At 43.0% G+C, this 288358-nt stretch overlaps 1 protein-coding gene across 2 annotated transcripts; it reads right to left on the bottom strand.

Annotated features, from left to right (window-relative positions):
* Positions 1 to 57450: 57450 nt before the first annotated feature.
* On the bottom strand, positions 57451 to 279856 carry KCNJ6 (potassium inwardly rectifying channel subfamily J member 6). Of its 2 annotated transcripts, XM_074970055.1 has the most exons (5): positions 279503 to 279856; positions 215369 to 215413; positions 117239 to 118159; positions 60105 to 60675; positions 57451 to 59452 (listed from the first exon to the last, which is right to left on the bottom strand). In XM_074970055.1, exons 2-4 carry the CDS (start codon positions 215391 to 215393, stop codon positions 60350 to 60352), a joined length of 1272 nt encoding a protein of 423 aa, XP_074826156.1. In that variant the 5' UTR covers positions 215394 to 215413; positions 279503 to 279856; the 3' UTR covers positions 57451 to 59452; positions 60105 to 60349. The 2 variants fall into 2 exon arrangements, with proteins under 2 accessions (XP_074826156.1, XP_074826167.1); XM_074970066.1 differs by lacking the exon at positions 215369 to 215413.
* Positions 279857 to 288358: the final 8502 nt, after the last annotated feature.

Genomic DNA, 288358 nt, shown 5'->3' with positions numbered 1-288358 from the left:
ATGCAATCAGGCAGCACATGGGGGAGGGTGAGGGGAGGCAAATGCAGTACAGTACTGTGTTTAACTTTATTTTTTTGTAGTTTACGTTTAAGAAAGATTTGACAAGGTAAGAAAACTGTTTCTGTGCTTGTTTCATCTAAATTAAGATGGTTAAAAGCAGCATTTTTCTTCCGCACAGTAAAGTTTCAAAGCTGAATTTAGTCAATGTTCAGTTCCAAACTTTTGAAAGAAGCACCATAACGTTTTGTTCAGAGTTATGAACATTTCAGAGTTACAAACAACCTCCATTCCTGAGGTGTTTGTAACTTGGAGATTTTCAATGTTGAGAACAATACACATTTGGTTTTCAGTTATTTCCCTGTATTTTTTCAGCTGGAAAAGATGGGGGAGGAGGGAAGCAAAAAAGTTTGGAACTGAACATTTTAAAACTTCTTTATTTTTTCCACCACTGGAAAAGAGGCAGTGAGGGAGTAAAAAATCTAAAGGAAATGCTTTTCCTCACACACATTCTCTTTTTACTTCTTTCTATTTGAAAAATGGTGGGGAGGAGGTTTTTTTTAAAAAAAAAATTGAGAAAAAGTGTTACTACTACTTTGATTGTTTATATATAGTCTACTCTTGGAGTATATGCACTCTTGTGTTCAAGATCAGATTCTTTTGGATAGCACTGCCTGCTGGGGCTCTTCTATGCCCTTGTTTTTCTCATGCCCCTGACCTTGGGGGTGCATAAAGGACAGGGGGACCTCAATTGTCCCTCAGTTCCTTCTTACTGCCCATGGCTATGAATCGGAACTCTAGCAGCATCTATGTCTCTTGCTCACTGTAAATAGTGTAAATAGTTCCTAAGATATTTTTTAGTACTAGTTAGATAGTCTTTTACCTCCTTTAAAAAAAACAAAAACAAGTTAACCTTTTTTTAAAGCATTTTTTCTTGTGAGACTTCCCTTGTGCTGGGTTCAGCCTTTATGACAGAGCTAAACTCTCCTAGATTTGGAAACTGGCTCTCTTGCAATGCAGTGACATTGCTTAATGATGGAAACATGAGGTGCCTGTTGTGCCCGTGTGAGGAGGACGTTCCTGAGAAATATGTCACTTGCCAGTCTTTCTTTGAGAATGCACAAAGCGAGAATGGCTTGCCTGACGCTCTTTTTTACTGGAGACATCTATGTGCCCCTTTTTGTATCCAGGAGTGGCTGAGACTAATAAACCTCTTCAAGAAGTGCTCCAGCGAACTCAGGGACAACTCACAACTTGGGGATTTATTGTCAGGATCCTTGCTGCAGGCCACACGTCCAGGCTTGAAGCTGTAGCCTGCACAGGTGTCAGACTGCAGTTAGCGTCGGTGAGCTGTGCCAAGTCAGAAGCCCAGTGGCTGCACCGAGGCTGGACTAGTGGAGCAGGGGCAGAGTTGAGAGGTTAGGGAGATCTGGACCCAGGAAGCAGGAGTGATTAGGGAGGCCAACTTTCTATTCACACAAAACCAAATACCCTTGCTCTGCCTCGCCCCTGCTCAGCCTCGCCCCCTGCTCAGTGCATCCCTGCTCCCTTTGTTGTTTGCTCTCCTCACCCCCACTCACTCACTCGTTTTCACCAGGCTGGCTTGGGGGGTTGGGGTGTGGGAGGGGGTGAGGGCTCCAGCTGGGGATGCAGGCTCTGGGGTGGGGCCAGACATGAGTTCAGGGTGTGGGAGGGGACTCTGGGCTGATGCAGTAGGTCGGGATGCGGAATGGGGTGAGCGCTCTGGCTAGGGATGGAGAATCTGGAGTGGGACCAGGGATGAGGGGTTTGGGGTGCAGGAGGAGGCTGGGGGTTTGACCTGGGACCCCAGTTCAGGTTGCTCCACCTCTGGAAGAGGAATACTCTTTCTTCTCTTCAGCCTTTGAGCATAGCAGGGAAGCATCATTGATTCACTCTCTAAGGTTCCTATCTTTTGACCCCTTTGTGGTACATCTACACTCCAGTTGAAAACCCGCAGCTGGCCTATGTCAGCTGGCTGGCGGTAAGGGGCTGTTTAATTGTGGTGTAGACATGGGGGCTCAGGCTGGAGCCCAGGTTCTGGGATGCCATGAGAGGGGAGAGTTCCAGAGCTCAGGCTCCACCCAAGCCCAAATGTCTACACCACAATTAAACAGCCCCTATGCCCAAGCCCCATGAGTCCAAGTCTACTGACATGGGCCAGCCATGGATGTTTAATTGCAGTGTTGACATACTCTGTGGGGGTTCACATCCAGCTTTTGCAGTTCCATCTAGGGTCAGATTTCCCTTGAGACATCACAGAGAACTGCAGGGAGCTCAAATGGCAATTCTCCTCCTGAATAACTGCAGGAACAGGGCTCTGAGGAAAAGATCTGCAGGATGATGAACAGATTGTACCAGCACCTATTTCCTTTTCTTCACTCGACGTGGAGGTATTCCTTTCATCAAGCGCACAGACTAATAATGATTATAAGACCTTCCAAGAGCTGTTACACTCTATGGTGGACACTTTTGAAATACATGGGGAAGTTGTTCAGGAAAAATTCCATAAATTCTTGGAGATGTGCATAACTTGCTGCCCGGACAGTTGGTGACACCGATAAATGAGGGTGTGTTAGAACCGGCTAAACACCTCTGGCAGATGCCAGCATCCCTAGTGCCTACACCCAAATGAGGAGATTGGCAATACCCAGGCCCTCTCACCAGGTTTTGAGCAATTCCATAGGCACCCTGTTCCCTGGCCTTTTGTTGCAGCTGCAGTACATGAAAGGACTAGGTAACAGGGATCACTAAGACTCAGGTGCTGAAGAGACTATTTGGCTGCCAAAACTACTCTTCAGCCAGTTTGCAAATGAGGATTGCTGATTATCAGACTTTATGGGCAAAATATGATTATTTAAATTAGGACAGTGCCTCCAAATTCATGGACAAACTCCCCCGTGGCAGCAGAGAGGAATTTAAGTAGTTTGTCTCTGAAAGTCAGCTCGTCGTGCACACTTGCTCTCCAGGCTGCTCTCAATGTTTGAGAAACAGCAGCAAGTTCCATGGCCACATGGGGGAGCACATGGGTCTCACTTTTTCCCAGTGGGAAATAAATACATAAGTGAGTGCGTTTTGGTCCCATTTTCAGTGTTTTGCCTCTTCCCCATTTTTCCAGTGGTGGTGGGAAAAGAGGCGGGGGAGTGGGGGGAGAGCAGGAATGTTACAAAAATTTCAAAATTTGAAATATTGAAAATATAAAATAAATAAAACTTAGGGGATTGTTCTGAAACACCTTTACGTTAGAATTTTTTTAACGTTTTGATGAAACTCCATTCTTCAATTAAACACTTATTGTTAAAACTATTTTAACCCATTCTAGCACTGAGACAGTGATCTCACAAAGTCCTAGGAAACTAGGGGTGTGTTAATCCAATAACCTCACAAATACCTTGAGCCTTGGTTTCAGCCCAGTATCCTAATGCTCCTGGGCTAATCACCTCACAAACTCCTGTCCCCTGATATCAGCCCAACAAGCTACAGATGCTGAAATGAAGTTATGTAAGGGAGAGTGGGTGGGAGTGGAAGAATTGTTCCTCTTCTTCTCCTGGGTTTAGGGGAACTCAGCTCCCATCCTTCAGCCACTATTGTTGAAATGAGGAGATACGAGGTACCTGATGAGAGAAGAATTGTCCAAGCTGAGAAACCACAATCTGCCTTTTTTCTTCAGCTGGAAGATCGGTCCCCCTGCTGGTTCCCTTCCCATCCAGAGAAACACAGAGAGAAAGAGGTAGATGTCTGCCACTTCTGTCTCGCCCTCCCTTTCAGGGGAAGAAGGAGAGAACCTGCCACTGGTTTCTTTTCAGCTAGAATCAAAGGGAAACAGAACAGTCTTGTTAGTGCCTCTGCCCTCCTGGCTCTCCATATTGTGTGTGGGGAGGGGGGAACTTGGAGGGGCTTGCAGCACAAGGATTTTCCCTCCTATACAGCAGGGATATGCACTCTGGACATTTACATGTACAACTTTTGCCTGGCTGGCTGTGGATCCGCCAGGGACCTGAACATCCCCAAGGTTCATTTATTCCTTCGGCCTTAGTCTCTTCCCCAAGCCATGCCTTATCACCTAAGGTCAGGTAGTGTCGCTTTGCCACAACACCCACGATGCCTTACAGGCACCCAAACTGGTGAACTTTCCCTCCTGTTCTGATTTACTTAACTACTGTTCAGTTCAGCTGTTTGGTGGGAGTTTGACAGACTGTGTGTCCTGTTCTTTGTTGGAACACCTCATGGTTTTGTGTATAGCCAAATTGCTTTTCTAAGGGAAGATTGTGTCTTAATAGAGATGCCTATGATGGGTGTGGTGCAGAACCACACAACTGCTAAGCTAGCCAGCATGTGCCGTGCCACCATTCTGATGTGAGGAGGGAAGGGCATAATCCTGCCCTCTCTGGGTTGGCTAGTGCCCCACAGACTGCAAGTGTGGCTAGTCCTCATACAGGGTTTGTAAGGATGGGGACAGGCTCCTTGTGCCCTGTGTTTGGTGCTCATACAAGGGATGGGGACAGTCTGTCCCTCAGTAAAGAGTAGAAGTTGTGCTTTTTCTGTCTCCCATGAAAGCAATGAAGGGTTACTCATGAAGTTTTATCCATTGTGACAAAGTTCCTCCTCTGCTTTGGTGGGTCCTGCATTTATTGGCAGATCTGCTCGCCTCAGAGATTCATGGCAGCCCTCAGTCTGGCCACTTTTGCTAGTGGCTCAAACCTGCCGTTCACTCAGCTAACCTCACCACTAGCCAGCATGGGAAAAAGGAAGGAGAACAATCCCCACAGTCTCTGCTGATCCACCATGTGGGTCAGGGAACAGCCCAGAGCCCTCCCCCTCTGGTGGAACCCACAGTCCAGGTCAACTCCTGTGTCTGATCAGGAGTTGGGAGGAACCCAGGCCTGCCCTCTACTCTGGGTTCCAGCCCACGGCCCTGTGGACTGCAGCTGTCCAGAGTGCCTCTTGGTACAGCTGTGCGACAGCTACAACTCCCTGGGCTACTTCTCCATGGCCTCCTCCCAACACCTTCTTTATCCTCACCACAGGATCTTCCTCCTGGTGTCTGATAATGCTTGTACTCCTCAGTCCTCCAGCATTACGCACTCTCAGCTCCTCACACACATGCCACGAACTGAAGTGAGGTCCTTTTAAAACTCAGGTGTCCTGATTAGCCAGCCTGCCCTAATTGATTCTAGCAGCTTCTTAATTGGCTCCAGGTGTCCTAATTAGCCTGCCTCCCTGAATTTGTTCCAGCAAGTACCTTCTTGTTCTGGAACTGCCCGTTACCCTACCCAGGGAAAATGGACCTGCTTAATCTGGGACTAATATATCTGCCTTCTAACTGACGCCGAGCCTTCTGCCTTGCCCACAGGTGCGTTCCATCCACCGGTGCCAGCTGGGGAAGACGTGGCAGCACCAGAGGGTCATATCGTCCTTCCATGGGAGTCCGTCCCCACCGAGGCTCCCGATGGAGCCCCTCCTGCCCCGGTACCATCTGAAGCCCCTGTGAGCCCCGAGGTGACCATCGCTTCGGGTGCTGGCGGGGAGAACCCCGGGGTGGCGGAAGGTGATCTCCCCTCCATTTACGAGGAGATCGAGGCCCTGGGTCTGACCCTGGTCACCCAGGGGGAGGATGACCCTCTGCCAGCAGGCCTCGATCTGGGTGACCTCACCCCGGCCCCCTTTCCCCATGCTCCCTCCCGCTAACCATTACTTCCGCTCCTGCCTCCGAGGAGCCCCTAGACTCTTCCATCAACCCGGCCGCAGGTGGCACCCTGCTGACGGCCGCCAAGCCTGTCGAGGCCAGTGCCATGTGGCCGGGACCCGAGCCACCAGGGGCACCCCTCGTTGGTGTGGAGCAATCAACCTCCTTCCCGAGCGGGGGCCCTACAGAAGACAGTCCACCTCCTGGTGCCATGGCTGCCAAACCCACCATAGAGCTTGCACCCAGCATCGCTGAGAGCTCCCTCTCCACCCCTTGAGCCTGACCGGGAAGTGCCACCACCCAGTTGCGTGGCTTCTGGAGCCTGGAATCTCACCACTGCCCCTGGCCCTGCCCCTGATGCCCACCCTGTCCCAATCCTCTCTACCTCCCGTGATTTTATTGCCACCCCTGGGGCAGTCTCCTTCCCTTTTCCGGTGAATGACCCCCCAGAGAGCAGCCTTTGTGTTTCCCTGTCCCGACCCACTAGGGGCGGCTATCTTCCCTCCACCGCCCCCTATTGACCCAGGGTTTGAGGTGGGCTGCGAGGTGCCAGCCCATCGGGCGCCATGTTGGGGTTCCGCCCCTTGCCTGCCCATCTCGGTGGGCCATGGGGTTGTGTCACGGGCCCTGCCAGAGGATGGTCAGAAGGCAGTAATCCTACCCCTCCATGTGCTGCGAGAGGAGCTGCGGGAGTTTCTTGAAGATGTCCGCAGCTCCCGCAACAAGGTACAGCTTGCTCTCCAGTGATGGGGGGACTTTCACCAAATCCTCCGGGCCGCAAGGGCCCTTATGGGGGAGGGTAAAGGGACCAGGAGGCAGGCTGCCGCAGCCTACTACCAGGTCCGTGGCTTCCGTGACTCATTGCTTACCTATAGGGTAGGTCACGGTTTGCTGCGCGGCGCAATGGGGGCCGCGAGCGTCCCTGCCGATGAGGATTCCCCCCAGCCCTCCTCATGACACCACTCATTGTCGCAACATTGAACACCTGGGGCTGTAGGATGGGTCTCTGCAGGTCCAGGTGCTCTCCTTCCTTCGGGAGTGGGGGTACTCTGTGGTTTTCCTGCAGGAGACCCATACGGAGCCGGCCGCTGAGGACAGCTGGCGGCTGGAATGGGGGGACAGAGTCTATTTTAACCATCTCACAGTTTGTACAGCTGGAATGGTGACCCTGTTCTCCCCCGACCTACGGCCCGAGGTGCTGGGGGTCGCTGAGGCTGTGCCAGGCCGCCTGCTGCACTTCCGGGTCCGTATGGAGGGGCTTGTGGTCAGCCTTGTTAATGTCTATGCCCCAACACTAGACCTGGAGTGGCTGCGATTCTATCAGCAGGCATCCGCCTTCCTTGGCACCTTGGATCCTTGAGAGTGCCTGGTCCTGGGCAGGGACTTTAACACCACCCTCGAGAAGTGGGACCGCTCGGGGACCAAGCAGTGCCCGGCCACCGCAGACGTCCTCCGGGAGATAGTCGAACATCACTCCCTGGTAGACGTCTGGTGCGATCACCACCCGGATGACATTTCGACGTTCACCTTTGTCCGGGTGGAAGCCCATTGGTCGCGCCACTCCTGGTTGGACCGCATCTATTTATCATGCTTCCACCTTTCACGAGCCCACTCCTCCAGCATCCGGCCGGCCCCTTTTTCTGATCATCATCTAGCCACTGTGATGGCCTCCCTCTGCACAGAGAGGCTGGGACCGTCCTATTGGCATTTCAGCAACAGCTTGTTGGAGGATGTGGGCTTCATGGCGTCCTTTCAGGAGTTCTGGCTGGCCTGGCGAGGGCAGCGGCCTGCCTTTCCCTAGGCACGGCAGTGGTAGGACCTGGGGAAGGTGTGCGCCCAGTTCTTCTGGCATGACTACACCCGGGGCGCCAGCCGACGGAGGGATGCGGCGATAGAGCAGTTGGAACGGGAGGTCTTAGAGCTGGAGAGGCGTCTGGCCGCCAGCCCCGAGGATCCATCCCTCTGCGGAGCATGCCGGGAGAAGCGGGAGGAGCTCCGGGCCCTCGAAGATCATCAGGCCCGGGGCGCCTTTGTTTGATCCTGCATCCATCTCCTTCAGGAGATGGATCACGGCTCCCGCTTCTTCTATGCCCTTGAGAAAAGGAGGGGGGCCAAGAAGCACATCACTTGCCTTCTAGCAGAAGACGGCAACCCCCTCACGGAAAGGGTGGAGATGAGCGGGAGGGCCAGGGCCTTCTATGCAAGCCTTTTCTCCCCAGATCCGACCGATCCTAATGCTTGCAGAGTGCTCTGGGACAAGCTCCCTACGGTCAGCGCGGGCGACCAAGACCTGCTAGAGCTGCCTCTCACTCTGGCCAAGTTCTCGGAAGCCCTCCGCCGCATGCTCACCAATAAATCTTCGGGCATGGACGAGCTGACCATGGAGCTCTACTGCGTGTTCTGGGACGTCCTCGGCCCAGACCTAGTCACTGTCTGGGCCGAGTCTTTGCAGAGCGGGGTCCTCCCTCTTCCATGCAGACGAACCGCGCTTGCCTTATTGCCAAAGAAGGAGGACCTCCACGATTTACGAAATTGGCATCCCATCTTGCTCCTCAGCACGGACTACAAAGTCGTAGCAAAAGCAATCTCGCTGCGGCTAGGGTCCGTGCTGGTGGACGTGGTCCACCCAGACCAGACCTACACCATCCCGGGCCGCAGCATCCTTGACAACCTGTTTCTGGTCCAGGACCTCTTGGAACTCGGGTGTAGGGATGGTCTGTTGTCCGCCCTCCTGTCCTTGGATCAGGAGAAGGCGTTCGACAGGGTGGACCACGGGTATCTCCTGAGCACTCTGCAAGTGTTTGGCTTCAGACCCCAGTTTGTGGGTTTTCTCCAGGTGCTGTACGCCTCTGCAGAGTGTTTGGTCAGGCTCAACTGGACCCTGACCGAACCGGTCATCTTCGGGCGAGGAGTATGGCGGGGTGCCCCCCCTCGGACCAGCTGTATGCTCTGGTGATCGAGCCCTTCCTCTGTCTCCTCCGTAGGAGGTTGACGGGGTTGGTGCTGCAGGAGCCGGAGCTGTGGCTGGTCCTGTTGGTGTACGCCGACGATGTGCTCTTCGTGGTCCAGGACCCGGGCAACTTGGCGCGGGTGGAGGCTTGCCAGGCCATCTATTCGGCAGCCTCCTCCACCCAGGTCAACTGGGTCAAGAGCTCTGGCCTGGTGGTCGGGGACGGCTGGCAGGCGAGCTCCCTCCCACCCGCGCTTCAGGCCATCCGGTGGAGCGTGGGTCCACTGCTCTATCTCGGTGTTTACCTTTCTGCCACACATCCCTCTCCACCAGAGAACTGGCACGATTTAGAGGGCAGGGTGATAGAGCGGCTCTGGAAATGGACAGGACTACTCCGGTGCCTCTCCCTCCAAGGGAGAGCGCTGGTGCTTAATAAACTAGTCCTGTCCATGCTCTGGTACTGGCTCAACATCCTGGTCCTGGCCCTGGGTTTCCAGGCCAACCTCCGGACATCGATTCTAGAGTTATTTTGGTCAGGACTGCACTGGCTCTCTGCAGGGGTTCTCCATATACCCCTGGAGGAGAGAGGGCAGGGCCTGAAATGTCTGCACACTCAGGTCCACGTCTTCCGCCTCCAGACCCTGCAGAGGCTCCTTTATGGTGCAGGTAGCCCGGTGTGGAGCGTACCGGTGCACGCCTTCCTGCGCCGCTTCTGAGGGCTCAGATATGACCTGCAGATCCTTTATCTCCATCCGAGAGGTCTTCCGCAAGACCTTTCCAGGCTGCCGGTCTTCTACCAGGACCTCCTCCGGACCTGGAAACTGCTTTCAATGACCAGGTCCATGGCGGCCACTGAGGGGGCAGATCTCTTCGTGGAGCCCCTGCTACGCAACCCCCAGCTCCGCGTACAGGTGGCGGAGTCCCCCTCGGTGCGCCAGAGGTTGGTACTGGCAGAAGTCACAAGAGTCGGAGACCTTCTGGACTACGACCAGGGAGACTGGCTGGATCCCCTGATGCTCGCTCAGCACATGGGACTCTCCAGACCTTGTACTCCCCGGCGTGTACTTCAGGAGGTGAGGGCCGCTTTGCTGCTTGGTTTACTTCGACCAGGTCCTGCAAAAGGGCGTGCCCCGCTCACCCTCCACCCCAGGCCCGCCGGACCTTTTCATTGGGCCCCTGCCCCGTGGACCCAAATGACCTCCCCTCCCCTTCATCATGAGCTGACTGCACGAGCTGCAGCCGGTCTGCCTCCAGACTGTGCCAAGGAAACATCTATACATGCTTGTGCTCCACACCCTTCATGTCCTCACCCTTGCGTCCCGCCCCAATACAAAATGGTGGGACCTCCTGCCACCTCTGGAGGGTGAGGTGCCCTGGTGGGCCAGCCTATATTCCATCTTGGTCCCAAAGCCCACTGGGGATGTCAGTTGGTGGCTCCTTCATGGAGCCATGAGCACGGGCGTGTACTTGGCGCGGTTCACCCCTATCCCAGACACCTGCCCCTTTTGTGGTGTGAGGGAAACCCTGGCACACATATACTTGGAGTGTGCCAGGCTGCAGCCCCTATTCCGGCTCCTTACGAATATTTTGTTATGCTTTTGGTTACACTTTTCCCCTCACCTTTTTATTTATACACTCCTTATCTGCAGCCCCACAAAGTCACAGGACCTCCTGGTCAACCTCCTCCTGGCCCTGGCTAAAATGGCCATCTATAAAACCAGGGTGAGGAGGTTGGCCGATGGAGTCTCCTGTGACTGTGGGGCCTATTTCCGATCCTCTGTCCGTTCACGTATCTGGGCAGAGTTCCTCTGGGCGGCGTCCATTGACTCCCTTGACGCCTTTGAGGAGCAGTGGGCGCTGTCCGGGGTTCTCTGCTTGGTGTCCCCGTCTGGTACCCTTCATTTGACCCTTTGACCACACTCCTGTCCCTGTTATTTCATAGTTGTCCCCCGTACTCATTTGGTGTCCAGGTCCTGTGGATCCCCCTTTTAGGTGGGGGGGATCCTTTAGCAGTGGGCGGGCTTTGCCCACCCACCTCCTGGATTCCAATAGGACCACTCTCCTGTAGCCATCTGACCCAACCCTGTTATATATATATTGACATGTGGAAAAATTTTTATTATGTTATCACTGCTTATATCTGCTAAAGATGGGCCTGAACAACCCTGGACCTTGAGGAGGATGATTGAATACAGCCCTGGATCCAAATTTCACGGGTGGCTTCACCCTTTTGATTCAGGTGATCACAAAGAGAGTAGAGCTATTTAAGCTAAAGATGATGTTGTTACAAGAACAAATGAATCTAAACTGTCCATGAATAAATTTAGGCTGGAAATTAGAAGAAGGTTTTTAACCATCAGAGGAGTGAAGTTCTGGAACAGCCTTCCAATAGGAATTGTGAGGGCAAATAACCTAACTAGTTTTAAAATAGAGCTTGATTAAATCTGTGTGGGATTGTATGTCAGGGTTGCTTGTGATAGTGTGGGGGCAGGGCTCAGCAGCCTGGGGGTCCCTTCCAGTTTATGTCTTACATTCCTAAAATCTCATGCTCCAGGGCTTCAGTAGATCCTTCAGCAGGAAGGGAATTTGTGTTCAATTTTATTTGTCTGTCTCCTTCCTCTGAAACATCAGAGATGGCCACCACTGGAAATGGGACATGGAATGGAATGGACTGGTACTCTGAGGTCGTACTAAGAATTCTCTTTCTCAGGTGCTTGGCTCTGGTGGGTCTTGTTCACATGCTCAGGATCTAACTGATTACCATAGTCGGGGTCAGAAAATAATTTTCCCCCAGGTCAGATTGGCAGGGATCTTGAGAATTTTTTACCTTCCTCTGAAGCCTGGTGTTACTGGTCATTTGCTAGGATCATCTTGGTATATCTCACCAAATAAATTCCCTGCCATTTCAGGGCCCCTGGGCATGTGCACCTCGGTCCCTCCTGTTCTCTGCATGGGGAACACAACAGTTTAACCTCCGAGGGCTGTACATACTTTCGTCTAATTCTGGTTGTTGGCTTGGTGTGAGAGTGGCTGGGTGGGGTTGCGTGGCTTATGGAGGTCAGACTAGATGATCTGGAAGTCCATTCTGGCCTTAAACTCTGACTCTAAATCCTGTGAAAATGTATGCATATAGATGTTTGAAATTTGGTTTCAATCATTCCTGCATGTTAGATTGTAAGCTGTTATTGTAGAGGACTGTCTTCTTTTGTTCTAGTACAAGGGAGTCCTGGTCCATCACTAGGTCTTCTAGGCACTATGGTAATACAAATAACACTCCAGCTCCCATGGAAGTCAGTGGGTGTCAGATCAAGCCCTTAATACAAACCCCCAGGGTTGGTTTTTGTAGTTTTAGAAGACATTTTTTTCCATGCAATATCAATCCATGTACTTAAAATTGCCAGACCTGGATCAGCTTTGCTATACACTGTTTAAAATGGATGGTGCATTTTGACCCCAGAGTGATATTGATCATGTAGTAGCTTCCTTAACTACTCAAGTAGGAAAATCTTCCAGAAGGATTCACTACAGGGCAACGAGGCAGGAAATTTATAGCTAACACTGAATAATGTGCCAGGCAGGTAAGTGTTTTTGCTGGTCTACGACAATAATTTATAGCAAGCAAAACAAGTGTAAAGGCCAATATATATCACATTCTTAACAGGCTCTTCAAAAAGAGGGATATTGACAGTTGAAAACATCTCCACTTCCTTTCTCAAAAAACATAGTATTTTTCTGTTTCAATTACTGTTGTCACAAGCATGCAGTTATGGTTTATTTCCAGTAAAGAAAAGAAAAATATGGGAAGAGAATACATTGAATAAATAACCCCCAGCTGTTGTTAGAGTTTCTTTAGGTCTGTTTTAACTTGCATCCAGAGTACATTTACAGTAATCTTGTCAAGAAATGCCCTCTTTGTACCATTCATCCTGACAACATAGTATGTTTCCTTACAAGGAAGAACCTTATTTATTGGCCATTTTTTCACTCATTCATAAACAGATTTTCAGCAATCAAGTAATTAACCTTTCTAGCTGGGATAAAATACATCCAACAGAAAGGAATGAAATTAAATGAGAGAAAAATGAGCTATCAATAATAACGATAATTTATCATCCTTAATTTATAGTATGTAGGTGTCAGTTTGATACCTCGCAAATATTTCTATGTTTCCTCCTCTTACTTCCGTCAAGTCCATTTGTCTCATTTGATTGAGATAAGGGATTGATTTTATAATTTGAATGAGCATTGGAATGCAATTATAGTTTAGTGATATAGCACAATGGGAGTGCTTATAATGTCAATAACATCTTTCTAATACAACTTTTTGTAGTAGTCACATTTGTTGGTGTTATAGTGGAGAGGAAGGATGGTACAGTGCTTAGGGGGCTAGCCTCGGGGTTGCCAGACCTCCATTCAAGTCCCTGCTTCACTAAAAACTTTGTGTGACACTGGACAAGTCACTTAGTTTTTCTATGCTGCAATTCCCTGTCTGTAAAATGGGGATAATTGTATTCTCTGCTTCACAGAGGCTAAATACATTAAAGATTGTGAGGCACTCAGGTACTATGATGACAGGGGGCCCATACAAGATTCTAAGATAGCACTAGAGATGGGCGGTGGGGGGGAGAACAGCTTTTACAGTCTGTTAAGCAGAGAACAGCAGCAGGAGAGGACAACATGAAAGTGGTGGATATGTGAAAGCTCTATGGGGATCCAGATCATTGGGGGAGCAGGGCAAAGGGTCCAGCCAACATGGCAGAATTCCTCCTGCCTCCAAATTTCAAACCCACAGGGAAAAATGGCACAGATTACTGCAGACAGTCCTGCAGCAATTTATATTGGTTGCCTTTGTGCTCTGTGGGGACTTGTGGGCCGGTATTGGTTTGGGGGTGCTACTGGCACCAGACCTCCTTCAAGAACCTTGTTGTCAAGCAGCCTTGAAGGCAGCAGTGTGGAGGGAAGGGCTTCCACATAGGTGACCATTGCTTTGATGTGGTCTCCCAAGATCCATGAACTTATGCAGGTTAACCCCTGGTCTCTTCTGCAAGAGGGCTGCTCTGCCTCCCACCCTGCTCCCAGTGAAAGAATGGGGAAATTCTTTTAGTTGGAACCTAAGTTTCCTAATGGGAATAACTCAGACAGGGAGCATGTGGTCCATGGGATTTTAGCCTTCTTTATAATTGTGTGGCATCTTTCTATAGTCTCATTGATTTTATCCAGTGACACCGGCCTAACATGAAAAAACAAATCAGAATAAAGGGTACATTAGTACGAATTATTTGGTTCCTGAGCTTTTGGCTAAATTAAAAGGAAGATCAAATTAACCTGAGACTGAAGAGATGATGTAGTCTAGTAGTCTGAGCCTGAGACTCTGGGAGTCCTGAGCTCTTCATTCCAACTCTGCCACTGAATGACTGACTGGAAAAATCACCTGTTCTCTCTGGGCATGATGCTGCAACTCCTAATCAATTCACTAACTGTTAGGAAAACAGGGATATATGTATCCCAAACACAAGGCTCTGCTTCCATGCACTGACTATCAGTGGTTTCACAGGCACCGACTTTCAGCTTTCCCCAGGGGGTGCTCCACCTCCGCTCCACTCCAAGGCCCTTCCCCCACTCTGCCCCTCCCTCCCAGTGCCTCCCGCCCACCACTGAACAGCTGATCAGCAGTGGGTGGGAGGTGCGGGGGAGGGGGACCTGATCAGCGGGGCTCACTGAACAACTGATCGGCAGGTGACTGGCGGGTGCTCCAGCCCCAGAGCACCCATGGAGTCAGCGCCTATGGGTGGTTTGGCATTGATAGCTAGGGGGCCTGATGCAAAGCCCAAGGAAGTCAATGGGGGACTCCGATTGGCTTTCATGGACGTTGGATCAGGCCCACTTCGACAGTGAACTGAACTGCTTTTCATTTACCTATGAACTAGGAAGAAAAAACATAAGATGCATATAGATATTTGCAGAAATGTCCTCAATTTCTCTTTATTTGGATATTAAGCAGCTAATGCATTTGAGCTCTCAAAAACAAACAAAACTATGTAGTTTATCACAGAGACGGTAGGTTGTGATATATGACATCGCATACTGGGCCTTAATCATCAGCAGTAACTGAAGAAATGGAAGGTTCAGGTTGTCCTCAGTGTTTGTATTAGCTTCCCAATGAGAAACACAGGTGCTTTACAGACGAATAGCTATCATTGTGAATCTCTGTAAATTAATCAATAAAGTTTGCACTTGTGGGTGGTTCATTCCATCAAGTCTCAACTGTTATTTCTGTAATTACAGCATGTGAATTACCATTTGAATAGTTTAGTGGCAAACCAATTTTGGATGCAACAAAAACATCTTCTCACACTAACTGGCTATTTTTTCTCCTGATATGAGTAGTAGTATCTATTTATCTTAGTTACTTATATGGACGCTATTACCATAATAGCCGAGACATCTGACAATCTTGGATGTATTGATCTTGACGGTGTCCCGGCGAGGTAGGGAAGTACTATGATTTGTTTAGATTTATACAAAAGTACGGAAGGGGACCAAGGTTCTACATACCCTTGCCATAAATTGCAAAAACAAAACAATGAAACAATCTTCCTATCGCAAATATTTTTGTTTCTATATTTTCTGTCCATGAGCTGAATGGTCACTGCTAATTGCAGCAATACCTCTTAGATTTAGCCCTGGTCTACACTGCGTGTTTAGGTTGAATTTAGCAGCATTAGATCAGTTTAACCCTGCACCCGTCCACACAACAAAGCCATTTTTGTTGACTTAATGGGCTCTTAAAATCGATTTCTGTACTCCTCCCCGACGAGGAGATTAGCGCTGAAATCGACATTGCCGGGTCAAATTTGGGTTAGTGTGGATGCAATTCGATGGTATTGGCCTCTGGGAGCTATCCCACAGTGCTCCATTGTGACCACTCTGGACAGCACTCTCAACTCAGATGCACTGGCCAGGTAGACAGGAAAAGCCCCGCGAACTTTTGAATTTCATTTCCTGTTTGGCCAGTGTGGCAAGCTGATCAGCACAGGTGACCGTGCAGAGCTCATCAGCAGAGGTGACCATGGAGTCCCAGAAGAGCTCCAGCATGGACCGAATGGGAGGTACTGGATCTGATCGCTGTATGGAGAGACGAATCAGTGCTATCAGAACTCCGTTCCAAAAGATGAAATGCCAAAATATTTGAAAAAATCTCCAAGGGCATGAACGACGGAGGCTATCACAGGGACCTGCAGCAGTGCAGCATGAAACTTAAGGAGCTTTGGCAAGCCTACCAAAAAACCCAAGAGGCAAACGCCCGCTCTGTGTTAGAGCCCCAGACATGCCCCTTCTATGATGAGCTGCATGCAATTCTAGAGGGTGCCCCTACCAGTACATCCCTGTACATGGTCTCCTGCAAGGGGGGAGTCTCACGCAACAGGGATGAGTATTTTGGGGAGGAGGAAGATGATGAGGAGGGGGAGGTTGAAGATAGCGCACACCAGGCAAATGGAGAAACCATGCTCTCCGACAGCCAGGAACTGTTTATTACCCTGGATCCAATACCCTTCCAACCCTCCCAACCCGGGCTCCCGGACCTTGAAGGCAGAGAAGGCACCTCTGGTGAGTGTACCTCTGTAAATATAATACATGGTTTAAAAACAAGCGCGTTTAATGATTGCTTTGCCCTGAAGACTTGGGATGCATTCATGGCCGCCAGTACAGCTAGTGGAAAAGTCTGTTAACGTGTCTGGGGATGGGGCAGAAATCCTCCAGGAACATCTCTATAAAGCTGTCCTGGAGGTACTCCCAAAGCCTTTGCAAAAGGCTTCTGGGGAGGGCAGCCTTATTGCGTCCTCCATGGTAGGACACTTTACCACAGCAGGCCAGTAGCACGCAGTCTGGAATTATTGCATAAGAAAGCGTGGCAGCGTGTGGTCCTGGTGTTTGCTGGCATTCAAGCAACATCTGTTCTTTATCTCTCTCTGTTATCCTCAGGAGAGTGATATCATTTCATGGTCACCTGGTTGAAATAGGGGAATTTTATTCAGGGGACATTCAGAGGTGGCCGTTCCTGCTGGGTTGTTTGCCTGTGGCTGAAAAGAAATCATCCCCACTGTTAGCCACGCGGTGGGGGAAGGGGTAAAGCGATCATCCCAGAGAATTGGAGGTGGTTAGTTGGGTTTGTGCTGCACATTAACCCGAAAACATCAGCCCCTCCTTTTAAATGGCCAATCTCCCTTTTTTCCCTCCCAGAGCTGCAAATGTTTCAACGCTGCGACTAGCATCTCCGTCCCAGAGGCTAGCACAGATAAGAAGGTGAAAAAAATGCACTCACAATGAAATGTTCTCTGAGCTCATGCAGCCCACCCAAACTGAAAGAGCCCAGCAGAATGCATGGAGGCAGACAATGGCAGAGTCCAGGAAAGCACAAAATGAACAAGAGGACAGATGGCTGGAGCAACAGGAGAGGTGGCAGCAGCATGATGAAAGGAGGCAGGATGCAATGCTGAGGCTACTGGAGAATCAAACTGATATGCTCCGGCGTATGGTTGAGGTGCAGGAAAATCATGTTGGTGGTGCCTCATGATGATCTAAATCCATACTGGGACTCTGGAATTAATTCCCTTGCAAGAGGGAGCCGGCAATTTAGTAAGATTCTAGCAAGAATCTCCCCAGCGATGGCGAGGAGGGCAATGCCTCAGTAGTTGCCACACTGTGTGCGCGTGCCTGATGTACGCTTACCAAAACAACTGCTGTATGCCCAGCTCACCAAAGGAGAAAGGAAACGGGGATGTCAAAAGAAACGCTTTAAAGACACCCTCAAGATAAACACCAAGATATGTTTTATGCTGGGAGACAGCAGCCTAGGATAGGGATAGCTGGTGAAGACTTGTCAGAGAGGGAACATCCACTTTTGAGGAAAATCACTTGCCCTGGTCGCAGAAAAATGCCAGAAAAGAAAGGAAAGACAACGGTCACTCAGCAATCACGGCCCAACCGTGTCTTCCTGCAATGTCTGCCAATGAGCCTGTGGCTCAAGGATCAGACTCCTCGGTCACCAAAGGACCTATGAAAAATAATACTTGTGAAAGAGTTCATCCTTGACCTTGAGGGATCACCGATGATATCTAGTCTGTCTTTCTGGGCATGAATCCTGCTATTCCCCATTTCTTTCTGTTGATGTGGTGAGTGATGGCATACTACTCTTGGTTTATTGTGCCAAAGTTCTACAGTGCACTGCTTTACATAGCATGTAACAAGGCCTGAAAGCCAGCATATCCAGCTGCAAGAGGATCATTCCATTATAGGGGGAATGATCCCCCTGATGTGTAGAGCTAGAATAGACATCCTTATGCCACCTCCCCCCATCAGACTGCCAGTGTAGGGGGACATGACTGAAGCAAAGGTGGCATGGCCAGATCTCTCTTATACTAGGCTAATTCTCTTACTATGGTTTTGGTCCTATGGGGCTGTTGGTAGCTGTTGTAGCTTAGAGCACCTTTCAGGTTGCTCTAACCTATCTCATCTAGTTAGGAAGAATTCAAAGGTCATCTTTATGCCACCTTTGCATCACTTTTCCCAAACTGCAACCTTTGCACCCACTCTCCCAAAGTGCAGTATATGTACCTTGGCCACAGCAAAAGATCCACTCAAAATAATTTTCAACAAGGGTTCTTCCCAGACCAAATGTCAGCTTATTCACAGCCCCTTTGGCTGCATAGACATTTTTTTAAAAAAGCCATAAAAGACTTTGTTTACTAAGGGGGGAAATGGTTTTTTTTTTTCATTATCTTAATACTCAAAAAACAAAAAAAACAACAATTTTTTCCTCAAAATTAAAAAAAATCACTTTTAGACTAAGCCAAGTCTGGAATTTTAGCCCAAAGAGGGAAAGTTTTAGACAGTTATGAGTGACAGAAAACCAGAATGACAAGATTTATGCAACCTTAACTAAAGTGACCATTGCCCATCCCAATACAACACGAACCTGTCTTTGAGATTTTGTTACTGTTTTTTGTTCAAAGCTTACAAATAGTTTTAAAAAAAAAACTAAAATGTTTTGATTGTTGCTTTACACAGAAGATGAATGTTTTTAGAGCAGCAGGATCCTCTTTATATTTCATTTTGTAGCTCCCACTGATAAAATTTGATTGCAGGAATGATTTTTCTGTTCATGATTTACCTCATGCTCCTTAAAGAGAGATTTTTATCAATACAAGCTTTTCTCTTGTTTTCTTATTATAAAAATAGTTATAGTTTTATCCAGTATGCCATCTAGAGGCAGCTTCGGTGAGATTACTTGAAGATACTCTGTACAGCAGCAGATTTATTTTCATTAGCAGATCAGGCCCAGAACTTTACCTACATTTTGTTTGCCTTCCTTTGCACTGTATAATAAAGGTTTGAGTACAATGAAAATAAAACGGATCTGTTCACCTACATTATGCTGTAAAACCATCTCCCTGGGACAGCTGTTTAAAATCCTCAGTATGACAAAACTACTCAAGGATTATTTTTCATAAAAAAGGGGGATAATGCAGAACTGATAGCATAGAAGATAAAAAGGCAAAAAACTTGATGAAATGGACCATTATTATCGTGGGATAACTAGATGTTAATTTGATCACAGTTATATTCACATCTTCATGTTTTCTTTCAGGCTATCTACATGCTTGGAATGCCTTCCTTCTCTTTTCCCCATAAGCAACGTCCCTTTCCACAGTCAAATCGTCTCTTCACAGCATCTCAGCTCTTCCAGAGGGGTAATGAATCTCTTTCTCTTAGAATAGTCTATAGAGCCTATCTAATATAAATTCTGAGGAGAAAGGAAGGGGAGAAAGAAATTAAATAAATCAGTAATCACCAACTGCATGAAAGCTTCACCATTTACCTGCTTATACATTATGCACTTACATCATTGTGATCTATCTTTAATATTATGGTAGTGCTGTGGTATCAGTGTCTAATTTAGATTGTCAGCTCCTTGAGGTAAAGACTTGGGGTGGGGAGTGAGATTCTGTAGCACTGTACACTGTGGCTCTGACTTCCTTCTGCCCACAACCCCACATCCAGCACTAGGGCTTTTTTGGGAGTCCTCAGAGCAGAGCCTATGACTGTCTTCCTCAGTGCCTGCCCTGGAGGAAACAAGGCCCTTTATTCTGCTCTGGCTTTTAACCTGTCATAAAAGGGGCCAGAGTGGGGATGAGGTTCTTACTCTGAAATGTCTTCCTTGCTTTGTACAGCACCAAGCACACTTAGTAGCCTATGTAAAATGTTTCTGAAGTATGAGGAAATACATTTATTATACTGATAGGGACTGTGCAAAACCCTGATATAGGTAAGTAATGAACTGCCATTTCTAGATTAACATAGTTAGCCACTCTGGAATTTTGCCCATTTTTCTCAGTGCAGTGTTCAGAAAGTTCCCATGTTGGGAAGCCCTGTAAAGGGTTAAATGCATTTCAAACTGCAGTTTGTGTATGGCAACAGGCATTTTTGGGCTTATGGCTCTTGGGGGCCCAACTTGCTATGAAATGGCATTATCTGAGACTCTGCTTTTGGAAAGGAGTCCAAAGTAAGAACGAATCAACTAGTTTTTATCTTGGTATAAAATAGATTTCATAATCAGAATTACTCGATTTTTAAAAAAATCATGAGTCTTGAAGAGTAAACTGAGCTTTCTTACTGTTAGTGTCACAAACAATATTGCTTTTCAGCAAGATGGTTGCCAGCAACTGTAATCAAAAATGTTTTTTTTCTGGAATAAATTTCACAGTTTATAAATGGTACGAAGTGCTTTCCACCAGATGATCATTCAGAAAGTTGTATTGTCAAGCAAAATAGATGGTTTCCTTTTAAATTTACCCTTAGAGGATGGTTAAGTGATTGTTTCTGTGCTTGGAAACTTATTTTAAAGAAAGAAGGAGGAGACCTAAGGAGAGGAGAATGGCTATCTTATAAAAGAAATTTAAACCTTTCTGTGATATTTTATTTATGGAAATATCCTATTTCTGCTAAGTAAAATCTAAATCATATTGGTAACTATTTTCTTTAGCTAGGTCTTTCCCTTTTCAGCCACACAGAATAGAAACTCACGTAAGGGCTTGTCTATATGGAGAATTAATGCGCAGCAAGCAACGGTGTGAATCTGCAGCACACTAGCTTGCTACACATCAGCTCCTCATGTGGACCCTGCACCCGTGCACTAAAGGTTCCATAGTGAGCTTTGACCTACTGCTGTTTGAAATGGGAGTACGTCAAAGCACACTATGGAACCTGTAGTGAGCTGTAGCAGGATCTATGCAGCAAGTTACTACGCAGCAGGCTAGTGTGCTGTAGTCACACCTTAGCTTGCCATGTACTAACTCACCTTATAGACAAGCCCTAAAAGTACTGTGGGAGGATCTGGTTGTGAAGTCCCCCTTTCTTTGGTCTATTTCTGTTCTATCAATTGTTTTTGAAGAGGACTTATGTGTGCCAGGATAGATGTTCAGTTTCTTTCACCTGTAGTAGGAAGCCAGGCAAGGACTGGGAAAGATTTGTGGCAGCAGCTGTACAATGAAGCAAAGAGAGACAGAAGAGCTTAAAGGACAATACTGTTTTCCTTACTGAGTCTATTAACGCCAATGGTAAAACTCCCATTGGCTTTAATGGGAGCAGAGTTAAGCCAATGCTGAGCGCTTTTGAAAATTCCACCCATAATGGTGCAATACTGTCAAAAAATAAATACATTAGTGGCATCTAACATCTTTGTCATTTTAGAGATTATCTAGCAGCTTGTACACGTGATGCACTGAACTGATTAAAACGTTTTCCTGAGGGAACAGGTTGTCTTTAGCAGCTTTCTTTGCAAGTTGTTTTGCTGCAGTGGCCCTATCTATTTGATGGCTAATGGAAAGCACTGCATTTCCATGACAAATTCCTGAAGAGCAATTAATGAAGGATGTTTCAATGTCAAATGGAGTTGAGAAGGATCTTATTAAGTGCCCAAAATTGTTTACATGATGTTACATAACAAACCAGTAAAATGTAGCAGTTTCCGTTAATTGTGCCACCACTGAACTGCCGACAGCATTGTGACAAGGCTGTATTCAAATATATTTCATCTCCGTTGGTGATACTGTCAACATTTCCTGGGCAAAGTACTTTCTCCTAGCTTCTTCCTGCCCCGCCCCACTAAATAAATAATAAAAAATCAATCAGTTCCTCACAATTCTTCTGTGAATGCCACCTCACAAATTGACTCCATACTCTTCTCTCCTGCACCAAAAATTCAGTAATCCATACCCTTTCCCTCCTCAATGATCTGTAAAAATCCATACCCACCTCAATTTGAATCCATCAATCCTTCTAGTCCCATCCTCCAGCCCAGTACACCTCAACCCACTATTCTTCTCCCTTCCCAGCATCTCAGGGAGGTTCCTTTAGGTGGTCCCCTTTCTTGGCAGGTGGGGTGTCTTGTGGCTTCTGCTGGCGGCTCTGGTGGCAAGTACGTTGTCCTGTGGCCCCTGGCTGTGGAATGAGTGGTTAGGGGGTAGTGGATCCCTTCTGACAGTGGGATGGGTGGTCAATGGGAAATGGATCCCTTTGATTCCTGAAGTTGGACAAATCTCACTTGACTCCTAGTGGTCTACCTTAACTGATGTGGGGCTGGGGAAGAGTGTCTCCCAGGTTAATAGGAGGGTGGGATGAGGCCTCTATGCACCTTCTCAGAAATCAGCTCTTCAGATTCTTTAGATTCCAGGCTGGGGATGGACTCTGAAGAGTCAAACAGCTCTGCTGATCGTAACTGTGGGAATGGCTACAGAAGCGGTTTCTCAAGGAACCAAATCTCAGACCATTTAGAGCTTTATAAGTTGAAACCAATACACTGAACTTCCCCTGGAAATGTTAGTAGCTAGTTCACAATATACAGTTATGATATAATGTGCCTTTGAAAGAAAAGATCACACACTCTTTGCCAAAAACAGATTGGAAAAATACAATCTAGTCCCACTGGTGCTACTTGGATGCAGACTTTCTTTCCAGCTGGTGTATATGCTGTCTTGATGAGAGGTACCAACATAGCTCTTGGGCCTCCATAATTATAATTGTCTCTAAAAGATCCCATGACACTTTGGGGTTTTTTCCATTTCACGTAACCATTTGGGAAAATGACAAAATATGTAATTGTGTATTATCAGTATAAAACATGGTTTAAAAAAAAGCTGCAAGTGATCATGAATGCATCAAAAAGACAAAAGGTGACTTGATCCATAAAGTTCCCAAAATACCACCAGTATAGACAAATCTTTGAGAGGAATGGTAAAAATCATTACTCTTCCTTTCCATCTCTCAGGCAAAGAAATAAAAATACATTAATTACTAATATCCCAACACTTTGGCATGCAACTATTCAAAAATTATTATAAGAAACTCTCTTCAAAGTTTGTTTCCAAATAAATACATAAGAAAAGTAGTACAATCAGTCATATTTGGATAAAACTGAATCATTTTCTTCCACTGACAAGATCTATTTGTATAATTGAGATGAGAACAAATACTTAGCCTGATCATAGGAATAAAGTAAGAACTGCTCTTGTAACCCATAATCTGAGTTTAATGGGAGCCAAAATGAGAAATTTAAGGGGTGACATCCTGGCTCCACTAAAGTGAAGAGAGTTAGGTCAACATTTCACCCAAGGTCTGGAATTCAGTTCTTCGTCAAGAAGAAAGAAGCTTGTTGTTTTGGGTTCATTTACCAGCCCAAGAAATGATGTACACTTTATTATAGTCTGAAAGCTTTTGCCCTTAGTTTTCCAAATCTGATACGTGTTTTGTTCGTGGTAAATTGTAAATCCTAAAGAAATAATGACAGGCCTTTTTTGAGAGTATAAAACTTGTAGCAAGAGTAGATTGTTTTCAGTGGTCCAGAAATCTGATCAGTGGGTTCAGTTCTGTTCATTATGACGCTGATTCAGCAAGGTACTTAAGCATAACTTTAATCATGTGAGCAGTACTCATGTTTAAAATTAAGCATGTGCTTAAGTACCTTTTTGAATCAGGGCCAAAATTACGAATGCCCCAAATACAAAACATTGCACAATTTTGTAAATTTTTCCAGATTAGTTTCTATGTAACATGTTATTCATTAGTATTCTTATTAGTGATTTGATGCTCTTTCTTATCATTAAAATCTTTCTGAAATGTACTAATTGAATCAGCACTCTGCATTGGTCATTCTAAGTAAAATAACATCTAATTTAGAATAAAATAAATCCACTTTTGCCTGTGGAGACTGGACTGCAGTGAACAGCATCTAGAAAATTCGTACAGGGAGCATCAGTAGTTTAGAAATAAATTTATATTTAGCTGTTTGTACAGCCTTTCTAACAGATACACACACAGGTCTTTGTGTAAGCACAGTGATCGATCGAAAATAGATTAGGAAGAGAGCAAAGAGTCAGTATTCTAATCTTGGTCCTAACCCTGACACTTCTTGGCCCCAATTTCCCCATTTGTAACATGGGGTTAATGAGCTTTATCTATTAGTAATAATCTTGTAAACTCTGCAACCAAAGTGGGAGAGTTCAATTTCTCAGGAAGGTATTTGACTTAGTTCTTATTTTCCCAGCATGTTGACCCCCTTCTCCTCCTAAAAACAAAATAAAATAAAAAATACCACATCACCACAATGACACACTTCTTAAAAGCCCATCTGTTCTGCAGAGTCTACAGGGAATAAAGTCTGCACACCATTCCTTTGTGGTATTTTCTGCTCCTTGTAAAGCATGATGTAAAATTACAACATTATGGGCTAGATTATAAATTTACAATTGGCTTGGAGTGAGTTGCATCACCTCAGGAACAGACCAGAGAATTAATTGTGACTTAAGACTGTCAAATTCCTCCGTTGCTTCTCCCTTGCTCTGGAGGGAGCAAGTTTACTTCCTCTTTTCATGGAACAGTTCGTTCACTCCCTCCTGGCGCACATAGTCAGCTGCTCTGGCCAGGGCTCATCCCACTTCTCACCCCTGCCTACCTGTTCTCTGATGCATATTCAGCAAATAGCTCCTGCTTTCCTCTTCTGGCCAATCATCATCAGAGTGGGGCAATGAAAAGGAATGAGAGGAAGGCTAGTGTTGCGTTCTCAGGACAAATTTTTTGGTGGCCTCAGAGTGCGGCCATCAACTCTTGCTGGTGGCTGCTCTAACACTTTTTCCCTAAAATACTTAATTAGCTTTAGGAAAAGCAAATAAATGTGCTCATATACATGCCCATATAAATGTAGTTTATTTATTGCTAGCTAGTAAGTCTCTTGTAAAAAGTGATATTAACAAACATAAAAGTATCACTTTTCACAGCAGACTTACTCAACCCTGCCAAGCCTGGGGACAAATTAAGTCCTGGATGGTGGGTCGGGATAGGCAGTAGGGGTCAGGGGTGATGGAGTTGGAGGGAGCAGGGGAGATAGTGGGGGGGCAGAGCCCAAAGGCTGTGGCTGGGGGACAGGGATGGAGCCTGAAGTCGTGTGGCTGGAGCCTGCAGCCACATCACCGCAGGAGTGAAGCCCAAAGCCTGAGCCCTACCACCCCTGGGAAGGTGGGGAACTCACCAGCTGCCTGCTCCTCCAGTGTTGTGCCCCAGCTGTCTCGGGGGGGGGGGGGGGGGGAGGGCCCAACCCCTGCTTGCAGCACCAGCACACAATACCAAGGTGGTGCATCCAGGAGAAATGGGTTGCGGGGTTGGGGGCGCTGCTTTGCTCTCTCTCCCCCGCCAGTCACAGCCCGGAAGGCTGTGGCCACAAGAAAAGCCACTGGTGGCTGCATTTGAGAAATGCTGGGCTAGTCTATGAAGGAGGATAGCCCATTAGTTAAGGTGCTAGCCTACTACTTGGGACCTTGAGGTCAGGTCTGCTTTGCTATCCAGGCATAGTCCGTCTGCCTCAGATGCCCACCTGTGAAATGGGGATAACAGCACTTTCCTTCCTCACAGGGGTGTGGGAGCATAAGTATATTAAAAATTGTCAGATAATACAGTGATGGGATCAATGTAAGTACTTAAGATAGATAAAGGAGGGCCTGTACCTTTAGCTGGCTAAGGCAAGGCTGTGAGAAGCTAGTCCTTCATAAATAATCTGCTGGGCTCCCCAACATTTTGTCATATTTCAGAGCTACATCTTTGGCCTATGAAACAATTTAGTAAACAATCCTTTTTTAGATATTTTAAAATTCATTCTAATGCTAAAACTGCACAGATTTTGTATTTCAGATGTGAAAAATGCTTTCCCTCTGCCTCTGTATCTGCTATATTTAATAACCATGACTGAACATCTGTGTATACTTTCCTACAGAGAGTAGGGATTTTATATTTAACTAATGTAACCCTAAAATGGTAGTGTGACTTGTGCCAAGAAAAATAAGCATCTAGTAATGTAAAGCATTTATTGAGTAACTGGGTAATTATAATTTCATCTCTTGCATTAAAATGGTGGTACAAAAGATATGCAAAGAAAATAATTAGTAAACCAAGGCTTTAAAATATTCTGTTCTTGAGTACAGAGCTCCTTAGATCATTAACTTATTTTTTTATTTCTAAAATGAAATTTAATGCTCTTGGATGTTGTCTCAATTGCAAGTGTTTGGGGATGCAAGATTTGCATGAGATTTATCAAAATGCACCTATCCAAAATCCTCTGGACCAGGGACTGGCAACCTTTGGCATGCGACCCATCTGGGAAATCGCCTGGTGGGCTAGGCCAGTTTGTTTACCTGCGGCGTCCACAAGTTCAGCCAATTGCAGCTCCCACTGGCCGCGGTTCACCATTCCAGGCCAATGGGGGCTGCGGGAGGCAGCGCAGGCCGAGAGATGTGCTGGCCACTGCTTCTCAAAGCCCCCATTGGCCAGGAATGGTGAACCGCAGCCAGTGGGAGCTGCGATCGGCTGAACCTGCAGACGCTGCAGGTAAACAAGCCGTCCCGGCCTGCCAGTGGATTTCCCTGATGGGCCATGTGCCAAAGGTTGCCGATCCCTGCTCTGGACTTTTGATAAGGTGTGTATATCCAGCTTGGTTCCCCTATAACTACTTATTAATTGTAACACCTATAAAAGCATCCCTTTCTAGTATGTTTCATGGTGCATATACATTCACTAAATTCATAAAATATTGCCTCTTTTTCAAGAAGCAGAAAGAAAAGATTTCCCTAAAACCAAATAATTCTCCTGCCTGCAACTCAACCAAACCTTTTTAACATTGGAGAAGGATGGGCATGCACTGTGCCTTAGAGGTCAATAGATTTGGGCTCTGTCACCCCACTGTAGGGAATGAGTTCCAGTCTGGACTATCTTCTGCGAAGAACACCCCCCCACCAAACCGAGGAACATAGAAACATATGGTCTGTAATTCTGAGCAACTCAACTGACTTAAATTTCCATGCTCTAAGAAGAGAGATGCAATGTCTCAGTTAGGTCTCAGAACACGTAGAGGTTTATAGATCAAAGTCAATACACTCTGAAATGGACCTGGAAGTGAGTAGGGAGCAAGTATAGTGCCCGGAGAACTGGCATAGCATATTCTCTGAGGAGCAGGCCAATACTGCCTAACATGAAGGCAGTTGCATTCTACACTAGCTGTATTGTAACTTCTGAAGTGGTCTTCCACGTTAGTCCAAAGTAAAGCATGCTGTAATAATCCAAACTAGGAATTTCAAAGGCATCTAAAGCCGAGGCACTGACAGAAAGAATATGGTTAGCCATCCCTAATCGGGCTTCTTTGAATGGATTTTGGTGCTTATGAATGTGATCCTATTAACATGGACTTGAGACAAGCATCACTGACTGGAGCTGAACAAGGCTTTCCTGCCATTAAAACCCAATTTTGATCTCCTACACCCAGGGGTGAAAGTAACTCCAAAGATTTACTGGTACGGGGTCTGGGCCTCGGGTGGAAGGGGCTGGGAGGGGTCAGAGTTCCCCAGCCAGCCCTTCCACACCACCTGGCCCATGCCGCCCTGGGCTCCGGCGGTGATTTAAAGGGTCCGGGGCTCTGGCTTCTGCTGCTGTGGTAGCAGCAGCGGCGGCTGGAGCACCGGGCCCTTTTAAACCACCAGCCCCAGAGCAGCTGCTCCCTTTGCCCCCGGCCAGTTGGCCGCCGTGGTGGGGAGCAAAAGGGGCAGAGATGTTAAAGCGCTTTAAGCAGGATCCTTTGCTGTGTCAGCGCTTGTGATACAGCATGGCCAGAGGGTAGCAGGAGAGTGTTAGAAGAAGCCTTATTCCCTGTAGAGGGAAGAAAGTTTGCTATAGATTAATTAAAGCACCTGAAGCCAATGAGAGCACCTGAAGCCAGTCACCTGATAAAACCCCCCTGCTTCAATCAGACAAGGAAAGGAGTGGAAGCAGAGCGGATTGGTGTTGGAGTAGAGAGCAGTTTGGAGGGAAGCAGAGGAGAGTTTGGAGAAGTGCTGCGGTGGGTTAAGGAGACCAAGACCCGAGGTAAAGGGACACCTGGTTTGTGCAGAGGGAGGGTAGGAAGCCCTGCAAGCTGAAGGGCAGGAGAGGGAAGTAGCCCAGGGGAAGGAACTGCTAATTCAAGAGGCTTACTGCTATCCCTAGGGCCCCTGGGCGGGGACCTGGAGTAGAGGGCAGGCCCAGGTCCCTCCCTCTCCACTCCCCTCCTCTAGGACACTAGTGGGGCAGTTAATACCCCAGTTCAGGGGTGAGAAATGGTGCCCTGAACCCTCCCCAAGAAGAGAAAGCATGAGACCCATCAAAGTAGTGCTGGCAATTTGCCACAGCTTTAATGTGGGCTACATATGGGCTGGTACCAGCTTCTTACCGGTACACAGTACCTGCCTGTACCAGCTCACTTTCACCCCTGCCTACACCCTACTGTCCCAGACCTCAAAGAGAACTACAATGCCAAATTTGAGGGCTCACTTTGTGATATGGGCAAATGCCTGTTAAGGATGAAGCTGAGCCCCTCCAAACTCATTTTGTTTACAACCCAATCACGATTTAAGCCAGACCTCCAGAAGGGAAGATTAGTGCACTAACTCATTTTACCCTTAGCAGTGCTCTCTTTCACATATATTCAGGATGGAATACCAAATCTTCTCCCCTAAAGTTAATCAGCTTGATCAATATTTAGGCACCTAAACAGGTGGTCTGCTTTTCAGAGAAGCCAAATACCTGCGTTTCCTCATGACTTCATTTACTTTTTCAAATAACTGGAGAGGTGCTAAAGGACCAGGGACAAAAAAGAAAATTCCAGTGCCTTGGACAAGAACTATCACATGAACCATCTAAATAGCTCCAAACAAAGGCTAGCCATAAATAAGAATATATCTAGTTTGGGACAGAGCAGGAAATGTGTTAGCATGAATGTCTGTGGCCCTTTCTAAGTCCTATCTTAATTTAGTATTTTTATTAAAGAGCTGGAAGGGGGAATAAACAGTGTATTAAAATCACCTATTTTTATGTGTATGGTCCCCATTACTGTAGTATATAGGTGCCTCACAATCATCAATGTATTTATGCTTACAACATCCCTGTAAGGTAGAGAAGTGCTATTATCCCCGTTTTACAGATGGGGAAAGCTGTGACAGACAGCCTAAATGACTTGCACACAGGGAGTCTGTGGCAGAGAATGGAGTTGATCCTGGAATTCCCAAGTCCCAGGTTAATGCCCTAACCACTGGACAACCCTTCCTTTCCAAACTGGGGATTGTTATGAGCACTAGCGAGGACAGAAATTGTAGTCGAGAGGGCACTAGGGTATTTAAAAATGAGTATTTATTTAGCGTTTGCATATTCATCGAGCCAAGCAATAGCATTCGTAGTGGCCAAGTGGAGCTCTCGGAGCCCACCACTGAATGTGGTTAGCGGGCGCTCCTCCACAATGTGTATCATAGTTTGATCTGTGCCGTGGCTGCAGCTTGGATTGTCTTGAAGACTGCATGGGTGCTGGTTGGTTGCACGGAGGCCTGGCCCACTCCGGAATCAGTTAAGAAGGGCCCACTGACGATGTGGCAGGTTGAAGCTGGGCATGTGAGCAGTAAGGTCTGTGACACGGAACTGGTTGGTGTTAAGCACCAGTCTTCCCACCACAGGGACTCTACTGTCACATCCTGGCCTGGTAGCCTCAACCACAGTGAGTGCGGTGAGGAAAGACGTGTAGCTGGTGAGCTTAAAAAAAAAAGGGATTGACAATGGATCAGCGTTCTTGTCGTGCCACCTGTCAGTACCTGGCACAATCTGGGGAAATCAATGATCCTAGCAAGCTCATACTTGAAGAATCCCTTGAAGTCGCTGCTTCCAGTAACCCTAAGAATGTGTAATCCCTCGGCTTCCATACCATCGGGCCTGCACTTCAAGTCTCACAACTCAATGCTGAGGGTTTATCGACAGCCAGGCAACATATAATCAGTGCTCTTGCTTATCAAAAATCTGAGTGGGAAATAACAAAATGAGATTTAGCCTGGGAAAAATACTATGTATTGAATGGGAGGCGGGAAAACCTGTAATGCTAACAGAGGTGTTGGTGTGGTAATGGATTGCAAAATAGCTATGAGTTTGCAATATGCAACGGCATGGATATAAAGGTGAGAAGAAGGTTGGGACCCAGATTACTGGCAGTAAGGAAGGGAGGAGACAGAGAGAGACCTGGAGAGAGGAGAAGATTTGTGAGAATAGGGAAGTAGAGACTTATCTACACTACCTTATTAAACCATTTTAACTAAAAGAGTGACCAATCAGTGCAAAAGGTTGTGTGGATACTCTTATTTTCATTTAAATTAGACTTATTTCATTTTAGTTTAAGTAGATTAACCATCAGTTTATGCTAAAGAGAAATAAACTACTCTTAAACCAATATATGAATCTCCACATGGGGTCTGCATCAGTTTAACTAAATGGATATAAAAATGATTTAAACTGAACTGGTGCAACTTTCTTGTATAGAAAGTCTTCAGCTGAAACAGTCATGCTCAGAGATAGCAGGAGTTGGGTGCTTAAATGTATGATTATATATGGGAAGGAGAGGCTCCAGAGGACATGGACAAGAAACAGTATCACATTAACTGAGTGGGAGTTTGAAATGCAAAATGTAGAGGGGTAATTAAGGGTTATAACAAGGATAATTTAAGTGGGAGAGGAGAGGGTGGAACGAACTAAGTGGTAACTGCAATTAAACATCAAAGGTTCAGCATTGTGGTGAAGGATCAAATCAATGAAGGATGGAAGCCTACAAATTGGTAAAGCAAGTTTGACAGATGAATCAATCAATGAAATGGTTGTGGAAGGCAACCACATATGAAATAAGGGTGTGCTGAGAGCTGTTGGCAATGTTTTTATCTGTGCTGAAACAAGGAAATGAGGTGATATCCTCCTGGGTGCCCTGCGGCTGCTTTTGGGAAAATGGCCACTGAAGTGGGAGCTGGGATAGCTACTCTCCTGGTGCTCGTGTGTCTGTTTATTTGCAATGGAGACAGTGGTGAAAGTATTTGTGCCTGACCCAGATCCTGTGCGACAAATACCAACCTCCCTATTAGCTCAGGCTCCACTCAGCCCATGTGCTGTTAGGGAAAAATCTGCTGTCACTAAAATGGTCAGTTATTAAAGGCAACTGATGCAAAGCCTTGTGTGACAGGGAGAGGAGGAGGCTGGTAAATAACGTTCTTCCAGAATTGTGTGTGTGCACAATACATACACTGCTTGTGTGATTTTTATGATAAAAAGGTAATCACAGAGGGCATGTGAGAGGGAAAACAACAAATGGAACAATATATATAAAGTCCCAGAGTAGCACTTGTATTATCTGAAATATTTTAAATGATAAATCATAAATGATCTGGAGGATGGTGTGGATTGCACTCTTAGCAAATTTGCGGATGATACTAAACTAGGACGAGTGGTAGATAGGATACAGAGGGACCTAGACAAATTGGAGGATTGGGCCAAAAGAAACCTGATGAGGTTCAATAAGGATAAGTGCAGGGTCCTGCACTTAGGACGGAAGAACCCAATGCACAGCTACAGACTAGGGACCGAATGGCTAGGCAGCAGTTCTGCGGAAAAGGACCTAGGGGTTACAGTGGACGAGAAGCTGAATATGAGTCAGCAGTGTGCCCTTGTTGCCAAGAAGGCCAATGGCATTTTGGGATGTATAAGTAGGGGCATAGCGAGCAGATCGAGGGACGTGATCGTTCCCCTCTATTCGACATTGGTGAGGCCTCATCTGGAGTACTGTGTCCAGTTTTGGGCCCCGCACTACAAGAAGGATGTGGATAAATTGGAGAGAGTCCAGCGAAGGGCAACAAAAATGATTAGGGGTCTGGAACACATGACTTATGAGGAGAGGCTGAGGGAACTGGGATTGTTTAGTCTGCAGAAGAGAAGAATGAGGGGGGATTTGATAGCTGCTTTCAACTACCTGAAAGGGGGTTCCAAAGAGGATGGATCTAGATTGTTCTCAGTGGTAGCAGATGACAGAATGAGGAGTAATGGTCTCAAGTTGCAGTGGGGGAGGTTTAGGTTGGATATTAGGAAAAACTTCTTCACTAGGAGGGTGGTGAAACACTGGAATGCGTTACCTAGGGAGGTGGTAGAATCTCCTTCCTTAGAAGTTTTTAAGGTCAGGCTTGACAAAGCCCTGGCTGGGATGATTTAATTGGGGATCAATCCTGCTTTGAGCAGGGGGTTGGACTAGATGACCTCCTGAGGTCCCTTCCAACCCTGATATTCTAGGATTCTATGATTAATCCACCACAACCCTTGGTAAATTGTTCCAATGGTTAATTACTCTCACTGTTAAAAATTTACAGTTTATTTCCAGTCTGAATTCGTCTGCATTCAGCTTCCAGCCATTGGATCGTGTTGTACTTGTCTCTGCTAGACTGAGGAGCTCATTATTAAATACTTTTTCTCTATGTCAATTGTTAGGGGGCTTATTCCTTCACCCACTCACTTCCCTGGTCCTTCTCGCATGAACAGAGAGCAACAATACCCGAAGTCCAAAGGTGCAAACAATTCGATGTTTATTGGGGTGAACTTCCAGCAAGCATGATTCCAGTTTCCTTCCTCAGTATCCTCCTTCCCAGCTCTGACACCACAGAGCCTTAACTGTGTCCCTGTTCCCATTCCCCCCCTTAGCAAAACATGATTCCAATTCTCCACCCTCATTCCCTGTTCCCATTTCCCCCCCCTTCCTGATTGACTGCAGACTATATAGTAAAACTTGAGTTCTGCTTAGCTATACCTTAACCAATCATTTTACTGAAATTTAACTAACCAATCCTAACATATTGTAACATGATTATTTAACCAATTACATCCCACCACCTTAATTAGTTTACACCCAGCAAAATTAATTATACAGCAGACAGAAACAATCACAGAACCAGAGAGAGATTATACAGACAAACAATAGGGAAATGGGGACTACAGTGATAGAACAATGAAGAAATGAGGATTTCATATCCCAGCTATTGATAAGTGAGTTCTTGCCAGACAGGATGCTATCAAACTAAATTTCCTTTTACATCTTCTAGGCACTTTCCTTTCTCTGGAGGTGATAGGAATACAATCCTGTCCTGATAATGCCTAACAGCCCAATAGCACCTTCTTTCAATGTGACTAGTTTGGAATGTGAGGAGGTGACCGATTGCTTCCCAGCTTATGGCTGCCTCTGCTGCTTAGCCAAAGGCCTTAGCCTAAGAACAGGGCCTCAGACTGTCACAGTAAGAGAAGGACCTTACACTGGCAGACAGTGATTTTGATTCTCTCTTTCATACCTCTATAACTAGCTAAGTGATAAGAATACACCTAAATTCTTAGAGTATAGGCCTTTACAGACAGGCCTGAATATCTATATCCTAACATCAATACTTACAGACTGTAATCCTGACAATTCAAAAAAGGAGAGGGAGATTCTGTAGATTAGATAAAATGCAGAGGTTGCAACTATCAACACAGAAATAATCTCAGTGAGTTGAGCTAAGAAATATGAAGAGTGAAAGGCTATTAATAACAATGGTACATTTAAAAAAAATCCCATATGGGTAGATGGGAATGTAATGCTATTAGAATGGCTTGTAAGAACAGTAAGGTGTGATTGAAGGGGACGTTTCAGAGTCATGCCTGTGAAGCAATGGAAACATAAAATGATAATTTCTTGAATTGAAGTCTCAGAAATCTTTGAGTTAGAGGAGGTCTGGAATCAACCAAAAACCGTGCCAGAATAAAGGTATCACAGAAATAGCTGAGCTGCCATATCAAGTGACCACAAGAAGATTACATTTTGATATAATGTGGAAATCAAAAACCCTTGTACACATCAATCAGGAATGGAATGTGAGAGGAAGAAGAGCAGAGTGGATAAAGCTTACAAGAAGGAAAAGAATTTGGGTTGGCAAAAAACCCACATGACATCAGTCTGCTCCTCTGATGTATTCATTTTTTCACTGAGCAGGAACTCCCCCCCTCCCCCCTTTGCTAGTGTAACCCTTCTGCCTGTCAGAGTTGGCAGCAACAAGTATCTAGGGGTTCCATTCCAATAACACAATGCAAAACCGGCTCGAGCCCCCACCCAGTGACCTGGGACAAATATATGGCACCCCCCTGGGCTCCTCCAAGAGGCAATACTTCCTCTCTCGCAAGCACATAGTCTGAGTGTAGCAAAAAGCCTTTTAATAACAGAGAAACAATGTGGCATTATGTTGGGGAAACACCACCAACAGGATTCATAACACAACCCATGAGCAAAAAAACCCACCCCAAGCAAATGGGGGTGTGTCCTTTCCCTTTAGTTCTCGAGTCCAGCAACCCAAAGTCCCAGAAGTCCAACGACCCAAAAGTCTCTGTCCCTGGTCAGGGCAGCCCCAGAGTTCGAAAGTTTATCTGCAGAGTTTTACCTCCCAACCTGCGTGGAGATGGGGGCGGGGGGAGAGTTAAGGGGCACCTTACGTGGTCCAAAGCTGATGGCCCCACTTCTCCATGGGGCTCCATTCTGCCAGCCACCCCCTGAGCTGCTCTAGGCATCCGACAAACTGCTCTGCTCCACAAGCTGCTCTGCTCGCCGTCCCGCAAACTGCAATGCTCTGCTCCACAAGCCACTCTGCTCGCCGTCCCGCAAACTGCTCCACCATATATCTTCAGGCTCCCCCACTACTTAACACAATGCTCAGTGATTTCAGCTCTTAGTAAGTTTAGCTTTTTTGTGATTTCCGCTTGTAGTAGGGGAGCCTCAGTGCTGGTGCACCATTAGCCCAAAGTGAATTCAGCGTAGCAGCCTGTAACTAGACTCCTAATGAAATCAAAATTAGCTCTGATATTCCACGGTGGAGAGAGGAGACAGTACAATTAGCATATAAGGCCCTCACCAGGGGGCCCATACCACCAAGTATTAATACCTATCCCCAGCCTCTCTCAATTCCCAGAGTTTTGGAACCCATGTCCCTTGCCTAGCAAGTGCTACTCAGTTGATGGCGAGTCCCTCCATCATAACAAAAGGCCAAGTACAGTTCCACAGTCCTTGATTCCAATAATCAGGGTAATAACAATTTATTCTTCCTGCCCCAATAACAGAGACACTGGGGATCCCACAGCAGCCAAAGTGACCATTTGGGCAGCTATGGCCTCATTCTAGGCAGGGTGAGTGTGCCTATGCAAATGAGATCCGCCCCTGAAGTTCTTTTCCACAACTTGCCACACCTCACCACCAGATGTCAGGGTGGAGCTCATCCTGACTCTGCTTACATCAGGAACAATATAGAAAAAGCTTGTAGTATCAGTCTGAGCAGAAAATGAAGGGTCCAATTCCAGTTAAGTTAATGGCAAACTATAGATTTCATCATGTGCAGGTGAAATGGAAGGCCAAGTGATAACTGCAAAACCCCGCTCCAGTCCCATTGGAATGCAAACAACCTGGCCTACGAGACCCAAGAGAGGAATTTTAAGAAAATGTTTTTTGCAACCTACAATATTTAATAATTTAAATGGATGTAATTTAATATAGTTCCTTTCATTCAAAGATAGCATATGTTCAAAATGTCCTGTGACAGTACTGTAAGACTATGTCAGAATATGTTCAGTTCTTTATTACCAGCATGGGACTGAATCATGGGTACTGCTGCTGTACCTCCTCTTTGTTTCCATAACTAAATTAAAAATACAGAAGCTGTTTTTTAGATCTATACTGTGGTAGTTTGATATGTATATGAATCTTTCCATATCGCCATCCTTTGTCCCTATTGCTTTTCACTCCAAATAATTTTTCAAAATACCTGGCCACCTAGCAAATATTCAGTGCATATTTGCTAAGAGGTATTGTAGATACAAATAAGTAAGTAAAAAAAGCTTCTAGACAGAATATTGGAAGGAGTTTCTCATCTGCCTTTCTCCTTTAACACCTCCACTTGCCTCAGTGACTTCTTTTCATCTCCCTTGTGCCCACCCTTACCCCCTCCCTTACCCTTTTCATTCACCTCTTGCTCTGCACCCCCACAATACAAGCCTGCTTTACTCTCCACCATTTTTAAAACAACTCACCCTTATGCTCACTTGCCTTTCCAACTACCACCCTATTGCTTTTCTCCCTTTCATCTCAAAGCATATTAAGCACAGTGTCTATAATCACTGTCTGGAGTTCCTCTCCTCCAGTTCCATCCTAGACTTTCTCCAGTCTGGCTTCCACCCCTTGCGCTCCACTGAAACTGCTCTTTCCAAAGTTTCTAAGGACCTCTTCCTAGCTAAAGCTCAAAACCAGCACTCCATCATCATCCTCGACCTGTCAGCTGCCTTTGACACAGTTGGCTGTGCTCTTCTTGAAATCTTCTCCTCCCTCATCTTTTTGTGAATCTGGCCTCTCCTGGTTCCCCCTCATCTCTATTTTCTCATTCTGGATGTCCTTTGGAGGAAACTCCTTATCACCCTCTAGTTTTCTGAGTGCATTCAACAGGGTTCTGTCCTTTGTCCCCTTGTCTTCTCCCTATACCTCATCTCTAAGTAATCTCATCCTAAAACACAAATTCAGCTGCCTTCTCTGAGCTAATGACTCTCAGATCTGCCTCTCTACTCCAGAATTGTCATTGTCTGTCCAAACTAAAATCTCAGTTTGTCTCTGACATCGCCTTGTGGATGTCTAGCCATCAACTCAAGCTCAGCATGACTCAGAGTTCTTAATCTGTACTCCCATGCCCTCCCTCTCACCTTCTTTCTCAATCACTTTCTCTTGGCAAGTAGGTGGTCAGATTAGATGATCATGGTAGTCCCTTCTGTCTTTAGAATTTATGAATCTATGAAATAATTTTCACCAATATAGTAAATATTATGACCAATATTTTAAAAGAGGCCACTGATTTTGGGTGCTATGTTTGAGTTTCATGCTGTGGTCTGATTTTCCAAAGTGCTGAGGATCCTAAACTTCAGCTGAAGCTCAGCGAGAGCTGTTGGTACTCATTGCTTCTAAAAATCAGGGACCAGGCACCTGAAGTTGGGCACCAAAAAATGGAGGCAACCAAAATTAGCCTTAACCTCTCTAAACCAAATTCAGCCATGCAGTGGGTAAGCACAACTCCCACTGAATGATGGCGGAGTGAAATTCAATCCTTTGTCTGTCTTTCCTGCCTATAAAACTGTAACAATAACACTCACCTATATCATAGGCTGGTTGTGTGGATTAAGTAGTTAATATTTGTGTAGTGTTTGATGATATAGCTCCATTACCTTTCGGTCACTGAGGCCAGGTTTACACTATAAACGGACATCACTCTAACTATACCCCTGAGAGATGCAGTTATACCAACCTAACCCCTGGTGTAGTCAGCACTACGTTGATGAGAGAGCTTCTCCAGTCACCATAGCTATTATCTCTCATGGAGGTCGATTAATGCTGCTGACGGGAAAAGCTCTCCCATTGGCATAGTCACTGAAGTGCTACAGCACCGCGGCTGCATCAATGCACCGTTTTAAGCGTAGACCTGCCCTCAGACAGTGCAAAGATAGAGGATATTTGCTGCAAGTCTCCCTGGTGGGGAGTCTCCTAGCTTTAGGGAGCCCCTAGTAGATGTAAAGCAGATATAGCCAGCTCCTATGCTGCTCTCCCCACAGCCCCCAGCGCAGGGAATGTGTTGGAGTGAACGGGGGTGGGTGGGTGTCCAGAGTGCAGTCCTGTGGGTCATGGCCTGCTGGTGCAGGTTAAACCAGCTGCTGTGCTTAGAGCTGGGACTAGAGACAAGCAGGAAGCCATGATCGTGCCCCCTCACCTCCCGCCAATCCTGCTCTGCTGCACCTAATGCAAGCTGGGCACAGGACAGTCTCTTGCCCAGAAAGTGCTCCATACATACATACATACATAGGCATGATTATTATTATACAGAGTCGAGAGGAAAGTAAGAACTCTGTGAGTCTCTTGAAGTCTGAGGCGTGGGCAGATGCAGTTTCTTACCCTCTGAGTCCAGGTGTGGGATTCCCCTGTGCTTTTTGAGCTCTTTGCGCTGGAGAAAGGAAGGGGGAGATACCTTTTTCTCTGCCCTCCAAGCACTAATTCTTTGTCTGCTCCCCCTCACCTCAGGCTGTTCATATTTTCAAACCCAAATTGTAGAAAGTTGATGCTGAAGCCTGGTCTGTGCATTCTGATGTCAGTCCTCTATATGCACTGTACATTGCTACCCAACTTTCCCATGCAGCCACTTACAAAATATGGCTTGCTCTAGCTAGGCCCCTGTATGTGGGTAGCTGTGGATAGGCCAGTTCTGGGGATTGAAATGTCTCCCTGCTGCTATGTAAGGGCCATGCTATGTAAATGTGCCTCTTGTTAGTTGCTGACAGAAAATATTACCTTTGGAAGTACTAATTTGCATAGCAGAGGACAAAGCTATCTGTGAGAATTGAATCCAGGAGCAGATACACAGGAATAGGTCAAATGGTATTTTGCTGAAAGATTTCATTGTGCATTGCAGCCACTGGGGCACCACTTATCAGAGGTAGGCTCAAGTTACAAATTCAGATTCTGGCTTCCAATTTCTCAAAGACTGGGGGTATGTGTTTGGCTTATTATAAGAAGTGGCTATCTGCAAAACTGTGATCGGGATCAGGGTTCAGTTCACACATTATTATTAAGTGTTAGCTGTGTGCTTGGTGCTGTACAAGGCATAGTCTGTGCCCTGAGGAGCTCACAGTTTAAAAGACAACGTAGATTAGACAGTAATATTCAGGAGAAGGCCTAGGGAATGGCCGTAACTTGAGTGAGCATTTGCTTACATTTTCTTACATAGTGATTGGATGAAACCATAAATTCTGAGACAGTGATGGCACAATGCTGAGGTGGATCAGTATTTGTGGGCCTCTGGGGAAAAGTTGGTTTCAGGAAGGATATAAATGACAGGAGGGAGGGATACTAGTCTGGTTGGGAAAGGGAGGTAGCTCTGGGCATGGAGGAAGCAGATAGGATGGGAGTGGGAGAAGGAAATGAAGTAGCAGTGTGGATGGTATCACCGGTACAGCAATGATGATAAGGTTTGGGGATGTCTCATCTTGTAGGAGAGCAAGGTCCTGGAACAAGTGGGTCTTGAAGAGGAATTTGAAGGAAAAGAGGGCGATTGGTGGACAGGAAAAGGGGGGTTACCCAAGCACAGGGGGCAGCCTGGGTGAAGGAGACAAAGACCCTAGGAGGCATAGATAGTGAAAGAAGAAGAGGAAATGAGAAGAGAGATGTAGTGGCATGGGGGGACATTATGTATGATCTTGTAGACAAAGGCAAGGAGATTTAATCTGATGCATAAACAAACAGGAAGGTGGTGAAGGGATTCCAAGAGGGGGCTGTGATCAGAGCAATGCAACAGGTAGATGGCCTGGCTGCGTTGCTAGACTAAAGAGAGAAGCGGGGAGAAGAATGTCACAGCAGTCAGTATGAGGGATGGCTTGGTCACAGGCAGAACACAATAGCACTCTCTCCACTCTAGGAAGTGCAGGGACTGCTTGGCCTTGTCCCTCCTCGGGAGGGAGGAGGCAGGGCCATAGCCTTGGGCCCCAGATTGCACTAAGCCTGTCACATGGGCCCAGCACGCTCGGTGGAGCACTCTGTCCATAAGGGCTGGCACAAAATGCACATGCCCTGTTTACAGGGAGCAGTACTGAGGAAGATGGGGCCTGCCTCAGATAAGTTTTCTTCAGTTGTCCTCTGGTGGTGGTGCTGCTCTGCACTGCCTCCCACTCAGGACTTGTGGCTAAAAGTTACAAGCTAATTCTGCAAGGAGAGAGGATCAAAGGAAAGGAGTGGAATAGAAAGGGCAAGCAAAGCAGCAGCGGAAGCCAAGCCAAGGGTTGTGCCTGACAATTATCAGAATAAAATGTTTGTATCTGTTTGGTGTTCAGCTCAGAAAGGCTCTCTGCCCACTGCTACTAAATGCATTTCTATAAGTGCAGCCATGTCACTTCAGACTGTCCGATCACATCAGAGCTCATAAACTTGGGCCAGGTTAGTACCTGGCGAGGTGACCGTACTGGATATCCCAGCTTGCTGCAGGAAGTGGTACTGAAAAGTTAGGCACAAATCCAGCTCTGTGGTGCCCACGGGCAGAGTACTGGAACCCCCATTAAAGTCAGAGGGTTCTGTGTGAGCATAGCAATCTGCCTGAACAGATTAGTATGTAGAACTCTTTGTGCCCTGTCACTCTGGGCTCAGTGCCGAGCATAGTGCTATGGAGCTATGTACTGCCGGAGGTGCTGTTTTTCCTTTCAGAGAGAGAACTGAGATCTTGAACACACGTGGTCATTGAAGACCCCCTGATGACCTTGCCATATTGTTCTGCTTATTTAAAATTCATTGTGCAGACTGTTCCAGTTGGATATATTCCTTTTCACTGCTGCTCCTAAAATGTTGTATAGTGTTGCTGTGGGCTATCAAACAACTGTTGCATTTAGCCACAGAAGGGCATCATTTCACGGTGGGAGGAGGTGACTCCTATTATGATGAATCAGGAAAAGGTTTGTTTGTATTTCTTAGGAATATTACGTGCAACTTGGTTTCCCTGCTCAATTTTATATCACTGCCTGTCTGAATCTACAGAGTTAATTCAAAGAAGGCTGTAAAGGGGGGTTTGTTGACACAGATAAGACAACCTCTCGGGTACCTGCTTCAAAGGAATGAAGATGGCTGTGGTAGGGGAAGAACTTACCTGGCTGGCACCTTCCAAACTAAGATGTTTTTCTCTTTCCAAGCCAAAAGATCCTCAGGGATTAAAAGGTGCCTTAGCAGAAAAGGAGGTGGAGAGTAATCCGCTCAGCTGGAAGCCACCAAGGACTGAATGTCAGCCTGCAGGGAAGCTGTCATGCAGACAGACTGACTCGAGAGTCAGGGTCAGCAGCTGGCAAGCTGTAACTGGGTGCTCAGAGAGAACAGGGGATGTCAAGGCTAAGTCATGTGTACCCAGGGGCTTGAGCGGGAATGCCAAGCTTAGGTAAGACAATATGCATATAAGCCTCTTTGTTTTTGTTTTTTTAAATTTTTCCTCTTCTTCTCTCAGCTCTGTGTACCGTTTGGGCAAATAAATCATACTGTAGTTTGGAGAAACTGCTTGTGTGTGTCTGCATACTATTCCTGACCACAGGCTCACAAAGGAGGTTTCAAGCAGGGTCCAAGTCCAGCTGAATCTGCTAGGAGACACAGGTGGCAGCCAGGGAGATGTAACCTGAAGGCAGTCAGAGAGTGACTGGATTGAAGGATCCTTCTCCAAAGAGAAGTGGAGGCATGGGCCTGCTGCTTGAAAGGGGTGCATTTGTGAGAAGGGGGCTGTAACAGGGTCTCAGAAGGAGCAGCTCCCTCTGGGACTCTGACACCTATTTTGTCACCAAATCCTGAAGCCCTTTGCCAAGCAAAAACTCTCAAGGAGGTCAGACCCTGAACACTTGCAACTCCCAGTGACTTCAAATATCATGTCGTGTATTCTAGGACCCAGAGTGTAGAAAATTGTGTCTGCTGCTGGTGCATATGTATTCTCTCTGTTCTAGATGCACAGAGATGGTGGAATGCTGTGCTGGAGGAAGGAGGGCACAAGAGACGTAACAGACAGGCAGGAGAAAAGGTGAGAGGGAATAACAGAAAGCAGCAGGAGCTGCAGGAAGAGAGAGGAGGAGGAGCCTCTTATGTACCTCTCTAGCACCCCCAGGAGCCTGGACTGATTAACACCAGCTTCTCAGGGAGCTTCCTCTTTCCTGCTGCTTCCCAGAACCCACTTGAGGAGAACAGGCAGTCAACTGAAGTAGTAGGAGCCAGTTAGGCCCTTAAGATGCTGATATCTTCCCTCACTCAGGCCCTGCTACGAGCCTGCTTATTTGTCCCCTTCACTTGAGTGTTGAGAGCCACTGTAGCTGGCACAGAACAGCAGTCATGAGTGAAAGAAGAAAACGCCCCTGTGTCAGAGAGAACACCCTTCTGTCAAAGAGAATTTTCTAGAATTTATTGACATTGATGATATTACAGGAGCTGGTATGACAAATGTGCTTCTTAAAAAGCTGGAAGATACGGGAATTGCGATAGCTGACATGAGAGGTCAGGGCTTCGATAATGGTACCAAAATGAGAGGAAAGAACAGAGGCATGCAGACACAGATCCGAGAGTTAAACCCTCGACCTTTTTTTGTCCCATGCAGTTCTCATTCATTGAACATGGTGGTCATTGATGCAGCATCAGCTTTTAGTGAGGCTTCTGAATTTTTTAATGTAATTCAAAGCATCTATGTATTTTTCTCTGCATCAACTCATCGATGGCAAATTTTGAAGCAACATCTGGGAACATCCTCTCTGACACTGAAACCACCGAGTGCCACACGATGGGAAAGTCGAGTGGAGACGATAAAGCCTATCAAACACCAAACTGGGAAGATAGATGATGCCTTAGTTGTCATTATGGAGGACAATGCTATGACAGGAGCTGTTTGTGGGAGAACAGTGGCAGAGGGAAATGGAATCACCAGAAACATACATAACTTCACATTTCTGTGCGGCTTAGTGTTGTGGCATGACATACTGTTTGAAATAAATGTTGTAAGCAAGAGACTCCAAGGTGTTGACCTTGATATATCTGGAGCAATGGAACAACTGGACAAAGCAAAGTCATACCTACAGTCTTACCGGTCAGATGAGGGATTTCAAAATGTTCTGAAGAGTGCACAGAAGTTGGCAGAGGAACTTCACACGGAAGCTATTTTCCCACCCATTCAAGAATACAAGAGTCACCGAAGAAGAAGACATTTTGATTACGAGGCACGGGATAATCCCATAAGAGACCCCCCAAATAACAATACAATACAGTCAGTTGAAGAAAGTTTCATGCAGCTCAAGGAACACAGCAGAATATTTGGGATGTTGTATAGGGAGGAGTTTTGGAATATCATACCTGAAGAAGACCTACACCAGTAATGCAGGGCACTAGAGACAGTGACACATGATGACACGCGCGATATTGATGCAAGTGATTTAGGTGATGAACTGAAAGCCCTTTCAAGATACATTTCAGCAGGATCAACTCAAAGGCTGTTCTGGAATATATGTGCACAAATAAGATGACCACCCTCTTTCCAAATGCTTTTATTGCTCTGTGGGTACTTCTAACACTTCCTGTGCCAGTGGAGAACGTAGCTTCTCCAAGCTGAAGTTAACAACAACACATCTACGCTCTACAATGACACAGGAGAGGCTGGTTGGCCTTGCAACCATCTCAGTAGAGCATGAGCTGGTCCAGACTGTGGACCTTCAGGAAGCAGTTCAACTCTTTGCAACCAAGGCAGCACAGAAAGCACCACTTTGATTATTCAAACAGATAAAAATGCCAGTGTTTACTATGCAGACAAGAAAAGTTAAGTGTTACTTAACATTTTTGAATAAGGCATTTTAAGTTGTTAGTTCTCCTTTATTGGGGCAGGTAGCAGAGCAGTACCATGAGAGGAGTAGAACAGGAAGAAGGCAGAATTGACAACTTTCAAAGTTTTGGCCCAAGCGAGGGGGTATGGGGGCATCATTTGAGCTCCCCGCCTCAGGTGCCAAAATATTGTGGGCCGGCCCTGATGAGTAAGGTGATTTGGGGTCCTTTGCAGTAGAAGGCACAGTAGAAATTTGAGCTATTATAGTAAGAACTGAACTCTTGTTTTATCTTAAACATAAAACTTGATTTTTTTCAAAAGCATATCAGTGTGAAAGAAAGTCATAAGTGTAATCCATGGCTGTTGGTACACTGTGACATCATATAAGGTGATGTACTTTAACAATAACAAGAAGAAGTCCAGTTATATGAGACAGAAGATGGTGAAAGGCAGTTTCAAGATTTCCCAGTTCAATACTTGATATGAGCCAATGACCATTCTTTAAAATCCTCTATTGGCAGCCATCCCTGTTGCCAGCTGTCCTCGCACTGGAGGATGGGGATGCCATTCATGAAAGGACTAGGCGGGCTGGAGGGCAGACCTGTGGGAGTTTTGAGCTGGGGCTGCAGGAGAGGCCTAGAAAGCAGTCTGTCTGAGTGGCCACCAGGAGCTTGTAACTACATGTATGAATTGGCCAGGGCCCAAAGGGAAGGATGCACTGGATCAGTGACTGAGGTATTAATGCTGGAGGGGCATTGGGACTGTTTGTTTGCTGATAAAGGTGTGGAAGTGATTTCTGGGTTAGTTTCTGCCTCCCCCAAGGCTGTAGGAGGGATCTCCACCCCAAGTTAAGGGGTGGGAGTTTGAAAGCCACTTCCAGCAAGGGGGGTGTCTATTTAGAAAAGCTGGACGTGCACAAGTCCATGGGGCCGGACGAGTTGCATCCGAGAGTGCTAAAGGAATTGGCGGATGTGATTGCAGAGCCATTGGCCATTATCTTTGAAAACTCGTGGCGAACGGGGCAAGTCCCAGATGACTGGAAAAAGGCTAATGTAGTGCCAATCTTTAAAAAAGGGAAGAAGGAGGATCCTGGGAACTACAGGTCGGTCAGCCTCACCTCAGTCCCCGGAAAAATCATGGAGCAGGTCCTCAAGGAATCAATCCTGAAGCACTTAGACGAGAGTAAAGTGATCAGGAACAGTCAGCATGGATTCACCAAGGGAAGGTCATGCCTGACTAATCTAATCGCCTTCTATGATGAGATTACTGATTCTGTGGATGAAGGGAAAGCAGTGGATGTATTGTTTCTTGACTTTAGCAAAGCTTTTGACACGGTCTCCCACAGTATTCTTGTCAGCAAGTTAAAGAAGTATGGGCTGGATGAATGTACTATAAGGTGGGTAGAAAGTTGGCTAGATTGTCGGGCTCAACGGGTAGTGATCAATGGCTCCATGTCTAGTTGGCAGCCGGTGTCAAGTGGAGTGCCCCAGGGGTCGGTCCTGGGGCCGGTTTTGTTCAATATCTTCATAAATGATCTGGAGGATGGTGTGGATTGCACTCTTAGCAAATTTGAGGATGATACTAAACTGGGAGGAGTGGTAGATACGTTGGAGGGCAGAGATAGGATACAGAGGGACCTGAACAAATTGGAGGACTGGGCCAAAAGAAATCTGATGAGGTTCAATAAGGATAAATGCAGGGTCCTGCACTTAGGACGGAAGAACCCAATGCACAGCTACAGACTAGGGACCAAATGGCTAGGCAGCAGTTCTGTGGAAAAGGACCTAGGGGTTACAGTGGACGAGAAGCTGGATATGAGTCAGCAGTGTGCCCTTGTTGCCAAGAAGGCCAATGGCATTTTGGGATGTATAAGTAGGGGCATAGCGAGCAGATCGAGGGACGTGATCGTTCCCCCTCTATTCGACATTGGTGAGGCCTCATCTGGAGTACTGTGTCCAGTTTTGGGCCCCACACTACAAGAAGGATGTGGATAAATTGGAGAGAGTCCAGCGAAGGGCAACAAAAATGATTAGGGGTCTGGAACACATGACTTATGAGGAGAGGCTGAGGGAACTGGGATTGTTTAGTCTGCAGAAGAGAAGAATGAGGGGGGATTTGATAGCTGCTTTCAACTACCTGAGAGGTGGTTCCAAAGAGGATGGTTCTAGACTATTCTCAGTGGTAGAAGATGACAGGACAAGGAGTAATGGTCTCAAGTTGCAGTGGGGGAGGTTTAGGTTGGATATTAGGAAAAACTTTTTCACTAGGAGGGTGGTGAAACACTGGAATGCGTTACCTAGGGAGGTGGTAGAATCTCCTTCCTTAGAAGTTTTTAAGGTCAGGCTTGACAAAGCCCTGGCTGGGATGATTTAATTGGGGATTGGCCCTGCTTTGAGCAGGGGGTTGGACTAGATGACCTCCTGAGGTCCCTTCCAACCCTGATATTCTATGATGATTCTATGAAATATAAAGGGAAGGGTAACCACCTGTCTGTATACTGAACTATAAAATCCCTCCTGGCCAGAGGCAAAACCCTTTCACCAGTAAAGGGTTAAGAAACTAAGATAACCTCGCTGGCACCTGACCAAAATGACCAATGAGGAGACAAGATACTTTTAAAGCTGGAGGGAGACGGGACGGACAAAGGGTCTGTCTGTCTGTGTGATGCTTTTGCCAGTAACAGATCAGGAATGCTTTTCATAACTCCTCAGAACTTCTGTTAAGTTAGTAAGTAATCTAGCTAGAAATGCGTTAGATTTCCTTTTGTTAAATGGCTGGTAAAATAGGTTGTGCTGAATGGAATGTATATTCCTGTTTTTGTGTCTTTTTGTAACTTAAGGGTTTGCTTAGAGGGATTCTCTGTTTTGAATCTGATTACCCTGTAAGGTATTTACCATCCTGATTTTACAGAGGTGATTCTTTTACTTTTTCTTTCATTAAAATTCTTCTTTTAAGAACCTGATTGCTTTTTCATTGTTCTTAAGATCCAAGGGTTTGGGTCTGTGTTCACCTATGCAAATTGGTGAGGATTTTTATCAAGCCTTCCCCAGGAAAGGGGATGTAGGGCTTGGGGGGGATATTTTGGGGGGAAGACGTCTCCAAGTGGGCTCTTTCCCTGTTCTTTGTTTAACATGGTTGGTGGTGGCAGCATGGGGTTCAAGGACAAGGCAAAGTTTGTACCTTGAGGAAGTTTTTAACCTAAGCTGGTAAGAATAAGCTCAGGGGGTCTTTCATGCAGGTTTCCACATCTGTACCCTAGAGTTCAGAGTGGGGAAGGCACTTGACAGGGTGCCTTCACCACAATGGCTCTTCTAAACAGGTGGAAAACTTTGTGGGAAATGGGAGGAATTAGTAAACTGCTTATGTTTGTCTTTTGCTACCATCTTTCCATAGCCACAATATCAGATGCTATATCAGATGTGTAAATTACTGCTGGCTGTCGAGAAGATACTCTTTGCTTTGGAGTTTTGGTACATGTGTTTCCCATAGCTCTTTTGTTCCATGTTTCAAGTCACAATCCTGCAACTATATGTGAGACTTCAATGAGGCTCTGCATGGGGGCAGGGACCTGCCTATGCATGTGCAGTTGCAGAAGTGGGGACTCTCTCTCACACCTCATCCCACTCAAAGGAGACATTTTGGGGATGGGACTTTTGTCGTGGAGCCTGGAAACTTGGTATTGCTCTTGACATCTCATCATTTGATGGCTGAAACCTCATTGTATCATGCAGTATATTTTTGGATGTATTCTATATTCATAAACTTGACATTTTATTCTGTGCCCTTTGGAACCAACTTCAGTGATAGTCGACTGAAACAAACCGAATAGCAGTGTGTTGCCAAAGAACAGAGCTAACACAGATGGTTTAATATGAATTTAATTGCTCTGGTACACTATCGTCCCTCATAGTTAGATGTGTAGTACGCCATCTGACCCAAAACAGAGACTAGCGCAGCTATAGAAAGTGGTGATAGATAGCTATAAAAGCAAGCACATGAGAAAGCGATTAGAGATAGATTTTTCAAGAGTGCCTAAGGGTGTGTCAATGCAGTCTGTGGCACTAAGCTTCCCAGCCTGGGTTGACAGACTCAGGCTCATGCTATCGTTCTAAACGTAGCTGTACGCTCCAGCCCGAGCTGCAACTTTGAAGCACGGTTTATACAGCACAAGCCCCAGCAGCCTGAGTCTGTCGACCTGGGCTGGGAGGCTTGCTCCCGGGGGCTGTGTAAATGTACCCTAAAAAAAGTTAGAAGCACAAGTCCCAGGAGTATAAACTTCCATTACAATAGTATCTGAGTGCCTCACAATCTGTAATCTCATGATTTATAAACCAATCTCATGACTTTTGGGGGCCTGACTCATGGTTTTTGAACACTCCAGGGTTGTAATACTGTTGATTAATGTCCACAGGTCTTTTCAGAAGTGTTTTTTTTTTGGGGGGGGGGAGGCGGGGGGAAGGGAGCTACTGGATGGCTGTCACATTTTTAACTCCTAGAAAAGTGTTAATGATTTTTTAAAAGGAATAAATAAGCAGTGTTTGGCTGAAACTCTCGGACCTCAATAGCAAATAATAAAGAACATAATTCAGTGAAGAAACATGAACAGGATTTTGATTGAATGTAATGTTTGGGGAACATGGAAAATAGCATGTAAATCTTAGCTGTGATATTTTGGCTATTGTTCTGTATGGTTAGTTTTTGGGGCCTTCAGTTTTCAGGCCATCATAGATTAATCACTGACTAACGAAATTCAAACTTCTTTTGACATTTGTTGCTATTGCAGGAAAGTAATCCCCAAGTGAACCAGGAAGTTCAGTGGAAGTTACTATCTGTGAAGTTAACTTGTTTTTTGCTCAGGCGAGGTAGAATGTGAGTCCAGCAAAGTTCCCAAATGCAATTTCAAAACTGTGAAGCTGAAATTAAAGCAAAATGTGGTTGCTCCTACCTGCTACTTACTTTTTCAACCCCCATACAGGCTTATATAGGCTTGAGGAAATGAGCATGTGTGATCTGTGATGGAAATGGGAAGAAAACCGATCTCCAGCTACAACCGGAGCTGCCAATAAATATATTTTTTTAAAGCAACACATCAAGTACATTTTCTGTCCTGGAAGCTGCACAAGAAATCCACTGGAAAACTTAGCTCTAAATTAGTACTAATCATGGTCCATCTTGCACAATGGTGGTAGAGTTTAGTGGATAAATAAAGACAAATTAAACCAAGGCCATGTCCAAAGTTATTTATTGTTCCAGCCAAAAGAGGAAAACTTCCCCCAATGCATAAACTGTTTTTGTAACAGTAGTTTCACAAAGATGTTTATATTTTAAAAATGTGGCACTGTAAATTTTCTAAATATATTTTGTCTTGTGCTTCCATAATAAGTGTGCTTTCATTTCATTGCCCGTGCAAGATACATTGAAACTGATTCAAGGGAGTTACAAAAGGATTCAAAGATAGTTCAGGAGCCAAACCAGTATTTTAGCCATTTCCAGCTGTTATCTTCTCTTATTATATGATAGAACAATTGTATAAGTAGCAGCCTGAGCATAGATAGTTAATTGTGGTTTACGCATAAATGAAGAAAGGGTAGAAGCATTGGCTTGATTTCTGAGAGTTTGTTTTTAATATGTTTTCTTATTGATAGTCCTATGAATTGTTTGCAGCTTTTAATTATTATTAATGAACTTCCATAAATCTTGGGTAGATTAAACTTGCTTCCAAATTTGCTAGCCAAATTCTATTATTATTTAGAAGCTGAGATATATATGTTGAAATTTAAGCATGATTTATTTTGTAATTCAGTAAAATTTTAGATCTTTTAATAGCAGGGGACTTGTATTAGCGTCACCCTTACCTTATGCTGCCCATTAGTGGAAAAGTTCCAAATGTAAAAAGCACTTCTCAGAATTAGTAGACTGTGGGCCAAATTCTGCAGTCTTTAACTGAGTAAATCTCTCATCAGCTTCATAGAAAATAGAGGTTTTAATTACATTTGTCACTTCTGAATCTACTCTAAATTGTGGCCATCTTTCCAAAAAATGACAGCATTTGTGACTCTGGTAGCTGGGAACTTCTAAACCAGGGCTCGAACTTGGCTACCTAAAACAAGTTACCTAAATCTTTATTTGTCCATCTATTGAATTCAATGGAAATCCAGACTTGTGATGCCAAAATGAGATGTCACGCACAGCAGAGTGTGCAGATCTTCATAATATTGTCTTTATTGTATGATTTGATCCGCAGTTAAATAGTTAATAATGTATATATATTTTATACTGGGGTTCAGAGCTAACACCTCACTGAGATCATTGGTAACAGTCCATACCTTTCAGAGCTATTGTTTCAGGCTGTTTTCTGACCCAGACAGACATAGCTCTATTAGTCTACAGTAGATTTGCATTTTGAAGATTTTTGGGCACCTATACTTGAAATTGTTGGCCTTTGTTTTAATATTAAACGTGCAAGTTTGTTCCGTGATTGTTATACTGGTCATATATAGAATAGAAAAGCAATTTGGAAACTTTTTTAGCAAGATGGCTGTCAACAGTGTGTGTCACTGAAAGAGCAAGCAGGCTGAGAGAGCACACTTGAACAGAGTTGCCAGGTGAACGCTTGACTGTATTTTTTCCTATGTTGAAGGAACTTTCCAGTGCTTCCAAGAAGAGTACTGATTCTGTGAAGCTACTGCGTTGACAGGTGACATGCCTAGCAACACAATGAATTATTGACAGGAAGCCTCTGTTCAGCTGAGGTTTATAGAAGATTCAACAATCTTTGGGTGCTGCACAAATGGGACGGGCTCTTGGAGACCGTGCCTGCCGATGGACTCCTCTCATATCGTTTGTACCTTTTATCATGAAGGACAATAAAGCACTCTCTTGCCAAGCTGAGGTGGTGAAAAATGAGGTATGAAGCTACAATATTTGTTTGTGGAGAGTGGAGATCTTCATCTGGAGAAGAAAGGGAAGAAAGTGGGGTGGCTTTTTTTTTTTTTTTTTTTTTTTTTTTAAGGCACTCTTATTTCAGGACTACTTAGAATTGACGCTGACAATTGTTTATCCCAAGGAAATATTATCAGATCTTGTGAGAGGAGTAACAGTGGAGTCTGAAATTCTGTGTTTCTCCACAGAACAAGTACAACATAGAAGACAGCAATATTAGTCTCCCCTAGCACAATATTAGTCTCCTGAGGCACAGCCATGACCTGGAGGAACAATCACTCATGCTTTTTTAAACCTTGGCCTCTGTGTTACTGCCGACAAGTCTGTCAGCTGTGATGGTGTTTTTCTGATGTGAACGTTAGTCTATTAGGAACTGGAGGAGTTGTCACTCACCAGCTCATTCCAAGTAGGCCACGAGGGCCTATGGTAGTGACTGAAAGTCACTACCAGCTGGGGTCAGATTAAAACTGGTGACTAGCGAAAGCCCTTGAATCTCACTATCAATCTCATGAGTAGAGCTGGCTGGAATGTTTTGATTTTAATTAAGTTTTTGTTCTGAAGGGGTGTGTGTGCAAGGGTGAGAGAGAGACTGAGTCTCTCTAGCATGGTGGTTGGATCACTGCTGTGAGATTTGGGAGATCCAGGTTCCCCACATCAGACACAGAAACACTCAGGTTTTGATCTGAACATCTACTTTTAAACACAATTCTGTTTTCGTGCAAATGTTCAAAAAGTCTTGTTTAGCTGCATAATGGATTTGGTGTCCCCTGAACAGCTCTGCTTGTGAGCTATTCAACTTCTATTACGCACATTATTTAATGTTAACTGTCATGAGAGTTAAAGTAATAGCTAACTAATAGATACCATAATGGCAAGGATGGGAGCAGATTAACCTGCATTGCTACGGATGTCTAGCCCTGAGAGTTTTTACGGTATATTGACTGATTTAATATGGTAATGTAATAGTGCTCATTAACAGTGCTAAATAACTGGAATAGTTAATAAAGCATCATGCTAAACTTTTTCTTTAAAAAATTAGAATTCCTTTGAAAAGTTCAATATTTTCATGGTTACACAATTATCCGACAAATCAGACTGTATAAAAAAGAGCCCAAACACTATATATATATTTTTTTTTTTAAAAAAAAAGAAAAGGTTAAGATCTTCATTTACTTAGTCTTATGAAACAGAGCCCTATAAATTTCACAAGAAAATCTCTCGTGTTTTTTTTCCTCTCAAGATTTTTCCTTTTTTAATTTGTGTGTGTGAGGTTGTTTATTACCTGGGCAATGAGCTAAGTAAAAGTTTGACTCCTTTTACATTTATTAGAATCAACATGATTGATCTCTGAGATTTTTCTTCAGTTTTATTGTAAAGCTGTTCCATGCATTTCAAGGCACAATAAGCTCGTATATAATCAATACCATAGATATTACTAGACACTTAGTGTCAGACACAGGACAAAAATATGTTTCAGTCCTTGCCATCTAGATGGTAGCAAAAGCCAGTAATAGCAGATACATAATGATTTGTAACATGAGATTTTTTCTTTCAAATGCCATGAATTTTACAGAGTAGCTATTTATTGTATCTTTTTTTTTAATTGCTGTCTCAGGAATGAAAAGGCGAAAACACATATGAATTGTAAATCCTCTTCCCTGATTCCCCTACAGTACAGAGTTCAGATCAACAGCACTATTCAGTATTTTTAAACTTTGTTTTGGACTTCACTGATCTAGTATATTTTTGTTGCTCTGTTTATTTATAACAATTTTCTATAGTTTATAAATGTCTTCATTTACTTTGATAACATTTTTTTAAATGGCCCTGATCCAGCAAAGTACTTAAGCTCATGCGTAACTTTAAGCACTTGACTTTAATGGGACTACTGACTTGCTAAAGTGCTTTGGTGGGTCTGGGCCTATCTGACTGTATATATACTTGAATTCAGTCTAATTCTTCCTATATTTGTCAGGGATCTTTTGTATCTAGTAAGAGCCACTTCACCTCTTAAGTAGAATTTTTTTTTTTTTATTATTTTTTAATCCGAAATTTTGTGTTGGTGAAATGAGCTGGGTTGACAGCTCGGGAGACTGAAGTCTTTCATTTCCCCCGGAAAAGGTACAGCACAAGCAACAGGAGTGCAGGTTCCCTGCCCTGCACCCTGATTCAGAGAGACCATCTCTAAGAGGGAGAGCGAAGCTCAACTTCCACATTCATTTGATCCTTGGCCTCTTTAGCGAGTGTGCAAAGAAGGGTGCATAGGCCTTACATCACCAAAGCACTTATGCATGTGGTTAACTTTTAAGCATCTGAATACTCCCATGGGACTTAAAGCACATGGTTGAAGTTAACCACATGCTTAAGTGGTTTGCTGAATGGAGGTATTAATGCTGGTGGTGTTTCATTGATGTGGATGCCTCTCCTGAGACCACCATGTTCGGGATTTTAAAAAGTAAGAGCAAACAGAAGTGCCAAGATCCTTACTTTGGCACCCAACTAAGTGGCCTGATTTTTCAAAAGGGTTCAGCGCCCAGCGGTTCCCACTGAAATCAGTGGGAGTTTTTGGATCTTCAGCACTTCTGAAAATTAGGCAGGTGCCTAACTGTGGATTTAGGATCTTAACTTTTTGCTCTACTTCTGAAAATTTTCACATGAGCCTAAAATGTTGCTGGCAGAGGATACCAATTTTCATTATGGCCTGAGCCAAATTCATTCGAATGACTTAGAAGTAACACATTTGTTTTTCTCTGACCCAACCAATCCCTTCTGATTAGAAATTTCAAGTGAGATACTGGTGGTTTTTACTTTAACATAAGTTTTTACCTTGGAATCAAATTTGATTGTAGACATATTCTTAGAGAGATCACTTATCATTCAGCAGAACTATGTATAAGTATAAAATGTGAGTTTTGATAATGTATACTTTTTTCCCACCTAAGAGCTTTATATACTGTACATGTCAAATGGATCAATCAGCACAGTATGCTATAATCCTTTCATTATGGGTGGTGCTTGGAAATGACAATCCCAATCCCTGCATCACAAGTCATTTAACATAGATCTGTCAGTGAGGACCTCAGGCCCTCATGTTTCAGCAGATCCCTGCTACGGCAGGAGGCAAGGGATGTGGAAGTGAGGACACTTGCCTCAATACCACGCATCCTTGTTTTCCCAGGCCCTGTGGAAGTCCAGAGTGGTTCAGTTTCAACAGGCTGGAATGGATGGGATGGGACCAGTAGCTCCCCATCAGTTCCTCCCATTCAATCTGCAAATGATGCCACCACAAATAACTTCAAACAGAGGCCACAGTCACTTGAGAGGCTTCCTTTTTATGGCTTGGGAATGCAGCTGAGGTGGATTTACCCCTTTCCTCCAGCAGATCCTACGAGAGCTGCAGGTTTGGGGCTGGAATCACTGGCTTCTTCATTGGGAGGCAAAGGAAGGAGCTGGCAATTGTGCCCATCTGACAGAAGAATTCAAAGCAGATTACACAAAATGAAACTCTGAATTTTGACTCTGCTGTGTGGGTTATTCTCACATTAGGGGGGAATGGGCCAGAAGTGTGATGTGCATTTGTCAATTTGCTTAAAATAGAAAACTAATTTCACACCCGTGAGATGAAATACATACTTTGCCGGGTTTTAGAACAGAGTTTGTCTTTTGCTATGATAAGTGTTGCATCTACATGCCATCTGGGGTATCAACGTACAGTAAAAAGAAAAGGAGTACTTGTGGCACCTTAGAGACTAACCAATTTATTTGAGCATGAGCTTTCGTGAGCTACAGCTCACTTCATCGGATGCATACTGTGGAAATTGCAGAAGACATTATATACACAGACACCATGAAACAATACCTCCTCCCACCCCACTCTCCTGCTGGTAATAGCTTATCTAAAGTGATCATCAAGTTGGGCCATTTCCAGCACAAATCCAGGTTTTCTCACCCTCCGCCCCCCCATGGATTTGTGCTGGAAATGGCCCAACTTGATGATCACTTTAGATAAGCTATTACCAGCAGGAGAGTGGGGTGGGAGGAGGTATTGTTTCATGGTGTCTGTGTATATAATGTCTTCTGCAATTTCCACACTATGCATCCGATGAAGTGAGCTGTAGCTCACGAAAGCTCATGCTCAAATAAATTGGTTAGTCTCTAAGGTGCCACAAGTACTCCTTTTTTCTTTTTGCGAATACAGACTAACACGGCTGTTACTCTGAAACCTGTCAACATACAGTAAATCTCTGAGAGAATCATCATAGAAGTGTAGGACTGGAAGGGACGTCGAGAGGTCATCTAGTCCAGTCCCCTGCACTCGAGGCAGGACTAAGTATTATCTAGACCATCCCTGACAGGTGTTAGTCTAACCTGCTCTTAAAAATCTCCAGTGATGGAGATATCACAACCTCACTAGGCCATTTATTCTGGTGGTTAACCACTCTGACAGTTAGGAAGTTTTTCCTAATGTCCAACCTAAACCTCCCTTGCTGCAATTTAAGCCCATTGTTTCTTGTGCTATCTGCAGAAGTTAAGAACAGCAATTTTTCTTCCTCCTCCTTGTAACAACCTTTTACATACTTGAACACAGTTATCATGTCCCTCTCAGTCTTCTCTTCTCCAGACTAAACAAACCCATTTTTTTCAATCTTCCCTCATAGGTCATGTTTTCTAGACCTTTTAATCATTTTTGTTGCTCTTCTCTGGACTTTCTCCAATTTGTCCACATCTTTCCTGAAATGTGGTGCCCAGAACTGGACACAATACTCCAGTTGAGGCCTAATCAGTGTGGAGTAGAGTGGAAGAATACTTCTCGTGTCTTGCTTACAATACATCTGCTAATGGTGAAGCAGGACTCAGTTACGCTATAGTCACCCATACAAGTGATTCTGGAAATCCAGTGGAGTTTGAAGTGGTGGGTGGGAGAGAGGAAAGATGGATATATTGTTAGTGTCTACATTTTTAATATTTAGTTTAAATTTTTGTTCAGGGGCATGAAACACAATCCTTTAAACTAAACGAGAGATCCTTAGGCTCTTACATTAAGAAGAATTTAGTTCACAAAGTCCAAATCTGTGTCAAATAGTTCCCCCAACTGTCATTAATGTCATTCCTTTTCCTCACAGTCAATGGTGGATTAGCCACTGGGCCAATGGGGCCCGTGTCCAGGGGCCCTGGCCAATTGGGGAGCCCCAGAAAAATGAGTGTCCCCACACCCTAACCTGCTCCGCCTGCCTGGTGCTCCAGCCAGGGAGTGGGATCGGAGCATGGGGGCTTTCCCTGCTCTGCCCACCCGGCACGGGGGGCAGGTGGGTGGGTAGAACGGGGCAAGCCCCTGTGCGCCGATGCCACTCCCCAGCTGGAATGCCAGGCAGAATGGGGAAAGCCCCCGACCCCACTCCCCAGCAGGAGTGCCAAGCGTGTGGAATGGGGCAAGCCCCTGTGCCCTGACCCATTTCCCTGGCAGGAGCACTGTGATAGGGGTGTGTGTGGGGGGGGGAATCCCAGGGGCCCCACAAAACCCTAATCTGCCCCTGCTCATAGTGAGAGTCCAGCTGTATTTCTTCTATTGTATATGATTTGCATCATGTTATCAGAATGATGTCACATAGTATCAGAATTTCAGAAGACAAACCATCTTCAAAACTGCCTGAAAGCAAAGATGTATTGAGAAAAGAAAATACTGAAATACATTTTTTCCATTGTATCTTATTTAGAAATCCCCACTAGATACAAAATAAGGGTTGTTACATCTCAGCCTCTTGAATACAGCAAGGCTATTTGGAGCAAGTCTGAATTAAGACTCTAAGATTTAGTGCCACCTCCTGCTCGTGCCTTTCCAGTATTATTAAAAGAAAATGGTATATACTTTCTCCTAGTGGGAAATAGAAAGGGTGACTAAAATCATTGTTATGTGATCAGAAAGTCACTTTATACATATGGAAATTTCTTTTTAAAGTTATAAATAGGGTTTCCACTTTCAAATTTAAATGCCACTCAGCAAAAAATTTCAAAATAGTTTTTGATGAAACGTACACCAAAAATACCCCAAATCTTAAATTTGTGCATTGTTGAAAATTGTTTGCAGATGGAATCTGTGAACCTAACAGACCTACCAGTCTCACTATGCCTTTGAACCTGCAAACTCTTACACTTGTGTGTAACTTTGCTCACACAAATTGATTTCAGAGGGATTGCTCATGTGCATAACGTTACTCACGTGTTTAAGTATTTGCAGGACCAGGGCCTAGAAGTTCAACTCCCAGAGTGGCCAGCTTTGTTGTAATTTAAGGAATACCATTTTTATTCCTAAAATAATACACCAGAACTTGCCTTAAAATAAAAATGGAGGGTCAGGTCCTCAGGTGGTATAAATTCATGTAGCTCCATTAAAGTCAGTACATCTATGCCAATTTACACCAGCTGATGATCTGACCCAGAAAATGTGGGTGCAGAAAAATGAACACGAACCAGAAACCCCTGCTATACAGGAAAAAGACTGAGAGTTGCACTATAGCCATCTGGAAGGGGTCTATACAAAGAAACTGCTCCAGCGTACCTAAGCCAGAGTACTCTCGTGTACTCTAGCTACCTAAGTAGGCAGAATCTAGCAGTATGAAAAGTTGCTGAAATATTGCATATATCTTTGAATATTGTCACTATCTCATCAATTTCACAATAGATTTTAAGAAAAAGATACCTTAGTGTATTAGTGAAATCCAGAGAAATAGGAGCTTTGGATGGATTTTGGTTGCTTATGTAGCTAGCTACTCACATAAAAATGTCACATTATTTATGTTCCTTAAATTTGATTTGCCAACAATATTACTGGGCATTGGCATTTCCAAATATATTGTTTTAATAAGAGCATGAGTCAAAATTATCAGGTAAATGTATATACTGTAGTAATGAAAAACACCACTCAGTACGGTCAGCTTTGAAAATCCATTGTTAATTAACAGCATTCAATTCTTAATTGTTTTTAACAGTTCAGTTGAAGTTGTTGACACAAAATACATTGTTAAACTGCTTAATCAATCATTGTAGAAAAATAGAGGTGTTTGATAGGGACATTATAGTACAAAGTTTCTGTGAAGCTTTCCAGTTGAAAGCCTTGGAGACTTTTCGTTTTTATGCTTACATTACAAAAATGAGAGTTTTTATAAACTTTACATTTCATACCACATTAATAGCAAAGACAACGAGAGACAGAGAGAGACCTTATGCTTTAAGTGCCCTAGTCACAAAAATATAACTTACCCATGCACATGCCCTAATAGCATAAAGTCTATTTTTTTGTACTAAAGGGCACAAAAAGGTTTAAAAGCCGCTGTTTTATTGAACACAAGAAGCTCTTCTTAAACCGCAGCGATGGATTATAGAAGGGCCCAGTAAATTACAAGAGCAAAAAGCAGATTAATCCTATGAGGAGTTCTCTGCTTAAACTCATGTACTCTGCTCTAGGACTACAGGCTGACACACACAGACTGAGCCCCCCCTCCCCGCAGGCGGTGCTTCATTACTTTTAGCAAGTATCTTTGCTACGGGGCTATCTCTGATGTGCGACTAGTGTTCTCCAATGAAATTTCAGAGTGACTCTTCCTTTAAAACACCTTAAGAAGCACGCATACACCCTGCTCTACTGTGTGAATTCCTTGGCTCTCAAGAACAGCCTAAAAAACAGGGTGTGCTGTATAAATCATAGTACTGAGCAGGTTCTGACACTGTGTCAGTAAACAAAGGGTACCATTGTATTTTAAAAGAGTCTGTAGCAAAACCAGTTTTATTTCGCCAAACTAAATGAAAATAAGCAGCAATCTGATGAAATCAGTCATCCTAGTGGAGGGGATGAAAATATATCTTTTGAACAATTGCTTAAATTGTGGAATTGTACGAGTAGCTTCTTTGTGAAAACCTGTTCAGGAAAATTTTCAGAAATAAAGCAAACACGAGGCTTAGCTGTTTTGATTGGTGTGATCCAGGTGTGTAAAACCTCCGCCTGGAGACCATCTTAGCTGTAGGGGCCAAATCAACTCTTAACGACTCAACGAAAATTAAGGATGGGCAATTGCGTTGCAGTAAAAACAGTTTATAGATGTGAAATTAATGTGAAGGATATATCACAGTGCAAAATTTCCACCTGCCCACTAGGTTTCTCCTGAGGTTTTTTCCTTCTATTTGAATTTAAAAGCTTCTGTACAAAAAAACCCCTTTAAATTCTTTTCAGTGTATTTTTCCTTTCCAGACTAGGCAGCTACCAAAAGAAAATTAAGGCTGCAGTTTGTTTTTCTCTTGACTGAGGGAAATGGTACTCTTTATGGGCCAGAGCCAAAGCCCGTTGAAGTCTATGGGAGTCTTTTATTTGAATTAATACTATTTTACGCACACTGGGCCTGATGCAACAATCCTTACATTGAGTAATACCATACACTGTGAGTCACCTCACACTGAGTGTATTTGGGAAGTTAGGTACTACTCTATGCGCCAGATCCTCAGCTGGTGTAAATCATGCAAATCATCATAGTTCTGTTGCATCAAATCAAAATTATTCAAATCAGCTGAGGATTTGGCCCAATATGAGTAAGGGTGGGAGGGTCTACTCATTTGAATAGAGATGTCAGGAGTGGGCTTTTATATGAGAAACCCTGACGAAAATTACCTAGGGCCAGAAAGCCTGTTGGGAATTTTCAGGACCAACAAAGTGCTAATGATGTTAATGAATGAATCTCATTGATGACAACTTTAGATGAAATTCAATTATGTCTTCCCAGACCAAGTAGTTAAGTGTTCCCTACTTACCTATGAATAACATTCAGAATTTTTAATGGCTTATGCTGTTTACATAGAAAACTACATAGTTTTAATCCAGTGGTTTGGGGGGAAAAAAAGAATAGTTTCCCACGGTAGTGCACTTACAGGGTCCTAGCCCAACATGAACTTGCTCTTTGTATTAGCAGCATACCGGAGATGCTTGTGTTTTCCAAGAGTCTGCCACAGTCTAATTCAGGCTGAACTGCCAAAAATAGCCAGGAATGGTTTACCCTGTAATATTACAAAAGATAGAATCATTTTTGTAAACAGTTTCACAGTATCTCAGTAATGTTTCAATTTCTCCACCCTGCCCTCCCCCAGACTTTTATGGCTTTTGAGAATCCGTAAAATGATTTGTTAGGGAGACAGTGAGGGCTTCTAACTAGCTGCCAGTCTGGTACACTGAAGAAAATGTTGGGCACGAAAAGGGCCAGATATATAGGGAAGAAACTAACATACTCCAAAGATTAAACCAGAAATGCCGATTCAATTTTTTGCATCCCAATATTTCTAGACTTATGTATCGAAACCTACATTAATTACACATCTCTGTACATTATTTAGAAGTTCTTTACTACAGTACTTTTGTACATGCTGGGTTTATTACGAAATTTAAAGAGCAAGTAATTACATAAGGCATATGTACAGTATCCTGTTGAGCTGCAGCTCTTTCTGCTCACCTCAGTCTTAAAGCTGCAATGCCCATTTTCATTGGAGGCATCACATCCTGTTTATGAAACTGTCTTGAAATATATAAAAATTAGAGCCAAGGCCCACGGCATTAACAAACATTAATCAGTCTTTTTCCTTTTATTATCCCAGATAATGAGTTTTTCCCCCTGTCCCCCCCCCCCGCCTTTTTTTGGTTCCTTTTTAAACACACCTGTGGTCGTGAACTTGTATTTATCCAGAGGAAATATGCAATTACTGGAAGGGCAGTGATCAGAGATTTCATTGTATATAAGGGATATTGCAGTTTTAACTCACGTCTTTGCTTATTGTAGGAATCACTTGATTTGTTTGGGCAGGTAGACATGTCAAACCTTAAATATTTCTTTTCTTGTCATAATAATAAAAAAGGGAAGGATCAAAAAGAAAAAAGAGGTTGTGTGGTGAACCTCTGCTGGTTCAAACTTTGGATTCATTCTCTAAATTTGCCACGTCACCATTCCTTTCGGTTTGGTCTTCGTGGTTCTTTCCCCTCTCTTCAGTTTCCAGGTCAGCGTGCTGGTTTAATTTGCTGGACACAGACCAAGTCAGGGGCAGTTCTGCTCGGCTGGCCATCTCTGCCAGTTCTTTGGCACTGTAAGACGGTGTGTTGGTCTCGTATGTTTCATGAAAGCTGTTGTAGTCAACTTCATAAAATCCATCCTCCAGCGTGAGGACAGGTGTAAAACGATGACCCCACAGGATCTCACTGGTTACATAAGAACTTCGAGCTTGGCATGTCATTCCTGTAAAGAGAGAGAGAGAGAGAGAATTGTAATACGGACCAAGTGCCCCAAAATGATTCTTGTAGTTGTAGTTTTACATAGCCGAGTGGTTTGTATTTAGTACTGCATGATAGAAGTGATATGCCAGACAAGTCACAAGTTCACTGCCCCTTGACAATTAAAACTAAGCAAAAATTCGCCATGTGTCATTTGACAAACTTTACCTTTATTTTTTGTGGGTATGGTCCACACATTTATTTGTTTAGTTGGAAGTAGTCTTGAATTTCATCAGCAAATAATTCTCAGGCTGCAGATGAGTCACGGTCAATTTGCTGAGACTAGTAATCATGTTTATTCTGTTCCCTGATGGAGGACTTGTGTAACTAACTCTGCCTAGATTAGCTGAAGAACTAATACAAAAACCTTTACTCCGGTTGAGCTGTCCACTGAGAGTCTGACACAGGGACCGACTTTGTCTTGCCCAAAGGTTTGGGACACCCTTAAAGTTAAGTCACTCTGAACCTCAAACTGACAGTCTACTCCGAAATTTTAGCAAATCTCTCAAGCGTACGTTGTGAAAATTTGTGGCATTGGATGGAAAGGATTGGGATAAACTTCTGCCTTAACTTTTCTTCACAATACGGCTTCCACTGGGACTTTTGCCCTTTGGAATGCTCGAAGGGGCATCAACCCTAAGGAATCCTATGGATGTTGTTAAGGAAGCTTGGGGAAAGCAGCCAAACCAAGTTCAAACTATAGTTCTGCATGTCCTCTAGATGAGGAAACGTCTGTCCACAGTGTAGAGATTTTCTCAGGAGAACCTACCTCAAACCAAACTGACCAGAGGAAGGCACTGTAATAAAGGATTATGGGAAAGGGACATACTGGTTGTGGTAAGGGACAGGAAAAAGTGTAAGGAATGGGGGATTGAAGGTTATAAAAACATTTTCCCAAAAAAGTGGGATTATGAGGCCATGATATAGCAGTTTCCCTTAAATTATTTCCACATTGCACAATTTTTGAATAACAGTGGTCACACAACTAATATAATATGGCAAGAAAACATAATGAATAGCAAGATCATGTAACTGAAGAATGAGAAGTGAAACTATTTAGGAGATAATCATAGGCAATAAAAAAAAGAATGTTGAGTTTGGAGATAATAAAACGCAATCTTTAGGATCTCACATTGCAACTCTGCAGCTGCTCCTGCCAGTCAAGTCACGCAGGGAGTTTCAGGAAGTACATAAGCTTGTGGCTGGGTATTATGATTCTTTCCAGGGATGTCCACATTGCCTTAGACAAAATAATATTGCCCCTACCCCCTTTTGAGCCTTCTCTCCAAGCTCAAGCAGAATCATTGTGGAGCTCTGAAAACATTGAGTTGACCTCTGTACTATATCATTACTTTTTATTTTCGCTGATCTTGGTTGCCAGTAAAAAGACGTTTACTGACCCTTGCCACACGGTGGTACTTCTGCAGCATTCCCTGCATTTAGAATTGCAAGTAGGTGCAGCATTTCTGCTGCTGCGGGGGGGTAACTGTGGGTAACTGTTTGCATGATGACTGCTGTACCTCTGTTACCCTTCCCTTTTTTCCCAGCTAGGAGCAGCACCAGAGGTGCTGAAATATCACACGAGAGGTTGGTTTCACAGTTTGCTACCCAACAACAAGAAGAGGGACCCTAGAAGTCTTACAAGATATCCTGTTCTAGGGAGATTTCTTCTGCAATTTCAGTCTAAAGCAGGTCGTCTACTTTTTGATAATTTTGCATCAAACCATTTGCCTGCTCATTTGAACTGAACCTCCAGATATTTGGAGAGTCCCCATCGTTCATCCGTTCACACTTCATGAAGACTTCTCAGTGAAACGAAAGGCAAAGTGTGGAGATGTGTCGTCTTCAATTTTTCTGTTACCCAGTGAGTGAAACACAAACCTCCCCTGTTCAGCCAAGTGAGGGAAAGAAAGAAAGAAAGATTTGGGTTTTCTTTTGGTCATGGGGTGGGATGAAAATGAGGTTGCTTCATCCAGGTTGCCTGGGACCTTCATAGAGAGTGAAGATCTGAAAACCAGAGACAGGATCAATGAGCAGGGAAACTGATAAACTGATATTCTTCAGGGTTTATCTGCTACTTTTCACTTCTGTTCCTGCAATTCAAAACTCGATCTCTTGAGTTTCTGGACTATGTTTTTAGTCCTCCAGGAATATGAACTCTGGGAGATTCTTAGTCAAATTTTAAAGGCGGGGGGAAAAATTAATCCACAAAAGTGTCTGCAAACAGTTACAAGAAATTGCTTAAAAGAAAGCGGCCAATTTTTATGGAAAAAAATGGAGTAGTTATACATGCAGATGCCCCCTTTCTATATGCAAATCTGAGTTTTTTTCGGGCAACGACATGCATTTTTGTGGTCTACGCAACTTTGAATACGTGGCCCTGTAGTAGGGTGACCAAATTTTCCAAAGGGAAAGTGGGACACCGCACGGGGCTGGCCTGAGACACTTGCCCAAGCCCTGCCTCCCGCCCCCCACAAGGCTGTTGCTGGTTGCTCCAGCCCTGCCCCCCCTCCCTGTGCTGGGCTGGCATCACCACTCCTCCACCCATGTTTCTCAGCACTGCACCCCCACTTCTTTGACAACTGGCAAGAGCAACGGGACAAATGCTCACTTTTGCCACAAAAAAAAAAAAAAGGTCAGGATGGCCAGGACAGGGCTTAAAAAAGGGACTGTCTCAGCCAAAATGGGACATATAACCACCCTCCCCTGTAGCATTTCATGTATCTAAACCGATCTCTATTGGTAGTTGTGAGTTTAAACTATGATATTTGACTGTTTACTGACATTTGTTTCAAATCATGAGATAGCAAGTGAGGCAGCAAGATTATGCCACTAGTCCTTCTGCTTCACAGCGTTACCATCTTGGGCCCTGATCCTGCAGTGAGCTCTGCAGGGGCAGATCCCCAATGCCTACATAGAGCCTCATTGATTTCCATTAGGCTCTGAATGGGTGAAGCCTTGGTTTTTGCACTGATAGCAACACAAGTTTCAGCTGGAAATGATGCTCTGCACTTTCCGACGCTAAACTGCTTTTAGTGTATGTTGCTACCAGGGTCTGCCCCAATGACAGCTGTGCTTTTCAGTGGTGGGCAATTCCTGTATATGGTTTGCAAAATGTTTAAGAGCTCTTTGGTGTGAAGGGTGCAATATAAATGAAAGTTATGTCTAGGAAAATGTATGGAGACTAGCAGACTCTTTTTATTCGAGATAGGATACAGAAACAAGAAGGGGAAAGCATGTGCACTTGGCTTCATCAGCCACGCAGATCAGATGAATCTGTGATGAGTAATTTTGTTGTTCTGTTTACACATTGTGGAGTGACCGCCGAATTGTAAAGATAACCAAGAACTAATATAATAAGGAAATGAAATAAAACGAACAAACACAATTGCATAAGTGAAGAACCAAAAATTGCAGCTATCTACAGAAAACATTAATGGGAAACAGAGTAACAGCCGTGTTAGTCTGTATTCGTAAAAAGAAAAAAGAAAAGGAGTACTTGTGGCACCTTAGAGACTAACCAGTTTATTTGAGCATGAGCTTTCGTGAGCTACAGCTCACTTCATCGGATGCATAGCATATCGTGGAAACTGCAGAAGACATTATATACACACAGACAGTATGTGTGTGTGTGTGGGGGGGAAGGGTGAGAAAACCTGGATTTGTGCTGGAAATGGCCCTACTTGATGATCACTTTAGATAAGCTGTTACCAGCAGGAGAGTGGGGTGGGAGGAAGTTTTGTTTCATGGTCTCTGTGTGTATATAATGTCTTCTGCAGTTTCCACAATATGCTATGCATCCGATGAAGTGAGCTGTAGCTCACGAAAGCTTATGCTCAAATAAACTGGTTAGTCTCTAAGGTGCCACAAGTACTCCTTTTCTTTTTTCTTTTTATTAATGGGAAAATGTAGAGTTGAATTATTAAAGTTTTCTGCTCATAAAAGCATGTGGAACAAAAGTGGAATTGATTGCAGAATGGCCATATGAGGAGAGTTATTCCTGCTTTCCTTGGTATACAGCATATTTAACTGATCTGGTCCATGATAATTTTCCAGGTGTCATCTTCTGTCTCAGACCATTGCTTAATGAGCTACGTTATCGTTCTCAGACTTTCTCTTGAATGCACCCTCTTTCCCATGTTTTCATCTTAGGGCAAGTCTACACTACAGTGCTACATTAGCGCAAGTGCAGTGGTGCAGCTGCGCCCCTGTAGCGTGTCTGGTGAAGATGCGCTGTGCTGACAGGAGAGAGCTCTCCCATTGGAATGATTACTCCACCTCGGTGAGAAGTGCTGGTGTGGACAGCGTGAAACTTGCATCGTGTGTGTGTGTGTGTGTGTGTGTGTGTGTGCATTTTCACACCTCTGAGCAACGTAAGTTAGATCAACTTAAGCGGTAGTGTAGACCTGCCCGTAGTTGGCCCGATGTGTCCACTCACATTAGGTGTCTATGGATATGGGTTAAAAGCATAGCAATCTTCTCATGTACAGCAAATGTCATTCTGGGATGTTTTAGCAGGAGTGTTGTAAGCAAGACACGAGAAGTAATTTTTCTACTCTACTCCTCTCTGATAAGGCCTCAGTTGGAGTATTATGTTCAGTTCTGGGTGCCACATTTCAGGAAAGATGTGGACAAATGGGAGAAAGTCCAGAGGAGAGCAACAAAAATAATTAAAGGTCTAGAAAACATGCTCTATGAGGGAAGATTGTAAAAATTGAGTTTGTTTAGTCTGGAGAAGACAAGAGTGAGGGGGGACATGATAACAGTTTTCAAGTACATAAAAGGTTGTTACAATGGGGGAGGTGAAAAATTGTTCTCCTTAACCTCTGAGAATAGGAGAAGAAGCAATGGGCTTAAATTACAGCAAGGGTGGTTTAGGTTGAACATTAGGAAAAACTTCCTAACTATCAGGGTAGTTAAGCCCTAGAACGAATTGCCTAGGGAGGTTGTAGAATGTTTGTCATCGGAGGTTTTTACTAACAGGTTAGACAAACACCTGTCAGGGATGGTCTAGTTATTATGTAGTCCTGCCTTGAGTGCAGGGGACTGGACTAGATGACCTCTTGAGGTCCCTTCCAGTTCTACACTTCTATGATTCTGTGATTCAAGCAGTTGCAACTGGATCTGAAGAACTGAGGGGAAGAAATACCTCCATCAGGAGTTAGAGACCATCTGTGTATTCTTGGTAGGAACTGGAACATAGGCAGTCTGGCCTAATGGGCAGAGAAGGTGTCAGGTCTAGTGGGCAGAGCAGGCATACAGGTTTGTCATAAATATAAAGGGAAGGGTAAACCCCTTTAAAATCCCTCCTGGCCAGAGGAAATCTCCTCTCACCTGTAAAGGGTTAAGAAGCTAAAGGTAACCTCGCTGGCACCTGACCAGAATGACCAATGAGGAGACAAGATACTTTCAAAAGCTGGGAGGAGGGAGAGAAACAAAGGGTATGTGTGTCTGTCTATATTTTGTCTTTGCCGGGGATAGACCAGGAATGGAGCCTTAGAACTTTTAGTAAGTAATCTAGCTAGGTACGTGTTAGATTATGATTTCTTTAAATGGCTGAGAAAAGAATTGTGCTGAATAGAATAACTATTTCTGTCTGTGTATCTTTTTTGTAACTTAAGGTTTTTGCCTAGAGGGGTTCTCTATGTTTTGAATCTAATTACCCTGTAAGGTATCTACCATCCTGACTTTACAGGGGGGGATTTTTTTTTTATTTCTGTTTACTTCTATTTCTATTAAAAGTCTTTTTGTAAGAAAACTGAATGCTTTTTCATTGTTCTCAGATCCAAGGGTTTGGGTCTGTGGTCACCTATGCAAATTGGTGAGGCTTTTTATCCAACATTTCCCTGGAAAGGGGGGGTGCAAGTGTTGGGAGGATTGTTCATTGTTCTTAAGATCCAAGGGTCTGGGTCTGTAGTCACCTAGGCAAATTGGTGAGGCTTTTTACCAAACCTTGTCCCGGAAGTGGGGTGCAAGGTTTTGGGAAGTATTTTGGGGGGAAAGACGTGTCCAAACAGCTCTTCCCCAGTAACCAGTATTTGTTTGGTGGTGGTAGCGGCCAATCCAAGGACAAAAGGGTGGAATATTTTGTACCTTGGGGAAGTTTTGACCTAAGCTGGTAAAGATAAGCTTAGGAGGTTTTTCATGCAGGTCCCCACATCTGTACCCTAGAGTTCAGAGTGGGGGAGGAACCTTGACAAGGTTGGGGAACGGAAGAGGGGGTCAGAGCCAGAGTCAACTGCCAAATACCGGAATCAAGGGGTTAAGTCAGACTCAGGGCCAGGAATTGATGCTGAGGACTGACGTCAGGATTAAATATGAATGCCAGAGCCCAGGGTTGAGCCAGAATCAGAAGTCAGAGCTGGGGTCAGATACCAAGTGCCAGGGTCAAGGGTTGAGCCAGAGATTCGGAGTCAGGATTGGTAGCTGATGGTCAGGAGCAAGGTGAAAGAGCAGGAACCGGAGAGAGGCAAGGAGTTGGCATGGAGAAGGAGCAAGGTAGGAGCTAGGAGTGAGGAGCAGGAATTGGGAACAGGGCTGGATCAGGATTGTAGGAGGCAGCCAAGAGTATGGTCTGATGTGGCAGCGGCAGCAGTAGGAAGTCTGTGCATTGCTCAGACAGCCCACCTGGCTCATTTCTAGGCTTGAGTAGTAGGTGTGAGGCAATCAGCTAACTGCAGGCCTTGGGTGCTCCAACAGAACTTCATGTGGGGCCTGACTTTTCGGGTTTAGCGAGATGCTGCTTTACCTATCTCCCATGGCGGTGACGAGGGTGCATGAGAAATTCAGGTCCCCCTCAGTCCCTGGCTCTAGACCTGTACCCTCAATCCGTACAGTTCTTCCCTTCTCTAGTTCTCTGTCCACATCCGGATTTTTCTGCTTCTCCTTCTCTCTTGGGTGAGATGACCATTTTCTATAAGGGGAAGGAATTTTCTTCTATAGGGAAGCAACCAAGGGAAAATAGTTGTGGTGATTGGAGGATTTTTGCATTTTGTCCATCATAAGAATGGGGGTGGAGCTGTTGTAGAACCTGCAGCTGATGTAGTCATCCTCCTCTGCTTGTAGCATTATTTTCCCTTCGCTTCGTAGTGCTGTCGTCTCGGCCATCCAGTGATATGTCTGGAATAATATGGAGGCCCACATCCTCCATCAAATGTGGCCATTTGAGGGCAAATTTTCAAAGGGTAAAGGCTTATTGGTACTCAGCCAAAAATGCAAGGCAACATGTATGAATGCAATTTTGCACACAAACCTCTTCTTGAAGGAAGTGTCCCAGAACAGCAACGAGGAAACACTTGCCGTGTCAGCTACAGACACGCTCACTTTTTTGTTATCCGCTCATTGCAATTTATGAAACACATGTAACTATTGCTGTCTTGGACAGGCCACTTCACCTCTCTGGGCCTAAAATGGAGAGAATCCTGATCTGCCCCACAGGGGTATGGAGACTTTTAATTAATGTTTGTAATGCTCTATAGTAGTCCCATTTATTTTAGAGGCACAGCACCATGAACAAAGGCTCCTTTGCTCTGAAGAGCCGTGGCTGGCTCAGTGGAGCATATGTGGCATAGGGACAGCGCTCGTCCCTGAATCCCTCCCCTCTGATATCCTCCTGCACTTGCCATGTTAAGAACCCAGGAAATTACCCCTCTCAAAAGAGTTTTTGTTAATAAAGTTGGTTAAAATCCCTCACTACACAGACTCTTAGAATCAGGGAATGGCAGACCTTTGAACTGTACCTTAATGCCCCCACAGCACTGTCCTACAGCCTGTGATAAACTCCACATCTTCACAGGGAACATGCTGCGGCTTCAGACCGATAAAGAAACACACTATTCACTACACGTTAATCGTCCTCACAGTATACCACAAAACTTTAATTTCAGCCTCATACTTGTGTCAGAAACACACAACACATGACACACTTGGTCAACACAGAATATCTGATGATGTTACTGAGACTGTGTTGTGTTATCCTGTTAGGGAGATTAATGTCATCACTCCTTGGGTAATTTGCTTTCCTTTTTGTACTGTGCTCATTTGCTCCTTCAGCGTCTCATTTGCGTTCTTCATTGAAATTTGCCCAATGGAAAACCCCTGTATGCTCTGTGACAGACCCAGACCAGTTGGGTGCAGGAGTCTGGTTGAAGGAAAATATACTGGACACTGGACGAATAGTTTTCTGTTCCCTGAGTGACCAGGGCAGGGGCTGCCCCAGAGCAGTCAAGAAGGTGCTAGAAGCAATTAAGTCAGGCAGACTCCATAAGACATCTGGAACCAATTAAGAACTGATTAAAAGCAATTAAGGGAAACAGGCAAGTCAGATCACCTGAAGCCCATTTAGAACCGCCTGGGAGTAGTTTAAAAAGAAGCTCCTTCAGAGAGGCTGGCTGGTAGGAGCTGGGAGTAAGAAGGTGAGGTGAGGTGAGGTGAGGTGAGGTGAGGTGAGGTGAGGTGAGGTGAGGTGAGGTGAGGTTGGGAGAAAGAAGGTGCGCAGTGAAAGAGCTGGGAGGACAAGCATGGTCAGGTAACAAGGGGGGTGCTAGGAGGCTCTGTTTGGGGAAGTAGCCCAGGGAAGAGCTATAGCTCTGGTAGTACAGGAAAACTACCTGTTGCTGGTGCTATTAGGGTCCTTGGGCTGGAACCCGGAGAAGAGGGCAGGACCGGGTTTCCCCCAACCCACCACACACCTCTACAAAAACGTTCCCCGAGTAGGAAGCCAGAGACTAACGAGGGCTCTTACACCAAACCCATTGACTGGCCAGTGATGAAGGTGGCTCAGTAAGCTGTAACCCTTGCCTCTAGGAGGGGGCAGAGGCTACAATGAGGGTCACAGCAAACCTCTGAGGCAAACCCTAACCGCCTAGAAGTGCAGGACCCCCCTAGGCAAAGCCGGAGCTCTGCCACAGCTCATACAAAGTAAGTAATATTCCCTCTAAAATACACTGAAGAAATACTATTGCATTTCAAGTACTCTCCATTTCCCCCTGCTCTTTCATTATGGTCATTCTTAATGCAAGTAGAAAAGGAGTACTTGTGGCACCTTAGAGACTAACAAATTTATTTGAGCATAAGCTTTTGTGAGCTAAATAAATTGGTTAGTCTCTAAGGTGCCACAAGTACTCCTTTTCTTTTTGCGGATACAGACTAACACGGCTGCTACTCTGAAACCTGTCTTAATGCAAGTGCAATCTTTTGCCCCAGCCACCAGGATCTGAACTAGCTAAAAGGAATGTGACATTCACAGAAGAATGACATTCATCAGCAAACTAGCAATCACAATACAGAAGAGCCGGTGTAAGCTGTTAGGAAATTATTTTGAAAAGTTGTCTGAGAAGGCTGCTGTGATAATATAATCTACATCTTTGTGGGCCATATGCTACTCTTGATTCGCAAACACTAAGGGGATTTATGCATGTGGATTGAGGGCTTAGAAAGCACTCCCAGTTGTCGTTCCGGTTAATGGCGAGTCCTCTGTGCACTCAAATATAAAGGCAGATCGCTGAACTATAATAGTTCGGGAATGTGCTACCTCCCAAACCAAGCCAAGTGAAAACGTTTTTATAAAGCTTTTCAATAAACACCAGTCTTATTATCAAATGAGACATGAGTTTGTGCCCAGTAGGAAGTAACTTGTACATACTTAAACATGATAGACATACGGTTAGCACTTTACGGTTTTATTATTTGTAACATTCATCAAAGTAACATGGCTTATAAATCATGTCCTCCGTTCTGCAAAGTAACTATATATTTTGAATCAACTTTTCCTCTGTCACACTGCCGTGCTATTATATAGCCTGTGTGTGTTTAATATTGTTACCCCTTTGTCAAGCAAGAGCAGATTCTAAGGCTCTCCAGGTTGGCTTCTTGGAAGCAAAAATTGGTGACCCGGAATCAGGATCTTTCTTAATGTAATGTGCATGGGTCCTGCATCCTTGAAGGGACACAACGCCCTTTTTACAGACCCCTCTATAGAGAGAGAGAGAGCTGCCTTGGGCCTCTGCATTTCCCTAGGGTCTCATAACGCTAAATTACTTCACGTTTTCTCTTTCGCCCTAAGTCTACACCTGGGAAGCGCCTCTACCTCAAAGCCTCTCATCGGGGACCACATGGTTAACAATTAGTCTGGGTATCAACCTACCTTTTGAAAGTAGCTACTTTGCAATATAAAAAAAACCGGAGACCTTTAACTGCCAAAGGAATGTCCCCTAACCCACATTGTTTCGTTACCGTGTGGGTGGGTATTTATACGTCAATGACCCCAATGGACAAGCCACTAGCCCATTTTGGCAGATCAATATATCTGTATGTATGTGGGTATAGCTATAACGTAAAATGTAAAGTAAAAATCATGCTATGTATAAAACCTTTGGGTCTGATTTTTCAGAGGCTGAGTATCTGTAGCTTCTGTTGACTTCAAATGGAATTGTGACTTTAGCAATCAGGCCCTGTATCTGTATCCCTTCATATACAGATACAATTATTATATGGTCATGGCTCCCCAGTTAAGTTTATGAGCCAGGATGCATTATGATCTATTTAGTAGAGCTGGTCAGAAAAAATCCAATGAAACATACATATATTTTGGTCAGAATTTGCTGATTTGTTGAAATCAAAACATTCTGTGGAGATGTGTTGATGAAGTGCCAGAAGAGCCCATGACCCTGCCTGGTTTCCTGGCAGCTTGCATGCCCACATCCAGGGTCCTGTGCTCTAGGGCTGGGAACACCAGAGCTTCCAAGGTCTGCAGCTCTCATGAAGTATGCCGGGCATGCTACCTTGGAGTTGGGAAAATGGGGCTTCCAGTGTCCATGGCTCTGTAGCAGCCCCACCATGCCGACTGCCCCAGAGCCAGGGCTCTACCCCCTTTTTAGGGCAAATTTCAAAGTTGTTGGTGTTTGCTACGAATAGGAATGAAATCAAATGATGAAATATCAAAGTCCTCTTTCCAGCTCAAATATGAAATGGTAATGTCTCTTCCCTTTCCCTATCTAGTTAAAACACCACCAGAACTAGAATGTAGGTGATTTTTGAAGCAAATAAGTTGAAATAAAGCAAAGTTATTAACAATTGTTTTTATTGTGTGTGTGTTTGTGTGTGAGAGAGACAGACTTCTGAGTGCTCTCTAGTGCAGGGGTGAGCAAACTATGGCCCGTGGGCCATATCCGGCCCGTCGGGGCTTTGGATCGGGTCTGCTGGATTGCCACCCCCATGGTGCCGCAGGCCCTGCGCCGCTCTCAGAAGCGGCCAGCACCACGTCCCTGCAGCCCCGGGGAGGGGGGGCAGAGGGCTCCGTGCGTTGCCCTTGCCTCCAGGCACCGCCCCCTGCAGCTCCCATTGGCCAGGAACGGGGAACTGTGGCCAATGGGAGCTTCAGGGGAGGTCCCTGGAAGTGTGGGAAGGGCAGGGCGCGAAGCCCTGTGCCTCCCTGTCCCCCAGGGGCTGCGCAGGGATGTGGTGCCAGATGCTTCCCGGAGCGGCGCGGTGTGGGGCCAGGGAGGCAGGGAGCCTGCCCTGGCCCCGGTGCATGCTGCTGGCACCCTGGAGCCCGAACCCCTCCTGCACCCCGCCCCCCAACTCCCTGCCCTAAGCCCCCTGCCTGCACCTTGCACCCCTCCTACACCCCAACCCCCTGCCCTGAGCTCCCTCCTGCAGTCCGCACCCCTCCTGCACTCCGCACCCCTCATGCACCCCAACCCCTTTCCCTGAGTCCCCTCATACATCCCACACCCCTCCCCTGCCCCAATCCCTTGCTCTGAGCCCCTTCCTGCACACCGCACCCCAATCCCCTGCCCCGGCCCTGCATACAATTTCCCCACCCAGATGTGGCCCTCAGCCCAAAAAGTTTGCCCACCCCTGCTCTAGTGGCTGGTTACTGCTTAAAGAGACTAAAACAAAAAGTTACTTCTACTGCTGGCAGCCACTGGTAGTTCTACTTTAGTTCAGGTGGGAGAGGCATTCTGAGACATAAGGATCAGAGTTCTAGCCCTAGGAATTGTATGGTTTATTCAGCAGTGGTGTAATTTGTTGGTAGTAATGGAGTTGTTGCATGATGGCATTAAAAATCAGTGTCATCTGAAATTTTGACTACTGTCCAATTTTGATGGGGTCCCTCTAGGGTGGGTGAGAGCAGGGGTCCCGGGGGGATATTTTTGCTCAATATTAGTCAGATTTTTTTAATAAATGAGGAAATCAAGAAACCAGAATAATTAACTTCAAGCTAATTGAAATTAAAATGATAGTTAAAATGTAAAAGGAATGTTTAGAGTCCATAAAATTCCTGAGAGCTGAAACTTCTGGTCTACTAAATCCACTGTACTGTAAGTGGTGCAAAGTGGGTTTAAAATGGCTGGACATGTCCAACAGAGAATTCCCCCTATGCAGGGGAACTTTCTGCCAGCACAAAGCTGGTGGAGGCAGCTCTGTAGCCTCTTGCACCAGCTGTCCCTCTCTATCACCCTCTATCTCCTGGTATAGCAAGAGGAGAGGGGATGTACCAGAGTGTGGTACAAAGGAGGAGAGCTTTACTTCGCCCAGTTCTCCAATGGTCTAAATGCTGGGGCCAGGTGACTTCAGACCAAGGAGTTGCAACCATTCCCCGACATCTCCCCCAATTTAGTGAGTCTGAGCTCTGATCAGAAATGGGAGAATCTGCCTCACGGCCTTTAGAAGCTGTAGTACTTATGATATAAGCTTGTCTCTGTTAGATGAGTTAATTGGGGCTGATCTTAAGCAAGCATAAATTCTTGTAGCTCTGTTGGCTTCAATGGAGCTAGGTCAAGGTCATTACTGTGCCAAGGGTGTTCTAGGCCTGGTTCAAAGACTCCAGTCCAGGCCCTCCTCCCCTGTGCTACAAAAAAACCAAACCAAAACCAGAAACGCCAGCGTTATCACCACTACGTACTTTTACAAAGGGACTTTTCTAGCCTTCTCTGGAGCAATCTCATTAATTATCTCATCCCACTCTATCTGCCTTGCTTCCAAGTTCTCTATAGAACAGGGGTAGTCAATAGGCAGAACATGGGCCAAATCTGGACAGCCAGATGCTTTTGAATGGACCCCAAAATATTTTTATTTACTTATTTTATTTTATTACTATTATTTTCTCTGGAGTCTGGACCTTGACTATACTTTGACCAAGAAATTTGGACCTTGACAAAAAAAAAAAAAACTAATTGACTCCCTTGGCTGTAGAAGTAACTGCCAGATCTCTTAACCTTTTCTGCCCTATGGATATTCTTAGATATGGATATTCTTAGATAGGTCTTGATTAATTTTAGCTTGCTGAAACTCCTTTCATTAGCAGCCATGGTTACTGGCAGACAGCAAAAAAATATGAAGTGCTGTTTCTGTGTTAGGGAAGTTTGCATCTAATGACCTTTTGTGAATGTAGCTAAGGAGATCAGCGGACACCTTTATCCTTGAAGATTTTCTTGCAAAAATTGGTGAAGGGCTCAATCTTATTCTCAGAATTCCAGAGTTTTAAATCCTCAGGATAGCTGGCTGCTAATTTTTCTCTCTCTGTCGTTAGGTCTTCGCTGCTGAGACTTTTCAGTTTCTTGCTTGCCAGAAAAACAAAGCTTCCTTCAACTCCATTGTACTTATTCATCCTGTCATCCAATATTGTGTCTAAGATGGCGTTGGCAACTTCTCATTCAAAAGCTTTTTCAGGATCTGATGAACTTTTGTCCTTTGCAAGTTCACCTGGCATTAATTTTCTCCGTTGAGATCATTTGCCTTTGAATTGTGTGGATATTCCTAATGTTTCAGACTGTCATGCAGCAGCTTCCTTACATGCAATGAAACCAGAAGAAGACCATCATTCTGGTAAAGCATCTCAAAGGCCATCAAGTGAACTGCGAGCCATTTGAATGCCAAGATCCAGACTCTGCTATTTTTTGGCTCACAACGTTAAGGTTTGATAGGATAGTATACCACATCTCAGCCAAAACTAGAAATGAAAACCCTGAATTGTTCACTTGCAAGCTGTCAGCTTTCGACATAAGTTTTGGCGTAAGAGTGTGTGAAGTCTTGATCTTGTCTAAAGTATCAAGGTCACCCTTAACCTGATTTTGTAGTGGTTGGATTGCCTGTACCTCTGCTGACCATGTTGTCCTGCTGTGGCATTTTAATTTAAGGCTAATATGCGTTTTCAGCACATTCCAACAACCAATAGAAGTGCAAGAGAGGCTAGACAATATTTGAACAATTCAAAAAAATATAACAGCTTGGGGAACAGCCCTGGTGGCCGCTTCTCCGACACAATTCAGTGAATGAGCTTCACCTGGGACAAAAGATGCATACTGATTTACCTGCTGAATTTAATTTTGAACACCTTTGTATGATGCTCCATTGTCATAGCTTTGTCCCCTGCAATCAGCCATATTTAAATAGTTTTTTCTTCAGCTTCTCTAAAATAACCTTCTATTTTGGTGTGGATATCGATGAAACCTATGAAGCTCTGAACAACTTTTGATCTGCTTTTCGACATACCTTAACACCTGACACATTTGTTGCATTTGGGACAGGTGTGGAGTGCAAGCAAACATAATTGAGACGTATTTAGCTTTCCTAACTTTGTCAAAAATAGTCTGCCATACTTTTCTTGTGATCCTACTGAACATTTTGAATTTGATTTGATAAGTATGTCACCTTTGTGACACCAGCCTTAATAGCTTCCATGTGATCTCACAACACACTATCAGACCTTGCAAGCACTTCAAGTAAATCCAAAAAATTATCATTATGAGGCCTGTCTAATTTTGTCTGAGTCTTTCAAAGCTATACATCTCTCACCTAAGCCCAGCAAAACATCCAAGAGATGATGCAAAATATTGCGCCACTTGTGTTTCTTGTATTGCATACTTTTGTCAATTGTGCAACTCTTTTCCTACTGTTCTACAAGTTCCATCCAGTGAATGATCATCTCCGTGTGTTCCTTTGAACATTCATGTTTGGCATACTTGATCACTATCGTGGAAAAAGTCAGTGAACCCAGTTTTATGGTTTGGAAAGGAAGATGAGGAATTTAGCTGGAAAAGCAAACAAGCGAAACGGAGGAAAGAATCGAATTGTACATCAATCAAGATTGCTAGCATAATTCTCCATTAGGAATTTTGACAAAGACCCATCATTTTAATACTTTCCTTCCTTTGTATTAACTAGGTGAAAAGTCTTATTTTAAATTAATGATGGGACTGTTTTTCTACCAAAAACCAGCAAATAGGATCCATCACTTGTGGGCAAGTAGCCAGACCTGCCTTGTCAGTGTCAAAATTCTGCCCCCGTTTTCAGTAATCAAACTGTGTTCAGTATCCATGTTCATAACAGTTGCACTAGCAACCAATGACCAACTTTGTGCCCTGGAATCAGAGACTCTAGGACCCAACAGTTCAATGCCAAGCTCTGTGCTGGAATCAGAGACTCCAGCACCCAACAAGCCTGACAAACCCAAATCAAAATCCTCATGAGCTATGGAAGGCCCAGTAGCGCAAGTAGCAGAAACTACTGTTCACCAGGAACAAGGCTGAACTTGGCAAGTTTCAAGAAACTCTGTAGCCTATTCACACTTTTTGGATCTTCTTTTTCATGGGCTGCAGATTGTGCTGTTGAGCCCCACTCTTGTGTTTGTAGGTATTCTGGTGGAAATCAAGGCTGACCATCAGAATTCACCCACCAAGCTTGTCACGAATGAATTGCTAGGCTTGGAGTGACTGCAGGGTGAGTGAAAGATCTAATTACTGTCTCTGTGAAACTCTGAGAGAAATCAGTTGAAAGGTCATAACATTTCTGTGAAACTCAGAGCTATACCAGGTGAAGCGAATGAGCCAGAGCTCAGGAATGAGAATAAGGGCAATTGTGGTCATGTGAAGGGAGCAGATACAGAGAAGGCTAGGGCCCCACGACAAAATAAAAGCATGACAAGTAAGTAAAAAAAACACAAAAAATGGGGCCCATTATGGGCCAGGTTCCACCGGAACCTTTTGAACACCCTTTTGCAAGGCCCTGGCCAATGTACATCAGTTGAGGATCTGCCCCAATGCCTCTTGCTGGCAGGGAAGGAAGAGGGAGAGAGAGAGAGACCATTGTTGTAATTATTAAAAAGTGGGAGGCACTTAGGGTGACCAGACAGCAAGTGTAAAAAATTGGGACGGGGGTGGGGGGTGGGGGGTGGGGTGATAGAAGCCTATATAAGAAAAAGACGCCAAAATTGGGACTGTCCCTATGAAATCGGGACATCTGGTCACCCTAGAGGCACTCCAATACTACTGTGATGTGCACCAGTGCAAGAACCTAAAAAGACATATGGCTAGAACATTGTTTTCAGTGTGCAACATAATACATTTATTTATTGCTGAAGATTTCCCTTCATGTTTGTTTCATTCTTTTACATGGTGAGCATTTTTAATTAATTGTGATGCTCCTTTGTATACGTTTTAATTTTAGGGAGCAACCTTAGCTTAAAGTTAATAAGATAATTTTGGTCTCTTTATTTTATATACACATGGAGACCATGGAACCACAGCCAAAGATTAAATAAGGAGTAGATTGCTGGGCCAACTACCTATAAAGTAAAATTAATTGCTGTGTTACTACTTTGCGGTTTTAAAATGATCTTTATAGTTCAGTTGTAGCTCTATGTTGTAATAATAGCGGAGTAATAAAAGTTGCCAGTAATAAAAGTTCTGTGGGAGAAATGCACCGTTTTGGATACATTCCCTAGTGCCTTCCCTTTCCCAACTCATAAGATAAAACGTTATGGAGAGAGTTGATGCTTTGAATCTTGGCCTTGGTTACTGTGGGTAGCCCAGTCAATATTTGTGCCAGGGGGTCCAGCTTTGCGTGAGCCAGCCAAGGTGATATGTAAAGGTTGTTGGTTTTTTGGTTCAGATAGGCACACAGAGCTCACTTTGAAGTCACTGGGACACTATGTATGTATCTAAAGCCAATATTATTTGGTTATTGCACTTATATGACTCCCAATACCATACAATCAGAAGGTCTCACAATCTTTAATGTATTTGTCCTCTTACAGAGAGGGTAAGCAACAGAGAGGCTAAGTGACTTGCCCATGATCACATGGGAAGTCTGTGGCAGAGCCGGGAATTGAACCCACCTCTCCCAAGTTCCAGGGTTAGCACCTTACCCATCTGCCTCTCAATATATATAAATGTGTTTAGAAACTGTCTGAAAGATTAAATGAAACAGTGTGACTGACTTTGCTCCCTCTGTCAGAACATTAAACAAGGACAGTGCTTCAGTAGATTATGTTAGCACTTTGTCTCACAGCCAGCGTTCAAGGTTTGATTAAGCTTAGCATGTACACAGTGCAGTCTACAGAAAATGACAACATGAGATATCATAGTTCCCTGGGGCCATTATTCACAATGTGGGCCAAGTTACAAACCAGCCCCTTGACTGATTAGGATCAATAACAAAGCTGACAGCGGGTCCAGATTCATCAGAGTTGAAAAGTGGCACATGCGCAGTTAGTTTGGGATGACATTTTGTTTGCACCATCTATTGGTATTTAGGCTTATGTCTCAGCACTGGTTTACAAGGCTGCAGATTTCAGTGTGGTGACCTACTGTGACTTGACACATTTCCTCACAGCAGGCCTAATGGAAGATTTCACACCCACGCACACAATAATGTGTTGTGTTACGCTCCCCCACTGTATGCGACTGCACTTTATGTGATGGGAGACAGCAAATGCAAAACCATAAGAGGTAGAAAAGGCTAGAAAAAAATTGTTACTGTAGAATCCTGGAACACAATAAACTTTTTGGCCGAGGTGCCACGAACTTCAGCACCAATCTTTGTTTTCGTGGCCTTTTTACTGGGGACTGGTCTCTCTTTTTCATTTCAAATTTAGTGTCTGTGTTAAAGCATATCCCACTAGGTGGCTGTTTCAAAATGAAATCAGGATGCACATTATTATGAGTGCCATATACGGCATCTTTTTGGTTGGCGATGATCACAAAGTCAAAAAGAGTGAGAGGCTGACTTTGATTGGGATGCCTTGCGTCTGAATGAAACCACCTTGGGTGTACAAAATTGCCAGGACATTTCATGAAAATAGCACCATTTAACCTGTCCTCTAGAAAGGTGGCTTTCCAATTTAAGTTGGCTCCATCTGTAGTGTGAGACTTTTACTTAGTAATGTGGGGCCAGGTTCTCTGTCTGTGTAATGGATTCAGCTCCAGGGAATTCAGAAGTTTCACTCATTTATAGCAATACAGAATTTGGCTCAGAGTCCCTGACCACATGCTAAGACTTCCACACACACATGCATGCCCTGCCTGTTACACTCATATTAGTGCTAGTGTTTAGGGGCTTTTTTTTGTTGTTGCATGTCCTTATTACTCCAGAGTGCAGTTTCTAATACATCTTGTTTTCAGTCTGACCTGAAACACTAAGCAGAAAATTCTTTGCATTCAGAGGGTGCAGACTTCCTGTGCACCCTCCCTGTATCATGGCTATTTTGCACAGTGGATCCAAACTGTTCAGCTGCACTAAGGGCCCACCATCCCTGACGTGTGTGTGTGTGTGTTTGTATTGGGAGGGGAAAAGGGGCAGGACTACTTACCCCTGGACGAATGGCTGGTTTTATAACATTGATTCTACCTCCAGACTGTGTCGTGTGAAAATGAAAAGCAATGAACTTTTTTATCCCAAATATTTGGGACCACTACCCAGCTAACAATATTTAAACTTCATTGAAGCCACAGATCTGGTACATGCCCAGCAAACCGACCAATCTGATGTATGAATTTTAATCATTTTGTGAGTTGTGCCTTTTCAAGACTAAATGGGATAAAATGAATGATGGTTGCATTTTTTCTGCCGGCTAATCTGTGAAATCTAATCAGATCAAATAACGGAGTCCTGACCAGAAAGAAGTGTGTGTTCCGGCTGGTACTCGGAGTCCTTGGAAGCAGTCAGCTCAATTCTATGGAGTGGGAACATGGAGTACAGTACTAGGATGTTGTATCCTCCTCTGTGTTTGACTAATCTGGAATTTTTACAGTTTCATTGGTGTTTTGGATATTAAACCAACACCAAGCAGGAGATGGAGTTTATTGCTGTATTTCTACTTCAGAACTGCTCTGAGGAGGTAGGAGCACTCTAACACTTGATTTAAAAAGCTGCAATAATGTGGCTATCTTCAGTGACTCCACTTTTAAAATATGAGGCTCGGATGAAATTGAAGACTTGTTTTGACCTTTTGAAAGCCTTTAGAAAATACATCCTGTTGAACAGTGGAATTCCTCCTTTAATTCTGACCTGCAGACGGGTCTGTCTCCAGTGATGCTGAGGTGCCACTGGTAGATCTGCCTGCAGTTTCCTGAGAGCAGTAGGGAACAGGCAGCAAAAGGATAGTGTTCCAGCTGAGCCTCCTGCTGCCGCTTCACTTGAATTAAGTCTCTGCAAGATATTTTGCTGCTGCAGCCACGTCCACAGAGGAAGGCTAATGGTAGAGGCTGGGCCAGATGGTTCAGTAATGGCTTTGGGCTGAGTGTGGGAGAGGAAAACTGCAAGTGTATCAAGATTTACAGTGTGTCTTACGTTTTTAGATCTGTCAGGTTTTCTTTTTGGCTAGGTTGCTTCCAAATTAAAGGGACTAGTCCACTAGAAAATCACATTATGTGCCTGAGTTTCTTCTTTTCTTTCCATGTGACACCTAAAATCCCTATAACTGCAGATGTTAGCGAACCAGAAATCCTTCCCCATGCTTTCCAGCTTGCTTATTTGAGCCTTTGAGAACACTTTGTGCAGAGTCAGCTTTATTGTCCCTCTAGTAGTTGGTTTCTCCATTGCTGAAAAAGACCCTTATAAATATCGATGGAGGGAGGGAGGAGGGGAATGGGAGAACAGTCATCTCAAGTGTACTCCGCTGCACAGTACATCCTGCATTACAGCTGGTTCTGTCTCCCTGTCCTGCTGCATCACATTTTCAGGTGGTGTCCCCTCAGGACAGGGAGCAGCAATCGCTGGCTGGTAGGGATGCGGGAACCTTTTTTCTCCAGCAGCAGCCTCCTGGACCTTTCTGCTCCTTGGAGAAAGAGAGGAAAAGAGTCTCCCAGGGAGGAGACACTAGAGACAACAGCGATGTTTACTTGGGTAGAGGAGGGGTGACGATGGGCCAGCTTGGGCTGCTACATTATCCAAACGGGAAAGTGGGGAGGAGGAACTAGAGCGGGTCCCAAGCTGCTGGGCTCTGCATAGGCTGGCAGGCTGTACTCCCATTCTCTTGTGGCCCAGCCTGTTCACTCTGACCTCCCCTCCATCCTAGGGAAAACCAGGTCAGGTCCTGAGCAGCTGGGTGTTGTAGCAACCAGGCAAGGTACTAACAAACTTCAACAGGACTTTATTTTTAAATGGAAACCTCTTTACCAAGCTGCTGCTGCACCCTCGGTAGCTCTCACTCTGCCTCCTCAACTCCCCCCCCCTCCTGTTTCCTGTCCTTTCAGACTCCCAACAGCCAGTGCTCCCAGTTCTAATAATTACAGGCAGCCTCTGAACACCACACTGGGCTCCCTCTCTGTGTTCCTTAGGTGGGAGGCAGGGGAGTGGAGCAGGGCCCAGAACATCAGTGGCTGCAGTAGAGCGTTGTAGTGAGGCCGGGATGGGTCTAAATTAACAAATGGGGTTGGGCAGGGGTTAAATGATTTGTGCTGTCACTGTTACCAACTCTCCGGATTTCCCCAGGAGTGATGGGACCTGGGCGGGACCCAGCCTGCCATGAGGCGCAAAGCTCTGTCTCACTACCAGTTTGAGGTCTGCCTGGGGGAAAATGTCCTTTGCTTGTCTTGCTGCCCTGCCTGTCCTGGGGCTGAGCAACCCACCAGAGGTGCTGCAGGCAGACACCTCTCTCCTCTTCCTCTCCTGCTCTCAGCAGCCCAAAGCTGTTCTCACAGGATGGGAGGAGGGACCTAAAGAGCCCAGCATCGCAGGGCGGCTCCACTCCTGCCTGCCCCTCCCCTTCCTGTGAGCAATGGGGACAGGACAGTTCCTCTGCTCCTCCTCCCAGCAGCACCTGCCTGGGCAGGGACAGAGGGAGGTGAAGAGCTGCTACAGCTGTTCCCTCAGGTGTAAGGCGCAGAGGAGACCCTGCTGCAGAACCCCCAGGCCTGGGAGGCGGGGATGAAGAACTCCAGGAGGAGCAGGGATGGAGCTGGGGTGGGGCACTGAACTGAATGGGGGCTGGGTGGGGAGAGGAGTAATTGCTTGGCAGGGGACGGGCAGATGTGGGGGGTGAGAGCTCCTGCAGCAGAGGCCAAAATCCCCTTACCCAGTACATTTGGGAGCATGGGTGGCACTATCTGTCACACCCACGCAGGGGGCGAGCAGGGGGAGTTAAAAAATAAATAAAGGCCAAACCCCACCAATCTAGTCTTCAAAAACAAACAAACAAAATAAAAAAAAACCCTTGTGATTCTAGGGGGTCGGATGCTCTCTCCAACCCCCTCCAAGCTAAAGCTGATCGGGCAAAGTCCTTTCCCGCCCATCTGTCAGCGATTACAAAGTGGATTTATTTTATTGACATAGTGTGGAAACAGCCTTAAAAAGAATGTCACACATGTTGATGGGAGGTGTCACCCATTGAGAGGTTTGACGACTGAGAGGTATGAGCAGGAAAATCCGTGTGTGTGCGTACAAAGGTTTCACTTTCCTAGTATTACAGCAGAACCACTTTGGATAAGAAGGAAATTTTTGTGTAAGCAGTGTACATTGGGGGCCATAGGTCAAATGGTGGTAACAGGGATTCTACTGTGTGTATGGCGGGTGGAATTTGCAGAAGGGCTCCTCATTGATCTGTTACATGCGACATAACACACAGCATATACGAACCTCAGAGAGGGAGTTAGTATATAACGGGGAGGATATATCTAACATGCAGTTATAATGGGGGAGTGTAAATAAAATGTAACATGTTTGGGGTTACTATAATTGTGCATTTCAGGGGTGCAGGGGAAAGAAAAAATCTTTAGTTAGAATGATACTTGCTGGGTAAGGGGTATAGGCCATACAGGCTTTTTTATTTTCCTAGTTTAAGTGCTCGGTAGTTGTCAGAACTGTGAGTTAAACATTTAATTAAATATAACTATGTGAAGCCATATTATATTTCCTTATTTGGTCTAATCAAATGCAAAGTTTGAATTTATACTTTAGGCAGCTTCTGATCCAACATAATCTAAAATTGTATTTAAACACCCCCCGCCCCCCCCAAAAAACCAACCCTTAAACGTGGAGCACACTAAGGCTCACTTATATAGAGTTTTTAATAAAATGTCACATTTTACTACATCAAGGATGTGGCTGAAACAGGGATTAAAAACGAGCCTTTGTGAGCCCATTCTGACATGTCTTAAAATCCAAGCAGCTGCTACAGATCAATAGCTTTTGACATCACAATCCACGAATCACATTCAAAGTCCTCTAGTTTCTATTTCTATGGTCATGGTTAATGGCAGTGTTGTAGTCTTGCTTGGCTTTAGTGAAATCTGTGTGGCAAAGCATTCAGTTCAGCCAGGCAAATGTTAACAAGACACGATGTCTGGAAATTAGTGTAAAGTGAAGATGTACTGTTTTTCCCCAAGAACATCTAAGTAGTTGGCAAGCAGCAAAATCTGTCAGTTAGCATGGTCAGTCAAGCAATTTTATGTTAACAGTGCATCTTTTCAAGTGGGTAGGAAAAAAATCTAGACAGGTGAGTTTGCTTGTGGAAATGATAATGTATAGGAAGTAGTGTTCTCCCCCCCCCCCCGCCCCTTCCCCACCATATTGCCAGAGGTTAAATGTTAAATTTACATGGTGCTTTTCCTTCTGAAGAGTCCCAAAGGGCTTTACAGACTGTTGACTTTCACGAGAGTTTAGGGGCTCAGCACCTCCAAGGATCATGCCCTAAATTCATACAGCAGCACGGAAATGCTGCCACCTCTTAGAGGCACCCAACTGGCACATAGCACCTTGCATAACAGGGAAAATTTTGGCAAAAGACGTTGGAGCAAATACCTAATTTTACAAAAACTCTTCAATGTCTGTGCAGAGCAGACAGGGCCGCAGTTTTAAGTTCTTATCTAAAAGACCTATTGCACAGAACTAAATTATCTACTCCGGAAGGAGGAATGTTTGAGTTAATCAACTGTCTAAATGGGCCATCTTAATTATCACTACAAAAGTTTTTTTTCTCCTGCTGATAATAGCTCATCTCAACTAATTAGCCTCTCACAGTTTGTATGGCAACTTCCAACTTATCTGTATGTATATATATATATATATCTTCTTACTATATGTTCCATTCTATGCATCCGATGAAGTGGGCTGTAGCCCACGAAAGCTTATGCTCTAATAAATTTGTTAGTCTCTAAGGTGCCACAAGTACTCCTGTTCTTTTTGTGGATACAGACTAACATGGCTGCTACTCTGAAACCTGAGTTAATCTTGTAGGATTTGAAACTGTGGTTCCAGGTAGTTGACCTTAGCCCCTACACATTTCAAACCTGAGGAAGTTTAGATCACTAAACACTTGTTTGTGCCATTCTCTAACATGATTCAACAACACTGATTTTTGATTTAAAGGACATTGTCAAACTTGTTAATCTTAAAAATCGATCTGCCATAAAAAGTGCCCTGTCGTATTTTTGACTTTAAATTCCAGCTAGGTATTAAAAACAAAACAAAACAAAACCTATTAGTGTATTTGGTATAGTTTGAGAGTTGAAGCAAACAAGCAATTCAGCAAATACCAGACTTAATACAACTCAGAATACTGACAAACTTTTGCATACATACCCCTAGTTTCCCATCTAGAAAAGCATGTCTGGAATGCAGAGAAAGTCATCTCTGGTTTTTGTTTTGTTCTGTTTTGTTACCATTCCATAGCAAATGAAATGTTTTATTGGAATTCATAGGGTAAGATTTAAGATCAGTTACAACTTTCACATTGTTAATTAATACTGGATACCCATCAACTTTGGCAGTGTCTGTTTAAAAATGTAGGATTGAGCAAGGACCGGATGCCACAGGTAAATGAGAAGCAGAACACTGCACTTCTAAATCTGTGGTTAAAATGCAGATGAAGTCACTAGTGAGCAGTGACCAAAAGTTATTACCATGTGACAACTGTTTGGTATGCTGTGTAGTACACTTGCTAGGAGGGTGATGCCCACATCAAGGGTTGTAACTGACACTCTTGTCAGCTTTATTAGATCGAATTGGCAAAGATATCAAATTATTATCCAATGCCTAGAAATGAGCCCACCAAAACAGGAAAATTGGTTGTGTTTGCTCTTCCCACAAACACTTCAGATGGGTAGTTGAGGGAAGGAAATTTGAGTTCTTGTGCTGGCAGTTCTCTAACACATGCTTCATATATTGCAATAACAAAGGTTTGGTACAACTTGCATAGCATTTTTCCTACCAACGGCATCCCAAAATACTTCACAGTTTTACTAATAAAGAATTTCAGAGGGTGGGAGAAAAATGATGAGTTTTTAGCTGAGTCTTGAAAGGAGGTGGTCAGGCCTGGGAAAGGAGTTTTAGGGGGCAAGTAGAGAAGATAATTGCACCTGCAATGGTGAGGTTCTGTGCCATGCCACAGAGGAGTGACATTTCAGACAGCCTGTTGCATCAGAATGTCATGATACACGATGGAAATTCTGTGCTCTTACGTTCCCTTTGGCATGGGGCCTGGATCTACGGATATGCTATTAATTCTCCATTTGTAATGGAACCCTTAGCTTTACTTCTATGGGTCAGTTCACTCCCCCATACCAGTCATGAGATGACACTCTTCTACCATAAAGGATGCCAACAATAAGATTTAACAATGTATATACAATTAACCCAACAAGCAAATTACACCTTGAATCTGTTGCTCATGCACTAGTGTGAAGGATACTTTAGAAATGTCTACACACAATGCTGACCACCAGGATGATGGAATTTTTGTGGTGGATCACATTTAAATGTAGTATTTCATTAAGAAGTCTTGCCAGAAGTGGGAAAAACAAACCCTTTTTGGTCGAGTTAGTGATTATGGCTACTTCCTTGGATTTTTTTTTTTCCAGCTCCCCTATAGACATGAAGCACTTCAGCAAACTAGCTCCAGACCACATTCTCCTTAAGGACAAGCAAAACAATGACATGGTTTCTTTCTTTGAGCTTTTACGACAGCTGCCAGACCATTGCTAATTTGCAGCAGTTTGTTGATATGTAGTTTGGGTGAGGTTGCCCATCCTTCACAATGCTGATATCCTGTCACTTGGTGTATAAACTAGAACAAGTCCCAAATCTCAGAGGTAAAATGGGGGAAAAAAAATAAAAACAGTCTCTACTGACTAATGAGATCTGCCTTGAATGTTACACATAAGTTATTTAAACAGGGTTTAAAGTGATATGGGACTAAATTGTTGATGTAAAAGGAATATGCAAGGCCAAACACTGCTGTCAGTTAGCACCAGTGCAAGTCTGGACTAACTCTTTTCACTTTTGTTGAATTTTTCAGGATTTATACAGTAACTCCACTGAGGTATAAAACTGGTGAGATCAGAATCAGGCCCACAGCCTGGACTAGCTGGAGCTTGTAAGGTTTGTAATATAAAAGCACTGCATCAAAACAATTATAACAGCCCAGTCTAGATGTCACTAGAGCAGTATTTCTCAGCTGGTGAGTCATAACCCCTCAGGGTGTGCGTGTGTCATAAGGCTTTGAAAATTTTATTACAATCTAAAATATAAAGGCCCCAAGAAAACCCTACTCCAAGCACAGCTTTCTGTAACGAGAGAAGTAGTAATAAGAGTAAAAGACTCCATGCAGGCCACTAGAGACCTTGCTTTGCCAGTCTAATTAAACCTGGTATGTTCTCAGATACTACAGCGATGGGTGGCAGATAGAGCTGCTTTGCTTCCCCCCGCCTCAGCTGTGCCAAGTGTGCCTAGCTGAGGATCTGGGCTGTGGGGTGGGAGGATGTTGGTTAACTTCCTGTGGTGAAATTTCTGAGTGGCTAATCCATGATCCGCTCTGGCGTCAGTACATCCGAGAAAGAAGTAAGGGGGTTTTAATTACTTTTTTTTTAAAGAGCAAAAGGAGCAAAATGTATTTGCTAATTCCCAGCGTGCACGTAAGCACTGGAAGGTAATGTGTGAAATGCAGAAAGTCTGAGCTGTAGAGAACTTAGATCTTTACTGGGTGTTATGCATTATTTTGAAAGCAGCTACAGTACTTGGACATGTGCTGCGCATAAAATATTAACTTCTCATTCGGTAGGATCTATCTCTATTTGCTTCCTATATTTCATTTTTTTAATTGCATTTTATTCTGGTTTTACTGGAAATGGAAGTCAATGCAAATGTAATAACATGGGAGAATATATGTTACGTCAGTATCTAGAGTCACAGTTTGTATCTCATAGAATCCGGAAACCCAGGTGGGAGAAAATTACTGGGGCCCAGGGTGGATAGTAATAATAATTACCTCTGATTTAGTACTCTTTATCTGTAGCTCTCAAAATGCTTTACAAACCAAGGAAAGCGGTACTATTCTCATATCAAAGAGAGAAACTGAGGCTCAGTGAGGTGACTTGCCCAAGGTGTCTCAGTAGGTCCATTGCAGAGCCAAGAAAAAATGCTCCTGGTATATGGATATATAACTTTGGCATTCATTTGGGAGAGTGAAGGTTACATTTAACCCTTTGCAGCCTGCCATCTGAACTTTTTGGCAATAGCACTGCTGCCATTTTCTTGGATTATCAACATATGGAAATGCTGATGGCCAAGCTTCCATTAATGGCCATGTTTACATAACATAATTTTGAACTACCATTTCTACCCTGTCTAGTGGTGCTTCAGAGTGGTGAAATAGATATTTTTGCTGTGATGGTGCTGTATCTCTGCAGGTTTCTCTCTTTGTCTGCTTTTTTGAATGCCCCTCATTTTAATCATTATTTTAATACTACCACCATTGACTTAATGGGAGTCTTCCCTGTGTAAGGACTGCAGCATCAGATACTGTAAGGCCAGTCATATACACAAAGACAGCCGTGATTTTGATTTTGTGATTCAGGTGTTCCCAAAATAACAACTCCAGCATTCTTTAAAGTATGCCAGGGAGATCCCTCAATCCCTTCAAATAGATAAAAAGGTTGGTTGATCATCATCAAATGAAAATTACCTCTGTCATATGTGGGGAGGAGAAGGGAATTTAACTGTCAGCAGTGAAAAGACAATTAGCAGACTTCAGAGAGGCACTAGGACAGTTAAGACATTGTTACAAGAAAATAAGTGGGAAATGATGGATAGATCAGGCTATTATAAGCAGATGGTGAAATTGAACAACAAATTACCACAAGATCTTGAAATGTGGTGCGCTGAGATGAAATCAACCAACAGTTAAAACTGTTTAGCACCCAAACAGAAGGGAAATGTTTAGGTTTCATATCTTGGAAATATTTGCATTGTAACTGCATTATGTCTGAAAAGTCCTTGCAACACAGAAAATTACTGAAATTTCTAATTTTGCAAAAAGTTGCAGTAAAATTTTCAATAGTTCAGTGAAATCTAGTGGTAACCTCTGTGAAAATTTGGCTGTGAGAAAAGCCTTAATAAATGACGGATCTTGAGCTTATAGAGTCCAACTTCTTCAGTCTTGCAAATGTTCCCATAAGTATTGAGAAGTTAATTTTTTTTGGAAGTATAGTTTAACCACCTATTAATCATACACAAAATATTTTGCCCTGCACAGCAAGGTGAAATAAATGTGATCAACTTGAATGCAAATACAGGGATAATTGTGCAACTAATTGTATGCTGCTCCCTAAACATTGGCTCGAAGCAAGTAGTGCTACAAGCATTCCTCAAAAAGTTTTGATAAATACTGTAAATTTCATGTAATAAAATCCTTTATGACAGAAAAGAAATTGTGGCCCACTTGGTTTGGGGTTTTTTTTTGTTTTTTTTTTAAATTCTTCTTTATGCTTCTAACCAATAATGAATATGAGACATTTATTATTTCCCCGAGCAAATCTACTGCTCTCGTCGTGTCACACACCTTCTGGGCAAGAGCTAGACCCATTCTCCACAAACTGTCTCACAGCCACAAATGAGGTGTCCAAAGCCAGTTGAAATGTAAAGATCTGATCAGAAGTCCACTGAAGACATGGCAAGTCTCCTATTGACTTCAGTGGCTTTTGGATCAGGCTTTAAGGGAGAGATTTTCAAAAGCTCCTAAGGGAAAGGGACTTGTGCTCCTAAATCCTTTATTTAAGTGCATTTGGAAATCTCCTCATCGGCCTCACTTGGCTACTGAACCTCTCAGGAAGGCTCTTGGAGCCAGGCAGTGTGTGTGTGTGTGTCACATACTGAGATGTAGGCAGTGCGACCTAGTGGTCAGAGCAGAATCACTTGTGGTCAGGAGAGAAGCCAAAGGAGCCAGGAGTTGGGAGCCTGAACAAAGCCAAAAGGCAGATCTGGAATTGTGGTGAGCAGACAAACCAGTGGTGGGAGCCAGGAGTCAGAACAGAGCCAGTCATGGAGGGAAACAAGCCAATGATCAGAACCAAAGGGCACAGCCAGACTCATGTCCGAAGACAAGCAAGTGATCAGAGCCAGAAGTTAAATGGCAGCACTTCAGAGGCAGGCAGGGACTAAGGCTGGAGTGGAGCAGGCAAAGGGTAGAGCAAGGGATGGACAGGAAGCAGGTCAGGCACAGCGCCAGGTGTGGAACGCGTTGAGCAGCCACTGTGCTGCTGTTGCTACCGGGCTTAAATAGTGACCCTTGGCTCTTCTGACCAACCAGGGAGCACAGTCACGTAGCGAGGGTTTATTGGGCCCAGCTGAGCTCATTGGGTTGCTAGGCAGCTGCGTTCCAGACAGTATGTACACACCAGTGCTTAAGTTGTAATGAAAGAGGTGCTAGGGCTCAAGCAATTTTTTTACTTTCATAACTGAGGTGGCAAGCCCAGAGGTGCTGGGGCTATGAACTGCTGAGCCTAGAGGTGCCACGCGGGGCTCAGCCCAAGCAAGCCCTGGCACAAATGAAGTGCTGGTGTACACGTGAATCCCTGTGCAGGCATTGCACTAGTATATATTGCATTAAAATAGAAGAATAAATCCAAAACGTCTGCTATCGTCATGAGAACCTCAGTGCTGTTAATGCTGAACATTACAACTTCCAATTATCACTAGCAAACTATCTGCTCCGCTCTAGTGATCCAACAAAACACAGGACATTAGTAGTAGCCATTTTACCTCTTGGATTATGGAAGTGAGAAATCCATTTTACAATGAGGTAGAGTAGAAGCTTTACTAGGTCCTAAAAAGTGAATATTCTTATAAGGTGGGCGTAGGCAAATTCACTTGCCATATACAAAGAAGAGCCTGGGTTAGAAGCTAGTGTTGTGTGCTGTACATTTAATCACCTATCTGAGTCTTGTAATGTAGCCAGCTGTCATCGTTCCACGACTGCATGGTCCAAGCTAGGATTTACGAAAATCTTTATGATGAGTCTAGGAACTGCAGATTGTATTCGTTGAGCTAGGGAGAACTGCTGAGATGTTGGTTGATCACTTAGCAAGCTAAGAGTGCCTTTTTGAATTCACAGCAATGTAGTCTTGTCATTTTGGGGAGACTACAGATCCAAAGTATACGAATAATGTAAAAGGGGCGTCTGGAAGTGGAAAACTTAGCAGTTGCAAATGGAAAATAAAATCTGCCAGTGCTAGATTTTGATACCCATCTATTGGGGTGGTTTCAGCATAATGCAGCCAATTTTTCACAATACACAGTAGCAGACTGACTCCATATTGATCCATTCCAACCCAACTGTTTCCATGAGAGAAATTATTGAAGTCATTAATGGATTTTAACTGGAGGGACCTAATTATTCATCTGAAATGAATCCAGAATTAGAATCTTAAACAGTTTATTCTGGCTGGTTCAATAACTGTAACTGACAATTCTTCCCTCTTTTAGAAAGGTGTGGAATTGGCTCGGATCAGATACAGTGACACGTGTATAAGAGAATGCCCGTGTTAGGTAACCTCCAGGCTGCAGACTGTGGTGTACAGGAATAGGCTAGTATCCCTTTAAATAGTTGTCAGCCCTTTAGTGGTGCACTCTGTGTTCTCTGTTTAGCAGAGCAGCATAGTGTATGTTTAGCGGGGTTTTGTGTGTTGTTTATAGTTAGTGAACATGGTTATGTGGACCCCACTGTGCCCATGTGGTTCTTTCATTTTATGTTTGCTGTATAAAGATCAAAAGACACAACAAAGAGGTTACCTAAAATATATTGGGTAAAATTTGTGTCCATCTTGTGATGCTGGCAGACCAGGTTGCAGCTCCTGCCAAAGTCCCTAGGCCTCACTGAACACTGAAAAATGCACAGCTGGAAACCAGTCTGGCTCACCTGTGTGTTAGCATGTTAAAATGCATGTTAAGTTATAAGAATGTGTTTAATGTTTAGACTTGATGAAATGCTTGTAGGATGCTGCATGTATTGATCTCACTTATAACATCTGTAGTCCATGATATATAAAGTTATATTTAGTGTTTGCATTATAAACCTCCGTAATTGTGTAACAAGCCAAACAGGAAAGAAGCATTCATTAGTGTAAATTGCTGGTCCTGCACACAAGAAAGCCCACTGAAACCAAATGAACCATTGTGAAACATCAAAGGACAAAGACTTTGTTGACTGCTCCCCCCACCCCCATGAATAGGGGATCTGAGCATGAACTCATCCCATCTGCTTGAACTCTGGGGGAAGGGAATAAAGGTGTCTGACAAGGAGGAACTGTATCACTATGCTGCTTGGAGTTCGGAGAGAGCAATATTTCTAGGCATAAGCAAGGGATCCCCAAGCCGCTTAGTTTGAGTTAGCCCTAAAGGACAAAGAACACTTGCATATATAGCAGCTGCTATCACCTTTTGGAACCTAAGATTGTAACTCGTGTGTGTGTATGTTTATCTGCTTTAACCTGAAAATAGCTTTTATTTATTTTCTTAGTTAATAAATCTTTAGTTAGTTTTTTACAGGATTGGCTACAGTCATTGGTGAGAGATCTGGGATACAATTAACCTGGGGTAAGTGACTGGTCTTTTGGGACTGGGAGTAACCTGAATTTTGTTGTGATTTTGGTGTAAGGTACCATAGATCACAAAGACAAACTTGCCTAAGTGGCAAGAGAGACTGGAGTACCTAAAGCAGGGGTAGGCAAACTATGGCCCTCAGGCCACATCCGGCCCCCGGGACTGTCCTGCCCGGCCCCTGAGCTCCTGGCTGGGGAGGCTAGACCACAGCCCCTCCCCCCGCAGCTCTACCTCCCCTGTAGGTATGCCACTGCATGGGCAGCGCAGCTTGTGCCCGCCTCCCAGGCTTTCCAATAAGCCACTCCTGCCACTCTGAGCGGCATGGTAAGGGGGCGGGGGGGCTTGGATAAGGAGCAGGGGGTCCCGGGGGGAAGTCAGGGAACAGGGAGCAGTTGGATGAGGTGGAGGTTCTGGGGGCGGGGCAGTCAGGGGACAGGGAGCAGGGGGTGTTGGATAGGAGGTGGGGTTCCGGGGGGGCAGTTAGGGGCGGGGTTGCCCAGGAGGGCATGGTCAGAGGACAAGGAGCGGGGGGGTTGGATGGGTTGGGGGTTCTGAGGGGGGGCAGTCAGAGGGCAGGAAGTGGGAGGGGGCGGATAGGGGGCGGGAGCCAGGCTGTTTGGGGAGGCACAGCCTTCTCTACCCAGCCCTCCATGCCATTTTGCAACCCTGATGTGACCCTCGGGCCAAAATGTTTGCCCATCCCTGACCTAAGGGACTGTGACCCCATGGTAAGACTGTTGTAGTGCTTGAGAAATTCACGCTTGATACTTGTTTGGTGAAATCTAAGGCTAGAATACACAACCAGTCTGCCCTGGGGTTGGCACTCATGGTCGTGAGCCACTTGGTCTTTGAGGTAGTTTTTAAACTGTGCACTGGTCCTGAGGTGCATGTGCATCCCAGTGTGCCTGTTCTAAGGCTGACCCTTTAAGGGAGTTACTCCCAGGTGAGGAGAATGACATTTGTAGGATTGGCAGCGAAGTGACGCACCACAGTCTATTAGGAAAGCCAGTAGCTCAGTTTGTAGCCATGGTGCAGTCTCCCTTGGTTTAAGGTATACACCCACAATTCCTCAATTCAGTCCATAGCGTAGGAGTACTCCTGGACTTCTTGCTGATACTAAGGTCTTACATGGCAGCATCCACAAATAACTTGTTCTACCATTTCTGGTTGGCTAGGAGACTGAATTTCCTCCTGGTGGATGATGATCTGGCACTGGTTATACAACCCTCATTGCTTCCTGTCTGGACCACAGTAAGGCAGTGTATCTTGGAATGAAGCCATCAAGCCTTAGGAAACTCCTACTAGTACAGAGCATGCTAGGGCTACTGTGCACAAATCACACCTGCCCTCCACCCACTACCCTGGCTTCCTGTAGAATACAGAGTCACATTCAAGTCTCAGTGCTTTTGGCCTGTGACCAGTATATCTAAAAGATAGCCAACAGTTCTGGGATGAAGACGCTGGTCAACAACTCTGCTCCTTAGGCACAATGGAACTTTCTACCAGAAGGGTAAAGTTAATCTGTGCAGGAGACCGAGCTCTCTCAGGGTCCAGTCCAAGACTGTGGAACAAACCCCCACAGGACCATCACAGACCTCACCACTTTCTGACAAGTGCAAGGTGCACACCTTTGACCTGATCTTCTCCATAAACACAGAGCAGTGTGTACATTTAAATAAACAAAACTGTAACCAGGTAGCTTGCCCTGTGGGCGAGAGAGCTTGGGGCTAAGCCAACCTGATTCCAGAATGGAGCCCACCCAGGGGGAATAGGGCAATTCCCCATAAAGGTGGCTATAGTAGAGAGAGAAAGAGCCAAGCTTAAGTGATGAGACCCAGCTGGAGAGAGAGCCAGGCAGGAAATCCAGCACAGCAACAAAACATTTTGGGACTTTTAAGTGTGGACAGCTGTGACTGTGGAAGGGGCGAATTTAAGATGGTGACTTGGCCAAGTGCCAAGTTATTGGAAGAGATGACATCACAGCACTGGAACAACTGTTGGTAAGGGGTGCTAGAGAAGCAAGAGAGCTGCTACGCTACACCTGGCCATGAAGGGTTGCCTAGCGATGAGTGAATTTATTTACAAACACCCTATCAGAACATGCAGTTCTCCCATAGGGAGAGGAGGAGAGAACGAACCCCATATGACAGATGTCAGTCACATGGCTTAATGCACTGCGGGAAGGTGCTCAGATAGTACAGCGTATACAAGCTGGTACAAGAACCTATAGAGAACAGAATGGAATAGCTAAGAAAGAGATGCGGAGTGGGAGCAGGAGACTTTTCCTAGTTTCCAGGCAGAGGGTGCATGGAGCAAGACCTGCAGGGAGCAGTAGCCTGCTGGTAGAACCACAGCTGAGATGGGGGGTTAAATATTGGGGAGGCCAGAGGAAGGCTCCTGGAGGAAGAGGCCCTGGGAAAAACTGAAGGATGGGGCAAAGGTTGGGTGGCTAAGGGCAGACAGCCCATTTAAAGAGGGTTCACATGGGCAGAGACCCATAGAAAAGGGCAGGTGTGGGTTTCCCTTCTCTGCTGCCATCTTGGGAAGTGGGGCAGTCACCCTACTGACAAGGGGAAGAAGAGGTTGATTGGTGCCCAGGAGGTGGAAAACTGAGCCCAGTGGTAAGACTGAAGGCTGAAGAGGACAGACCCTCAGAAGAAGGGTCTTGCCCTGACAAGAGGCTGGAATTGAAGACTGTTTGTGTTGGTTTAAGACTTCATTTGATACGCTGGAAGGGGTAAACTCAGTGGGCTAGTTGGGGGCTAAGTCAATGCACTGACGACTCCTGCGTAAGAGCACCATGGATGACAACCAATGTGGGACAGAGATGTTATGTGAGGGGAAGCTGAAGTGGTGGATGGGCCCAGCTGAAGTAGGTAAGCCCCTACTTACATGGCTGAGGCTTCATTATACTTAATTTCTTGAGGTTTTGTAAATTTATTTATTGCTTGGTTGCAGAGTTTCACTGGCAACTCAAAGTGCCATTTTTATTTCCCAAATGTTGATATTAAAATGCAGCACTACTGCAGGACAATTGGAGACATAACTTTCAGCATGCACGTAGGCCTGTCAGCAACAGAGCACAGAGCACAACTTCAAAAAATGAATATAAGCTCTGAGGATGTTTGAATGATGCTATGGGAAGAGAGCAAGATCACAAGCCCAGTCAAGATGGCTATCCATTATCAATGTCCTGAGCCAGTCTCTTCCCTGCACAGATAACATGTTCTATAACCTGTTGCATGATTCAGCATTTTTGAGGTGATCAAGCTATGAAAATAACACCAGGCCTATGTGGGGTGGATGTAAATCTGGGGATAAATATAGACTAGCCGACCTGTCCTAAGGAGGGACGCAGGAGAGCTATGAGCATTGTTTAATTTTCTTTGTTTTTTTCTCTCTCTCTCAGTATTAGATGATGACAGATGCCTACAAGTCAAACTGACACACCATCATGGATTATCTGGAGTTGAATACAAGATTGTAACTTGATTAAGGGGTTCTGACAGGTTTAGAAACAGCAACAGCGTTTTAAAACAGAACTATAGCTGGAGGGTTTCATTCATTAATAACGTATGCCCCATTTAAACGGATTTTTCCTAAACTTTACTCCCACCCATCCTGCCCTAAAAGCATGTGGGGAGTCCGGTTGAAGCCAGTGGGACTTTATATGTGCTGAAGTATCTTGTTGAACAGGAGCCTCTATGAAGTTGAACTTCAGTGAGGTCAGATTTTGCAGATACAGAGTTGTACTGATTTGCCAGTTATTAAAAGAGCTGTGGGGAAATGCATGGAACAAAACCTGAAATTCTCACAAAACCCACCTGGTTTGGGGTTTAATTTCAAATTCTAAACTTAGAACAGTGCCAGCAAGTAGTTTATAAATCTGGGCTGATTAGTGGTCCTGTGAAATCCGTGATTTTCATATTGGATTAGCATAAAAGCAGGTCAAACTTGAGTTTCAATTTGAATGCTGGGGTGCTTTCAGATTCAAAGCTCAAGGTGAAATTATGTAGGTCGGAATTGAAGAAATTATTCAAACAAGACCTTTTAGAAATTATTACAAAGGTTCTTTTCTGTGTCACATGTAAGAATCTCTGTAGGTGACTGGCATCAGGCTTGTTGTGGGTTACTCCTATAAGGTATCTCACTGAGCAGATTCACATGCATTGGTGTCATTGGTTTGGACAGCTTCCATTCAGACAGTGGAGTGGCCCGACAGAACCTTCATGGTAGCAATGGGTTTGCTCATGGCCCAGACTCTGTATCCTGTGTGGCGTGGGCCAGAAATCTTTGCACATAGAGAAAACTAAGGGATAGTTTTGATTCTGCAAAAGTCTCAAGGTTTGAGATTTTATTATTATTTTTTAAAAATCAAAAGTAAGGGTGGTTCAGATCTGGGTCCCACTTCATCTGACAGCACAAAGTGTAGCTGAGGAGTGTTCCGAGAAATGGGTTTTTGTTTATTTCCAGCTAGGATCAGGATCAGATCAGTGGGACCCAGATTTGTGTACAGATTTCTTTAGCTAATGCTTGTCTTGATTTATGGAGGTCCATGAGTGAACAAACAGCTGGCCCTGATGTGGAGGAAAGGAGAGATCTTGTTTCACTACCATGTGCCTATCTCAGTAACACCCACACACTGTTCCATGTATTTGGAAATTCGTAACTTTATTTGAAAATCATGTATTTTTAGTTATAGTGGAAACATTCCTTTTAAGTAAGCAGAGGAGACTGCGTCATTGGAGTCGAGCCGGTTACAAGGATGTGGGATTATTAAGGTAGATATGATGTAGGAGGGGAAGAAATGCTATCACTTTAAAACTATTACATTTCCAATATGTTTAATGTTCTCTTCCAGAAATGCTGGGCTGATATTATTAAAGTGACCATCAACAATAGATTTAGAGCCTGATTTTCTGTTGGCTTGTGCTCTCTGTACTTATTGACCTGTGCAAAGTGGTTGCAAAATGGATATAAAATGCTACTAAATCAGAAGAGCAGCAGTTTACACCAACTTTTACACTTTCTTTGCAGAGATATAAATGAGTACACAGTGTGTGGCAGTGGAAAATCAGGTCCATGATATCTGGAGGATTATTTAATTAAGTGCATGTGTAAGTATATCTTCTGTTAGCCTGAGTACTGTATTAGCAGTTACCTCTACACTACAAATTAATTCACTATATCTTAGGTTACTAACGGGTGTGAATAATTCACACCCCTGAGCGACATAAATTAAACCTCCCTAAGCGCTGGTGTAGACAGCACTTTATCAGAGGAATTGCTTTTCCTGCTGTCATATCTATCGCCTCTCACAGAGGCAGGAGTTAAGCCAATGGCAGAGCTCTCTCCCATCGACTTAGAGCGTCTTCACCAGAAGTGCTACAGTGGTACAGCTGCACCGCTGTGGCTGCTGTAAAGTAGACATAGCCTCAGTCACACCACTGAATGAAATAGGCAGATGTTATACCATTCTCTTTCAGATCAAGCTAGGTCTGTCTTTTCTGAAATGACATAGAGGTTTATTTTCTGGACCATTTGTAAATTTCACCTCAATTTTTTTTAAAAAGTCACCTTGCTTAGTCTGATTTGAGCAAAAGTGGATCATCCAGTTCTAGACTCCACTGCTTTATTTTCTTCCCCGTGGAGTATTTCTTTATCCCCATCAGAAAGTGCTTTTTCTCCTTTTAGAATTTCTAGGTTTTAAAACTAACTTCGAGGGCCAGATTTTTAAAATTGGCCTCTAAAGCCCCAATCCAGCAAAGCAATTAAGAATGTGTCTCAAGTTAAGCATGTAAGTAGTCCCATTTATCAGAGTATATGTATACTGCAGTTCAAGGTGTGATTGCAGCTTAGGTAGTCACACCTGTGATAGCATTGCTAATAATAGCAGCGTACATGTGGTTGGGCAGGCTTCAGAGCAGGCTGTAGAAGCCCACTAGGAACCCTGGTTACTTACTCATGTTGCTGAAGCCTGCACCGCTGCACCTACCCTGCTATTTTTAGCAATGCTAGCATGTCTAAAGCTAGCGTGGGTGTGTCTACCTAAGCTGCAATCTCACCTTGGAATGCAATAGACATATACCCTCAGTTCCATGTATTGACTTCAGTGGGGTTACTCCTGGGCTCTGTTTGGTATGTGCTTAAGTACTTTGCTCTATCAGGGCCTAACTTTGCAGCCATAATCTTGCATGCTAACTGCTTTTGGGTACAAAATAGAATATCTGATTTGTGGGTTTAAATAACATTTACATCTGCAAGTTAGGGAGCCGGACATCAAGGGTCTGATCCAAAGCCTATTGAAGTCAAAGGGCTTTGGATTGGGGCCTTGCATTTTATTTATGCCTCACCCAAATTTGTCATTGCAAATGACGGTGTGTGCAAAATTGCAGGTTCAAATTTAGCAGCCGGGTTTGAGGCACTTTTCCTAGTGTGGCCATTATTGGTTTTTCTAATTTAATGCTTTGTATTTAATGGCTTTTTCAGGGGAAAAAAGTATAGTAAAAATGAAATGTGTACTGAAACGGAGACACTGTTTGTTGCCTCCTTCGGATTGAGTGAGGTCTCATATAATTATGGGTAGTGAAGTGGAGTCCTTGTGGAAGATGTAGTTATGACCTGATCCAAAACTCTTTGAAGTCATTAGGAACCTTTCCACTGACTTCAGTGGGCTCTGGCTCAATCCCTTATGGCATATTCTTAGTAACTACTTCTTAAATCTCAGAAATCCATTTTCATTTAACCAAGTGCTCACTGGCAAGTAGTCTACAGTGTGAATCAGTCCCTTGAAAATTTCACATTTCATCTTCAGGATGCTTTTGTTCTGTAAAAAATACAAGAAAGTATCTGTACAACAAAACTCCTTCCTCCCTATGGCGGAACTTAGACAACATTTCAGTGGATAAACCAATTTTAAAGAAATAAAATAAAGTTTGATCCCTCAGGGAAATCCCCTTTTCCAGGTTTTGGCATGCAGATGCTTTTTACAGCCGTGTTCTCAATCTCGGAGTTTGCAGTGGCAAAGCTGACTGAACAAGAGTGCTAGCCATGATCATAAGTCACTACTACATAACTTAGGGTCAGGTCCTGCACCATGTTCCACATGAGCGGGCTGCTGGGGCATGTGTGGAGCCGTCTCCAAAGACATGAGAGTCTGGCAGCTTGAATGATTTGGGTCACGCTGGATTTCTTTCATCCACAGATGGATTTCACATTGTAGTAAATGACAAACTCCACAGAGATGTATGTTTGCACTAGTTAAATGTAGATGGTTTTGAAGTGGGATGAAATTTATCATGCCTGGTTCCAGAGACCAGAGAAGGAATTACTTTCCATAAAATGTTGAAATAAACAGTTTGATCTCTTTTTAAGACCTGAAAATACAAAACACTAACTGTGAATTGTTGCTTTTGAGTTCCCTTTTGACCAGAAATAATTTAAGCATAAGTGTTCCATGTGTGGCACCCTTATCAAAGTCAGTGGGGGTTCCACATGCAGGGCACATATGGATTGGACCTAGTGAACTGTACTAGTACTTACCATTACTTGCTGGGCACTGCTGTATGCTCAGCATTGTACAGAACATAAGAACATAATCCATGCTCCTAGGAATTTATAATGGAAGACCCAATCCTGCTACTTGATGCACATGGATGAACCCTTAGTCCTGTGGAAAGTCTCACTGAAGAAAATGGGGCTACACATGAATGCCAGGGTCCACCTGTATGGATCAAATTGCAGTAAGAAGGCCGTACATTTTTTAAATGAAATTAATACAATTATTATGTAAAACAGTACATTTAATTATTTTAAATAGCTGAGTGATTTTATTATCTGTAGAAAGGTGGCTGTTTTACCAGAACAAAGTTGTGGGTTTTTTCCCCTTTAAAATACTCTACACTAACTAACATTTCCAAGAGCTTTTAAGAGAAGGACTTTTAATGATAGGTCATGTTGGCTGCTATAATTTGTCATGTCTGTGGTTCACAAAGTTTCTAAGCACTGATATGTATATGGATAGGTGTATGATAACTATTCTGATCCACATCTCTCTCTCTCTCCCTCTCTCCCACATATGTGAAAGTGAAATCCATGCCATCATCTAGAGAGCCATATGATAACTGTATTACATTGCTCTGAACTAGATTTATCAAGCACTTTAACTGCCCTCTGCCTGCTAATCCCTTCCTCTGGGATTGATGGTAACATTTTCAACTGCTCATTGGCTTCAGATAGCCACTATTACAAATTAGAAAAGAAAATCATCCTGAGGGAGAGATGTTCTTCCATGTCTCTCTGCATGTGAGGTACTCTCTGCACATGCTCACACACAAATATATTACTTTTGCCTACAGCATAAGACAGGCAAGATTCAATCCTACACCTGTGCCAACTTTCCACAAATAAAAATAATTTATTTAAAGTATTTTGCATGCCTCCAGGACTAGAAACAGAAGATTTAAACCACAGGGAAGGGGAAAGTCTCAGTTTCCCAATGGGAAACAGCACTTACTCCTGGACCTGTGGTGCCATGGCGGATCAGGCTATAAAGGTGACATTTTTAGGTAGAGAAGATTTCGTGTGGCATAAAGGTTTCATCAGCATGAATTTGGATTTAGCTCCAGAACACGCCTATGGCATCGTAACTCATAAGTAATAATGTAGCTGTATAAAAATGAATGCCAATAAAATCTTTCTAACATACCACACTAGCGTGTATTCCATAGTATGGTGGTTCTAGTTGTGACTCCATTCTGAAGTTTGTGTTGAAAATGCAGCTAAATTGGGGACATATTTCATTTTTCTTCTAAAGTCATTGGAGTATTCCTTTCCTATACTCTCACTCTCACAGTTAGAATTTTTGTGAATGTTCTAAGAGCTGGCATCAAATAAGTTAAAAGTTAGAACCATTAAAATGTGACCCATTTTAAAAAAACGTCAAACATATTTTAATAAGGGCCCTTTGGCTCCCTCTGTTTTTAACATTGTTAGATCTAGAGAGCCAGAGTCTAAACCGGTGTAAATGGGTAAAGCTCCATTGAGGTCAATGTCCATTTACTCCAGCTGAAAATTTGGCTCATACTTACCAAATGTATAGTTATTGATAATGGCCCAAATTCTTGGATTTGGCAGAGCTTTGCTTAGCACAGAACCCAGTGGGGAAAGGTGGCAGCTCCCTGATTCTGGGGCCTAAAATAAAGCCGCCTCAGGGCTGTGCCATGACCTATGCCCATTTGCCAATGGTCCCAAAGAGCCATACCAGCCTGGAATAGTCAGAGTGCTGCGGCATTGTAACCATGCTCCCTTCCCTCTGCCATGCCCCTCTGCTGCTGTTTGCGAGAGCAGGTGGTTTAGAGACACTGTGCTGGCTCTTCAACACCCAGGAAGTCCCCTGCACGAGAGGAATGCCCAGGTGACCAGTTCCGCTGGCTTTATGGCTCTTCTGAACCAGCAAAATGACACAAAGGGAGCATCCTGGAGAATCTGGCCAATCGCTATTTGTATTGAATTTATGACAGAGACGAGCTTAAACAGCAAGGCTGGGCTTGAGGGAACTGGTGTCTGCCAATATTGTCTTGTCTTGTACCAAGATAGCTGTGTTTCTGCCTCATTCTGCTTTCAAAACTCTCTCTCCCACAACTCCCAAGTTGTTCACCTTTTTGAACCCAGATTGTGTCAAGCAAGTGGAACTCCCACACCACAGAATGAAGTCCATGCACGGGTGCCTTGTGTCCTGTCTATGGTGGACATATTTTTCATACACATTCTTTCTCTAAGCCACAGGATGTATCTAGCCCAAGGTGCATTGGCTATTTCTTTATGGTCTTTTTAGCATTATCTTTTCCCTTGTCTCCATATTTCTGAAGTTTAACTGTAGTGGTTCTGAGGGACACTTACCCTAAGCTAAAGTATTGAGTTCTGTGGAAGCAACAGCACATGCTACAAACCAAATGAGCTCTTACACTTACCTAGTTTGTGAATTTTTAAATGTACACACTACAACTTTTTAACTACCTTTGTTTAAGTTTGGTTTAATTTTTAATAAAATACACAGTAGGTGTACCTTTACCCCTATTAATGGGGTATATGTTGCTATTGAATAGTAAATAAATGATCACACTGATAAACTATGCTAAATCTCCCATCAGCACACTATGCAATACCCCTCCAGTCTGTCAAAACTTCTCTAACCTTATATCAATTTCACTTCAGCCACACACATCTATTTTCAAATCTACATACAGCTTTGCAACTGCTACTCCTAGGGCCAAAAAATGACATCCTGATATTGCATCATGTGACATCTTTTAATAGCTTTTTAATGCCAGAAGGGACCATTGTGATCCTCTAGTCTGACCCCCATACATCATGATATACCAGAGCATTGCATCATATGCAGCCAAAAATTGGGACTGCCCCAAGAAATTGGGCCCACACATAAATCACCTTCTGATGCTGACATTGAAATATTTGGGTGGAAGATGCAACCTGAGTGCAAGATGGTATGAATTATTATTTATGCTTTGCTTTGTTATGTATTCTATTATGTCCACAGAATACAAATCTCTCTGAAATGGCTGCCTTTTTAGCAGTGCACCGATTGGGCTGGTGTGGTCCAGGAATGGCATCATTCCTCAGAATGTTTAAAATCAACATCTTTTTATTGAAATTTTCAGGTGAATTGGGCTATTCATTCCTCTGGGGGAAAAGACAGGGCCAGGAAGAGTGGAAATGAAGGAGAAGCGCTTGCCCTGGACAGAGCAGCAATGGCCTGTGTCCTATTCCCAGAACTGTACGCATCTCGGGATATCACAGATTTTGGTGGACCAACTCTTTCATCTTCCTGCTCTGGAAGAAGGAAGGTGGAGAACCTCAGCTCTGATGGAAAAATTGGGAGGAAACTCCTTGAGATTCCCTGATTGGACTCCTATACTGCTGTTAAGCTTCTCCTGCAGATTTTCCTGATTGACTTAAAGTTACTCAAATACTGTGATGATGGGTGACCTTAGAAAAACCTAGCTAGGTTGATCTTGGCCTTAGTTACAAAAAATTAGGAGGAACAGCCCTGAGAGCTGTGTGTGTTTACAGGAGTCCATAGGACTCTTCCATAGTTTTGTCATCTTTTTAATGATTTCATTAACAAAAATTTTTAATGAATCCACCATCGTTCTGTTCAGGGGAGTTATACCGGGCATGAATTTGGCTCTTTTTTCTTTTTTCTAACAGATTAAATACTAAACAACAACATGCAAGAGATGGAAAGTTTGGTAGGTCATGAGGGATGACAGTATGTAAAGAAGAGGACTAGGGTGAGGATTATTTCTGCAGTCTGATCAAATAATTACATAGCAGTATTTGTATGTACCATGAACACATGTTCATGTGATGAAATATTAAAGCTTTGTTTTGGTACAACTCTGCACTGGGTGTTTTTACATCTACATGTAAAGAAGGGTAGCTACACAATAGGAGAGCCCCCAGGGAATGGTTTCTTGCATAGCGGATTGACTCCTCAAAAGAGATTGACTCTTTTTTTTTTTTTTTTTAAAATGGCATAAAGTCCCTTTTTCTTAGACAGAAGCTTCCAGTATCAGTCCCTTGACTTCCTTGTAAATCTTTTACCTGCTTTTAATCTGTCTTAATTAATGAGTATTTTACTTAGTGTCTTAATTGCTTGTTTTGTGAGGTGACTGGAAAACTGACAGGCACCTGTAAATTACATTTATTATTTTAGGACTATTATAAAATTCCTTTGAAGTGAATGAGAGTCTTTCCATTGGCTTCAAGGGGTTTTGGATTAAGCCCATAATGTACATTAAGTTTGTGATGCAAACTGACAGGAATTTCAATGTTCAGGCAGACATTCGGGGCCTGATTTTTCATTGCCTCACCTTCGATGGGGAGTCATTTATTATCTGTGAAAACTAGGAGTGACATGCTACCAGCATTTTACACCCATTTTGCAGAGGTGTAAGAGACAAAACAAGCAGCATGGCTGAATGGCCTTAAGCCTACTCCATTGTAAGGTTTTCATAGAATCATAGAATATCAGGGTTCTAAGGGACCTCAGGAGATCATCTAGTCTGCTCAAAGCAGGACCAATCCCCAACTAAATCATCCCAGCCAGGGCTTTGTCAAGCCTGACCTTAAAAACCTCAAAGGAAGGAGATTCCACCACCTCCTTAGGTAACGCATTCCAGTGCTTCACCAACCTCCTAGTGAAAAAGTTTTTCCTAACATCCAACCTAAACCTCCCCCACTGCAACTTGTGACCATTACTCTTTTGTTCTGTATCTGCCACCACTGAGAACAATCTAGATCCATCCTCTTTGGAAACCCCCTTTCAGGTATCTGAAAGCAGCTATCAAATCCGCTCTTCATTCTTCTCTTCTTCAGACTAAACAATCCCAGTTTCCTCAGCCTCTCCTCATAAGTCATGTGTTCCAGTCCCCTAATAATTTTTGTTGCCCTCCGCTGGACGTTTTCAAATTTTTCCACATCCTTCTTGTAGTGTGGGGCCTAAAACTGGACACAGTACTCCAGATGAGGCCTCACCATTGTCGAATAGAGGGGAACGATCACGTCCCTTGATCTGCTGGCAATGCCCTGACATATACAGTCCAAAATGCCGTTAGCCTTCTTGGCAACAAGGGCACACTGTTGACTCATATCCAGATTCTCGTCCACTGTAACCCCTAGGTCTTTTTCTGCAGAACTGCTGCCTAGCCATTTGGTCCCTAGTCTGTAGTGGTGCATGGGATTCTTCCGTCCTAAGTGCAGGACTTGTCCTTGTTGAACCTCATCAGATTTCTTTTGGCCCAATCCTCTAATTTGTCTAGGGCCCTCTGTATCCTATTCCTACCCTCCAGCGCATCTACCACTCCACCCAGCTTAGTGTCATCTGCAAACTTGCTGAGAGTGCAGTCCACGCCATCCTCCAGATCACTAATGAAGATATTGAACAAAACTGGCCCCAGGACTGACCCTTGGGGCACTCCGCTTGATACTGGCTGCCAACTAGACATGGAGCCATTAATCACTACCCACTGAGCCCGATGATCTAGCCAGCTTTCTGTCCACCTTATAGTCCATTGATCCAGCCCATACTTCTTTAACTTGCTGGCAAGAATACTGTGGGAGACCGTATCAAAAGCTTTGCTAAAGTCAAGGAATAACACATCCACTGCGTTCCCCTCATCTACAGAGCCAGTTATCTCATCATAAGTTTTAAATGACTTAATGGAGTTTGAATCCACATAGTTTAAAAACTGTTACAACCATATTTGACCTTACAGAAGAGTCTCCAAGTGCAGTTTGTAGAACACAGTGTGGAGTGTGGCTGGAATGCTGCCGGACTGCATAAGATGGTCGCCCCAGGCATATCTTAATGCACAACATGATAACAACACTGTAAAAGTTTAGTGTCTGTTTCTAGACCAAGAATTTCAGTATGATTGAAAGTTTAAATACAATTGCTTTCATTTGAATGCATGCTATTCCCAGTTATCACTGCCCATCAGAGTGGGTATCTGAATATAACTTTAAGATCAATGAATTTATCTGTACTTGAATTTTGTTGTTATCCAATATTTTTGTTTGAAGTATTACTCTTTCTTCTAAGTCTTAAACAGAGAATTGAACACTTCAGTGCACCTATGAAGCCCAGATATAAATATCTAGAGAGACAGAATGTCCCGTATCACAGACCTGAGTTAACTGTTAATTTGCATATACATGTAGTGCTTGCTAGGGATTGTCAAATACTCTTTGATCAGACGAAGACAGTTAATTGAAAAATATACACAGGTTACCATTTTTTCATTTACTTTGCTTGAATGTCCAAAGTTACAGAGAACTACTTTAAACTAGGGGCCCAGTCCGAGCTAATATGTAAGTTAATGGGCAAGAATGTGTGGAAAGAGGGGGCCATGAGTCGGGTGAGGGCTAGGTTCTATTATAGCTCTGCCACAGACTTCCTATGGGAGCTTGGACAAGTCACTTAACCTCTCTATGCCTTAGTTTCCCCCTCTGTAAAATATGGAATTTTCTGTATTTTTCCCCTATTTGAGCTATTTTGTGTAAACTGCGCTCTCTGATCCTTTCATTTTGATTGTATCCTCCACCACACACAAAAAGCTGCCTATGTAAAATCCTAGTGGAGGACAAGGCACAGTTAGTTTTGATCATGACTAGCTTCATCGAGGCCAGCCCTAGGTTTGGGGGGTGGGGTACACAACTGACCTCCACTAGCTATGTCCACTCCCTATGCCTTGTCTCCACTAAGATTTTACATCAAGGTAATGGTCATGATGTAAAAAAGCCCCACATAGTTGTTCGTAATGAAGACATAACTCCAGAAATAGGTAGAAGTGGTGTGAGTGACAACCTCATTCTGGCCATGGACTGTAAGAGAGACTATAGTCCTCTGCTCTTAAGCGGTGTCAAGGAACAGCATGAGGGCAAAGTGAGGGCAGCACAGACAGAGGAAGAAAACTGAAAGGAAATGTGTACTGTCACAATCCTCCCAGGATACACAACTGGAGCCTGATTCTCAGCCCCTTTATACTGCGCTGGCAGTTTAATTTGAATGTGTGATCATTTAGATGTGCTTCAGTGCTTTGCCAAATTGGGGCTTAAATCGATGGATATTGAAATATTAAAAGCTGACTTCTACCTTCTGAGTCACAAATTCAGTTAGACTTTTTTATCTGAACCATTATTTTTGGGTAAAATTTGGTCATTTTTCATGAGTAAACATTTCTAAAAAAGCAACTTGATTTTTCTCAACATTTTCCATAATTCAATGAATACCCTGGGAAAGTTTTCAGATTTTTAAATTTTTTTTTAATATCAGCTCTGGAGATTGATGAATCTCTTGGAAAATGAGGGGAGAAAGTTTTCTTAAGCCTTGTCTATATTCAGAATTGCATCATTTTAAGTTTAAAAAAAATTAAAGAAAATGTTTTAATTAAACTGGTGCAAAACACAAAAAGAATAAATTCTTAATGTGATGGAATCCTGTTTTATATTGATTTATCTTAAATTTGTTGGTTACCAAGCTAAACTAAATCAATATAAACCAGATTTAAATTTAATAGAATATTCACACTGTTTTGCACCAGTTTAACCAAATCTGCTTAGCATTACATGTTTTGTTTAAACCAGTGCAGCTATATAGACAAGGCCTTGCTCTGGGATATTCTAAAACTGCAGCACACTCTGAGGACTAAGGTGCAGATTCTCTGCTAAATTTGGGAATGGTAGCCTGGAGCAGCCAGCATACAGGCTTCTGGGACTTTCTGTAAGCAAACAGAACATCCATAGATTCTCATAAAACTAGACCTGACTGAACTAAATGGGTCCTGAGGTTGCCTCTTAAGGCACCAATGTCAAAGTGGAAGATACGTTGCCTGGTCTCTCCCAGAAGAGACAGACCCTCTCCTGCCCACCCTTGCAACAAGAGAAAACAGCAGGTTGGGAAAAGCAGCAGATGTGTAAAAGTGGTGGTCTCCGTTTCTGAGGAAAAATGAGATTTGTGTTGCTTAGCAGCAAGACAGCCTAACTGCTCAGGAAATGGCTTTTCCAGTTAAAAAATGGCCTTCTTAAACTAAGCCATAGACTTTTCTGAAGATGCTCAGATTAATTTATTTGGGCTTTAACATCAAACAGTAAATGACCTACTTAATTAGCCTGATTGTTCCATGACGATTTAGGAAACACTAATTTGGAATACGGCTATACCCCCCCAAAATTCTCACATTGGAGCTCTTGATAGCCCTCTTCATTTAGAAAGAAAGAACTTGTTTAACTATTTTGTAGACCTATAGTTTGGAAGATGTCTATAAATTTACTGCAAACTACAATCCATGTGAGCAAACTCCGATTAATGTTGGTAGGAATTGCAGGTCTGAATCCTGAGCAGTGTATAACTCACAGAACGTAAACAACTCCATTCATATACCATGGAAAAAAAAACTGTAATACCTGGTAAAGTCTCAGGTCCAGATTGATTTTGGCTCTTTCTTGCTGTTTTGCACCTCTCTGCAAAGCGGCTGTAAATGCATTGTGACCATCCCGTTAAGCTGGGTTTATGGCTGCTTTGTGTTATCAGTGGTGCAAAGCAGCCAGACAGTACTGGTGAAGCTGATCCTCAGTTTGCTTCTATGTGTTTTAAATGCCATAGTATAATTTTTGCGTCTCTGAGGTTCATTGTAATTCTGCAGTTTTTCTTTGCTCTAACCTCTGGAGAACTCTTTTGTGGTGGCCTCAGGAAACCCAGAAGCAATGCCATAAAAGGAGTTTTTAGTGCTGGTAACTGCCCCTTTAGATACGAGAAGGGCACATCAAAAAGCTGGGCCCTTTTAACATATTTCAAATGTCATGTGGGATTAACTGCAGTCCATAGCCTTGTCCTTTTTAGTCTGTCAAATTCTTATCTTGAATTTACAGTATGCCTGACAATTGTATTTGCTGTTTCTTTTATATTTTCTGTCACTTCTGCCCTCATAGTAACGGTTCTGTTATATTCTGAATGAAAACTTTTTGCTACAGTTGAATGTGAAGAACAACATACTAATAACATGCACTAATGCAATTACCTGTGATTTTAAAGAGAACCTAACGCTATTAGAAAAGTTTGTTGTAACAGTGATGTTGACAGACCAGGGGCCAGCTCATACCAGAGCTCCAGGCCAAATCACTTGTGTATTAGTATAAATCAAAGTGATTGTTAAATGTATACAAGTGTACTTGGTGTTTAAACTTCATGAAAACTAGTGGGATATTACTTGCATTGTTTTCACTTATCTGTATCCCGTTATAGTGTAATAGCAAACATTTGTGTATACCCTGTAACTAAATAATCCATCAAAGGAGAGAGAAACCTTGTGAAATGCAAATGAAGAACTTTAACAGAAAAGTGCTAATTTCTTAGCAAGTGGACATTGTGTGTGAGGATCGGAGGTCAAAGACTCAAAATGCATTCCTCACTCTCTGTCATCAAAGGAAAAGCCCACGCAGTTAGTGACCCTGTCAGTTTGTTTTCTGTGAGAAGAAGCTATAAGTGTGGATTCAGGGAAAGATTCTGGATTTCGGGATGTTTTGACTCTTCTAGGGAAGTGTACCAGATACAAAGTCAAGATCCACACAGAGAATCTGGGTACCCTGAAAGGACTTTTGAGAAACTGGCAGTTTATTACATCACTGCCACCATTTGTAATTACAAACTGTGACTCACCTGTGCATACGTTTTACCTGCTTTAACCTCTCAATAACTCTCATTTCCTTTTCTTAGCTAATAAACCTTTACTTAGTTTACTATAGAATTGGCTACCAGCATTGTCTCTTGGGACTGGGAGCAACCTGAGGGACAGGGAAAGCCGCTCAGTGCCATCATCCTATCCTGCCCTGGCCCCTGCAGAAGTTCCTCTGTTGAAGCTCCATGGTGTGTTGAGGCGAGGCTGGGGGCGAATCTGAGGATCCAAGATCTCTCTGGAACATCATCCTCAGTGGACCCCTTGGATTCCCATAAAGAAATGGAAATGTCGCTCCTTAAGTGAGATTAACTCCTGCTGCGTCCACTGTGAGTCTGATACTGAGCAGTGGTAGGAGAACCCAGCCAATGGTAGCATTGACCCATGATATCCAGGGTGAGGGAGCCAGCAGAGCCATGCAGAGGGCTCAGCTACTTTCCTTGCATCTGAGGATGTGGAAGCTGCCCATTCTGCAACTCCCCAAAGCTCTTCCAGCTGAGGAGGGGTGGGGTCAGTTTCTTGAAAACTGTGCAGTACTTTCAGTCCCCTATGGCCCTTTCCCATGTGTTTCTCCGTGAGAGAAGGTGATATAGCCCTCTGTTAGGTAACACTTCTCAACGGTGACAGTTAAAGGTAAATTGCAAACTGGAATTTTGGGTTCCCCAAATGGACTGTAGCGATGCAGCGTGCCCCTGTGATGCTGCCATTAACATGAAGCATGACTATGGGCTTGGCCTAATGACATGGAGACAGAAGCAAAATCAACCAAAGAGACCCAGGTTTCAGAGCAACTTTGTGATCCTCATTTACTCTGCCTGTGGGTATCATGTGCATCATGGAGGTGACATGTTTGGTCTCAGAGTGATAGGGCATAAGAAGAGCAGAATGTTTGAGTTGCTCTGCTTCATGCTATGTGCTCTAAAGTGCCAGCCGTGGAGCAGCATTGACAGCAGACTCAGGGTCAGTGGAAAGCAGTCCTTGTGGCTTTTGTACAGGTTTTTAAATCCCAGTATTGTCTTAGTTATGAGCTCAAATCTACCAATAAAGGTCTCTCTGCCAAATTAACCAAAAAGAGAAGCTCCTCTACTGAAAATATGTTGTTGCTAGGGCTGTCAATTAATCACAGTTAACTCATGTGATTAACTCAAAAAAATTAATCGCAATTAAAAAAATTAATCGGGATTAATCACAGTTTTAATCACACTGTTAAATGACAATAGAATACCAATTGAAATGTATTAAATATTTTTGGATGTTTTTCTACATTTTCAAATATATTTCAATTACAACACAGAGTACAAAGTGCACAGTGCTCACTTTATATTATTTTTATTACAAATATGTGCACAGTAAAAATGATAAAAGAAATGGTATTTTTCAATTCACCTCACCTGTAGAGCAATCTCTTTATTGTGAAAGTGCGATTTACAACTGTAGCTTTTTTTATTACATAACTGCACTCAAAAAGAAAACAATAGAAAACTTTAGAGCCTACAAGTCCACTCAGTCCTACTTCTTGTTCAGCCAATCGCTAAGACAAACAAGCTTGTTTACATTTACGGGACTTAATGCTGCCTGCTTCTTATTTATAATGTCACCTGAATGTGAGAACAGTACATGCTTCCATGCTGACAAAGCTTGTTAAAAAATAATGTGTTAATTAAATTTGTGACTGAACTCCTTGGGGGAGAATTATATGTCTCCTGCTCTGTGTTTTACCCTCATTCTGCCATATATTTCATGTTATGGTAGTCTCGGATGATGACCTAGCACATGTTGTTCGTTTTAAGAATAGTTTCACTGCAGATTTGACAAAATGCAAAGAAGGTACCAATGTGAGATTTCTAAAGATAGCTACAGCACTCGACCCAAAGTTTAAGAATCTGAAGTGCTTTTCAAAATCTGAGATGGACGAGGTGTGGAACATGCTTTCAGAAGTCTTAAAAGAGCAACACTCTGATGCAGAAACTACAGAACCCGAACCACCAAAAAAGAAAATCAACCTTCTGCTGGTGGCTTCTGACTCAGATGTTAAAAATGAACATGCGTCGGTCCACTCTGCTTTGGATTGTTATCAAGCAGAACCAGTCATCATCATGGACGCATGTCCTCTAGAATGGTGGTTGAAGCATGAAGGGACATATGAATCTTTAGCGCATCTGACATGTAAATAGCTTGTGACACTGGCTACAACAATGCCGTGCGAATGCTTGTTCTCACTTTCAGGTGATATCGTAAACAAGAAGCGGGCAGCATTATCTCCTGCAAATATAAATAAACTTGTTTGTATGAGTGATTAGCTGAACAAGAAGAAGGACTAAGTGGACTTGCAGGCTCTAAAGTTTTACATTGTTTTATTTTTGAGTGCAGTTATTTTTTATATATAATTCTACAACTGTAAGTTCAACTTTTATGATAAAGAGATTGCACTTCAGTACTTGTAATGGGGGAATTGAAATACTATTTCTTTTTTTTACAGTGCAAATATTTGTAATAAAAAATAAATATAAAGTGAGCATTGTACACTTTGTATTCTGTGTTGTAATTGAAATCGATATATTTGAAAATGTAGGAAACATCCAAAAATATTTAAATAAATGATATTCTTGTTTGTTTAACAGCGTGATTAATCATGATTAATTGTTTTAATTGCTTGACAGCCTTAGTTGTTAGCTTTGTTCTCAATATCATTAAATAACAGCCATGCGACAGACTGACCATATCAGTAATATCCTGAACAAACCTTGTGGAATTAAGGTAAACTTTACTGAATTAGGGTTAATACCTTTAGGGTGCATTGTGTATGTGTCGTGGCACTGTATGTACCTTCTCTAGTAGGAAGGGAGGATGCTATCAGCCTTTGACGCCGTACTCCTATGTGTGTATTAGTGTTATGCAGGGCCAGGGAAGGTTAAACAATGACCTTAAGGACATATCAAAAGGGTATTACAATGGCAAACAGGACCATATCAAACGGAGGCATTTGTTAAGATAGGGCAATCATAAGGGGGAAGTGTGGAAACCGATTAGCGTTGCAGCAAAAAGACAATAAATCATTCAATCACCAGGGTTGTAGTTAAGAGCAGACACAACTTTCTACCATGTGCGCCTAGCCAATTGCCTCATTTGCTATATAAATAACATTTTATGCACACATTTGACTGCTTTTCACACACATTTTCTACAGCTAGTGAGCATGTTTGTTTATGTATCTATAAACCCTTCTGCAAATATTTGTCTCAAGCTGTCCATGTGTCAGAAATATAAATGAGTTCTATTACAAATATATTTGTATCATTCTCCATCTGAACCTGAAGATGTCTATATACTTTGCCATGCAATTTCCTGTGTTGCCTTTTATTTTTAACACATTATAAAATGTTTATAATAGCTACTGTCTCACTTTTCACATTTTCATTTTCACAAGGGGGGAACTGCCACTGGGTTTTCTAGTGCACACCCTCCCCCCGCTGCCAGTGGTCACATCATAATGTGTGTAGGTTATTAGTGTTGGTGCCCATGTTTTGTGACTCACTAAATAGTTGCCTTCTCCAGAAGGCAACGGGTTTAAACCTTCAAAAGCATTTTTGGGGCTTGTACAAAGAAGAATACCCAGAGTGAAGTTTTAAAACTTTGTTTAAAAATAATCCCTGTCCCCACCAACCCAATTAAACAGCCTAGTATTACCTTTTAGACGTGCTCCTCTGGCAGACAGAGTTGAGGCTCTTTTGATCTACAAAATCTACCCAAGTCCTATGTGGCAAACAGCCCCTCTAACTAGGAATTCTGGTTCATATTCAGGCACAGTAAAAATATTCATAGTGTAAAAAAAAAAAAACTCCTCTAATTCCTCTGTAAAACAATATAAAATCAATGGTGACATTTTAATATAAACCAAAATTATGATCTGTTGGCCAATATTAATCAGCGATAACACAAATTGTCTGCATCATGCAAGTTGTGTTCCTATCAGAGGCTTGTCTATGCCAGAGATAGGAAGGAAAATAGAGTGCATATTCCCCCTTCAAAGTGGAACTCTCCTTTAAGGCACATGGGAACATTACATCCTGCTTCCCTGGACTGTACAAACATGGGCCAGATCCTCCGTAGGGGAGTAGCCACCGTGTATCATGCCACCAGTGTAATCTGGGGTCCTAAAGTGGCTTAACTGGCCCAGGAAGGATCACCTCCCTAATCTTGTAGTGATATAAATTGACATAGGCACTCTTATGCCCCACACATCCCCACCTGCTCACAGCACTGGAGTGAAAATAGAACATGATCTGTGGAAAGAGGGTATAGCTTGGATGTCCCTCAAGTATGTCAGTTCTTGGGTAAATGTGTGGCTCCCTGTAACTGCTGCAGTTCATCACAGGTTAAAGCAAGCCTCAGACTGCTTCAGAAAGGCACAAAGGGACCAGCGCTACATAGCACTGCATCAGGAGCGTGAAAAGTTGAACTTTAAACTACCTTTGCGCACACAACTCTCCTGGGTGTATTCTGCTTCTGAATACCCTTCTGGGCATGGTAGATTATACTGAGCATTTCTTTTTAAGTCTGAGCATATTTCTGTTGTGTTTTACTCAATGCTTGGGAACGCATGACAATGAGTGACACTTTTGCAGAAAGATAACCCTTCATATCATGTGTGTTTGCATTGACTGAGATTTTAGGGTATTTGTTAATCTCAAAATACCAGGGCTCCTGTAAAATATTTGTTTTAAACTCCCCCAAACATTTCTTTTGCCAGTCATCCCACTGCCATTCTGTCCTGTCCTCTATCTGCATTTTGAGTGGAACACTTAAGTATGACAAACTAGGGATGAATTTGCTTAGATATGCTGACATACTCATGAATCTCTGAAAGGCCTCCTTGTTTTGGGATCTGTTTGTACAATTGCCATCTTTCTACACTCTGATCAAAATCCTTTGTTACTCAGGCTGTGTCATGTGTGACTAATCTGATTCTCCCTGATCAGCATTTCTCCTGTTTGCTTTTTTTCTCTCGCTGCAGGCTATAACAGTCTCTCATTGTGGTGTGCTTCGTTTTGCCCCGAATCAGCAGATAATGAACAGTCATTTCCTTCAAGTATAAATTCTGAAAGATCTGGGATTCTCAAAGACCCAGTATGGCCATTCTTATGTTCTTATGTAATACTTTGGTACCAAGTCACAGCGGAAGACAAGTCACTTTAACATAGATCTACTAAAAGGGAAGTGGAAACTGCGGAGCTGTACACTTTCTGTACTTTGGATTGGCCCAAACCCTTGCATCCAAAACTGAAAATACTTTTTGCATTATGAAATGTAGATTCTCAGCTGTTCTTCTGAGGCAGTTTGGTGGCTGTATTCAACTCCTTTGGTTCTATACGAATTCTTAACTAGTTTGGTTTTACTACAATGACTATACTGTTAATCTAGGCCTTAAAAGTTAGGTCACCATAGTTATGGTGCTCAGGAGGGATGTGATGTGTAGACATGGCCTTAGTCAGTGCTATTTGCATTTGCTCAATAACATCTAATTTTACCACCTGGTTGAGTTCAGCTTTTACTTTCTGTCAGTCTAGTGTGATTTTGCTTGAGCAGGACAAGGGGACCTATATCAATAGGATGTATTAAAGGATCCCAGTCCCTTTATCAAGTCATCAAATGATTTAAGAATACCTTTTTGCACCCTGCTCAGTAGACAAAGTTATACACTCATTTGATCATCTACATTTACAGACTTATCTTCAGCTCAAGCATATATGGATCTTTCTGTTTCATCATTTCAAATTCTACGAGAAGTATTTGTTCTTCTCTATACGTGCCTGTGTGGCATTGCCATATGGGCTCATTTTGTTCCCATTAAATGAAACAAGTTATGTTTGCAATTTGAACATGCGTCAGTCACTAATCGTTTTGTGTAAGTTTGCTGTGATTACATTGCATTTAGCACCAGTATCTATTTTGAGATTTGCTTTCTGTTCATTTATTTCCAGTGTCACAGACCAGTTTGCTGTAGTTCCTTGATCTGTAAATGTATTAAGAGACCCAACAAATAATTTTTTGTGTTGTCATTGTCAGAGATTTGAGCTCCAGCTGTTTATCCAGGATGTATTTTATTTTTATATTTCCTTGCAATATGTGCTAAGCAATATAAGTGAATGAAGCCATTACTATCAGGGGCCCCCAGCATTCAGTTCTTGGTACAATACTATTCAATACTTTCATCAACGATATAGATAATGAGATGAAATCTTTTGCTGGTTAAATTTGCAGGTGACATGAAGATTGATGGGATAGTAAATAAGGAAGAGGACAGGTTACTGTTACAGAGTGATCTGAATTGCCTGGTTAAATTATCACAATCCTACAAAATGTGTTTCAATACAGATGAATGCAAGGTAATACATAATGGGAAGAAAGAAATAAGGCTATGCCTACAGGATGGGAGACTGTCTTGGAAAGCAGAGACTCAGAAAAGGACGTTGGGGGCGTCATTGTAGAACAAACTTAACATAAGCCCTCCGTGCTATGCTGTGACTAAAAGGGCTAAAGCAACCCTTGGACGAAGTAAAAGGAAAATATCAAGTAGAAGTAGGCAAGTGATCTTGCCTCTGTGCGCCGCACACAGCACTGATGAGACTGCTACTAGAGAGCTGTGTCCAGTTCTAGAATACAGAGCCCACGCTCCAAGAAGGATGTGGAAATACTGGAGAGAGTTCAAAGGAGGTCCACAAAAATGATCCAAGGGCTGGAAAACAAGCCTTTTGATGGGAGGCTCAAGGAGCTCGGTCTATTCAGTTTGTGACAGAGAAGGTTGAGAGATAACTTGATCAATGTGCCTGGTTGTTTACACATGCAACAGATATCTGACACTGAGGGGCTTTTCAATCTTTCAGACAAAGGCATAACAAGATCCAGTGGCTGTAAGTTTAATTTAGACTAATTCAACCTTGAACTAAGATGGAATTTCTAGCTGTGAGAGTAATTAAACGTTGGAACAGCTTAACAGGGGAGGTGCTGGACTCACAGTCTCTTGGGGTCTTTAAAACAAGTTTAGCTATCTTCCTAAAAGATATGTCTTAATCCAGTTTCTGATAACAATTCCATGGCCTGTGTACACCGGACAATCGTAGTGGCCCCTTTTGGCCTTAGAGTTTTTAAATCTATGAATCTATTGCTTTTATTCCATGTGTGACACTGCTCCCCTCATCCTGTATGCCTTTCCATTGTTTATATGCAGTGTTGCTGTAGCCATGTCGGTTCTAGGATATTAGAGAGACAAGGTGGGTGAGGTAATATCTTTTATTGGACCAACTTCTGTGGGTGAGAAAAACAAGCTTTCAAGCTGCACAAAGCTCTTCTTCTGGGAAAGGTACTAAAAATGTCACGGCTAAATACAAGAGCGAACAGATAGTTTAGCCTTAGCTGTATACACCTATTTTAAGGCTCCTGTACACTGCCAGAATGGCATAAAGGGCCTTAGTATAAATGAGAATCAAGTCCTTGATATTTTGAATCTAAAGTAAAACCAGCCTAAAAGTTAAAACAAAACAAGGATTAAAAAATAAAGTGTTAAGTTGAACATATTATCATTTCACACTCGATGCAAACATCTTTGGGGAATTCCACGGTAGAAGTTTGCACATAGCACACAGTTCTTTTTGCATTACCTATGAATAATTGGGAACAGCAGGTACTACAATATTTTCACATTATGTCTAATCAGGGATTCAGATTAGATTTTTACAAAGCACTGTAAAGCAGTTTATCACACTAGGTTCTACAGGCTTGATTTACGCTTGTGATAGAATGATAAATAATGGAATGACATGCTCTGGAAAATTTAGACAGCAATAAATGTTATATCATTTTCAAACCAGATCAGAAACAAATGTGATTTCATTGGGCAGGGTTGAGCACACAATTAAACTGAGCATGCTTTTAATTTTAAACCCAACCATACTGCTGATGCCTTTTGCAAATGTAATGTCTACTTCCATTGTTGAAGTAATTCTTTTAAAGTGAGGTGAAAACAAAGGTTTTCTGTGGCACAAGAGGCACCAAATGGAGTATAACGACCAGTCCAATTCAGATTTACTGTATTTTCCCTGCTGAATATAGTTTGTATCTGAAATCAATTTACTTTAAAAATTAAAATGTATACTTTACACAAGGTATAAGAAACATTACCTGTTGCCTCCACCATGCCTTCTAGAATTACAACAATTTCTAGTTCCTCTTTGGGCAACTGGTCTTTGGAAATCTCCCAGAAAGGACTCTGCTGGTTAATTTCATGGCTGATGATCAGTGGTGAAACCAAAAAGAGACGATCATCCCCTGTATAATAACCTACGTTGATATCTGTCTGGTTGAGTGGTATAAATTCCCCCTCCTTTGTCTGTTTAGATTTGATCAACTTGGCTCGTATTGATGCCTCCACAATGTGTGAATTCCTAAGGTCCCCTACTCGGAACATCAGGCACAGCTTCCCATCCCGCATGGAAATGACTGCGTTGGTAGAAAAGACCAGGGTTTCTGCCCTCTTCTTGGGCTGGGATATTTTCACAAACATGCAACCAACCATGAAAGCATTGACAATAGAACCTAAAACAGACTGAACTAAAAGCAGAATAATTCCCTCGGGACATTTGTCCGTGATGACCCGATAACCATACCCGATGGTGGTTTCTGTTTCTATTGAGAATAAAAAGGCCGAGACAAACCCATTGAGGTTACTGACACATGGGGTCCATGTATTGTCTCCTATATGTTCCATATCACCTCGGATGTAAGCAATTAGCCACCAGATCATTCCAAAGAAGAGCCACGTCACAGTGTAAACCATGACAAAAATCAAAAGGTTGAACCTCCATTTGAGGTCGACTAAGGTAGTGAAGATATCACTCAGATAACGATAAGTCTCTCTCACGTTCCCATGGTGGACGTTGCATTTCCCATCTTTCCTAACATACCTCTGAATTTTTCTCTTGGTACATACTTTGCTTATGTGTTTTGGAAGATCCTCTCTAGCTTGTTTGGGCAACTTTGGCTGCTGTATCGTGACAGGGCTCTCCACGTCCTGCTCCATTGAGTCTTCTTCAAATACGCTAGCTGCCATTAAAAAAAAAGACATTAATATTTATGTGTTTACGGACAATTGAATACGCACACAACTTCCTTCTATATTAGCAGTAGGAAACAAGTATTAATTCATTATCTAATAGAAATAACTTTGAAAGGAAACTTTTTCTTATGTCATGGGCTTCCTATCTATTATTTCAGAGATTTGATCCTGTCTACACCAGTGTTTAAATTCTGCAACAAATATTCAAATAAATGTTTTATCCCCTTTGAAAATGTAATACATCAGTCCTCCTTATAAGCCAAGAATGATCTTCTTGGAGATAGCACTTATATAAATGAAGAAACAGATCTGCTTTGGGGCTTAAGTCACCAATATGAGCAGAGAAAATGAGCAATTTTTAGACTATTTTTTTTTACATTGATGCCATTACTAACGGGAAAAGAATTAAATACATGTAAGTGGTTTTAAAAAACACTTTATTTTCTGCTGTCATTGAACTCAATGGAAGAAAGATTGGGCCTTAGAATAATATACACCAACAGCAATTCTAACTAATTGCTATACAAAATAGATGTATTTATATTGAGCCTGGGCAGTCTGTTTCCTCCTCTCACTAATGTAAAACACACAGTACTTCAGAAGTTGGTACCATGGTAGTTTACTTCGGTGAGGACCCAAGAATGAGGCTATTAATCGTAGTGCACCTTCCTTTCTATGGATGCGAGCCCCTAGCCACCCTCATATCTGAGTGCCTCCCAAATATTTAAAAAACGGAAACAACAGTAACAATCTCTTTCTCTGTCCCCACTTCCTTCCCACCCTTTTGAGAGAAACAGCTTGATTAGTTTATACGGTTTTTGTTTGTGTGTGAGAATGTGGGGGTGTGAAAAACTTACTGAGGGAAAGCTAAGTCAAATGAACGAGTTTTGCACTTCATTCCGAGCACAGGGAGACCTGTGGTTATTCTTATTTCTTGTAGGAATGCATTTCGAGCTCCTGTGTGAGTTACAGCTCCTGCTCTCCCAAACCTCACCCTATTGGCTGATTTTTGTTGTTCCAATAGAATATAGTGGTGGGAGAAGCAGTCTCTCAAGTAGCTAGAAGCAATGCCATAGAAGGCTTTGAATATCAAAACAGAGGCCTTGAACTATGAGATTGGCTCTAGTTCAAAAGGAATTATTTTGGAGCTTGGAAATCTATGAATCTGTGAATTAGGCTCTCTGTTCAGATTGCAGAACACTTAGGTGATTTGTTTTTAGCAACCTGTGTAGCTAAGCAGATGGTTTGCTGAGTTTTGAATCACTTCGAGCTTTTTGGGGTGTGTATGGCTTCATCCCTCTGGAGCAGAGTCAGAAGCTCTCTGTAAAATTCTAGGTGCAGGTAAAATACACATGAAAAGAAGATGTCGTAAAAATACAACTGTCTCTCTACCCCATCCAGCTGTCAGCCATGCCCTTGTCTACCCAATAGCCTTTTCTGTGAAATAAAGGCATGAAGGTTGGTAGTAGCATTGAAACCTGCTAGCATTTTTGTGTGTTCATGTTATAGACTCCATCCTGTGTCATTTTCTAATCTTGTTACTATTTCTTTAAAAGAATTTTATTCCAGCTGATTTCAGGGGCAGCATTTACAGCGATGTTCCAACTAGTCAGTTCTGGATGAATTTATCCCAGCTGGTGACAGTGCTGCCTTCTTGGATTACCACTAATGCAGTATAATGAAATAAACACATAAAAAGCGCATTCAAGAAACCTTTTGGGGCTGACTTAAACTAAAGCCAGGAAATTTGGTGTTAAGGCTTTACACTCTATGCTTAACTCACAATTGTGTCTAAGGGAATTTCAGTCCCTGGAATCCATAAAATCAATGCAGTAGCAGCCCCTTGAAATAGCCAGGAGTGGGTTATGAAGCCTCTGGCTTAGAGTTTTAATGTAATGTTAGTTAGACTTGTAATGTCCATGTAATGGTTTATTATATTTAAAATGCTTTAAATATTTTGCTTTCCCATCACAGTTAGACTCTGGCATATGCAAAGAGACACTGTGTAAGCTTTGACAATGCATTTCAGTCTTTGCAGATGGTCTCTGCTGAGTTTTGTTATTCAAGCAAACTTTGTTGCACAACTCCAGTTCCGAGCCTTTCTTGAGCAGAGACTGCAAATGGCACCAAATAATGTAGTGGAACTAGGAGGAGACAAGCACACTAATTTCACTTGTGGTTTAAGAATAAATTTGAAAGGACGTCTCCAGAGATTGAACTTCCCAGCAACCAGGTACTGCACTCTGTAGCCTACTTTGTAGGTTTATTTTTGCTTTTAAAGCACTTATTAATACTGCTATTACTTTGCATTTATTTGACATATTTAATTTGGAGCTCACAAAGTGCTTTATGTTAAGTAAGATCCTCCACATTGAGTGATCTGAAGCACAAGAAAGGTTTAGGTCCAGAATTTCCAAGGTGGCCATTGATTTTCTAGTAGAAATGAGCAGTCCTTATGCACCCCAGAGCACAGGGAGTGCAGAGACTTCTAGTGTGAGTGGCCCTCACAGACCTCTCTCTGTAGAGTGGGGGGAAGCCTCTTTCACATCCATAAGGCTATGTAAGGGCTGCTCACATTCTGGTTGTTTGCATACAAAAAACCAAACACTTCAAACTCATGTTTATTAACCAAAGACAATCACTAACTTTAATGTAAAACTGTTTCAACAGAACATCTTACAAATAGGTGCTCACAGAGACTTAGATTACGCTGGAGACATCTGCATGGATCTTCAGCCAATTCCCAATGCCAACCTCTCTAGACTGTCAGGCAGTCTCTGAAAAAGTTAAACTCAATACTCCAACCTTTTCCCAGCAATTCAAGATACCCAATTAATCCTATTACTCTTTCCACCACCCAAGCAAGTCATAACCAAACATGCCCTCCTTGTGGCTGTCAGCAACTAGACATGCTCTCAGTCTGGAGTTTAGCTCCAAAGGGAAACACAAGAGCAGCAAGTCTCTAACTAAATGATGCCCGGAATGTGTATCTGTGTGTTGACAGAGATGCCAGGCAAACATCTTTTAAGCACCTGGCAGGATCCCTTGTACATCCCCAGGGCCAGTGAAAAGTCACACATGGGTGGTGCTGTAGCCACAAGACATTTAGTCTAATGATATTTTTACTTGGTATCAAGCCAATTAGCTTATGCTGTTTATCTCATTTCATTCTCTCTGCAGTTATATAATGGTTGTCATAATTCCAGGGACGCAGGAGTGAATGGCTGCTATCTGACTTGAAAGCTATTTTTATTCTTAGTGGTTTTCTTCATGGCAAATATACATAGATAATTAACCCACATGCTGAATCAGTATTTTCTACCTTGTACTGTTTATACACCAGTCTGTATTAAACTTGTGTGAACACGATGACACAGGTAGCAATACCCTGGCTATTGAGCATATTCTGTTCAATGTAATACCCAGTGGGGCATCCCTTAGACGGTTAAATTTCGTGCCTAGATGCCTGCAGGGTGCTCGTGGCACATTCTGTCCAATTACACGAATGTGTAAACATTAATAAGTCCCCTTCCTGGTTCAGTCCTATTTAATCATAGCAGTACCTAGCGATGCGCGTTTGTTCTTGTCTCTATTTGAACTCAAAAAGGAATCCTCTAATGTCTTCACAAACAAAGCGATCTGTATAGTCCTGGATAACGGGAATATGATACTACTGATGAACTATTAGTTGTATGGGAAACCAAAAGTATAGCTCTGTCATTAGCTGCAGGTGAACAAAAATTAATAACGATACCTTAAGTGTTGTTGTTAGTGGTGGCAATAGTACTTATTTATATTGTGGTAACTCGTGGTAACTCCTGGGAGCCCCAGTCATGGACCCAAACTCCATTGTGCTAGGGGCTGCCAAACAGAAGAAAAAGACGGTCTTTGCTCCATAGGGCTTATATCTCTCTAAATGAAATACTCATATCAATGTGACTGTAGAGCAGTGTGAATGTACATTACATTGGAGGTGACAATATACAAAATTATTAAGTGGTTTTGCTAAGGTCAGTATGAATTATAACTAAGGCTACCATTTTATCCCGGAGGTTGTGAAATCTGTGACTTCCAGTGATCTTTCGTGACTGTAGCCCACAGCGGCCGGGAGCTGCAAGGTCCCCCCCATGGTGGCCAGGAGCTACGGGGAGCTCCAAGCTGCGGTGGGTGATGGGGGTAACCCGCAGCTCCTGGCTGCCACGGGTGGCAGGGCCCCACAGAGCTCTGAGCTCTGCGTCCCTCGCAGCTCCAAGCCGCGGGTGGTGGGGGACCCCGGACCCCGGATCTCCGAGCAGGGACCTTGAAGCTGCCCAGCCACTGTGGGCGGTGTGGGGACCCTGCCGCTGAGCTGCCCATTTTGTCATAGATATTTTTAGTAAAGTCACGGATAGGTCACTGGCTTCCATGAATTTTTCTTTGTTGCCTGTGACCTGTTTGTGACTTTTACTAAAAATATTCATGACAAAATCTTAGCCTTAATTACAACCTTTACCATTTGCAACAGAACTCTGGTATAAATAGAGCCACATGAACGTTCCCTAGTGAAAGCGGCAAAGAGTCCGGTGGCACCTTGCCGCTTTTACAGGTCCAGACTAACACGGCTACCCCTCTGATACTTGTTCCCTAGTGAATAACTTATGAGATGAATTAAGCCTCTTTATGGGTCTGTGAATTGTTTGTGTACAGTTTACTATCTCGTCTAATTTATTAGTAATTGAAAGTTATTCATCTAGTTTCAAAGAAGATTATTCTCAAGTAGTTCATTGCAGGTATTTAAAATTCATGCAGCATTAGTTAGTTCTGATTATAGTTTGACTTAGTTTACGTGGTATTCCTCTCCTTTCCTGGTTGGATGTGTGTAATCTTTAGAATTAAGTTTATGGTGCAGATGCTTACATTATAAATTACAATCTTGCTTTTTGTTAATATTCTCTAATATTCACTTTAACTTTGCTTTTTTCATCATTGTTCCTGCCAGTAAACTCCTTTACTAGAATATTTGTGGAATTGGAACAAAAAGTGACGTGAAAACAATAACTTTTTGATTTGAGTGCTCTGGGATTTCCCAGAAGCTTTTTTTTTTTTTTTGGTGGGGGGAGTATTCAGTCATACCTATTTATAAGGATAGATTTGGGCAATATGATATTTAAGCCTCCTATCTGAATAATCTCTATAGCCCAGTGGTGCCCAAACTTTTCCTGTTGGGCCCTCGCCCCCCCCCCAGTTATGGAATCTGTCTGCGCCCCTTCTCCATTGCTGCACAGTTGACTCAGCAAAGGAGCTTGGGATGCAGGCGGAGCTGTGGGCAGAACTGGGGATGAGGGAAGAGCTGGGGCTAAAGGCGGCGCTGGGCTGGAGGCGGAGCATGGGGCGGAGCTGGGCTGGGGGCAGTGTGGAGCTGAGGCTGGGGTCAGAGCTGGCCTGCCGGCAAAGCAGGGCTGGGTGGTGCTCTCTCCTCGCCCGCCATGGGGGCTGGCCTGGGCCCTGCCACATGTCCCCCAAACATTCCTCTGTGCCCCCCTAGGGGGGTGTGCCCCACAGTTTCTGAACCACTGCTATAGCCAAACTGAGTGAATGAGGTGGACATCAGTTACTTAATATGCCACTCCAGTTTGTTTCCAATAACATAGTTTATTACATTATTTCTGATGCCTTCTCCCTATGAATTTGGTAAGCAAACATTATAACTGGCTCTCCAGGAATCCAGCTCAGGTAGGCTCGTGTGAAACCTCTGTTCCCCATTGCTGTGGTGAGACTGTCGGCCCATCTAGATCAGGAGAGGACTGTTCAGCTGCATAGTACAAACAGATGCCTGCTCTGTCAGAGCTCCTGCTCTGCTGAGTCTTTGCCGTTCTTTCTCCACTTATGCTCCAGACCCAGGCTGGACAGCGAGTCACACAAAGCGTTGCCTTTGGTTTTGATGAGGACAGTCACAGGGGCTTTGAAATGCCTTGCCAGATTTCCCTGGCTTGGTTTAAGCACTGTTTCAGCTCTGTAAAATCTCAGCTTTGCTGAGCCCTGGGCACACACTAGTAGATATTTTCAGAATGGGGAGAGATTTGCTTGCATGGTGAACTAGACTTTTATTTATACTTGTGATGGGCAAACCTCTAAAGAGTCAGTTAGATAAGGAAACCCACCCCTCAAATCTGTACCTTCACACACATTATTCTAACATCTTAAATAAGGATTAGTGCCTCAATTCAGCGGGGTAGCTAAGACCATGAGTAGTCCCATTGAAATCCATGGCACTACTCACATGCTTAAAGATAGTCATGTACATCAATACCGTGCTGAATCAGAGGGCAGGATGGCTCTTGGTGGACAAGGTTGATTGTTATTGTTCCTCTGAGCAAGATCAATAGGCACACCTATCTCCAACTACCTAGGACTTGCTATTGCTGGCAGCGCACATACTCCCAGGCTTGCGGTGTATCCTCATTCCCTGTACAATAGACACTCCCTAGACAATTGCACATGCATTCCCTGTCACATTTTACCCATTCAGCTGCAAAACTGTATGGAGGGCCAGGTAGGGAAGGCTGTGCCTCCCCAAACAGCCTCTGCCCCCTATCTGCCCCCTCCCACTTCCCGCCCCCTGACTGCCCCCTTCAGAATCCCTGACCCATCCAAGCCCCCTGCTCCTTGTCCCCTGACTGCCCCAACCCCTATCCACACCCCTGACAGCCCCCCCAGGACCCCACCCCCTATCCAACACCCCGTTCCCTGTCCCCTGACTTCCCTCCCCCGAATCCCCAACCCATCCAACCGCCCCCTGCTACCCCTCCCCTGACTGCCACTCCGGGACGCCCCGTTCCCCACCCCCTTACCATGCTGGAGCCAGCCATGCCGCTGGGCTGCCCAGCAAGAGCGGCAGGACAGAGCGCTGGAGGCGCAGCACGGCAAGCTCAGGCTGGCGGGGGAGGAGGGACGGCAGGGGAGCGGCTGTGGTCTAGCCTCCCCGGCCGGAGCTCAGGGGCCAGGCAGGACGGTCCCGTGGGCCGTAGTTCGCCCACCTCTGAGTTACGGGTTACTGATGATGCACGGAAGTGGACTGCAGCTGATAGTTTACAAATGGTGGTCCCTCGTGGAAATCTACAAAAGAGATGCATAATCCAGAGTGTTGGCCAGCATTGCAGGCTGGCATTAAAATCAGAGGGATAGGTAAGTGCATGGCTGTTCACAGAGATGCAGGAGCAATGCCCCACCATATACAAGAGAATTAAATCCTTTGTGCATGAAAAGGAGGGGTTCCAGCCATCCCTCTTCCCTCTGAAAGATATAGGTGGCAAGTTTAACACAGAAGGAGGCAAGGATCAGCAGCAGGGAGGGTCTGAACAGCATCAGATCAGACTAGCTACACAGTCATTCTAAGTACCACTGTATAGAAAAAGAGAGAGAACGAAAAGAGGAGAAAATGGTCTCCTCCCACCCAGCTGTTCTGAGAAGTAGTGGGCCAACCTCAGACGCAGAATTAGTGGGTATAGGCTCCTTTGACTTTATGGGACCTGTACCCATGTATCCCAGGTCTGAGTTTGGCTCAATAAATACAAATTCATTGATCTGATTTCCCTACACCCTAATGAGAAACAAACCTTGCCACACTGTGGTTGTTTACAAACAGGTAACATACAGTCTGATCTGTGGGTACCTTTGTAGGGGTAAGTCTGGGACAAGTATGTGTTATCTCTGTGCAGAGAGGCCCATATGTATGGGTGCTTGTTAGACCCAGGTACAGTTCTGGGGGCAGTTATATAACTCTTCCTGCTCTGTGACAGAGATTAACTTTCAGAAAAGTTTTCCTATGTTTTCTGTCATCAGTCCAATTCTGTTGTAACTGACCATCATCTCCTCCTCAGATCTAGCAGTCTTTTTGAGAAGACAGCCAAGATACAGAGGATGCATTTTTACACTCGAGAGATTAGTCTCTATATTGCAGCAGCTCCCAGCAATGGTGCAGCTACACCAGTGCTAAGCCACTAGTGTAGACACAGCTTAGGTTTCTACCATTAAAAATACCCTCCCTATACCAGAGCTTGCACCTTCTCTCCCCCTTGTGAAGCTGCACCACTGCTGGAAATTGCTGTAATGTTTCACAATGCAAACAATGCCTTAGTAGCAATAGCTGCAAATGTTGGCCAAATGCTTTACTTCTGATACTTTAACGTAAAGTATATGTCTCCCAGTGTAGCTGAAGAGTGGCAGCATTGCTCACAAGGCCTGTGAGATTTCCTTTGTAGCTATCTGACTCCTGATATTTTTCTCAGAGGACCTTTGTTTACTCTCAGTTTCCACTGGCCTGTTGGTAAGGGTTGGTTAATACTGCATAAGATGTACTAGTGGAAGGTGTGCTGGGCTCTGCTGACTTGCTGTGGGGTGTAGTTGGAAAAGGAGAGAGTCAGCATACAAGAAATACCCATGTCTGAACGTCATCAGTTAAAGACTGCTTATGGTTATATGCCTCATTTTGTGGCTCTGTTTACTATTAGCCCAGAAATGATTGTTCCTGAAGTGAGAGACTAACAGTGTAGCTGTCTTGATTTTCTCAATAGCTGCTAGTTTTCTGTCAGTGGTCAAATGGCCAAGCAGCATTATGGCATATGGCAGGGCCTGGCTGAGTTCTGGATTTTCCACTCATTTTCTCATTTAGTTTTCAACAGATGGAAGAATGGAATAACTTGACATAGGAATGCTTTCTGAGTTGTCTGCTCTCTGGTGCCAGTCATAAAGAGCTTGTAGATCAATAAGAACTACTTCAGCAATGGAGAATAGTGTATGTTATTGGCCTGATGTCACTATGAAAAAGGGGTAGAATGATTGCTATTTTCTGATCAATGACGCAAGAGCGAACATCATGTAACAGGAAGAATTTGGTGCAGGTATTGAAAATAGTTGATTTTTTACAATTTGAGGTATTTGGATTGGATGCAAATCACCCAGTATGTGACTGTTCCCTGATTGGAATCAGAAGTCTGATGTGAATACTGACAACAATGAATTTAAAACTTGGATATTCTGCAACATTTGGCTGTTTTGGTGAAGCTTTCTGCTGTAAAATCATGGACTAGAACATTCATAGAAAGTGAATGCTAAAGGCACATGGATGCAGTTGAAGTGAATTTGTTTAAAATTCAAATGAAAATCAGTGAATAACTTTTTTCAGTATTTGCCCAACTCTAGTTATTACAATTTTCTGTAACAAAGAGCTGCATGTAAGACACTATTCAGTGATCCAGATATTTCAGCTGCTTCTGAAAGGTGTTGAAAGTAATGTTGAACACCCATTTTACTTTCGGCAAAATGGACATGCAATCATTGAATGTCTTGGTTGACACAAATGTGAATTTTTGGGTGAGAAAATGTCCAAAATTTTTTACCCAGCTCTAGTATTGTGTGTGCTACTTCCAGTGCCTCGGCTTAGTAGCATTGATAATGACCACAGAGCGCTGCTATCAGGTTCTGAAAAAGGATTGTACGTAAGAACTTCTACTCTCTCAGATTAAAATAATTATTTGGATGCATGTGCATAGATCAGTGGTAAAAGGTATTTCCCTTTCCCTTTGCTTCTGGAAATGTGCGCTGCTTTGATCAATAAATATAAGGCATAGAAATATGGGAAAAGAATATTCACCTTTGGAAGGAATAGCTTGGCTCAATCAATATGCTATACCAGTCCTTTGAAGCTAATATCTTATACAGTGGAATATGCCTGCAGATGAAGGACAAGAATTTCTATTACTTTCCAAGAGACATGGGCTGGAGATACAAAATATAGATCTAGATTTGAGCTCTTCAGTTTGGGGATGATGAATTTGGGAAGACTGTGTGAACATTTAACTTTCTTCTGAAAAGTACATAGCTGTGATCTATGCAGAATGGATTTTTTTGTTCAGGGGTGTGCTGACTTACGCATATTCCTACAATTCTCATCCTTGGTATTGCCAACTTTTATGATTTAGTGTGAGTTTTGTGGTTTTGCTGTTTTTCCTGAAGCCCCAGCTCCTGGAGTCAGTGAATTACATGGGAATCTCAGATGTCAGTTTTTTAAAGTGAGTTTCCAGAGATTGCAGAGAAAACCTTGAAAATGTGAACCTTATATGCTCAAAAAGAAGACAAATAAAAAGAAGCCCAATGTTGTTTTTTAAAAATCTCTTGATTTCTTTTGGAGGGCTAATGATTTTTGAATGCTTACGTTTGGTAATACTACAACCTCATTGCCCAGAGGGTCTCTCATACTTGTCTCTTCTTCCTCTTCATCGCTGTCACTAATGGTATGGCTATACTGTGGAGACTATACCAGTATAGCAAGGTATACCAGCATAACCCCATAGTATAGATGCAGCCTACACTGACAGGAGGGGTTTTTCTGTCAGTGTAGGAACACCACCTCTGTGAATGAAGTTAGCTGCATCAACAGAAAAATGCTTCCATTGACACAGCTGCTTCTACACTGGTGTCGGCACAGCCATCTCAGCCAGGGTGTGTTATTTTCACGCACCTGACCAATGTAGCTATGTCGACTAACTTTCACGGGTAGACCAAGCCTAAGTTTGTTGGGCTTTTTCTTTTGCCTATACTGCTGCAGAATATTTGTGAAATTGCAGAAGGGTCCACTACTCTCTCAGTTTGGGGATGAGAAAAGAAAAAAAGGCGAAACACAGCCAGAGCTTTTGTTTTTAACTGATCCTGTTGCTTTCTTGTCTGATAACTTCTTCCCAATCTGCTACAGATTGCAATGGTTTATGCTCCTAGTCTTCAGGTTTTACAGGTGGCCAGAAACTTCTGCCTTCCACTATCCTCAATGGAGACCAAGGGAGATTTTCATGTTGTGTTCTTGTTCTCTTGAGAATGAAAATCACTAGAATCTGACAGTGACGTCTTCCTAGACTGGGAGGAATAAGAGTTTGTGAATTCTGCTGTTGAATCTCATGATGATGATTTACCAGTGCAGGTGTATTTACCAATATTATCTAACTACCTTATGTAAATAAGAGTCTTTCCTTTGATTTGCTTCAAAGTTCACTGGCTTTGCTCAGAAAAATAAAACTAACAAGCCACAGTGAGCTGTGATTTATAGTTTATTATTATTATTCTTATAGTAGTAGAACCAAGGGGCCTCAATCAGGATTAGAGCCTGCTTGTGCTAGGAGCTACAAACCTATGTAAGAGCGTAGGGTCCAACGGATTGTTGCCCTGCACTTTGTGTAGTCACACCAATGGAAAGTGGTTGCAAAATGTTACCGCTCTGATTGAGTAGTGTTTTACATCCATTTTGCATTCATCTTGTGCTAGTGTAAATGACTGTATATGGTGCAGACAAAGACTGACCCAAATAGACAGGACAGATAAAGTGTGAGGAACAGGAATGCAACAGATAAGCAGACTGACCAGAATGGGGGGTGGTTAGTAAATGTCATGCTAGTTACATTTTTTGTGGGGGTGAAGGGGGTCTGGTGCCAGTTCATGCGAAGGCCCCAGGCCTCACTGAACACTGACAAATGCATAGCTGGAAACCAGTCTGTCTCACCTGTATGTTAGTATTGCTAAGATAGATATTAGAGTTGTAAGAATGTGTTTGGTGTTTAGACCTTAGGATTAGCTTGTAGGATGCTGCATGCATTAGTCTCACTTATTGGTACCCCATGTTATAAAACAATAGCAAATGTTTTCATTTATTGGCACTGTGTAATTCATCAAACAGGAAAGAAGCCTTCTATAATGTAAATGCTGGCTTCCTACGGAAGACATTTGGTCCTGCCCAAAGAGAAGGCCTTTGAAATCAAATGAGCTACTTTGACACATCAAGGGTATATCAACACTGCAATGTAAGCCCAGGGTTAGTGGGACATGAATCAGCTGACCTGTGTTAAGGAACCCTGGGCGTGAGCATCTATGTTATATTTTAACCCTATGTGAAGACTTTTCTAGCCCTTGCTTGAATCTAGGGCTCTGGTGTCCACACTGCAAAGTAACCATATCTCACAGTTCCTAGTGCCCCCTGCCTGAAATATGGCTTCTCTAGCCTTAGGACCATGGTAGGAAAATTTTACTGCCTGCCCTGCACGTTACCAGGAAGCAGCTCACTTTGTAAAAGGCTTGATTGGGTCGCTCTCCTTTGCAAACCCAGGCTCCCTGATAGTGTGCTTGCAATTCAGTGATCAGAAGTTAATGGGTTAATGCTGATCTGAGTTGCTGCCATTTGCAAAAGCGGCAGGATGGCTTCCATTTTCAATGGAGTGGATTACAGTTTGTTGGGATAGAGAGGACTAAGGAAATTGTCCCATGGAATTGTGGGATACTTCTGTCTGACTTCCGGGACCTGAGTCAAGCAGGGCTGTGTCTACACTGCAGAGCAATAGGACTCGGACCCTGGGTCCTGGCGTAACTCGAGCTCAGACTTTCCAGACCAGCAGGGTTCTGGGACTGTGGGTCCAAGCCCTGGGTTAGCACAATTGCAGTGTAGATGCAAGGGGGGTTAGGCTTCAGCCCAGGTTCAAGCACGGGCTTATGTTGCAGTGTCGACATACCCCAAAAGAACAAAGACGTTGTTAATTGCACTCTTCATCCTCTCCAGGAAGAGGAAACCTGTGCATGAACTCATCCCATCAGCTTGGGCTCTGGGGGAGAAGGGGATAAAAATCCCTGAAAAGGAGAATCTTGATTATTTTTGCTGCTTGGACTCTGAAGGGGCAAGAATCACCAAGCATAAGCAAACACCCCCCCGCCCCGCTGTTTTGCCTGAGTTAGTCCTAAAGACATATGGAGTTTGCTTATTATAGAAGTTTCTATCCTCTTTTGGAACTTAAGAGTGTAACCCATTTGTGTGTGTAAGTTTATCTTCCTTAATCTTATAAATAACTCTCTTATTTCTTTTTCCTACTTAATAAAGCTTTAGTTAGTTGGTTACAGCAGTGGATCTCAAGCTTTCCAGACTACTGCACCCCTTTCAGGAGGCTGATTTGTCTTGCAGACCCCCAAGTTTCACTTCACTTAAAAACTCCTTGCTTACAAAATCAGACATAACAATACAAAAGTGTCACAGCACACTATGACTGAAAAGTGCTTACTTTCTCATTTTTGCCATATTTTTATAAAATAAATCAATTGGAATATAAATACTGTACTTACATTTCAGTGTATAGTATATAGAGCAGCATAAACAAGTCATTGTCTGTATGAAATTTTAGTTTGTATTGACTTCTATAGTGCTTTTTATGTAGCCTGTTGTAAAACTAGGCAAATAGCGAGATGAGTTGACATGCCCCCTGGAAGATCTCTGCGTACCCCCAGGGGTACGCGCACTCCTGGTTGAGAACCACTGTGTTACAGGATTGGCTACAAGTGTTGTCTTTGGTTTGAGATCTGAGTACAATTGATCTGAGGTAAGTGATGGGTCCTTTGGGACTGGGAGTAACCTGAATATTGTTGTGATTACTGGTATAAAGGACCATATATCACAGAAGCAAGCTTACCTGGAGTGGTAACATAGATTGGAGTACCCAAGGGGACTTGTTACTTGGTTAGTGAAAAATAATTATAGACTATATAACCAATGTGAGGTTGTCCCTTATTTCCTGACAGGCTGCCCTGAGGTTGGCAACCACATTCATGAGCCACCCAGGACAGCATGACAAGGAGTATTTAAATGTTTTTAGTTATGTCTTATAAGATCCTCTGTGTGCACCTCGCAATATGCATGCCCCCAGGAGAGCTGGGTGAATTTTTTCAGACTGCACCATTTTTTGCTGAAAAATGCAGATTTGAGTTCACCAAAATATTTTGTGAATTTGCAGAATAGCTTCAACAGAAAAGCTCCCTCTAAAATACTGAAAAAATGAAATATTTTGTTTTGACATTTTTGAAACACATTTCAGTTTTTTCAATCTGAAATAACTTTTCGTTGATGATTTTACCTCAATACCATTTAAAAATTTTTTAAAAAAACCCCATTCCTCTGAAACAAAATGTTTAGTTTTGGGTGGAATGAATATTTTGTTTGACACAAAACCAATTTTTTTCTACTTTTTTGGTTAGTCAAAAAACTAATTTTCATTTTGGGTTGACCCTGAAGAAACCAAAAAATCTATTATTTGCACTGCTCTGAAAGTGAGCAGCAGCTCTTTGTGACTTCCAGCACTGCAGTTGTTGGATTTCTGTGGTTCCTTAATAGAATACAAAAAAGGCCAATGCATTTTGCTGATTAGCTGGGAAGGGAATAAAGGCAGTTGCACCATATCTGTGTGAGACCGTAAGTGGCAGCTTGTTTAACACTGTCACTGACACCGAAATTGTCAACCACCTGCCTCAGAACATTACAGCACAAATAATGCTGGTTGTCTTGGGGAGCTGCTGTGATGTTTTTCATTCTGTTGGCTTCTTCCCCTTATGGAAGCTGTTCAGACAGACTAATCTTTCTCTTTCATCCCTCCCTTTCTGAATTTTGAACAAAATCCTGTTTGTAATTGGGGCTGTGTTTGCTCTTTTTTAGGCTAAATAATTAGACCATCAGTAACCCCATCTCCTTTCCTCTCCCAAAAAACATTTAGTCACAAAGACCAGCTCCCAACCTTCCTTTTCCATTCCCAGCAATTTACAGGCTGAAAAGAAAACATAACTGAAAATGATGCTTGAAATGAGGGTCACAAGGTTTTAAGCACCTCATCATTTCGGCAGAGTTGCTATTTTGTTTTGGACTATGGTATTTTGGTGTCCTGATGCCAGGAAGTACAGAAATGCTCAATATTAAAAAATATGACTTAGCTCTTACATAGCACGTTTCATTATCCAAGAGCTTTTCAGACATTAACTAATTATTCCCCCTACTGTCCCTGTGAAGTAGGTAGATAAAAGTTATCATGATGATTATTGTCCCCACTTTATAGATAGGGAAGTGGAGGCAAAAAGTGAGGGCCTATTTCAACATGATGCTGTGCATAGACACTGACTCCGTGGGTGCTCCAGGGCTGGAGCACCCATGGGGAAAAAAATAGTGTGTGCTCAGCACCCACCGGCAGCCTCACTGATCAGTTCCTCCCCTGCCCTCCCCCAGCATCTCCCACCCACTGGTGGGCCCTGCCTATCAGCTCCCCGTCCTTCCTGCCAGCACCTCCTGCCTGCAACGATCAGCTGTTCAGCAGCATGCAGGAGGCACTGGGGAGCGGGGGAGGAGCGGGTGCACGAAGAGGCGGGGGGGAGGAGCGGGGGCAAGAACAGGTGGGGCAGAGGTGGAGGCTTGGGGGAAGGGGTGGAATGGGGGTGGGGTCTGGGGCTGAGAGGGGCTTGAGCAACCCCTGGGGAAATCCCAAAGTCAGTGCCTCTGCTGAGCCCTCTCAATTCCTGGCATCAAGCAACATTCTGGCTTAGGCTCTCAGGGTATGTGTACCCAATAAAGAAAAACCCATGGCTGGCCTGTGCCGACTGACTCGGGCTTGTGGGGCCATTCCGTTGCTGTGTAGCTGTTCAGACTCGGGCTGGCGCCCAAGCTCTGGGACCCTTCCACCTCGCAGGATCCTAGAGCTCAGGCTCCAGACGAAGCCTGAAAGTCTATATAGCAATGGACTACACAGTCTACACAGCAACAGCCCCGCAGACGGAGGGCATGTCTACGCAGCAAAGAAAAACCCATGGCTGGCCTCTGCCAGCCAATGCGGGCTCATGGGGCTGGCACAGGCCAGCGGTGGGTTTTTCTTTGCTGTGTAGACATGCCCTCTGCAGGCCTTGCATCAGGACTTCAGAGCACTGGTCCCCAAACTTGTTCCTCCATTTGTGCAGGGAAAGCCCCTGGTGGGCCGGGCCGGTTTGTTTCACCTGCCACGTCCGCAGGTTCGTCCGATCGCGGCTCCCACTGGCCGCGGTTGGCTGCTTCAGGCCAATGGGAGCTGCTGGAAGTGGCGGCCAGTACATCCCTTGGCCTGCGCTGCTTCCCGCAGCCCCCAGTGGCCTGGAGCAGCGAACCGTGGCCAGTGGGAGCCGCGATCGGACGAACCTGCGGACGTGGCAGGCAAACAAACTGGCCCAGCCCGCCAGAGGCTTTCCCCGCACAAGCGGTGGAACAAGTTTGGGAACCACTGCTTTAGAGTTTGTTTAGACTACAGTTTGTGGCCTTGTCTTATGTAGAACATAAGAACTTATGGAACAAACACTGTTTTGTGTCTAGACTAGCATTTAATCAACCCTGTGCTGAACTCACTAGACCATGGTTTTCATGAAGAGAGAACTGAATTTTCCTGAATGGGCAAAAAGACTTGATCATGATTAGTTTTTATTTCATCCCAGCTGGTCTAACTGTAACATTCTGTTCTCACAAATCTGTCAAGTAATCTCATGGCATTTGATTCTGGACTGCTGAATTTAAAGCCTAGTATAAACATAAAATCCTACTATGATTTTCAATTTTTCTCTCCATTATGTGGATGTTACCAGAACAGGCTGAACTGATGTCATGCTTTTTAAGTAATTCATATTTTAGATGGCACATGAGCCTTCAGCCAGCATAGCCCATACATCTTAATGGAGCTAGCAAAGCTCAGCATGAACACCAATAATTCAAATCTTTCACAGCCTTTAGAACTCTTGAGCGAAAAGAGTAGTTCTACTTTTTAACATAAATCCCTTGAGTTTTGTAGGGGGAAGATCTACCTCCAATATGTGTGTGCGTTGTATTTTAGGGATTTGTTCATAGGGATCAGAAAAACACAGGTTGCTTTTGTTAGAGACACTAGATGAAGGAGTACACTGAGATAAAAGAGGAATTCTATGTCTTTTGTAGGCAGGTACATAGAGTGGTACCCATTTAAATGAGTGCCTAATAAAGGAACTGACCTGTTAGTTGGAAAGATTTCCTCTGAAGTAAATGAGAATGTATGGCCCTTTGAAGTGAGTTCCTGATAAAGGAATAGACTTGTTCTAAGAACAGACCTGTGCATCCAAAAAAAAAAAAAAAAGGAAAATTGAGATGATAAAAATATAGTTTGCTATGTGCTTAATAAGTTTGTATTGTTCCTTTATTAAAATGCATCTGAAGCTTATTAGAGAAGACGAGGCCCATGACAGAGGGGTAGCACTTTGCCTGGAGTGACACAGACGTTCAGTTACTGGCCATGGTCTCTGACTTCCTCGGCCAGCAGGGGTTGGGATAGCTCTGAAGGTAGAAGTGTTCAGTGGAAGTGGTGGGCAGAAATGAGGGTGGATTGATTCTTAGTGCAATGACAAAAACTTAGAGGACCCTCTTGGAAAAATAAAATACATTAAGGGCAAATTCTGCCTGCTGGAGTGTGTGTATGTGTGTGTACACATATACAGCTCCCACTGAGTTGCACACTGTATGCTATCCAAGAAGTGGGGAGGCCAAAACCGAAGACAAAAAAAAGAAGTCCTCTCCAAACAGACCCCAGCCAGCAGAGTTCCTAGTTCTCTTATTGTTCTAAGAGGCAGGCAGGCCTTTTCTCTTTCCCTGAGACAGCAAATTAGGGAAGGAGCAATTTAGCCAAGTTTATAAGGCTCTTTTCTCAGAGCCTTGAGTCAGACCAGACAAACTTATATTCAGAAAATAAAGTCTCTAAGGCCCAAAGCAAGTTAATGTCCTAGGGCCTACAGCCCATAGCAGCCAACAGTCCCTTCTCTAAGCTGCCTTTTTCTGTTTATATGTCCCAGCCCTAAAGGTGGGATGCTCCTTGACTATATCCAGGCAGTCTTGGCTGGGAGCGCCACACTGTCCCTTAAAGGGGTAGAACACACATCTGTGGGTTGTATATAATTTGTACTGAACTAGCATTCTGACTTACTTTGATATTAGTGTTTTAAACAGATGAATGGCACTGAATAGCCACAATACCCTGTGGGTTTCTACTGTCCAGTTAAGTTTCATTGATTACTACAATTCCTTCATCAATGAAAAAGAACAACTTATAAATATGGGTCAAATTCTAAGTAAGGATCCCTTGGAAGTTAAAAGGAGTGACCTGGCTAATGTGCTTACATTATCTTTGTGATTAGTCAGATACATTTACAATGGCCAGTTTGATATTTTTGGTTAATATCAATTATAATATTACCAATAATACAAATACTTATTTTCCCCTCTTGTGCAGTGTTGTAGCCAGGTTGGTTCCAGGATATCAGAGGGACAAGGTGGGTGAGGTAATATCTTCTAATGGACCAACTTCTGTTGGTGAGAGGGACAAGCTTTCAAGCTTACACAGAGCTCTTCTTCAAGTTCTGTCTAAGCTGGGAAGCTTGTCTCTCTCACCAACAGAAGTCAGTCCAATAAAAGATATTACCTCACCCTCCCTGTCTCCCTGTTTTCCCCCATCTTCATTTTGACTTATAAGAAACTAGAGTTTCCCTTCATAAGGTGCAGGCTCTGCAACGGTGGTGGAGTTTATATAGGTTCCCTTAACTGAGGGGGCGCTTAGCAATTGCTAGTCAGGTTTGCAATGCCAGTTCCCCAGCTGCTGCTGGATGTTCAGATAGCAGCGGTGGTCACCTTTTTGCCACCTGGGCTTGGCAAATAGCCTTAAATGCAAGAGGTGCTTACTTGATGCAGTCAAATGTTTCAGAACTTGATGTAGCAGTCAATGAGACTTACCCTGAAAACTTTGCAAGCATGAGGATTTTCCTTTTCTTCTTTGGAGTTTTCAGGGGGATCAAAATTAGCCTGTGTTATGAAGAAACTACCACATTCCTATGAAGAAAACCACTGCGACCTGCAGAGCTAGGGTTAGAAGCTTTGCTTTGCTTGCCAACTCTTAGCAATTTTTATAACAAATCTTGTGATATCCTGGGGATGGAAGTTGGTTCTCATCAGTTTCTGACTTATGGCTTCAGTCACGTGAACTTTTGCCCATATCTAAAATGATTGCTGTCTCCTCTCACCTCAGCGGTGCTAGAGCTACAAGCTGTCCTCAGCAAGATGGCCAGGGTATTTTTTGACATTTACATGTGAACATGAGGCTGCCCCCCTCAGAGGTGGCTGCCTCCCATTGTTTCCAGTGGGGCTGAAGCCAGGCTGCACTTGGAGAGGATGATGTCCCCTTACTCCTGGGTGAGGGCCTGGGAAGAAGCAGGAGAATCTGGAGGTGCCGGGAATGATACTGGGATGGTCACATCAGGGACTAGAAACAGGTGAGGAAACTATGGAGAGTCAGGGAAGTGTGTGTGTGTGTGCGAACGGGAGGCAGACTGAATGGGTTGTGTGTTCAGGTGAATGTGGGAGAGCAGGAGGGAGATTCGGGACAAAGGAGGACACTGGGGTGCAGATACTGGAGGGGGATCACTATAGAGCAAGAGAAGCAGGAGGTAGCAAAAGTAAGTGGTTTTGGAAGGTTGGGAGAAAAGTTGTTTCTTGTGTTAAAACTTCAGTGGGTTTGTGCATAGTCGGGGTGATGCTGTGGTGCTACAGATGAATGTCTGTATCTCCTTCCCCATAACTTTTTGGGTAAAATTACTCCACTGTTGCAGTAGTTCTCTAACTTTTTACTGAGATGACCCACCACCTGCATTTTGTCTCTTTTTTGCAACCCACCATCACATATATACTGTATGCCTTCTCCTCCTCTGCTGCTGCTTTCTTCTTGCCCTGCTATGGGGGCACTGACCAACCACAGCAGCACCCTCTGCTCTGGCACTGCAACCTTAATCCTGGCCTGGTGCAAATGGGAGGCCCCTAGGAGGGGGTGGTATTAGAGTGCAAGCCCTCCCCACATAAACCCTGCAGCAGAGGCTCCTGTCCCAAGGGGCTTGGCCCACCTCCCAGCTCCGGGCACTGTGACAGGGCACATGGGTTTACAACGCCACTCAGGTTTGGCTCAGTTGTCTCTCTGTTATGACGGACAGGTGGCTGGGCCAAATCTGAGTGAGTGGCTTTGTTACCTCATGCCCAGGTTCACAGTGCCCCAAAGGTTTAGCCTGGCTGCCCTTCCATCATAACGGAGGGCTGGCTATGCCAAATCTGAATGATGCTGCTACCCCATGCACCATGTTGCAATACTCAGGGTGGGGTGCTGGGCCCAGTCCCTAGGACAGGAGATGCCACTGCAGGCTGAATGCAGGGCTGACCTCACTCTCCATGTCTCCCCTCTCACTCCAGGCCTCCTCTCACCCAGGGCCCACAACCCATCTAGAACCTTCCCGCGTCCCACTGTTTGGGAGATACTGAGCTACTGGAAGGACCCTGATGCTCTTTCTAAGCAAAAGAGGGCAACATACTCTCACAAACACAGAAAGCCCAATCCTAGTCCCTCTGAAGTCAGTGGCACAAAACAACTCCTGCTGAGATCAGTGGGAGCAGCATCGGGCCTACAAAAGGTGGGTGGCAAGGGAGGAGATTGTTTCTATTTTTAAATATTTAAGTAGCATTCAGATACAATAGCCTTGTGGACCATTTAAGTACTTTGCAAGACTGAAATCAAGGAGAAGAGAATTGGGCCCTAATTTATCCAGGACAAAAATCAGTAATAAGTTTAATTACAACCTGTTTTCTTCAAATGTAGCTAGGTTTCCAAGGATATTTAATAATACGAAAAGCCTGAAGGGGCAATAACAAGTCACTGGTGAGCTAATGACAAACAAACGAGCAAAAGTCAAAATTTCAATTTTTGTAATGGCCTACAACTCACATCAAATTATTTTTTATTTCCTTCAGGCTTGGCAGAAGCGTTCTCCTTTGCATTCAGAGTAAATCTCATAATTTTCAGCCTAACCCAGTTTTTCAAAGCCAAATGGATGGGGGTGCTAAGATAGGGATTTAAAATGGAAGCTGTTTGCCGTCTTAATTTTGGAAAAGCTAGGGCCTTTCAGTAACTAACCAAATACAATCTGTTGGGAGTATTTAAAGGAATAAATAAACAGTTTATTTAGAACCAAACCTGTCCTGAACCATGCAGTTTTATCCTAGGTATTGAATATATACAGTATGGCCCAAGTGGTAATTGTTACTTTTGAGGAATTGTTGCATGAGTATAATGAGTTCCACAGGACTCCAATTAATGTTATGAGCTTGACACTGACCCTCTATACCCAGGAGATGTGACACAAATTTTATTAGCAATGTGTATTGAGTATGAGCTAAATGGAGTCTGTGGAATGGCAGATATGGAACATAAAACAATTTATACATATTTTTGTGTTGGTGCCAACCCCATCCCAGGTAGTACATAACATGAATTCTTTCATCAGAGTCTTGGTCCTGAAATGGTGACCTGTCTAGCCCAGTGGTTCTCAACCAGGGGTACGTGTATCCCTGGGGGTACGCAGAAGTCTTCCAGGGGGTACATCGACTCATCCAGATATCTGCCTAGTTTTACAACAGGCTACGTAAAAAGCACCAGCGAAGTCAGTGCAAATTAAAATTTCATACAGACAATGACTTGTTTATACTGCTCTATATACTATACCCTGAAATGTAAGTACAATATTTATATTCCAGTTGATTTATTTTATAATTATATGGTAAAAATGAGAAATTAAGCTATTTTTTGGTAATTGTGTGCTGTGACACTTCTGTAGTTTTATGTCTGATTTTGTAAGCAAGTAGTTTTTAAGTGAAGTGAATCTTGGGGGTACGGAAAACAAATCAGACTCCTGAAAGGGGTACAGTAGTCTGGAGAGTTTGAAAGCCATTGGTCTAGGCCAAACCCAATTCCTTTATTCTGGGCTGTTACTTCCCTCTCCGTGTTCCCCTCCAATTCATGAGACTGACACTTTGTGGAAGGACAGTACAAACAGGCAGCTATCTCAGGGACTGATTTTCTGCTGCTTTATGAAGCAGGTGATAGGGAGTGCTGACTGTCAGAAGCTGGGACTGGACAACAGGGGATGGATCACTCAGTGATTGTCTTGTTCTGTTCATTCCCTCTGAATCACGTGGCACTGTTCACTGTTGGAAGACAGAATAGTGGGCTAGAAGGACCATTGGTCTGACCCAGTACAGCCACTCTTGTGTTCTTATATTCACAGTGGAATGCCATCCTCTCTGTGATGTGCCTGACTGTTCGCAGCCTAGGGGGAGTTCCATAGCTGCTATTGCATTCAAAAAGAACAGGAGGACTTGTGGCACCTTAGAGACTAACACATTTATTTGAGCATAAGCTTTCGTGAGCTAGAGCTCACTTCATTACATTCAAGTTATTCTACCCCTAACACCCACTATTTGATTCAAAATAAAAAAAGGAGTAAGTTGGTTCATCTTCTGAGGGAGTCTCTCTCCCATCAACAAAGCATCATTAAAGTAAAGCGGAAGAAGCACTGCTCTTTTTGGCCACCGATCACAATCTGTGATCTGTGGGAGAATCTTTGGGAGGGATGGCAAGTGGGACTTACCTGCTTACCTACACACTGTTGGCAGTGAGGCAGGGAGAAAGATGTAATAATAATACAAAGTGACATCTCATTCTCCTGACACCTTAGCAAATGTCTACAGTAGAAAAAAGCAGTGGCATAGATACTTCTAATGGGTTGTTATGTAATAGGAACTCTTGATTCTCTCACATTTCCCCTCCTTGTGCAGTTGGACAGCCCCTCAGGATAATTTTATTGGCATGTACAGTATATTAAGCAGTTTCTAGAAAAACTTCTTTGTAGGAGAAAGTGTGGCCCAGTAAACGAGGGATGCAAGAGAACCTGGGTTTGAATCCTAGTGCTGTGTGACCTTGGCTAAGTCACTTAAACCTTTCAGTGGCTCAGTTTCATAATCTGTATAATGGAAAGAATGATACTTACCTACCTTTATAAAGAGCATTCATATCTACAGATAGATGTGCTGGTTTCTGTGGGATGTTAACAACGCTGGTACCAGTACTAAGGGTGCTAACAATGATTCTCTTTGTTAATCTTTAGCTTGATCTTTGATCTGTACAGAAAGCTGATGTCAGTTGCTATGGGACTTTTCTATACCTGGTGATGAAACATCTAACAGGTGCAATCTGCTGACAGGTTGTGTCTGCCCAAGGAAGGAGATGGATTTTTTTCTACAAGCATGACAATTACTGAGCCTGGGCCACATTAATATATTTACTCATTGTCTGCTGCTCACAGGGCCCTCTCCAAGCTCAGCTAACAACAGCTGGCAAGCCATTAATAACAGCTGACTGTGATAAATGTCTGTTCATTACAACTGACTTCAGCATTACATCACTGACCTGAGTTTAGGCAACCAGACTTTAATAGAATTCACATGTAAATTAGGTACAAGTCCTTATTGGAGTGGTGCTGTGGTTAAATGCGCAATCTCTTGTCATGTGTGAGCAATTTTAACAAATTGCCCTGTTTCCTTGCTTTTGCCTTCCCTCTCTTTTCTCTCTTGCAATTTCCTTGATTATTTGTTTCTACATCTGGCATTAGTGTATGATGTTAGCAGTCATGTTTCCCTGTCATGGAGTTAAGGAACATGGTTCTTCCATGACCCCACCCTTCCCTTCCCTTCCGTACAGATTAATCACACTGGATTATTGGATCCTGCTGAAAAAAGCCCCAGTTCAATATACTAATATACTCTGTGGCTGGCATGGGTGTATTGGAACAGATGTGTGTTGTCTCCAGGATGATGGAGGTGCAAAGCTAAACTGAGCAGTTCTGATTCCTGCATGGTTCACACAATGACTCTTCTAACTGGTAGAATGAGCCCATTAACCATTTTGTGATAATGTACTAGGAGTGTTTGTGATAAGTCTCTCCTTCAACTGAAATGGAGGTGCTACCACAAGCCCTCCCTTACAGAGCCAGGCTTATGTATGTTTTAGAGTAGTGGTTCTCAACCAGGGGTACATTAACTCATTTAGATATTTGCCTAATTTTACAACAGGCTATGTAAAAAGCTCTAGCGAAGCCTATACAAACTAAAATTTCATACAGACAATGGCTTGTTTATACTGCTCTATATTCTATACACTGAAATGTAAGTACAATATTTATATTCCAATGGATTTATTTTATAATTATATGGTAAAAATGAGAAAGCAATTTTTCAGTTATAGTGTGCTGTGATACTTTTGTATTTTCATGTCTGATTTTGTAAGCAAGTAGTCTTTAAGTGAGGTGAAACTTGAGGTATGCAAGACAAATCAGCCTCCTGAAAGGTTAAGAGCCGCTGTTTTAGAGGAGGAGCAAGAATTGCCTTGAAGTGGAGGGTCTTCAGACTCCCTTTTTGCCTCCTTCCTGAAAAACCAAGGGAAAATATGTTCTAGCTCAACCACAGGATATAGGCTTGATGCAGGAATTGCAGGGTGAAATGATGTCTTATGTTATACAGGATGTCAGACTAGATTACCATAATGGACCTTTCTGCTCTTAAAATATATGAAACTCCTGCTACTCCTCCTGCCATGAAGCTGCCACTGTTTTCACTACTTCTGTTCTCTTCCTATTTACAAAACTGTTTGGCTGTGGTCAAGTCATTTAACCAGTGCCTGTCTCCTGAGCTGTAACATGAGGTAAAGTTTGTGCAGTGCTTTCAATATGTAGAGTGGATTAGGCAGGCAATGTGGGGTCTATTCCTAGTGGTGTCAATGATTTTCTCTGTGACTAGCCAAGTCCCTTAGGGTATGTCTACACAGCAATTAAACACCCACAATACAACACAGGTCAGCTGACTTGGGCTTTCAAGGCTTGGGCTGCGGGGCTGTAAAATTGATGTGTGGACATTCAGGCTCAGTCTGGAACTCTCCTTCTCAGCGTCCCAGAGCTCAGGCTCTAGTGGAAGTGTGAACATCTACATGGCAATTTTTAGCCCCGTGAGCTAGAGTCAGCTGTCCAGGGCCAGCTGTGGCCGTGCTGTGGGTCTTTTATTCCAGTGTAGATGTACTCTGAGGGCCCAGTTGTGCCTGGTGCTTACATGGCATGGGAGAGGGTCCAACATCCCATTTGCCTTTGCAGAGCCCACATGAGAAGGCCAAGCATAATTGAGGTCTTTGCTCTCAGAGGAATACAGGGACTAATCCCTCTTTCTTCATTTGGGTGTGCAAAGGTACCAAAAGGCAGGGGAGAAACAGTCTCTCTCTGCAATACTGCCAGCACCTTTTAACTTATAGATCGCTATATAACAGCCAAGTATTATCATTTAGTACTAGTTGATGAATCACTCCACTAAGTGGAGAGGCTTATTCTGACGTTGTATGGGTAATTTGTTCTAGTGCAGCTAAACTCTGTGATTATGTTTTCAGGGCTCAAAACAACAGGCTCTGTGGAATAGCTATTCGGGTCTGCTGAAGTGTCAGCTTGGAACGAGTGACAAACATGAAGGCTTTGTAGTAGCAAGGCAGTGACATCCCTAGTTTTCCTTCCCAACCAACCCCATTAAAGCTCCTGGATTTCAGGAATAGCTGAACTGCACTATTATGTGTTTCCATTCCTCTGTTTTCAGTGATTGATAAGCCTCCTGTTAGTTGAAGGTGAACTGAAGAGAATACATATATTGAATGTGAGTAGGAAGGCCTTCATATTCTCTGTGAGAGTCCACCAAATATGCAACACTGGAGATGGATTCTGTATTTGGCATTAAGTTCCACCATGATGCCATTGTTTTCCTACTGATTCAAGGGCTTCAAATGGGGGGGAAAAAACTGTGAGATTGAAACAAGCACTCCGACACTACTGTCATGGGGGCCATGTTGGTAGTCGTAAAAACAGCCTCAAGCTCTAGCAAAATAAAGAAATATGTGGCATAAACTACAGGATGGTGGTATAAAGATTTTATTGCCACCTGTCCTGGAAGATCTGTATAACACAGGGGTGTCTCTACCTTTTGTGAATAGTATAATCACATTAATCCATGTGTTCTGCCTCATCTATCAGATTATCTAGTGGTTGCAGTAGGGTACTTAGAGGGAGAGCACCTGAGTTCTCTTTTCTGAGAGAGGTAGTCTGGTTGACTAACACTCCCTCCAGAGGTTGGGGCACTAGCCTGGGGCTTGGGAATACAGGTTCAGTTCGCATAGGCTTCCGTAGGGTATATCTACATTGCAATGTCATTACAGCACATGTAGACACACAAACTAGCTTTAATCTAGCTAGATCAAAGTTAGTTTGAGTAACAGTAGCAGTGAAGGTGCTGCAGCATCAGTGGTGTCACGGGCTAATCCTGCCTGCCTGGGAACCTGGGTACACACTCTAGCAGCTAGCTTGTGCCGCCTGCCCCTGCTGCTATGGCTCCACCACTGTTGGTACCCAAGCTAGCTAGGTTGAAGCTGGCTTGAGTAGGTCTACCTGTGCTACAATCACACCTTCCAATTGTAATATAGACATACCCTCTTCTCTCTGCGCATAAGTTCCGCATTTCTCAAATGTACCTCCCTACCTCACTGGAGTGAAGATAAATACATTAAAGATTGTGAGTGCTCAGATACTGTGATAATGAAGGTCACATTAAGTACCTTAGCTAGACTCTAACAATGAGTCGATGTACGACCCTTAATAATCACTCGAGAGGGGTCTCACTTTATCTATGCCTTAGTTTACCTATCTGTATAGGGGGCATGTTTACCTTACAGGGATGTTCTAAGACTTGGTGTTTGTGAAGCCCTTTGAAATCCCTTGTTGAGAGGTTGAAGTATTATATTTGCTGTAAATAACATTTACAGAAATACTTGTCTGGCGCAACATGGAAGGAGGTAAAGAATGGCCCAATATCCAGATTTTAGCTGCAACAATTCACTTAGCACTTGTGATTTTTTTTTAATAAGATGTGATTTGAATAAATAAACTGTTCAGTCCTGCAGATGATGAGGCAGATTCTCTGTGGAGTCCAGCTCCTGCTGAGCTTACCTGGGTGGGGGTCTTGGAAAACTGGCTCCCTGATTCTCTGCTCCAGCACAAGTTAAAACAGACTGTAGTACCCGGCAAAAGTTGGAGTAGTGGGGGCTGAAGGAAAGGAGGCATAGAAGCTGGCTTTGGCAGTTGTTTGTCTACAGGGCAATCCCACACACTTGGGATATATTCAGGAGGGAATTTAGAGGAGGCTTCTGTGTTGCATTTGTGCCACGTGAATCAGCAGAGAATGTGCTGTCTATATGCAAGGAATATAGACAAAGAAGAAAAATGACCATCCTAATAGAAGCAGCCTGAGTTTCTCCACCTCCTCCAGAGTGTCTGTTCTGTATTGTTCTGAGTCAGAACTATAAAGGCAGGGATGGTGCTGAAGCCTTATTAACTTTATCTGTGGCTCATCCTACAAATGTCTTGTCCTCCATTTTGGATTCCTTCTCCAAACAAACATAGTTCCTGTATAAAAAGCAGCTACAAGTAGGTCTGCTTCAAGCAAAAGAAAGGTAATGGGAAGAAATAAAATGCAAGAGGGATGTAAAATGCTGGGAGCATATCCTTTCTGTCCAGCCCACCTGTTCCCAAATTAACAAGTAAGGAGAGAAAAAGGGAGAAAGGAAATTAAAGATTTATTCCCTGGAATTCACCAGGGCAAGGAGTATTTGAGACTTCTTTGTCACAGGCCCTTTGGCTTTAATGCAATTATATTTAATCATCCCCCTTACAATCACATTTTCACCTGCTTATGTGCCTTTCCTCAGGGTGTGTGTGTGATGTATTTTTTTTTTTTTTTTTTTGTAATTACCTTTGTGTTTGAGTGTAACGATGCTTACAGTTTTGATCCTTCATGAGGGCTGGTTTAGTTTTTGAAGATGGGCCTGAACCAGATAGCTGAGATCTAGATTTCAGCCCTGTCTGCAGTGTTCAATGATTTATGGATTCTCGGTCTCAGTTTAGCCAGACATAACATTTAGATCCAGATCTGGATCCAGGTTCCAACTCAAATTGTTCTCAAAATCAGATGCAAAGTTTTGTGTTCAGTGCTATTTGTAACTTATTTTTGTTGCTGTTGCATAGCTTTCACTACCATATAGTACTCCAGTCACCTGTTTTTGCTCCTCCTTCAAATACTGATGCAAAAGTAAAGCAAAACTCATATGAATAAGTGTATCTACTTGGTAGTATAAATTTTATTTTTATATATAAAAACTCTTTAAGAGGAATAAATAACAGCAGCGAATGAGATACTTACCCCCCCCCCCAGCCCCAAACAAAACAAAAAAACTACCCTGCCCTGGCTATACTTTCATGCACCTCTAGGTTCTTCATTGTGTCCTGGCTTCTCTGTGGCCCCAATCCTGCAACACCGTTATGCATGAGGTTTGCTCTGATGAAACTCATTGCAGAATTGGGGCCTAAATCTGTGTCTAAGGACCTGATCCTATAAATCTTTAGGCCCAGATCCTTAAAGGTATTAGGCACCTGACTCTTAGTGATTTAAATGGTAGTTAGGCACCTAACTACCATTTAAAGGATCTGGGCCTTAACTCACTTGAGTGCTGCCATTGACTTAAATGATTAAGGTCTACTAATATGTATAAGGATTTGCAGGATTAGGTCATTAGATGATAAATTTCTTGTGGCAGGGACTGTCTCTGCACTCGTGAACTGTACTGTACTGAATTCATTACATGCTTAAATAATAATACAAAAGTAAGAAGGTTTGATCCACTGTTCTTAATGTACATATTTTATTTTCATCATGCAAATATTTTATGATGAAGACTTCGTTTAAAAAAAGACCTAGACAGACTCCTCACATGGGAGAAATATTTGGTAACTATTGAATGCTATGTTGTTTAACTAAGGTGTGTTTGTCACTCTGCTCAACTAGGAAATTGTCAGTTCTTACAGTACTTGATGGTTTATATTTGCTTTATGAAGAGGTGGAGTTATGATAGATGTTTGCTTCAGTCTCTCCCAACCAAAAGGCCCCTACCCTTGATTGCATTTACCTCTCCAACTACTGTCCATCTCCCGTTCATCTCTAAACATATTACACTTGGTGTCTACAATCACTATCTGAAGTCTCTCCTCCATTTTCATCCTAGATCCACTCCAGTCTACCCCCGATCTCCACTGAAGCTGCTCTTGCCAAAGTATCTAATGACCTCTTCCTAGCCAAAGCTCAGAGCCAGTACTCCATCCTCGTCCTCCTTGATCCATCAGCTGCCTTCAACACAGTTGGCCATGTTCTCTTCTTGAAATCTTCTCCTCCATTGACTTCTGTGACACTGTCCTCTCCTGGTTCTCATTCTACCTCTCTAATTGCTCCTTCTTTATGTCCTTCAGAGGATCCTCCATTTTGTGTGAGGGTTTCACAGGGCTCTGTCCTTGGTCCCCTTCTCTTCTCCGTCTACACCTGATCTCCAGGTAATTTAATCTGTAAACACAAATTCAATTCAACATCTCTGTGCTGTCGACTCACAGATCTTCCTCTCTGTCCAGACAAAAATCTCAGCCTGTCTCTTTGACATCTCCTCATGAATGCTGAGCTGTCACTTTATGCTCAACATGGATAAAACAGAGCTCATCATTTTTCCCTCTGGCCCTCCCCTCTACCTTCTTTCTTGATCATTGTGAACAACACCACCATCTTGCCTGTCACTCAGGTCTGTAACCAGGGCATCCATCTTTGACTCAGACCTAGGGTGACCATACTTCCCTATGCTGAATACGGGACACCTGGTAAAATTACTCCTATTCAAGCAAGTTCAACGGCAATCAATCAGAACTGTACAGTACAAAGATTCAAATTAACATCAAGTTGACTGAGCCCATGTTAAAAAGAAATACTGCGTAGCTGGGATCTTTTTATTTATCTTCTTATCTTTAAGGCTTTAGGGCTCACACGGAGAGGGGTGACACACACACCCCTACCTCCCCCACTTGGGGAGAGGTGTCTCTCACTCTCACACACACACACACACACACCTGTACACTCTCACACGGGGGAAGTGACCGACTGACCTGACCCTCTCTGCCCTCCATGCATGGCCGGGCCCCTGGGATGAACCCATCTCTCCTGGTACCTGCTGCCACATCTTCCCGAGGCAACACATGGGGGGGGGGGTGCGGCATGCAGGGTCACATGCCCTCCCACTCGGATTAGGGTTCACACCAGAAGGTGGCCAGCAGCAACTTTTCAGCACTGTGCAGAAGGAAAGGGGTGGGGCGTGGGCAGGGATGACCTGGCCTGTGTCTTTGCAGAGCTCATCTCTTTTTCTCCCCCTCTCCTCTGGCTCAAAGCAGCTTGCCCCTTCCTGCCTGCCTGCATAGTGTCGAAAGGCAGCTAACACCTCCAGGCTGCTGCTGGCCACCGACATACCCCAGCCGCCTCTTGCCCCCACCTACAGCATGGGCAGGAAAGGGTTAAGCCCTAAGGATGCATTGTGCACCAGGGCCCAGGGAACCTGACTGCAGGGGCTTCAGCAAACCCGGCCAGAGAGGTAGCTCAGCAGAAGAGGGTGCCTAGAGAATGGAGCAGCAGCACGCTCCCTGGGGGCAGGGCCCAGGGCAGTGGAGGGGCAGGTGAAGGCTGCAGTGGAGCCTGCAGGGTCAGGGCATGAACAGGTGGGAAATCACTTCCCCCTGCCACTCCGAGCTTCGCTGAGGGGTGGAGAGGTTTCCCTGTGCCAGGGCTGTGTGGGGATTTGGCCCATGCAGGGCTCGGCTCCTCCTGGCCAGCGCCCCAGGCCGGAGGGTCTTGGGCTTTCCTGGGGTGCCATCCCAGCCAGAGGCAGTGGGGGAAGGAAGGAGCCTGCCGGCCAGGCTGTTGGTGAGCTGAGTGCTACGACCAGGAGCTGGTTCTCTGCACAGCGCTGGGGGCAGGACTTGCCCTGCCGGGGGGGATATGTAGGAGCAGTGGAGTTAGTGGGGGTGAAGGGGCAAAGCAGGGAGACAGTGATAGGGGGAGCATGTAAAGGGCCGATGGGTGGACAGCAGAAGCCACAAGTAACCAGCCGTCGCCTGGTGCCTGCCTGCACTCACTAGCCAGTGCCAGCCAGAAACAGGATGGGGGTGGGGCCCTGCTGGCCAAGAGCCGGCATGCAGAGCGGGCTGTGCTGATGGACCAGCAGGGGGAGCGGCCAGCCCTGTGTGTTGCAGATTTGCCCTGCTACCAGCCTTGCACACCCACCCCAATCGTCGGCCACTTTGCCCCCTCCTCCCCCACTCACTGCTGGTGGGTGGGTGGCTGACGAGTAGGGAGCTGGCCGGCAGTAAGGACCCACCGGTACTGATGCGGGGGAGACACAAAAAATACAGGACAACTTGCCCCTTTTCAAGAAAAAGTTGGGACACCTTCAGGAGAACTTAAATATGAGACTACCCATTTAAAAACAGAACATCTGGTCATCCTACTCAGACCTCTTCCTAGGTCAGAGGTGGGCAGACTATGGCCCGTGGGACCGTCCTGCCCAGCCCTTGAGCTCCCCACTGGGGAGGCTAGCCCCCTGCCCCTCCCCCACTATCTCCCCACCCCTGCAGCCATGCCGCTGCGCGGACAGTGCTCTGGGCGGCGGGGCTGCGTGGCAGCATGTCTGGCTCTGGCTGGGCAGTGCGGCTGCCAGACGTGCTGCTCTGAGTGGCATGGTAAGGGGGCTGGAACTGGGAGGTCCTGGGAGGCAGTGAGGGAGCAGGGGGCTCTTGGATAGGTGTGGGAGTCCTGGGGGGCCTGTCAGGGGGTGGTTGGATGGGGCGGAGGTTCTGGGGGGGCTGTCAGGGGACAGGGAACAGAAGGAGTTGAAAAGGCGTGGGAGTCCTGGGGGGCCTGTCAGGGGGTTGGGGTGTGGATAGGGGTTGGGGCAGTCAGGGAGCGGGGGGCTTGGATAGGAGTGGGAGATCCCAGCAGTCAGGGGGTGGATAGGGGGTGGGGGCCAGGCTGTTTGCGGAGGCACAGCTTTCCCTACCCGGCCCTCCATACAGTTTTGCAGCCCCAATGTGGCCCTCGGGCCAAAAAGTTTGCCCAGCCCTTTCCTAGGTCATCACATTGAGGCTATGGGTAAATATTGCAGTTTCTTTTTGCATAACAGCTCTGAGATACAGCCTTTTCTGTCCATCCACACAGCTAGAACTCTCATCCAGGCTTTCATCATCTCACGTCTCGGATACTGCAACATCCATCTCTCTGGCCTTGACAAATGCAGTCTTGCCTCACTTATAGCCATTCAGAATGTTTTGCAAACACCATTTTGCCCAAGTCACCTCTCTCTTTGCATCCCCCCCTCTTCTCTATCATCTCAAACGTAAGCAGGTTGTATTTACTTTCCACGCCCTTCATGGGCTATCCCCACTCAACCCATCCTCTCTCTTTCACTACTGAGATGTTGATTGCCAACTATGAATGGCCCATAGTACCAGCTCATTTGTTAATTTGCTAACAAGCACTTTCATGCTTTCTCCCATTCTTCCTTTACACTTGTGGAAGCTCTCTATAAACATCTGCAAAACTACTGCATTAAAATCCCTTCAAGTCCATCTTTAAAGCTCTCCTTTGCCATGATGTCTACAAAAAACTTGATAATGGTTAGGCAGCTGTTGTGCTGATACCACTGTCTATTATGCTGACCAACATTGTTTCCTTGTACTCTCCCATCAAACTGTCTCTATCCATCTGTTGTCTCCTATCTTATACTTAGATTGTAAGTTCTGTGGGGCAGGGCCATCTTTTCATTCTGTTTGTACAGTGCCGAGCACAGTGTGATCTTGGTCCATGACTAGGGCTGCTAGGTACTATGGCAGTACAAATAAATAAGGCATTTGGAGGGAAGAGTGAGGTGCTCTGAATGTGAAAAGTTTGTTATAAACGAAAGGCTTCCCAGAGAAAGAAATGTAAGTAGGGTTTTCTAGAGAGGGGGATAATGATATGCTATTTGCAATGGACTAAAGCAGCAAAGAAATCTCAGACAGGTTGCCTCTAGGGTTTTTTAATTAGGTTTTTAGTTTCCAGTAGCATTTCTATCTAAAATGAAAGAGAAATATAATTTATTTCTAAATTACATTGTTGGTTGCTGTCCTCTAAATATTAAATCCAATGCTGGTGTTTTGTTTTTCTAATCCCTTGTTGTTTTTGGTGGTTGCATTTTTACAACCTTCTGGTTTTTAGAGCTTTGTAACATGCATGTTTGTGACTTAATAGGATGAGAAGCTGATGCTACCTTAATATCCCATAGTTCTCTGTTTTCTAATGAATCGTGAGTGCCAAATCTGCACGAATGCTATTTTCACATATCGGAAAGCCTGCGGGACTTTATTAGTTTAAGCTCACTGAATATTCTGGCATTTCTGCTGTTAAAGGGTTAATGTGCGCTCCCCCTCTCTGCTGAGCAACCCAGCTACCAGTGATAACCAGCTTTGCACATGGATAGATATGTAAAACTTTGAAATCTCTGTGTTATACACGCCATTAATCACTGATCGAGACAGGAGAACAGCTTGCCAGAGAATATGAGCAATAAAAAAATGGAAAAGTCAACCAAGTCACAACTGAAATACTGTTCTGGTTTTTTCAAATCCATTTTGCTACAAAATTTTGGTTTAAATCTTATCTGCCAATAATCAGGATCTAGCATTGAAGTAATTATTCATGCCAATATAGCTATTAACACTATCAAGAACACCTTTGTTTACTATTATGGACTCTATCAACCTATTATCTCAAATCAGATACTTGTCAGCTTTTATGTCAAGTATTAGACTTGTTAGGGCAGATAGATGCATAGCACTATGATCCAGATACTAATTGTTATGAACACCATCATTATAAAGAAAAATGGGTGACAGAAAAGCTAACGAGCTCAGGAGTTTGGTTTGAACAAACAGCTAGAGTGAGATTCTCTGCTGTGCCTTTAACGGAGGAGTGCCGAACTCGCAGCCCTGAAAGATGGAGTGGACTATGGTGGTTTTAAGCCATCTTTTGTGCCCCCCTCACCCTGGCCTGTATCAAGGCCTTCAGTGTAACTTAGACATCCCTGGGGGCCTGTCTAAGGGTATGTCTACAATGGAGCTGGAGGTATGATTTCCAGCACAGACAGACATACCTCTGCTAGCTCTGATCCAGTGTGCTAAATATAGACGTGGTGCCATGGAGGTACAAGCGGTGGGAGGGGCTAGCCGCTCTGGGTATGACACCATCCAAGGCTCTGGGTATGTCCTCGGGTGGCTAGCCGCTTGTCCCCATAGCCACACTTCTACTTTTGGTGCACTAGCTCTCACAGCAAGTGCAGGTGTGTCTACCCGAGCCAGAAATTACACCTCTAGCTCCAGTGTAGATACCCTAAGTTATGTCATCCCCTTTTGCTGCCGTTCGGGTTATGGAACTGCTTGGAATTTCTGAAGCAACATGGCCTCCCTGCTGACATGAGGGACACCTGGGGCAGGAGGGTCATGTGTCAGGTCTTGTAAAGGAGTCTTGGGGAAGTAGCCTGATGGCTGTAGTCTGCAGTGTATATTCTGGGGGAATCCTCCTCTGGCCAGAACTGGGACTTTTAAGGGCCTCTTTATGCCACTCTACCCTTTTGTGCAGCGTAAAGAGGCTGGATAAAGTACGAGAATCTCATTTCTAAAGATTAAGGAGAGTGTCTTGATTCTGTAAAATTTGGAAACAAACCAGGGGGGAGGGAATAGTTAACTGAAAATCTTAGCACCTTTGAAATCCCATTTGGCATTGGTTCAAGAATGGGGCAAAGGTTTGATGGACAGGTGGTGGCGGCGTGGTTCTTAGTTTCTCTCTGTGCGTTACTTTGTTCTGAGGGTAAACAAAAGGAATAATGCCATCTGGTAAATAAAGCCCCAATCCTGCCATCAATTCTGTCCTGGGGGTTCCTTGCACCTGCGTGGAGACCTGTTGACTTGCTCAGGGCTCTCTGCAGGGACCTGCCTGCTTGGATCCCACTGCAGTACTGGAGTTGTCTCTAATACTGGATACTTTCTCAGTCTCTGGTGACAAAAAGAATAGAGCTGTTATCTTTTTCTACATACAGAATCCAGCACTTATGTCTCCCAGTATCACTTCAGCCTTATTGAGAGCAACAGCCTTTACACCTGCAAGTGTAATTTTACATGCGTTTTTGTTTTGGAGTCAGGTTTTTCAGTTCAATGTTCTTGGGCACATTTGGTGCCTGTGCATCTTCTGTGTTACAAACAATATATAATTAGCAAACAAAGATTTGGTAGCACTTTATGGACCTAAGACCACATTCACTGTAGAACACAAACTTTGAACTGAAGTTTTCAGAATAATAAGACTGTAATCTTAGCATCAGATTTTCATTTAAGTAGCTACAGAAATTGCTCATGGAATAAATACAAGTTTCAGTGTTAAACTAGCATCCATAACTTATGCTCAGCCTCTCCTCACTTTTTATTTGTTCTACTGTCTGAATTGGAGGGAAGGATTCGGGAAAAGGAGGCAGCTCATTTACAGTTCCTCTAGTCTGAGGAAAATTTAGAGCCTCCTCCATGAAGACTGAAATTCAGTGTGAATCTAATTACTGCATTCAACTCCCAGCAGCATTCTGCCTGAGAACTGTATGGCCTTTCTTTCTTTTTTTAAAACTGAGATTCACTATATTTTCCTATTGCACATTTGAAAGTTAAAATAACAGCATGTTTTTTGGATGGGAGTGGGTGAGGGGAGGGAGTGTTTCCTATCCATAGAATACTTTAAATTCTCTTCATTTTCCAGTCTATGCCTCTAAGAGCTCTCACATGAATAGTTTTATTAGCTATATTTGATTATTATACTTTCCTTAGTTTATTTGTGTGAAATACTCTAAGTGTGTCTTTGTCCCCCTCCCAGTGACTGGATCATGTAAAAGAAGTGAAGTCTGCTACTGTGTCCAGTTGTTGGACTGAGCCCCTTGGCCCAGGGTGTAGAGACCTATACATTAGAGCTAGAGGTCTGGGGCTTAGGCCCTGCTGAAAACCCACTCATGAGGTCATTATGTTTGTAATCCTATAAAGCTTCCATGACTCACAACGTGAAAAGTTTTATCTGTGTTTTTTAATGCTGCTTTTCCAGCTTCAGATCAAACTACTCAGAGCCACAAGCAGGATCTTGACTTATGCTCTCTCCACCCTCTGGCCAGTAAAGAAAACCTGAAGTCAAAGGAATTGCAAATTGTGCAGTGGATGTGGTGCTCCCCTCATTCAAAGCAATGGGCTAGACATGCAGACTGAAGTAATTTTTTTTTTCTTAATAAAACAGTAAGTCAGTCAGAGAGAGAGGACAAAACATTGGTGATCTCCTGGTTTGGCCATGAGACGGACTGGGGAAACAAGCAATTCTTGCACTTCCTCTAAAAAATAATTGGATAGTCTGTAGAGAAGAAGGTAATCAATTGATTTGTCTCATTTTCAAGTTGTGAGCTGTTAATGATTTCCTGGGATATATTTTTGTTGTTGGAAATTACTTGATTTTTTTTTTGTGTTTAAATTTTCCCCCCTTGATGGATTGATCCTGAGAGTCGGCTATCTGTCTGAAATACACTGTATTTTAAATTTGAACTGTATTAGCTGGTTGTGACTGGTTACATAAATTACATGGTATTGTTCCTGTTCTGTAATTAGATGAATGAAAATGCTTTGAAACTGTAAGTCCTCAGTTTGTGGAGAGATTCAGGCAAGCTGGATGAGGGGATTTTGGGGAAAATATTACCCCCCTTTTCTTTTCAGAACCACACGAGCCATGGCCAAGGCATCATTCCTAGAAAAATTAAGCTACTGTGAGACTTTAAGACTACTACAGAGTTAAAAAGGAATGTTTCCTTGCATTCACTCTCAGTAATCTTATTTGCATCTGTGGTCCTAGCTTTGAAGGATGCAGTTAGATCCTCTGACAAGAACTTTGGGAATAGGGTCCCACTGCTGGGTCAAATGGTATATAAGCCCACATAAAATATGCCATTTCTAGCCTAAATATTCAAGAATGCAAGCTTCATATGAGCTTTTTCTGAGTAAAACTAGACCGCTTATGGCAGGAGCAAAGCTGAGACACATTTATTGTTAAATTCAAAACATACGTGCAACATTTCTGCACTAATCTCTGAACTCTAATATAAACTAAATTTTTGAAAATGCAACCAACAAATGCTGTAGTGAATTGAACCAATGTACTTCTCCTCTTGTCTAAATCTTGCAATTCACAAATAGTGGAAGCTAAATGTTTTTGTCACTTCTGGTAGTTCTTGTGGCATACAATGGAAGTCTCCATGGCAAATGCTGGTAGGGTGACTTTTTTTATTAAAGTGAAAATATTCCATTTGCTTTGACACAATTTACTACTTTTATATTCTGCCAAGTGATACTTTTAAGAAGAAAACTCAGACATCTATTGATACCAGTAGTGAATGACTAGTTTAAACTATTAAGTGGAGCAACAAACCAGTAATTAACAGGAGGTAACCAATGATTTACAGGAAATTACATAATTCAATTTAAAGTGGATTATTTGGATTAATCTATGATCAGCTACAGTCAATGGCTTTATTGCATTTTCATTCTTTCTGATATGAATGTAAAGCGCGAAGACTAGCTTATGTTAATGATATTTTTTCCAGCAGTTATTTAGAAGTTCTACAGAACTGAATAAAGGATGCATTATGCAAACTTTAAAAAGGATATCAGTGCCTCAGCATAACACATCCAACTATATTTAGTATGTCCCTGTGCAGCTGCACACACTGTCCCCTACCTATGGAAGCTACAGATTGGGTGGATGTACTGTAGGTGAAGTCTAACTGAGAATGATTGTCAGGTTTAATTCACTTAACTACTTTCCAATCGCTGAAGTTAATGATAGCATTTTCATAACAGGAGTTGTTAAAATTTTAAAATACAAGGATGTAGAAAGAGTTAAGGTTAAAAAAACAAACACACACCCAAAACTCAGCCACCCAGCAAAATCAGTGAAATTGATTATGCCAGTTTTGGAAAAAGTCAAAAATGCAACTTTTTTGCCATTTATGATTTAACTGATCATGAGACTGAGCCTGTCTAAATTGTCAAAAAATACAGTATTGCTGATGTCAACCATTCAAAAATTTGTAATGAACCCCGCCCCCCCTCCAAAAAAATGAGACTGACTTAAAAATAATGAGATTTATTTAAAAAAAACAATTTTGGGGATATTTTTCTTTGCCTTCTGGCTTTTGAGCCTTTAGGGTGCAACTCACTGCACATTTTCATCACTTGTCCACAACCATGAGGGGTAGAAACTTTTTTTTTTTTAATGAAGGCCGAGAGACCCATGCAATCTCTTGATTCCAGAAGCTGGGATTTGAGTAAAAACACCAATACTGTGAAACTTGGCTAAAATTGTGAGAGTTGACAACTTTGGAAATAAAACTTTTTGTGAGATTTTGTCCACTGACCTCTAGGTTCCATATTTGGTTGGGTTACTGACTCCTGAATCTTGCACTGTCCTAGGACCTTGTTTAGACTTGTTTTTCATTCATTTTGTAACGTGTTAATTACGACAATTGTAAAAGCTAATAAAGGCACTTCCTGAGCATTTATTCCTGGTCATGGTTCATACCGGATTGAGGTGAAAGGATAATGTTCGGTATCTAATCACCAGCAAAATGTGTATTAAAATTTAGCGTGAGCCTGGGGGGGAAAAAAAAAGATGGCAACAGCACTTAAAAATCACTAATGTACAGCAGTGAGATCAAACACTTGTAATCATGTCTTTGATTTTGCTACCAAATCATCTTAAATCCTCCCAGAAAACCTGCTTTGTATATTTTATCACACACTGGGACTTGGCAGGCAAGTGGTAATTCAGTTTGCACTGCTATCAACATATATAGCAACTGGCTTATTTTAGTGTATCAAGACTGTAAATTAACAAGCTTAATCAAGCTAGAAAAACCCAGATTCCATGGAAACCAAAAGCACCTGAATCAATGCAGATCTAGGGTCATATTCGTATTTGTTCCTTTTGAATAGACCATTCCAAGCAATGTGCTGGGGAATTAGGGCTGTACCTGCAGTCTGTGGGGGCCTGTGATGAGATACAGTTGGCAAGCTCTAAAGAAGTCTGAGCCTAGGAGGTGAAATCTTTAAAACAAGTGTTTTCACTAGCATTGAAAAATGGTTACATCTCTCGCTGTCTCATCTCTGTCTCTGCTCTTCTCTAAACCGAAAAAGATTTCCTGATCATTACCGTAGCATTAACAGTCTTAGAGCTGCTCATCTGATGCCTGCTAACACACAAGGGATAGAAGCTGCTGAAGTGCTAACTAAATTGCTGTTACTGACTGTAGGGCTCAACCCTTCAAGTGTATGGCACTTCCATGGACTTCAGTGGGAGTCATGCACCCTCAAGGCTTGTAAACTAGGCTCTAAATCAGTATAAGCAATGCATTGTAGCAGCACCAGACACAGGGATTCTGAAACTAACTAGGAGGCAAGTCTGCACCCAGAAGGCTCTTCCATCTCATAAATATTTCATAATAGAATGAGGTAGAATGTGCATTAACTTCTGGTATGAAATCTGAAATCTCAGGAAAACTTGCCAGTTTTTTGGCACATTTACAAATCTGTAACTCAGACCACCTTTGTCAAAAATTTACAAGTAGAACTGGCCAGAGAACGGTTACTCCATTTTGTGACAGCTTTTGAAGTTGGAAGATTTGTTTTCGTTTCACATTGGAGGAAACCAAACCTTTCAAAAAGGTTTTTGTGAAACAGAATTGTAGCAAAACATCTGGTTTGGGATTGAAAGGATCGGTTTTTGGCTTGGTCTCTCTGGTCTGAGAGAAAGAGATAAGGACCTTAGAAATCTTCCCATTGAAAACTTAGTTGATACATCTCTCCAAAACATTTCAGTTTTGATGAAACAGCATATTTTGAGGAAAAGTTTGTTGAAAATGTTTCAACCAGTTCTACTTATAAGGGAGCATAGGTTCAGTTCTGGGAGAACTTGTGTTCTCAAAGATTTCTGCAGAAACCATGCAAAATGTGTGGACTTTACTGATTTGGCTTTATCTGAACTTGGAACATTAAACCTAAGAAACTGAAGAAAAAGTTTGCACACATTGAATTGAAACAACTTAGTTTCACACAAGTGTGCCATGTAGGTCTAAACTCTGAGTTAAATGAAAACTTTGGGAGTGCTGGTGTCTTCAATGAGATTGTGCTTGGCAAAGGCAAAGTGCAAAGGTTTTTCCTTACTTTAAAGTTCCCATTTCTTCAAGTTTTATATTTAATCAAACTGTTGCTAACCTCAAGACATTTGGCCTTTTTAATTCTTTTAGACTATTTTTGATAAATAAACAGTTTACCAAAGATGGGGTGGTAAAGGATGGAGAGCTTATTCAGTCCAAGAATGACCAGAGAAATTCTCACTTACATCAATAATATGCTTACAATTTGGGAACAAGTGACTGAGGAGAAATTGCCTCCAGAGACATGCAATCTAATCTGTAACTGAATAAATTTCCTGATGACCTTGGATATAAACATATTGTAATAAAAGTGTTATGGGGGAGTGGCTCTTCATCAACCGGTCAGGGTTACTAAAATATTATTGGTCAAATAAGGGCACAGTTGTCCTCTCTGATCCACGTAGAGGATTTTGACTCCAATAAACTGCCTTCCCTACAGGCAGGCATCTCTTCTGATCTGTCACATGGACCTGAGAGGACATATTAGCCTTAGGAAAGCTTCAATACTTTGTAGAATCCTGGAAGTTTACTGGCTGATGAGTAGGCAGTGATTCTAATGAACATTATATTGCTTGGCTGGCCATAGTATATAGATTCATAAACATGATATACAATGGGAAGTTTATGCTCATGTATTATTGGCAAAATGTAAGTTTAGCCTCTTAAGTGAACTGTTCTAGATTGGGGATTGCAGTGTTAAATAATATATGTGCCATCAAGGTTTCCCCTTAGTCACATTTGCTGTACTCTCCCACCCATGTATGCATTTCGTCTGACATTGTTTTATGAGGACAGCAGTGTCAGAGATGCATTAAATCATTTAATTTGATCAGGGCCCAGTTGGCACTGACATCTAGTCCCTAACGATATCATTAGAGTTAGCTGACCTGCTCTCTGATTGTTGTTTAAGTTGTCCAGAGGAACATGATCACATTGTATCAATCTGTCTCGTCCATGCCTCGTCGCTTCCCGCTGCAGTCCCCCCCCCCCCCAAAACAAAATAATAGTAAAAAAAACAAAAAACCATTCACTTCAGAGAAAAATAAATGAGCTGCTCTACACAAAACCCAGCCCAATGTTTTCTGTTTTGTTGAACTTTTCTATGAATAAATTGATGATTTTAAGGGTTGTTTAGACTGACATGAAACACCAGTGTGTGTTGTTTTTTTTTTACTGCTTGTACTGCAATGACTCAATGTAGAGTATTAGGACAAAATGCTGTTTAGAGTAATGAAAGGAATGGATACTTCGATGACAACATTGATTTTTGAGTTAACACAGAATAATATCGAATACCGGCACACTATAGATCAAAGCCAAATGAGATTTTCACTTTCTGCAACAGAAAATCATTAATATATAATACTCAGGAAATTCATTAACATGTCATAATATGACTGTGAGCCTGTCTCCACTCAGCAGAGCTTAGAGAGAACAACATATCTTGAACTCTTCCCACTCCGTAACCAGACATTTCCTAGTCAAACAGGAGTGAACAGTTAAACCAGAGGGCTCCTGTTTTTAGACTCTGGCCTTAAACTTTCGGCCTGATTCTGATTCTAGATATCCTGAGGGGTATCCAAGGTCAGAATTGGACCCAACCTATCTCAACTCATCTAAGTTTCACACTCTTTTTCTCTTTTAATAGTATTTGGGCATAATTTGGCAAAAGGCTTCTCCTCAACCAGGCTTCACTGGGATCATATGGTTAAAAACATTTATGCTTACTCAAGTGAAGATCTGCCATAAGCAAAGGAGTCCAGAGTAAGTCTATAGAAAAGACTGGTCTATAGATAATGCAATTCATTTTCATGTTGGGATTCACAGTCCTTGTATTGCTTAGACCCAAGATATTGGGAGGAATAGGATTATATTTTGGGGCAAGCCATAGAAAGAAGCCAAAAAATAAGATGGTGGTCATATGAGGCTGGGGTGGGTTCACTGGGGAATAGTAATATCACTTGAGTATTAGTCTGATTTTCTAACCACTGTGTCAAAGTCAGACTGGCCAGCTGTAAGATAGGGGCGCAAGGCAGGTATATCAGCCCTAGAATGATAAAGGCCCTTTTCCCCAGGAGCTGAAAAGAGGTTACCTCAGGTCAACTAAGGACACCTGAGTCTAATTAAGGGCTGCCTGTGACCTCTTGTGGTGTGTGTGTGTGTGTGTGTGTGAGAGAGAGGCAGGCAGGCAGGTTGGTTGCAGCAGGAAGAGAGGCTTCTCCTAGATGGAAGACTGGTCTCCTCCCTATGGGGGAAGCGACTGTTTGGGGGAAGATATGGCACCCAGAAGCCAGCATAACAAAGCAACACCCCAGAGAGGGGTGAGGGAAAGGTATTTCCTTTCTGCGTTGTGAATTTGTGGTTTTGGTTTGGTGGAAGAGGGCCTATTCTGAGGCCTAACTTGTGTGTAAAAAAACAAAACAAAACAAAACAAACAAAAAAACCCACCTGAGTGAGGAATAAAAACTCTTCAGAGCGGGAGTGATTTACTCTAGGCGCCCCCTCATCAGAGGCGGGAAATGCTGAGCCCAGCGAGGCAAAGGAGGAGCCCTGCCTTCTGCTCAAGATCACGTACAGCCAGTTGCTAAACCTCAGAAGGTATTATCCACCCTGCCGTTAACATAGGAGGTGAAAGAACGTCTCTCTTCAGCTGCTTGATGGGGAAGCAGGTGTTGGTCTGCTTGACCCACCCTAGCATCTCCTGGGGACTGCATGTGTGGGTTCCATGTGGATTCTGGAACAGGTGGAGAGAGGTAGCAAAAGATGAAGGGGGGAAGTCAGAGGGGATAGCTGAGTTTAAATTACATCAGCCCAAGTCTCAAAAACTTCTGGCTTTATTGTTCACTGGTTGGGGTCGAATCCAAACCCATATTGATTTCTGACAGATTCAGGTTCCAGCCAAACCTTTTATGTAGCCTGGGTACCTAGAGTCCTACAGTGATTTAGATTCTAAGTAAAAGGAATTCACACAAAAGGCATTCCTGCCTAGAGCAGGAGAGAAACTATAATAATTAAATGGAAATGTGGTGAGGGTTTTGGGAGGAAAGAAATGAAGTACGCACCTTCTCTCTTCCACTCTTAGGAGAAATACAAATGAAAGAATGGCCAGAAAATCTCAAAGCTTCCTGACAGCCTGCCCTGCAAGACCCAGAGCCTCTAAAAATGAGAGTTAAACTGTACCATGTTCCAGGGGAAGGTGAATGTTTTAAAATGAAATTTTAGACAGGGTGCTTTTAGGGGAAAAATCTTTCTCGCACTCACACACACAGTTCCACAGCTGGTAAAGGGTTCTGTAAGATGAAAGCATTCAAATAATGCTACTGAAATTGCGTTCTCGGTTTCCTTGTGTTGCTGTACTGTACAATACACCAGCTCTCTTTGCTTCAGTTCACTGCTGTATTGCTAATCATTGCATCACTGTTTGGGCAGAAGAAGCAGCCTACTATAGAATGAGGAAAAGCAATAGGAAAGAGGGTCAGATTCAGTGCAGTGCCCAGTCTCCTCTGGGTAGACAATAATTGGAGTGCCTTTGTTTTCAGGATTGGCCTGGCATAGTTTAGAGAAGACTTGGTGCTGCTCTAAACTACACTAGCTGGTAGTGATCCCTGGGAGGCTCTCTGCCAGCAGAGAGTAGCTGGAGTGCAGTAGTGCTCTGGCAGCGCCCACTATGCAGAAGCTGGAGGGGATCTGGCATAGGAGACCTATGCAGCTGAGGATTCCTCCTATGCTGGGGAATTGTGAAGCATGTTGATCTTCAGCTCTGAGATCTCTCTCTCCGATAACTGTAGTTCAGTGATTGTGTTCCTCTTCCAACAACACTCGGGGCACTGAGCACCAGAATAAAAACAAGTATGTTCCAAAAACAATAGAATCCTAAAACACCAATCTTTTAAGAATAAGAGGCAAACTAATGTTGGGGTCCAATGTAGAAACACACAACGAGAGAGAGTGAGTGTTCCGATGAAGTGAGCTGTAGCTCATGAAAGCTTACGCTCAGATAAATTGGTTAGTCTCTAAGGTGCCACTAGTAATCCTTTTTCTTTTTGTGAATACAGACTAACACGGCTGCTACTCTGAAACCTGTTAAAGGGAAGGTAGGCAGGGGCCAAGAATAGTCGTTCTAAAACACTGGTAAAAAGAAAATTTTGGGGACAGATCCTTAGCTGGTGTAAATCAGCATAGATTCAGTGACTGACTTCATTGAAGCTACGCTTGTTTATATCAGCTGAGGATCTTCTCCAAGGTGTTGTGTTGTTTTGTTTTTTCTTTTAAGTGCGGTGGGAGAAAACAAGACAGATTTCAGTGAGGAGGGAGCTCTGTGATTGTAGGTAATTTAATTAATCAGTTCATATGCATTTAGTAGCCCGAGTGTTTCTTTCCGATTTGTACAGCTGGCTGGTTAAAAGTTCATAGTAGCCATCTGTCAGTCTGAGTGGCTTGTCAGCACAATCACCTTATGAAATAAAGCTGAAAAAGAGCCTTGGGCCATAACATCAAATGGGTGATAAAACAGATAATAGAATGCTTACAGCCTAAGCCAGCCAATCAGAAGACATTTCCGCTGAACACTGACTCATGTTGGAACCAGAACCTACTGGACTGTTCCCATCTTTCCCACAAACGCATGTGTAGATAGCTCTAGGGTACAGATCGCAAAGTGCTCTTTTATTGCTATTTTTAAAAATAATAAGAATTTGTGCATTTTAGTGGTGGGTTCTATCAAGCTACGGTTGGAAAGCATTGTGCGCGTTTCCCTTCAGCCAGGGTATTTTAATAACTAGCATCCCAATAAATTATTGGGTGGTAAAATGTGCAATAAGAAGGGGACTACTGTTTTTTCATAAAAACAAGAATTTGTGTTCTCTTACAAGGATTTTTTTTTTTTTTTTAGTGCTATCTGTTAGTTACACAGAAATTATATGGGGCAGTATTTCTGCAATAAGAATTCCTGAATCATTTGCTGTTTAGAACCTGTCTACATCCATTAAAATATTATCCAGGTTATAAACAGATAAATTGTTGTTCCCCTTCCCCCACTTCTAAACTGAAGATGATAAACAGGATTTCTCTGCAAAGATATTTTGAGCGACCTAAGAGCTCCATGATGTGAAAATGACCATGTCTCCAAATAAATTGCAGAAACAATTCATCTCATGGTAAGAACATCTTTTATAGCAGGGTGTGATATAGTAGGAAATTCAGTCTGAATTAAATATGTCTGGATGGCATAATAGAATATACACTCTGGTAAATAGAGAATTTCAAATTGTTTGAAAGAGAAGATGGATTTCTTTAGAATCTGGTTTTGGAGCTGGATGAGAGGTAGTGCTGTGTTAAGAAAATTGCTCTCTCTTTATCATAACAGGCCAGATCCTTCTGATGGTGTAAATAATTATTTACATCAATCAACAATCTGGTCCAACATCTATCTACATAACATAACTCCCACAAAAATCTCTGTTAATTTAGCATTAACATTGCTCAAATGTATTTCCTCACACAGAGCAAACCATAAAAGTCAAGTTAAGGTAACATTCACACCCCACACAACACTCTCCAAGTCATCACAAAATTTAACAGCACCAACAAACTAATACCACCTTTAACTCACTTTAAGGTCAACAATGGCAGCCACAAAGACACAATAGAAAAGGCCATCTATATTAAAATTATGGTGCAGGCCATTGCTTGTTGGGCATCTTCCCAGGATGTGGCTGATATGTTGTTGGTTTATTGTCATGGGATAAGCTTGTGGATTTTGGTAGTGAATGACTTTCTCGCCCTGTTCTGTTAGACCTTCTATGCTGATGACAGGTATTGAATCAAGTTCACACTGTCAGTGACGTCCTTACAACTGTGCATTAATACTTTGGTTTGCAAAATGTGCTTCGAATTTCTTGTGCTTAGTTTTTCCATTGCTCAGCCTGTCTTTGGTGAATGACAGTAGCTAAGACCAAGAGCTGTTCGCCTCCATTTGACTGACCTACCAGTGTTTGGGTTTTTCCTTTTACTCACTGACTTACCTGCCAAACAGGGTTTCCTTGGGGAGGAGAAGCTGATGCCTGCCCTGGGGTGAGCTGATTTTCTGATGTTTCTATTCCTTTCTACATCCTTTATAGGGCCATGGTTTGAGCAACATGGCTCCATCCTTGACTGGCTGGCCTGCCTGTCATTTTTCTCCTTTACAGTGAAAGATGAACTCCGATGCCCAGTTTGTATGCATTTTTTTTTTTTTTTACTCTCATATGTGTCTGCGTTTGGTTTGATCAGGCCCCAGATTATTTAAATGCATGTACGTGTTGATCCTAGTGTTCCTTCCCTCACCATCTTCCTTCCATCTGTTCTACTTAATAGTGAACTATAAATATATGAAATGGAAAAATGTGAACAATTTATTTTTGTTTTAATTTTTAATAAGTAGCTTGAATATTTCAACTCCTCAGAATCCCCCCTCCCACGGCAAACCAAGACTGCATTGTCATTATTTATTACTTATACATTTAAAAGAAAGTACTGTACTGCTGCTAATGTAACCCACACACCTCCTGGGTGTGGTGTTCTGTCCCATCTAGAGGCACTGAGACAAGAGACGGGGGGAGGATTAGGTTAGATTAATGAGTCTGCTCTACAGCCTTAGCTAATGGCCATACGGCTTCTAGCCCATGCAGTAAAGGCTCAGGTATTCAGCTCCAGAGGTCCCAGTTTCAATCCCAATGACCGGGGTCTATCAGCGTTACACTAACTTCCAATAGACTTTAGTGTTATGTTCCTTCAGCATTTGGAGATTTTTGTTAGATGCAAACATTTATTAGAATTCTCTTGGGTTCCATTGACTATAATGTTGTCCAGCCCACTTTGCTCCATAGATAGATATCATACACTTCTGCCCCCCACCCCCATTAGGAAATGGCACATTGCCCTTCTTCTGAACTACTTTGCAGGGAGGTTCATGGGAGACACAGTGCATGTTGCGCATGCCAAGTAGTGGAAAGCTTACACTAGAGATGGTGCATTCTGTAGACAAAGAGCATCAAGACTGACATCACAGCCAGCTTTTCCCTTACCTCTTAGTAGTTAAAAATGCGCTCTTTGGGTATGTCTGCACTATAATTAGACACCCAGAGCTGGCTCATGCTAGCAGACTCAGGCTCGCGGGACTCAGGCTAAGGGGCTGTTTAATTGCAATGTAGACATTCAGGCTCGGGCTACACACCGGACTCAAGGACTCTGTGAGGTGAGAGGATCCCAGAGCTCGGGCTGCAGCCCGAGCCTGAACATCTACACTGCAATTAAACAGCCCCTGAATTTGAGTCAGCTGGCACCGGCCAGCTGCGGGTGTCTAATTGTAGTGTAGAGGTACCCTTAGGCTCATGTTTGGCATGAAGCTCTGGGTTTGGAGGTGTGGGGAGGTGAAATGCAACCCTGAAGCTGTAGTGCTCAGTGTATATATAGGCAGAGTCCTACTGGTCAGGAATAATTGATGTTGTTTTATTCTGGAGTTATATTCATTTCTTTGACTCGGAGAGAAGCCAAGATAGGTATTTCAATATCCTATATTTTCTATGTGTACATAGAGTACTTTTCCAGTTAGTGGCAGTTTTGTTCTGTGCTGGGAGTGAGATGTGGATCGCTGGCTGAGAAGATTGTCATTGGTAAATGCAGTAGTTGGTGGAGGCTGGGAGCCCTAAAACAAGTTCAAATTAGAAATCAGGCACCATTTTTAACAGAGAAGGTGATTACACCACTTCCCTTGATAGTTTGTTCCAATGACTATTCACCATCTCTTGAAGGCTTCAGTTCAAGACTGAATGCCTTTTTGGAAAATACGTTTTAGCCAAGCACAAGCTATTGGATACACGACAGGGGTAACTGGATAGAATTCTATGGCTTATGTTATACAGGACATCAGACTAGAGGATCTAATCATTCCTTCAGGCCTTAAAATCTATGAATCTGTGAAAAGCCGCAAAAAAAAAAATGGAATAAAAAACTCCACAATGAAAAGTCTCTGTATTCCTTCCTTAGGCACACATCCCCAGTTACTGCGGGATTTAGACCTTTATAATTTTTTTTTTCCTGTAGAGTGTTTTTTTTTTTTTTTTTTTTTTCAGGAGACTTGGGAAATTCTTTTAATTGAAATGGGTGGGTGTCTATGAAATTGTGGTTTGTTTTTTTTTGGTTATGTAGGATGAGTCACACAGTCTTCTGATTCTGTTCTTTCATATGTTGGCCTCATTATCTTTCTGCTATAGCTTGTTTAATACACTTTGATACAATTAAGACCCCACACAGGTCAATATGACGGGAGAAGTCAAGTACCTGTGAAAATTCTTCAGCTGTGTGAAAATCTTATACAGTACTTGATGGATTCTTGTTCTTGCATGCATTAAGAACATTGTTGGTTATTTAGGAACCAACCTGCTTTGGGCCTGATCCTCCAGTGTGCTGATGGCACTCAGCAGTCTGCAGAACTGGACCTGCTATTTGTCCGTATTTACTTAAAAGAAAACTACATAGCTCCTAAGTTGCTGCTGCTCTGACTTCTAAAAGATGTGTAGTAGATTGACTAGAGCAGTGGCCTTCAAACTGTAGTCTGTAGACCACTGCTGGCCCTACAGCACTTTTTGGAGGTCTGCAGAGAACTGACTGGTCATACTCTGCTGTCTTCTCTTTGTTTCCTGCTGCTAAATTTATATGAAAGACTTCTAAAATACTTTACTTTGCTAATGTTACTCTTCTGCTTAAACAATTGCTGTACTTTATCCAAGGGATGTCCTGGGATTGCTTACATAAGTAGATGGTCTGTACAATTGGGAAAGGGAGGCAAAGATTTCTCTATCTGTGTTACGGGTATGTCTGCTCTGCAGCAGCAATTAATTTGGAGCTCACATAGACATGCCTGATTTAGCTTTAATCTAGTTAGCTCAGGTATTGGAGCAGTGAAGGTGTGCAGGTGCAAGCTTCAGTGTGGGCTAACTGCTTGAATAGTTATCCAGCGTTCCAGGTGGGCGCTTATAGTCTGTGCTGAAGTCCATGATGCTGCAGCTTCACTGCTGATATACCTGATCTAACTAGATTCAGGCGAGCTTGCTTACATCCTGTGATTGCAATGTAGCCATACCCTATGAAAAGCTCTGGGAACCCCTGATATTCAGTGTTATCACTATATTTGATTAAGAATGACTGCCTACATTTGGGAACAAGTTTGTAATGTCTTTTTTTTCTTATTTTTATGAATCATTTGCCATCTAATGATGATTTGCAATCTAATGTCATCTTTCTGCTTCACATGAGATAACCTTGATGCCATTCTTTAAGATCATTAAAGATTACTGAAAATATGGGATGTGCACAAATAGAAATCATGAATAGTTAAATATTATTTGGTCTGGAACATGGTTCCAGACTCTAAATGTCTCAGGTACAGAAATATTAGTTACCAGAGGATTCTCGTGAATATAAATGTTGCAATGGGCAGAGATTACCTGATAAGGGATAGGCCTGGGCAGAGGTGCTGGAACAATTTGTATAGTGGGCGTGCTGAGAGCCATTGAACCAAACTATAAATCCTGTATATAATGGAAACCACTTCAAGCCAGGGGTGCGGCAGCACCCCTAGTTCCAGCACCTAAGGGCCTGGTACTGTCAGCACCCCGACTGAGTGTCTTTGGGGATGTCGGCATGGATATAGATGACAGCTCTTCTTCACTAATTTGGTATTTCATGGCCGTCATGAAACCAAGCCCCTTGAGGGTTAGAAATACTGTGTGGTCCTGATCCTGCAGTTGGTTTGGGGGAGACAGACCCTTGTGTCCACATAGATTTATTGCAGGTCCAGTGGCCTATATATATTCTCTCAGTGCTGCAGATAAGATTTTTAGGGTTTTTTAGAATGCATTTATTTTAATTAAAAAAAAAAAACAACCTATATATCAGACAAATAATGACCGAGAGGTATAGGGGTCTAGTATAAAGCTTCCATCAGAAAACATATTTAAAACATACTTTGAATGTTTTTATCTTATTATTTATATTGACATCCAAAGACTGGACACCCCTGGAAACAGAAAAAACATGATTCTTTGTGAAGTCTTTGGGACAGACGTAACCCCCTGATTCTACAAGCTGCTCTGGATGGGTTGACTTCCCTCTCTTCTCTTTGAAATCAATGGGAGTTGGCATGGGTAGAGGGATCAGCCTGAACAGAGCAGCTTGAAGAATCATGGCCCAAATTATTCATGACTTGGGGAGAAACAAGATGGTAGGAAATGAGGGAGGAGGCAAGGGGATGAAAAGAATACATAATTTCTGTGTAATAAAACCAGTTTTTTTTTAGATAGGGCAAGGGTGCTAACAGAGAGAGGTGTTCATTAATAACGTAATTATCCACTGCAATTTCTCTTCTTGCAGCTGTTCTTTCAAGGCTAGTTCAATTTTCCGTTACTCCACATAGAGCCAATCACTAATGCTTTAGACTCTGTAAATACAATGTAACTTTCTGTGTCTTTCCCTTTCCATTATTGTGGTGCCATACAAAAGCCCACATATTGAACAAAGAAGATAAAGCAAAACCCTGAATAGCTGCTCATTAAGTGAGGATTGTCCATCCTGGGCACAGTTGACTTTGCAATCTTAATAATGTTCTTCTAACACAGGTATGTGTGTGTGCCTGTGTTTGGGTGTGGAATTTCCTAGGCTTTTAAAAAAGGAAACGGAAAAGACAAATTCTGTGATGTGGCATCATACTGACACTCACATAGTTCATCAGGGGGGTTGGAACCCTTATGTCCAGTGCACAGACATCTGACACTTGAGCTAAAGCAGTAACGGATAGCAGTTGTAGGTTTTCATCCTCTATAGGGACGCACACTAGAGGGGGGTGAGACATACACTTTGCCAGTGTATTTTGCAGATATATGCTGACAGCAGAGGAATGGTGAGACTCGGGAATTTTGAGGTCCATTCAAGACTCTGTGGCCAGAGGGGCGGGGATATGCTCTACTGGGCACAGTCTCTTCTGCCTGTTTCCCCCAGCTTTGACCCCTTCTGCTCTATCCCAGTCCTTTCTCTTCCCCACACCTGGCTCCTTGTTCCAGTCCCAATGCCCTTACCTACCCAGTCCAGTTCTCCACTCCAAATTTTTCATCCCAATCCATTCTCCTTGCCCAGTCAGTCTAGTCTGCACCTTTGGGCTCCCTGTCTGAGTTCCATCTCCCTTCCCTACTCTGACTCCATGCCCAGCAAGTCACAGTTCCCTTTCTCCTGCCTCAACTCCTTGTCCCCATTCCTAGCTTCTCATTTATCTGTCTCTTCCCCCCTCAACCACCCCAATGGCTCCCAGTCTCCATCTCTGGACTCATCATCCAATCTCAGTCTTCCCTCCAATAGCTCCTTGTCCCAGTTTGGGAGGAGAGCTCCATCTGAATCTCCTTGCCCAGCCAGTTCCAATCTCCCCACTCCAAATCCCAGTCAGTTTCTCTCCCTCCCCCTCCAGTCCCAGTCTCACCAGAGTTATTGTACCAATCTACTCTTTTGCCTCCCCCTGATCTGGCTTTTGTTCCCTTTGCATTTGAATCAGATGGCTTCCTCCTCTGTGCTGCCTAGGTGCCAGTGTTGGATCATATTAAAGAAGTTCTGTATTAAAATCACAAATGAGTTTGATTCCCCAGAGTTTAAATTCCAGGGTATTACTAATTAAGAGGTCTCTTGGGTTTTGGTACTGTTTCTCTCCCTCTATGTGTGAAACTTGCAAGCTGCTAATTGCGTTAGTACATTCTAAGACAAGAGTCTGTTCTCAAAGCAATTCGCACAGAGAGAGACTCAAAGCAATACTCTGTAACAACAGAAACAGCACCCAGAGACTCCCCGCCCTTTTGTTGTATTAACAATTGAGAGAGAGGATGTATGTGGATGGATGCTTGGTGTGGATAATAACTGAATGATCAGGGAGGTGCCAGCCTAAGAATCCAGTGTCCATCGGCTGAAGAAGGCGTCAAGTGGAAATAACCAGAGGACCCCCGGAGGGCAGGCTGGAATCCACCCAACAGCCTCAAGAATGGGAGAACCAAAGAACAAGATAACATCTAGCAGCACGGAGCTGTCAGGAATGTGCTATCTGCTGATTGATTCAGCAACAGCATGATGAAGCAATTCCCATAGACTGGCATAGGAAGAAAGTCCTATAAAAATGGACTCTAGAAAATGAGAACTTTGGGGGTCTGATTCTGAAAACCAACTTCCAGGAGCATCAGATGAGCATCTGACAAGGCCCTGCTCCCTCCTCATGTCCAGGCCACCTGGCCAGTGGCTTGGCATGAGCAACTCTAAGGCTGGTAACTATGATGACAACCTTGCAGAACCTGTGTGTGTGTGAATGAATGAATGTGTGAATAAATATGAGAGTGAATGGAATGTTATAACTATAACTAACTGCTTACTATGATTCTTTCTGTATTCACAATGAATGTGATATTTTGCCTTTTCCCCTTTAGTAAGATCCTGCTGGTTTTTAATTTATTGGTATAACACCAGCTGGGGGTCACTGACGGCATGGGAGAGACAGGCTCCCTATTTTCAATTCCAGTCCCCAGTCCCACCCCAGAATAGCGTTTACATGGAAAGTCCTTCTGAGCCCACATAGTTCTGGGCAGGAATGTGCTCAGTTACTTTGTGGGGGTGGCGCATGTGCAATCCTGTCAGGTAGGAACTGTGAGGGGTTGGCACATGCTCAGTCTCTCTGTAGGGATGGCACATGTGTTTGATCACGTCTAGGATCTGTGAGAGGCTTAAGCTTCCTCACTGAGGACAGAATCTTTAGAGATTTTAGCTGATAAAATGGAAGTGTCTGCTGAATGTGTGTGAACTGCAATTTGTCCAAGATTTATAACTTGGCCAAATTTGGGCAAATTTTCACGGGACTGGCAAAAAGCACATCCCTGACACACATGCCACCCCTCCTGCCACGTTTCAAGTCCCCACTCCAAAGCACTGGGGGGGGGGGGAGGTTTAAAGCATTTTAAAGAAAAAGTCTTAAAACTTTTTAATATGGGCAAAGCCATGTATTTTTTTCCTAGCTTCATACTCAGAAATGATTGAACTGTTGTGGCTGAAATGTTTAAAAAAAAAAAAATTGAGCCTGAGGCAGAGCCGGCATGGAAAATTTCAGGCAGAACTGTTAAACTTTGGCACAAATGTAAGCAACTGAAAACACTTTGCCAGATAAGGTCTTCTAATAGAATGTTAGTCATAGGTAGTGCTACCAGCCCAACCCATCATATACACTTCAAATAAAACTAATTTGGCAGTAAAAATCCACTTTAATTTACTCGCTGTTGAAAAGATCTAACAAACTGCATTATGGAGCTGGCTGCTAGTTTGGGGCTTAGAGATAGTAAATGTCATCGCATTTTTAGCTGCCTGTCAAGGTGCTATCCTTGATCAGCTTCTGAGAGAACAAAACAAAATAGATCACATAATGGTTTACTTGTAGGGTGCTGGTAACCATAAGGCGGGTAAGGTTGGCAATTTTCTAATAGCACAAAACTGAACACCCTTGCCCTGCCCCTTCTCTGGGGCCCCGCCTCCCACTCACTCCATACCCCCTCCCTCAGTCACTCTCTCTCCCTCGCACTCACTCACTTGCACTGTCTGGGACAGGGGGTTGGGGTGTGGGAGGAAGTGAGGGCTCTGTCTGGGGGTGCAGGCTCTGGGGTGGGGCTGGGGACGAGGGGTTTAGGGTGCAAGAGGGGGCTATGGGCTGGGGCCGAGGGGTTTGGAGTACGGGAGGGGGCTCAGGGCGGGGTGGGGGATTGGGGTGTGGGACGGAGGTCAAGGTGTGGGCTCCAGGTGGCGCTTACCTCAGGTGGCTCTCAGAAGCGGCCAGCTTGCCTGGCTCCTAGGTGGAGGGGCCAGCGGATTCTGCGCGCTACCTGTGCCCACAGGTGCTGCCCCTGCAGCTCCCATTGACTGTGGTTCCCGGCCAATGGGAGCTGCAGAGCCAGCACTGGGGGTGGGGTGGGGGCAGTGCATGGAGCTCCCATGGCCGTCCCTGTGCCTAGGAGCCAGATATACCGGCCGATTCTGGGAGCCGAGCAGAGCCAGGTAGGCAGGGAGCCTGTCTTAGCCTCGCTGCGCTGCCGACCGGACTTTTAGCAGCCGGTGCTGGCTGGAGCTGCTAGGGTCCCTTTTCAACGGGCGTTCTGGTCGAAAACTGGATGCCTGGCAACCCTAAAGAAGAGTGGGGTGTCCTGAAGTATGCTGCACTCATATGGATATTAGAAATCAGATTCAACCAGAGAAACTTGACTTCACCTATCATCCAATATTAATTAAAGCACCAACGCTACTTGATTATCCTCCATCCTTAAACTTCATGGATTTCAAAAAATCCTGCTGTTTCTGAATGAGTAAATCCCAGTGTCAGATTGGATCCTAGGCTCTGCACTATTTCCCAATTAAATATCCCTTCCTCTGCTCTGGGAATTAGTCAAACAATCCAAGGTTCTGTGCGGTGGACAGAAAGCAGCTGGAACTGGATTCTACAGCCAAGACTTTTAAAGTAGTTATGTTCTATTAAAAAATATAAACAAGATACTATATAAGTACAGGTAAGTCTTGAAAGAACTTTACTGAAGTACATTATTATGCAATTTATTCAAAGAAGGGTTAATAGTCTAAAAACTGTCATTCTGAATAAGAATTGGTTCCAATCTAGACAACATATCAAAACACAGCCAAATCTTCAAAATGAGTATTCAATACAGTTTACATACTGTGGTTATCCCAAAGGATACTTACTGAAAACAAAGCTGACAGTTTAATAGGTAAATTCATCATTAACTTTGCATTTTACCTTTTTCAAATTTAGTATTTATTTTAGTCTTCAAATTCTTTTAGAGGATGAAAATGATTTTTTGATCTACAAGGTAAATTTACTGTGCAAATGTGGACATTTATGGGAGGATAGCATAGGGAGAGAGTGCTTTGTGTGATCTGAGACTTTATTATGGCTGTTAGAAATTACTTTAAGATTTTTCTCTTCCTTTTGCTGTTACTGAAATTGAAGATTCAAGTAATAAAGTACAATTAAATATTCTGGATTTAATATGTTGATGCTTGGGAAGTCTCTAGAAAATTAATAGTTCTGCATTCTGCTCATTGTCATTTCCCTATTTGAGTGTATTTTTATACCTGTGAGAATCATTTGTCGATTTTTTTTTTTTTTTTTTGGCTTCCTGACTTCCCTTGTTTTGCTCCTCTGAGTGCCCCTGCTGTCCCCTTTTCAGCCACTTTTGAGACATTAAACGATGGGAAGTAATGCCAAACACTTAATGAGTGCGGTATTGCTCTCCTGATGTCTTGCCCTTTTGTAATGAATTGACTTTAGATTGCAACACTTTTTCAAAATCTATATGGGTTTAGACCTCTTTTGTGTCACACTTTCAAACTTCTTATTCTGGGAGCAGCGTGAGCTTATTAATCAAGACAAGATGCTGTTGAAATCTCTGCATGTGAACGGTTTGCTTTTAGGGATTTACAGCACGTTAAAGAAAATGTAACAACATGGGGAAAAGTTAAAACATGTTGAACTATATTTCCAGATAGCTAAGATGGCAAATTATAAACCCTAATAAGTAAAATTAACTACCCCCTAATCAGAAAATCTTTTTAACAAAGGAAAACAGGTGGACACATGCCCTATACTGCTGTTAGGGAACTTGCAGCATAGCAGTGACATGTAGTTCTGTTGTTAATGTTGTCCTCTGCCACTGTGTAGATTTAGACCTCCTGCTGTTGACAGTGGCGGGGCATTCTGGCACTTACTCCTGGTAAATGCCCCACACTCAAGGAGGCCCAATGCAAATACTAAGCATCAGATGTGTACTGTGAAGAAGACAGCATAGCTTCCCCCTGCGGCAGCTCAGCTTCTCCCTGCACAAAGCCTCCTACTGTAAACAGTTGAAGGAGCTGTTGTGACTTCTGCTCCCTGCTCAGAGAACCTGCAGTTGCCCAAGAGGGAGTAAAAATGAGCAGAACATAGAATCATAGAATATCAGGGTTGGAAGGGACCTCAGGAGGTCATCTAGTCCAACCCCCTGCTCAAAGCAGGACCGATCCCCAATTAAATCATCCCAGCCAGGGCTTTGTCAAGCCTGACCTTAAAAACTTCTAAGGAAGGAGATTCCACCACCTCCCTAGGTAATGCATTCCAGTGTTTCACCACCCTCCTAGTGAAAGAGTTTTTCCTAATATCCAACCTAAATCTCCCCCCACTGCAACTTGAGACCATTACTCCTTGTTCTGTCATCTGCTACCACTGAGAACAGTCTAGATCCATCCTCTTTGGTAGTTGAAAGCAGCTATCAAATACCCCCTCATTCTTTTCTTCCACAGACTAAACAATCCCAGTTCCCTCAGCCTCTCCTCATAAGTCATGTGTTCCAGTCCCCTAATCATTTTTGTTGCCCTCTGCTGGACTCTTTCCAATTTTTCCACATCCTTCTTATAGTGTGGGGCCCAAAACTGGACACTGTACTCCAGATGAGGCCTCACCAATGTCAAATAGAGGGGAATGATCACGTCCCTCGATCTGCTGGCAATGCCCCTACTTATACATTCCAAAATGCCATTGGCCTTCTTGGCAACAAGGGCACCCTGTTGACTCATATCCAGCTTCTCGTCTTTTACTGTAACCCCTAGGTCCTTTTCTGCAGAACTGCTGCCGCGCCATTCGGTCCCTAGTCTGTAGCGGTGCATGGGATTCTTCTGTCCTAAGTGCAGGACTCTGCACTTGTCCTTGTTGAACCTCATCAGATTGGCCCAATCCTCCAATTTGTCTAGGTCCCTCTGTATCCTATCCCTACCCTCCAGCATATCTACCTCTCCTCCCAGTTTAGTGTCATCTGCAAACTTGCTGAGGGTGCAATCCACACCATCCTCCAGATCATTTATGAAGATATCTCTTCTGCTGTGTGTATTCTTGGCTGGCCAGAATAGGGGAGTGCCTGAGGAGTTGAGAATCAGAGGAGAGAAGAAGAATGAAAGGAAAGAGTTAGAGAGGAAAGTGGTGGTGGGAAGACTTTAAATGGAGGGTAAAACACTGAAATGTTCTCTCTCAGACTAAGTAAGTATAGAAGGAAAGAAAAATGTGGAGGGGTATAAGAAAAAGAACAAAATACCTAATGGTAGAGTGGGATTCTGTTCCACTCAGCTTTTCACAAAACAGTCTGTGGCAGAATGTTTTGAATCAAGTAGAGTATCTGGTAAGAATATGGTCTACATATGTCTATTTTTGCCATGGTGGATGTATTAACAAAAGCTAACTTTTCACTGACAAATTAATCTAGAACAGAATACCAGCCACCTTCCAGGCACGCTATTGTATTTCATACAGTTCTGATCTGTCATACATTTTTTCAGGGAATTACCCTGGATATTTCCAGCTGTTCTAAGTGAGGCAGGATCCCCTGTTTAAACTTTTTTTTCAACTTCAGAATAATTTCTTCCACCTGAGCAAGTTCTAAATGTTGGGACAGTGAATGTGAATGTGGAGTGGGCTCTGTCAGCTTCTTACCTCTTACATCAGGGGTGGGCAAACTTTTTGGCCCGAGGGCCACATCGGGGTTGTGAAACGGTATGAAGGGCCGGGTAGGGAAGGCTGTGCCTCCCCAAACAGCCTGGCCCCTGTCCCCTGACAGGCCCCCCAGGACTCTTGACCATCCACCTTTCCCGCTCCTTGTCCTCTGACCGCCCCCAGGATGCCACCCCCTATCCAACCTCCCCCGCTTCCGGTCTCCTCACCGCCCCCCCCGCCCCCTTACAATGCCCCTCAGAGCGGCAGGACTGGCTTATTGGAAAGCCTGGGAGGTGGGCGGGCACAAGCCACGCTGCCCGCATGGCGGCGTGGCTGTGGGGGTGGGGGCTAGCCTCCCTGGCCGGGAGCTCAGGGGCTGGGTGGGATGGTCCCGTGGGCTGGATGTGGCCCGCAGGCAGTAGTTTGCCCACCTCTATCTTACATGGTTTTATAGAGCCCCCATGTTTTGGGTTAGGGTTGTGTCTGTATCTGAGGGAATGTGCCTGGGGGGAATGGGGGGGAGAGAGGCATGGGAGGTGGCATTGTGATGTGGCTCAAAATATTGTCTTCTGTGTCAAGCTTGATCAGATTGCTTAAAAAGCTTCCTGACCCCTGTTCTATCCTGAAATTTGTGGAAATGTTATCAGTAAGGCTGCTATTCTGTCACGGAGGTCGTGGAAGTCTCGGATTCCATGTCTTTTCGCAACCTCTGTGACTTTGGAGCGGCCCTGAAGACAGCTGCTCAGGCAGTCCAGTTCTGGGGGCAGCTCTGAGGAGCGCACAAGCAGCGGTCCCGGGGGCCTCAGGACAGGCGTGGCTGGGGGCAGTCAGCCCCTGCGGCCAGTGCAAGGGCTAGCCGTCAGCCCCCGGGTGACCACAGCAGCGGTGTCCTGGGGCCCCCGAGAGCAGCAGTGCCCAGGGTCCCAGGAGCTGCTAAGTTTTAGTCGGGGTATTTTTATAGTAAAAGTCATGGACAGGTCATGGGCCCTGAATTATTGTTTACTGTCCATGACTTTTACTAAAAATACCCAAGACTAAATCTTAGCCTTAGTTATCAGTCTGCTCCCTTGTCTTCCGCTGTGTGTGAATAATAAACCTTGACTGCTCCCGATTATGAAGATTTTTTTTGATAGTTCAGATTCTTTTAGGAATGTGAGACCCAGGAGCTTGAACATCTATTTTGTTTGTTTAAAATGTTCTCTGGAATAAACTTGGGGCACAAACACCTTGGGGCTGATTCCCCTCTCAATCACACCAGGTTTTCACTGAAGTCAGTGGATATACTCCCGATACACACAGATGGGAGCTGAGAATTGGATTCCTTTTTTGTGATAATCCCAGGGGGCAGCAGACATACAGGTTTACTGAAGAACACTGCCATTCAGTACAATACAAATGAGACTGTGAGGTGCTCAGTCTAAAATAGCAATGAATAAAGGAAGACTCAAGCATCTGTAATTTAAATTTATTTTGCTAGGACAGGACTTAAAAGAAGAGATTTAAGGTTTACTGAAAACCAAACCTGTGGCTACCTGTACCCGTTTACCATCTGCAGTAACGACTGTTGTTGAAATACTGTTTTCAAGCAAGAAGCTGTTTCATTTTTAATTATTTTATGACTAGAGCAAACCAATCATTAGCACAATAAGCAGATTCTGATCTATCAAGTTTACACTGAAGTTGGTGTGTGTAACTTACCTGTATGTACAGTACATGTGACTTATTTCCCTAGTCTTTCAGGTGAAAGGAGCTGGATGCAGGCCTATTATTTCCCTTTCATACATGTGTAACTCTTATTGATGCTGATGGGAGGTATGTACATGTATGGAAGGGAGAATAGGTCTCAATCTGCAGGGTGCTGAACTCCAAATGAAAAAATAACTCTGCTCCTTACAGAAATCAGAGCCCTGACGGAAAACTGGCCCCTGGGTGCGGAAGAGTATGGAGAGAGAGAGACTCATGTCTATTGAAGGACATTGTCGGAATTGTGCGCTGTTGCAACAGGAACGCTAAATGGGTTTATTGATCAATTGATCATCTATGTAGTGCAGCTTAGAGCGCATTGTGACAGTCATTTCATGCAGATCAGACAGCCAAGATATCCACAGAGCATAAGAAAATTTGCTTCTTATTCCATGGCACAAGATGATAGCAGGGCTTTTGATTAAATGGAGGAAAATAATAAGGGGAAGGAGAAGGGAGCAAGAGGTGGAACTTGAATAACTAAAGTCATTCCACTTATGCCTTGATGGGTTTCCAAACCACTAAATTTGATATAGAGGTTTAATTTCAAAGGAAACTGAACTAACTTTTCTGGTTGTAGACCAGAGATGAACATCCAGCATGACAACATGCCAGAGATAACGGATTAGTTTTCTCCCAGACTAGTACTTCGCACTCACAGGGTTAAATGTTTTCTGTGGATTATGCTTGTAAATGATTTAAAACCTCAATTTACTAGGAATCCTGAAATGCAAGAATTGGAAGACCTTTCATTGTAATAAATATTTTAGGGCATTATAGGAAGGAAAAAGGATTCTTAGTGATCAGACAATATCTGAGCACAATCAGAGCAAGCACCAGGTTGGGCCCAATGCCACATTCAAGCTCAGACCTGTGGGCCAGCCTTTTCTTCTTCTCTAGCAGTGGGACTGGGAAGGGAGGAAACCATTCCATAGGCGCAGCTCTCTCCCCCAAACCTCCAGCAGCAGGACTGAGGTTTAGGGTCAGAGGTTCAACTCCTGGTCTGACCCAGCAGCGAAGCATTCCCTCATGGTTGGGAACATAAAATCGTAAGGTCATTCTTCCAAGTGTGAGTGAGTGAGTTGTGTGTGTGTCTGTGAATGTAAAAGCGGGAGTGGAGTGCAGGGTGGGGGAGACAGTTGCTGATTTGCCTCCCCCCACACACCCTTAAAAAAACCTGTAAACCATTAAATAAAATTCAAGATGAGCTGATGGTGAAGTGTCTGGCTGAAATGCTCATTGATTCTGCAGATCACAAAGACCCTGTGGCCGCCCTTAGTTCTTCCCTGACATCCCAGGATACTAATCTAAAGAGACAGCGGATCCTTTCATTACTCTGATACGACAAACAGCAGCCTGTGAGGTTTTCCTGGTGTCACCTAATGAACAATCCCTTATCTTTTCCTTTTGGTTCACAAACCTGATTATTTGCTCCTAGCGATGACACCAAGCTTTTTTGGGTTTTTTTTGTATGCCAAATAAAAATGGTGAGAACTCATCATTTATTGTAGTTTAGCTGACTATATCTAGTAAAAAGAATGAACAGCATTGACTATGCCAAGTCAAATAGGGTGAAGAAGCCACGACTTGCCTGATAATAAATCCTGTTACATAATGAAGAGTCGCAAAGCAGACGCTTAGGCTGCTGAGCAGCATGGTAAGCTGTGTGGGCAGTCCATAGAATAGACTCATAGAATATCAGGGTTGGAAGGGACCTCAGGGAGATCATCTAGTCCAAGCCCCTGCTCAAAGCAGGACCAATCCCCCATTTTTGCCCCAGATCCCTAAATGGCCCCCTCAAGGATTGAAGGGTTTAGCAGGCCAACGCTCAAACCACTGCCTCCCCCTCAAACCATATCCCTCCCCCCAGTCTAGCTGTGTTTACTGGGATGCTGCAGTGGGTATGCCAGTCTGCCTGTGTGGGTCACAAGGCAGGATCAGGACCTTGGATTTTTCTATATTTTTCTAAACAAAAGAGTGAAAGGTCAGAATGACAATCTAGCCGGCGGAGAAAACATCACCCATCTCGCTTGCCTCATTAAATGCTCCTTCGGGCTTGGACCATTAGTTGCAACAGTGTTATCACCTTTAATGTTCTGAAGCGCGCACACAGCTATTCACATGGACTGTAGTTTAATTTATGTACCTATGCTGTGAGAGATTTAACCCTTATTGGACTGGAATAAAATACTCTGAAAAATGAATATTTCATGGAAGCAATGGCCTTCGAATGAAATAGTTATGCCAAAAACTAGAAAATGGCTACTTTGTCCAGATTCCCTACGTAGAAGGATGGGGCTTTCACATGTCAAACTAGAAGACAGTTTACTTGTTAGATATTGCCTCTCAGATCTGCATCCTAATCCTTCATCCTGTGATCTGCTTTTCAACACACGTCACAGACCGTTTTTATTAAAACGGAGTTCCTTGTTGTACGGGTCATGACAGCAATCTAGGCAATATTACCCAAGGAATGTCGGGTTACATTCTTCTTTCTAGAGTGTTTAGTCACAAAGATGCTGTGACAAATATTTTCACATGTAAGCAGCCAAGCCTAATGACTAACTGAGGACCAAGGCAGTAAATTGCAAAATTCTTAAAGTAATTTTAAGTTATTCTTTAAAAAGAATATATGGAAAATTATATACATGACCATATTCGCAACTTGACTATCAGGCAGAATTGTTCGTGAACATCACAAAGTATGGGTCCTGTTCTCCCCTTTACTTCTATACCCTGGTCTCCATTCTCCACCTGCCAGGGGTTTTGGGAGTCCCCACTCTCCTTCCCATTCCATTTGATGAAGTGAGCTGTAGCTCACGAAAGCTTATGCTCAAATAAATTTGTTGGTCTCCAAGATGCCACAAGTCCGCCTGTTCTTTTTTCAGGGTTTCTGTATACACTTCTATTCCCACCATTCTTATTTTTTCTTTCTTTTCTCATCCTTCTAATACAGCGTTAAAACATTGACCCCGTGGAAAGGAAAAGGAGAGCTGAGATGGTGAGTATTGTTATGCTGGAAGCTGTTATCCACTGGTTCTTTGAGCTATAGACCATTACCGAGGTGATGGAAGCTTTTGGCTCTGCTAATCAGCTGCTGGGGGCTCTGGGTGTTCCCCATTTCCCTTTTCAGATTTTCACCAAAATCAGCAGGGTTCCGCCAATTAGTGCCTGAACTTTCCCTAAAATTTTGGAATTGATTGGATGTGGCATTCCAAAGTTATTGTGTTACACTCAACTCAAGAATAATTCTCTGTAAGGCCTTGCTTTGTTGGGCCATCTAAGAGATCTTAAAAATAAAAATAAACAAATACATTGCAAAAAGAATACTCCCTGCAAATGGCCGAGAATGTTATGTAGTTGGGTTCTGCTCTATTCCGGTATGTCAAACTATGGTACTGAAAGGTACCTAGAATAGCATAATTTTCTTTCTCTGTCTTGAATCATTAGCATAACACAATGCTAGTACACTTGAGAAATAGGGATGCAGATAATCTCCTATAAAAGATAGTCTGTGCATCTACTGCAGTGAGTCTTGATGAATTTTATGCCAGCAGTTGATTCTGCAGTCTACAGTACCCATTAGTCAGCCAGACATACTCCAGCAACGACATTTGTATTTTTTTTTTACTGCTGCCTACTGCGTTTTTAAAAATGCCCCAAACCCAACATATAAATCTCAGCTTTGCCTTTATATATGCCAAAAAAAATCTAACTTGAAGCCTTTTTAGGCACTTAGAACAAAAAACATTTTTGAAGTCCGTTCAGAAATAATCTAGCAAAGTGGCTGCAGTCTACAGAATGTAGCTATTTTAATTCCTTCTCCCCTCTGTACTTTGCTCAAGTTCCTTCTCAATCACATCAAATCAGTGGTCAGACAGTAAAACAACATGAACAAGTCTCTACACAGTTCACCCTTTCCTAGCTATAATATTTAGAGTTTTTAATTTTTTCAAAACCTCTCAGAATTCACAATTTTGAGTTTAGAAAACATTTTTTATCCCATAAGGATGATGCCATTAAAAACAAAACTATAGGAAGTCTATACAATGATTTAGGCATAGAAGAGTATCCTTCAAAAGCTCAGCTTACTTAAGTGGGATGACAGATGTTCTGAATTTAATTAAAAAAAAATTCCCTCGTCTCCCCAGCACTACAGATTTTTATGAGGGTGACATTTCAGTTAGACAACTACAGTATGTAATTGACTACTGCTTTATTTTAATGGGCCTAAGACCTTGATTCTTTAACTCCTGAATAATTCCACTGAATCACGTCTTTGTAAGAACTGCATGCATAGGTAAAGGTTGTGGGATTGGGCCCCTAATTTGAATATGGAAATTGAGAGGCATGATTTAAGGAGACATATGATGTCACTTGCTTTTTCTAGGAACAGTGCCACTGACATTTTGTAAAATGACTTCTGGATTGTATCATGGTAAAGGAAATTATGGCTTGCTTTTTTGTAGGTAAACTGAGTAAGAAAAACTAGCAGATTTTTCCAACTCAGCAGTACCTGGTACTATTGCATTAAAGTTTCCTATTTGTCTATGTTCTGTGGAGCATAGGAAAGGGGGAAAGTTGTTTCTGGAGAAGGGTGAAGGGCCAGAGGGAAAAGTTTTGCCATTCCAGTTTACTCTCTGTACATCAAACTTTATTAGATTTGGTTCATTTTCTTAAATAGTTCCTGGTCTCTGATCTAGAGCCTGTGCTCAAATGGTCCAGCTGAAGCACAAATTTAGAATCTATGAGAACCTATCTGGTCTCGAGCATAGTCAGTAAATGTCACAATAAAGGGAAGAGAGAATATATACGTACATGTTTATTACAGAGCACACAGCCTGCTTTTAGATCTAAAATACACAGTGCCACAGTTCCAGGGTAACTGAACCTGTAGTTCCTCCTCCATGGTCCCTTCAGGGGCCCCATTAAAAGGGTTCCAGCTCCAAGCCATCACCTCTCCCAGGCAGAACTCCATGTTGTCACTCCTTTCTGACCAGGAGTTTGAAGTTTGCACAGCTCCCTGATCTACATTCTGATATCCCCAGCAAGCCTACATGGCCAATGCCTGTGCTTTGCTTTTCTCTCTGAAGGTTATGACCAGTGTATTGTCAGCAGTCATAAGTTAGCACATAGCTCCTGCTAAGCAAGCACATTTATTCTTAAGGTAAAAGCATTTAAAACAATACATGAGCCAGCATGCATGCCAAAAAGCTTACTAGAGGTCACTCTCAGCTCCAACATAGGGCTCTGGTAGGAGTCAGTCTTTCAACCATCCTCCCCAGCTGGGTTTTCCCTGAGGTTACAAGTTCATATCCTTTTTTACATAAGGAACCAGAATTACGGCTGGGTAGATCAGCCATTTCTTTACGTGGCTTGAGCCTCTGAACTCCAGTCTCTGGGAAGAGGTAATCACCAGCTAATGGCCCTCTCTTCAGGATGTAGCTTCAAAAGGCTGTTTTATCCCCATAAAACACTCACAAGGATTCCCCAGGAAACCCATTTAGCCCCTTTATTGCCCCAGAAGTCCATGCTTGTCTGGAACTTTTCAATATAGTCATTTAAACTCGTTATACTTCCCAAGTCTCACATCTGTCACACACACTAATAAAAACTCCTCCTTAGTGTCCCCATTCAAATGAAATGTAACAAAAACATGGTGATATGTATATTTTGATATGGCAGGTTAGGGAATGATTATATTGATTTTAGTAAAACAAGACACTGAGAGGAAAATGTGAATTTCTGATCTCCATATGAAGAACTCATGCCACCAATGTAAATAAAGCTAACCACCTTCCCAAGAGAAGTAATGTTTTTGAAAGGAAAACATAGCATTTCAGTTACAAAGATATGAAACAAGGCTGTAAAAATTATCAGAACAGTTCAGATATGGAACTGAGAAGCACCATGAAAGAAGTGGGGAAGAAACCACAGAATAATACGTAGATTAAGGATATGAATTTTTTCCTAAGGTACATTCTTGATTGGACGCATCATTAACCCCTTGGAAATGACTTATTTCTATTTTTCGTCCTGGTGGTGGTCAGCCTCCCAGCGATATGTTGTCTTGACCCATCTCACTTGGAGAATTTTATGCAATGCACAGGTGGGATTTTGTGGTGACTCTTTGGGAGGCAGTTGGTCCAGTGGACAGGGAGCTGGATTTAGAATTAGGAGATTGGCGTTCCAGTTCTGATTGGGCTGCTAACCTGCTAGGTGAGTTAGGGAAGTCATTTCCCCTCTCTGGGCCTCAGTTTCCCTATATTTAAAATGGGAATAATGATACTTACCTTCTTTTGTAAAATGCTTGATGATCTATGGATGAATAGAACTACATACAATCTATATATTACTATTTTTCATGCAATTTTGGGGACACAACTCTGTGTCTAGTCTGTCTAATATACCAACACGGCAAATAATTTTATATTGTCTTTCATGTGCCTGCTAAGTGTTGCAACATGAGAGTTCATATGTTTTTGTTGGGTACAATCTGTTCTAAGATGCTTTTGGTCCAGTAAGTTGAAATACTGATGGAGAATAGAACATACCTCTTTTTTAAAAAAAAAAAAAAAAAGAAAAAAGAAAAAGAAAAAGGAAAAAAAAAGTCATATAGTGTGTGTTTAGGTTCTCTTTCCCTATTGGAATCAGTAGATAAATCAGTCCCTTGACATGGACAGCATAGAAGGGGTTAAATTTTCTTTGAATTTCAGGTTCGGTACTTATATTACTGAGGTCATAGATGAAAACCACAAGGTGCCTTGGAGCAAAGTTTGGTATTGAGCTATTCTCTTTATTGCTTTGTAGCTGAAGCAGTCCCTTTAAGAGTTTGATATGTCTGCTTATATGAATGACACATCTCACCTGCCTCCTAAGTAGGCAGTGATAGCTGGAAGAAAAAGATCTGCTTTCCTTCATAAATGTTTCTTACTATGAGCTGGCAGTTACCTAGACTATTGTCTGCTCCTAAAATATGTACTGTTCTTCTAGTGTTGTAGATTGAGGCTAGGCTGTGTGTGCGTGCGTGCGTGCGTGTGTGTGTGTGTGTGTGTGTCTGAGTGAGAGAGCGAGAGAAAGCGCAAAACTCTGAATCTGCAGGACAAATCATACGCCTGTCAATGTGATTGCCAGCCGACACACAGTTGTAATTTCTGCTTCCTGAACCGCCGTACAATTCAATTTCTGAATTGTCATTTAAAATAGTCCCCTCTGCAACTTGCACTACGCAGAAAAAATCTCGCCTGCACCTGGGTGGTCTTTGAGAACACAATGTAAAGACTCACTTCAGTATTTCCCACTGAAGGCAATAAAAGCACCTTCTCTGTATTTGCTGCTGGATTATTAGTTAAGGGCAGTTTGGCACATCCCTCTCAGACCTATCCAGCAAAAATATGGAGTTCTGTAGTTTTTGCCTCAGGGGATCAGCAGGCCTGTGAGCAGCTGCCTAAGAGTCTTACTCTGTGTCTGGAACCAAGCTAACACCTTTTCAGCCAGAGTTTTCGAGTCCTCTTTGACATTACCCTCTCCTCCTTCAACTCTGGCTACCAGAAAAAAGGAAAACATATGTCCTTCCCCAATATACATGGAAATTTGCCCACTCCTAATGTTAGGGTTGAACTGAGCATGGGTGAAAGCAACAAAGGGATTATGTGCTTGCTCCAGTTGTGAGAAATCCAGGCAGGAGTCTCAATTATTGTTTATGAAATTATCTGAATTTGCCACCCCCAATTTGGAAGTTTAAATGGATACAATATTGCTAGTCAACAAAGAGCGGAACAAAGACAGCTTCCAAAGCTGCAGACGGTGAGTTGTTGCATCCAGTGAATCAGAGCCTGTGTTTTGGGGGAAGGCTGTTGTGCCTGTAAACACACTTCTAGCACTATATACATAATTAGGGGGAAGGTATCATTTTAAGAGGGAAAATTCTACCTTCTTGGCTGTCTGCAGAGATGCCTTCCCACCCCCATAATAAGCTACAATGTGGTTCTGTGAAATGGGCCACTCCTTATGAATAGAATGAGAGAGGGAAGACGGAGTCAGCTTGGTGCTGTTTGTGCCAAATGTGTGTAATATGTCGCTAGATTTAAAATCAGTCTCTCAGGGGCATTTTTACTCCTTTTTATGGGATAGCAGTGAGCTATATACGTAGGTGTATTTCCATCGGCACTCTCCCTGGACATGCCAATAAAGTAATATCTTACAGAGGAAGAATGGTCTTGTGCTCAAGACACAGCAGCAGGTGCCTGGGACATCTGAGTTCTAGTCCCTGTACTGCCGCAGATCTCCCATGTGAACCTTGGGCAAATCTTGTAGGCAAAGTTTTTGAAAACTGGCCACTGATTTAGGGTGTCCAACTTCACACACCTAAGTGTCTCCAGTTTAGCACTCAAACTCAGCTGAGATCTTAGAATATATGTAGGCCTCAACCTCTCTGTGCCTGAGGGAATAATAGTTCCTTATCTAACTTGGGTACTGTGAGACTAAGTTAATTAATGTTTGAGAGGTGCTCAAATATTACAGTAATACCTATAGATAATAAAAATAAAATAAAACTACCTTGCCATTGCTTGAATTTTCCTTATAAGTTGGCTACTTTCTTTTTGACCCGAACAACTGAAGATGTATTATTAAAGCTCAGGAAATGCAAATACAAAGTAACGTGAAAAATAAATTGACAAACCAACCTAATAGCTTTCTTTGACAGGGTAACAAGCCATGTGGATAGGGGGAAGCAGTAGATGTGGTATATCTTGACTTCAGTAAGGCTTTTGATACTGTCTTGCATGACTTTCTCATAAACAAACTAGGGAAGTACAACCTAGCTGGAGCTATTGTAAGGTGGGCACATAACTGGTTGGAAAACCATTCCCAGAGAGTAATTATCAGTGGCTCACAGTCAAACTTGGAAGGGCATATCGAGTGGGGTCCTGCAGGAATCAGTTTTGGGTCTGGTTCTGTTTAATGATTTACATCATGGCATAGAGTGTACACTTATAAAGTTTGTGGATGATACCCAAGCTGGGAGGGGTTGCAAGTACTTTGGAGCAGCAGTTCTCAAGCTATGGGCTGGGCTTCCCAGGGGAGGCGAGAGTTCTCTGTTTTGTTTTTTAAATAAGAGCTCTGGCTGTCATCCCTGGGTGGCTAGGGCTCATGCAGAAGGGCTGTGCACTCCTGGGAGGTGGGGACAGAGACGGCCAGAGCCCTGCCTCCAGGGATTGGACTCTCCTTCCCTCTCCCCTCAATCCCTCACCAGGAAGCAGCCCAGGCTCAGGCTCTCCTTCCCACCCTTCTGTCCCTCACTGGGAGGCAGCCCAGGCTTAGGCTCTCCTCCCTGCCGCTCTAATCCCTCACTTGGAGGCAGCGGGGCTCCAGCTGTCAGTCCTGGGGTAGCAGTAGCAGCGCAGAAGTATGGGTGGCAAGGGGGTGCTAAATCTGCTGTGAAAAGTGATATTGACTAATATCACTATTCACATTTTAATTGACTAATATCACTTTTCACAGCAGATTTAGCACCCCCTTGCCACCTATAAATCAGAATCGTCTGATGTGATCCTGAATGGATCACTGGGTAGGTTCAAAAGGCAAAGATGTCAGCACAAATCACGCTCTGTTGCATCAAGAAAGTGTTACTGCTGCAGAGAGCAATTAATGTTGTAGATGTGTCAGCATGGAACGCACAGTAGATGTTCTTTGCAGGGGCAGTTATAGCCATATAGAGACATGCATGAAGCATGTAGTGTTGCTGTGTTGGGAAATAATGGGTGTAGGCATGCAGGGAGAAATGGCCTTCAAATGAGATCATTCTAATTGCTTGTTATGCTTAATTGTATTTCTGCTAGAGTTGGGTGAAAATTTTTGGAAGAATATTTTATTAGCTGAAAAATATAGTTTTTGGTGGATCCAAAACTACCTGTGAATTTGACACGAATTTGTGGAATAGTTTCAGCCAAAAAGTTTCTGGGCTAGATTCTCAATGGGATTTAGAATCCCTTTAACACCACAGGAGAAAGATCCCTCCCTTTCTTTCCACCCATAACTAGGATTAGAAGGATTAGATTATCAGTAAATGTCAGAAAACGTCAATTTCACCGCATACACACAAATAGACAAAAACATTTCCATTATTAATAACTGAAGTTTACAGATAGGCAAAGTAAGAAAAATGCTGCTTGAGAACTTATTAGAAGCTGTTTACTTTGTATATTTTGACATGATGTGGACAATTTGTGTTAACGGTTATAAAGCTTTAGCTTGATGAATCTCGAATGAATGAAAGCTTTAACTTTATGAATCTTTATAATCTACTCTTAAATTAAATTGTCTGATTCTCCCCATGATTTCCTGCAGCTGTAAAAACTTAGTGATTAAAAATAAAAAAAGCTTCAAAAGCATAATTTTGCACAACTGTGAAAATGTAAATTGATCAAAACCATAAAAATGCTTAATACTAAACATCAATATTCTTGATCAACACGATAAATTAAAAACCAAATTCTGCCAAGCCTACTTGTAACCTTTAGCTCAGTAGTTAAGGCCCTTATCTGGGATGTAGGAGACCCAAGTTCAAATCCCCACTCTGGAACAGGGATTTGAACCCAGCTCTCCCTCCTCCTTGCTAAATTCTCTTATTTCCAGGCTATCCTGGGGTAGGTCTCTTAAGGCAAGTCTACACCTAAAACACTGTGCTGGTGCAGCTGTAGTGCTTTAATGCAGACTCTCTAAGTCCATGCAAGAGAGCTCCTCTACATGAGGGGATAGGTCTGTATAACTGTGTCGCTTAGGAGGGTGGATTTCTTGAGCGACATAGCTATACCAATATAGATCTGTGTAGTAGGAAGAGAGCCTGAGACACAAGCCCTTCTTTAAGGGGCCTGGTATAAGGCAGGACCTGCTTACAGAATTTGGCAAGAACAGGGCTGATATTGCAGAAATACACATTTTTAAGAAGTACTACTCGGAGTGCTCACACAAACACATCCTGATATCAAGTGGTACCAGAACATCCCGATATCAAGGATGATCCAAAAATATTCCCCAAGGATAACAGGAACACACTGACCTCTCCTAAAAGATAAGGTCAGGATAACAGTATGTAATAGAGATGTTTTTATCGAACCAACATGTATAAGGTGATGGGTGATAAGTAGCCACATCAGGGGACAGTAACTAACTATGTCAGAGGGAAAGTACTAACTTGTTTGTATCGGGGTATAAAAATGTATCTCAGAGGGAATATCTTTGTCTGGCCTAGGGAGGAGCAGGTCCATTGTCACGGGCATACACTTATTAGTGGTAGAATCTGTGGGATACTAGTACTGTGCTTCGTTGACCATAAACCTGGTGGGTGCCTTTGTACCTTAACGGATCTTGTGGTCATTGGGCAGTTCGCTCGAGGTCTGCTGTGCCAGCTGTCTGTGCAGGCCTGGGGCGGCACACAGAGAGAACACACACGCAGCCAAACATCTATCAACATCTAACCACAGTCTGTAGTGTAGACCAGACCTTAGTCTCTCCTGTTGAAACTGTTCCACTTTGTATAAATACTTAAATAGTCATTGGAGCAGGGACTTGACTTGAATTTGGATCCCCACCCTTCCAGCTGAGTGCCCTAACCATTGGGCTAGAGAGTCGTTCTCACTTTCTCTCTCTCTCTCTCTCTCTGGCCCAATGACTATTTAACTATTTTATACAAAGTAAAGCCGTTTCAACTGGAGAGATTGAGAGATCCTTACCCCAGAATATCCAATACCTTGGTGATGAGGGTCCTCGCCTGGGAGGTGGGGAGATGTGGGTTCAAATCCTTATCCCAGAGCAGGGATTTGAATGTAGGTCACCCCCATCGCAGATGAGCACCTTAAGCACTGGGCTAAAGATTATAAGGCGGGCACCACCAACTCCTCATCCTCCAGCTGTTTTGTGACTCTAGCCTAGAAACAAATGGTTTGGGTCAAATGAAATGTGTCATTCAATCTGAAATGGACTTGTGTAATATGCCAAAAATTTTGGATTCACTTCAGGTTGAACCAAACCCTTTCCCCCAGATGATTATTATTTAGGAACTCCCAGTGAACCAACAAATCAGTTATTCACCCAGCTCTAATACTACCATATTTTGTTTTGTGCTCATTCATTCATTTGAAGGCTAAGGCTCCAGTCATGAAATAGAACACATGATACGTTCTTGTTTGTGATTACAGTAAATGCAAGACCAACAACCACCCTTGCTGGCGCCAGAAACTCCTCATTCCTTTATATGGGGAAGTTTAAAAAAAAAAAAAAGCAGGGGTCTACAGGAATAGTGAGACAAAAAGGGCCAGTGCCAGTCCAACAGACTTTGAATTGCAGGCTTTGAAGCAATTGCAGGCTTTGAAGCAATCCCTGCCAACTCTGTGAAGTACTTTTTAACACAACTGCATGTTAATCAGTAGTAAACACTCATTTTCCGTCTCGTCTGGTGTTTATTTCTCAAGTGTGCTTTGGAATGATTTAGGTTTTGGCTTGTTTCTGTTTTGTTTCTGCAGTCTGGATTGTCCACTTAGGCCTGTCTATGTTTTGGGAAACCTCGCGTCATAAGGAAGTTTAGGGAATATATTTTTCTCTTGAGCCCGAATTGTCCCCTCTGGTGGGTGGTATGGAGGGGAGCCAAAAACAATGCAGAAACCCTCAAGAAGTGGACTGGGGACAGAACATGGAAGGGAGAGGTAGCTATGCAGTATGCTCATCCCCATCCTTCTAGGATGATACACTGGTTCCGAGCTCTCTCTGGCTGGAGATGTGACCAGCCAGAGGGAAGGAGTAGTTGGGGTGGGGAGAGATGGGACTGCCCAATTTGTACATATCCATCTTGGAGTAGCCTCTGTTTTGGTGCAAAATGCATCATAAGCCACCACTCTCCAGAGCCATAGTAACTCCTGCTCTGTTCTTTGAGAACTGTGTCGGGGGTGTGTGGGGGGGCAGGGTGGCATGACTGTGCAGACTTCTGTATTTGCAGAGGAGCCTGTGGGGGAGAGCAGACAGACTGAAAGCAATGGGAAACAGACCTGTTTTTCTCGGGGATCTAAGCTGTTTGAGTACTGGTGGCATGCCTTTTCACTACCCTGCTCTGTGAGTAACCCTGCCTCTGGGAATAGGGGAGACATGTAGGAATGATGGGGAAACAAAGCCCATTGTTCTTTTTCTGCATGTTTTTTTGCTGAGATGAATAAAAGGCTCAATGTGTGCACATAAATTCTTATGCATGCACATGGAGGGAAGAGGACCCCTCTATTCCTGTTAAAGCTACAAGCCATTGTTTCACTAGGGATCCCAGACACCAAACAGACTTCTGTCATTATTGCTGCTTTTCTTGTGGTCTGATACTTAGTGTTTGGAAATATTCCACCCCATCCCAGTGTGCTGAAATGAATCTTGCAGGGGAATTTGGAAGTGGAATGGCATAGGCAAACACATGCAAGCTTACTGTAGTTATGGTTGCTTAAGACATAACTGGGATTTGGAATAGCAGCAGTGATATAAATCAAGTTAGCGGTACACTGTTTAGGGAAGCGTGCAAAGCATCTCCCTGAACTGCTCTGGGCTTTATCTATTGTCAGTCTCTCATTTGCATAAGCCCTAAAACGTGTCCTTCAAAATGGAAGTTTTAAATTTCTCAGACATCAGTTATTTGAAATATTGCCTATGCAAATTTGTTAAAATATACATGAAATGAAATTCAACTAATAAATTATTAATTTTGGTAATGTCAAACTCTTCTAGCAACCTCAAATACATTGAGTAATAAATATTAATCCTTAGAAATAGTGTGAGCAATATAATATATTTCTATATCTTTGTGCATATTAATTTATAAAATACATACAGACATTGAAACGTATTGGCTACTATTCAAACTTGATATTTATTTGAGATAAGATTTTGATCAATATTTCCTTTTTTAATTTTCTGTTTAACAAACCCCTGTGATAATGTGAAGGGAACTGAAATGAAAGTTTTCACCATTCATTTGTACAAAAGGGTTTTAAAATAATATTTAACGGGGATTTTCCAAGGAGCTTGTTGTTTGCATTTTAAAGCCAAAATAAATAGTTACATGAAATACTGTCATGCTTCTTACAGCCTTCATAGTATTTATTTTTGTCTCATAACTTTCATGTACTGCCTTCTATCAAAACTAATCAAATTATAATATACTTGAAAATGACTTTATTCATTAAGGATGTTACCACTGTAGTTATAGAACTTCCTATTCTATTTTGAACCATACTGTGTATACATTGAAGCTATCAGCAAGTAATATGATGGCATAACTTTGTGCTCTTGGAATGGATTTGGTAGAGGGAATATTGAATGATACAGAATGAGAGAACACAGTGTCACCACATTTGGGTGACCAGACAATTTTTTACTTCAGCAGGTGGAGAAAGCTATAGGAAGAGGCTGTCCTAGATCTGATTTTGACAAACAGGGAGGAACTGGTTGAGAATCTGAAAGTGGAAGGCAGGTTAGGTGAAAGTGATCATGAAATGATAAGAGTTCATGATTCTAAGGAATGGTAGGAGGGAAAACAGAATAATAAAGATAATGGATTTCAAGATGGCAGACTTTACGAAACTCCAAGAGTTGGTAGGTAAGATACCATGGGAAGCAAGTCTAAGGGGAAAAACAGTTCAAGAGAGTTGGCAGTTTTTCCAAGAGACTTTATTAAAGGCACAAGAGCCACTATCCCACTAGGTAGGAAAGACAGGAAATAGGGCAAGACACCACCCTGGCTTAACCAGGAAATCTTCAGTGATCTGAAACTCAAGAAAGAGTCCTACAAAAAGTGGAAACTAGGTCAAATTACAAAGGATGAATATAAAAAAATAACACAAGTATGTAGGGATAAAATTAGAAAGACCAAGGCACAAAATGAGATTAAACTAGCTAGAAACATAAAGGGTAACAAGAAAACATTCTACAAATACATTAGAAGCAAGAAGACAACCAAGAACAGGGTAGACCCATTATTGAATGGGGGAGGGGGAACAATAACAGAAAATGTGGAAATGGAAGAAGTGCTAAATGACTCTTTTGTTTCAGTTTTCAGCAAAAAGGTTAGTAGCTATTGGACGTCTAACATAGTGAACAACAATGAAAATGACATAGGATCAAAGGCTAAAATAGGAAAGAACAAGTTAAAAAATACTTAGACAAGTTAAATGTCTTCAAATCACCAGGGCCTGATGAAATACATCCGAGAATACTCAAGGAGCTGACTGTGGAGATATCTGAGCCATTAGCGATTATCTTTGAAAAGTCATGGAAGATGGGAGAGGTTCCAGAGGACTGGAAAAGGGCAAATATAGTGCCAATCTATAGAAAGGGGAATAAAGACAACCTGGGGAATTACAGACCAGTCAGCTTAAGTACTCCACTTAGGGAGGAAAAACCAGTTGCACATATACAAAATGGGAAATGAGTGCCTAGGAAGGAGTACCGCAGAAAGGGATCTGGGGGTCATAGTGGATCACAAGTCAACTTTGTAGAACTGTTGCAAAAAAAAGCAAACAATTCTGGGAGGTATTAGCACGAGTGTTGTAAGGAAGACATAAGAAATAACTCTTCCACTCTACTCTGCACTGATTAGGCCTCAACTGGAGTATTATGTGCAGTTCTGGGCACAACATTTCAGGAAAGATGTGGACAAATTGGAGAAAGTCCAGAGAAGAGCAACAAAAGTGATTAAAGGTCTAGAAAACATGACTTATGAGGGAAGATTGAAAAAACTGGGTTTGTTTAGTCTGGAAAAGAGAAGACTGAGAGGGGACATAACAGTTTTCAAGTCAATAAAAGGTTGTTACAAGGAGGAGGGAGAAAAATTGTTCTCCTTAACTTCTGAGAATAGGAGAAGAAGCAATGGGCTTAAATTGCAGCTAGGGCAGTTCCTAACTGTCTGAGTGGTTAAGCATGGGAATAAATTGCCCAGGGCGGTTGTGGAATCTCCATCATTGGAGATTTTTAAGAGTAGGTTAGACAGACACCTGTCAGGGATGGACTAGGTAATACTTAGTCCTGCCATGAGTGCAGGGGACTCGACGACTTGACCTGTTAAGGTACCTTCCAGTCCTATGATTCTCTGATTCCATGATATTAGGGGCTTTGTCTCATATATGCATCTATACCTCCGCACCCCCTGAGAAAAAAGTGTCCTGATTTTTGACACTTGCTATCTGGTCACCCTATACCACATTATCCTTCTGCACTGCTACAAGAGAACTGACTGCTGCATTAAGGGAGTATTCTGTTACTTTGTCATATTATTCTGAAGATGGTGCTAAATGACTGCAATCTGGTTAAATACTTCCTGTGTGTGTGTGGGTGGGGGGAGAACCTATCACATCACATAGAGTTGAAATTTTGATAGAAATTTTCTTCTGAATCCTATTTTAAGATGTATGTGTCTGAATATACTGGAGTGAGCCCACACTGTAATGGTTTTGTTAAATATATACTCTTTTCCACAGACTATTTTCCCTCATAGTTTTATACAGCACTTTCTTAGGATCCTGCAGTGATCTCAGTGTAACTTTCGCTGAGACTGCAGGATCGGGCAATAAGAAAAACACATCAGCGGCATGTTGGATTTTCAGATGGAAACATAGCTCGGTAGAATCCATAAATAGTTAATATTTGTCAAAGTTGAATAATACAAGAATTTGGAATATAGTGATCTCATAAAGATAAGGGAAAACACAGGTGATCTCAGATACCACTGTATGACAGCTGCTGGTAAGTGCTGACTTGTTAATGGTGACCATAGCAATGATTCCAGTAATTGGGAGATTCCATATAGAAGTCAGATCCTCAAATAGTGGAAACTAGCATAATTTCATTAACTTCAGTGGAGCTATGTTCATTTCCATCTGCTGAGGATCTATCCCTGAGCGGTTTTAAGTTATATGATGGGGAGTTCACACCACACAGGGTTAGAAGGGGTTAGGTAGGCCATCTAACTGCCCAGGCTGCACCTGGCCTATAATGCCCAGGAGTTGAGAACAGACACAGCGGTGGGGAAAGAGCAGTTACTCCCTGAGAAGAGGGAGCAGTGTTTAGAGGCTGCAGGGAGATAGTCTGCAGTCACTCTCTGGGAAGAGGGAGGAAGGAATTGGCTTGGAGCTGGTACTCCCAGAAAAGTGGGGGAACCAGGAAGTGTAGGAAGCAGTTCAGGGAAGAAACAGTGAGGGCTGAGATGGTAGAGCCCAGAATTGCTGAGCTGACGGTCCCTGGACTGGAATCTGGAGTAGAGGGCAGGCAGGGTTCCCCTACTGGCAACTGGGGAAGTGGCACCTCCAGGACAGCCCAGGAGAAGACTGCCTGAGACTGTTTGCGTAGAAGGACTTGGTTAACCCCAGAAGCAGGAAACATGGATGGTTCCTGGCAGGGCCGCAGGGTGAGAGGATGATGGGAGAGGCACCACCAGAAGAGGGCGCACCAACTGGCAGAGCTAGTCCCCAGGATGGCCAGCAGGAGGCTCTGCTGTGGTGAGTGGACCCCGTGACACGTTAATTAAACTGGTTTACTAGTCTTCCTTTTTAAAAAGAAAATGAGAACTGCTGGATTAATCACAACATACTGATATATTGTGTCTCATGTACTGCATTAATGGACATATCCATACATGGTTAAAATTTCCTCTGCCCATACTGGCTTACTGTTACCATGTGCTGAATGATATATGACAGGTAACATAACAAGTGACAGATGAGAAAATAGTTTCTCTATTTTATTTCTGCAAATATACTCAAGATAATCTCAAACTACTTTGTCATTTGCTGTGCAAAGCCAGATATCTTGCACCAACTAAATGATGACCTTTCACTGATGTTAAAAGAAATGGGAACATTTTAAGCAAACATTTGGTATATCTGATTGGCTAATCAGAATTTCTGAGGGCTAGATGCTCCTCTGTGCCACGATCCATGTGCAGACTTGGCCTAGAGATTTGAATAAACTTGATAGAGCAGATCTAGAATCTTCTTTAAATGTTGCTCTCCCACAGAGAACTTTCATCACCATGGAAAAAATGCATGGAACCTGGCAGCCTCCTTCCCATCTACAATTGCAGATGAGAAATCCCTATGTTAAGGCTTCCTAAGGCTTTCCATTATACAATTTCTAGTAACCTCTTCTTTGAAAAGCTCTGTGGCTTGTGCTGTTTGCAGCAGGACTTTGAAATTTGGCAAGAGGATAGGGCCTAGTCCCGGGAGGTGCCTTTTGCTGGGCTTGTGAAAATCTGCCTAGATTTGGGTGAGTTATAAACTTACCATTTTCCATTTATTATTTGTGTAGTGTAGTTTGTTTTAGGGAGCATGCCAACCCCACTTTCTCCCACCCCAATGTCGTATACCACTAGGCATGCACTGCCCTAGTGTCTCTTCAGCATTTCATACAGAGCTCAAACTCTGGATGGACACAGATAGGATGATGATGGAGGAGGATTTCTCTTACGAAAGGAATGTACTTTGCATGGAGAGCCAGGAGATCATGAGTTCCAGACTCATTTCTTGTCGTGACTGATGTTAGTAAGGGTGGTGAAGGGTACAGAATTATTAATAATTTAGGCCTTATAATCCACTGAGAAGATACACTAGCTGGAAATAGAACCTAACTCTCTAATACATCAGACTCTAATCTCATCCTGTGATAAAGTGCCTAGCAGGTGGTAGCATCTAGTGCTCAGCCCACCCCACCACCTGACATGATCCTTTTAGGAATTGGAAGGTCCAGTAGATGTACAGAGAGACCTAAGGGTCCTTGGAATGAATGGTGCTTGGGGGGAAAGGTATCCTGACACTGTACCTTTAAGGGCCCAAAACCTTGCAGAGAGGGCAGGGTTGCCTTGCTCACCCGATCAGCTAGGAAGAAAATGGGAGAATGGGGGCCAGCATAAAAACTGCCTCTTCCCTCACAATACATGGATGCTGACAGGAGAAAGCTGGCCTGCTGAACCCTCCAGATTGGAAGGCTAACTGGAGAGCGTGTTCAGCTGTGGCCAATTGGCAAAAGCCTTGCACTTGAGACTATTCCAAGGCAAGAGGCCTGAGACACAGGCTCAGCTCCAGCAAGAGGGCTGAGAGGTAACTCCTGTTTGGAGGAGGAAGATAATGACTGCTTGAAAGGTGACAGGCAGAGGGAGTGCATGTAATACGGTCAAGCTGCTGCAGAGAAGGGCTGGGAATGGTCTTCATAGCGGGCTAAGGAGAAGCTGTGAGGGAACCACAGATCCAGGCTGGGACAGCAGAGTCCAGAGAACTGGTGAAGATGTCAACAAGTGGGGTGAAGATAGGAGCAGCTCAGAAAAACTGCAGAAGGATCAAAGGACCCCAGGAAAAGAGTGGGCCTGTGTTCCCCTTGCTTGTCCCCCAGACCGAGAGAAGATGCGTGGATGTTAAAAGAGGCCAAGAAAGGCAAGTTTCAGATGGCCTTCAAACCTGTCTCCCAACGTCTATTTGTTTCCTATTTTTGGACTTTTCTGTTTACCCTGGAAGGGGAATGGACTGAGTAGTGATCTGGCTGGAGAGCTAAGCCAAGGAAAATGGCAGATCACTGCGTAACTGGAACAGGTAAAGGGAGTGCTAAACTGCAACCCCCCTTGCAACATTGCACCTGAACATGCTCTGAAGGTGAGAGGCATGATTACTCATCCACTTAGCTATACTACCTCTCAGAAAGAACTCGGTGTTTTTTTGCCCTTGTCCTTGTAAAGTGGGGCTTCTCATAAATAGGTAACACACTGTTTCAGTGTGTTGTGTCCTTTCTTAGTAATTGGTTCAAGCAGGATAACAGTCTTCTTTGGGCATCTGCTAGTGTAGTTAGTTCTATAGCTCAAATGGTAGACTTTTTTGCTGCAATACTGAAGATTCAGGAATCAAATCCTGCTGCTGCTATCTGGTGGAGAGTTGCAAATAACTGAATTTATTGTTTTTCCCTTTAAAACAACTAGTAAATGACACACAGGAAACTATATTAAAAGAAAGCTATTTAGGTTGCAAAGTCAGGCACTCAAAAGTTAGCAAATGCCATCACTTAGATTTCCTGTGTAACCTTAATTTGGCTACCCTGCCCATATGCATTATGATACAGTTTTTAATTACATGGTCACATACTTTTCCCCCACAGAACCCCTATCTCATTCTGTGCGCTGGATGGATGATGAGCAGTGTTGTGTAGTGAATAAGATTGTTGGTTGTAGGGTTCCTGTTTCATTTGCCCTATAAGATGGAAGGTGTGTGGAGAAAGGGCTGGTTTTGTGATTGAATTCTATCCCTGCCATAGTCTTCCTGTGTGATGCTGGGAAAGTCACTTAAACCAAAAGTTTGGTAGGTGACCACTAATTGTGTGAGCTTCATTTTCTCAGTGCCCAACTTGAGACACCTGGGGACTTATTTTCAGAAGCACTAAGCACTTGCACCTCCAGCTCATACAAATGGGAGCTGTGGCTCTCAGCACCTTTGGAAGATTTGGGTGTCAGGAGGTCTTGAATTCTAATCTTGACACTGCAACAGATTCTCCTTGTGGCCTTAGACAAATAACTTTGGCCTAAATTCACAAAGAAACTTAAGCATGGAGATTCTGAGTCCTATGGCACTCAAGGAAGTAACTGAGGCAGTCTCGAAACTATTAGTGATTATCTTTGAGAACTCAGGGAGGATGAGTGAGGTCCCAGAGGACTGGAAACTGACAGACCTAGTACCTGTGTTTAAAATGGGGAGCAAGGAGGACCCAGGAAATTATAGACGGTCAGCCCAACTTCAATACCTGGAAAGATACTTGAACAAATTATGAAACAATCAGTTTGTAAGCACCTAGAGGATAATAGAGTGAAAAGTAACAGCTAAGCTGGATTTGTCAAGAACAAATTAATGCCAAACCAAACTAATTTCCTTCTTTGACAGGGTTACTGGCCTAGTGGGTGGGGTAGGTTGACCAGACAGCAAGTGTGAAAAATCCGGACAGGGTGTGTGTGTAGGGGAAATGTCTTATATAGGCACCTAAACCCTGAATATCAGGACTGTCCTTATAAAATCAGGACATCTGGTCATCTGAGATTGTGGGGGGAAGCACTAGATGTGCTTATCTTGATTTTAATAAAGCTTTTGACACCGTTCCACATGACCTTCTCGAAGCAAACTAGGGAAATGTGGTGTTGATGAAATTACTATGAGGTGGGTGCACGACTGGTTGAAAGACCAAACTCCTAGAATAGTTACAGGTGGTTCACTGACAAACTGGAGGATGTATCTAGTGGGGGTCCCACAGGGGTCTGTCTTGGGTCCGGCACTAGTCTGTAAATTTTATAAACATATTCTCCACTCCATTATCCAAGTCATTAATGAAAATACTGACAACACCAAACTGGGAGAGGTTGTAAGTACTTTGGAGAATTGGTCTGAAATCAACAAGATGAAATTCAATAAAGACAAGTGCAAAGTTCTATGCTTGGCGCCCCAAATTTATTTATATCCTGTAGCCCAATAGCTAGGGCATGCAACTGAGAGATGGCAGATCCCAGTTAAAATCCCTTCTCCCCCTCAGGTGGAAGAGGGTCTTGAAGTGGGGGCTCTAACCACCAGCCTAGTAGTTATAAGGTGGATGATGGCACTGCCTCCACTTTCTCGCTCCCTCTCTGTTTTGTTTGCCTATTGGGGCCCCATCTGGTAGGTGAGGTCTAAGCACGCTTACTGGATTGGGCCTCTCAGACAAGTTAGGCAGAGGAAACCTACTTCTCCCTGACTTGTTCATTCCACTTGGGCTAAGGCATCTGGATGCCAGGTGTGGGGTAGCAGTGCATGTACTCTGAGGCAGAAACATAAGCACTTAGGGAAATTTCACAGCAAAAAATTTGGGGCTGAGCAAATTTAGGTGGCTACAGGATTCGGGGCAGTCGAATGGAGGTTTTGTGAATCCCAGTCAGGTCTGATTCTGGGATTAGGTACCTAAAGTCGTAGTTAGGCACCTAAATCCTTTTGTGAATCTAACTCTTTGTTCTCTTGTCTCAGTTTCTCTCTCTGTAAAACAGGGATGATAATAGTTTCCTGTCTTGAAAGGGAGTCTGTCAAATCCATTAGTGTTTGTGAAGCACTTAGAGACTATGACGAGAAACCCCCAGGAGGAAACTTAATAAGCACAAGAGGCTATATTAAGTTTGCAAGGGAAGCCTTAATTCTGGTATTTCCTAACTTTAGAGTGGTTGACTTCTGAACCTTATTAAGTCTTTGACATTTTGTGTGTGTAATATACATGCCTATGAATATCTTTCCATATTGGTATCATACATCCCTTTTGCTAGCTGTAAATTTTGCTCTATTCTGAAATCTGAGATAAAGGTCTCAGTCCAGGGTAAATTTACTATTCCTCCACAGCACCTCTGTAATAAATCAGTAGTTCAAAACTTATGCATTTAAATAATGAAAGCATGTTATTAAAAGAGATGCTTTCTATATCTCAGAAACAACTCTCGGTTTAAACTAAAGTTTTTAGGCCTTTAATCCTTACTGTATGGATTATTGCCTCTGGGTGTTTGAGGGAAGATAAACCACAGAACAACTGAACTGTTTATTAAAGTGGTTAATGCACATGGGCAATAATTTGTTGTCAATAACCCCCCCCCAAAATCCCCACGGATTTTTAGTAGATGAGTTACATGTGCATGCACAGCATCTCTATATATTGGGGTCAATATTTCACAGACCAAGAATAATTTACATGACCCTGTAAATTATAGTATCTCCAAACAGGCAACCACTATAAATGGATTCTAAGCAGTATGAATCAATAGATATTCCTGACAAATTATCCCTAGTATTGGTGGTAGATCAGAGCTAAGGCATCACATGTGGTGTTCTGCTCTCACTTTTCTGACAAGGAATGATTGCTACTGTACACCCCATGTAGATCTTTGGAATTGGTCTGACAAGACTCTCAAAGTTTGCCATTGAAACTCGTGTCACAGTATTGTATAGACTTGTATAGGAACATGAATTTAGAGCTGGCAGGAAAACAAGAGCTTTTTCTTTTTGCAATTTTTTTTTGATGTTTGAAATTTATTTTTGTTCTGCATCAGAACAACAACGTGACAACCTGCCCCCATTGACTTCATGGCCTACCGTTGGGAGTAGGAAGAAGGTTTCCCCAATGGTATGTCTCAGCAGAGCTGTGAGGATTAACTAGTTAACATTTTTGTAAAGTATCAAGTGTCTTTCTTGGGGAGGTAGAAATTGAGATGCTTTGTCAAGGAGAAAATAGTCCATCTGTCAGCCTTGCATTCTTTTCCTCCAGGTCTATGATTTGCTACTGTGCAATCCCACTTTCACTCATTTAACTTATTTGAAACAGCTCCCATTCACGTTATTAATAGATTCCTTGATCAGTTTACTTTAATAGAGCTGATCAGTCCCTTCCTTTCCACATACACGGTGCTACACAATCTTTGCTATCTCCTTTCCTTTCTGTCTGTCTTCTCCCTTTTGGGGATACCAGCTGTTTTCTGTATTTGAATTTGAATCCCTCAGAGCTCCATGACTGGACTTCTCACCCTATGTTATCTTCCTGCAGGATCTCATTAAATCTTGTAGGTTCTATTACTGCTTTTCAATTATAACTCCTAAATAACCCTCTCTGTTCAGTTCTAGAGCCATTTTTCTCTTCCTGGATGTGTCTCTGACACCCCAAACTCAACATGGCTACATGTGGGTTTATTTTCCTCCCAAGCCCTCTCTTTGCCCCCAGTTCTGTATCCCTGTGAACACAAATTCCATGATGGCTGTTCCCAAAGCTTATAATTTTAGTGTAATCCTTTGAGTTCTCGTTCCTTCTCCCTTCATCCCTTCCTTTGAGTTTCTCTACTTGCTAAGACACTATCCCATGATCTGGTTATTCCTTTTGTCTAATTACATAATTAACAATTGGAGAAAAGCTGGTGCCAAGATTGTTCTCTCCCTGCATCCCCCATTCTGCCTGTGCCCCCCTCTTCTGTCTCTGCACTGGGTTCCTCTCTTCATTAAATTCAAGCTTCTCCTTCTTCCTTTCAAAAGTACCCCATAACTTTGACCCTGAGTATACTCTGCGCTTTCCTTCATCTTGTTACCTTAAGACACCTTCTGTCGTTATGCACCTTATATGTGAAACAGCCCATCAGTCAATGTGCTGTCCACCAAGAGTCATCCCTCTTCTCAGCATTCCAACCTTAATGACCGCTAATCATCCTGTGCTTATTCCTTATTGCATTTTTCTTTCTCCTGCCTTAGGACTGTGAACCCTTCAGGGCAGGGACTTTAATTATTTGCTATATGTTGCTTGTTGTACAGCCCACTGTAAGCTGATGGTGATATATATAATTGTAATATAAGCATGAAAAGGAATAGGAAACATTTAAATGCGATATTCTAACTTATAATTGGGGTGCAGTGAGAACTGCCCAGTATATCTTTATGGGATCGTAGCTTGCTAAGCCACAGAGCAAATGCTGTAAATTCCTTCATGCATCTGTGTGCGTGAAGGGGACTGAGGGAGTGGGAAATCAAAGCAAAATATACCTTGTCTTTTCTTGCGTTCTACAATAGTCTTTAGATATTTGGCTGAGATGGGCTAATATTAAAAATTAAACCACACTGACACACGCTTCCCACACCTCGGAGCAACAGATTTTAACCATAAGATACAGTGCTTAGTATTTGACTACAGCACTTTCACAGTGCCAAGAAATGGGTGGAAATGGTATCAACACCTTGCCTTAAAAACATTGTAAGCAAAGATTTAAAAAAAACCTTATATTTGGAACTCAAACTGCGATTTACACTGACAGTTTCGGTGGTAAGCAATTCCATTGTTTCACTGCCCACTTGAGAGGCTTTTAGCTCTTAGCTTTGCCTCAGGCTATAACCCATCTCAAGCAGACTAAACCAGTGGGAGCTGTAGCCGTCTTTTAGGCAACACTGCCTTTTTATCTTCTGCTCTCCTCCCTCATCCTGAAGAGGGAAAAATAATAGAAATGCGATAAGCTTCTTTCTTTCACCCCCCTCCCCGCTTTCTGGTCTATTGTGGTTCCTTAGACTTTCTCTCAGCCTCCCCCTACCAGACTCTGCTGTTTCGGTTCGCTAGTGTCTCTTGCTATATATAGCCAATTTGTCTAACTGAGGAGAAAAAAAAATCCTTTACTTTCTGTAGGGAATACCAGCAAAGCAGCAAATATCACCATGGCAACAAGCCTCTCAATCCATCAGTCTCCTGCAGTATCTAATACATAATCTGTGAGGCGGAGATGCAGTTGAAAATTAACATGGCATATGTCACTTCAGGATTTAATGCCCCTTCCTCATGACCTTAATTAGCTTGCCTTTTTCTAATTATTCTATTTCTAATAAAAATTCTATTTTATTTTGTTACCCTGAAGAAGAAAATGTGCTATTTGCCTGCATTAAAATGCAACTTTTGACTATTTTCTCCACAAACATGCCACAAAATGGAAGTTTCTATAGTAACACATGATGCAGACTTAATTTGAAATTATAATCTCTCAACAAAGATGAGGGTATTTCCTCCCCCCCCCCCCCCCCGTGAGGTTTCTTTTTAAATTTTGTGACTTTGCCACAGAGGTACACCTCTCTTCTGTTCTAGTGGCACATTTGAAAATAGTTCCTCATTTTAAAAGAAGCTGCATCTAATGGTACTGTTGAAGTTAAAAATACACATTTTCAAGCAATCATTTTCCTTATACATGAGCATCATGAATTCTGTATAATTCATCAGGTTTTGGCCTCATCTTGTGCTTAAATAATTTTAATTATCACTACTACTGTCTATTTCATAATGTGCAGAAAAGATAATTGTGTATTGAAAGGAAACAAGACTTACAAAGGTTACAGTTGACTAGTGAGATGATTAAAGCAGAATGCATTTTTAAAATCTAATTGACTTTTCACCGCTCATGCTGTTTGTTTAAGGTTTGCATTTCACTTAGCTTGGCAAAAAAATTAGACTGCACTGTTTAGCTTTTGTTTCTACTGAAGCTCTACGAAAATTTCCCATTCAGTCCTGGAATGGAGATTCCCTATTCATGCAGTGCCTTTAAAGAGCCAGCAACAGGACAGGAGCATTTCCCCACTGCTGAATGGGAGATCTACACTGAATTTTCTTTCCAGGGATTTGGGGTGCTGGGGGAGGGGAGAGAAGGCGGCTTACTTTCCAACTGCACCTGCCAAAATGGGAGCTGAGGGAGTGAGGCAACTGGTTGGCATGTGAGTTTCCTAGCAAGAGGGAAGGGGCCAGCCACTTGCCTCCAAAGTCATTGGGATGTTCAGGGTGGAAGTTGTAAGCCATTGCGAATGGTGCATATTTGAAAACTTTTGTCAAATAGTTTTTATGACCATGTTTATGCTTTGGACTTTCAGGTGGTATCTGATGAAAATCCGATTGCAGTCAATGAGCATCCTTCCATTGATTTCTATGGACTTTGGATCAGGTGTATTCTGTCCACAATGTTCATTCAGTTGATTATTTGTAATTTGCTATTCAAGCTTTGTAATTGGTCACACAAGGCACACGGTTACATTCCTATTCTGACTGTATGACCTTAAACTTTGTAAATTACTTACACCCCAAATACATTTTTAAAAATTAAATGATCAGTTATGGACTCCATACTTCATGAGCATTTGTATGGAGCTGTGCAAACGTTCATGAACAGTGAATAATAGAGGTGGTGCAAATAGTGTGATTCAAAACCTGCTTCCTAATTCAATAAACTGTTTGTATACAGGTTTTTATACTATTCAATCAGCTCTATTCAACAATCAATTTACTTTCTTCAAACGAGAAGAAATCAAATGTAGCAATTTATATATTTAAGTTGCATTGCAATTTTGTGTTCAAAGATCCCTACCTGAGGCTTCATTTTCATCAGCAGATATGATGATAAAAAATATCAAACCATTGCATGTTCAAATTGCAAAATGCAAACCAGAGTATATTACAGTAGAGGCATAAAACTGAGTGGAGAAGACATCAAGCCTTGCATAGCTGTTGTACATTCGCACACCCACCCTTCCCAAATAAGGTAATTTTAGCAGTACATGGTAATTAAGGCCCTAATACTGCAACTGACTCCACGCAAGTGGACCCGTGTCCACAGTAAAATCAGTGACACTACACAGAAGCACAGGTGTCTGCCTATACAGAATTACATGCAGAATTGGAACCTACAAGCCTACTCAAGGATAACAGAAACACATTCAGACTAATGCACAAGGCCATTTGTCGCCTTTGCACATCAGTAGCCAGATCACCATATAGGGGATGAGGAGAGTGGGGGAAAAGGAGGGAGGACGATTTGAGCCAAAGCCCATTGAAATCGGTGGGAATTTTTCTATTGACTTTAGAGGTGTTTAGATCAGGTTTTTAATGAACAATTTTTTAAAGAATTTTTATGTGGATAAAGGACATTTTAGTCAAGCAAATGTAGTCGTACGGGTCCTACAAATAAATATTCAGCCACAGATTAATACAACAGCAAGAATTATTTGGGTCTTACATACTGACTGGTAATACACCCCTAAATAGAAAATTGGTGCACACACAATCCCCCCCCCCCACCTCTTAACATTTGGAGCAATATCCCCTAGGAACAAGTTGACTTGACTTGATAGGAATACTCTAGCTAGTCCTTTCCTGACCTACAAAAGAGCAACTATAGGGATATGGGAACTCCAAACACCATTTTATGTTTCTGTAGATTTGGTGGGACCAATCTTTACCCAGCTAGCCAAATAAAGAGGCAAACAGATCAATAAAACAGCATCCCAAACTTTCAAAAATGTGGTATCAGTTCTCTGAACTAAACTGAAATGTGCTGTTTCTAAGGACAAGTAATTGTGCTTTTTTTTTATCCTTTCAATATACAGTTAGATTAGGAAACCCTGCATGACATGATCCCATTATATTAGTTCCTAGGAGTGACAGAGGAAATCTACTGTATGTAATAGCTGGCTCAGCTTGACAATGATAAACATGTCAGGCTGTGACAATCATTCTGTTTCTTATGAATGAAATGAAGATGTGATTTTTTTAAATGTCATGATTTGGGTGCATAATCTTCTCGGTATCAATCATTTACAATAACTGTAGCAGGATATAGCCTCGTACACCTTTATGTACTATCTGTGAGCTCTATGATTATGGTAGGTGGGTTGGAAGCATGGGATTATACAGGCCAAATATGCGGAGGGGTTCTGCTCAATGCAAATATCTTAAGGTGACCTCAGTGAACACACGTAAATACAGGAAATTGTTCCTTGTCTTGTATTCTGGGTTATAAAGAGAGCTGGCAAGAAAATGGAAATCCATTCCCACAAAAATGTGATGATTTTGAAAAATTTTCTATCCTCTAGGAGACAGATGTATATTTTTGGTGTTGGTGCCCTTGAAATCTCATTATTTCTCTTAATGGATGTATGTCAGTATAGCACAGGACAGGGAGAGAACAGAATTCTGTGGTACCAAATAGGTCAGGGCCATGGTGTAGTTAGTGATCACTACTCTAAATACAGCTCGTGACGAAGGATTCAAACAACCACTTTCAGGCAGGATAACAGTATCTTATGACTGATCTTATGTATGCTGTGGTGAGGTTTAAGAGCAGGAGACTCTTATTTATCCATGGGAAACAGAAATAGTCCATCCTGGCCTGAAACCTGTTCTGGGATTTTGGTTGTGGACAGATGTGCTTGGTGACAGATATTTGCTGTGTCCTTAATTATCTTGCTTAGGAAAGGTAGATTTGACGCTGGCAAGGTCCACTGCATCTAGGAAGGGTTTCTTCAGAGACAGTTAGAATAAAGAATGAGTTTAGGTGGGAAGTAGAATTCGTTTTTTGAATGAGGAATCTGGGGAGGAAGGTGGTAAGGTTTTGTGCATTTGTGTATGGTTTTACCTCTTTTCTCATATGTGTGTAGCCTTCTTCAAAGAAGGATGAAAGCCCCTTGCAGTGAGTAGTACTAGATTCTGCTGTGGGCTTCAGATACTCTAGTTGATGAAGTGATTTGCTACCCTAAATAACTCCCTTTAATATATTTTGGTGGTCGCTATGGAGGCAGAGAAGAGGGATCTCTTAGCATGTAATATAGCCCAGGTATAAGTCTATAGAAACTTTGTTTCAAACTGTCTGCTTCAGGCCAAGAATTATTTTGCTGTTGGTCAATCAACTGTCCACCACGGTCCACCTTAATCAAGGCATCTGAGAACCATAGATACCTGTGTTGGCAACTGGGAGAAAGGGGCTATGTGAAAGCCACTGTGGTGGTGGCAGCTAGTGTATGTTCATAATGTTTCATGGGCGCCATAGCTCCTCAGTCTGTTATCAGCTATTGCCTTGAGCATATTTTGGAATTTGGTGGGGTCCATAAACCTTTGGGGATTAATTGTAATTGCCTGGCAGTCACATTGCTTTAGACATGGGGAAGCTCTGACCAGTGCTGGCATAAACTGATACTGTGTCCAACACAGAGGCTGGATTATGATATCTGTAGTCTAAAAATATAGAAAGATAGGAAGTGCCATATTGGATCTGACTAGTGATTCACCTAGGCCTGTATCCTGACAGTGGTTAGTACCAGATGCTAAAGACAGAGGTGTAAAAATCTCTAAAATGGGCTGTTATGGAATAATCTCTTCAAGGGGAAGTTTCTCCCTAGTCTCTAGTAATTAGAAGTTTTATCCCCTTAAATGTGAAACTGTATATCCCTTCCAAAACCTTTTTTTATAAAATCTGTATTATTATGAAACTGGATATTCATATATACCATCCATTCCTTATTAGACTTCTGTTAAACGCTGTAATTCTCTCTCTCAGCAATGAGTTCCATAGGCTAAATGTGTGTTGTGAGAAATAGCATTTCTTCTTATCTGTTTTAAATTCACTGTCTTTCAGTTTCATTACATGTCTCCCTTGTACTCACATTGTCAGGAGGGGTGAATAGACATGCCCAGGTCTAAGGTGTAGTTATCTGGGCTGGACTGAAATGACCTGTGAGAGTCCTAAAATGGGTGGAAAGGGAACGTGGGTTTTTTTTGTGGATCTTGTCAATTTGGATGCTGAAGTCCTCCAGGGTGAATCTGGGGAACTACACCTCTGTCTCCAGCAACATCTGTCATTTCCTTTCATGGAAACGTGAGTTTTTTTTGGGTGCATAGAGAAGTAGAAAGTCCGTGTTGGTTTTGGCTCTCATTTGACAGACTGAGTAGAAGAACTCAAAGAAAAAGTGAGCAGTGCTGCCCCAGTGCCCAGAGCCTGCTAGTTAAAGGCACAGGCCGCCCAGAAGCAGCTCCTGGTTGTGGCAGGGATGCATGCTCAAGCTCTGCAGCTGCTCCTGTGTTGGGAGGGGGAGAAAAGAAGCATTTCTAAACACTTCATATATGTGGATGTTGGTGTTGGTGGTAAATTGCCAATTAGGGAAGTAAGCCCTCTGTGCTTGTTTTTACAGCTGCATGAGCGTGTTTTCTTCTGAGAGGGCCTTGATGTTGTTTCAGCTCTCAAATCTGTGTATGTGGATGTTTGTTTAAGAGAAATAATTGTGAATTATGATTATGAAAAACTGGAGTGAGTTCAGAGAAGAGCCACAAAAATGATGAGGAGATTGAAGGGACTGAATGATGAGGCAAGATTAAAAGAGCTTAATGTGTGGTTTAGCTCGGAGATTATTAAAGGGGCCAAATTCCTGCATATATCTGAAGGGTGTAATCATGAAGGAGAGGAATTATTTAGTGTGACATGGGTGGGGGGTATAGTAAGAGGCAGAAACTAAGAAAAGGAAAACTTAGGCTATATAGCAGGAAAAAGTTACATAAAATGTGATATTGGGCTGTTGAAGAGCCTCTCTGTGGAAGTGGCAGTATCCCCATAGCTAGAGATTTTAAAAACTCTCCACTTTTTAGTGTATTATTCAGGCTAAAGGAAGCAAAGCATTGGCAAAGGAGGTGAACTGTGTATTCTAATAGGTCTTTTCCATCTCTAACTTCTTATGATTTTTGTTTCTTTTTTTTATAGCTCTTTTTAAACTTTTGGTGTTTTTCTGTTTCTCTTCTTTATATATAAAATGTTAAAAGAAAGGTAAAAGGAAAGGTGTTTTTTTTTTTAAAAGAAGTTGGAAGATCCAGCATTTTGAGTGGGGATAGCTGGCTGTGTATAAGTTGCATAGTCTGAGTGAATAAAAGGTGTTTAGGCCCCATGAGATATTGTAACTTGTGAGTATTGCTGTAGTGTACAGTACCCCTTACCTGTGCTGAATGCCTAATAGAAGATTGTGATGGGAGGATACAGTCTAACCTAATGATTTAATTGATAGCAGATTACAGGATTTTGAAAAATTAGTCACTAAACATAGCCTGGCAAAACCCACCTCCCTTTGGTAGGAGTATAAAATAATTCAGACTTGACCCTGTTTTGATAGTGGGATATTTATCCTTCACATCAAATCCTTTAGCTCTTACTTTTCTATGACAAGATTTTCCAGACATTTGATTCTACAGGGTTTTGCAACTTACCTTCCCTCAAAGTCTAGGGTTTTTAAAAGCCAGTAGTTTTATGGCACTACCTTATGAATAGCAGTTCTCTTCTACCTCAAATACAGTTATTTCAGGATCACTCTTCTGTTAAACGTTCACCAGCTTTGTGTGTTCATCATGCCGTGGTTACATCCTAGAACTGAAATCCATTAGTTTCTTTATCTGTTTGATGGCTCAATAAACCTGCTAACAGGTCAGACAGTTTTGTATAGCTTTCAGAAACACTGATCCTTTCTTGCACCATTTCACTGTTGTCATCTGCTCAGTGTGAAGACAATTGATCAGTACTTGAGTCATTTTTAAATTCCTTTCTTCTCTTGAGTCAACACCAGCTTACTGCTTTTTCTGTGTAGTGGTTCTTTTTCAGAATTGCAGACAACTAACAACTCCAATAGAAGTATATGTGGAGGGAGGTGCAGGGGCTCAGTATCTCTGGAAAATTTAAGCTGATAAGAAATAAATATTACATAATAAAACCAACGAACTGCCCTCCCCACACATTAACAGAACATTATTAAGATTGCAAAATCAAATGTTGAAAAGTTAGAAAATATCAGAATTAAGGATGTCTGTGCAACCTTAATTTGTCCCCCTTATGTGTATGCATTATGATACAATCTTTAATTACATGATCACATACAATTTTTTTTTCACAGCCCCACTGCCTCATTCAGTGCACAGGACAGACTGTGCTCACTTAATGGGCAGCTATTCAATATTTTGTTTTCTCCTCATTGTTCAATGTGTGGTCCCAGGCCTTATTTACTGCACACTATCCAAACCCTGCTCTGAAGACAGAATTAATAATTTCTTCTTGGGCTTCTCTGGTGCTCATCACTATGGCATCACAAATATTAGTTAATTTTCACAACAACCTGTTAAATGAATGGGAGGGTTGTAATCTTTGCCCTCCCTGGCCAAATTTCTGTGGATTTTCACAAGTTATAAGCTTTTTTCAGAGCACTTAGTATTCTGTAGAACTTAATACAAAGCAAAAGACGCATTGACTTCAGTTGTAATAGTGAATGCTCGGCACTTCTGCAAATCAGACCCGAGGGTCTCAAGTTAACAACTGAAAAAATGAAGGATGTACAATTAGTGATCACTGGTGAAAAGTTTGACTTAAGTGTCTCACCCAGCATCACACAGGAACGTGAGGCAAAGGCAGGGATAGAATTCAGTTCTTCAGGGCAGAATTCAACTGCCTTAACCATGAGCCCAGTCTTTCTCGTCCTGTAATCTCCTACCTTGGTCTTCACACGCATTGCAACTTCTACAACAAATGAAGCAAGGGTCCTACAGACAACAGCCTATGTCACTACACTACCCTGATTCATCCCCAGAATAGATCCTTCCTGTGCAATGAATGAGGTAGGCCTCTTGGGGGGAGGAGAATGGTACTATACGATGTAATTAAAGATTGTGTCATAATATATAAGCACAAGGGAGCTGATTTAAAGTGACATGGGCAACCTTAATTCTGGTATTTCCTAACTTTTGAGTTCTTGCCACTTTTCAGCTTTAATACTGTTCTTTTAATCTGTGTGTCACTTCCTAGGCTTTTTTTAAAAAGCAAATTGAAAAAATTGAATCTTATGGCATTATATTGATACTCACATGGGTAATTAGCAGGGTTGTAATCTTTAGATCCACCATTCCTACCTCTGCCACTTTAATGGAGTAACTGATAGCAACAATAGGTTGCATTCTCTATGCACCAGGTCTAGAAGTAAATGGGACATTTTGCCAGTGGGTTCACAGATATTTGCTGACAGAGTAATGGTGAGACTCAGGAATCTTGGGGTCCAGTCCAGGATCTAGAGGGGAGTGTGCTCTAATGGGCACAGACTCTTCCCCTTGGCCCCCAAACTAGAGAACTTCTGCCCTGTCCCAGTCCTAGCTCCTCAACTCAGTCCCATTCTGCTCATCTAGCCAGTTCCAGTCTCCACTCTTCATGCTTCTCATCCCAGTCTTCCCCAACCCAAGTCCCATTCTCCTTGATCAGCCATTCCAAGTTTCCCTCTTGTCCCCAGTCCATATTCCCAGTTCCCACCCTCCTGACCCCTCATCTGATCTCTTTCTCATATCCCACTAGCCTCCAGTCCCCCCTCCCTCCCGGCCCATGTCCCCTGTCCCCTTGGCTCCCAGTCCCAGTCTCCTCCTTCTGCCTCCTCATCTGATTTCAGTCACCCCTAACCCACTGGCTTTTGATCCGCCCCATTTCCCTTTCTTGGCTCCCAGTACCAGTCTACTTGCCCAGTCAGTCCCAGACTCCCTGCCGCCGCCACCCCTCCCCAGACACCAGTCCATTTCTCCCCCAGCTCCTTGTTTGTATCTATTCCCCACTCTCCTGGCCTGGCTCTTATCTTCTCTGCATTTGTATCAGGAAGCTTCCTCTTCCATGTGTCTGAGTGCCAGCAGGGTGTGTATTAGAACAGTGGCTCTCAAAGCCAGTCTGCCGCTTGTTCAGGGAAAGCCCCTGGCGGGCCGGGCTGGTTTGTTTACCTGCCGCGTCCGCAGGTTTGGCCGATTGCGGCTCCCACTGGCCGCGGTTCGCCGCTCCAGACCAATGGGGGCCGTGGGAAGCAGCGTGGGCCGAGGGAAGTGCTGGCCGCCCCTTCCCACAGCCCCCATTGGCCTGGAGCGGCAAACCGCAGCCAGTGGGAGCCGCAGTCGGCCAAACCTGCGGACGCGGCAGGTAAACAAGCCGGCCCGGCCCGCCAGGGGCTTTCCCTGAACAAGCGGTGGACCGGCTTTGAGAACCACTGTATTAGAGTACAAGGACAGACAGTCTCCCTGCTTTCGGTTCCTATCCCTGGACCAGCACAGCTCACCATAGCCCAAAGCTGCAATTGCAAGGAAAATCCTGTGCAAACTTGGTCTGGCGCATGCTCAATGCAGACGGAATCTTTAGACATTTTAGCTGCAAAAGTCTGCAAGTCTCTGAGCATGTGCAAACAGTGAGTTTTTCAAAGGCTTATAACTTGTCCAGATTTATGCAGATTTTCAAGGAGAAGGCAAAAGGTGCATCCCTGACACACAGGCCATGCCCTTGCCAAATTTCAAATCCCTGCTTCAAAACATGGGGGGCTCTGGAGCTTTTCAAAGAAAAAATCACCAGAATTTTTTTTTAATGTGGGCAGATCAAAATGTTTTTTTATCTAGAAATAACTGAACCATTTTGACTTAAATACATTAAAAAAAGTATATCTGCCTAAGGCACACACCTGGCATGGAAAATTTCAGGTCAACTGGTTAAAGTGTGGCAAAGTTATAAGCAGTTGAAAACTGGGTCATACAATGGGATGTGTTGGCCAACTTTTAATAATAGGTGGTGCAATGAGCCCCACCTATAATCATCGTTTCTCTTTAGGCAAACAGAAATGACTCGTTTCACTTAGAATTCAGTTCTTGGCCAGCCTGCCTTTAGTTCTTTTGAGTTTGAGAAAAATAAAATTTTCTCATCTTGGCATGGTAGAATTAACAGTGTTGTCCACTTGATGATAGCTGATCAGTTTCGTAAGGCCCATCTCATGGAGTCATATGATTATGTGGGATGGTCAACGTTCATTTAAATAGTAAGTTTCTGTCCCTCACAGTTTTTGAGAAAAGCTTGAAATTTTGAACCTGAAAGGCTTAAAACCATAAGGCAAACAAACTCAACTATTTTAAAATATTATATGATGGTGGGCTGGATCAAGATTTTTTGCATGGTAGGGATCAGCAATACTGTATTAATAACATAGTTTCCTGATTAAGGCAAATCTTTGTTTCCTCAGTGTTATTTCTCATTATAGATATAAATTCACAATCCTGCTATCCTTTTGTTAATGCTGTTCATATTTGTATAGAGGCAAGAGAGCTCTTTGCTTTATTGCATAATGAACTTCTATTTTAGAATTTCATTCTCCTCACAGAACTCAACCTTTGTCATGAAGAAGAGATTGTATTTTCATTTTATTACAACTGTATTGTCCTCTCTGTTCTTTTCTATTCATTACATGGATCAGGCTAATCTCATCTGAAAGAAAAAAAACCACAGGCTTTTATTTGTTTTAAGTTTGAATTTGCCCAAAGAGAGAGTTAATCTTGAAATTAATTCCATCAAACTGTACGTGCAGGATCAAATCAAGTGTGATTCATGTTCCATTTAATATAAATTAATAAACACCCTATTCACGGCAGTGGCTTGGAATCCACTGTGAAACTACCTTTCTGTAATTAGCTGTTATAACAGGGCCCTTCCCTTGCTGGAATAAGAAGAGAGCCTGCAAACACATTTTATGGGAAACAAAGATTAATATTCTGTCACCTGAATGACACAGACTTCTCTAATTATGCTACTCTTCATAAACCATGATGAAAAAGTGAACAAACACACCTTGGAACGGGATATGTTGGAGAGCTAAACCTCTTTAAGCACAGACTAATAATAGCTCAGTTGAATTAGCCTTCTAAATGTCTTTATTCGTAGATTTTAAGGCCCAATGGGACAACTGTGATCATCTAGTCTGAGCTCCTCTATAACACATGCCATAAACTTCGCCCAAAAACTTCCTTTGAGTTTCTGCAATTTCATTTTGCAAAGTAAAAATCTGTTTTAAGTTATACAGTCACAGTTTCTGACTAAACAATGTGACACATCAGTATTCAAATATTACATGAGAAGTCATACTGTGTACAGTTCATCATAATGCTTAGGAACACTTTTTGAGACCCATGATTCACTTAATTGGGTTTTTTGTTGGGGAGATCTACTAGTCATGTAGAATAGAAATAGATACCTAGGGCCAGTTCTTCAAAGGGCTTCTACTTGTGTACATGCAAATTACTTACACAAGTGATTTTGCGCACACAGAAGATAGCATTTATGCACACACAATCCAGCTGTAAAAGGTAACAGTATACTCCTGATTATCTGAATAGCATGGAGTACACGCATTTTGTTCATGTAATTGGGAGTTTGGGTAATCAAGAAGGCAGGAGCCATTCAGCAGCGAGGTGGCCTCCTCCCACAGCTGAGGGCTCAACCTCCTCCTTGCAGTCCTGACCACGCCTCTCTGTGCTGCCTTGCTTGCTCACTCCCATGACAGCAGGGCTCCAGAAGGCTCCCTGTACTGCCATAGGGCCAGTGACACCTGATTCCTGCAGGCACAAGGTGCAGGGAGGAAGCTGTGGCCCTGGTGAGGCAGAGCACACACATCAGCCTTTGACCATTCTTTTTAATGACCCATTCAGTCCACTCAGGGGAGTGTGTTGCCTAGCTACCTAAGTCCCTTAGATCAAACATAATCTTTTTCCCCTCACTGGGTAGCCATGCAAGGTATAGAAGAAAACTGAGGCACACATAGGCATCATAAAAATATTACAAAAAAACTCCCACTTCATCATAGCACTTAAAGAACAGTAGTTTCAGATCACTTAACTTGGAAAATCGTAACCTGGATCAACTTTCAAATGCAGAAAAACCCTAAGAGAATAGTTTCACTTTTTATAAAACGGTATCTTAGCATTAGCCAGACAGAGTAAAATATTTTCTCTTCTCCCTTTTAAAATTCACCTTATTTTATCTCTCCTAGACCCATGCATTGGACAAGCTTTCAGGGGAAAAATAGTCAGTTTCCAGGATCTTCCTTTAATTTCTCTCAGTTCTATTGGGGAAATAACTTTGTCAGCTTATGAACTTGGGTCTTACTCTTCCAGGCTCACAAGAAATATAGACAATTCTTCATCAACCATATCTCAAATTATAGAACAAGCCCCAAACATACAGTTAGCGGTTACATATTCAAAACAATGTACGTATACCAGAGCCCTAAAAAATCATTGAGAGGCCTCTCACATACCTCTGAGGGCATAATTCATATGGGGCACATTCTGCAGACATGCATCCTGTGCAGTCCCATTGAATTCAGTGGGACTGTGCTGAGTGTAAGAATTTACACTATGGCCCTGATCCAGTATAGTGCTTAAATCATGTGCTTGACTTTAGTAGTCCTATCAACTTTAGAACTAAGAGTAATCCCATTGAAGTCAAACATGTACTTAGCTGGATAAGGACCTAAATCCACAAAGACCCAAATAAATCTACTTTAATAAAAGAATAGGTGTGAGGAAGGAGATATTTGTCTTTTCTTCAAGGGGGGTTTAAGAAAGGAATGATTCAAGGCATGGAGGTGGGGGTGAGTAGTGGGCTTGGAAGAAATCTTTGTTTCCAGGGAGTATTTCCTATTTTTTTGTGCTATTGTATGGAAAAAACAAAACGAGTAGGGAGGAAAAAAGTTGAACTTCCTATTTGTACTCACTCATCGACTCTGTCAATTTGGCCATCTTTCTCTTTTGTGCTTCTCCTAAAGACAAAATAAAAACAAACATATATAAAATACACTTGACTGGAGGTGGTGCTATGTGGGATATTGTCGTCTGAATCACTTCTTTGTATATCTTATTTCCTAAATAATGTTGGAATAATCAATGATCAAATTTTTTGAACAGGAAAATCCTCCAGATACTTCTACAGTGTTTTGTTGTTCTAATTTTGCTGTTAAATGGGCCCTACCTTAGGGAGCTCTTATTGTGCTTGAATTGTGTTCGTGAAGTATGAGAAGCATATGTGTGTAGATAGAGGTATTGAACTTCTTCTATCAAAGAGACGGTGGAGGAGGAAATTGCTCTTTCTTTTCCACACTGCAATGCTTTAAGACATCTCAGTTCTAGTGAACCCCCTCAGATGACACTTTAGATAAAGAAATGCTAGTGTAGAGATCAGTGAATCTCAGAGAGGTTAGGCAGTTTGAGTGAATGTCAAACCATTGAAAATAAACACTGCAAGGAACCAATCAACAAGTCAGTCCATTTATCCCTATGGCACACAAGGATGCATATGCTCCACCTAACCATCCACTTGTTCCTTTGTGCTGTTTGTTTGCATAAAAAATACTGTACAAGCTTAAAAATAAACTTCCTAAAATCTGTTTCCTTGTTCTGGTCACGTTGTTTGTTGGGTCTGCTGCTGCTAAGCCCCTCATTGCTAAGGCCTGATCCAAAGCCAAATGAATTCAATAGACTCCCACTGACTGACAGTGGGCTGTAGTTCGGGCCCCAGCACAGCATGGTTTGTTATGCAGACTTGCCCTGGTCAGAGCAGTGAGGGCCTGGTGTGTTCTAGTGGCAGTTTGGGGTTTGGTGGCTCTCTCTGGTGCAAGATGTATGCAGACTCAGGTAGTTAACAGTGCAGAATTAAAATAATCCTGGGGCTCTAGGCGTGTCCCAGGTTGGGACTTTGCCCTGATGTGTGTCCCCCAAATTCCTTCAAAGCCCACGGCCTCACCCCTGTGTGGGGTATCAGTAGCTGGGCCTCTCCCATCTGCTAGGAGATGAGGTAGTGTCTGTGATGCCCTTCCTCCCAGGTACCTAGATGACACCTGAGCTAGAAGCTGGGACGCCTCCTTCTTCAGTGTCTGGGGCCCATCTCTTGGCTGTGTACAGGAGGTGGGGACCACTTTTCTACTCTGGACTGGTGGTGCTGTCTCCCTTGCCAGTGGTGGGTGTAGTGGTAAGGACCCCTTTTCCCTTGAGCATCTTTTGTGGGGGCCTCACCCAGAGTAGGAGGCGGTGGTTTGGGAGCCAGGCAACTCTGTCTGCTGGAAGATGGGTCTACAGACATCACTGCATGAATTACCTTGGGTCATGTTTTCATGCTGCTCACAAATATGAGAGCTAACCCTCACATGTATTTTTTTTTTTTAAATGAAAGCTGAAATTCTGATATCACATGGCTCTGGGAGCCAAGGCTCTAGGCACGGGACCTATAGTCCCCATGTCTTAATCCAGCACTGGCTGCTACTCAGAACAAGTATCTGAAAAATTGTATGTGAACTAATTTGCTTCTATGTTTATCTCAAAACCCAAGAGTTTTACTAACAAAAATGCCACAAATCTAACATTTCTTAGCAATAGAAAGAATTAGAATTTGTGACTTTAACAGAAGGATACTAAATAATGTTGCACTGCTGTATCTGTCACACAATATATTTCGCACTGTGTGACAGAGTTAAGGTCACACTCCGAGTCAGTGAAGGTGAGTGAGGTTAATGGCCCAAGCCATACTCATAAGGTAGCAATGTGAGCCAGGTTTTTGCATTGTTGTGAAAAGGAAGAATGAGAGAGAGCACTAATTAGAATCAACGCAGCAGTGCCAATAATAGAGAGAAATATTCAGAATATTGTAGATTAGTGACTTCTATAATATCCAGCATCAAGGCAAAACACTTATTCCTTTGAAAATCCTTATCCGTATCATGTGTCTGTTTTTTTAAATTACTTAGAAGTGTTTTTAAGATCAAATTCTGTTACCGAATTTATAGTTGACAGATGAACGAATAGTCAATTGAAGACAAACTTTTGGCTCTGAAGACAAAGGGCTAGATTTATCAGACAGAAACAAGTTATAATATTAACAATTAAGTATTTAGTCTTCAATATTATTGAACAGCCCTGCTAATGATAAGGCCTCATAATGAGGGAGGAGGAGACTAGTATGTCATTCTACTTGTTAAAATAAAATATCTAGTGTAATAAAGAGGGCTAGGGCTAGACAGTTTTGTCATTTTGAACTCTGATAATGACCAAGTATCTGTTTAGGACAGTGGTTCCCAAACTTGTTCTGCCGCTTGTGCAGGGAAAGCCCTTGGCGGGCCGAGCCGGTTTGTTTACCGGCTGCGTCCACAGGTTCGGCTGATTGCGGCTCCCACTAGCCGCGGTTTGCTGCTCCAGGCCAATGGGAGCTGTTGGAAGTGGTGCGGGCCGAGGGATGTACTGCTTCCAGTGAGCACCGTGGCCAGTGGGAGCCGCAATCGGCTGAACCTGCAGGCGTGGCAGGTAAACAAACTGGCCCGGCCCGCCAGGGGCTTTCCCTGCACAAGTGGCGGAACAAGTTTGGGAACCACTGGTTTAGGAGAACCTAGCACACTGAAATCCTAATGGAATGTCCACTTTCCTACAATAATGACCTGAAACACTCACAGATAAATGCTTACGTGAAGCAGAGACAATGATCAGTGAATCAGTAACAGACTCTTATTGGAGCAAAAACTTGAATTTCAATTAGCAGTTTTGCCATTGTATTGTACCAGATTTAAAAAGAAATCTGAGCAATTCAAGCTTCTAAAAACATTACCAACCTGGATCGCCTATCACAGAGAGTACCCAAGATGACAACCAAGATTCAGCTTGTTGCAGCAGTTTTAGAATATTTAAATCATTTTTTGTCTATTGGAAACTACTAAATCATCTTATACTCTGGCATCTCTTCTTCAGATGGTAAAGAATCTGCTTTTGGAACTTAGTTAACAATAGAGCTGGTTTGAAAAAAAAATTCATTTCTTTTTTGTTACTGTTGAAAATCAAAATTTCTGTGAAGATTTGAAATTTTTCATATACCTCCAAAAGCAGAATTAAATTGTAGTCAGAAATTTCAGCCCATTTTGTTTTAAAAAAAATTCTGACAAACTGTTGTCAAAATTGCAAATTTTGTGAATTTGCAACCAGCTCTAATGAAAAGGAAGGAATCTAGCGCTCACTCCTCTAGCTAGATGAGCTCTGACACACATTTTTTAAAAAGAAAAAAAAATTTTTTGACTCTGAACACACAATGGGAGCAAGAAGTTGCTATTTTTACCATTGTCACTTTTCAGAGTAGAACTGAACTTCATGTGGACATTGTTGTATGCAGTGTTGTTGTAGCCATGCCAGTCCCAGAATATTAGAGACAAGGTGGGTGAAGTAATAAGTTTTACTGGACCAACTTCTGTTGAGGAGAGAGACAAGCTTTCAAGCTACACAGAGCTCTTCTTCAGGTCTGGGAAAGTTCTCAGAGTGCCACAGCTAAATACATGATCAAACAGATAGGACAGCATAAGTAGTTACCACATATTCTAAGGGACAGTTCAAGGTGAAGTGGGCCATTAACAGCCCTGCAGTCATAGGATGAAATGGGGGGGGGTTGTTAATGGGTTACAGATGGCTGTAATAAGCCATAAATCAGTGTCTTTATTAAGACCATGATTTTTAGTGTCTAGCAAATTTATGAATTTAAGCTCCCAGGCTCCCTTAGGTAAGAGATGGTACAGAGCTGCACCCCAGATGGAGCACCAGGGAGATTAACTCTCATTCAGTCTCTCCAGATACAGGGAGGTGTGTTGTTTGCACTAGTATTAGGCTGGCACAGAATGATCCCTCTGGTATATTAGCTTTACTGGCTGATGCACAGGGCGTATTAGGGCCATGGCCCCACCTCTTGTATGATCCTGGGGCAAGCAAGAGCAAGCAGTCCTTGTGCTCCTCTGAGGGCAAGTCTACACTACAGCGCTACATCGGGGCAGCTGCACCGCTGTAGCACGTCTGGTAAAGACACGCTATGTTGGTGGGAGATTTGTTCTCCCATCAGCATAACAGCTCCCCCTTGGTGAGAAGCGGAAGCTATGTGTCTCCCGCCAGCATAGCGCCGGTGTAGACTGCACGAAACTTGTGTCCCTTGGGGTGGGGGAGGGGCTTTTTCACACTCCTGAGCAATGTAAGTTATATTGACTTAGGCGGTAGTGTAGACCTGCCCTAAGTGTTTGGGCTGCTGCTATGTCCTGCTCTTGAACAAATGTGTGGTGTGGATAAGGGACTTCCTGCATGCCCACATCCGTCTCAGCAAGGAAAGCACAATATGAGTGCAAAGTGCAGGAGGCAGATTCTACCTTTTTGTGGTGTTAGTAAACTGGTGTATGAAAAATATATTGCTACATAAAGCACATTAGCTTGGACTTATTTAAAAAGAAACTGCTTTAAATCCCACCTTCCTCCCCACCCACCAATATTAGTACTTTCAGATGGCCTCTTTCATTCCAACCCAAGATCACTGTGTAGGATAGGAGCTGGTAACAAGGCTCCTGCAGTTTGATCAGCTGATCAAAGCACACTCCTCAATTGAAATGGGCTAGCTATTAGCAGCCATCATTTCACTCAAGGGATTGTGGATTCTCTTTGCCTCCAGAGAATCTGTATTTCTTGTCTTTCTCTGAGCTACACGTTCAGCCATGGTTCTTTTTGATGGGTTTGTTGGAGGCTGCAGTACACTTCAAACACCATTGTTGTTCCCTGTTGTTAACCCGTTCCAGTGTACGTTGAGAAACTTAGGGATACATGCTTTCTATATGCTGTCTTAAGGCAAACATAGAACAGCCTGATATTGCATTGTCAGACTGTGGCACTGCACTACTTGCTGTGATTTTAGTCTAGATCAGTGTCACACACAGTACTGAGACAGTCGCAGCCGCATTATTATGCCCTTTTGGCCAGTATACCATGTTTGGCTTCATATCATGCACTGTGTTCTAAAGAAAAATGGCGACCCTTGTGTAAAAACCTGTCTGGTTGCCTGCTCCTGAGTCCTTGGCATTCTGTCTCAGTATGTATATCAGGACGGTCTGGAAAGGTAGCAGAGACTTGAAATTCCTTAGGTCCTAGTGTTGCACATCACAATATGTGAATCACACATGAGTGGAAGGGGAAAATCACCTGTATCCCAAATGAAACCCAAGAGTAATCAAAATGTGGAGTATTAAAGCCACTTGAGTTGCAGTGAATAAGCACTGGATGAGACATACTCTTTTTGCAGTTCTTCTGTGAATCTTATGGAAGGATAGTAAAATCTATTGTAATGTTTTCCTCAACTATAGTCAGTGATGAGCTGCCAAAATCTTAACAATGGGTTCCCTCCTCACCCCACGAGGGGGTCGTTGCCCACCCCCGCCCCCCGGGACACCTGCCCCATTCAAGCCCCCTGCGTTCCTTGACACCCCCCCCAGGACCCCTGCCCCATCCATCCCCCTCCCCTGTCCCCTGACTGCCCCCAGAACCGGGCAGGAGGGTCTTATGGGCCACCGTAGTGGGTGCCCACCCCACGCCTAAGAGCCAGAGGCACCTGCCGGGGCATGAGGTGAGGAGTCCTGGCGGTGCTTACCTGGAGCAGCTCCCAGGAAGCATCCGGCAGGTCCCTCTAGCTCCTAGGGGCGGGGGAGTGTAGGGATAGGAGTGTAGGGCCTGGAGCACGCACGGGGAAAATTTGGTGGGTGCAGAGCACCCACTGGCAGCTCCCGGCCCCAGCTCACCTCACCTCCGCTCTGCCTCCTCCCCTGAACTTGTGGCCCCGCTCTGCTTCTCTGCCCCGCCCTCCCCCCGGCCTGGCTTCCTGTGAATCAGCTGTTGGGCGGGAAGCTGGGGAGGGCTGAGAAGCAGGCAGTGGCTTCCCGCTCAGGCTGAGTGTGGCGGAGGTGAGCTGGGGCAGGGAGCGGTTCCCCTGCGTGGCCCCCTCCCCCCCCGCCGGCTTACCTGCTGCGGCGCAGGCGGCCCTCCTCATGCCCCCCTGCCCCAGCTCCCCTCCACCTCCATGGGCCTGAGCGGGAAGCTGCGGCCTGCTTCTCAGCCTGCTCCGGCTTCCCGTGCGAACAGCTGATTCGCAGGAAGCCTGGGGTGGGGGGGCGGAGAAGCAGAGCGGGGCAGCGCGTTCAGGGGAGGAGGCGGAGGCGGAGCGGAGGTGAGCTGGGGCCGGTGGGTGCTCTGCACCCACCAAATTTTCCCCTTGGGTGCTCCAGCCCTGGAGCACCCATGGAGTCAGTGCCTAGGGTGCCACTTTTGGCTGGTTAAATTTAGAAGCCCTTTTAGAACTGGTTGTCCATCGCGGAACAACCGGTTCTAAAAGGGCTTCTAAATTTAACAACCGGTTCAAGCTCATCACTGACTATAGTGTTTCCTTTGACTTGGATTAAGCTATTTAGATCATTGTCCTTTAGTTTGGTTTGATAACAAGGTGGTGACAAGAGTGACTGTACTATATATGCAGATGTGCACTAATAAATTGGAGGGCGTTTAGCACATCTCTAGTTAAAACCTCTTATTAGTATTTCCTTACCTTATTATTGGCCATACATTTCCAACTATGGATCAGAACGCAAATATACTGTTTTTATTATACTATCTTTTTGTGGAGTTTTGTCATTTTCAAAAGAAATTCAGTGACAAATCCCTAGTAATTTCATTGATATATCCTCTTTGGTAGTAGCTAATTAACCACTAAATGCAACTTTTACCTCAATGAGCTTGTAGGATGGTGTAATCTATCTTGGGATATCTTAAATTACTTTTCAAAACTGCACAGAAATGGTGTTCTGTTTGATACACTATTAAAAGAGAATAATAGAATTTCATTTTATATAGCGCCTTTCATACTCAAGACATCCCCAAATGCTTTACAGAAATGAATTAGAGACTTGTTGTTCAGTGATGGTGTGTAGGCAAATGCAGCAGTCATTATGCGTTATTCGCTCAGCAATAGCCTACATGCAACCTTGGAAAGTAGAGCCTAATTTAGTCAAAATCCTCTCTGACTAGGGTGTTGGAGTTACTCTGTTTTCAAAAGAGTGCCACAGGATCTTTCATTTCCACCTGGGCACATACCAGACACAGAAGAAAAGACCACGTTTAACATCTCATCTGTAGGACCTCAAATAATGCAGCACACTCTAGTACTGTGCTGTATTAGCACTTTCCCCGTCATTCACATTGGTCCATGAGATATGCATTTGAAAACCTCAATTTTTCCTAGTCACAAAAATCAAGCTCTCACTTTGAGCAAGTTTTTCAGCTCCTATTAGAGCCAAGGTACATAGCATGGAGAATAGTATGTGAAATCTGCTGTAGAAAAAATTGAATTGATTAGCTGCATAATATAAGCATTAACATCTTAGGAGCATTTGAATAATCTTTCCACACACTGGTGGTGGTGTGGGATAGGTTTGGGGGTAGAAATGCTTTCTAAGAGCAGGAATAACAGGTAAATGTTGTTGATCCTAGTTATGCTTAGGATGTAAGCATACTTTTCATTAGTCTCCCTGAATCTGCCAGAATAAGAATAAATGAAAGAATATTTTGAACAGGAGAAAATGCCTAAGATGTGTATTTATGAGCAAGAGAGAGTACAGTGTACTTGCATTCACGAGAAAGAAAGTCATGTTTGGCATTTTAAGTAAGGATTGAGCTATAGTAAATCACAATTTATCATTTTTGATCAAATAACCTTAAGATTTTCTCATATCTTTACATTAAAAATATTCCACTGCAGAGAACATGAATCTGAAAAATATTTTTAAGAAGCCACCTTTGGCAGTGAGTCTCAGCACTGCTGATTTCAAAAATCTACTTAATTTATTGTGCTAATGCTGCCAAGATACACAGGTTATTTTATGAACATTTCTCTTTTACATTTTTATGCACTTAAATACTTGCAGCTTCTGCTGTCAGCTGTAGAAGAGCTATTTAAATAGCATTTGAAGGCACTGGTAAGGAAATAATGGGAGCATTTACAGTTTGTAGAATAATGATGAAATATCGGGGGGGGGGTGGAGCAAAAGTAAAAGGTAAAAAAAAGTGGTGATATTGTCATGTAATTAAAGGCAGATTTAGCTTCTAAGTATCTTTGCTATGAAAGACAAAATACACATCTGATTTTCATCTGTCATTACAAAAGTCCTACAGCACACCTGAAGGTTTAACTTGAAGCCCTCAAGCCCTTTTAAATATCTCTCTACCAACACAGCTGTGCTAGCTAAAACCACAGAGCGTTTATTTATTTTGCTTAGCCAAGGTGGCATGTATATGTACTTCTGTCCCTTGAGAAGTTAGACTTTTTTGTTTAGATCCACTTTGGTCTCCTAAGTTGAAATTTTAGATCCTCAAAACCCCTGCTCAGTTGCTGCCTAACCCTGTTGGCACCTAAGTTTCTGTCGATAAAGTCCCCATAGGACCTAAACTTCTCTGAGCATGTGCAGAGCTGCTAAAATTCATGTGTCCGGTGCCTAGCTCATACCTAAACTTCAACCAGATTCACCCACTAGGCATTTCCCTGCTTATCTTGCCAGTGAGGTCTGAGCTGGTCGGCATGCTCTGAGGCCACTTATATATTTGTTGAGCTAGACAGAAAGTAAGAATGACTTGGTAGCCCAGTGGTTAGGGCACTCTCCTGGGATGTGGGTAAGTCATAATCATGCCCCTCCTGCAATGAATATTTAAATATTTAATGCAAAGTGGAACAGTTCAACCCACCCCAGAGTACCCCATAGCTTCATGGTTAGTCTAGGTAGGAAACCCAGGTTCAAGTCTCTGTTCCTCTTGGATTCCAAGTCTCTGTTCCTCTTGGCCAGAATCCCACGTGAGTACTCTATCCAGTAGGGAATCAGGAGGGCTGCTCTTCCTCCTTCTCCTCCTCCTCTGTTTGTGAGAAAGGACTGGCTGGGCGTAGTGCCTAATTCCAGCACAGTTCATGGCTGCTGTGAATCCCAAGTGAAGATAAGCGCCTCCCTCTAGCCTCAATTTAGGCACCTATGTCGCTTTGAGAGGTGGGGCCTAGGCCCAACCCCCATCCTTAGCATTTCCTATTGGGTAGTTTAAGTGGCTCCATAATCAGCATGCTGACTTCTGTAGATCTCATTCTTTAGGTGCATAACTCTCCTTATGCAGGTTTCAGAGTATCAGCTGTGTTAGTCTGTATTCGCAAAAAAAAAAAGAGTACTTGTGGCACCTTAGAGACTAACCAATTTATTTGAGCATAAGCTTTCGTGAGCTCACTTCATCAGATGCATACTGTAGAAAGTGTAGAAGATCTTTTATACACACAAAGCATGAAAAAATACCTCCCCCCACCCCACTCTCCTGCTGACAACAGCTTATCTAAAGTGATCACTCTCCCTACAATGTGCATGATAATCAAGGTGGGCCATTTCCAGCACAAATCAAGGGTTTAACAAGAACCTCTGCGAGGGGGTTAGGAAAAAACAAGGGGAAATAGGTTACCTTGCATAATGACTTAGCCACTCCCAGTCTCTATTCAAGCCTAAGTTAATTGTATCCAATTTGCAAATGAATTCCAATTCAACAGTTTCTCGCTGGAGTCTGGATTTGAAGTTTTTTTGTTGAAGAATTGCAACTTTCATGTCTGTAATTACAAAAAAAACTAGTCCTTTTGAGGACCAGGAGGAATTCCACATAACTAAAAGTTACCAATTGATACCAAGTCCCCAGCATGGAAACTGTGAAAGAAATCTTTTGAGATCATTCCCTTGAAGCAGCTAGGAGAAGTGTAAGGGACACACCCATAGATGGCAGCTCGGCCCACCCTGTAAGAAAATCAAGCTTGCCCACAAAAATCTCCAGCCACCCAAGGAAGACAGATGCTCCTAGTAGGGTATTCAATACTCAGAATAATAATAATGAAAAATTCTGCAAAGGACAGGCAGACAGCAGGATGGACAGTGTGCTGTCTTCCCGGAGCCAAGACATGAGACATCACTCTAAGGCTGGAAAAGCTTCTGAAGTTTACAGGCAAGGCTCCATTGCTGCTGATTCATACCCTGCAACAGTGTCATTAGTGCCAATATCTCACAGATAACAGATGACTCAGGGAACTCAGAAGGGTGCTGAAAAAGAAGAATGTCCAAGTGACCTTCTCTGAGATCCTTCCTGTCCCATGAGGGAAGGAAGATAGAATGCACAGGAGATTCTGGAACTGAAGTGCTGACTAGGTAAGTGTTGCAGGGTGGAGGGTTTGGGTTTTGTGGAACATTGGTCCACCTTCTGTGGGGAGAGGAGGCTGTATAGTTTGGATGGCCTTTACCTTAATAGAAAGGGAACCAATCACCTTGGGACAGGCTGGCTAGAGTAGTCAAGAGGGTGTTAAAGTAATAGCAAAAAGGGAAGATAAAAAGAGGGAAGAAATGAATACTCATTTAGCATAAAATCAAGATCCTGAGGAAAAATTTTTATCAAGGAACCAAAAGATATGAAGAGAAGAAATTCTTTAATTGCCTATACGCCAATGCTTGGAGCCTGGGTAACAAACAAGAGGACTGGAATTGTTCATTTTATGAGCATAAATTTAATCTAGTTGGTATTACTGAAACCTGGTGGGATGATTCATGTGATTGGAATATTAAAATTGATTATTATAACTCATTTAGGAAGGATCGAATGGGCAAAAGAGGAAGGAGAGTGGCATTCAATGTCAAAAGTGGCATTGTCTGTTTCAAAGTCACTGTTTTTGTCTGAGTTATCAATCTTGAATGCTTGTGGATAAATGTCCTAACAGTAAAGCAAAAGATATGGGATTAGCTGGTGTCTGCTACAGGCCACCAAATCACAGTAGGGAACAGGATGACCAGTGATTTATGCACCTATCTCTAATATGCAGGAATAAAAGCTGTTTGATCACGAGAGACTTCAATTTGAGTGACACATACTAGAGGTCTCATGCTGCCAGCACTAAAACATCCTTGGATTTTCTAAATATTATAGATGACACTTTCCTAGCTCAATAAGTGTTGCATCTAATGTGGAGGAATTCTATATTAGACCTCATCTTCACCGATAAAGAGAAAATGATCACAGAACTAAAAGTTAATAGTAGCTTAGGTACAAGTGATCATGACTTTATTGTGTTTGCATATTATAAATATGATAAAGTCCAGACCAGTAATATATATAGTTGGCACTTTAAAAGGGCCAATTGCACAAAGATGAAAACAATTATGAGCCAGATCAGCTCGGAGGAAGAATTTAATCAGAAAAAATAGGAATAATATTTGGGAATTTTTGAAGATCACTGTACTCGATGCCCCAAAAGCCACAATCTCACAGCTGAGGAAGAAAGCCGTATTGAGTACCAAAAAAAAAAAAAGACCTGGTTTAGGTGGGAAGTGAAGGCAGCTATTATATATAAAACAAATGGAAGAAAGGGAAAGTTGACAATAATGAATATAAATCAGAATTTATATTCTAGGAATATAAATTCCTATAAATTCCCTAGGAATTGTGGAAAATTGAAAAGGAAGCAAATGGAAGAAAGGGAAAGTTGACAATAATGAATATAAATCAGAATTTATATTCTAGGAATATAAATTCCTATAAATTCCCTAGGAATTGTGGAAAATTGAAAAGGAAGCAAAGGGACATAAGGAGAAATTTATGGACAGCTGAGTTAAGGACAATAAGAATGACACTAAGTATATTGGGAAGAAAAAGAATCCTAACAATGGTATTAGGAGAATTACAGGAATATTTCAGACTGGTAATGAGGCATACATTTTTAACAGTGAGAGTAATTAATCATTGGAACAGTTTACCAAGGTTCATGGTAGATTCTCCATCACTGACCATTTTTAAATCAAGATCAGATCTTTTTCTAAAAGATGCGCTCTAGGAAATATTTTTGGGAAGTTCTGTGGCCTGTGTTATACAGGAGGTCAGACTAGATGATCACAATGGTCCCTTCTGGCCTTGGAATCTATGAAAAGGTAGTAATGAAAGTGTGACGCTACGCCCCATATTCTTTGTAGAGATATGCTTTATGATATAAATATGGCATAATTAAGATATGGTTTATGCAAGATGGGTCATGTGAGATATCATTGGAAAGGTTATGATTTACTGAATGTGATTATCCAATTTTATGCATGTATCATTTCTGTATCTGAAGTTAGAAATATTGACTATGTAACAATTTCAACTGTGTTTTCATAGCCCACCAGACTATGCAATCAACCTGGAATGGGCCATTAGGGAGAACAATAGGATTTTGAATATACTAATCTCCCTCCTTCTTGAGAAGTTTCCTGGGATGCTGCTTTGACACTGCAGGGTCAGGTGATCATGTCACCTGGTACTAGATACGATCTTGGATTTCTAGTGTTTTTCCATTAAGAGGGGGATGGGGGCCAAACTGGGAAACAAAGGATTCCCGCCATATGCAAATCTTATTTAAGGCTGGGCAAAGAGTTAATCTTGGCTCTTCTCCACTTCCTCCCTGTCCAAAAAGGAAGACTGCTAAAAAAACACCTGAAGAACAAAGGAACTAAGCTTGGGAGGGGGGCAGGGGCTGAGCCCAGGCAAGAAAGGTCTGGCCTGCAAGGAATACCTGGAAATTTAAGCTGCAAGCAGTGCAGTTTACCTTCAAGAAACTCTGCCACCTGCATGAAACAACGTTTAGGGTGAGAATTTGCTACTATTAACCATTAATTTAGTGTATTAAATTTAGGTTGCGTATTTTATTTTATTTGCTCATTAATCTACCTTGATCTGTTTGCTGTCCCTTTTATAATCACTTAAAATATATATTTTGTAGTAAATAAACTTTTTTGTTTGTTCTATAACCAGTTTGTGTAATTCATAATGGGGGCCAAGAAACTGTGCATATCTTCCTCCACATTGAAGGAGGGAGCAAACTTCATGAGCTTATGTTGTTATAGATCTCTGTACAGTGCAAGACAATATAATTTTGGGTTTGCACCCCAAAGGAGGTGTGCACCTGACTGCTGGGCAATTGCCTGGCTGAAAGCCTTCCCATGTAGCGCCGATTTCAATATCGGTGTCATTGTGCAACTGGGTGTGTTACTGCGTGCGTGTGTACAGCAGGACAGGATGAGGGAGTCCAGGCTGGTGGAACCCCAGTACATCAGGGGGCACCCCGGAGTGGGGATAAGCCGTGTCAGAGAGTCATTGCAATGGGGATTTAAGGCAGTTGGGCACCAAGGTAAAGTAGCCTAATAATGAAGTCTACAGAGTTAGTGTTGCAGGAGAGCCCTATAAGGAAAGTGGAGTATAGTTATGTAGATACCATTTTGTAAATTATATCATACAATGCACACTTCAGATGAAGCAACTAAAGCTGTGTATCCGTCAGTAAAGCTGTGTGATGATTTTAACTCAACAGTTTTTGGGTTTCAGAATTAGCTGTGAATTTGGAACGCTCTGAGATTTGCATGTGAACCTCTAAAAGAGAATTCACCAGGGACATTCCCTTTCCCTGTATTTCTACAGGTCCACTGGGAGTTCTAGAAAAAGTTCCAGTCTGGGCAATTACATTCTGCAAAGCCAAATTCCACCTCTGGTTTAGAATAGGGTAAGGTATTTCTCACTTTCTCTCCTAAACTGCTGTTATAAATGCCACTGAAGATAGAGATATAATACAAAGGGACCCACAGAAATTAGAAACACGGCAGAAAGTAACAAAATGAGCTTCCATATGGAAAACTAAGCTAATTTATCTGGGGGGAAGTAATCTGAAGCACATGTACTCAATGGGAAGGAGAACCTGGAAAGCTGTAATACCTCAGGGTGATAGTAAGGCACTAAATTAGATGAGAGTTTGCAAGGAGATATGGCAGCAAAAAGGGTCAAAGTAATTATGGGCTGTCAATGCCGAAATATCAGATTATGCAGCAGGGACATAACGTTCCCCCTTTAGATGACTCTGCTGCAACTGCACTGGCAATATTGCATTCAATTTTGGGGCATCCGATTTCCAGAAAGAGATTGAAAAATTGGGGCAAATTCACAGCATAGCAACAATAATGAGTAGAAGACTGGACGGATTGAATTGAGAAGATTGGCAAGGCTAAATATGCATAGCTTCCCTGAGTTATGATCAAGGGTGGACACAGTAACCGTCTACAGGTACTTGAATGTTGTAGGCACCAGGGTGGGAGAGGAATTGTTGAGTATGTTTAGTACCTAGGATACTACGAGGGGAAAATTAAGACAGGAAAACTTGGTGCTGAAAATCAGGAAGACCTTCCTGACAATGAGATGAACTAGACTGTGGAATAGCATGTGAAGAAAAGTGGTGGACACCCTATTGCTTGCAATTTTAAAAGTTAGCTTGGACAAAACACTAGAAATAGTCTCTCAGGGAATAATCCTGTATCTCAGAGAACGTTCCTCAGGTGATGAGCTAATCAACCTTTTCCATCTATATCTTCTGATTCCATGTGGAGTTGCTGTGTAGTATTAGGGCATAATCCAAAGTTCATTGTAGTCAGTGTTCTCACTTACTTCAATGGGCTTTGGATCAAGCCATTAAGAAACTTTCATCCCGTGCTGAGGTGACTATATTTCTGTGGTGATCCCCATAAATACTCTGTATAAAGACTGACGTGCTTGGGGATGACAGATGCTATCTAAATGTAAAAGTCTGATTTAATTTAAAAAATAAATAAGAACAAGACCTACACTATTATAAAATGGGTCTTATAAATCCTTACTCTAATTTTAATTGATGGTGATCCAAATTTTTGTGTTATCATGAAGTCATCTGTATAGAGGGAATTTCTATGGTCACACAATTAGTTTAGCCAATCACAATCCAGGATTTTTATATCCCTTCTGTAATATACATCTAAAGTATATTCACAAACTGGGAATTTGAAATGGAAAATTAAGATAACACATTTGAACTAATCTGGAAAACCTCTTAATTATCTCAGAAAATAAGGGCCTAATAAAATAAGTTTTATTAATCACTTGTGTAGCCAAATTAACAGGTTGAGCATTCCAGATCCCAAATCATTTAATATCCAAAGCTGACAGTTAACAGTGAGAATCTGACAGGGCCTAAATGATGAGCATGTTACAAGAGGAACCAACCTTCCCTTTTGTCCTCTGATTATATGTATTTAAGTATAACTACTTTATTTTAATGGGAAATGGTAATCTCCCTTGTTCTGTGTTCTTCAGTTTTAGCCTTGTAATGCCAATGTAGCTCAGATAAGCACAGATTTTTAGCAGCCATGTGTGTTTTAAGCATTACAAACATGTTCTTTTAAAAATGGATGTATGTGAAAACAAATAAGGCATAGGATTTGTGACAGGCAGCATGGAAACTCTGACAATGAAAATATTTCTTTAAATATTGTCATTTACTCCCCGAGCCAAAATTTAAATTCCAGTTATTGATTTTGGTTGTTGGGCCTAATTTATCACTGTATCGCTCCAGTTTTACCCAGCTGTGTCTCAGTGGAGTTACACCAGTGTCAAACTACAGTAATGCCGAGGTAAATCAGGCTGTTTGATTTTAAAAATCCAGATTTTGGTTACGTTTTTATGTCTTCCGCATGGAGTTAGCATACCTGTAGCATTGCTGTACCCACTGAGGTACAAAACATTTTTGTAAAAATATTTTGATTCTTTCTTCAGTCCACATGCTCGCAATAACGTCCTCCTTAACAACAATTGCTGTTTCTTAGTTGCTTTAGTATCTCCACGCAGGAAAGAAAGAGACTTTTTTTTAGTCAAACAAAAGTTATGTTTTTTGTTTGTATTTATTGAAGACTAATACCCAAGCCTGACATTATCCACCTTCTAATAATGTCAGTGTGAAACAAGTCTGCTCAAAATTAAATAATCAATTTGGACTTTTATGTGCCACAATATACAGCTTTTCAGAGCTAAGGCATAATCTGATAGGAGCAGCTACAGCCGGAGTAGGGATTGGCGCAATTTGCGGGAGGGGGTAAAAAGGAGCCCAGTCAGCACCACCTCTCTTGATCCAGTACTGTTCAGAGAAGACTTCCTGCCCCCCCTGGCATTATTCTGTGGGGAACTTGGATTCAGGTGATGCCTCTCCCTGTCCCCCCACATGTGGCCTTGGGGAAAAACTGCAGAGAGGAAGCAGCCAGAGACTCCAGCCAGGAGCCAAAGCTGGGACCATTGGACATTGAGAACTTCCTGCAATTTAGACTGGATGTTCTCTGCCCTGTGCTGATTGGCTGTTTGCTCCAAACTGCACCCCCACCTCTTCATCTCAGTTTAACTCCACACCTGTCCTTCCTACCCTCTTCTCCCCTGCTCTGTTCCCTTCACCCTCCCTCTCTTCCCCCACCCTGTGTCAATCTTGTCTATTTAGATTTTAAGCTCTTTGGGACAGGGACTATCTACGTCTGAGTCTGTACAGGGCCTAGCACAATGGTGGGTCCTTAGGCACTACCATAATAATCATGTTTAATAATATGTACAGAACATGCAGATGTAAAGCCCAAAGCTGTGCAAAACATTATTAGCCAACCTCCATAGCAGGTGAATCTTAACTGGCTTTGGTTTTATCATCATGATATTGTAGCTAAGTTAACAAAGGTTTTTTGAGCCTGCCACTAAACCTGTGTTTAGTGTTGGAGAGGGATTTATGGCTTCAGATTAAAACTGGAGACCACTAGGATTCAGTGGTTTCAATCTACAGTAAGGCAAAAGGCAATTTTCTTTGGATTTTGGGTGTGTTTGGGTGTGTCAAAGAGAAACTGAGTGGGATGCAAACCACAACAAAAGATGTACACGATGTCCCTGCAAAGAACGTACCAAGTTTTGTGCTTCCCTGAGCCAGTTCACATGGCTATACTTCATAAACGCAGCCAAAGCTACTTCCAGCATGTTGTGGAGCCACCAGTTTTATCATGTTGATTTATCAAACTTCAGTCTTTCCTGAAATAATACACTAGGTGCCAGAAATTAAAGGTCAGTTCATAAAGCCATCAATTTGTCTCTTCTAATCTAATTAAGTGTTAACAGTAATAAAATGTTAATAGTTATTGGCTCATAAGGGGGAAAAAGTTACATGCCACAGTAGAACTGAGATATTTAGCATTTTAGTGCCTATCAGACTTCCGTTACAAAGGCACCAGTAAATGAGTTTCCTAAGCTGCTCCATGTCCTTCAACATCTCTTCAGTCCTTAGGGACTTCTTAGCTATAGATTTCCCCATTCCCTCCAGTGTGGCTCTCCCTTCTGGGCTCTGTGACATCCCTATGTTAGACTCCTTTTCTTTCTCTATTTACAGGGCAATCCTACTTATCTCCCCATCCCAAGATTCCTCTTCTTCCTCCACCTCCTTATTCGTAATATTGACTTTTTTTTTAAGCCTACAAACATGAGGGATTTTTCTCCTTGCAGGCTATACAGGGGAATAATACACTTTGCCTTGGATGTGGGAGACCTGGGTTCAATTCCCCCTTCAGTTAACCGGAGGAAGGAGACCAAAGCCCTGAGGTAAGTGGGGAAGTGGGATACCAGGAGGAAGCACGAGCAGGAGTGTGTGAGAGGGCAGGGGTCCTGCCTCATACTGAGAAAGAGGGATGATCAGCGAGTTTTCTCAAGTGCCTATACACAAATGCAAGAAGCCTGGGAAACAAGCAGGGAGAACTGGAAGTCCTGGCACAGTCAAAGAATTATGATGTGATTGGAATAACAGAGACTTGGTGGGATAACTCACATGACTGGAGTACTGTCATGGATGGATATAAACTGTTCAGGAAGGACAGGCAGGGCAGAAAAAGTGGGGGAGTTGCACTGTATGTAAAGGAGCAGTATGACTGCTCAGAGCTCAAGTATGAAACTGCAGAAAAACCTGAGTGTGTCTGGATTAAGTTTAGAAGTGTGAGCAACAAGGGTGATGTCGTGGTGGGAGTCTGCTATAGACCACCGGACCAGGGGGATGAGGTGGACAAGGCTTTCTTCCGACAACTCGCAGAAGTTACTAGATCGCAGGCCCTGGTTCTCATGGGAGACTTCAATCACCCTGATATCTGCTGGGAGAGCAATACAGCGGTGCACAGACAATCCAGGAAGTTTTTGGAAAGTGTAGGGGACAATTTCCTGGTGCAAGTGCTGGAGGAACCAACGAGGGGCAGAGCTCTTCTTGACCTGCTGCTCACAAACCGGGAAGAATTAGTAGGGGAAGCAAAAGTGGATGGGAACCTAGGAGGCAGTGACCATGAGATGGTCGAGTTCAGGATCCTGACACAGGGAAGAAAGGAGAGCAGCAGAATATGGACACTGGACTTCAGAAAAGGAGACTTTGACTCCCTCGGGGAACTGATGGGCAGCATCCCCTGGGAGAATAACATGAGGGGGAAAGGAGTCCAGGAGAGCTGGCTGTATTTTAAAGAATCCTTATTGAGGTTACAGGGACAAACCATCCCGATGTATAGAAAGAATAGTAAATATGGCAGGCAACCAGCTTGGCTTAACAGTGAAATCCTTGCTGATCTTGAACACAGAAAAGAAGCTTACAAGAAGTGGAAGATTGGACAAATGACCAGGGAAGAGTATAAAAATATTGCTCGGGGATGCAGGAGTGAAATCAGGAAGGCCAAATTACACCTGGAGTTGCAGGTAGCAAGAGATGTTAAGAATAACAAGAAGGGTTTCTTCAGGTATGTTAGCAACAAGAAGAAAGTCAAGGGAAGTGTGGGCCCCTTACTGAATGAGGGAGACAACCTAGTGACAGAGGATGTGGAAAAAGCTAATGTACTCAATGCTTTTTTTGCCTCTGTCTTCATGAACAAGGTCAGCTCCCAGACTGCTGCACTGGGCAGCACAGCATGGGGAGGAGGTGACCAGTCCTCTGTGGAGAAAGAAGTGGTTCCGGACTATTTAGAAAAGCTGGACGAGCACAAGTCCATGGGGCCAGATGCGCTGCATCCGAGAGTGCTAAAGGAGTTGGCGGATGTGATTGCAGAGCCATTGGCCATTATCTTTGAAAACTCATGGTGATCTGGGGAAGTCCCGGACGACTGGAAAAAGGCTAATGTAGTGCCCATCTTTAAAAAAAGGAAGGAGGAGGATCCTGGGAACTACAGGCCAGTCAGCCTCACCTCAGTCCCTGGAAAAATCATGGAGCAGGTCCTCAAGGAATCAATCCTGAAGCACTTAGAGGAGAGGAGAGGAAAGTGATCAGGAACAGCCAGCATGGATTCACCATGCCTGACTAATCTAATTGCCTTCTATGACAAGATAACTGGCTCTGTGGATGAGGGGAAAGCGGTGGATGTGTTGTTCCTTGACTTTAGCAAAGCTTTTGACACGGTCTCCCACAGTATTCTTGCCAGCAAGTTAAAGAAGTATGGGCTGGATGAACTGACTATAAGGTGGATAGAAAGTTGGCTAGATTGTCGGGCTCAACGGATAGTGATCAATGGCTCCATGTCCAGTTGGCAGCCGGTATCAAGTGGAGTGCCCCAGGGGTCGGTCCTGGGGCCGGTTTTGTTCAATATCTTCCTAAATGATCTGGAGGATGGTGTGGATTGCACCCTCAGCAAGTTTGCAGATGACACTAAACTGGGAGGAGAGGTAGATACGCTGGAGGGTAGGGATAGGATACAGAGGACCCTAGACAAATTAGAGGATTGGGCCAAAAGAAATCTGATGAGGTTCAACAAGGACAAGTGCAGAGTCCTGCACTTAGGACGGAAGAATCCCATGCACCGCTATAGACTAGGGACCGAATGGCTCGGCAGCAGTTCTGCAGAAAAGGACCATGGGATTACAGTGGATGAGAATCTGGATATGAGTCAACAGTGTGCCCTTGTTGCCAAGAAGGCCAATGGCATTTTGGGATGTATAGGTAGGGGCATTGCCAGCAGATCGAGGGATGTGATCGTTCCCCTCTATTCGACATTGGTGAGGCCTCATCTGGAGTACTGTGTCCAGTTTTGGGCCCCACACTATAAGAAGGATGTGGAAAAATTGGAAAGAGTCCAGCAGAGGGCAACAAAAATGATTAGGGGACTGGAACACATGACTTATGAGGAGAGGCTGAGGGAACTGGGATTGTTTAGTCTGCGGAAGAGAAGAATGAGGGGGGATTTGATAGCTGCTTTCAACTATCTGAAAGGGGGTTCCAAAGAGGATGGCTCTAGACTGTTCTCAATTGTAGCTGATGACAGAACAAGGAGTAATGGTCTCAAGTTGCAGTGGGGGAGGTTTAGGTTGGATATTAGGAAAAACTTTTTCACTAGGAGGGTGGTGAAACACTGGAATGCGTTATCTAGGGAGGTGGTGGAATCTCCTTCCTTAGATATTTTTAAGGTCAGGCTTGACAAAGCCCTGGCTGGGATGATTTAGTTGGGGATTGGTCCTGCTTTGAGTAGGGGGTTGGACTAGATGACTTCCTGAGGTCCCTTCCAGCCCTGATGTTCTATGATTCTGCCAGACAGGCAGAAAGGAGAGCTCTGTTTAAATCCTACCTCTTAGGAGAGTGCCCTCACCATTGAGCCATAGGATATCATGAGGTGGGGCTCCCCCAGTGTCTTCTGTTGTAGCTGTTTCACTTTGGCTAAATACTTAAACAGGCATTGGCTCAGAGTGAGTGTGAGAATTACTTTGTAGTCTCGGGGGTAGGGCACTCACTTGAGAGGTAAGAGGTCCAGGCCCCCAGCTCCCATGACTAATTATTTATCCAGTGTGGAACAGCTTCAATTGGTGAGAGACCCACACCAGAATAGCCCAGTTGCTAGGGAGGTAGGAGACCCCTGTTCAAATCCTGCCTCCATCAGGGAGAGGGGGAATGTGATCCCAGGTGAGTGCTCTAGTCCAGGGATCAGCAACGTTTGGCACGCAGCCTGCTAGGGTAAACCCCCTGGTGGGCCGGGCTGGGTTGTTTACCTGCCGTGTCTGCGGGTTCGGCTGATTGCGGCTCTGACTGGCCGTGGTTCACCGTTCCAGGCCAATGGGGGCTGCGGGAAGCAGTGCGGGCCAAGGGATGTGCTGGCCGCTGCTTCTCACAGCCCCCATTGACCTGGAGCGGCGAACCGCGGCCAGTGGAGCCATGATTGGACGAACCTGTGGCTGCGGCAGGTAAACAGACCTGCCTGGCCCACTAGGGGGCTTACCCTGGCGGGCCGCATGCCAAAAGTTGCCAATCCCTGCTCTAGTCACTGGGCTGAAAGTTATAAGGGAGTCCGTTCCTCCTTATGGTTGGATTTTGAATATGCCCCGATCTGGTAGGTGTGCTCTGAGATTAGGTGAGGTAAACTGGGGAATGTCTCTCTCTCCACCTGGTTTGAGGATTGCAGTGGGTTTAGGTGTTGAGATAAGCATATAGGCACTTAGAGTGAGGCATTGTGCATGTGCCCAGGGGCAAAAATGTAGGTGCCTAGGGAACTTTTATAGCAAAAATGTAGGAGCTGAATTAGGCATTTACAGGTTTAGACAGCAGCTGAGTGGGAAGCTAGTGGATCTCAGTCGTACCTAAAGCCTGGATTTAGGCACCTAAATCCCTTTGTAGATCTGGGCCAAGATGTTTGGGTTTGTCTGTGTGTCTCTCTTTTTTGACCAAACAGCATTTCCTGTATTTAAACTGAGTTTGAAGTTACATTCTTACCAACATTTGAGAATATATTCTTTTAGCTTGCTTTTGAAATAATCACCAAGAACAATTTGCGGTCATAAAGAGCATTTGACTACAATTTGCTATTTCCTTTTTGTAAGACTTGTTTCTCAGGCTGTGTATTGTCTGTTCTCCTGATTTTCCCCTCCCCCCACAAGATTCTAGACTAAGTCTAATATTGATTCAATTATGGTCAGACCTAGCCAATCGCGTGTTACATAGGATAAGTAAATGACAGTTCCGGTGCTGTCGTATTAACATAAGCATTCTAGCATTGTGCTGAACTGAGGAGATACATTACCACACTGAGTTTTTCAGCTTAGTTTGACTTGCTTGCTGTATAATAGCACTTCAGATAACGTAGTGCTAAATCTTGCTTGTTTTATAGAAAGGGAGAGAAAGACTTAGGCTAAACATGTTTTGTTTTTATCTATATTTTCTTTAAATCTTTGAGGTGAAGTTCCAGCGTTTCCAAAATCTGGATTTTTGTCATTCATTCTGCAGCATTACTTTCCAGGAAGGCAAAGCTAATCTGCTGCAGGCATTCTTGCCTGCAGTCAGCCAGCTGTGTCTGACTTGTGGGACAGAATGATGTGGAACATAATCAATGATTTTTTCCTTCTTTTTCAAGAGTAGATTTATCTGTGGAAGTCTGGAAAATGTTACTCAGTGCAAAAGTGAGGGCTCGATCCTGCAATTAGCTGCACACAGTCATGCCCTTCTATTTGCATGGAGCTGGGCTGAATACAGTGGGACTCCATGTGGGCTCCGGGATCTACCTGAACAGCCCTCAATTCATGCTCAGGGTGTAGGACTCTAATCTGCCAAGGAGCCCTGCCTTAGTATTTGAAGGGGCCAAGATCAAAACTAGGAGATTCATCCTTCATTTATTGGATTGAAATATCTATTTTTCTGTTAGGTATCTACTATCAGGGTTGCTTTCAATGTGGCTTCTCTTCTCGGGATGTTTTTCATTTTGGTAAATTAAATGATTGCTTTCTAATTACTAATTATATATGAGTTGTTAAGAGTCATTGCCACAGAGGTTTCGTACAAAACACTTAAAAGGGACATGATACAATAATAATAATAATAATAATAATAACTGGAAAATCTAAAGTAGAAAATAAGTCTTCTAACAATTGTGCAAAGAAAAAACTATTCGTTTTTGTGTTTTAGGACAATAGGTAATTGCTACTGTAACTGAGCAGATAAGTTTATGGCATATCACAAGAGTAGTGCAAAGCAGATGGAGTGTACCAGTGAATCTAGTCTTTTTCCCGAGCAGGGTACAGTAAATTAAGAACCCAGAAATGTGTACAAGTTGTACTTTTTAATGTCCTAGCCTTATATTTGCCAACAGTGAACTTCATTTTTAGCTTGTGCCTATTCATTTAGCGTTGTTAGGTCCCTTTGTAATTCTCTCATCTTCTCAAGTCTTGGCTAACACAAATAAGTTTGTATCATCTGCAGGTTTTGCCATCTCATTGGTCATCCCTCTTTCCAAATTTTGAGTAAATAACACTGGTAAGTGTAGAACCATGGGGGCCCCACTGTAAGCCTTTTGCCATGAAATAAATGAATACAGTGATCTGAATAAATTTGCCATTAATGAAAAATTACCATTTATTCCTGATTTTTGTTTTGTCCCATTCTAATACTTTATCTTTCTCTACATGACTGCTTAGTTTCTTAACAGCCTCATGTGAAGGACTTTGACAAATATTTTTAACAGTCCAAATAAACCATAGCAGTCCATTATTTTATTCACAAATTGTTCTTGTAGATAAAAGAAGCACAATTTTCCATTACATCTTCTAATGCTCTTATAATTCTATTTTCAAGTATCATTTCAACCAGTTTTTCTGGTATTGAAGTAAGTAACAGTGGTCTGTAATTCCCAGGATCAGTACTTAACACCTTCGCCCCCCCCTTTCTTTTTTTTTTTAAAGATGGGTACAACATTTGCTACCTCTGTCTACTGCCTAGCTTCCTCATTGTTATGAAATCCTTTCTGAAGTTTAGTGTATCTAGGCTAGTTATTCCTATGATCCCTCCTCAGAGGATGTTGAACTTAATTATATTGTGATCTCTATTATTTAGTGATGCAGCTATAGTTACTTCTTGAGATGTGACTCTTAGTTACACTGAAATTATTGGTAAGTCTCCCAAAGGTGCTAGGTATTTACAGCTTCTATTAAAGTTATGGGTGCTTAGTACCTTTGAAAATCAGGCCATAAAAGTTTCAATAGGCTTACAGCCATTATTCTTGTGTTTTCTCAGAATAGCTGAATCCCTTCAAGGGTAGAGACCTAAATGGCAAATTACATCTGTAAATAGCAATAAATTTGGGTATGTGTAATTATCACCACAGGAAGCATTCTGGTCTCCATGCTCATTTAGTCATATGTCTCTCTGCTTGAGACTGACAGTAAGGGTACCAATTAGTGACAATCTAATGGCTTTTCTAATGTGGACACCTGCCCATTAGGAGGTACCAACTCCTTACATGTACAGTAAGCTGTCATATGGTAATTACATTTTGTTCACTTTTGCCTTGGTCTCCAAAGGAAAAGTCTTTCTGTCTCAGTATCAGTCCTTTGAGACATCTAGCACCTTGGAAATGTTTTTAGTTCCTTGCTTAGTTGCTGTTTTTTATGTTTTGTTGGCTTCATTTAACTTTATTCCCAAAATGGTGGAGACTTCCAAAATCACTTGTTAATGCATGAAGGCACTATTAAAATATTATTAAATTGCTTCTCAAAATCACTTTGGCGTTACAGAATACAAATTAGTAGTAGTTAGGAAGTAATGGATTTATCATGTCAAAGCACTGCCTCCATAAAAAGGTACCACCTGCTATCCAACCTATATGCTTTTTTTAAAAAATGACACCCAAATACTCCTTACTCTTGGGCTAATCTTCAGCAGAATTTTTACTATTTTAAATTATTTGTTCAGCACAGACAATGTGCTTAGCACTGTATAAGACAGTCCCTGCCTGAAACAGATAGTGGAATATATCTTCAGTACATGTGGAAAATCACAATGGTAATTTGAGCCAAGTTAGATAATGAACTCTATCATTACAATCTAGAATAATAATAGTAATACTGGGAGTTCTATTTCTGGATTAAAGGTATAGCCAAAATATAGAAGCATGATTGTTTTCTCTATACATTGTTAATAAGTAAAATTCACTAAACTTAAATCTGATTTTCATTATATCTTTCATATATGTAGATGTCATTATGATTTAGGGAATGAATTCTATTTGAATTTTATAAAGCTTAAATCTGATTTTCATTATATTTTCCATTTATATAGATCTAACTGTGACCTAAGGAATATATTCTATTTGAACTGTAAAGCCTTTATTCCATTATTCCTTTCTCTCTCTAATATATGTATTCTTTTTGGATCCAATCTTGAGGTCCTTAATTCAGGACCGGATTCTACCAAATTTACTCACATAAAGTGGTACCTTACTCTTGAGAGTAAAAGTATCAGAATCTAGCCCTCTGTGATTAATCCCATTGAAATCAGATTACAGGGGGTGGTTTGGGGCCCTCAGAAGTTAACCTCAGGTTTTCTGGCCCAATATATTTCCATTGCCTTAATAGAAGAATACAAAAGCTCTGAATAGAATATTTTTTCCAAATACTCTGAGGGGGAGGTGACATTCAGGTTCAAATAAATACCATTGATATTTGGGTTCAAATTTTTTTCCCCAGTCAAAACAATGGTAGTTGAATGGATGAATCATGGGCCTTGTCTGGCAAGGCTCAGTTAATGAATTTAAAATGGTAACATTTCCTTCACACTTTAACAGAAACTGCTTTAGAAAAGGTATTTTTGATTAAAAAAAATTGATGAAATTCTTCAGTTTGCAGCCAGTTGACATGTGACAGAATGCAGGGAGTGAGTGAAAGAGATCAGCTTGCACTCTGATCACTTAAAGGCCAGGTGGTTCACCAGGGAAAGTTGATTGAGATAATTAGAGAAGCAGGCTGGTGGGCTGAGTGGGATAAAATGCCAACTAGCCCATCAGCTCAACTCTGATAAAGACCCAAAGGAGAAAGCCTCGGGGTAAATGGGGGAAGGGGAACTCAAAATAAAAGGCACTCTGAATGCACAACTAATGGAGTCTGTGCAGTTTCTTGCAGGGCAAGAAAACAGGCTCAAAGGCATACCCCTATTACACAATGTTAACGTCTTAACTATTATGCCAAAACTAGATCAGGCTTGTATGCTCCAGATATTATAAATGAAGGTGTTATGATCAACACTTAGTACATAAAGGGATTTTAAAAAATGATCTCATTGAGAATTCATACCAACAAAGGGTCAAATCCATCCCTGATGTGACTTCAGCGAAGACGTAACTTCTTTATAAGGCATCTCATTTGATGTTCAAACCAACAAAGGCACAAATGTATCCCTAGAGTAACTCTGATTTCAGATGTAGTTACACCAGATACTAATTTGGCCCAAGTAAGGAATCTAACCAGGTAAGAGAAAACCGCACCACCACTGCTGTGGTTTTGGGGTTTTTTTGTGTGAAAGGGCTGACCTGGCTTAATTGCAGGAGAGGGATCACAGCTGTGACTCGCTTGTGGCGATAAGCCTAACTGTTCTTGAGGGGTGAAGCTTTGGCACCACCCTTCTCCTTGACCTTTCTTATTGGCTAGTTTAGGCAGCTCCCTACTGAGTATGCTGGCTATAGTGAATACCTTTCTTAGGCTCACTTTCCCTAACATTCCCATGCATTGGATAGAGAGCCTGCTTGCCTAACTCAGGATTCCATTGGGTGGCAGGGTGCCTAAAATTAGGCATTGCAATGCTGAGCCTGAGTCACACTGACTTTTAGTGAGACTTAGGCGCCTAGATGGCTATGTCACTTTTGGAAATGGGATTTAGGCTCCTCAGTCAGTTAAGATTTCCAGTGCTGAGCAGAACAATGCCTGTACACTTTATAAAAATCTGGGCCTACATGATTTAGGAGCTTAAGTTCCATTTTCAAAAGTGAATCAGGCACTTGCATTATGGGCCCTAGAAGCCCAATTAAAGAATTGCATTATGGGCCCTAGAACTTGGGCTTCTAGGGCCTGATTTACAAAGTTATTTAGGTGCATAAAGATGCATATGCGTGCTTCTGAAAATCCCACTAGGCACCTAAGTGAGTTAGGTGCCTAACTCCAATTGATTTTCAATGGGAATTCATGGGATTTAGGTACCCAAGTCACTTGAAAATGGAATTTAGACTCCAAAGTCACTTAGGTTATAATTTTCATAATCGCCTATGTACTTTAAGACTAGATCCTATAGTGTCTTCTCCAGTCTCTCCTGCTGAAGTTAGTAGGATGTTTGCATGTGGAAAAGCTGCTCCATGTGGGGAAAAAAAAGAGCAGTGTGTAACCATGCAAAAAAACCCCTTTTCATTGTAGCCTTAGGGAGGTTCAGCATAACTTTTTCAATAAAAGAAACATTCTAAAGAAAAGAGACAGGAAGGTACTACCAGATGTCCAGTTGATAAGGGGTGTGCCTTCACACACGTGTGAGCAATAACGGAAATACAGCTAATTAAGGACCTGCTCCAGGGTCCACTGAAGTCCATGGAAAGGCTCCCCTGGAGTTCAGTGGGCACTGGATCAGACTTTAAGGGTATGTCTACACTGCAACAGAAGCTGTGGCCCAGCCATGGCTGGTCTGGGTCAGTTGACTTGGGTTTCTAAGGGATTGGGCTGCAGGGCTAGAAATTGTAGAATGGATATTCAGGCTTGGGCTGGAGCCTGGGCTCTGAAACGCTGGCAGGGGGTGGAATTAACCATAGAGAACATATTGTCACTGGTAAGACTTTGCTTGGCCAGCTGTATCAGATGGGCTGGTGTGCTAGAATTGGAAGCCACTGATTCCATAAGATAATGGTACCAATTTTGTCATTTCTTTCAACTTAAGGCCCATATCAGTTTTGGTAAAAAGAAATCTAAAGGTTGGAAATTCTTTGATTGCATTATGTTCCTCAATTTTTCCTTTCTACTTCTTTGATCGTCAATAGTACGACTACTTAATTACTAATGGATATATAGTGTTCTAGTAAATCTCAATAGGAGCTCCCCTACAACAGCCTTCTTATTGCTGTGCCTACATTCGCCTCCAAAGGTTGTGGCATAAAGGACTATAAAGATTGACTTACAGTGTATCACAAAGACACATGTGGTTCTTATAGCTGGGATTTGCACTCCAAACAGGAACTCAAAAAACCATATCTTTGATTTCCAGTGCTCTGTATTGTGTTACTCCTCTGTTTTTATATCTTGTAAAAAGTGTAATCTCAAAATAGAGGATCATTTCCTTACCTCAAAACATCAATAGATATGGCCATGTATAGCCTTTTATTTATCTATTTACTGGGCATTTTGAGCCTCAGAAATGATTTTCAGAAGGAACATGATGCAGTATATTAACACCTAATAAAAATTAACTTGGTTATCTTTACACCAACAGCACCAACTTCAGTGCTGCATGATCAGGTGCTGTGAAACTATCCAGATTGAAAATACTTTTCTTATTTCCATTGTCATATTTGTCCTAAGCTGGAAAATGTGTATTTTCCTCACAATGCTAAGATTGATAGGTAGAGTACAAGAACTTGTCAAAATAATTTATCAAGCCAGTACGGTTATTAAACAAACCAACTTCAAGGTGCGGACTCTGCCAAGTTTTATCAAGAAAGAGAAAGTTAACTTGGTAGAGTCGGGAGCAGTGCAAATATATAAAGCATCTGTAATTATTATTACTTATTGTAGTGCCTAGGAGCCCCAATCATGGAGCAGGACTACATTGTGCTAGGTGCAGTACAAATACAGAAGAAAAAGACAGTTCCTGCCACAAAGAGCTTACAATCTAAATAACGCTGGCAATCTATGGATATGTCTACACTTGGAACTGGGGGTGTGATTCCCAACTTGAGGAGACATACTTGTGCTACCTCTCATTGAGCTAGCATGCTAAAAATAGAAAGTAAACACAGCACTGTGGGAGGAGCTAGCCGCTCTGAGTGTTTGCCTGTTGCTGATGCTAGGTACTTATGTGGGGTGGCCATTCCCTCATACTCACTCTATTTCTAGCATGTTAGCTTGGCATGTCTTGGCAGTGAGAGTGTCTCCCTGAGCTAGGAATCACACCTCCAGCTCCAAGCATAGCCATAACCTAGGTGCCAAACTAGGTGAAATATTGTACCCACATTCTAGCCATAATTAAAACAAAAGCACATCCCAGCCTCCAGTTCCAAAATAACACTGACAAAGAAGAACAGGTGTGCAGAGTAAGTAGAAAATATGAAGACTGCTATTGTGTTAATCTGGAAAAAGTAACTGTTGCAAAAGAAAGGTGGGGAAGGGCTTGAGTCAGTCTCTCGCTTTTTTTTTTAAATTCACCAGTCTGCTAATTCTGATTCTCACCAGTCTGAGATTCTGAACAGAAAGAGATTCAGGCAGTAAGACTGCTGGAACATGTGGTGAGAGACACTTTTGCTTTGTATGCAGCTTGTTAAGCTAGTTGTTAGTTGCATTTTACTTTTTATTTCTTTGTAGCCAATTCTGACTTGTATGCCTCATTACTTGTAATCACTTACATTCTGATAACCATGGCATGGTTCAATCCAAAATATGCTATCGTAAGCCCACTGGCTTCCTGTTAGCTGGGCCATTTACTGCTGAATATTCACATTGGGGCTGCAAGTGGGGTAAGACATGGGCTTGGTTTTGTGATCAACTTTGTGTGTGTGTGTGTGTGTGAGAGAGAGAGTGACCTGAGTTAACGTTATGTTCTGAACTGGAATGTCATCTTATGTTCAGTAGATTAACTTTTTAGATGCTATCCAACCTCTGGAGCACACTACTTAATATAGACTTCCTTTTTATCAGTGAGTTACCCATCCTGATTGATAAGGAATTAAAGGAGGGCAATATAATTAATGCTAATCAACATGGTTTGACAGTCTGTACCCCAATGTTCTCCCTTTTTTCATTGACTGTGATAAATTTTGTACAAAGTATGCTTTGTAAGGCATCATTTGAAAACTCATGATTTGCTGATCATTAGTGTCCTGGTAAATGTGTGGCAACATTGTATGTAAAGTTACAAGATTCCACTCTATGATATTACTAAGACATATTCCAGTGTGTTCTGGAGGGCAGTCACAAACCAGTTCCCCAGAGACAAAAGGCTCGCCAATGCATCAGCCAGGTGTCAATGAACTCAAATGGACCATCACCTGATTAAGTGGCCACTCTTCCGCAGGAGAGAGGGTGCGGGCAAAAATAAGTTTACATTTTGACAAAGAAATAGCTTGCGGTTCCTGCTCACACAAATTTTCTGCCCCCTGAGCCTCAACTGGAGATGAGTCTTGCGCAAGAGAAAGGGTTCTAAGAGGAGAGAGCAGATGCCCCCAAATATCTCTCTCTCTCCACCCAGGCATCATCAACACCTGAATAACAAAGGAAGCCATATTGGACTGGTGGAGAGATTCTAACAGAAAGAGATTCAGGCAGTAAGATTTCTGGAACATGTGGTGAGAGGCACTTTTGCTTTGTACTCAGCTTGTTAAGCAAGGTGTTTGTTGCATTTTACCTTTTATTTCTTTGTAGCCAGTTCTGACTTGTATGCCTCATTACTTGTAATCACTTGAAATCTATCTTTCTGTAATTAATACACTTATTTTGTTGTCTTTATTTAAAGCAGTATGTTTGGACTGAAGTGTTTAGGAAACTCCATTTCTGTTAATGAAATGATGGACTTTATATGAGCTTGTATCATCCGGGAGGGTGATGGGCAGTATAAGATGAACATTTCAGGGACAGTCTGGGAGTGAGAATTTACTGGTGTTAGTCTGTAGTGTAATTCAAGAGTGGCTGGATACAGCATTCATATAATGTAGTTCGGAGTGGTTTACATGCTGGAGGCTGTGCGAGAGCAGACCAGGAGTGGTGGCTCTTATAGCGAAGCAGTGTAAAAGGCACCCCAGGTTGGAGGATTGAGGAGACGTTGCTGTTCAGCAGACCAGATTGCACCCTGGGTAATGTCACACATAGGTTTCTGAAAAATAGATCCTAGATATCTTTTTTTGATGAGATTGCATATTTGGTTGATAAAAGTAATAGCATTGATGGAATACATTTAGCCTTCTGTAAAGTATTTGACTTGGTACTACATGACATTTTGATTACCCCCCCAGAATAATACAAAATTTACATGGCACACATTAAATGGATTTAAAACTGGCTAATTGATAGGTCACCAAATGTAATTGTAAAGGGGGAGGGGGAGTCACTGCGTGGGTGCATCCCACAAGATCAATTCTTGGTCCTCTGCCATTTAACATTTATTAGCAATGACTTCGAAAAAAACATTCATCGCTGATAAAGGTGGCAGATAACACAAAGATTGGGGACTGGTAAATAATGAAGAGGACAGGTCACAGATGTAGAGAGATATGGATCACTTGGTGAGCTGGGAGCAAGCAAACAATATGTGTTTTAATATGGATAAACATATACATTTAGGAAAAATTAATGTTGGCATTACAAGATGGGGGACTCCCTCCTAGGAAGCAATGACTCAGGAAAAATATTTGGGGGTCATGCTGGATCATCAGCTGAACATGAGCTCCCAGTCCAATGCTATGGCCAAAAGAAATAATGCGATCCTGGGGTGCTTAAACCACAGAATCCTCAGTAGGAGTAGAACAGTTATTTGATTTCTGTATTTGGCACTGGTGTAACTGCTGCTGGAATACTGTGTTCAGTTCCGGTGTCCACAATTCAAGAGGGAGGCTGATAAATTGGAGAGGGTTCAGATAATAGCCGCAACAATTATTAAAGGATTAGAAAACATGTTGAATAGTTATTTAGCTGGGTGGAATTTTTTCAATGAATAGTGAATTCATCAAAAGTGTGTGTGTGTGTGTGTGTTTTTTTCACATCTGAGAGAATATGTGAATTCAGATAAAATTCAGTGAGCAGTTTCAGTTGAAACAAAAATGGAAAATGCACAACACTTGGTAAATTGTTCTAACAGTTAATTACCTGTGCTGTTAAAAGTTAACACCTTATTTCCGGTCTGAATTTGTCTAGCTTCAACTTCCAACCATTGGATCATGTTATACTTTTGTCGGCTAGATTGAAGAGTCCGTTATCAAATATTTATTCTCCATGTACACTGTGATCAAATCACCACTTGCCCTTCTCTTTGTTAAGCTAAATAATTTTTCTAACTGACATTTCATTTTGAATATATCATTTTGAATTGAAATGTAATTTTGAAATGACATTCAAAATGTTTTGTTCACCTCTGTTAGTGACCCCCCAGAGTCTGAGATGTGGACAGGGGATTGAAAATTAAAATCATGAACACTGTTTTTGACCACCAGAGGTATAGGAGGAGGAGCAAGAGGAGCTACTAAGACTTGGTGGTGTGTGTGCCCTGTGCACCTATGACCCCATGCCCCCACTGAGGTGCTGGTGCCTTTTCCCCTACCCAACTCCAATGTGATGGTTTGGTGCACCCGCTCTGAGTTCTGCCCTTCCCCTGGGTGGGGTGTCTCTACCACGTGTTTCCCACCTGCTCCATGGTGGCTGGCCTGATCGAGTCCGCCCCAGTGGTGGCTCCAGCCCCTCCTCTGGCTGCCACTCTTATTTTTGCGAGATGTGTGGGAGTGGAAAACATTATGAGGAGGGGAGCGAAAACATACATCTGCCCCCATCACCCCCTTCACAGTACCCTTTTGCTACCCTCCCTCACTGGGAGTTGCGATCCATAGTTTGGGAAATACTGGTGTAGACAGTACAGGCACACATCTGTGCTGTGGATAGATCTATTCAAACTCCAACAAGGTCAGTTCAGGACATCGCTCTTGAAAAAACATAAAACCAGTGACAGAGCGAGGATCTTTAAAGGAGGAAAAGAGAGACAAGAATTCTGATCACTTCAGTAGCAGGGCAAATCTAGAGATTCCCAACAGGGGAGAACTCAGATGACTGGATTATTGAAGCTTTTGTGCCACAGAATGTGAATTTAGATATATACAACATTTAGGATAAGTAGTTTTTAAATCACACTGAATTCTCTTCCTTGGACAAGCAAGGTTCTTGTGAAAGTATTTTTAACTCTTTAAAAGAGTTGCAAACAGTTTAATTTGTTTTTCTGAAAAGCTTCGTTTTCCCATCCACAATCAGAGATGAGAACTACACATGAGTAGTTGCCAGGGTTCATTTCAGATGCCATCTATAAAAAAGCCATCTATAAAAACTGGACTGACTCTCTCTCTCAGGTGATTTTCAGCTCTGCTGCTTCTGGTTCTATCAAATTCACTTCAGGCTTGTCTACATGGGGACACTCAAGAAAATTAATCTGAATTAACTAAAGGTGTGAATTTAAAGTAAATTAGTTAAACTGCATTAAATTCCTGTGGCGGACACTTCCATTCAAAATTTTAAGTGGCCTTAATTTGGTTTAGTTTAATGGAAGCAAATTAAACTAACCTGAATTAAGGCCACTTTAATTCTGAATGAGAGTGTCCACCACAGGAATTTAATGCAGTTTAACTTTTTAATTTTTTTCTGAGTGTAGACAAACCCTTTGAGTGTGGTGCTATAAATTTAAAGGTTTGGAGAGTGGCGGCTTCTTATTTTATCCAGATTAGGTCACTGGTCTCTAATTCTAATGAGTCCATTTATTTTTAGCCACAATTTAATATCATGGGTCTCTGACTATCCCTGTTTTATAGACTGGTTTGTGTCTTTGCCAGTTTAGATATTTGGTCCAGCGCCTAAACAGATTAATTATGGATTAGAAATAAAAAGGACAGGTTAGAAATCCATTTTGCTCCTGAAATCTGTGGTTAATAGTAGTCATTGCTGACATTTTCTACTATTAAACTTTAATTTGTCTAACCTGACAAAGTTATTAGCCCAATCATTTCTCATTAAGTAAAAAAATAAAGTATGGGCAATACCAACATGTGCAACTGATAATTGAAATTTACAGTTAAGGAGACAATTTCACTGATATATGCCAAATCATAAAAGCAAATAATATTCTGACGGCAGTTGTGATGGAGTAGCCTGTCCACTTAATGGTAGTGGAGTCTAAGGGTCTGCCCACCTCCATCACATAGCAGAGCTCTCTAAAATTTTGGGAGGTCTGATATATACAAAGACCAAGGAGATATTGGAAGAAAGGAAATTATTCTGGAAGTAAGCAGTGTTTGGAAGGAAATCCTGTTACTGTGTGTGATCAGGGGGACCGGGAACCCTGCAGAGTTGGTGGGGCAAGATTCCCTTCTTTTCTGCATTAGGAAGTGGACCAGATATCTGATGTCTCTTCCCTCATATCAATGGAGATGCAAGAAGAAGGCTCATCTGTTGAACTCTCTGGGCTAGAGGACTAACTTCTGGGGGGAGAAGAAACTGGCTAAGGCCCCATAGCTGGTCTGTTAACCAGAGGAGAGCTGTGGGGACCCCTGGTTCAAGGACGGAGATCCTGACTGCCTTAGCCACAACTGCAACTCCATGAGGAGGGCTGGGGGACTTCTGTCTTAAGGAGAGAGAGAGACTGGCTGCCTGAAGTACAACCCAGGTGCTACCAGAGAGGCTGAGGCTCTGTCTATAGTTATGGCTAAATCAACACTGCTGTGATTGATGCAATGGTGTTGCTTTAGCAGGTCTGGTGAAGATCCAGAAAGTTGATGGCAGAGCGCTCTCCCATTGACTTCTGTACTCCAGCTCCCTGAGAAGCATAAGGTAAGTTGGTGGGAGAGCATCTTCCATGGACACAGCACAGTGTAGACACCGCTGTAAGTCGACCTAAGTTACGTTGACTTCAGTTACGTAACTTAAGTAGCACAACTTAGCTCGACTTACAGATGTAGTGTAGACCAGCTTTAAGTGTGGCATTGAGGATGCTCGTCAGTAACTGGCTGCGAAGAAGATGGTTGAAAAGAGAGCAGTTCAGAGTAGCAGGAGTGGAAGCTGTGACCCTCAGAGGGATGCTGACAAACAGGGAAAAGGTAGGAGCAGCCCAGGGAAGTGCTGAGAAATTGTAAGGAGCAATCTGTAGGTGCCCAACGTGGGGTCTGGCTCTGGAACCCAAAGGAGAAGACTGGCCAGGGTTTCCATATCTCTTCCTCAGCAAAGGAGAGAGTCTGAGCCTCAGGGTGGGGAAAAGACATGACTGAGAAGGTATCCGAGGGGAGTGAGGGCTTGCTGGGAAGGCCCAGAGCTTTTGCGACTATTCTTTTATCTCAGAAGCAAACTAGGTTTGAAAGGTGACTTGCCTGGGGGTAGGACACAGGAGCCACAGACCATAAGATTAGACAGGGCTGGCCTTAGGTGTGGGGAATCAGAACAGTTACGCTGGGCACCAACTTCCAAGGGTGTCAAATCAACATCTAGGGTGGGGTACCAAATAGGGTTGGGTGTGGGGGTTTTTTTGGTTTGTTTTTGTTTTTTGCTTGGTTGTTTGAGAGATGCTGAAAACATTTTCTGCCCTGGATGACAAAACACGTTGGTCTGGCCCTGAGGTGAGAATGCCAGACAACAATATACTATCTCTTTTGTTGAAAAAAAAAAAGTATACCCCAATTGGTGAATTCCAGCAATATTCTAGAAAAATTAGGAATATTGCTAAATACAGTTTCAAAGCAGTTTGCTAGTATTTGCAAAAATGTGTTTGATGGTGTTTGCAGCATAGATTAGAGACCAATTTTAAAAGAATTGGTGATGCAGCATTAATAGGAACAGTAGTGCAATCTTTTCATCATTTTTTTTTCAGTTCCTAAAAGGGATAACAGAGTTACAGAATAGTTCCATTCTGTATAGAACACATCCCTCTGCTGACAAGACTTAGTGGTAGGGCGGTAGGTGCATTTCTATGTTAAAAATAACTCGGGGCCAGAATTTTAAACAGTATTTAGGTGCCTAAAGATGCAGATGGCACCTAGTGGGATTTTCAAAAGCACCTAAGGAGATAGGCACGTAGGCACTTCTGAAAATCTGTACCTGTTGAAATCTGCCTCTTTAGACACCTACAAATCTAGCCCTTAGTTTTTCCAGACTGGAAGGGTTGAGAGACCTGTGAAAACAGCATTATCAGTAATAACCTCTGTGATTCAAACCATATTGCAGGATTAAACCATTTGGGTAATACCTCTTGAGCAGTGAAGAAATATTAAATAATAGGACTATAGTTAGTCTTGGCAGAATTCAATTTTGTCTTTATAATTTCAACAGGTAATACTGATGTTTATTTTAAAGCATTTTTTATTTTCATCAATTTAAATTTTCACAATTGTGGGACATTATGGGGGGGGTTAGACAATGGGAAGAGTCGGACAATAGTTATTTAGTGACAGTAGATGTTGAGATTCAAAAAGCTAAGCTTTATAGCCATTAAAACACATTTTGCCAACATCATATGTCAAAACTTAAGTCAAACTCTGCGTTCTCTAGGAGCATTTTTCTTTCTTTACCTATCTGTAAATTTCAATTATGATTGATGGAAGTGTTTTTTTCATTGGTTGTGTGTGTACTGTAAAATCGATCACCAACATTTACGGATTTAAAAAAAAAATCTAATCATGAAGCCTAGCTATAGTGTACAAGAGGTTTCATGCAGAGCTCAATTTGGCAGGCCTGCTCTTAAGTACCCTCTGAGAAGGCCTACTGGATAAGGCCCTGGAAGGAGATAGATGGAGGGACGCCTAGTTTGAGGATGTAGCTGGGATTTAGGTGCTGAGCAGCTTGGCAGTGTAAGAACTAAGATGTTTCTTCACATGCCCACCAGCAGAAATTTAGACACGATGGAAGTTTAAGTGCCTGCAGGGTTAGGCGGCAGTTGAGCAGGGTTTATGAGGACCTAATTTTTGGACTTATGTTCCTAAAGTGGTGCTTAGGTGTATAACTTCCTTTGTGGAGCCAGTCCTGAAGTCAGTTTAAAAAAATGAGACGGCAGGCTCCTAAGTCAGTTAAGTGTTGCAACACTGAGCAAAGCAATGTCTAAATATCTTTAAAAATCTGGGCCTTAGGTGCCTTTGAAAATTATACCCACATAGCTCAGTTTATCAATGTATGCAATAGCTATAGAAAAAGAAAATAAATATATGCTGGTAATTATAGATGCTCCATTTAATTTAATTTTATTGAAACTTAAGAATGCTTTCTTGTGATTTTTGAGATTCCCAACTAGTCATTTGGGGCCAGATTGTGATATCCTTACTTACATAGAGTAGTATCTTACACCACAAGTGTTCCCATTGGCTTTAGTAGGACTACTCATGTTGGAGAGTTACTATCCTCTGTCTGGGTCATGATGAACAAAAAGAGAAGGGGGAAAATTACAAATAGTTTTCTTCATTAAAGAGAAAATTGTGCCGTCTTTATGACTGGAAAACTCCTAGGTTTTTTTCTCCTTGGGAATTGAATACATAAGATCTGCAGGATTTTCAGGAGGGCTAGGAATATGTCCTTAGGGATGGGAGGGGGGATACTGTCTGCTCTACCAAGTCCACAGGCATTGTGCTACTTGAGTTGCAACTTTTCAGATCAGAAACAAATCCATCTGATTTGTCAGTTGGGGCAATTGCATTTCTAATGTCACTTTTTATAAGACTGATGATAACACTCCTGTCCTGGCAAAATCCCAGTGTTTGTAATTCCATTCTGTAGTCTTCACATTTCCTCTGTAGTTTCAACTGCAGAAGTGACTCCTAATTTTCCTCCTCCTTAAAATTGTTCTGTACTGTTGCTGGTGTAAAATGACTTCTGGATGTCACCCTGGAGGTGGCTTCATTTTAGGGGTGGGCGAATGATCCTTTTTGTATCTAAAGGTCCTTAAAAGATAAGTGCTGTCTGAATTTGAGTGATTTATAATTAACAGTAATGCTTGTACAGAAAAAAATCTTCTGATACATAGCAAAATACACACACATATAAACACACTTTTATGGATAGAGGTACTAATTTTAATTATTTCTGGTGTATTTTCATGGCACACAAATGATTTGGTGTTATATTTACCACCCTTTACATCAGCTGTCTTCACTGTGGTTTGATATCCCTCACTATCCTTCACTGAACAATAAATTATTAATTTCCAGCTAACAATTGACACTACTTCATGAAAAGTGAGTTTTCTGGTTTTCTCCCTATCACATAAGCCTCCCAGTCAAGATTCTGTTAGGGAGGAATAATACCTCTTTATATTGTGTGTTAAACCTTAACTATATATAGCCCAGGTCTGCTGCCCTTATTCATGTGGTGTGAAACCTTGCTTCACTAGAAGGTGAAAAAAATGTAACTACTTGCAAAGTAAGACACTTCATCGGGGAGAACTTAAGCCCTGATAATCAGCTGAGCTAACCAGCTCTCCTGGGAATGTGTGGTCACACATGGAAGAATCCTAAACAAACCCTTGTGGTCTTAGCAGACACCTGAAGAGAACCCATAGCAAGTGGATCGCTTTCCAGTGTGCCCTCTGCGACCTGCCTTGGAGATGCAGATAATGTAAGTCACATCAAGTCACCTGCAAAGGACATCTTGCACCAGAAGAGGCCAATGCTAGCAGACTATGTTGCCCCTGCCCCATCTCTTTTTCAAATGCAGAAACGCTGCAAGCTTCAGCTTCCGACTCCCCAAATACCCTGGCTACTGCATCCCAGCCAACTCCCCCAGAGCCACAATAAGAAAAGGTGGACCAACAATTTACGACTGATGGAAGGACTACCCCGTCTCTTTGGATCACCGAACAGGATGCTACCAATAAAAGTATAAGCGCTGCTTCAAAGATCCCTAAACTGGATCCCACCAATAGGAGGATTGGCGCCCCCTTGTAGCTTATGCAAGGCAACTCCGTCTCCAGACGGCTTAGTGCTTCCTCACTGAATGTCCAGCACAATGCTATCATCAGAAGGGTCAGCACCCCCAGCCCCCACAGGTAACTTCACGGGATCCTGTCATCGGAAGGGCTAGCACTACCTCACAGGTCGCCCATCAAGACCCACACAATGCGACCTCTTTCCTAGACAGACTAGCACGGCCTCCAAGACCACCCAGCGGGACCTTGCTCCCAGAAGGTCTCACACTGCATCAAAGACCCCCCAGACAGAACTCATTCAGAGAAGGACCAGTGTCGTCCCTGAAACTCCTAAGCAAGACCCCATCCCTAAGGGTCAGTACCGGTGCCTCCAAGACTGTCTTGTTTGTATTTTTGTATGTTTGTAATTTCTACATTTCCAGTGTGGTACATGACTTTTTAGTCATGTGACTATTGCAGTAGTTCTAAAGATGTTGCAAGGTGCTTATCAAACACATCAGAAAATAAGTCCCATATGCTTTCAATAAAGAGAAGTTCTTGGTTATCAATTGGACTTGTTTAATGTGGTTTAGCCAAAATAGCTTGCTGATAGTACCAGGGATTTGAGACACTTGTATATCAAACATGCATAGGCTGCTTTTTAAATTTTGTGGTAAAAGGAAAAATTTCATTGGGGGCAGGTGGTTGTGAGTGGTAACCATGTGTATTTCCCCCTCCCCCTCAGATTTACCTTAATTATCGTGAAGGATGTGTGGTTGCTAAGGCACTGGACTGGGATGCAGGACATCTGGATTCTGTTGCCAGCTCTGCCACAGGCCTCCTGTGTGACCTTGGGCAAGTCACTTTATTCTTAGTGTTTGTTTCCATCTGAATAATACTGCCCTCCCTCACAGCAGTGTGGTGATACTTGCAAGGCACTCAGTGATGTGGGTCATATAAATATCCAGCAATTGCCAATCACAGGAAAGAGACATGTTGCAAACTCAGTTTCATTTGTGTGTGCACATACACACCTTCATTTACCATCCACTATTTAATTTTAACCCCAATTACATTGCATTTCTGTTTTTCCTTGCTATTGCCTATGTGACTTCAGTTGTCTTCCTTTTTCCTCATTGATTCCTAAATAATTTTATTTAGTATTGCTGTTAATATCGTAGGAAAATGAGCAGAGAAGTTAGCATAAGGGAATAGGGCATGAGAAAAGTTCTCCTCTGCAGACCACAGTGTGTATCTGTTGTAAAGTGTGGGCTTATTCAAGAATGTGGCACCTTCCATACTGTCAATGGGCATTCTGATCTCAGAGCCACTGTGGACTGTGCAAGAGTGATCCACAGTGAAGACTGGAGGAAAGAATTCAGTTCTTGTAGATGAACTAGCTCCTTCATAGATTTCTGGCTACATTTCCAGTAACCTCTGATACAGGAAAAAAGGGTTCACAAAAGTTACTCCTGGGCTTAAAATATACTTGAAAAGATGTATGGTATTATTTAAACTATAATGGAACTCCACAGCTTTCCAGATTTTCACAACTGACCTAAAATCATAGACATTTAAATATTTCATTTTGGTATACTATTATTATGCATGACAGTATATTTAATACTAAAATTTGTCATGACTTTAAAGCTTTATACATGCAGCCCTCTCTAGGCAGGAAGGCAGCAGGTGATATATAGCATACTACAAAACAGTAGTGGGAAAAGAAGATTTTTGACTAAGGACACTGCCGCACAGATCTGGATTGATAGATCAGAGGATGTGGAATAGGTTACAAAACTTTTTACCTTTAGGTCCTCGTTTTAGGTCTAGCTTAGGTCAGCATGTCCTGAAAGTCCCTACCATCTAAGGTCTCTGAAATTATCTGGCCATTTCATTCCAGTTCCTGGCTGCATCATAAATGGAGTTACATCACAAATGTCTCTTTAATCTAGTGGGGAAAGGCATAACAAGAACCAATAGCAGGAAGTTAAAACTAGACAAATTCAAATGAGAAATTAGGCATCATTTTTTTTTTAATATTGCGGGTGATTAATCCATAGGAACAAACTACCAAAGGGAAGTGATAGATTCTCTATTTCATAGTGTCTTCCAATCAAGACTGAATGCCTTTCTGGAAAATGTGCTTAGTCAAACACAAATTGTTGGGCTCAATACAGAAGCAACTGGGTGAAATTATATGGCCTGTGTGGCATAGGCAGTCAGACTAGGTGATTCTTTCTGGCCTTAAAATCTATGAATGAATTGGCTTCCTTGTTGGCAGGCTCAGTAGAGCAGAATAAAATAGTAAAGCTGAGGGCTGAATGGACCCAGAAATACACCATTGTCTCCTAAGAGCGATCCCTCCAGGTTAGTGCTGAGGCAGATTGGTGGGACAGCATGGGACCTGTGCCATACCTGTATTGTGGACTTCAGTTTCTAGTGCTTTCTGTTAACCGTGTTTCACTAAAACTACATTCAGCTTAGGGGAAAAAAATCTAAATGAATTATGTAAGTTGATTTTGAATCACATTCCATTAATGATGAGTTCTGCAATGTATAAGTATAATGAACATTTAATACAATTCCAGCTCTGTCTTTATTAGAGAGCAGACCTTTCTATTGTCCCTGTGTGACAATTCTATTGTTGTTCAACTAGTTAATCACCTGTTTTGTTAAGTCAAGATATATTTTTACATTTCTACCCCTCGAGTATTGGTTCTTTATTTTTAGTATTGAACCACCTATTGCAGTGGTCTCAAACTCTTGGAGTTCTAAGATCAATTAAAAGTTTGTATCCCTTTCCCTTTTGTATTAAATTTAAATTCATGTCATGTGAAAACATGCAGCCATGTATAAATGACTACTAGAGTTCCACCCATGATTCACAAAGAGGCATAAGCTGCATTCACTGATATACTGCACAACAAATGTATTATTGTAGAAAGGTTCACAAAAAGGAGGATTAGTTTTGGTCTCTGTGTTTTGCAGTTTTCTCCCATCCTTCATCCTACGTATGCCCAATGAAATCTGAAAATCATTGAAACTTAGCGTTGGGAGGGACCTTGAGAGGTCATTAAGAACAGCCTCCTGCACTTAGGCAGGACCAAGTAAACTTAGACCATCCCTGACCATGCCGTCCAAGCTGTTTTAAAAACCTCCAATGATGGGGATTTCACAGCCTCCCAGAAAGCCTATTCCAGTGCTTAGCTATCCTTGTAGTTGGAAAGTTTTTCTGAATATTTAACAAACTCCCCTTCCTAAAAGTTAAGCTGATTACACCATATCCTACCTTCAGTGGACATGGAGAATAATTGGTCACCATCCTCTTTATAACAGCCGTTAACATATTTTGAAGATTATCAGGTCCACCCTCAAGCCTCTTTTCTCAAGACTAAACATGCATAGGGTTTTTTAACCTTTCCTCAGAGCTCAGGTTTTCTAAAACCTTTTTATCATTTTTGTTGCTCTCCTCTGGACTCTCTCTTCAATTTATCCATGTCATTCTTGGAGTTTGGTGCCCAGAACTGGACACAGTACTCCCGCTGAGATCTCACCAGTGCTGAGTAGAATGGGGCAGTTACCTCCAGTATCTTACATACAGCACTCCTGTTAATGCACCCCAGAATGACATTAGCCTTTTTTTTTTTGCAGCTGTCTGACATTGTTGACTTATATTCAATTTGTGATCCTCTATAACCCCCAGATCTTTTAACAGTACTACTGTGTCTGAGTTCAGTTACAGTGCTTTCCCAAATTGACACATCCTATTTCTAACTCGTTCTGTAAACTTTTATTGAAATAGGTAGAAATACCACATTTAGATATTTCACAGAGGATTAAAGAAGATATAAAGGATGAATTCTCCACTTTTTTTCTTTTACCATACCATTCACCCGTGAAAAATGCACTTTTAGCCTCTATTGATGTCTATTGTGCTGAATACACAGCTACAATCTAGGAATGTCAGATTTCTGAAAACAATTTGCTATGTGCCCTTTGGCTATACCGTACACCACTTCTCTGGGCTGCATACTTTTTATTTCAACAGAATTGTACCCACTTATACCAGGCTGATTTTTCTCTATCTGCTTCCCCATTTGTAAAACACTTACCTAGTATCACAGGAGTTATGTAAGAGTTAATGAATAAATGTCTGTACAGTGCTTTGAAACTGTAAAGTATAAGTGAAGATTATAATTGGTTAATATAGTGCAAGTTATTTCTGATGTCCTGCCAAGAATACGGCTTTGCAGGATCAGCTTCCTTATACTTGATCAAGTGCATGTTTTTCAGGTTAGACCTTCAGGTCTTTGATTTGATGCTTTTTTTTAAAAAATAGACCACATTTAAATCCCATCAGAATGAATGTGATCTACTGGAAATTATTTTTGAAATTCCAGTTTTCAATGCTGAAATTCATATCACTCATCTTTCAAAAGATTTCTTGTCAGACTGATATTTTTACTTTAAAATCACACATCTAAGTTGCAGATTTTTACTGTATTTTAGCTAAAATTACATATTTGCGTTAGACATCAAAGTGGAATGTATAATATGGCATCAAAGTCTTTCTCCTGTTTTAATGTGACACCATAAACTGGAAAAATAAGCCTGAAAATTATTGTTGATGTTTAATGTTTGCTGATACTTTTACAGTAGAAGTAAAGCTCTGTCCACCTTCACACAGACATGAAAGTACATTTTGAGTGGGTAGCAGAGAAGCTGTGCATTTTATGACCTATTCATCATGAAAACTTATTGTGTGACTGAGATACATACTAGACTCCTGCAGGCTCTAAGGCAAACTGACAGATTTCAGCACGAATAAGCACAAACACAACAGGGGAGTACCACATTAGAATTGAGGGACTTGCCAAAAGATGGATTATAAAGCAGCAAGATTATTCAAAGGAAAATGGTACTGTATAAATAAAGGAAGCAATTCTGCAGTCCAACTGACTCCAACGCTAGAGATGCCAACAGAGTTTCTTGGATCTTGCCAAGGGAGCAGATGCCAGTGGCAAAAAAAAAATATTGCCTTAACATCTGGTTATTGTTGGTTTTCCACCAAAAATGAGAAAGGGACAATGAGTTGTTCTAATATGCATGAGTGGAAAGATCTCAGATTTTTGAGCATTGAAATAACTTTGTGTGAACAGGTGCTGTTTCCAACCTGCTTTCATACATATCCTACACAAATTCTAGGCATTTATGTTGTAGTGTGAATAAAAATCAAAGTTCAGCTCAAGCTTCCTCTCCAGGCATGGCTGCTCCTAAGGTTCCTACCTCAGGACTGCTAAGCTCACGTCACAGATCTCTGTTGCTCTAAAGAGCTACTCCCCTCTCCTCCTTGTCTAGACAGCGTAATGAGCCACTTGCCTCAGTCAGTCAGCAGAATCCACTTAATCCTTCCCAAGTAGGATGACCATCTGCTAAGAGGATGGGTGTCTCTGGCACACACTACTAAGCTGTTACACTTCATGAACAGCCTGATTCAGCAGCTATCTCAATGAAGGATCCAGTCCTATGAAGTGTTGAGCACCTTCTTTAGGCCTTAAGAGAAGAGGCTATTTGGTTGAGAAAGGATTAAACATAAATACTGTATTTAAGTGAATGAAAATAAAATAATTGATTTAAGCTTCTCAGGGCAGGGACTGTGTTTTTACCTGTATTTTATTCAGTGCCAAGTGTGCTCTTAGTGTGTAGCAAATACTAAATATTGATAGTCAAATATGTTGCCTTTATGTCTTTTTAATCTTTATTCAAGCACATCAGGTGAAATTCACCCTTGTGCAGAGGGAAAGCCCAAACTCCATTTCAAGATGTGTCTCTGAGACCCTAATGCTGGAGGTGTTATCTTTAACTCGCTAATGTATTTTTAAAAAGGAATTTCTCACTTTATTTTACTGATACAAGGTCCGATTCTCCACTGCTATGCACCTTGTGTGGTCATTTACACCAAGGTGAAATGCTTCCATGCTCTTTTGGTAGTGCTTTATAGCCACTGTAAATGACCACCCGATGTTCAAGGCAGGGGAGAATCAGGCCCACAGTATATTAACATAATTATTGGTAGGAATGGGTCACTTGATGGTTCCTACGCTCCCTATCAAAATGAATAAGTACAGCTTGCTCCCCTGTGTTTGCCACACTGAAGTGACAAGTTAAGCTTGGCTTTTAAGCCTGCACATGCAGCTCTTGCACGTGACTAGTTATATAATATTGCAGCAGCCCAGCATGGGGAGGCAAGAATTACTAGCAGTGGAATGGAGCAGTGCACTCGGTTTGAACGGTGAACAATTTCAGTCCAGCTTGTGACAACTGAGAGAGAAGTTCTGAGCCAGTGATCATGTACACTACAAGAAAAGTGTACAGGGGAAAAGATGCATCTCTCTGTATATGTAATAAACAAATGATTTAATTCAACATTTATGACCGATGGGAAAAAATTAAACCACCTATTGGGGCCAGATTCTTGACCCTGCTGCAGACCCTTTGTGCTGCTCCAGTGTTGTAAATGGGATGGACAGTTGGCTTAACTTGAGATGCAGGAATATCCATACGCCTTTGTGACCATCCCACTATGTAGGAAGTATGGTAAGAATGCTGTTGTGCTCTAGTGGTCTCCAGCTGGTGCATCAGGCCTGTGGGCCGACAGTCGGCCAGCCTGGCTGCTCTAAACTATGCTATGAATCGGGTCAGCATAGAACTAGCATGAGGACTGGGGAGAGACACCATGTCTCCTTTCTGGGCCCCCTCCACACAGTTGTGCCCTGCCCATGTTGAAATTCTATATACTATATGGTAACAATTACTGCAAAGTATGGCTGTGGTTATGAAGTTGCCTATTTCTACTCACCATACCTGCTTCCTTTGAGCCCATTTCTTCTCTGGTATACTGTCTCTCTCCTGCAATCCCCATAAATCTATAAGATTGCACAGGGTTGAACATAGCCCTTTATCTCTTTTAATCATAGTCTTCTTTTAGGGCACTGACAAAACAGAAAAGCAAACTGAATTCTAGCCTTCCTCATGCAGCAGCAACACAATTGCCTGCTAAATTCCAAATATTGGCTCTTTATTAGTCACAATGCTGTAAGAAGCAGAACACAGCTTGACTTTCAGAACCCACTAAGAATTCACAGTGCTGGTAGTTAGGGAAACCATCGCTTGACTTGAAACTGAGCACATGGGTTACAGAGGTCATTGAGAGAAAATAAATATGGAACCTCAACCTTTCACAGTCTCGTTTCTGACTATAGCATCATTTTAAGATTCCTAAGCCTAAACTCAGCTTTGTTTCTCTATCTTTTAGCCACAGGACTGCAGTGTTCTGTCATTTTTTCCAATTGCCTATAACAGTGCTCCGAGTTAAAACAGGACAATAACTGCTTTTTGTCTTGAGAATTTGAAAACACTCTCTAAATGTTTTGAATGTTACTGTGATTGGTGTAATGCTATGAAGTGTATCTCAACACTTCTTTGCCCTAGGATGTCCTTGGAAACAAAATATTTAATTTCATTAGGAAGGTGAAAGCCTTCTCATTGATATACAGAGAGAGAGAAAAAAAACCACACACAAACCCTAGGGAGGGATACAGGCCAGAGGCACGTGTAGCAATGTAGTTTAGAAGGGAGTTGTAGAAAACTGGCTGGTCAAAAACAAAGCAGAGCGGGTACACACTAGTTGCTGAATCCTTAGCAAGGGCTTTGCTCTGTGATGATTATTAGATTTAAATGATAATAGCTTCTTTGCAGCCCCTACCATATCAGTGTAAGTCAATCAGAAACTTTCCTGCACTATAATAAACGCTCACTACATGACAGCTGATGCAATTGATTCTTATTTTCAACTGTTGTCGTGTCAGAATATGTCTAGGAGAGAAATGTTACTGTGAAAAGGTTCCTCCACTGAGATCAGTGGAGATGACAAAATGTAATTAAGGGGTTGATTCTTCTCCCACTGAAATTAATGCTAAAACTCCCATTCTCATTGTTGGGAACTGGATGGGGCCTTCTGTGTGATTAACCACTGTCTCTAAGCAGTAGCTATCTTTTAAATGTTATTATCTTTGCTATATCAAAAAGCAAACATTGAAATATCAGGAGAAACCAATTTATAGTAAGGGCTCCTTAGCACATACCAAATTCGGACCCAAATCCTGCAAATACTCACACCTGTAACTTTATGCACCTGAGTATTCCCACTGAATTCAGGTGTGTCAAGTTACTCACATGTGTGAGTGAGAACAGAATGGGGGTTTAACCACTTCAGCAAAACAAAGGTTAATTTTTACAGACACGTTAATTTCCAGCATCCCCAAAAAACCTCCTCTCCTGATAAAATAAAGTCTGATTCACCCAATAAATGTTCTGCTTTCCTCAAAAAACACAGCTAAGATATATTTTGTGTGGAAATTTTATAAAAAGGGGAAAAAAACAAAACCAAATCATCTTCTAGGCTGAAATTTTGTATTCCAGAACTCTGTCCAGGTAAAAATTTTGTCATGAAATATTATACCACTAAACTGGAACGGGCACTGATGCCCATATCCAGATTTTGCAAACAGCCTTATCTTTATAACAGACCAACTCCAAACCCAGGAAAACTGAATACACTGAACTTTGGGATGTTTAAAATCCAGATCTGAATTTTTCAGCTTTAGTCCATCTCTAGTTTTGGGTTAGATTTGCAATCATTGAACACTAATGGAGACACAGAATTTGTCACTAGCACGTGCAGAAGGGATCTGGGGTCATTACTGCAAAGCTTCAGTCCACTCTGCCACAGAATAAACAAGCCATGGAGACAAACATCTGGATAATATTTATCCAAAACTTGTGCTTGCATGTACTGCACAGCAGTCACCATTCCCAAGTGAACATTTACCAGCAGTTTTGAATAGGAAATCACCATAATTCTGCAGATATTGCTGTACGACAACTGATTGTTGGTGAGAGCTAGTTGATAAGGGCTAGTTTTAATTTAAGGCCGCCCTAGAGAGATTAATATGATTTTATTTTTAATTCTGGTCCTGTTCATATTTTAATTTAAAAAAGATTTTCTACAGCTGAAATGCAACAACGTACTAATTATTCCTCATGTCTCTGCCTGTTGGTTTGCTGAGATAAGTACATATTCAGTTTATTTAACACAATTCCTGTCTGAAGTGTTAAAATTCTTACACCTACAACTGGTACTATACTATAATTCAAGGATAACTGGCAAGATGCCCCATTCTGAGGCAACAGTAGCTCCTGGTTATACAAGCTCTGAGGGTAAAGGCTGAATAATCCCTGATTTTTCAGGCCCTGTTTCACCAGCCCATCCCACTTCAGCAAAGTACTGAAGCATGCACTTAACTTTAGGCATGTGTTTATGTCCCATCCGCTGGGAGCTGGCAGATGCTGAAATGTTTTGCTGAAGATTCTGGCCTGGCACTCAGAATATCTGGGTTCAATTACTGTCTTCTCCAAAATCTTCCTTTGTGACCCAGGGGTGATCATTTAGGATGAAATCCTGGTCACATTAATGGCAAAACTCCCATTGACTGGCTTCAGTGAAGCCAGGATTTCACTCTTCACCTCAGAAGGACTAGTGAACCGGGAGAAGAGGAAGGAAATTTTACTTGGGTGTTAATAATTGTTTTAAAGTGGGAGAAATTGGTATGACAAACTGATGGAAGTTGCAGACTGGGAGGGGAGGGGAGGAACTAATTCAGGCATTTATGAGATGTCATTTTCTCATTCTTCAGATTGATACTTTGAAGAATAATCTGTCAATTGCCCTTAGTTTTGATTGTCCTCCTAATCATTCAGTATTTATCACATGCCAAACTTCTCCTTGGCTTAGGCTGCCAAAAAAATCTACATTAACAAGACACTAGTTGTTTGGTTTCTTTTTTTTTGTTTGTTTGTTTGTTTTGTTTTTTTGGATAGTGCTTATAATGGGAAGAAAAAGGCAGAGGATTTCTTGCAATGCTGCAGCACAGATCTGAGTTGGTGAGCTGAACGTAGGGATCCTCTATGATAAGCACTGCACAACAAGGTTGATTAGACCACTTAATTAACTGCTCTTTTACTTGTCATCTTGTATTTCCTTTCAGCTTTCTGTTTCATTCTCTCAATCTGTACATTATTGTTTTCTCATTCAGGAAAGCAAGTAAGAAACTTTTCTGACTTTTCAGCACAAACACTGGGTCTTGGCTTCTACTGGAAAACAAGCCCCAGAGTTCTGCTCTAACGAGTTCCTATGCGCTATAAGCACGGATTAATTCTTGGGGCCACATTCTGATACTCTTATAGTAAGAAAGAATACATTCAATCCAGTGGGACTACTCATGAAGTAAGAATAAGGGTATCAAAATCTGGGTCTTAGGGTATACCTGTATAATGTCCTGGCTGAGTCATCAACAGCGTGGCTCAAACCTGAGACTTCTGGATGTAAACATGAGCATCTACTCATTGAGCTAAAAGACACTGTTAGTGCAAAAACTGCACCAGCTCATAAACCTCTACATGATCCAGGCACTAGAAAGGGACAGAGTCACTTTTTGTACTAACACAGAGTGATAGGGCCATCCTGCCTAGGGTGCCCTCCTTTGGCAGGTCATGGCACAATGGGTGTGCTGCCTCAGTTTCCCTCCTTCAGAGTCTTCATTAGCTTCACTTCAAGGCTTTCTTGACTCAGTAATACCCTCTTTGGTAGCTGGTTTATTATTTTTAAAAAGTATTGCAAAATAGTCCATAACAAAAGTCCCAAATATATAGTCCACTTCTTACCAAAGTGCAAGCAGTCATTAAAACTCAAGACATCTTGTCCCTTGATGCCCCACATACCTATGCCTTCAAGCACAACTGTGCTGTCTGCCAGTCTACTTCAGTCCCTGGGCAGCCGCCCCACCCCTTCCAGTTGAAGTGCAACCTTACTCTTCCCAGCAGAAACCCACACAGCCTCTCTGCTGGGAGCATGAGGAGAATAAGGCAAGTGTCCCTCATTCTCCTTGGCCCTCTCACAACTCTCCAGTCCTGAAGATGTCAGTAGGTTAGCTCCTCCACTACACCCTGCCTTTAGCCCTCTCCAGCTTGTTGCTCCAGCTCTCTGGCTTAGAGCCAGCAGGCAGCTACCTTTGCTGCTCTCTGGCCTTCAGCCTTCTCCCAGAAGCCACCTTCTGCTCCCTTCCAGGACTGCTCCAGTCCCCTTGTCTCTGGCAACTCTCATCCACCCTTCCTGATCAAACTAGTCTGCTCTGACTCTCTGGGCCCCCTGTCACCACCCACCCCCAAGCTCGTTCTCTCCCTGGGCCTTTATAGCCCCTAGATGCTGCCCCTTCCTCTTAACTAGACGAATGGGAGCACCTGTTCTGGCATAGGGGCACTGGACGTACTTCATTTACTGGGACCAGCCACCCTGTGGCATATAGGTTACATGTTCCCCTGTCTGGGAAAGCTGATCCTGAGTTTCTCAGGTCCACAGCAACTCAAATCCCCTTATGAGTCACCGTGTGCCCCTGTAGATGGATCGTTGGCAGTAGGGGTCAAGTTCAGGAGCTCTGGATCTATAAGTTCTGTGCTTTACTACCTGAGCCAAAAGACCCAGCTCTGTTATCTCAAAGGGTTTACAGACTCAGACCTCCATAGTCCAGGCACTAGAGAGGGACAGAGCCACACAGTGTAAATTGTAGGTTATACGGTAGAACCTCAGAGTTACAAACACTTGGGGAATGGAGGTTGTTCGTAACTCTGAACAAAATGTTATGCTTGTTCTTTCAAAAGTTGACAGATGAACGTTGACTTAATACAGCTTTGAAACTTTACTATGCAGAAGAAAAATTCTGCTTTTCCTTTATTTTTTTAGTAGCTTATGTTTAACACAGTTCTGTACTGTATTTTTTTTTTTTTTTTTGGTCTCTGCTGCTGCCTGATTGCATATTTCTGGTTCCAAATGAGGTTGACCGGTCAGTTCATACTCTGGTGTTTGTAACTCTGAGGTTCTACTATACCTGTAAATAATAGGCTTTCAAATCCTACACCAAATATATGACCTTGGTTATGTTCCTACTAAAGTGAGAATGGAATGTGTGTTTCTGAGGGTGAAGACTAAGGAATACTAGAAGGGAGCATACATTTAAGCATAACATCCCTATGTCTAATAGACTAAAAAGGAAATGACTGATTCTAATATACTAAGCAGATATTTCATTGTTGATCATTCATAAATAGAACAGTGTTTCTTTGAAAGGAATTTATAATCCTACAGGCAGTTAAGCCTCCAGGGCAGATTGGCAGAGGCCCTGGTGGTTTTTCGCTTTCCTCTGCAGCGTGGGTCACGGGTCATTTGCTGGAGGATTCTCTGCACCTTGAAGTCTTTAAACCACGATTTGAGGAATACAATAGCTCAGACATATGTTAGGGGTTTGTTACAGGAGTGGATGGGTGAGATTCTGTGGCCTGCATTGTGCAGGAGGTCAGACTAGACAATCATAATGGTCCCTTCTGACCTTAAAGTCTATGAGCCTAAAGAAAAGGCATGACTCTTGTTCTTTTTTGATGCTGATACTAGAAAGTGTATCTGATATTCAGATATCACTAAAAAAGTTATATTAAGTGAAGAAAACCACTGAATTAATTAGCAGGTTGACTTCAGTTACAAATTGCTTCTAAACTACTGCTTTACACTTCAAAGCAACCTTTTATTCTTAGCCACTGGCACCGAAGGCCTTGATGCTGCATTGTGTTTGTGTGGGCAGATTGCAGCACTCATGCAGAAGCCCCACTGATTTCATTGAAACCCATTGTGGCTGCCATGGTCCATCTATATGGATCTGATTGTAGGATCCGTGCCTACATTAGGAATCTACAGGATGGATTGATTTTTAATTGATGCAGTACAAAATACTAGTGCTTACAGCAATAGGCCCATTAAGACTCTTGAAATTCACTTCACTGGGAGAGTGCTTATATAGCTGAGGGCAGAATAGTGGTAGCAGCTAAACAACCTAAATCTAAAAGCCCACAAATAAAGTGCATATTACCGGCCAACAACAATGTATTTTCCTGTGACATTTAAACCCCAAACAAAATGTAGTTTCTTGGTTGTGAAAGTCACTACTCGCCACATAATGCCCAAATAAACAGATTTTGTGTGGGGAATTCAGTGGACTTTGGGGGAGATTACATTCACGAATCTTCTCACCTGCAGGCAGGGTAGCTAGCACACAGCACAGTGGCCATTCTAGCTTATATAGACTGCAGTAGCCACAGTCTTGCTCATCCAAGATTCCTAGCCACAGTTACCTCCCTCCCCACAGTTTCCTCTGTACATTGCTGTTCTGAGGCACCAAGAAACTCTCCTGCTGCAGTGCACTGCGGGTGTGGAGGTGGCTTGCATGGCTCTGTCTCTGTCTCTCTCTCTCTCTCTCTCTCACACCTCCTCTACCGTGAGGCTCAGTGCAGAGGGCTTTGTGTTTCAGAGACTTTCACCCTTTTTGCACAGCTGATTGGACTCTAACTGAAAGTTTTTTCTGGATTACAAGAAAATAGTTACCGATAGCTCATTGTTCAACTCCTCATCTCAGCTGTTCTTTCCACCAGTTGCAATATAATTGGATTTCAATTATCAATAGCATTCTAGTATTACATACAGCCCAGAATTTCTAGAAACACAGCTCCAGACTTCTTCATTCTAGAAGAAGAAGAAGAGTTATTTTCTCTCCTTGGGTTTAATTGATACCGGGATTAGTATTTCTTCTTGAAGAACCCCTGATCTGTTTTAAAACGATCAACATTTAAATATTGATGCTTAATGTTAGAATCAGGAATTTCATTTTTTTCAGACTATTGGACTGATTCACCTTCTCACTCATATATATTGAAAAATACACAAATTTCAAAATGACCCTTATGTGCTAATTCAGTACTAGTCTTTCTTAATTTGCCAATGTTTTTTCCCAGGTAAACACTTCCATCATTCAGCAGAGACACTTTAAATTACAATTAAAATAAAAGAAGCAATAAAATAAAGTTCAAATGAGTGTTCTCTACATGCTTAAACAATAATGTTACTTTAGAAGCAGTTTACTTATATGTGGAAGGAGCTAAACATTTACTACATTCCTTTTATAAAGTATGTTTACAAAATTTCAAATACATGGAGAAAAATGATTGCACATGTGGAAATGCTAGACATCTAAAAATGATAGTGAAGACCCAATGATTGTCCCACAAACCTCCTGAATTCCTTAATTTATTTAAAGTAAGGACCTTAAATAAAGCTTCCCTTTCTGAAGCATTTATATAAGCCTCTAGTGGGGACATGTTATGACAATGCATGTGGTGTTCTATTTCTCTTATGTAATTTTGGAGAGTGAACATGTCTTACCTTCAAAATGTTTTGTTTCGTAAAGTGAATATAAAACACACTGAAATAATAATGTAACAAAATACATTTGACTACCAATTAAATATTTACTGGAGTAAAAGTATATGTGTCTTTGTAAGTTTATGTTGATTTCACTGAAAATATACTCACAGAAATTATACAAGAATTCTTCTTCTGATTAAAAGGTAGAATTTTGGGCTTTGCTGTTGATATATTTATTTCAATGATCTTTCTTTTCTTCTTATATTGCTTTATATGTGGTAAAATTAGTTTGTTAGACTGCCATGTTAGAATGTTGGCTTGTGTAATAAAATTAAGAATCTAAAATCTTCTAAGTGATCTTTTTAGATGTACTCTAAATACCTTTCTTTTTAAAATGCTTTTCATGTTTTTGCCTGAAGGTGAAACAATATTTGTAGGATTGTCAGAATTCAATTTATATTTTTTTAATAATTTCAGTGGATAATATCAGTGTTTATTTTAAAGCATTTTGATTGCTTTCAATTTAAATTTTCACAGTTGCACAAAAGTATAAGTGATGCATTTTTAATTTTTAATCCATTTTAAATTTTTCATAATTGCAGGAAATTATGGGAGGTCAGACAGTGGGGAAAGGGGTAGAGACAATAATTATTTAATGACAGTAGACATTGAGTTTCAAAAAGATACAAAGCTTTGTAACTGTTAAAACACAAATTGTCAACATCAAATCAAAATATACAAAGTAAATATCCTTAAATCAAACTCTAATAAGTTCTCAAGCAGTATTTTTCTTATTTTGCCTATCTGTAAATTTTTATTATTACTGATTGATATATTGGTTTGTGTATACAGTGAAATCGATGTTTAACAACAGGAAAAAATGGTCAGTTTTCATAATGGAGAGAGGTAAATAGTGGTGTCCCCCAGGGGTCTGTACTGGGACCAGTCCTATTCAATGTATTCATAAATTATTTGGAAAACTGTAAACAGTGAGGTGGCAAAATTTGCATATGATACAGAACTACTCAAGATAGTTAAGTCCAAAGCAGACTGTGAAGAGTTACAAAGGGATCTCACAGAACTGGGTGACTGGGCAACAAAATGGCAGATGAAATTCAATGTTGATAAATGCAAAGTAAAATCACATTGGAAAACATAATCCCCCCTAACTATACATATTAAAAGGATGGGGTCTAAGAAAGAGATTTTGGAGTCATTGTGGATAGGTCTCTGAAAACATCCTCTCAGTGTGCAGTGGCAGTCAAAAAACTAACAGAATGTTGGGAATTATTAGGAAAGGGATAGATAATAAGACAGAAAATATCATATTGCCTCTATATAAATCCATGGTATGCCCACATCTTGAATACGGCATGCAGATCTGGTCACCCCATCTCAAAAAAGATATATTGGAACTGGAAAAGAAAAGGGCAACAAAAATGATTAGGGGTATGAAACAGCTTCTGTATGAGGAAAGATTAATAAAACTGAGACTCTTATGCTTGGAAAAGAGACGACTAAGGGGGGATATGCTAGAGATCTATAAAATCATGACTGGTGTGGAGAAAGTAAATAAGGAAGTGTTATTTACTCCTTCTCATAACACAGGAACTAGGGGTCACCAAATGAAAGTAATAGGCAGCAAGTTTAAAACAAACCAAAGGAAGCATTTCTTACACAACGCACAGTCAGCCTGTGGCACTCTTTGGCAGAGGATGTTGTGAAGACCAAAACTATAACAGGGTTCAAAAAAGAACTAGATAAGTTCATGGAGGATAAGTCCATCAGCCAGGATAGGCAGGGATGCAAAACCAAGCTCTGAAGTGTTCCTAGCCTCTGTTTGCCAGAAGCTGGGAATGGGCAACAGGAGATTGATCACTTGATGATTACCTGTTCTGTTCATTCCTTCTGAAGCACCTGGCATTCGCTGCTGTCAGAAGACAGGATAATGGGCTAGAGGGACCTTTGATCTGACCCAGTATGGCCATTCTTATGTTCTTAACATTTACTGATAAAAAATCTAATCCTTCCAAGAATATTTGCAGCTGTTTTATCTTTCTTTAATTTTCATGCTCTCTATCATGTATTGGAGTTGCAAATACTCAGTCCCTTCCAGATTTAGGTCACTTGCTTGCTCCACCTGTCAAGAACTGGTGTTTTGGCAACTTTAAGTCAGACCGTTGAAGAGATTATATCTAGACTTACAGGCTGTGATCCTGCATAAACAACCGCATTGGTGCACCCTTGGCACAGAGTCCCACTGACTTCAATAGGGTTCCATAGGGACATATGCCCATATGTATGCCCATCCCTTCAGTTGTCTTTGCAAGAACAGGGCAAGATTATAATCAGTTTGAGACAGGTAATTTATTGCAAAGTGAGCTGTGTGAATGAACTGCTTAATTCATAGATAAAGTATACCCTCAAGAGTGGAGGTATCTGGATGCTGAATCTGTAATTCTACATATAAAACTATAGTATCTACAGTTTATTGCCTCACAGGACTATGGAAAGATTAAACAAATCTTGTTTGCCTAATGGAAAAAAGAACATATGGACACAGTGAACAGCACAAAGGTGATTAATCCAAGTATATTGTCCCTGAATGAAGAGTATTCATTTTGCTGTATTTTTTTCTAGAGTATATTTCTTAATGCTAAGTAATAATTATCTATATGTACTAGTAGTTCAGTAAGCTTTTTATTAACATGTCTAGAACTGTGCAAATAATATACAACTGACGGGTATATTCTTCAAATATACCCGGGTTGCTGTTGGTGAACTGTCAATAAGCATAATGAATAATTGACTTTTATTTATTACTTGAAATTATTTGCCGGCTACTGATGATAATTATTGATCAGGAGCTGATTTGCAAGCACTTCATTGTAACTATTTGATATTCAAAATTCAAGCTGTGTCACTGGTCATGTAGATCACATGGTATGCTTCGGCTCCCTTATTGGTTGTTGTAGCTCTGAGGAATAATTTCCCAAAATGAATGTTTATGGAAGTAAATTTAAAATTCACTTTTCTGCGAATTCTCCCTCAACGTTCACTTAAAATATGCTGTTTCTGTGATTGTTCCTTCCAGTAAACTTACTAGCACTGCCAGAACATTCCTAGGAGGCGACTGCAAAAGGGTCATTGGACCTCAGCGGAGGCAAATTCATTTAAGACGTTTGAATGAGTATTTGCAGGATTTTTACAGCATTCGCTCATCTGGAACCTTCAGGCTTCTTTAGGTGTTTTTGAGCACTCGACAAAGTACTTGTTAAACTTCTAAAAAACATCGCTTTAGTATTGTCTTTGCAAAACTACAATGATCAGAGACCAGCAAAATGTTAATAGGCAGTTTATCTAAACTTTGCTATTTTAGCTTGAAAACAATCATAGGTGGAGTTTAGTGAATCATTTACTTTTGTGGTCGTCTGTTTCTAAGCCCTGGTCTACACTAGGACTTTAGGTCGAATTTAGCAGCATTAAATCGATGTAAACCTGCACCCGTCCACACGATGAAGCCCTTTATTTCGACTTAAAGGGCTCTTAAAATCGATTTCCTTACTCCACCCCTGACAAGTGGATTAGCGCTTAAATCGGCCTTGCCGGGTCGAATTTGGGGTACTGTGGACACAATTCGACGGTATTGGCCTCCGGGAGCTATCCCAGAGTGCTCCATTTTGACCGCTCTGGACAGCACTCTCAACTCAGATGCACTGGCCAGGTAGACAGGAAAAGAACCGCGAACTTTTGAATCTCATTTCCTGTTTGGCCAGCGTGGCAAGCTGCAGGTGACCATGCAGAGCTCATCAGCAGAGGTGACCATGATGGAGTCTCAGAATCGCAAAAGAGCTCCAGCATGGACCGAACGGGAGGTACGGGATCTGATCGCTGTATGGGGAGAGGAATCCGTGCTATCAGAACTCCGTTCCAGTTTTCGAAATGCCAAAACCTTTGTCAAAATCTCCCAGGGCATGAAGGACAGAGGCCGTAACAGGGACCCGAAGCAGTGCCGCGTGAAACTGAAGGAGCTGAGGCACGCCTACCAGAAAACCAGAGAGGCGAACGGCCGCTCCGGGTCAGAGCCCCAAACATGCCGCTTCTGTGATGAGCTGCATGCCATTTTAGGGGGTTCAGCCACCACTACCCCAGCTGTGTTGTTTGACTCCTTCAATGGAGATGGAGGCAATACGGAAGCAGGTTTTGGGGACGAAGATCATGATGATGATGACGAGGTTGTAGATAGCTCACAGCAAGCAAGCGGAGAAACCGGTTTTCCCGACAGCCAGGAACTGTTTTTCACCCTGGACCTGGAGCCAGTACCCCCTGAACCCACCCAAGGCTGCCTCCTGGACCCGGCAGGCGGAGAAGGGACCTCCGGTGAGTGTACCTTTTAAAATACTACACATGGTTTAAAAGCAAGCATGTGAAAGGATTACTTTGCCCTGGCATTCGCAGCTCTCCTGGATATACTCCCAAAGCCTTTGCAAAAGGTTTCTGGGGAGGGCAGACTTATTGCGTCCTTCATGGTAGGACACTTTACCACTCCAGGCCAGTAACGCGTACTCGGGAATCATTGTACAACAAAGCATTGCAGTGTATGTTTGCTGGCGTTCAAGCAACATCCGTTCTTTATCTCTCTGTGTTATCCTCAGGAGATATAATCCATGGTCACCTGGTTGAAATAGGGTGCTTTTCTTCAGGGGGCACTCAGAGGAGCCCATTCCTGCTGGGCTGTTTGCCTGCGGCTGAACAGAAATGTTCCCCGCTGTTAGCCACAGGGAAGGGGGAGGGTTGAGGGGGTAGCCACGCGGTGGGGGGAGGCAAAATGCGACCTTCTAACGAAAGCACGTGTGCTATGTATGTAATGTTAACAGCAAGGTTTACCCTGAAAGAGTGTAGCCAGTGTTTTATAAAATGTGTCTTTTTAAATACCGCTGTCCCTTTTTTTTTCTCCACCAGCTGCATGTGTTTCAATGATCACAGGATCTTCTCCTTCCCAGAGGCTAGTGAAGATTAGAAAGAAAAAAAAACGCACTCGAGATGAAATGTTCTCCGAGCTCATGCTGTCCTCCCACACTGACAGAGCACAGACGAATGCGTGGAGGCAAATAATGTCAGAGTGCAGGAAAGCACAAAATGACCAGGAGGAGAGGTGGCGGGCTGAAGAGAGTAAGTGGCGGGCTGAAGAGAGGGCTGAAGCTCGAATGTGGCGGCAGCGTGATGAGAGGAGGCAGGATTCAATGCTGAGGCTGCTGGAGGACCAAACCAGTATGCTCCAGTGTATGGTTGAGCTGCAGCAAAGGCAGCTGGAGCACAGACTGCCACTATAGCCCCTGTGTAACCAACCGCCCTCCTCCCCAAGTTCCATAGCCTCCACACCCAGACGCCCAAGAACGCGGTGGGGGGGCCTCTGGCCAACCAGCCACTCCACCACAGAGGATTGCCCAAAAAAAAGAAGGCTCTCATTCAATAAATTTTAAAGCTGTAAACTTGCTGTGTGGCATTTTCCTTCCCTCCTCCACCACCCCTCTTGGGCTACCTTGGTAGTCATCCCCCTATTTGTGTGATGAATGAATAAAGAATGCATGAATGTGAAGCAACAATGACTTTATTGCCTCTGCAAGAGGTGATCGAAGGGAGGAGGAGAGGGTGGTTAGCTTACAGGGAAGTAGAGTGAACCAAGGGGCGGGGGGTTTCATCAAGGAGAAACAAACAGAACTTTCACACCGTAGCCTGGCCAGTCATGAAACTGGTTTTCAAAGCCTCTCTGATGCGTACCGCGCCCTCCTGTGCTCTTCTAACCGCCCTGGTGTCTGGCTGCGCGTAACCAGCAGCCAGGCGATTTGCCTCAACCTCCCACCCCGCCATAAACGTCTCCCCCTTACTCTCACAGATATTGTGGAGCACACAGCAAGCAGTAATAACAGTGGGAATATTGGTTTCGCTGAGGTCTAAGCGAGTCAGTAAACTGCGCCAGCGCGCCTTTAAACGTCCAAATGCACATTCTACCACCATTCTGCACTTGCTCAGCCTGTAGTTGAACAGCTCCTGACTACTGTCCAGGCTGCCTGTGTACGGCTTCATGAGCCATGGCATTAAGGGGTAGGCTGGGTCCCCAAGGATACATATAGGCATTTCAACATCACCAACAGTTATTTTCTGGTCTGGGAATAAAGTCCCTTCTTGAAGCTTTTGAAACAGACCAGAGTTCCTGAAGATGTGAGTGTCATGTACCTTTCCCGGCCATCCCACGTTGATGTTGGTGAAACGTCCCTTGTGATCCACCAGAGCTTGCAGCACTATTGAAAAGTATCCCTTGCGGTTTATGTACTCGGCGGCTTGGTGCTCCGGTGCCAAGATAGGGATATGGGTTCCGTCTATGGCCCCACCACAGTTAGGGAATCCCATTGCAGCAAAGCCATCCACTATGACCTGCACATTTCCCAGGGTCACTACCCTTGATATCAGCAGATCTTTGATTGCGTGGGCTACTTGCATCACAGCAGCCCCAACAGTAGATTTGCCCACTCCAAATTGATTCCCAACTGACCGGTAGCTGTCTGGCGTTGCAAGCTTCCACAGGGCTATCACCACTCGCTTCTCAACTGTGAGGGCTGCTCTCATCTTGGTATTCATGCGCTTCAGGGCAGGGGAAAGCAAGTCACAAAGTTCCATGAAAGTGCCCTTACGCATGCGAAAGTTTCGCAGCCACTGGGAATCGTCCCAGACCTGCAACACTATGCGGTCCCACCAGTCTGTGCTTGTTTCCCAAGCCCAGAATCGGCGTTCCACAGCATGAACCTGCCCCATTAGCACCATGATGCATGCATTGGCAGGGCCCATGCTTTCAGAGAAATCTGTGTCCATGTCCTGATCACTCACGTGACCGCGCTGATGTCGCCTCCTCGCCCGGTAGCGCTTTGCCAGGTTCTGGTGCTGCATATACTGCTGGATAATGCGTGTGGTGTTTAATGTGCTCCTAATTGCCAAAGTGAGCTGAGCAGACTCCATGCTTGCCTTGGTATGGCGTCCGCACAGAAAAAAGGCACGGAATGATTGTCTGCCGTTGCTCTGACGGAGGGAGGGGCGACTGACGACACGGCTTACACGGTTGGCTTCAGGGGGCTAAAATCCACAAAGGGGGTGGCTTTACATCAAGGAGTAGTTCAGGCAGGACTTCACGGAGGGTTCCAATAAGAAATGGTGCACCTAAGTTATTGTTCTTATTGGAACAAGGAGGTTAGCCTGGCCTCTGATTGATACATGGCTAGATTTACCTCGCTGCACCTTCTCTGTGAGTGACTGCAGTGTGACCTAGAGGAATGAGTCCCCTAGAGAGGGGAGGAGGCAAATGAGTACAAAACAAATCTGGTCTGTTTCTTGTTTTGATCCACTCCATCTATTTTTTACATCTCTGGCTGGCAGCAGACGGTGCAGAAGGACTGCAAGCCATCCACATCTCAGGGCTGCTCGGCAGAAGATGGTACAGTACGACTGCTAGCCATCCTCATCTCTTGCCTGCCCGGCAGAAGATGGTACAATACGATTGCTAGCCATCGTCATCTCTTGCCTGCCTGGCAGAAGATGGTACAATACGACTGCTAGCCATCGTCATCTCTTGCCTGCCCGGCAGAAGATGGTACAATACGACTGCTAGCAATCTGTATTGCCTGCCTGCTCACCATTAGACGGTTCAATACGACTGACTGCAGGACTAAAGAGAATGACCTGGTCAAGTCACCAAAAATTTAGTCCCTGCGCCCATGTCTGCCCAGGCGCTCCTGATCGACCTCACACAGGCGACCAGAAACACCTCGGACATGGCGAGGACGGCTACCAGTCATACTGCACCGTCTGCTGCCAGAAGGCAATGGGTTGCTGCTACTGTGTAGCAATGCCGTACCGCGTCTGCCAGCACCCAGGAGACATACGGTGACGGTTACCTGAGCGGGTTCCATGCTTGCGGTGGTATGGCGTCCGCACAGGTAACTCAAGAAAAAAGGCGCGAAACGATTGTCTGCCCTTGCCTTCATGGAGGGAGGGAGGGAACGGGGGCCGGACAATATGTACCCAGAACCACCCGCGACAATGTTTTAGCCCAATCAGAGTGCTCCATTGTGACTGCTCTGGACAGCACTCTCAACTCAGATGCACGATTGTTTGCCGTTGCTCTGATGCAGGGAGGGGCGACTGAGGACACGGCTTACAGGGTTGACTTCACGGAGGGTTCCAATAAGAAATGGTGCACCTAAGTTATTGTTCTTATTGGAACAAGGAGGTTAGCCTGGCCTCTGATTGATACATGGCTAGATTTACCTTGCTGCACCTTCTCTGTGAGTCACTGCAGTGTGACCTAGAGGAATGAGTCCCCTAGACAGGGGAGGAGGCAAATGAGTACAAAACAAATCTGGTCTATTTCTTGTTTTGATCCACTCCATCTATCTTTTACATCTTTGGCTGGCAGCAGACGGTGCAGAAGGACATATTGCCTGCCTACCATAAGACGGTTCAATAGGACTGACTGCCGGACTTAAGAGAATGACCTGGTCAAGTCACTAAAAATTTAGTCCCTGTGCCCATGTCTGCCCAGGCGCTCCTGATTGACCTCACACAGGCGACCAGGAGTACCTCGGACATGATGAGGACGGCTACCAGTCGTATTGTACTGTCTGCTGCCACAAGGCAATGGGTTGCTGCTACTGTGTAGCAATGCCGTACCGCGTCTGCCAGCACCCAGGAGACATACGGTGACGGTTACCTGAGCGGGCTCCATGCTTGCGGTGGTATGGCGTCCGCACAGGTAACTCAGGAAAAAAGGCGCGAAACAATTGTCTGCCCTTGCTTTCACCGAGGGAGGGAGGAAGGGAAGGGGGGACTGACAATATGTACCCAGAACCACCCGCGACAATATTTCAGCCCCATCAGGCATTGGGATCTCAACCCAGAATTCCAATGGGCAGCGGAGACTGCGGGAACTGTGGGATAGCTACCCACAGTGCAACGCTCTGGAAGTCGACTCTAGCCTCGGTACTGTGGAAGCACTCCGCTGAGTTAATGCACTTAATGCACTTCTGTGGGGACACACACACTCGAATATATAAAACCAATTTCTAAAAAACCGACTTCTATAAATTCGACCTTATTCCGTAGTGTAGACATACCCTAACAATCCAGGAGCCTGATCCAAAGGCACTGAAGTCAGTGGCAGTCTTTTCACTGACCGGGGTCAGAGTCCAATTGCCTTCTTCCCATCTTTAGGGGTATTTTGTCGTGCTCAATGTAATTTTATTTCAACCTCTTTTCAGGAGCCAGTGCACCGATTGACCTCTCTCTCTCTCTCTCTCTCTCTCTCTCTGATTAGCTGAGTTCCACATTTATTTCCGAGCAGTCATTGAGACAGTGATTAGAATTAAAACTGTCTCTCTCCCACTTATCTCGCTTACTAGACCTAGCACAGAGGCCTGTATTTATAGCCCTGACCTAGGTGCTGAAACAGCTTCTCGGCTGCTGTTCTGGGTCCTGAAAAGTTGGAGTGATAAACCAGCGCGCATGAAGTGACTGACTGATTTGCGAGCATAGACACCATTTAAACCAGGAAAGTCTCTTAACTGCCGGACCCGTGACCTTTTCTAGCTACTGGAACAGTTTCAGTTCAGCTCTGCTCTCAACTCCCAAGAGCTACTCTGATGCACCTCCAGGAGTGAAATGGATGATTTCCAGGCTGTGCAATCCCAGGTAATGCTACGAATAACAACAGGTGTCTCCCAGTTTTCCATGAACATGGAAATCTGTTTGTTAACAGAGCGATCGAGGGATCGCCACAGCGGACCGCTCTAGGGCAGACATATGGAGCTAGTCTTCACTCAAGCGTCGTGTCCCCGCTCCCCACCTCTGAAACGTGTTTCCTGGTACCAGGGTCTCTAATCCCGGGCCGCTGATCTTGTGGCTGTGTTTTCAGCGGCAGCAAATGGCATGCAAGCTCGGAGCTTTGCCGACAGTCCCAGCGAGCGAGCGGTGTAGTTGCGAGCCAGCTGTGGCAGGCCTGACAGGCATCTGCAGTATTCCCCCCCCCCCCCCCCATCCCAGGAAAGTTTTGTCCCGCAATTTCTGCGAGACTGGAGCCGATTTCCCCGCTCCCGCCAGGTCGCCATGGTGATACCGAGCTCCCTCTCCCCCGGCTCAAGACAAAACGGGCATCGCTGCGTTAGCAGAGCCCGGCTCGCAGCTGTTCCTCGTCTGCAGCCAGCTCCCCCTGCGGCGCCGCGCTCACCGCCCGGCCGGGAGACTCCGGAAGGCAACAGTACCCCTGCCCACGTCACAATGCCACTCGGACTTTCTCCCCAGGCCGCCATCGCCCCGCCCCGGGAGAGCCAATCGCCCCAGCCCCGCGCTTCCGTGGGCTGCTGCGGCGGGTGCCGCTACCCCAAGGCACAGCCCGGGCAGCGAGAGACGCGCCTTTGCACCCAGCCAGCGGGCTGGGAACGTGGAGCTCAGTGGCCCTTGCCGCGAGACAACGGATTCGATCGTCCCCGACACGCTCAGCTCAGCTCTCCCTGCCTGTAGCCCCGAGCCATCCCAGGCACATCTAGCGAAGGAAGCCTTAAAAGTACGAGCAAACGTGGAACTCAGTGCCACGCACAAGTCGCCTCTTCCCTGAGCAGCGATCTGGCTGAAATGGCACCAGCTTCCAGGGATCTCCACGCTGCATGGCGTTTACTGCTTAATTATCACACCACACCTCGGGCTGTATCTCACCAAAACCCCTACGGGGGGGTCTCTCTCCGGAAAGCAGAAGCCCGAGCTTCACATGACTAGGATACTTGATTTCCTTAACTGCCAAACAAACAGACAAACAAACAAACAAAAAACCCAAAACCATTGCATGCAACGTCTGACAGCTGGCGCCCCCAGCTTTAGAAAGAGAGGCGGACCCGATCTTTAAAACCACAATTTGCTGGATCTTTCTGAATCCAGTGTTTTTTCCTGTCCCTGCGAGTTTCCAGTTGCTAATGAAAGGCATATGAAATTGATCTCCCTTCTGTTATGTAACTGCCTTCTCCCCGGTCTTTCTGTACTTGGGGGTGACATTTCTCCCAGAGTAGGGAGTTCAGGGACAAAAGAAAAAGGCAAGAATTGGATTTCTTGTGGGAATGGACAACAGCTGGTTTCCCATTAGCAACTCCACCGTCTTACCTGTTTGGGGCACGTTGTTTTCATTCGATCATGATTTTCTTTTTGGAATGGAGCAGGATGTTGCTGGCTGATGGTTCACTCAATCATGGATTAAACAATAAGATGATGATGCTCAGTTTTATCTCGACCCTAAGCTGCTCTCTCGCGCCTCCATCCTCCCCTCTGCTCGCCCACCTCTTGATCCAGCTTGGCTTCCCCACATACACAGCCAGGTGCAGTATTCAAGTCCAATTCACTCTGTGTTGCTAGGACAGAGTTAAATGAGACCTGGAGGAGATCAGACAGCAGGGGGTGGGGTGGGGAAGACCCGGGCGGAATAAAAAAGCACAGGCAGAGAGAAAAGTGTTGGACCACGCAGGGAAACGTCATGAAATCCGCAGATTCAATGAATTCTACTCAATTTCAGGCGAGTGGCTGTTGTGCTCTCCAGTCAGAAGCTGTAACAAACAAGGCAGAGGAAATGAAACTGTGCACAGTGCCATCTGCTGGAGCAATGCTGCAGCACAAAGCAGGCGGGAGTAGGGGCGTGGGTGGGTTTTACCGGTTGCTTGCTTTGTTTCTTTCTTTCTTTCTTTCTTTCCTACCTTCTGACAGAGCAGGGAGGCTAATGGAAAGTTTACGATCTGTATAGAGCTTTGCAAAGCCAGCCTGGTCCCTTTCCTACAGTATTTCTCATTGGGAGAGAAGGAAACTAGTGTTCACCCTGGACAGGGAGGACTGGCCTGGGATTCTTTTTATTTGCAACTGAACTTGAGAAGGGATGAGGTGGTGGTGGGAGGGGGAGAGATCATTTTGATTGCTTTACTTTGGCCTAAGGAAATGGAAATATACAAAATAGGAAAAGGGAAGGAAGAAGGAGGAAATAGCATTAATCAGCCTTGCAGGCTGGGGAATGAGCCCCAGGGAGCTAAGAGGGACCCCCTTGACTCTCAACAAGGTTAGGAGCAGAGTGGCAGTGGCAGAACTGGGGCAGGGATGAGACCCAGCAGCGGCATCATTAGGCTTTCAACACTATTGTCATCAGAGTCTGGTTTCCCCAGTTTTGACTGGCATTTCCCCCTCTCTTCACCTCAGCCCTGCTCCCTCAGTCCCTCCATAGCATCCTCACTCTCCTGGCCCTCATGTACCTACTAACCCCCCCCCACACTTTTCATCTCCTTATCTCCCCTTTCCCTCCTCTCCTCCTCAATAATGCCCTCTTTTCCCCTTTTCCTGTTTCTGTAATCCTATAAATGAATCCTTCCCCATGTTACATATAAAGAAAAAAAACCCACCAACAGATTACCTATAAAGAAATCCAGCAAAGTGAAACCAACACAATATTTGCCAGTCATAACTCTGACCACTCTGCTTGTATAGTTCATCCTTTCCCCTCCATCTTTTCATTTGTCATGTGTACACAGACAGAGATAGGGACTGTCTCTTACTCTGTCTGTTCAGTGCCTGGCTGCCTGGCAGAATGGGCCCCCTAGGTGCTACTATAATATAGATAATAATCCTTGATACAATAATTCAAGAGAAGGAGGAAGGGCTCTCGTGGCTGCTGACTGCTTTTTCTGAAAGTCTGATCAGTTTTCCAGCGTGTTCTTGTAAGGTTAGTTTCAGCCCCCACCATCAGCTCCAGAGTTCACACCTGCTCAGTAACAGTAGATCAGCAATTACCCTTCTTTTTTATGCTTCTAAAATGACAGGAACCTTTAAAAGAGTCACTTTATTTTGTAAAATCTCTTCAGTCTCTTCATCTGCAACCCCTTCCTATATTTTCCTAATGCACTGTCTGAGATTTGTTTCTCACAGGAATTCATGTTGAAATGTATTACATCATGCTAGCCGTGTAAATGACTATGTTCTAGTTTCTTTAAAATTTTCAGTAAAAGGAACCCTTCAGTGATTGTTGAAAGTAGTAATATAAGGCGTCATCCTTCAAGGAGATTCATGGGAGCACTCCTTGTATCACCCAGTAACCACCCACTTTCACATCCCTTCCAGTGTGCTAGACTAGAAGACTACCTAATGGAGTTGCAGCTACTCCACATGCTAAACCAAACTGCTGACCCTTAACTCATCCCCCGTGCTTGCATCCTAGATGGAGCTAATATAAGGTGGGTGCATAACTGGTTGGAAAACCATTCCTAGAGAGTAGTTATCAGTAGTTCACAATCAAGCTAGAAGGGCATATTGAGTGGGGTCCCACAGGGATCGGTCCTGGGTCTGGTTCTGTTCAATGGCAGATAGTGGTTCAACTGGTAGATAATGGCATAGAGATTTGTGGACGATACCAAGCTGGGAGGGGTTTCAAGTGCTTTGGAGGATAGGATTACAATTCAAAAAGTACATACAAAGTTTTTACAAGGAGGAGGGAGAAGAATTGTTCTCCTTAACATCTGAGGCTAGGAGAAGAAGCAATGGGCTTAAATTGCAGCAAGGGTGGTTTAGGTTGGACATCAGCATGGATTCACCAAGGGCAAGTCATGCCTGACTAATCTAATTGCCTTCTATGATGAGAGAACTGGCTTTGTGGATGAGGTGAAAGCAGTGGACGTGTTATTCCTTGACTTTAGCAAAGCTTTTGACACGGTCTCTCACAGTATTCTTGCCAGCAAGTTAAAGAAGTATGGGCTGGATGAATGGACTATAAGGTGGATAGAAAGCTGGCTAGATTGTCGGGCTCAATGGGTAGTGATCAATGGCTCCATATCTAGCTGGCAGCCAGTATCAAGTGGAGTGCCCCAAGGGTCGGTCCTTGGGCCGGTTTTGTTCAATACCTTCATTAATGATCTGGAGGATGGCGTGGATTGCACCCTCAGCAAGTTTTCAGATGACACTAAACTGGGAGGAGAGGTAGATACGCTGGAGGGTAGGGATAGGATATAGAGGGCCCTAGACAAATTGGAGGATTGGGCCTGCTTTGAGCAGGGGGTTGGACTAGATGACCTCCTGAGGTCCCTTTGAACCCTGATATTATATGATTCTATGATTAGGAAAAACTTCCTAACTGTCAGAGTAGTTAAGCCCTGGAATAAATTGCCTAGGGAGGTTGTGGAATCTCTGTCATTGGAGATTTTTAAGAGCAGGTTAGACAAACACCTGTCAGGGATGGTCTAGGTAATACTTACATAAGAATGGCCATACTGGGTCACACCAAAGGTCCATCCAGCCTAGTATCCTGTCTACCGACGGTGGCCAAATCCAGGTGCCCCAGAGGGAGTGAACCTAACAGGGAATGATCAAATGATCTCTCTCCTGCCATCCGTCTCCACCCTCTGACAAACAGAGGCTAGGGACAAAATTCCTTACCCATCCTGGCTAATAGCCATTAATGGACTTAACCTCCATGAATTTATCCAGTTCGCTTTTAAACCCTGTTATTGTCCTAGCCTTAACAACCTCCTCAGGCAAGGAGTTCCACAGGTTGACTGTGTGCTGAGTGAAGAAGAACTTCCTTTTATTTGTTTTAAACCTGCTGCCCATTAATTTCATTTGGTGGCCCCTAGTTCTTATATTATGGGAACAAGTAAATAACTTTTCCTTATTCACTTTCTCCACATCACTCATGATTTTATGTACCTCTATCATATCCCCCCTTAATCTCCTCTTTTCCAAGCTGAAAAAGTCCTAGCCTCTTTAATTTATCCTCATATGGGACATGTTCCAAACCCCTAATAATTTTAGTTGCCCTTTTCTTAACCTTTTCTAATGCCAGTATATCTTTTTTGAGATGAGGGGACCACTTCATCCTGCCTTGAGTGCAGGGGACTGGACTAGATGACCTCTCAAAATCCCTTCCAGTCCTATGATTCTATCTACCAGAACAGCAGGAAAAGTGGACCTGGTTCAAATTTGAGAGGGGATGTGTCAGGACTCATCCCCTCTTACTCTGTATGCTGGACACCCAAAGTGCTGCATGAGAAGACCTTTTATGTTTATTGTTAAATATTTTATGAGCAGCAGCATATGGATGGTTGCATTAAATAGCTTGGAACCACAATAAAGCCAAGCAATATGCTTAGTGATAAAATGAATGGTCCTTTGTTCCTTCAGAATGGTGCTTTCTCTCTTGAGGCAACTAAACTAAAATGTCTCTTTAACAGGTGTACGATAATCATTTTATACTTAGCCTGCCTTACCTCCTCCATCTATTTTATGAAGCCAGCTATGTGAATTTAGCTGCAGAACCACACAGAGCCTGTTAATGCTAGTGCTAGCACACACAGAAGTCAGTGTTTAGGGCTATATATTCTAAAGATCACAGGCTAATGCCTGACTAGCATATTGCTGAGGCAGCTCTCCCTTTGTAATCCAACATCGTAGTTGAGGTCTGATGGGACATCTGATCTGGCAGTCTCTAACTTTGTAGTAGTTGGGGCAGGTGGTCTCAATCAAGAGGCCTCAACTCTGGGACTCACTTTCCCTTTGGCTTACAGCCCGTGAATTTGCTTGACGTACAGGACTCAGGCTTTTCCTGAAGGTATGGTTTATGGGAAATGTTGAGGTTTATTTCTGGTTGGGAAGTTTATTACTATTAGTTGACGTGCCAGTACATTGAATTATATATGTGGTTTTGAGGTTTTTCATACGTATGACTAGTGATTGCTAGTGTATTTTTACAAATGGGGGGAAAATGCGGAATACATTTCTACAGCTCCTGTTTCTTTTTTGCAGGCATCATTTGCACCCACATTTTTTATCTGCAAAAACAAATCTCAGGCATATAGTTGAGTTTATAACTACCCAATTTGTGCCTCCAGTCAGGTAGCTAGAGATCCACCTATGCAGATAGGCATCCACTAAAGAATTGCACTTGTTTATGGAAAATGTAGGTGTAGGTTGTTCCTGTTAAAAACAGGGAACAATCCTTCTGAAATTTGGTCCCGAATGATTCAGACCTACTGCTGAAGCCAACCAAAATAAATTTTGATTTTTCAAATGATATAGCTAGTAGTTCAGGGGATAACTGAGGCCAGAACTTCCCTCTCACAGCCTGATCCTGCAAATGCATGTGAGCAACTTTACTGATCTCAAAAGGATTACTTACATACATAAAGTTACTCACACATATATGTAAGTGTTTGCAGGGTCAGGCCGCTAGGTACCTAGTGCCACCCACCCTTCATCTACACTGTATTGTGCAATATAATGAACTAGTCATGCAATATGGTATATATGGATTGACTTGATCTCTAGAAAATCCCTGCAAGTGCAATTCATGCGTGGGAAACAGCTTTGCATGTTTAAAGTCTGCTTATCTGAGCCAGTGTTCATTTACCTTAAAAACAAATCAGGGTCCAGACACCTTGGGGAAGACCGGAGGGTCTGAATCCAAAGAATAAGCAACTGAATCAACTTATTGTATACAATATTACTGTATTATAAAAGTGCACCAAGAAAGGTCTTTTATGAAAGCTGGTGACACACTGGTGATTAATACCACTGTGCAATGTATGTGTTTACACTGTATGAGGAATTATGAATACTCACTGATAGTATGCTTTAAAGTCTGTGACCAATCAAAGGGAGAAACAGGTTTTGTCCCAGACAGGAGGGAAGGAAGTTATCTACCGATCTCCAGTGTAAATTAAGCATTATGGAATCAAAACAACAGAAGCCCCTTTACATATGAATCAGCAGGGGGTTGGGAAGTCAACAAGAAGGAAAGGATAATAGGAAGCCTTCCTGCCTCTTATAAAAGGGTCAAAGAACTTTGGGAGATATAAAGAGAAACAGAGAGCCATTTTGGTATCCTTCCTCTGAGGAGACAAAGAAAATGAGTGCTTTGGGTTCTGTGTTGGACCCTAGCTAAAGGCTGGCCAGCCATGCTGGAAGAATGACTGCTCAGAAAACTACTTTGAACAAAAGACTCTAGCTTGTTAAGTTAGACTAGAGTCTTAGAAACGTATTTTTATTTTTGTTTGTAACCATTCCTATCCCTATTCCTTCTACTTGGTATCACTTAAATCAATGTTCTTTTGTTAGTAAACTTGTTTTACTTTTACGGTTCTGGGTATTGAAGTGCAAGGTGTGTTAGCCCCAGTTAAGCTTTTTGGGCAGGGGGCTGTCTCTCATTGTATCTGTGCATTGCTGGGCCCTGTTCTCTGTTAGGCCCCAGGCCCCGCAATAAACATGATGATTAAAAATAGGGAACCATTAGAAAAACTATTGATCTGTATAGAATATCATACCAACTACTTATGTAAAGCTGTTCTGCATCCTTAGCAAAGGTGTGGCATCACACCTGCAATTTTTGGGCATAAAGCGAGGCAAAATCCCTACTTGTTTTTCCAAATTTCCCAAATAGATCTGCTAACAATCTTCTCATCTGCTACTGTACTTTGTTATCTGGACAGCAGATCTTTTCTGGACTTTGCTTTCTTTTTTTGTAAACTCCAGCACATGCACTAATCATATGCAAAAACATTTCCACATGCCACTTTAATTAGTCCAGACTTGTTTTATTTTAATCCCCTTCTATTCCTTTTCTGTGTAATTATGACAGCTCTTTTTAAATCACCAGTGACTTCCTTCAGCTGCTTGGCTTGGATTTCTTAATCAATAATGAATTTTAATTAGCAACTTGTAAGTTATTGTTCTGGGAGATGGGTTTCATGGTCGATTTATGGTTTCACTCCTTTATATCACAGAGAAGTACAACACTACTTTTCTTTTACTGCATACAATCAGCCCCCACCCCCCATCTCCTGGTTTTCCTGATATTTGGCTGCTGTTCTGTAAAAAGCAGCAGTAAACTCTGCTGCTTTTTTATGCTATGCTATTTTACAATGTATGATAATGTTGTTATGTGTCTCATCCTGTTTCCCCTAATTTACAGCCTCATTTATCTACATGGGAGAAAGAAAATAGCTAAACAATCAGAATTCCAGTGCACATCCTATTGTTATATTTCCTAGGCAAATGTAAGGTATTAAAGAGATTGTACTCTGGTAACACTCTGGTAACAAAAGTTGTATCAAAATAATTGATTTTTGTGTCATTAACTCCAGTTCTGCCATCAGATCCAGTGGGTGGACTCCTGTGTCCATGTGAAGCTCCTCTGAAATCAGTGAACCTCCACACAGGTGCAAGGATTCTCCTGTATAGATCATATAAAAGGATTGGGGTCAGTATTTCTAATGAGTACATAATTGTGCAAACTAGCCAATCGGCATGCATGCAACACCTATTGACATTAGTGGAAGTTCTATGTATGGACATAGGGTAGGAAATCACCATTAGAGCATTGTCATTTCAATGCTAAAGCTGGTTTTTACACTCATCCCCAGATGTTGTACTTATGCAGGGAGCTGAAACTGAAAGCCAAAAAAGTCCTAGCAAACATGGTTAATTAGGAGGAGAGTGCAAAATTTGCTTTGCAAAATGATAAGTATAAAATGGTCAATTTAGTTCACAAAGAGATGGTTGTAAAACACTGCCAGCAGACATCAGGTAATGAACAGTAGCTAAAATGCAGCAATTATATACTAATCAAAATGTATAAAGAAGCTTATACATTGTACCTTTCACCCTATCCCTATTTCTTAAAACGTACACTTTTGAATGTTGGATTATTTATGTATTGGTAAGGCTCCAAATGTGTAACAAGTACCTTGAGCCATTTGTTTGTATAAAATAATAAATTTCTGAAATAGAATGTATATTGGGCTGAATCAGCATGTGGAGTGAACTACCCTCTCACACTAAAAGGAACATTGGTGGATGGGTTGGGTTGGGTTGGATTGGATTGAGAAGCTTATATTGCCACTACCTTTGCTGTACCTGTTCTGGGGAGGGAGGATTTGGCATCCAGTGTGGTAGTCTGGCTCCTTTCACAGGCCCTAGGTTCAGTTAGGGCCAGATCCTGATACCCTTAATTGTGTTGAATAGTACCTTACTCCACAAGTGGCTCCAGTGAACTCACATGAGGCGCTACTGAGTGTAAGGGTATCAGAATGCGACCCTATAAAAGGGATTCTATGAATGGGGAAAGAAATAAAGAAGCCTTTGCAACAGTTTTAAAGCCAGTAGGATATCAGATAAAAGAAAACTGCCCATAAATTACTATGAATAGATTTTTGTTATTTGACATGAAAGATTAAGTAGGTGAGGTAATATCTTTTATTGGACCAACTTCTGTTGGGGGAAGGAGCAAGCTTGTGAGCGTCAGAGCTCTTCTCCAGGTCTGGAGAGGGAAACCAGACTGTTCAAGCTAAATACCAGGTGCGACAGATTGTTAAACATAAGGTGTTCATATATTGTAGGAGATCCTATAAAATGAAGTGGGTAATTAACATCTCTGCAGTTGTAGGACAATGGAGGGTTAGTAGGTAGCAGTGTGTGTCACAAGTTGTCATGGGCCGTAAAACCACTTCATTTTAACTGATCTTCTGTAACATGTGCGAACGCCTTATGTTTAACAATGTGTCCCAGCTTCTGTTTAGCTGTGACAGTCTAGTTACCTTCTCCAAACCTGAAGAAGAGCTCTGTGAAGCTCTAAAGCTTGTCCCTTGCAGCAACAGAAGTTAGACCCATAAAAGATATTACGTCACCCATATTATCTCTTGATATCCTGAGACCAACATGGCTAAAACAACACTACCAATGAAAAAGATTATTGTTTTTTAATTTTAATCTAGGCATATAAAAAACAGCTGTGTATCCTGACGAACCATTAAAAACACAGGCCAAGATTTTCAAGAGTGGGAGCCTAAAGCTAGGTACCTAAATCTGTATTTAGGCAACTAAATAAGTGGCCTGATTTTAGAAAGTGCTGAACAGCAGCTCCCCTTGAAGTCAACAGAGTCTCTTCATTTACCTCACTAGGTTTTGGATCAACCCCAGGCAAGCAGGGACCTTGCTGCCATG

Source organism: Natator depressus, chromosome 1 (assembly GCF_965152275.1).
Source record: "Natator depressus isolate rNatDep1 chromosome 1, rNatDep2.hap1, whole genome shotgun sequence".
NCBI lineage: Eukaryota > Metazoa > Chordata > Testudines > Cheloniidae > Natator > Natator depressus.
The sequence above is the reverse complement of the archived record's forward strand: the minus strand, read 5'-3'. Positions and strand labels throughout refer to the sequence as shown.

What these genes read in the sequence shown, in the direction of transcription:
- KCNJ6 (XM_074970055.1), bottom strand. Translation starts at nt 215,393, where the DNA reads ATGGCCAAATTGACAGAGTCGATGA. An exon ending in CAAATTGACAGAGTCGATGA is followed by an intron (nt 118,160 to 215,368) that starts GTGAGTACAAAT and finishes TTTTAATGGCAG; the next exon opens with CTAGCGTATTTGAAGAAGAC. An exon ending in AGGCATGGTGGAGGCAACAG is followed by an intron (nt 60,676 to 117,238) that starts GTAATGTTTCTT and finishes CTCTCTTTACAG; the next exon opens with GAATGACATGCCAAGCTCGA.